We start from the raw sequence: 288,358 nt of genomic DNA, 5'->3' as shown, positions 1-288,358 counted from the left end.
TTTAATTTATGTTTCACTATCTCCATCGGGGTCAACAAAAGAGTGGGAAAAGCTGTAATGGGATACTATCTCAAAAATGATAGAATGATGTCAATACGAATCCAAGGTAGACCTTTCAACATCACAATAATCCAAGTTTATGCACCAACCACCAGTGCTGAGGAGACTGAAACTGAACAATTTTATGAAGATTTACAACACCTTCTAGAACTGACACCAAAGAAAGATGTTCTTGTCATTCTAGGGGACTGGAATGCTAAAGTAGGGAGCCAAGAGATAAAAGGACAACAGGGAAGTTTGGCCTTGGAGTTCAGAACGAAGCAGGACAAAGGCTAATAGAGTTTTGTCAAGAGAATAAGCTGGTCATCACAAACACTCTTTTCCAACAACACAAGAGGCGACTCTATACATGGAAATCACCAGATGGGCAATATCAAAATCAGATTGATTATATTCTCTGCAGCCAAAGATGGAGAAGCTCTATACAGTCAGCAAAAACAAGACCTGGAGCTGACTGCGGCTCTGATCATCAGCTTCTCATAGCAAAATTCAAGCTCAGACTGAAGAGAGTAGGAAAAACCACTGGGCCACTCAGGTATAATCGAAACCAAATCCCTCATGAATACACAGTGGAAGTAAAGAACAGATTTAAGGAACTAGATTTGGTGGACAGAGTGCCTGAAGAACTTTGGATAGAGGCTCGTAACATTGTACAGGAGGCAGCAAGAAAAACCATGCCAAAGAAAAGGAAATGCAAGAAAGCAAAATGGCTGTCCAATGAGGCCTTAGAAATAGCAGAGAGGAGAAGGGAAGCAAAATGCAAGGGAAATAGGGAAAGTTACAGAAAATTGAATGCAGACTTCCAAAGAATAGCAAGGAGAGACAAGAGGGCCTTCTTAAATGAACAATGCAAAGAAATAGAGGAAAATAACAGAAAAGGAAAAACCAGAGATCTGTTCAGGAAAATTGGAGACATTAGAGGAACATTTTGCGCAGACATGAACATGATAAAAGACAAAAATGGGAGGGACCTAACAGAAGCAGAAGATGTCAAGAAGAGGTTGCAAGAATACACAGAGGAATTATATCAGAAAGATTTGGATATCCCGGACAACCCAGACAATGTAGTTGCTGACCTTGAGCCAGACATCCTGGAGAGTGAAGTCAAGTGGGCCTTAGAAACCCTGGCTACCAACAAGGCCAGTGGAGGTGATGGCATTCCAGTTGAACTATTTAAAATCTTAAAAGATGATGCTGTTAAGGTGCTACATTCAATATGCCAGCAAGTTTGGAAAACTCAACAGTGGCCAGAGGATTGGAAAAGATCAGTCTACATCCCAATCCCAAAGAAAGGCCGTGCCAAAGAGTGCTCCAACTACCATACAATTGCACTCATTTCACATGCTAGCAAGGTTATGCTCAAAATCCTCCAAGGTAGGCTTCAGCAGTATGTGGACCGAGAACTCCCAGAAGTACAAGCTGGATTCCGAAGAGGCAGAGGAACTAGAGACCAAATTGCTAACTTGCACTGGATTCTGGAGAAAGCCAGAGAGTTCCAGAAAAATATCTACTTCTGCTTCATTGACTATGCAAAAGCCGTTGACTGTGTGGACCACAGCAAACTGTGGCAAGTGCTTAAAGAAATGAGAGTGCCTGACCACCTTATCTGTCTCCTGAGAAACCTATATGTGGGACAGGAAGCAACCGTTAGAACTGGTCATGGAACAACTGATTGGTTCAAAATTGGGAAAGGAGTACGACAAGGCTGTATATTGTCCCCCGGCTTATTTAACTTATATGCAGAATACATCATGCAGACGGCTGGACTGGATGAAACCCAAGCCGGAATTAAGATTGCCGGAAGAAATATCAACAACCTCAGATATGCAGATGATACCACTCTGATGGCAGGAAGTGAGGAGGAATTAAAGAACCTTGTAATGAGAGTGAAAGAGGAGTGCAAAAAAGGGTCTGAAACTCAACATCAAAAAAAACTAAGATCATGGCCACTGGTCCCATCACCTCCTGGGAAATAGAAGGGGAAGACATGGAGGCAGTGACAGATTTTATTTTCCTGGGCTCCATGATCACTGCAGATTGAGACAGCAGCCACGAAATTAAAAGACGCCTGCTTTTTGGGAGGAAAGCGATGACAAATCTTGACAGCATCTTAAAAAGCAGAGACATCGCATTGCCAACAAAAGTCCGCATAGTCAAAGCTATGGTTTTTCCTGTTGTGATGTATGGAAGTGAGAGCTGGACCATAAAGAAACCAGACCGCCGAAGAATTGATGCCTTTGAATTGTGGTGCTGGAGGAGGCTCTTGAGAATCCCCTGGACTGCAAGGAGAACAAACCTATCAGTTCTAAAGGAAATCAACCCTGAGTGCTCACTGGAAGGACAGATCCTGAAGCTGAGGCTCCAGTACTTTGGCCATCTCATGAAAAGAAAAGAGTCCTTGGAAAAAACCTTGATGTTAGGAAGGTGTGACGGCAAGAGGAGAAGGGGACGACCGAGGATGAGATGGCTGGACAGTGTCTGCAAAGCAACCAACATGAATTTGACACAACTCCGGGAGGCAGTGGAAGATAGATGGGCCTGGCGTGCTCTGGTCCATGGGGTCACGAAGAGTCGGACACGACTAAACGACTAAACACACACATCTCCATCTGGCTTTTAAGAGTTTTCTTCTGCAGTTCTTTTTGTAGCTCTAGCTCCAGTTTTTTGAGTTCTTCTTTCAGTTTTGTAAGTTGTTGGTTTTTTCTTTTATTCCTCTTGGCTATATATGATATGGCCAATCCTCTGAAGTATGCTTTAGCTGTGTCCCAGATTGTCTGCAGGGATGTTTCCTCTTTTTTATTCTCTTTGAAGAAGAGTTCCATTTCTTTTTTAGTTCTTTCCACAAATTCTTTATCCTTCAAAATTTCCTGATTTAAAGTCCATCTTTTCTTTTCTCTCTCCTTTCCACCGCATTTTCATTCGATTATGGTCTGCCCAAATATTGGTTTCTATTTCTACTTCCTGTATTTCAGTTTCTAATTCTGAGGATAGCCAGATCATATCTGTTCTCGACCAGGATTTATGTCTATTTAAGTAAAAGGTAAATTGAGAGCTTTTAGTATTTGTTTCTCTCCATATATCTTGTAGTCCTAGTTCTTCTGCCGTCTGAAAGAAAACGTTTGGCAGTCTTCTCCTTCCCTTTTTCCCTTTTTTGCCATTTTTATAATCTAACCTCTCATCTACAATTGCATTAAAGTCACCTACTATGCAAATGTTTTGCTATTCTTTTTCCAATATTGTTTTGTATAGCTTACGATAAAATTTTTCTTGTTTACTATTAGGTGCATATATTGCTATCATCAAGACCTTTTTTTGATTTATTGTTATTTCTACCATTAAGATTCTCCCTTCTTCATCAGAATAGATATGTTTAGAGTTTAACTTTTCCTTCACATACAAAGCTACCCCTCTTTTCTTTTGTTGTGCAGTTGAGTAGTAGAGCTTCCCAATCTTTGGGTAGATCAGATATTTGTAATGCTGCTGTTTGATGTGTGTTTCTTGCAGACAAATTATATCCGCTTTGGTTTTTTGTAGTTTTGAAAAAACATGATTTCTTTTTCTTGGTGTGTTCAAACCGTTAATGTTCACTGAGAAAATCCCAATTTCATTCTCCATCTTGTTTACTTATACAGTGGTGCCTCGCATAACGATGTTAATTGGTTCCATTAAAAACATCCTTATGTGAAAACATCGTTAAGCGAAACACCATTTCCCATAGGAATGCATTGAAAACCGGTTAATCCGTTCCAATAGGAGCCTATTCAATACATTTCAATCGTGAAAAAAATTCACCAAAACTTCAAAAAGACTCAGAACGAAGCCAAATTACTTTAACGAAGGTTTTATTAGGTGCACTAACGATTCCAAGCATTCTAAACATTTGTAAACATTTTAGAATATTTTTAAAATAGCGAAAACAGGGCTGTCAAAAAAAAGTTAAGCGAAACAGGGGACCTAAAACTGTCATCGTTAAGTGAAGCAAGGTCCCAAACATCGTTATGCGAAAATCCCCCATAGGAAACATCATTGGGTGAGGCGGCAAAATTTCCAGCAAAGGCCATCGTTATGCGAATTCATCATTGAGCGAGGCACTCGTTAAGCGAGGCACCACTGTATTTAGGTTTTACTGCCCTAGTATTCCTTTTTTCTCTTTGTGTTTTGTTCAAATCTTGTTCAGTATCCTTTTTCTGACTCTCTTCACTTAGCTCACTCTCCTCTTCTGGTGTTTTCTCTCTTCTTTCTACTTTCTCCTTCATTTATATCTTGTCCCTGTGCTTCTTCTTCAAAGAAGGTTATATGTCTTTCAAGGAATCCTCTTGCTTTTTGGATAGAGTCAAGTCTGTGTCTTCTTGAGTTCCAATTGACCAGGATCCCTTCAGGTACCAGCCATCTAAAATTCACTCCTTTTCTAATCAATTTAGTGGTCAAAAATTGATATTTTTTCCTCCCCTCTCTTATTCTCCAAGGTATCTGTTTCAATACCACAATTTCCTTTTGTTGGTACTGTATTGGTTCTTCACTGGCCCTTCGCAGTATTTCATCTCTTGTCGATCTTTTCACAAACTTTACATGTACTTCACATGGTATTCTATTCTTTCTTGCGTAGCTTGAATTTAATCTATATGTTTGGTCTATCTCGCTTTCCATCTCTTCTTTTTCAGTTCCCAATGCCTCTGCCAAAATGGTTGCCATCAGTTCTGGTAAGTCCTCCTGTTTATCTTCTGGTATGTTTTGAAATCTAAGAATGTCTGAGGCTCTTTCCATCTCCATCACTGCAATTGAGTCTTGTAAATTTTTATTAGCCTGAACAAGTTCGTGGTTTTCTCTTTTCAGTTCATCCAGTCTCTTCTCTGTTTGTTCTGCCTTATTTTCCAATTTTTCAATTCTTTGTTGGTTCTTTATAGTATTTTGCTGCGTATTCATCATCCCGATCTGTTCATTGATTTTATCCATTTTCTCTTCCAGTTTCTGTTGATTGAGCTTGGCTTCTTCATGGTTTCTTCTTGATTCTTCTTGATTTTTCTTTGTCTCCTCTTTGTGCGATACAACTGTATCTTGAATCTTTTGGAATGTTGCTTGTAGATCTTTCTGAAATTTTCCTTGAAATAGCATTGTATCAATAGACCTTTGCTTTACTGGACTGGGAGCCCCAGATGATGGTGCAGAGGCTGTTTTTTTAACAGTTTTAGATAAATTTGGTAGACTCATTATGAATATTTTCCCCCAAATATCAGACCAACCTTCCAAAGTTCTATTGATCTACTATACTATCTTTTCCACCCTTTAGGTATTCAAATATTGTCAATATATCATTATATCAGCAATACCTTATATTCAATGGTCATCAATAATACCTGATCATCACAGCTCTATATTCTAAGCAAACTATTAGCTTTACAATTTTACAATTTGATATAACAAAGTTTCAAGGATTATTCCCACTGTCCAGTTCTCGATGTATATATCCAAATCTGACCAGATGGTCGAGAGTTTTTAATTGTAAATCCAGCTCGATCAGAAAGCCATCAAGTTTATTATTTGTAATCCAAGAGTTAATTGTTTGTAATCATCTGTAATTAATCCAAACTGCAGCTCCAAAAAGGAAAACAGAAAAAAAACAGGCTTTAAAAGTTTTAGCTAAGCCAAGGTCATTATAAAAGATATCTGTTGCTCTTCATCTGGGCTCCCCGCCAATTCCACTGTTAAGACACTCATTTAGACACAACAAAGTTTCAGAGTTTGCGTCCACTCTTTAATGCCTGGAAAGATGATTCCGGATCTCCATTTGCAATATTAGGTTCAAAAAACACCCGTTATTTCCCCTCTATTGCTTTCAAAGAGTTTCTAACAAATACAGATTAATGTTCCATAGGATAGACGGCATGTCCTTCTTAGCGAGTAGACATGGTCTAGAGGGGCGGGGTAAAAATCAAATAAATAGATAGATAGATAGATAGATAGATAGATAGATAGATAGATAGATAGATAGATAGATAGATAGATAGATAGATAGATAGATAGATAGATAGATAGATAGATAGATAAATAAATAAATAAATAAATATTAGCCTCCCCTTCAGAGCAGCGGACCGCTCCTCCTGTCGCCGCTTCCTTTCACCAGCTAGGGGACGGCTTAGAATCCTTCTTTCTTTTAAGGAGTTATTTTAGTCAGAAATGTTGATAGAGCTAGTAAAAGAAGAAAAATAGTCTCACCCAGGTTGATAACACGATGTAAAATATCCAGAACTTAGTGCTGTTTTTCTTCGGCAGCCGATGACTTGGACAAACCGCTAGCAAGCAAGCAGTTTGTTTTCCTCCTGCTGGTTTGGGAAGTTTCCTGGATCAAACGAAGACAATTGCCATTATCTTCGTGATCTACAGGCATCTCCCCCTCGCTCGTCACCTCTCCGGGGTGACTTAAGCCCCTTGGGGCTCCCTAGCAGGCTGAAAAGCAGTCTCGGGGAGCAGAGCTCTGTCTCCCTGGACTGTATCGTCACGACGTCAAGCCGGAAGTCATCCTCCTCTTCTGAACAAACTTTAATAGACTACTTAACCAGGCATACAAAAGGCTGTGCCACCCATCAGGAATCCTATACAGTGGGGTCTTGACTTAAGAACGGCTCGAGTTAAGAACATTTTCACTTAAGAACCACTCTCATAGGAAAATATTGACTTGACTTGCATACTTAGATTTGAGTTAAGAACTAAAAAAAACCACGTGGGAGGCAGGGAAAGTGCAAAATTTGAACTTTCAGTTAACTGTTGGCCAGTGAAAAGGGTGCCTGTCTGCTTCCTCACTCCTCCCAGCGTTTAGAGAGTGGATTGGGAGACAGTCTTCGGACTGCCTGCTACTGTAATGCCTGGACTGTATTTTCCCTGCCTTCCCTGAACCTTTCTTGACCTAAGAAAAAAAAGAAACAAAATATCCCCCTCTAGTGGTCGAAGGCGGAATAGCAGCTTCCCATTAGTTTCTATGGACGGAAAAGAGCAGATACGGATCAAATGGTTTTCAATGCATTCCTATGGGAAATGCAGATTTGACCTGAGAACTTTTTGACTTGAGAACCGCCTTTCAATACGGATTAAGTTCTCAAGTCAAGACCCCACTGTACATGTTTTACCAGGCAGTTGTTCCACTAAATTCAAATTTTTATGAGTTGTGAAGGGTTAGAAGGTAGAAGTGAGCCGTCCGCAGAAATAAAAATAAAAGACAAGGACAACGGAAGGAAACAACAGGTTAACAGTAAAAGTGGCGAAGAAGACAAGAAAGAGTTAATAGAAGGAGAGGGGGAAGGGAAGGTAGAGGTATGCTTGGCTGAAGGAGAGTGGGAGGAGTCAGAAGTGACAGTTGGAGAGGAGTACAAGGATGAAGGAGGGGTGGTGTGGTTCAGTTCGGTGGTGAAAGCATATGAGGAAAAGAAAAAAGAGGAAAGAAGGAGAGCATTCGAGAAAGTTAGATTTCAAGGGTTGGTGAAAGACTTTCCAAATCTAAAAGTAGGCGGTTTACTGCCTAATCCTCCTGATCCTCAAGGGATACCCCACCGAATAACTGTCCGGGAGTGGGACGTGATTGTGGCCCCAAGGGAGGTTGAGTTAATAAGAGCTAGGGAAAGCGCCACAGCATCTCTGCCTGAAGGTCCAGATGCGGGAGGATGGATCCGTCATCGATGCTGTGGGACAATCTGCACTGTGAAAAGTCTCCCGAATCCTTGGATGGCGCCCAAGGAGCCACATGGAGGACCACCCCGCTGACTCAATGGGACGTTAATCACAGTTTGAACGTTAATGTTAACGGCCAGTTGCCGGTGTTGGAACCGTTGTTGTCATTTGAAGAAGTGCAGGTGGATGTCAAAGAAAGTAAAAGTTCTGATGTTAAATGCAAAAAGACGCGTCCGTTATCATTTTGCGCCGCCATGAAGGGGTCGCCTGAGGGAAATAACGAACCTTTTCACACTGGCGCCCAACGTGGGGCGACCCCTTCGGCGGGAAATGAAGAAATGAGAGAATTACGTCAAACTATTCAACGGCAGGCAAAGCTGATAGAAAACCTTGCTGAACAACAAACCTTATTAACACGTCAAATGTTGCATCTGAACACAGGAGAAGACAAAGGAAAGAATGAACTGAAAGAAATTAGGAACCCATGGGTAGCAGGTCCTTCTCCAATACGAATCCAAAAAATGAGCAGCACAGATGATCCCGAAGCTTATTTACACACGTTTGAAAGAGTAGCTACTGCAGCGGGGTGGCCCAAAGAACAATGGACATTAATTTTAATCCCATGCCTGACAGGAGTGTTGCAAGAAGTTATTGATACATTATCTACAGCAGAAGCAGCTCAATATGAAATAGTCAAAGGAGCGATATTACAAACATTAAATTTAACTGAGGAAGCGTATCGGAAGAAGTTTAGGGACCTAAGATTCAAGCCGGGTTCACATCCACGACCGATTAGCCAGCGCATGAAAGCCAATGTAATTAGATGGATAAAACCCGAAGAAAAGACGAAAGACGAAATTATTGAAGCGTTTGTGATGGAACATTTAATAAGCATGTTAAATAGCAATATGCGAAGTTGGGTACAAAGAAATAGACCCAAACGGTTAGAGGAGGCGGTACGGTTAATTTAAGACTATTGCATAGTGGAGGAGGGAACCAAAGAGCATGCTGGGATGACCGCGGAGAAAACACGCCCACACGACAAGACGGCGACCGGCAGCAACAACCCGCCGCGTGGTCCGTCCAGCTTTTCAGTGATCGGCAGAGGAAAGCTGCCAAACTTCAAGCAGATGCGTCCGAAGCCAATCCGCCCCATAACTTATGACCATCGCCTGTTTGAACCAGGCACGGGGTTAAAGGAGGGCAAAGACGGGAAACCCGTGTTTTTCGATTGCGGCCGGCCCGGTCACGTGAAACGGCAATGTCCCGGAATAGACTGCTCTTGGGTAGGACCGAACAATGAAACGGTTAAAGTGATGGGGTCGGAGCGAGAAGGTTGGGAGATAATAGTTTTAGTAGACGGACAAGAAAAAAGGGCATTAATAGATACAGGTTGTAGCAAAACGTTGGTTCGAAATTTACAGGGAACAGTAGTACCTGAAGATCTGACTGTTAAGTGTATTCATGGGGACTCAAAAAAGTACGCTACTGCATGGGCGAATGTTCAAATGGGGGGTGAATGTCGTCGAATGAACATAGGAGTGGTACCGGGGCTTTCACGAGAAATGTTATTGGGGCGAGATTCGGAGGGAGCAAGCGAACTATTGAAGAGCAAGGAAGGGCTAGCGGGTGATTGTGAAATGAACGATATCGAAACCGATTTTTTGAAAGAAGCTTCTAGAGAGCATATGAGATTGTGGCAACAAGACGATTTAACTTTGCAAGAAGTACTAAAGAAAGCACAACCTAACGGATCTCTCAAAACGGGGGAATCTGGGTTTGAATTAGAGGAAGGCTTATTATACCATGTGGATCGGGAAGGAGAAAGACAATTAGTAATACCAGTAAAATGGAGGAAAAATGTAATGCGGGTGGCTCACGATGTCTCTACAGCAGGTCATTTGGCAACGGAAAAAATGTTGGCTCGAATAGTTAAAAGATTTTGGTAGCCAAATATACACAAAGAAATACAGCAATATTGCCAGACATGTAAAGAATGCCAAATGACATAATCTAAACCTCGACCCGGAGCCCCCTTGATTCCAATGCCCCTAGTAGATCATCCTTTTGATAGAGTAGGTATTGATATAGTAGGGCCATTAACCAAATCCACTGGGGGACATACTCACATATTGGTGTTAATTGATTATGCCACTAAATACCCAGAGGCTATCCCCTTAAGATCTACAACGGCTAAAGTAATAGCTAGAGAACTGATGCAGGTTTTCACCAGATTAGGCTTTCCCAAAGAAATTTTAACAGACCAAGGCAGCAACTTTATGAGCCTCACATTAAAAGAAATGTGCAAATTGTTAGACGTAGAGCCCGTACACACTTCCGTGTATCATCCTCAAAAAAATGGATTAGTGGAACGATTTAACAAAACTCTGAAAGGAATGTTGAGGAAGTTAGTAATAGAGAAACCTCGGCGATGGCATTTATTGGTAGCGCCACTTATGTTTGCCATCAGAGAGGTACCACAAGCATCTACAGGGTTCTCACCCTTTGAGATGATGTACGGGTGGAATCCCAGAGGGATATTAGATCTAATCAAGGAAAAATGGGAAAGTGGAACAGATAATTCACATCTGACAGTGCAACATTTTATTTATTTTTATTTATTTATTGTATTTATACCCCGCCTATCTAGTCATTTCGACCACTCTAGGCGGCTTACAACAAATGATAACAAGTTCTAAAAAATTTATAACAATTAATTAATTAGATGATTCTATAAGATGGGAAAAATAAAAATAAATCAAATAGAGAGAAAGAAAAAGGAAAGAGGACAGGAATTAACTGGAAGGGAAGGCCTGCCTAAACATCCATGTTTTTAGTTGGTTCTTAAAAGTACCCAGCGAGGGTGCAGCGCGAATCTCCGGAGGTAGGTTATTCAAGAGACGAGGAGCCACCGCTGAGAAGGCCCGGTTTCTAGTTCTTTCTTTCCGGGCCTCCCTTGGCGTCAGGCTCCTCAGCCTCACCTCTTGGCACGCACGGGTGACATGGGTAGAACTAGTTGGGAGTAAGCGTTCTGCCAAGTATCGAGGTCCTAAACCGTTTAGGGCTTTATATGTAAGCATTAACACTTTGAAGTCAATGCGGAAACGGAGGGGGAGCCAGTGCAGCATGGCCAGAATAGGAGAGATATGCTGGTATTTTATCACTCCAGTAAGGAGTCTGGCCGCCACACTCTGCACCACTTGAAGTTTCCGCATCAGCTTCAAAGGAAGCCCCACGTAGAGCGCATTACAGTAGTCTAATCTAGAAATCACGAGCGCAAGTACTAAGGTAGTGAGTGCCTCCGTGTCTAGATAAGGTCGCAGCCGGGCAATCCGCCAAAGGTGGAAAAAGGCGGTGCGGACTACCGATGCCACCTGCGTTTCCATGGTGAGCATCGGGTCCAGGTGTACCCCCAGGCTGCGGACCCCACTCTTCGCGGCCAGGGCCACCCCCCCAAATATGAGGGAGTTTCCCAAGCCACCATCCACAGGGCCACCCACCCTCAGAACTTCCATCTTGTCCGAGTTCAACCTCAGCCCGTTCTCCTGCATCCACTGCTGTACAGCCCCCAGGCAGTGCTGGAGGGACAGGACAGCATCACCTGCAGTTGGTGAAAAGGAAATATAGAGCTGGGTGTCATCGGCATATTGATGACACGATGCTCCACATCCCCTGATGACCCCACCCCGCGGCCTCATATAGATGTTAAACAGCATTGGGGAGATGATCGACCCCTGTGGAACCTCACAATTGAGACTCCACGGGGCCGAAATACTCTCCCCAAGCTGCACTCTCTGGGGGCGGTCCTCCAAGAAGGAACGGAGCCAGGCCAGAGCCAAGCCACCGATACCCAACTCAGAGAGCCTCCCCAGGAGGATACTGTGGTCGACGGTATCGAAGGCCGCTGAGATGTCGAGGAGGACCAACAAAGAAATTTTACTGCTGTCGGCCTCCCTCAACAAGTCATCGTATAGGGCGACCAATGCCGTCTCTGTACCATGGCACGGCCTGAAGCCCGACTGAAAAGGATCCAGGGCATCTGTTTCATCCAGATGTGCCTGAAGCTGGTCAGCCACCACCCTCTCGACTACTTTGCTCATGAAAGAAATATTGGCGACGGGCCTATAGTTGCCAATTTCGTCCGCCGCCAAATTAGGCTTCTTTCTTATGGGCCTAATGAGTGTCTCCTTGAGGGCAGAGGGAAACCTGCCCTCAAGGAAAGACCCATTTATTACTGCAGTGGCCCATTCTGTTGTTATCGGCCTGGCTGCTTTGATTAGCCAGGCCGGGCAAGGGTCCAAGGAGGAGGTGGTGGCTCGACAGCGGTCAAGCACTCTGGCCACAGAATCAGGCGTGATAGGTTGAAAGGAGTCAAGGGTTACCAGGCAAGATGGAGCGCTGGACATCTCTGCTCGACTTACTGTGTTCAAAAAAGGAGAGAAGTCCCGTCGAATGGCCTTGACTTTAGATTTTAAAAAGGCTGCAAACTGGTCAGGTGAAAAACTAAAGGGAGGCCTATCATACAGACCAGTTCCGGATAGGTCGCGCACTATACGGAATAACTCCGCCTGCTGGTTGGACGCTTCGCTTATCCGGTTAGCGAAGTAAGTTCGACAAGCAGCCTTTACCTTAGACAGGTAAAGGTTAGTTGCGACCTTGACAGCTATCCTATTATAATCCGTCGGGTTCTTCCTCCATCTACGCTCTAGCCTTCTCCTATGTCGCTTCAGCACTCGAAGCTCCTGGTTAAACCAGGGTGCTGGACGAGCTCTACGACGGAGAGGGCGTTTAGGTGCGATTGTGTCTATAGCCCTGGTTGCGAAGGTGGACCAATTATCAACCAGAGTGTCGACAGGAGCGCTAGCCAGGTCGCCATGACCCCTCTCATGACGTCCTGGAATCCAGCCGGATCCAGTAGCCTTCGAGGGCGGACCACAGAAATAGGTCCCTGCTCCTTGCGAGGGGGGAGAGCCACTGTGAGGTTACATTTTATTAGGTGGTGATCTGACCATGACAAGGGGATTGACGTGAGGTCCGTCACCACCAGATCACACTCGCTCCAACTGGAGGAAAAGACCAGGTCCAGTGTGTGACCACCCACATGGGTGGGGCCGTTGACATGTTGGGACATGTTCAAGGAAGCCATGGTTTCCAAGAACTCAAGAGCTGACCCAGATGGCTCTGCCCCCGCGTGCACATTGAAATCATCCAAGACCAAAAGCCTCGGGGATCCCAATAGTGCCGCGGAGACAAAGTCAGTCAACTCCGGAAGGGAAGTGACTGGATTGCAGGGAGCGCGGTAACCCAGCAAAATCCCAAAACCATCCCTGGCCCCAATCGATATGTGGAATGCCTCTAGACCTGGCTTTACCACCGAGGAGCACCTAGTAACCTCCAAGCTGGATTTATAAACAATGGCTACTCCTCCCCCCCACCCCTCCAGTCTACCCTGGTGCTGGACAGCATAACTGGGCGGACAGACAAGAGCCAGGGGAGGACCGCCCTCCCCGCTGATCCATGTCTCGGTTATGCATGCCAGGTCTGCATTCTCCTCCAGGATAAGATCGTGAATCACCTGAGGCTTGTTGGCTATAGACCTGCCATTCAACAGTACAAGAGTTAGAGTGGAGGGCAGGCTGGACTGGCTACCTCGATACTGAGGGTTGGTCACAGTCTCAGAACAACAGACAGCCTTCAAACATCTGTTCGCTGTTCTTCTGACACGAGTAGGGACTGGGCCAACGCCATATCTCCCTCTACCCGTGATCACTGGGATGTTAAAAGGCCCCTCGGTGGGCAAACAGGTCTTCCATTCCATATCAATAGAAAAGAAAAGAAAGTAAAGAACAGAACCTTAAATAATACCACGACTTAAAGAAAAGTGCAGGACAAATACAAATACAAAAATAAATATAATGTTATATAGTATTATATAATTATATAGTATTATATAGCTATGGCCGGCAGATGATCTTTGGCTCCTTCTGGGTGTAGGCAGGATGGTCTGGTGCGGTCCCAGGAGCAGCTCCGACCTGAAACCTCTCTCCCCCCCTAGGCCAGGTGGTTGATGTTGAGAGGGGGTGAGGCAGCCAGGAGCAGCAGGCCGCAAGGCCTGTAACCACAGAGGAAGATCCAGCAGGGGCCCAACCACAGACTCACTGCCTCTCACACAGTGAGCTATGGCCGGCAGATGATCTTTGGCTCCTTCTGGGTGTAGGCACGATGGTCTGGTGCGGTCCCAGGAGCAGCTCCGGCCTGAAAGCTCTCTCTCCCCCTAGGCCAGGTGGTTGATGTTGAGAGGGGGTGAGGCAGCCAGGAGCAGCAGGCCGCAAGGCCTGTAACCACAGAGGAAGATCCGGCAGGGGCCCAACCACAGACTCACTGCCTCTCACACAGTGAGCTATGGCCGGCAGATGATCTTTGGCTCCTTCTGGGTGTAGGCACGATGGTCTGGTGCGGTCCCAGGAGCAGCTCCGGCCTGAAAGCTCTCTCTCCCCCTAGGCCAGGTGGTTGATGTTGAGAGGGGGTGAGGCAGCCAGGAGCAGTAGGCCGCAAGGCCTGTAACCACAGAGGGAGATCCAGCAGGGGCCCAACCACAGACTCACTGCCTCTCACACAGTGAGCTATGGCCGGCAGATGATCTTTGGCTCCTTCTGGGTGTAGGCACGATGGTCTGGTGCGGTCCCAGGAGCAGCTCCGACCTGAAACCTCTCTCTCCCCCTAGGCCAGGTGGTTGATGTTGAGAGGGGGTGAGGCAGCCAGGAGCAGCAGGCCGCAAGGCCTGTACTAGAAATGAGAGAACATTTAAAGAAAGTAGCAGAAATTGCAAAAGATAATTTAGGACAAAAGCAGTTAGGACAGAAAAGAAGGTATGACTTAAAATTATCACCTAGAACTTTCATACCCGGACAGAAAGTTTTGTTATTACTACCTACAGAAAATGCTAAGTTGTTTGCCAGATGGCAAGGCCCATACGAAGTAATCAGACAAGTGGGCAAAGTAGATTATGAAATCAAAACTCCCGATAAGAAGAAAAAGACAGGAATATACCATGTTAATCTGTTAAAAGAATGGCATGAGAGAGAAGTATTATGGGGAGAGAGTGTCGAAGAAGATTTAGGGCCAGAATCTTCCATGTACAATAAAGATCAGGAAGAGATATCGTTAGGAGAAGGGTTGGATAGAACACAAATAGAACAGATGAGAATTATAGAAAGGGAATTTAAAGATGTCTTCTCATCGAAGCCGGGCACAACAAAGTTAGCAGAACATTGTATTAATACAGAGGACGGAGTAGTAATACGAAGTGGGAGTAGGAATTGGCCTTACCATTTAAAGGAAGTTATTAACAAAGAAGTAGATGAAATGTTGAAATTTGGGGTAATTGAACCATCTCGAAGCCCTTGGCGAAGTTACCCTGTAGTAGTACCGAAACCAGATGGGAAAGTTAGATTATGCATTGATTTCCGGAAAATTAATGAAGTATCAAAATTCGATGCTTATCCGATGCCACGAATAGAAGATTTATTAGAAAGACTAGGGGGCGCTATTTATCTAACATCATTACATCTTACAAAAGGTTATTGGCAAATTCCAATGAGGGCTGAGGATAAAGAAAAAACAGCCTTTGTAACCCCAAAGGGGTTATTTCAATTCAAAAAGATGCCATTTGGCTTGCATGGCACCGGAGCTACGTTCCAAAGGTTAATGGATCACATTTTGGAGCCAATAAATGAGTTTGCCGGAGCTTACATTGATGATATCCTTATTTTTAGTAGAAATTGGAAAGAACACATAGTTCATATCAAGAAAGTACTAGAAGTACTTAGGAACGCAGGTTTAACAGTAAACCCATCCAAATGCAAGGTAGCCCGAGAAAAGGTACAATTTTTAGGACATGTCGTGAGTAAAGGAGAAATACAACCATCTGCAGAGAAAGTAGGTAAGATATCAGATTGGCATATACCCAAAACAAAGAAAGAAGTGCAACAATTTTTAGGATTAGCTGGATATTACAGGCAATTTGTACAAAATTTCGCAGAAATTGCTGCACCTTTAACTGACCTCACAAAGAAAAGGATGAATAAATATATTAGGTGGGGTGAAAAAGAACAAAAAGCTTTTGATAAATTGAAATTAATTCTCAATGAATTACCCAAAAGATATGCACCCGATTTCTCCCTCCCTTTTATCATACAAACGGATGCATCTGACAAAGGAATTGGGGCAGTACTAGCTCAAGAAAGACAAGGAGTAGAATACCCCATTATGTATTTAAGTAAAAAGCTAACGCCCCGAGAACAAAAATATGCCACGATCGAAAAAGAAGCACTGGCCGCAAAATGGGCGATCATAACATTAAAGTATTATTTACTAGGAGCTCCTTTCACCCTGGTCACAGATCATGCCCCATTACAATGGCTAAACAGAATGAAAGATTCCACTCCCAGGTTGACACGGTGGTATTTCAGCTTGCAACCATTTGCATTCCAGGTGAAATATAAAAAGGGTTCAAGTCATGCTAATGCTGATTATTTTTCACGACAGGGAGAAGGGAGCGAGCGCGGTGATGAAGAGCGGACGGCCCACTCTTCCGGGGGGGCGTGTGAAGGGTTTAGAAGGTAGAAGTGAGCCGTCCGCAGAAATAAAAATAAAAGACAACGGAAGGAAACAACAGGTTAACAGTAAAAGTGGCGAAGAAGACAAGAGTTAATAGAAGGAGAGGGGGAAGGGAAGGTAGAGGTATGCTTGGCTGAAGGAGAGTGGGAGGAGTCAGAAGTGACAGTTGGAGAGGAGTACAAGGATGAAGGAGGGGTGGTGTGGTTCAGTTCGGTGGTGAAAGCATATGAGGAAAAGAAAAAAGAGCAAAGAAGGAGAGCATTCGAGAAAGTTAGATTTCAAGGGTTGGTGAAAGACTTTCCAAATCTAAAAGTAGGCGGTTTACTGCCTAATCCTCCTGATCCTCAAGGAATACCCCACCGAATAACTGTCCGGGAGTGGGACGTGATTGTGGCCCCAAGGGAGGTTGAGTTAATAAGAGCTAGGGAAAGCGCCACAGCATCTCTGCCTGAAGGTCCAGATGCGGGAGGATGGATCCGTCATCGATGCTGTGGGACAATCTGCGCTGTGAAAAGTCTCCCGAATCCTTGGATGGCGCCCAAGGAGCCACATGGAGGACCACTCCGCTGACTCAATGGGACGTTAATCACAGTTTGAACGTTAATGTTAATGGCCAGTTGCCGGTGTTGGAACCGTTGTTGTCATTTGAAGAAGTGCAGGTGAATGTCAAAGAAAGTAAAAGTTCTGATGTTAAATGCAAAAAGACGCGTCCGTTATCATTTTGCGCCACCATGGAGGGGTCGCCTGAGGGAAATAACGAACCTTTTCACATGAGTATACAGAAGACTGCATTGTCCCACTTTTCCAGTGAAATAAAAAAGGGGTCTGGGTAACTGCCAATTCAGGGTCAAATTCAACTAGATGAGCATAAAAGCACCCGTGAATCAAGTGAGAAAATTTCTAGATGCAATAAATGGCTGCACTGGAAATGAGATGGTCAGAGAACAGACTATTAGGGAGGAATCGATGGATTTAATTCTGAGTCACACCCAGGGGTTGATATAAAACATGAACTGATGAACTTGTGTGTGTAAAACAGCAGTCACTTTTCCTCTACCCAATGCTACAGTTATGTAACTCTCCACTCAGAAGATGTTAGACCAGGAGCCTCGTGGCACAGTGGTTAAACCGCTGTACTGCAGCCAAAACTGTGCTCACGACCTGGGGTTCAAATCCCAGGTAGCCGGCTCAAGGTTGACTCAGCCTTCTATCCTTCCGAGGTTGGTAAAATGAGTACCCAGCTTGCTGGGGGGGCAATGTGTAGCCTGCATAATTAAATTGTAAACCGCCCAGAGAGTGCTTGAAGCGCTATGGGGCGGTATATAAGCAGCACCAGTAGCTACCTACTTTGAATCCCCATATGTTTTTTGGATTGTAATTCCCAGAAGCCTTCACCAATAGCTGTGCTGGCAAGGGCTTCTGGGAGTTGTAGTCCAAGAATGTCTAGGGACCCACAGTTGGGAACCACTATGTTAGACTCTGTATCTGATAATTTCAAACAGAAAGCACAAACATTTCCATTCCACTTGAGGGCTTTCAGCTTGAGAATGATTTAAATTAAATTTTAAAGATTGGATTTTTTATTCTTAAAACTTGAAAAATTATTTGTATAAATTTACATCATTATTTAAATTAATCTGATTTTTAAAAAAATCAATAATTTTATCCACTCTGGATTAAAGGCTTGAATTCTGTTTTATCTGAATGTCGTACCCTAGTACTGATCTCTTTTTAATAACGAAATACATGAGTTCCCAGAAAGTTAAATAACTTCTTATTTACTTTTGAAAGATGAAAAATATACAGGGGGGAAATAAGGAAATTAGTGAAAAAAGGAGTTGCAAGGAAGCATCAATTCAAAAGGGTCAAATTTTTCCAGGATGCTTGCAAGTTTATTTATTTATTTATTTGTTCATTTTATTTATATCCCGCCTATCTGGTCAAGTGAGGACCACTCTAGGCGGCTAACAATCTTAAAAATAATACAGTAAAAAATGTAAATAAACAGTTCTAAATCATAAAAACACTACATTACGATGCAAAAACACAAAACATAGAACAGTAAGGGAGGAAAGAAAGAGGTCATGAGTTATGTGATGGGAAGGCCTGCCGAAACATCGAAGTTTTTAATTGCTTCTTAAAGGTACCCAGCGAGGGAGCCCCATGAATCTCAGGAGGTAAGTTGTTCCAGAGGCGAGGAGCCACCGCCAAGAAGACCCGATTTCTTGTCTTTTCCTTCCGGACCTCTCTTGGCGTTAGGCTCCTCAGCCTCACCTCCTGGCTCACACGAGTGACACGGGTCACAATAAATGCTCAGTTAAGAGTGCATACCAGAGATCAGGAAAGCGGTCCAAAATGATGCATATCGAGCAGAACTGAACAGCCAAGAAGATTTCCTGTACTGGACTAAATTGAAAAGTCTTGTCTAAAAGGAAAAAAAAGGAGCACATCTATGCTAAAACAAATGCATGGCAAGCCAGTAAAAAAGCAATAGAGAATACAAGGTGCTCCATTTTGCTAAAAACACTAACAAAATCCCAGGGTATTTCACCTTGACTCATGGGTTCCAAACAATTTGTAGTATTCCTTCCAACTTTGGAGTTGCCAGGAGACAGGATTTGCTGCAATACTACCCACCTGTTCAGCTCTGAAGTTTCGATGAAGTGGTCACTCATAATGTTTGCAAGTAGCTGGTGTCACACTAACCATGACAGGTGGATTTATTGAAGGGTGAAAACAGGACTAAAATGAAGGCTAACCAATTACAGTACCTAGTGAGATAAGGATCCACTTCCACTTTCCAAAATCATAGTCAGTAAGGAAATTCACAGCTAATGCCAACATCAAAGGGGACCAATAACTACAAAGAAAAAATGTCTCAAAATATGTGTTTCTCTATCAAAGAGTGAAATTGGGAGTTGCCCAGGGAAAGCTCCTGAGAAATCAAAAACTTCACATCACTGTGACTAGTCAACAGTTTGCCCAGATTCAAACTCATTTTATGTGGAAAAACTGATTTTAAACACTTAAAAACTGCTTTATTAGTATCAATATAGGCACATTTGGCTTTCCACCAAAATACCCATTATGCAAAACATCTTTCAGTTTGTAGCTAAAGTCAGTTTTGTTAAACTATCTTATAACAACTTGTCTTCAGACAATCTCAATCCTACTTAAAAATGTCTGTATTATTAATGTATGATGCCAACATACAGATATTTCTATTTACTAGCTTTAAATCCGTTAATCTCCCCCAAATAGTCTTCCCAGTACATTGTTGTTTTAGAGAAAAGAACTGGCAACTAGCTCAATCTGTCTAAACTATCATCTGTATGCAGAACATATAAAGTCAGACTAGATTCAAAGCAAAAGCAAACCATGCTGCTTATATACTGCCCCATAGTGCTTCAAGCACTCTCTGGGTGGTTTACACGGTAATTATGCAGGCTACACATCGCTTCCCCCTTCACGGATTGCTGCCTTGTCGTGGCGAAGGGGCTTGAGCAACTCAGAGAAGCTATGGGCTATGCCTTGCAGGGCCACCCAAGACGGACAGGTCATGGTGGAGAGTTCCGACTAAACGCAATCCACCTGGAGTAGGAACCGGCAATTCCACTCCAGTATCTTTGCCAAGAACGCCCCATGATCAGACACAAAAGGCTAAAAGATATGACGCTGGAAGATGGGCCCCTCAGGTCAGAAGGCGTCCAACATACCACTGAGGAAGAGCGGAGGACAAGTACAAGTAGCCCCAGAGCTAATGAAGTGGTTGGGCCATAGCCGAAAGGACGCTCAGCTGTGGACGTGCCTGGAAGTGAAAAGAAAGTCCGATGCTGCAAAGAAAAATATTGCATAGGAACCTAGAATGTAAGATCTATGAACCTTGGGAAGCTGGAGGTGGTCAAACAAGAGATGGCAAGAATAAACATTGACATCCTGGGCGTCAGTGAACTAAAACGGACAGGAGTGGGTGAATTCAAATCAGATGATTACCATGTCTACTTTTGTGGGCACGAATCCCGTAGAAAGAATGGAGTAGCCCTCATAGTCAACAAAAGAGTGGGTAAAGTTGTAATGGGATACAATCTCAAAATTGATAAAATGATGTCAATACGAATCCAAGGCAGACCTTTCAACATCACAATAATCCAAATTTATGCACCAACCTCCATTGCTGAGGAGACTGAAATTGATCAATTTTTTGAAGATTTACAACACCTTCTAAAACTGACCCCAAAGAAAGATGTTCTTCTCATTCTAGGGGACTGGAATGCCAAAGTAGGGAGTCAAGAGATAAAACGAACAACAGGGAAGTTTGGCCTTGGAGTTCAAAATAAAGCAGGGCAAAGGCTAATAGAGTTTTGCCAAGAGAATAAGCTGGTCATCATAAACACTCTCTTCCAACAACACAAGAGGCGACTCTACACATGGAAATCACCAGATGGGCAATATCGAAATCAGATTGATTATATTCTCTGTAGCCAAAGATGGAGAAGCTCTATACAGTCAGCAAAAACAAGACCTGGAGCTGACTGCGGCTCTGATCATCAGCTTCTCATAGCAAAATTCAAGCTTAGACTGAAGAGAGTAGGAAAAACCACTGGGCTACTCAGGTATAATCTAAATCAAATCCCTTATGAATACACAGTGGAAGTGAAGAACACATTTAAGGAACTCGATTTGGTGTACAGAGTGCCTGAAGAACTTTGGACAGATGCTCGTAACATTGTACAGGAGGCAACAACAAAAACCATCCCAAAGAAAAGGAAATGCAAGAAAGCAAAGTGGCTGTCCAAGGAAGCCTTACAAATAGCAGAGAGGAGAAGGGAAACAAAATGCAGGGGAGATAGGGAAAGTTACAGAAAATTGAATGCAGACTTCCAAAGAATAGGAAGGAGATACAAGAGAGCCTTCTTAAATGAAAAATGCAAAGAAATAGAGGAAAATAACAGAAAAAGAAAAACCAGAAATCTGTTCAGGAAAATTGGAGATATCAGAGGACCCTTTGGTGCAAGGATGGACATGATACAGGACAAAAAAGGAAGGGACGTCACAGAAGCAGAAGACATCAAGAAGAGGTGGCAAGAATACACAGAGGAATTATATCAGAAAGATTTGGATATCCCGGACAACCCAGACAATGTAGTCGCTGACCTAGAGCCAGACATCCTGGAGAGTGAAGTCAAGTGGGCCTTAGAAAGCCTGGCTAACAACAAGGCCAGTGGAGGTGATGACATTCCAGTTGAACCATTTAAAATCTTAAAAGATGATGCTGTTAAGGTGCTACATTCAATATGCCAGCAAGTTTGGAAAACTCAACAGTGGCCAGAGGACTGGAAAAGATCAGTCTACATCCCAATACCAAAGAAGGGAAGTGCGAAAGAATGCTCCAACTACCGCACAATTGCACTCATTTCACACGCTAGCAAGGTTATGCTCAAAATCCTACAAGGTAGGCTTCAGCAATACGTGGACCGAGAACTCCCAGAAGTACAAGCGGGATTCCGAAGGGGCAGAGGAACCCGAGACCAAATTGCTAACATGCGCTGGATTATGGAGAAAGCCAGAGAGTTCCAGAAAAACATCTACTTCTGCTTCATTGATTATGCAAAAGCATGGCAGAAAGTGAGGAGGAATTAAAGAACCTCTTAATGAGGGTGAAAGAGGAGAGTGCAAAAAATGGTCTAAAACTCAACATCAAAAAAAGGAAGAGCATGGCCACTGGTCCCATTACCTCCTGGCAAATAGAAGGGGAAGAGATGGAGGCAGTGACAGATTTTACCTTCTTGGGCTCCATAATCACTGCAGATGGAGACAGCAGCCACGAAATTAAAAGACGCCTTCTTCTTGGGAGGAAAGCAATGACAAACCTTGACAGCATCTTAAAAAGCAGAGACATCACATTGCCAACAAAAGTCCGAATAGTCAAAGCTATGGTTTTTCCTGTTGTGATGTATGGAAGTGAGAGCTGGACCATAAAGAAAGCTGACCGCCGAAGAATTGATGCCTTTGAATTGTGGTGCTGGAGGAGGCTCTTGAGAGTCCCCTGGACTGCAAGGAGAACAAACCTATCAATTCTAAAGGAAATCAACCCTAAGTGCTCCCTGGAAGGACAGATCCTGAAGCTGAGGCTCCAGTACTTTGGCCATCTCATGAGAAGAGAGGACTCCCTGGAAAAGACCTTGATGTTGGGAAAGTGTGAGGGCAAGAGGATAAGGGGACGACCGAGGATGAGATGGCTGGACAGTGTCACCGAAGCAACCAACATGAATCTGACCCAACTCCGGGAGGCAGTGGAAGACAGGAGGGCCTGGCGTACTCTGGTCCATGGGGTCACAAAGAGTCGGACATGACTAAACAACTAAACGAAACACATTGCTCCCCCCAGCAAGCTGGGTACTCATTTTACTAACCTCGGAAGGATAGAAGGCTGAGTCAACCTTGAGCCAGCTATCTGGGATTGAATCCCTGGTCCTGAGCACAGTTTTGGCTGCAGTACAGCAGTTCGACCACTGTGCCACTAGGCTCTTTTAGGTAAAGGAGAAGTAAAATTGATGGAAGTAACATCAATAATTTAAGGAATGCAGATGACAGGCTCTTATGGCCGAAAGCAATAATGACTTGAAATGATTTTTAGTGAAGAAGAAAGTGCCAAAGCGGGACTGTAGTTGAATGTTAAGAATACAAAAATCATTACTACCGAAAAACTACACAACTTTAACAGTGACAATGAAGAAACTAAAACAGTTTGAGATGTCATATGCCTTGATTCAATCATCAATCCAAATGGAGACTGCAGCCAAGAAATCAGAAGAAGACTGAGACTAGGAAGGACAGCAATGAAGGAATTAGAAAAGATCAAATGTTAGAATATGTCAGTGGAGATCATCCACACTCTTATGTTTCTGATTACCATGTTTGGACAGTAAAGAAAGCTGACAGGGGAAAAAATGATTTATTTGAAATGTGGTGCTTTGTGGATAACTCTAAATAGCCAGAAAGATGAACCAGTGGGTCCTAGGCAAAATCAAGCTGAAATATCTCCAGAAGCAACAATGATGAAACTGAGTCTGCCCTACTTTGAGCACATCATGAGAAGAAAGGATTCTCTGCACAAGACAATGCTGCTGGGAAAGGCAGAAGGTAGCAGGAAAAAAGGAAGACAAAATACAAGATGTATTATGGATCCCAAGGGAAACTGCAAACATGTGTCTGCAAAAGCCGAACAGGGCTACTGAGAACAGGACATTTGGGAGATCATACATTCATGACGTTGTCATAAATCAGAGGCAACCTGATAGCACATAACAACAAAATTCAATTAGCTGATCTTTTCTTTGTCTTCTCCAGATATGTGACATCTAGGGCAGGATAGGAAAGGCTTACAACATTATATATATACAGCAACCCATGAGTTAAGTTAAGACAACAGCGAGTATCCAAAGTTTATCAAGGAAGCTTCACAACTGAGTAAAAACTGAAGAAAGGGCTTCCCAAGGCTCATAACCCCATTCTTCCCCATTTTAGGACATGACACTAAAACTCTCAAGGGGTGGTTTCACATCAAGTTTTACCCAAGTAAGCAAATGCTGATCAGGTGGAAAATTTGTATTCTGAGAATGCTAAACAGTACTATTAGTATTTCATTCTGTCAAATTCCCTTTTAAAATAATATTGTAAAACAGAACAAACACCTTTGAAACGTTCAATATAGACTTGCTTAAAAAGGAAAACAGATCATGACAGTAGAAATGGAAGATTACAAAGAATACATAAATTGGTAAATCATAACAAGATTGCAAAACAACTAAATATATCATTGGTCTTCAGTACCAGAAGAACACAGTTCCCTGCATAGATGGCTGGTTTAACTATATGCTGAACATTGCTTTGTTAACTAAACTGACATGTTATTAGGGAATGCAAACAAATTATTTCCAAGGTACTCACAAGTTTTATGAGCAATGGACAATATTTGTTATGTATTGGAATGAAAAAGTAATAAATGGAACATACTGTTTTGCTTTCAGAAATTATTACAGGAATCTGTCCTGTTGAATTTTTTTTAAAAAAAATGAATTTAAGAAAGGAAAAAATAATTCAAAAAGTACATAAAACCACAGCCAGCTAGCCAGCCATGAGCAGACAAAAATAACAGCACTAAAAATTGAAAAGGAATTTTAAAGTCTGGAAAAATAAAAAAGTACTAACACATCACAAAGAAAAACATCATCATAGGCAAGCCTCCCTAAAAAGCAAATTTAAATTAACACATTTAATATTAATAATTAAATAGGCTCTTACAGAATACATTCAATGTTCTTAAACAATTAAACTACAAAACTCTTGTGAGCAAAGCTAAAATAGATTAGAAAATATGTAAATATCTGTTTTTCAACAGTGGTGGAGGGGACTGGAGACATTACAAGCTAGTTAGTCTAACTAATGCATAAAGCAAACATGCAACTCTTAAATATATAAAAGAAAGAACCAGCATGACTTCTGAAAGGCTCTTCTTCCTCTCCAGTCTTGTGAATTCTCTTGAGAAGAACAAGTAGATGAGATGTTCTGTTAAACATTTTATATCTGAGGTTTTGAAAGGCTTTTAATGAAGTCCTTGTGATATTAGAATTCAGGATCACCCAATGAAACAGAAGGACAGTAAACTAGAGAGAGATAAGAGAAGCTACCACATAACTGAATGAATTAACTGTCCAAAGATATTATGATTACTGTGTTGCCTTAGATGGATTTAAATGGGGGAGGTCAATCAACAGCTATTAGACAAGTGGAATCTCCATGTGCTGGGGCACTCTATCACTGAATAACATTTGACAAGCAATAGGGACTACTGCCTTTATTCAGCACCTTACCTCCCACAAGAAAGAGTAAACAGCGCCTCAGTTCCAGAAGCCATCTTGCCTGCAACCTCTCCCTCAGAAGTAGGGACTGCTGGCAAGACTGGCCATATTACCACTATTAGTCACTGAAGGGGAAGGGGGGAAAGGGACAGGCCCTCAGACACCTGAAACTAGATTTTCTGAAACAAAACACTAACCTCCCAAGTTGAGTGCTACTCTCTGCGCCAGCACATGTGTGAACACATGCATCTCTGTTGCACATAAGCACAACAAAAACCCCAACAAATCAATAATCTTATCTGACTGATAATCTTACTGTATTTAACCTTTGCTAAAATGCAACTGCTGAACCAGCCGGTATTTCTCTCCTTTTGAGTTCCACATTTTTACTTTAACTCCTGTAGTTTGCACGTTTAACACCCCACATTATAAAAAAACAACAAAGAATAACCCATTTTAGACTTCTGTATCATAGCACTCAGAAGGGTCAACGCTTGTAAAACCAGGACCTTAAAGTCTAACGTTAAAAGCAAATGACAGCCAGGCCAAGCTGCAGTGGAAAAGGGGGAGACGAGGTATAAGGCATCGGGAGAAATAAAAGGCCGAAACGCCGATCGTGACTATTTTAAGCAGCAGCAGCAGCAGCAAAAGAGACAGGCCGGAGAAACGAACCTTCCAACTCCGCCAGTCTCCCGTCGATTCCCGCTTGAAGCTCGGGCCTCTCTGAGTCTAGAGCAATCGGACAGCTGACTGACAAGCCTAGCTGCCTCACCTGTTCTACCGCCGCCTTTGTTTTCCCCTCCTCCGTCCCGGCGGTGAGTGAGGTTGCCGGCTCATCCCGCAAGCAGGCGAGCTCCAGAATGGACAGTAGCCACAAAAGTCACTTCAGCAAAAGCTCCACCGCCGACACGGCGCCATTACGGTCCAACAACTGACACACAGGCAGCGGGAAGGAGGGGGCAAAAAATGAGTAGCGGCGCGAGGTTGGGCGGGAGCAACCTCCGGAACCCTCGCGATACCTTAAGGGCACATATAGACCTTCCAAAGATGGCAGAACCTGGTGTCTCTGTCGCGCCGGCCATGTTAAGTGTGCTGAAACTACGTATTCTACCCGCCCTATATGCTGAGTAGGCAAACGGGAGGGGCTTATTGAGCGCTTTGCGAGACAGTTTCTCTCTTAACTTGTGTGGATATAATCTATGCATATTTTAATCGTAAAGGAGCCTGTACCGCCTTTTAAAATATTTAAGAATAATAATTTTTAAGAATAAAGACTGCTTTAAGAAGCGTTGCACCCAATGAACCTTTGCACTGATATAAATGCTTATCCAAAAGTAACCTACGTTCAGTGGAAATGACTGCCTGGTAAGTGGATGGACACATCTGTTCAAGTAATTGAAGACTTTCCCTTCCTTTTTCTTCTTTTGAAAATTTTGCGCCTGGAAGAAGTCTTCGCTTTTTGGTTTCAAACTGAGAAGTGTTGCAGGAATCTCATGTTTCACCGCACAGAAGATCAAGCTTTTTGTGGTGCCACGATCCATGGATAATATTATTGCAGTATTATCTGAAATAGGAAAACACTCTTCACAAGGAAAATTTAAGGGGAAATAGAAATTGAGTAAGACAAAATGTTGTGGCGCTTTAACAGATTTATTTCAGTGCATTCCTTTTGCCTGCGGAAGTGGATTTTTATCCATGAAATCTCAAACCTAAGTGCAGTCGGATCCCCATATCCACTGGGAATTGGTTCCAAGCCCCCCATAGATACTAAAAACTGTGGATATTGGCGCACACTATGTGTGTGCGCGCGTGTATTTGCATATTCATATATATATATGTATAGCTAGATAGGTAAAAGGGGGGAAAAGAAAAAAATATTTTATACGCATTACCAGAATGCATACAGGAGTCCAGAGACTATGCTATATATTGTATTCTTCACTAACAAGTATTCATAGCATGGGCTCTCACCCCCTCTTAATGGCTGGTTCTGGTAATACATGTGAAAATAGATATTTCTAGTTTTTTTTCCTTTTAATTTTATATTTTCAGACCATGGATAAGTGACTCAATGGGTACTGATCCTTATATAAGGGGGTACTACTGTAAGCCAAAGGATCCTAAAAGTACCACAATACTTTGCCATTCTTTCCCCCTCTTTTCTCCTCACCCTTTAATTTTGTCAATACAGTATATCAATTCACAAATACTTCAGGAGGGCCTTCACAGCACGCTCTTCTGCCTGTCTAATAGGATCAGGCAAAACAGCTGGGGGAGAATGTAGTAGAGCTACATTGTTTAAGGTCATCAAAGCTTTGCTTATAATAGGATGCAGTCTTATCTTGTTCCTGCTGGTGCCTCTGCAATGTCTCTTAAACATAAATTTGGCAAAATTCACAGTGCCTGAATGGCAATTTGCCTTTGTTATTACAGAAATCTGTGACAATGTGGAATATAACCACAGGCTGAATTTAAAGAGTTTCTCTACCCAGAGTATGGTTGAAATCCTATTATAGCAGACAACTGTTCCTTCCCAGTAAACCAAACAGACAGTAACCAGATCGGGGGGGGGGGGGCATGAAAACCCTGGTTTGGTGTGTGTGCACCTTGAAAATCACACTAGGAATTGTTAGTTAGTTTGGTTTACAGGTAAGGAATAGAGCAAGAATTGTCCATATTCTTTTGTGACATTTGAAAATCTGGGCAAACCTGCAACATTCACTTGGAATTGCTACCATTCTCCACATTTTGGGCTGTATAACAGATACTGTGCAAAAAGTTTTATATAATTTCTAATATTTGGAGTTCCACCTAGATTAGAAAGCTAGGTTTCTGCTTGCTAGAGGCAGAAATGAAAGTATAACTATTTCTCAGGCATCCTTAGGTGATTTCTTGAGAACTGAAAGATAAAGACACTTTGGCACCAAGGGAGCAAAAAACTCCATCTCCTGATTGGGGTTGCCATGGTTTTCCCATGGAAGGGGGGCAGGTGAATGCAAAACCTGTCAATTATATATGTCTGCACCAATGAAATCTAGAAGCAGGAACAGACACCAGGAGGTCTTTTTTTCATGTTGGTTCTTTCCAATTGAAAAGTGGGCATTGCTGCTTGGGAGCTGCTCCACCTGCCCCTTTCATGATGATAGGCTGAGTCTTTTCAGAAGAAGGAGCTTTATTAAACTGAGAAAAGAACCCCTTAGGAGTCCACACTTCCTCCACACCCCAATAAGCTTCCAGTGTGGCAATAGCCTCTTCTATTGAGCTGGACTGCAGTCAGGTTACTCAATTATGGGGTCCCAATGGTAAACACCAATTGCTTCACTGCCAATAACTTGATTATTTTATCAACAGTATTCAGCCACCTGGTAGCTTATGCCTGCATTTTTTTTCTTCAGCCACAGGTCCGAAAACCATTTATGATAGGCCTTCTCAGAGACATTCAAGCTGTTCAGGACTGCTTGTCACACTTTGTTGTAATCAGAGACATCTGCCAGTTCCAGGGCATTCATGAGAGCCCAATGCTCTTTTGGCTAGGCTGCTGTCATGGTAACGCTCTCAAAAGTATTAAGAAGGGGCTCAGGGTCATCTTCAGAGAGGTCTCGAGAGGCCCCACATTGGGTGCCAATGTGAGCCGCCCCTTCCATGATCACAGGCTGAGTCTTTGCAGAAGAAAGACCTTTACTAAAGTGAGAAAATAACTTGCACCAAAAGTCTTTTACAGAATCAGTTCTGACTTGACCCTGAACAAAAATAGGCTTTGGCAGACTCAGGCCCTGACATACAGCAGATACATGGTCCTTTGCAGACCCAGGACCTTCTGGGCTAATAACTAAAATGTCCTTGGCAGGACTGAGCCCCTCCAGCCCAGGCACAATGCAGTTCTTGTCAGTCCCAGGCTCTGTCCAGCTGGGGAAGGAATTTCTTGTGGAGTCAGGCCTCTTTGGGCAGGTAGCAGATGAGTCCCCAACTAGGTCCAGCTCCTGCAATGGGCCACAGACCCCAATCCAACAGATCACTATAACATTGGTATAGTGGCCATAACGGAAACCTGGTGAAATTAAGAGAACCAGTGGGATACCGCAATCCCAGGCTATAAACTCTATAGGAGGGGCGTGTTGGAGGTGGAGTGGCCATCTATGTTAAAGGAGGGGTAGAATCCAGCAGAATGGAGATGAATGGCAGGTCTGACTCCATCAGAGAATCACTGTGGGTTAAACTACCAGGCCTAAGGAGCAATGTGATAGTGGGAGGGGGTTGCTATCGTCCTCCAGATCAAAATCTTGAGGGGGACCTTGAAATAAGGAGACAAATCAGAGATGTGTCCAAGAAGGACAGGATTGTAATCATGGGGCACTTCAGTTATCCTCACATTGACTGGGTCAATATGTGCTCAAGTCAATAAAAATAGACTGGGTTTCTTGACGTGCTAAATGACTGTGCCCTGCAGCAGCTTATCATGGAGCCCACTAGAGGCCAGGTGACTCTGGATTTAATATTGTGTGGTACTCAGGACCTGGTTAGGGATGTGAATGTCACTGAACCCCAATAGTGACATTCATAGTGACCATGTTGCAATTTCTTTCACCATGCATGTTGTGGGGAGAGTGTCAAGCAAATCTGACACAAAAATCCTTGATTTCTGGAGGGCAGACTTTCCTCAGATGAGGCAACTAGTTAGAAAGAAGTTGAAAGGACAGGTAGAATCCAATCTCTCCAGAGTGCATGGAACCTGTTTAAAACGATAGTAGAGACCCAACAGAAGTGTATCCCGCAAAGAAAAAAGGGCTCAACTAAGTCCAAGAGGGTGCCTGCATGGTTAATGAGTGGAGTTAGAGAGGCTTTAAAGGGCAAGGAGGAGTCTTTCCATAAATGGAAATCCTTCCCAAATAAGGAAAAAAAAAAGGAACAAAAACTCTGGCAAAAGAAATGTAAGAAGATGATACAGAAGGTAAAAAAAAAGACTTTGGGAAATGTATGACCAGCAATATAAAGGGGAATAATAAAAGATTCTTTAAATTTGTTAGAAGCAGGAAACCTGCTAAAGGAGCAGCCAGCTCTCTGGATGGTGAGAGAGGTAAAGGGGGACTTGGAGATTGCAGAGAAATTAAATGAGTTATTTGCATCTGTCTTCATGACAGAAGACCTTGAGCAGATTCTGCTGCCCAAAGGGCCCCTCCTGACTAATAAATTAGATACAGGTTAAAAGAGAGGACAGCTTGCATCTAACAAGGACTGGGAAGAATGTGTTTGCCCACAGCATGAAGAACTTCATCAGGAGGGCTTTAAACTGAATTGGAAGGGGGAGGGAGACACAAGCACAGAGTTAATGGTAGATGAAGCCTTATACACAATAAGAGGAATGGATCAAACTGATCAAAAGGCAACAATAATAACATGAACAATAATAATCACAATAATAAACATAGCAATGATCAAAATAATAATCATAATAATATTCATAAAAATGTACAAAGACAAACATGCCACAAATCACACACTGTATATGAATACCAAGTGTATGGGAAACAAACAAGAAGAACTGGAAATTTTAATTCAGGAGGGTAAGTTTGACTTAATAGGAAATGTCTGACGGTACTGAAGTAACTGAGTTTGGAAGTACTTTAGAGCAGTGGTCCCCAACCTTGGGCCTCCAGATGTTCTTGGATTTCAACTCCCAAAGATCCTGGCCAGCAGAGGTGGTGGTGAAGGCTTCTTGGAGTTTTAGTCAAAAACATCTGGAGGTCCAAGATTGGGGACCACTGCTTTAGAGCAGTGGTTCTTAACCTTTGTTACTCGGATGTTTTTGAACTGCAACTCCCAGAAACCCCAGCCAGCACAGTTGGTGGTGAAGGCTTCTGGGAGTTGCAGTCCAAAACTCCTGAGTAACCCAAGGTTAAGAACCAGTGCTTTAGAGGACATGGAGCAGGCTGAAGCAGCAGGTTCCAGGATGCAGCAGCAGGCTAGTTCTTTACCTATGTTCCATTTAAATGACACTAATTATTTATCTTGGTCTCTAAAGATGGAGATGTTTTTGAGGGGTACTCTCTGTGGTAGTATGTTGAAAATCCTCCTGTTGATGAGGAAGAGGAGGAACGTGCACATGATGACAAAGCAAGAGCCACAATAATAATGTGCTTGGAAGATTCACAGTTGATTTATGTGAGGAATCTGAAGACAACCAAGAGTGTTGGCAAGCACTAAGGAATGTCTATGTTCAAGAAACAGCTGGGTCTAAAATGGCTGTGGCACATAAGCGATATCATGTTTATTACCTGGAGAAAGTGTGGCTAACCATATTAAGGAAATGTTAGATTTATTTCTCCAGCTACAGGAGGAAGGGATGAAATTTACACAGCCACACCAGTGCTTCGTGATCCTGAGCAGTTTGGATGAAAGCTGGGAAAATCTGGTGATAAATTTGGAAGGTATGTCAGAGAGAGACCTGACAGTGCAATATTTGTCCAGAAGGCTTGTGGAAGAAGAGCAAAAGCAACATGATACAGCAGCGGAGAAGGTCGTTTATCATCATAAACCAAGAGGGTCTGTGGATGATGACGGCACAGCAAACCAGGATAAGGTTTTGACTGTGAAATGTTGTAATTGTGGTCGTGCTGGGCATATCTTTAAAAAATGTCCAAGACGTGATAGAGTGGAGAGAAAAAAGCCTCAGCGAAGCTGTCAGAGTCATTTAGCTATTGTAAATGCTCGTGAAAACAAACTGAGTAATTTATGGCTTTTGGACAGCGGAGCTTCTCAGCACGTATGCCAACAAGAAGAACTGTTCACAAACTTAACTCCTTCAGCTGAAAAGTTTGTGAATCTAACAGATGGAAAGTCAGCTGCTGTGAAAGGAACAGGTTCTGTGTATGTCAACTGTTTAAATCAAAGCTTGAATAATGTGTTACGTGTACCTAGCTTACAGCACAACGTATTAAGTATATCCAGTCTAGATAGTGACGCTTACACTGTAATTTTTGAAAAAGGGAATTTCCACATTATGAAAAATGGTACACAGGTGGCAATTGGTTATTTTAAAAAAATCACTTTTATCTGATGTGTGAGAATCAAGTTGCTACAAACATGGTAAGCAACTCAGGGCCACAAGAACAATGAACATAGCCTACATAGAAAGTTAGGTCATGTAAGTTTTGGAGTTTTAAACAAAACTAAAGAATGTGTGCCTGATCTAAATATAAAAAACTGAGAATTTTTTAGACTGTAATGTATGTAAATTAACCAAACCAAAGGGATTTCCAGTGAGAAAAAAAAGTAATGGGATCAGTGAGAAATTTTTTCAGCTGGTCCATCTTGATGTTGTGGGGCCACTGCAACCCACAAAAGGTGGAAATAGGTTCTGTTTAACTATAACAGATGATTACTCACATTATAGCTTTGTCTTTGTAATGTAATATAAAAGTGAAACCTTCCAGAGATCTAAGGAGTTTATTGCCATGGTAGAAAAAAGATTTAGTACTCCTGTAGCTTCTATTCAATCAGATAGAGGCGGAGAGTTTTTAGCACATCATTTTATAGATTGGCTTAAGAAAAAAGGAATTCATCACAGTTGCTCAAATGTGGCCACACCTGCTGAGAATGGAGTGGCGGAAAGAAGGAATGGAGTTTTGGAATGGATATTGGGATAAAGCCATGAAATGTGCAAACTATATTGTTAACAGAGCTTGGAACTCTGCAGTAGAAAATATGCCCTGTTTTTTGTTACATGGAAGACAACCTTCTTTGAAGCATATGAAAATTTTTGGTTGTCATGTGTGGGTTCGTATACCCAAAACATTTGGGGAAAGGGTTAGCCCAAAAGCAAGAAAGTTGATTGTTTAGGCTATCAAACAGGAAGTAAGAGTTATAGGTTTTGTGATCAATTCGTAAATGTAATAATTAGCAGGTCACCTAATTTTTGTGAGGATGAGAATTGGTCACAAATACATGCAAACAGTGAAATACTTTTGCCATTGTCTAGAGACAGACAGGAAAAGTTTGAGGAAGAAAAAGAAAATAAAGCTGCAAGAGACATGTAGTGGAGATATGTAGTGAAGCTGAGGAAATTGTTCCAAGATCCTCACAAAGGTCTAATGTTGGTGTTCCACCTGAGAGGTTTGCAGCAACATATGTAAATATGGTAATGTCTGAACCTGAGAATTATGAAGAGATATTAAAATTGCCTCATGCTCAACAAAAAAATTGGAGAGAAGCAATGTTAGATGAGTATAAGTCTTTACAGGAGCACAAAATGTTTTCACCAGTAAAGTTGCCTGAAGATGAAACTGTAGTAGGTTGCAGATGCATTTACAAGTTGAAGGCATTGCCAGATAATACCCTGCAATATAAGGAACATTTGGTGACTCAAGGTTTTACATTGCAGCGAAAGTGAAACATTTTGAGTCAGAGTGCTGCAAAAACCCTTGCTAAAGCACTGGAATGGTGTGAAAAGAGTGTTTAAAGGGAACCATAGAATGCATCTAACAATCTGAAATTAGAATGTTATGTAAATTTGGATGGGGGGATCATGTGAAATTGATAGGAAGTCAATTTCAGGAATGGCAATAAGTCTAGGAGAGGCTTTAATAAGTCTAGAAAACAAGATTTAGTTCCCACGAGCACAGCGGAAGCTGAGTATGCATCATTAAGTGATTTATGGGGAGAGATCACATGGTTTGTTGAGTTATTTAAAGATGTAAACATGAAAGTTAATTTACCTGTCACAGTACATAGTGACAGCACATCTTGCATTCAGTTGGCAACTGAGGGTCAAATGAAAAGTAGAAGCAAGCACAGTTGCATGAAGTATTGCAATGTAAAGTGTGCTGTGGATCAAAAACTGTATTGTCCAAATGAAAATAATATTGCTGACATTTTCACAAAGCCATTGACTATGCAGAAACATCTTTATGTCATAAGATTGATCAATGTGTGTTTAGTCGTTTAGTCGTGTCCGACTCTTCGTGACCCCATGGACCAGAGCACGCCAGGCCCTCCTGTCTTCTACTGCCTCCCGGAGTTGTGTCAGGTTCATGTTGGTTGCTTCACAGACACTGTCCAGCCATCTCATCCTCGGTCGTCCCCTTCTCCTCTTGCCATCACACCTTCCTAACATCAAGGTTTTTTCCAAGGACTCTTTTCTTCTCATGAGATGGCCAAAGTACTGGAGCCTCAGCTTCAGGATCTGTCCTTCAAGTGAGCATTCAGGGTTGATTTCCTTTAGAACTGATAGGTTTGTTCTCCTTGCAGTCCAGGGGATTCTCAAGAGCCTCCTCCAGCACCACAATTCAAAGGCATCAATTCTTCGGCGGTCTGCTTTCTTTATGGTCCAGCTCTCACTTCCATACATCATGACAGGAAAAACCATAGCTTTGACTATTCGGACTTTTGTTGGCAAGGTGATGTCTCTGCTTTTCAAGATGCTGTCAAGATTTGTCATCGCTTTCCTCCCAAGAAGAAGGCGCCTTTTAATTTCAGGGCTGCTGTCTCCATCTGCAGTGATCATGGAGCCCAGGAAGATAAAATTTGACACTGCCTCCATATCTTCCCCTTCTATTTCCCAGGAGGTGATGGGACCAGTGGCCATGATCTTAGTTTTTTTGATGTTGAGTTTCAGACCTTTTTTTGCACTCTCCTCTTTCACTCTCATTACAAGGTTCTTTAATTCCTCCTCACTTTCTGCCATCAGAGTGGTATCATCTGCATATCGGAGGTTGTTGATATTTCTTCCGGCAATCTTAATTCCGGCTTGGGTTTCTTCCAGTCCAGCCTTCCGCATGATGTATTCTGCATATAAGTTAAATAAGCTGGGGGACAATATACAGCCTTGCCGTACTCCTTTCCCAATTTTGAACCACTCAGTTGGATTGCTGCCTTGTCGTGGCGAAGGGGCTTGAGTAACTCAGAGAAGCTATGGGCTATGCCGTGCAGGGACACCCAAGACGGACAGGACATAGTGGAGAGTTCCGACTAAACGCAATCCACCTGGAGTAGGAAATGGCAAGCCACTCCAGTATCTTTGCCAAGAACGCCCCATGATCAGAAACAAAAGATTGATCAATACAACAATTAATTTAAGGAGGGGTGTTGAGATTTTGATCTCAAAATGCATTAAATATAAATGTTGTATAGTGAAAGTAAAATAGCTGGTTTTACCTGAGTCATGTACTGTGGGTACCAAGGTCTAGGACTTGATATTGTACGGCTGTTCCACATGATGTAACTTTAAGTAGAAAAAGAAGTAATGTATTTTCTGATTGGTCCCAATAATGTATTTAAGTCATTGTATAGGGGACATTTTATCTATTTTAAGTCAGATCACTTATTTCTGTTTTGTGTTGTACCGTGTCATGTTATGCTGTCAGATGAATGTCTATTCTCTCTGTACATAAGTTAACAGATTAAATTGTTATTTTACTCTTTCAGTGTTACAGTGTCTTTGCAAACTGATATCTCCTAACTCTGCTTATGTCCTGAAAATGCATATTCAACCAAATTCTCAACAGTTGCAGTACATGACAAAAATATACATCCCTGCACAGAAATACTGGAGGAGGAGAGTGGCTGTCCCATCGAGAGCATCTGGATCAATCTAGTTGAATCAAAAAACAAGAGGAACTTGGTAGTTAGAGTCTACTACCAACCGCCCAATCAAAGAGAGGAAATGGACAAAACTTTTGAAAAACAAATTGCAGCATTTTCAAAGAGACACAGCGTAGTAGTAATAGGAGATTTCAGTTATCCAGATATATGATGGAAAGCAAATTCTACCAAGTATGGCCCTTCCAAGAAATTCCTGGCTTGCATGGCAGACAATTTTCTCATACAAAAGGTGGAGAAAGAAACTAGAGGATTTGCACTTCTTGAGTTGATTCTGACCAACAACTTCCTTGTGGGGGAAGTGGCAATAAGGAGAACTCTAGGCAAGAATGACCATGTCCTTCTGAAATTCTTAATTTCAGAGGAAACGAAAGCAGAGTGCAGCCACATATATATACTAGATTTTTTAAAAGGCAATTTTAATAATCTCAGAACAAGGATAAGTAAGGTCCCATGGCAGTAGTTCTTAAAAAGAAAAGGAGTCCAAAAAGGGTGGGAGCTTCTAAAAAAGGAAATTCTAAAGGCACAACTACAAAATATTCCGATGAGGGGAAAAAAGGTGGGAGGCAGCAAAAAAGGCCAGTGTGGCTTCTCAAAAAGCTCAGGGAGGGGCTAAAAACCAAAAAAGAGATGTACAGGAAGTGGAAAGAAGGCCAGGTCACTAAGGAGGAGTACAAACAAGTAGCAAGGAATTACAGGGATTGCATTAGGAGGGCAAAAGCTGAGAATGAGCTGAGGTTAGCTAGAGACACTAAAAGCAATAAAAAAGTATCCTTCAGATAGCAAAAGACAAACAAAAGACATAGTGGCACAGCTCCGCAATGGAAATGGAAAAATAATAACAGAGCACAAAGAAAAGGCAGAGGTGCTCAATTCCCATTTTAGTTCAGTCCTTTCCCATAAGACAGACGATGAACTTCCAAAAGTTTGAAGTGCAAGGGGGGGGGGGGACAGGATTGCAGCTGGAGATCGATAAACAAATAGACAAGGAATGCCTTATTACCTTGAAAAAGTTTATATCTCCAGGGCTGGATGAACTGCATCTGAGAGTACTGAAAGAATGAAGAACTCTCAAGAACCTCTATCCATTACTTTCTTGAAATTATGGGAAACGAGGGAAGTGCCAGAGGATTGGAGGAGAACGAATGTTGTCCCTGTCTTCAAAACGGGCAAAAAAGAGGAACCTGGGATCTACAGGACAGTCAGCCTGACATCAATCTCAGGCAAAATTCTGGAACAGATCATAAAGCAGTCATTGTGCAAGCACCTAGAAAACAATGCAATAATAACTAGATGCCAACACGAATTTGTCAAGAACAAATCCTGCCAAACTAATTTGATATTCTTTTTTGATTGGGTCACCTCCCTGATAGACGGAATGCTGTCGATGTAGTATATCTTGACTTTAACAAAACTTTTGACAAAATGTTCCACGATATCCTAACTAGGTGTGGCCTGGATAAATCAGGCATCAGGTGGATACATCATTGACTACAGAATCATACTCAGAGGGTGATGATTAACAGCTCCTTCTCTAACTGGGAGGAGGTCACAAATGGGGGTACCCCAAGGCATAGTCCTGGGGCAGGTGCTCTTTAATATTTTTATTAATGACTTGAATGAGGGAGTTCAGGGAATGCTTTCTGATGAGAAAAGGTTGAAAAAACTAGGCACGTTTAGCCTCTAGAAAAGAAGGCTGAGGGGTGATATGATAGCATTTTTCATATACAGTGGTGCCTCGCTTAGCGATCACTCCGTTGAGCGATGAAATCGCTTTGCGATGGACTTTTGGCCATCGCTGGAGCGATCGCTTAGTGATGTCCTCTATGGCTAAAATTCGCTTTGCGATGATTGCAGGGAAGCGATCATGGCAAAGCGAACTTTTTAAAACAGCTGATTGGCTGTTCCAAAATGGCCGCTGCTGTTTTGCCTCGCTGTAGAAGCACCCAAAATGGCCGCCGCTATGGAGGAATATCGCTTTAAGTTTTTAGCCCATAGGAACGTATTAAACGCGTTTTAATACATTCCTATGGACTTTTAAAAATCGCTTAGCGATTAAATCACTTAGCGATGTTTTTTCCGGAACGGATTAACATCGCTAAGTGAGGCACCACTGTATTTGAAAAACTGTCATACAGAGGAGGGGCAAGATCTGTTTTCAATCTTTAGGCAATATTTTGCCTAAATCTGGCTTCCTATAGCTTCAGACCATTATTACATTTCCTGCACTCTGGGATGACTGATAACAAATTCTGCCTATCCTTTGTATGACTACCTTTCAAGTACAGTGGTGCCTCACATAACGAGCACACGGTTTAATGACAAATTCGCATAGCGATCCGTTTTTTGGGATCGCTAATGTGATCGCATACCGATGCCTAGATAGGCAAAAACTCGCTTTGTGACAATCGGTAAGCGTTTCGCTTACCGATCTTCACATTGGGTTTTTTTTAAATCAGCTGTTCGGCAGTTCCAAAATGGCCACCGGAACACCCAAAATGGCCGCGCGCAGCGTTTTCGCGCCCTGAGGGCGCGAAAATGCCTGCGCTATGGAGGAACATCGCATAACGGTGAGTTTTGGGCCCATTTGGAACACATTAAACTTTTTTGTTCCGTATAGCGATGTTCCCCATAGCGATGGTTAATCTGGAACGGATTAACCTCGCTATGCGTGGCACCACTGTATTTGAAAAGTGCTATCATATCTCCCCTCAGTCTTCTTTTCTCAAGGCTAAACATGCCGACTTCTTTCATTCTTTCCTCATCAGGCTTGGTTTCCAGCCCCCTGATCATCCTTGTTGCCCTCCTCAGAATTAGATCAGATTAGTCTGGCAGGACTTGTTTTTCACAAACCCTTGTTGGCTTCTAGCTCTTACTGCTTTGTTTTCTAGTTGCTTGCATAGTAACCATTTTATAATCTGTTCCAAAATTTTCCCTGGGATTTATGTCAGGCTGTACTTCCCTGGTTCCTTCTTGCCCTTTTTGAAGATAGGGACAATGTTAGCTCTTTTCCAATCATCTGGTACTTCAATCATCCTCCAGGATTTCAAGAAGATAATAGATAGTAGTTCTGTGATCTCTTCAGCCAGTTCCTTCCATGATAAATTGTTTATCAAAATCCAATTCCATTCCCTCCCCTAGTACTTCACATTTGCCTGGAAGAGCGTAGACTGTCTTTTGGAGACTTCACCACCAGCTGTGTGGAAAAGACTGAGTGGAGTAGGTATTGATCACTCCTGCCTTTTCTTGACAGGACACTGTGGGGAAGAGGAAGCATCAGTTATAGGGCAACACAGAAGGGCATGATACAGGTGGGCCCTGTTAAATGTGACTGCAATTGAGGACATCCACATAACTCAAGAGGCTCCAAGGAACACGCTGCAGAAAGGCAAGGTCTGTTTGTCAAAGGTGTGGGGCAAACATGGTGGCACCACTGCAGGCTGGGAAAATGAAAGGGTTGTGGTGTGTGGCCCACCCACTCAACCTAGTAGTGCACTTTGCATGGTATGGGAGACACATGCATAGTTAATATAATTTAATGGACCAGAAAGGGGCAGAGCATTTTCACCATGCGGCAGCGGGCTGTGGTAGTAAAGACAAAGAAAAAGAGGATTGCCACTGCACTACCTACTCCAGAATGTGGCAACTCAGTGGAACTCACCTGCTTGAAAGAGTGTTAGAGAAGCAAAGGGCACTCCATGATTTGGCACTGGAGATGTCTATTGGTATGGGTATTCCTTTGGGCAAAGAAGAGTGGGGCGTTATGGGTCAAGTAATTTATGTCATCTGGAGCTTTGAGAATGCAACACAGGTCCTTGGCCAGGTAATCCCAATGTTCCAGGGCTTGGTTAGCATGATAGAGGGCATAATGACAAACACAAACAATTACATAAATCGTATTGTAATAAACAGAATACAACAATAGAAAAGAAAATACATAAGAAAATACATAAATACATAATTGTTTGTGTTTTTTGTATTATTTCACTGTTTTTATTATATTGGAAGCCGCCTAGAGTGGTCTTTTAGACCAGATGGGTGGGGTATAAATCAAATAAATAAATAAATAAATAAAATAATGAGGGGACAGTCAAGGACACTGGTTCCCAACCTTGGGTAGCCTGGGTGTTCTTGGAATGCAATTCCTAGAAACACAGCTGGTGATGAAGTCTTATGGGAGTTGCAGACCAAGAGCACCTGGATTATCCAAGGTTGGAAATGACTGGTCTAGGTGGATGAGGGATTCCATAGAGAGAGAACAGTATTTTTTCCAGTCTGAAGTGGTGGCCCTAGCTAGCAAACTAAAGGAACTACTTCATGTTTGCCTTCTTGTTGGGCGCTTGTGTGCATCTTTCTGGTGGGTGCTTGGGTGCATGCACAAATGGCGCAGTGGTGCTTGTGTGGGCGCACGCTTGTGCAAATGCGCAAACGCATGGTGGTGTGGTGCTTGTGTGGGTGTGCGGGTGCTTGTGCACATGTGCAAATGGCGTTCACACGGGTGCACTGAAGCATGTGTGCATACACAAATCAGCTGTGTGGGGTGAGTGGGGGGTGGGGCAGGAGGTCTGTCTCTGCAGCCCAGTCTGGCTCAGGCCCTGGACTGGCACCGGGACGTGGACCAGGGGTTAGGGACCTCTGTTCTAGAGACCAATTTCCTCACTCTTGCAACAATAGGACAAGCTTCTGGAGCAAGCATGGCAGGGCCCTGTCCTCCAGAGGCCCACCCCAGAGGAAGGACATGGCAGAGGTAGAGGTGTACATGCAGGAGCCCTACGAGCCAGGAAAAACTAATTGCTTGTCTTACTGAGGAGGAGTCTAGTCAAGGTGGCAGTGGGACTGCTGTCTTAATTAGTGTGTCCAGTGAAATTATGTTCTGTCAGGGAGGGGACATTGTCAATCCACGCTAGTCACACCTGAAACATGGATCTGTAGAAAAACTTATTTTTTCCTTAATGTCAACCTAACATTGCTAGGCTTCTTGAAAGTCCCCCTTAAGTACGAGAGAAAGAGAGAATTGTACACTTTGCTCACAGTACTGGATATGCCATGCTTTAGTCTGTTGAGCTCTTTTTCTGCCTCTTTCTTTCTTCCTACTGCTACTTCAAAATTATACTCAGTCCCTCAACTGTGCTGTGCTCCATGTTGTTGACACAATTCCCATCAACCACAGGTTTTCTGCTGCTCCAAGCTGCCTGCCAGTACTGCCTAGCCAACTTTGTCCATTCCCTAGTGCAACCTGTACACTGCTTTTTCCAATGCTGCTGGCCATTTTCTGCTGGCATTCCCATTGTTCAGGATTCATTACAGTCCATTCCCACTGCTGGCTGTTGGTGTGCAATCTTTTTGTTTGGCACAATCACTGGGAAGGTGTTGATATGGGAACATAAGCTGAGCAATTTTTATCGAGACCAGGCCTTGTAGTAACAATGCCTGATATCCAAAAGAGGGACTGAAGAAATAAGACAAAAGGGAAACCACAATACTGCTTGCTTGGCTAGTTTTATTGTGAACAGGAGATATAGAATTTACGTAGGGAGGTCAGGGTGTGCCGATTGGCTCAAAAAGATAAGATATGGTCAGTGCTTAAGAGCTTATCAAACACATAACATGTTAGTAATTGTAAAGGCATGCAGGTAGGAGGGGTTTGTGGAACTAATGGGAGGTATATCATTAGACTGTGAGCTCATGGGCCAATTGGCCAATGAGACAGGTAGGAGGTACCAGTATAAAAACTTGTGCACAATGCTTTTTCAGGAAGGCGAGGGGATTGTGAGCAATCACTTTCCCTTCCTCTCTGTGCTTTGCAATCCACGTAAATAAAGAACCTTGTGTGGCACAATCGTTGTCTAGTCGTTTAGTCGTGTCCGACTCTTCGTGACCCCATGGACCAGAGTGTCATGAGTGCAGCTGAAGACCTGGAATCAGAAGGGTTAACTGAGGCTGAGGAGAATGCTGAGCAATCAGAAACACCTGAATTGCCTCCAGATTCTCCTTCTCCAGCAGACAAGCTTCGGGCCAGGCTTCGGGGAAGACATATGGCAAAAAGGTAAGAGGATTGCTCGAAAGCTGTCCACAGAAACATCCGTTCAAATAGCCCTGAGTACTGACAGGATGGAAAGGTTTCCAAAAGCTCAAGGGGCTGTTTTACTATAAAAGCAGCTCCTAGTCAGCTAGAATTCCGTGGAAGCAACAAGTCAAAACCTCTGGCTTGCATCCATGCTCCTACAACCTTGCACCGTGTTTGTTTCCTGAACTCCTGACTCTGGACTCGGACTTTGAACCTTGGACTACATTGTATGTTTGAATCTGGACTCTGACCTTGGACTACGTTCTGTGAGTTGGTTTGGTAATTGGATATTGGCTTTGCATTTCTAGTACCCCTGACTTTGGACTGGCTTATCGGACATCGGCTGTTGTAACCCCCAGGAACGTGACACAGAACACGCCAGGCCCTCCTATCTTCCACTGCCTCCCATAGTTGTGTCAAATTCATCTTGGTTGCTTCGATGACACTGTCCAACCATCTCATCCTCTGTTGTCCCCTTCTCCTCTTGCCTTCACACTTTCCCAACATCATGGTCTTTTCCAAGGAGTCTTCTCATGAGATGGCCAAAGTACTGGAGCCTCAGCTTCACGATCTGTCCTTCCAGTGACCACTCTGGTTTGATTTCCTTTAGAATTGATAGGTTTGTTCTCCTTGCAGTCCAGGGGACTCTCAAGAGCCTCCTCCAGCACCACAATTCAAAGGCATCAATTCTTCAGTGATCAGCTTTCTTTATGGTCCAGCTCTCATTTCCATACATCACTACAGGAAAAACCATAGCTTTCCAGCCTTCCGCATGATGTATTCTGCATATAAGTTAAATAAGCAGGGAGACAATATACAGCCTTGTCGTACTCCTTTCCCAATTTTGAACCAATCAGTTGTTCCATATCCAGTTCTAACTGTTGCTTCCTGTCCCACATATAGATTTCTCAGGAGATGGATAAGGTAGTCAGGCACTTCCATTTCTTTAAGGACTTGCCATAGTTTGCTGTGGTCCACACAGTCAAAGGCTTTCGCATAGTCAATGAAGCAAAGTAGATGTTTCTCTGGAACTCTCTGGCTTTCTCCATAATCTGGCGCATATTAGCAATTTGGTCTCTAGTTCCTCTGCCCCTTCGGAATCCAGCTTGTACTTCTGGGAGTTCTCGGTCCACATACTGCTGAAGCCTACCTTGGAGGATTTTGAGCATAACCTTGCTAGCGTGTGAAATGAGTGCAATTGTACGGTAGTTGGAGCATTCTTTGGCACCACCCTTTTTTAGAATTGGGATGTAGACTGATCTTTTCCAGTCCTCTGGCCACTGTTGAGTTTTCCAAACTAGCTGGCATATTGAATGTAGCACCTTAACAGCATCATCTTTTAAGATTTTAAATAGTTCAACTGGAATGTCATCACCTCCACCGGCCTTGTTGTTAGCCAGGCTTTCTAAGGCCCACTTGACTTCAGTCTCCAGGATGTCTGGCTCAAGGTCAGCAACTACATTGTCTGGGTTGTCCAGGATATCCAAATCTTTCTGATATAATTCCTCTGTGTATTCTTGCCACCTGTTCTTGATGTCTTCTGGTTCTGTTAGGTCCCTCCCATTTTTGTCCATTATCATGTCCATCTTTGCACACAATGTTCTTCTAATATCTTCAATTTTCCTGAACAGATCTCTGGTTTTTCCTTTTCTGTTATTTTTCTTTATTTCTTTGCATTGTTCATTTAAGAAGGCCGTCTTGTCTCTCCTTGCTATTCTTTGGAAGTCTGCATTCAATTTTCTGTAACTTTCCCTATCTCCCTTGCATTTTGTTTCCCTTCTCATCTCTGCTATTTCTAAGGCCTCGTTGGACAGCCACTTTGCTTTCTTGCATTTCCTTTTCTTTGGATGGTTTTTGTTGCTGCCTCCTGTACAATGTTACGAGCCTCTATCCAAAGTTCTTCAGGCACTATGTCCACCAAATCTAGTTCCTTAAATCTGTTCTTTACTTCCACTGTGTATTCATAAGGGATTTGGTTTAGATTATACCTGAGTAGCCCAGTGATTTTTCCTACTCTCTTCAGTTTAAGCTTGAATTTTGCTAAGAGAAGCTGATGATCAGAGCCACAGTCAGCTCCAGGTCTTGTTTTTGCTGACTGTATAGAGCTTCTCCATCTTTGGCTACAGAGAATATAATCAATCTGATTTTGATATTGCCCATCTGGCGATTTCCATGTATAGAGTTGCCTCTTGTGTTGTTGGAAAAGAGTGTGTGTGATTATCAGTTTGTTCTCTTGACAAAACTCTATTAGTCTTTGCCCTGCTTCATTCTGAACTCCAAGGCCAAACTTCCCTGTTGTTCCTTTTATTTCTTGGCTCCCTACCTTAGCATTCCAGTCCCCTAGAATGAGAAGAACATCTTTCTTTGGTGTCAGTTCTAGAAGGTGTTGTAAATCTTCATAAAATTGTTCAATTTCATTCTCCTCAGCAATGGTGGTTGGTGAATAAACATGGATTATTGTGATGTTGAAAGGTCTGCCTTGGATTCGTATTGACATCATTCTATCATTTTTGAGATTATATCCCATTACAGCTTTTCCCACTCTTTTGTTGACTATGAGGGCTACTCCATTCCTTCTATGGGATTCTTGCCCACAATAGATATGATAATCATCTGAGTTGAATTCATCCATTCCTGTCCATTTTAATTCACTGATGCCCAGGATGTCGATGTTTATTCTTGCCATCTCCTGTTTGGCCACATCCAGCTTACCAAGGTTCATAGATCTTACATTCCAGGTTCCTATGCAGTATTTTCTTTGCAGCATTGGACTTTCCTTTCACTTCCAGGAATGTCCACAGCTGAGCGTCCTTTTGGCTTTGGCCCAACCACTTCATTGGCTCTGAAGCTACTTGTACGTATCCTCCGCTCTTCTTCAGTAGCATGTTGGATGCCTTTCAACCTGAGGGGCCCATCTTCTAGTGTCATATCTTTTAGCCTTTTGTTTCTGATCATGGGGTGTTCTTGGCAAAGATACTGGAGTGGCATTGCCAGTTCCTACTCCAGGTGGATTGCGTTTAGTCGGAACTCTCCACTATGACCTGTCCATCTTGGGTGTCCCTGCACGGCATAGCCCATGGCTTCTCTGAGTTACTCAAGCCCCTTCGCCACGACAAGGCAGCAATCCATGAAGGCACAATAGTGTCTCATTATTTATTATTACAGTGGGGTCTTGACTTCAGAACTTAATCCATATTGGAAGGCGGTTCTCAAGTCAAAAAGTCTGTAAGTCAAGTCTCCATTGACCTACAGTGCATTGAAAACCAATTAATCCTGTAACAGGATTTTTTTTTGTTCCATTTTGGTTTTTTTCTGGTCTGTAAGTCAATTCTCAGGCTGCAAGTCAAACCTAAATTTTGCGGCCAGAGAAGTCTGTAACTCAAAAAGTCTGTAAGTCAAGCCGTCTGTAAGTCAAGGGTCCACTGTAGGAGTATTCTCCCATAACAGTTTTGGTGTCAGAAGTGGGATCCATCCTGAGACTCTGTCATCTTGGACCCTGACCGGGTCCAGGCCAGCCAGTTGATTTCAACTGCTGAGAACCCTTGTTGTGGTCCCGAGGCCGGCAGAAGACAGGTGAAATGGACCGAGTGCAGTTTTGGTCCACATAGGGTTCAGAAGTGATCCCGGGATTTCAACACAAAATCACGCGGTGACTACAAAAGAAGGAATGAGTGGGTGATAGAGTGAGAGGTGTTTGTAAGTGTCCCAACAACCTCCTGGGGTAGCCCAGGGTTCCTCACCCAAGAGTTGAGAAGGGTGACACGATACCACAGCTAGGCTCTTCGGCCGTTGATCCCTGACTATCGGACTCAGTGCTCACCATCTTTGGAGTGATACCCCTACCCGCAACGAGTGTTGAAAGTGGCAGTGCGAAAGTCACCATGGGAAATAAGAACATTAAAGGGAAAAACGATGGTAAGCCGGCAGGGGAGGAAAAGAAGGAGTCTGTTGGGGGACACCCCCCTCTGCAGAAGGTCAGGATTCCGGTAGGAAGTCCACTAGGGAGGCTAGTGGACGACTGGGGAAGTTTCAAACAACCAGGAACACATCCAGGGGAAATGGTCCGCCTCTGCATGGAAGTGTGGACTACTTTTTCTGCCTGATGTACCCACAAGGCAGTGGCTGCCCCAAGACAGTTGTGAGAATAAAATCTGTTTCTACATGAGTGCCTACGTATTTTATTAACAATCCAGACACAATCAAAGGACAGGGGCCCTACTGGGATGTATGGGAAAAGTTTGCAGGAACAGGAGAGTGTGAGTTGAAGCCTGGTGTGAGACTTGCTAGGGTGACCTCAGATCCAACCAAGGGGACATGTGAATTGAAGGGGGAACTAGACGAGTTTCCTTCTGCTCCGCCACCCGAGTGGGATGTCTTAGACAACCTGCCACCATATAGTCCGCTGATGGCCCCACCAGAAGAACAAGGAGCAGGGGTTGTAGTCCTAGGGGTTCACCTGAGTCCCCCTTCCTTGACAGAAGGAGAGGTTCTACAAAAACAAAGGCTAGGAAAAAGTGTTAGAGGCAATATTATAGGGAAATCAACAACATGGGGCAGATAATTTGTTGCTGAGTGGGGCAAGCCAGACCAATTTGGAGTCATGGCTGAGTCAGAACCCTGCTTCACCAATACGACAGGCCCCACTCAGGCAGGTACCATTGGGTGGTCCGGCAGGGGGAACAGGATATGTCAAACCTCTTACAGCAGGTGAATTGAGAGCATTTAAATTAGGAATGCCAAAATGGGATGAAGGACCAGTAGCCTTTGTAGAGGCACCTGAGTCATATTTGGGAACTTCGATGTATACCCCCCAGGAGTTCCAGTTCATAGTCCAACAAATAGCAGGAAATGAGAAATTCCAAGGGGCTCTCAGAGAGCGACGGGCACTTTATCTCAAAGAACATAACACCCACACTGAAGTAGATGCATGAGAGGTTTTACCAGATGACCTGAACCAATGAGTCTTTAATCCCCAAAGTAGAGACCATCAAAGATGATGTGAGGATTACAGGAGGTGTTTGCTGGAAGCATTGCTTGCATTAGCTCCTGTAATAGTGAATGTGGATAAAGCATTCAAACATCAAGGTAAAGAAGAAGGGGTGGAGGAATACCTAGAAAAGCTAAAGAAGGGAATGAAACAGTATGTGGGATTAGACCCTGAAAAGTCAGAGAACCAAGCCACTTTAAAACTACAGTTCATCCAGGGAGCAGCTCTGGATATAAAAAAGATGTTACAGAAACTGGATAATCTGGCCAAACTACCACTGGAGGATATAGTGAAAAGGGCAAGGAAAGTGGTTGTGGGGAGGGAGGAGATACAAACTAGAAAATAAGCTGATGGCCCAGGTAGCCAAAGAAGTTCAGAAAGAGAGCAAGGTTGAAAGAAGAGGTGGAAGTTGGCCAACCAGAGGGGGAGGAGGGCCAACCAGATGGGGATTTAGGAGAGAGCCCCCATTACCCCCTGATGTCTTTGTGATTTATCGTGAAAGGGGGCATTGGAAATGAGAATGCCCACAAAACAAGGGGGAGAAGGTAGGAGGAAAGAACCAGGAAAGGGGTTTCAAAGGAAGATGGGAAAGGGCAGGACAGAAGGGAGGAAGGCAAGGAGGAGAGGAGGTACGAGAACTGCTCCAGCAAGCATTGCAGTTAGAGGAGGAGGACGATTCAGAATAGGGAGGTCAGGGGCCATTACATCAAGGACCCACACTAAAAGAGCCCTTGATAAAATTAATAGTGGGTCCAGAGTGGGAGGAAATGACATTCCTGGTGGACACTGGTTCAACTCGCTCCACCTTGTATTGAAAAAATCCTAATTGGCAATGTATAAAGAGGAGGGTAAAGATACTGGGAGCCATTGGACAGACTGAGGAGGTACCAATATTGTAACCCCTCATGGTTAAAATGGAGGGTGAGAAGGGACCAGGACAATGACATGATTTCTTTTGGGTCCCTGGGGCAGGGATAAATTTATTAGAAAGGGATGTGATGGTGAAATTGGGTTTGAAAATTACCTGTAAAGAGCATACGTGCCTAGTCATAATGGCCATACTTAGGGAAGAAGATGAGGTGCAAATTGATCCAAAGGTTTGGCCATGCCCAGGGAATCCAGGCCTGCTGGAAGTAATACCAGTGGAAATCGAGCTTAAAACACAGAAGGTAGTACAACAAAGCCAGTATCCAGTATCCACAGAAGCAGAAGAAGGGCTGAGGGCAGTCATAAAAGAATTGTTGGAGGATGGACTCATTGAAATTTCAAATTTGCCATATTGTATCCCGATCCTACCAGTAAAGAAAGCAGACGGTAGGTACCGCATGGTACAGGATTTGAGGGAAATTAACTCTTTTGTGAAACCAAGGGCCCCTATACCATCATGAACGGGATCCCTGGAGAACATGAGTGGTACATGGTGGTAGATTTGAAATCGTCATTTTTTTTCCGATCCCGCTGGCTAAGTCTAGTAGGGAGGTTTTTGCCTTTCAATGGCCCTACCCAGAGACTGGACAAATGGCCTGGTTTCAATGGGCAGTGTTGCCACAAGGATCTACTGAAAGCCCCACAATTTTGGGGGAAATCTTGAGTCACATTCTCATGGAATGGCGGTCAGAACATGGCTGGCACCTCCTACAATATGTACATGATCTTTGGTTAAGTGGGAGAACAGGGAAGGAAGTTAGAATGTATTCCATTAAGTTGTTGAATTTTCTAGGGGACAAAGGGCTGAGGGTAGGAAAAAAGAAGGTCCAGTTTGTAGAAAGGGAAATAAAATACTTGGGACACATACTGAAATGAGGTAAGAAATGCATGGGAAAACAAAGGATTGAAGCACTGGTAGGAACTCTAAAACCAAAAACAAAACAACAGTTGTGGGGTTTCTTGGGGATGGTTGTGTTCTGTCGGACATGGATTCCAGAAATGTTGAAATTGGTCAGTCCCCTAGTTAAAATGTTAGGGCAAGTGGAGTCCGATCCTCTGATCTGGACAAAGAAGGGAAATCGGGCCATAGAGGAAGTAAGGAGAAGGCTGATTGAGGCTCCAGCATTAGGGCTACCAGATGTCAGAAAAGCAATTCATTTGTGTCCAATAGCAGAATGTTTGCTGCAGCGGTAGCCACCCAAAACAAGGCAGGGGTGATGCAACCTGTGGCCTATCTGTCTACAACCATAGACCCTGGGTAGAATCATGGCCCACATGTGTGCAAGCCTGTGAAGCGGTAGCCACCATGGTTAAGGTGGCTCAGAAGCTGTTCTCATCGTATGCCCTGATCATGCACTCTTCGCATCAGGTTCAGACCATACTGACCGCATCAGCAAGCCGGTAGCTCAGTAATCAGAGGCTGATGCAGGCAGAGGCTTTATTGGTGGAGGGAAATGACTTGATGCTGACAGTGGATGAAACTGAGCCAGGATGAGGCCTCCAGCAATCATTGAATAATGAGAAGGTGGGGACGGACCATGATTGTAGATAAATAGTAGACATTCAAAAGAAATAGAGGAGGGATCTGCAGGAGGAACCACTAGAAGACCTGGGGGTGGTTGAATGGTATATTGATGGGTCTCCTAAGGTAGTGAATGGGCTACAAAAAAGTGGGTACGGAATTGTAACAGAAAGTGGAGAAGTAGTGGAACAGAGACAGCTTCCACCCTCGACGTCGGCACAAACGTCTGAGGTATGGGCATTAAAAAGAGCGCTGGAGTTGGGAGAGGGGCTGGACCTTACCATTTATATTCACTATATGCATGGGGAATTGCTCATGCCTTTGGGAAAATCTGGAAGGAGCGAGGGTTATTAAATTTTAGGGGAAAGGCAATCACTCATGAACAAGTCATAGAGGGAGTGCTTGAAGCCCTGTCCAAGCCTCATAAAATAGCGATAGTACACATTTTGGCGCACCAAAAGGGAAATGCAAAAGAAGCTGTGGGGAACTGAGCTGATGACAAAGCTGCCAAGGAGGGAACAGCTAATGGACCTCTGGTCAGCATGGCAGTAGCCCGTATCCCTCAATATGGGGCAAGCCCCAGAGAACAGTGGATATTCACTCAAAAGGAATTGGAATGGAAAGGTGTTGAGGAAAAATCAGGTGGATGGATGTCTCCAGTCGGGATTGGGTGCCAAAGTCAGCAGCTAATTGGATAATACAGATGTTACATGGGGAGTACACTGGGGAACGGAAGCACTGGTAGAAGCATTCTTGAAACAATATCTGGCAAGAAGTGTATGGAAAGGGGTAACTCAGAATTGTGAGGTGTACCAGAAGGTGAACAAATCTGAGAAGAAGAAAAGGGAAAAAGGGGAAAGGAAGTTGGTGACTAGACCATTTGCCAGGGTCCAGTTGGACTTATTGAATTGCCAAGGGTGGGAAGCTTCAAATATTGTTTGGTGTTGGTGGACCATCTCACAGGGTGGGTAGAGGCGGTCCCGGTGGCAAGAGCAACTACCACATTGGTGGCGAAGGCCTTGGTGGAGGTGATTTTGCTGCGTTTCAGGATCCCAAATACCCTAGACAGTGAAAGGGGACACTTCATGGGAAAGGTCGCACAAAAGGTAGCCGAACCACTAGGAATAGAATGGGAATTACACACTCCATGACATCCTCAGTCATTCAGAAGAGTGGAGAGGGCAAATGCCTTTCTCAAGCAAACCTTATGAAAATTAGTAGAGGAACATCGGTTGCCTTGGACAAAGGTACTCCTGTTGGCACTTTTTGCCATAAGAACAAAACCCCATACAGACATTAGATTGTCACCATTTGAGATGTTATATGGACACAATGTACTAGCGAGGGGGGGCATGGTAGGGGCAATAAATGAATTGGGTGAGTCTGCTCTGAAGAGATATGTCCTGGCTCTGTCTTCTGTTCTGTCATCCAACAGAATCCAAGGAATCCTACACCAGACCATTCCATTAGAAGTTGCAGTACATCCACTCAATCCTGGATAGTATGTCTGTGTAAAAAGGTGGAATGCCAGTCCGCTTGAGGCAAAGTGGGACAGACCCTCTCTGGTTTTGCTGATGATTGAAACCACAGTCCGGACTAAAGAGATCAGTTGGACTTATCACACCTGGGCAAAGTAGACGGTAATCCCGAACAGCAAGGAAGAAGACAAAGGATGGGTCTGCCAAATATCCGACCCATGGGAGCTCCTCAAGATGAGACTAAGAAAAAGAGAGAGTGGAAGTGGGTTGGGGTTAGAATTGGACCCATAAAATTGCTAGCCCTGTTTGTAAGCTGTTGGGATGGGGCTTCTGGACTTGGGGTGTGGGGAAATAATCTGTTTATGAAAGAGGTGAAGGAGCCCATTCAAAAGCTGAACTGGACAAACTGTTGGATCTGTACTCATCTACCTGGAAGTTCAGAAGGCGGTTTAGTCCTGGTGGGGGTACCTATACCAACGCTCATGGACAATCTGACATGACGACCTAGGGAAAGCGGACAGAACTCTATTAGTCTGGGAGTGGGATTCCATAATCAGGCTAGATGGTGTATCCAAGTCGGGAATGGGAGCTCAGAAAGCCAGACTGTACCGGTTGGATGTTACAAGAATTGTAATCGTACATATTGGGTGAATGGAAAAGAGGCGGATGACACTTATTGGGGATGTGAAATGACCCGGTGGATTAATGGGACAGCAACATTAACAAGTTGGGGGGGGGGAAATAGTTCACGTAGCAGTGTTGGGAAACTGGGTATGATTTGGAAGGTGACTTTAGCCTTAATGATTGGCCGGAGCTTTAAGGATTCAAAGGTTTCACATCTACCAGAGGGATACTGGTATTTTTGTGGTCAAAAGGCGTATAAGATTCTTCCAGGGAAATGGAGGGGAATCTGCACTACTGGGTATGTTGTCCCCGCCATAACTAAACATCAGACTCTACCACAAAGAATAAGAATTAGGAACCCGAGAAACCTCACTGGATGGGTTAGGGGTGCTGTTAACCTTTTCCTCCCACCCATAGGAATCCAGCTGAACACCAGTTACCTAGGAATATTGAGTAACTACACTGAATTTCTATTTAACGACACAATAAAAGCATTAAAAGATTTAACAGAGGAAGTTAACCAAATCTGACAGGTTTGTTTGCAAATAGGATGGCCCTAGATACTATACTGGCAGCAAAAGGAGTTTACTTTGGTAGGAAGTTCATGTTGTGTATTTGTTGCAGACAATGGACCAAACATTACCCGCACCATCCAGGAGATGGAAGGGGTAATTAAGAGGGGACCCCAGACCAAGGAATTCCAAAAGGGGACTGGGCCTGGCTAACCAATTGGCTTCCAAAGTGGAGTTGGTTACGAGTGATATTTCAAATGCTTATTCTTATAATATGTATACTCATTTTGTGTTTATTTTATTTATTTACAATATTTTTTAGCCATACCATTACCAGTGGCTTCTGGGCGGCGTACAACATTAAAACTTAAAAACATTAAAAACATTTTAAAAGACAATATGAAATATATATTAAAATAATTCTTAAAACATTAAAATTAATAAGTCCTGCTGCTCATGTGGCCAGCTAGGGAATACTGTTTAATTAAAATGCTGGCTAAACAGAAAGGTCTTTGCCTGGTACCGAAAAGCCAAGAGTGTTAGAGCCAGGTGGATCTCTATAGGGAGGGCATTCCAAAGTTGGGGGGCAACAGCCGAGAAGGCCCTATTTTGACATGCCATCCCCCTCACCTCTTTCAGGGATGGCACCTTCAGAAGGGCCTCCTGGCCTGATCTTAGAGGACGGGCAGGCTCATATGGAAGAAGGCGGTCCTTTAGGTAACCAGGTCCTAAGCCGTTTAGGGCTTTATATGTCAAAGTAAGCACTTTGAATTGGGCCCAAGCAGCAACCAGCAGCCAGTGCAAATTTTTCAGAACCGGCGTGATATGAGTCCGTGCGGTGGCACCACTTACCAGCCGCACAGCCCGGTTCTGTGCCAGTTGCAGTTGTCGGACCGTCTTCAAAGGCTGCCCCACCTATAGCGCATTGCAGTAGTCCAGTCTGGTTGTTACCAGTGCATGATGGGCAAGGGTCGAGTTGTGTAGTGGTGGCACGAACCGATCCAAGCACCCTGTCTACATCCTCAGGTCACAACAACTGGAACTCATCCAATAAATTATGACATAAGTCTGGAGCACTAGACACAACCATAGCCTCTGCATCAACAGTGGAGTCCAAATCTTTGCGAATCTGAGCAATTTTTCCCTCAAAGTGTGTAACAAATTTGTTACAGCGAGCCACTGAGGAGTCCAGGACCTCAACTGATCCATTAGGTTGAAGAAGGTCCCGGACCACTCGAAATAGCTCTGCTGGACGACACACCGAGGAAGCGATAAGGCTGGAGAAATACTGCCGTTTTGCCAGCCGCATTGCCATAGAGTAGGCCCGATAATGGACTCTAAGCTGTGTTTGGTCATAGTCGCAGCGGTATTTCCTCCATCTGCGCTCAAGCCATCTCCCCAACCATTTCATAGCCAAAAGCTCCTCTGTGTACCATGGAGCCATATAGGCTCTGCGGGTAGGGAGAGGGTGCCTAGCTGCGATCGTGTCAACCACCCGGGCCATCTCCTTGTACCACAAGGCGACCTGGGCTTCGACAGGAGCGCCGACCATATCAGCTGGAAACTCCCCTAGAGCATTCGGGAGTCCTTCAGGATCTATAAGTCTCCGGGGGTGGATCATTTTAATTGATCCCCCACTCAACCCAAATAATGATACAATGCATATCTATGTGTTTTGACACTTGCAAAAAGCCAACAACTCCTGTCTGAATGATGCAGAATGTAATTTTAAAGTATAGGCCTGTGTGGGAAGACGGGTTGCTGAAGATTTATTTATTTATTTATTTTATTTATTTATTTAATTTATATGCCGCCCACTCTACCCAAAGGTAGAGTGACTTACAACACAAAGGATAAGGAGTATGATGATGCCAAATTGAGATAAAAACTGCTCAAGTATTGGGGGGAATTGATAAGGGAACATGTTGAGCAATTTTTATCAAGACCAGGCCTTGTAGTAACAATGCCTGACACCCAAAAGAGGGACTGAAGAAATAAGACAAAAGGGAAACCACAATACTGCTTGCTTGGCTAGTTTTAGTGTGAACAGAAGATATAGAATATTGCGTAGGGAGGATAGGATGTGTCGACTGGCTCGAAAAGATAAGACATGGTTAGTGCTTAAGAACTTATCAAACACATAACATGTCAGTGTAAAGGCATGCAGGTAGGAGGGCTTTGTGGAACTAGTGGGAGGTGTATCATTAGCTAGACTGTGAGCTCATGGGCCAATTGGCCAATGAGACAGGTAGGAGGTACCAGTATAAAAACTTGTGCACAATGCTTTTTCAGGAGGGCGAGGGGATTGTGAGCAATTGCTTTCCCTTCTTCTCCGTGCTTTGCAAACCACGTAAATGAACCTTGTGTGGCACAATACTGTCTCATTATTTGGGTTGAGTATTTTCCTATAAGAGTCAAAGGACATAGGGAAATACTTTAAAAATGTTTTAATCTGTTTGCATTTTTAAAGGGGAAAATAATGACTATATAGCATTCATATAAAATTCCAGATATCTGGAAGTTCCAAATGTTTAAAATTCCAAATCCTAAGAGCTGTAAACCAAATCCTGAATCCAAATTCCAAATCTGAATGTTAGTCCTAGTGCACATCTCTAATTTGTAGATTTTTTCATGGTTTATCTTTTTTACTAGACAGGATTTTATACTCTTCTTTAGCAGTATGAAAAGCATAGGCAAAACCTGAACACACATTAAAATACATCAAAAGAATAGCTGTGTTAATCTGTTAGCATATATTACAAAAACAAAAGTACTGTTGCATCTTTAAAACTAACAGGTCTGTTTCAATTCCACTTTTCATGAAGTAGATTGTGGTCCATAAAAACTCACACTGTAATAAATCTGTTGCAGTGGGATCCCTCTATTCACTGGTGATCAGTTCCACAATGTACCATGGAAACAACAACAGATAGAAGGAAACCCTATATGCAACATCCAAGGGGTTGAGATAAAAGCCACAAGGTAGCACCTCGATGTGTTGTATATAGGGCTGAGGCAAACTACAGTTAAGTGAAACTATGAGTAACAATCCCATGGATACGACGGTCCTACTGTAGTCTTAAAGGTGTCAAAGTACAGTGTCAGTATATGTTTGACTAAAGGATTATTATATTTCCCTTTTAAAAATAGAATTGGAAACCTAATTTGACACCTAATTCATTTTTTAAAATTTAAGCATCATAACAATTTATATTTTGCCCAAACCATAAAGTCAGGGTTTAAATATGAACAGACTAAGCTAAACCATGGGTTTGCCATTAAATGTGTACCAAACTGCTTTCTAGTGGTTAACTAGTAATACAACCTGAAATTGAGCTACATAACCTCTTACCCCATTGATTTTCACAAAATGTAGACAGAAGCAGTCAAGGTTAAACTGTAGTCAAAACCATTAAAAGGTAATAATACTTTTACACGTTGTATAGGTTGTATTTTAGCACAGTTAGAATTTAATTATTTGCCTTCTCATTGACAAAAAAATAGCACATGTAAGAAGAGGCATTCTTAAACAGATACACCAACCTAAGATCATTGTCCAACATGGCTGATTATTCCCCTTCTAATTTCTGACAATACGCTATTTAATCCTTGTGAGTTTAAATCAGATTAATAGATTACAATCTGAATTGTTAAACATTCTAATTTTTGATTAATGTATTAGTACTAACTGATAACAATTTATTTAGAAACCAGTTTATATATTCAGTTTTCCGAAATATAGCTTCTTCTTAAATATACAATAATTTCAGTCTGTGGCAAGTTCCCCTCTATCTAGCCCTAATTCAGACTATACACTTTCTAAAACCCCACAATTTTTTTTCAATTAGTGAGTGAAAACAAATGAAAAATCAAGCTTCCTCCATTTTTCATAAACCCAAAAATATTTAATGATTCAAGTAAAAAATACAAAGTTACAGCTGAAGAAAACGAGAACATCTATAAAAAGTCAAATTCCTTCTTCCTTCATTTTGTTTTAAGCTAATTTTTAAAAAATCAATAGAGTTTTAGAAGTACAGTAAAGCTTTTACCTTTCGGAAGCAAGCACAGGTGACCAGAGTAGGAAGAGCCAAGTGATCTCACATTTTAAAGTTGTTCCATTAACTTCTCAAAGCTTACAAAGGAAGTGAATAACAGCCAGGATAAACCTAAATACTGAAGAGGCAGGCAGAGAAGAGCTATATGTGACACTTGCTATGATCTTACACCAGAGATTATTGCAGTGGAGAGCGGGGAGTGATGGAAAATTTTTCCACTTCATAGTACTCTTGCACACTCCTCCTAAAAATAGATTTAGGCAGCTGGGTGTTACAGCTGAAACCAAAGATCCATGAAGAGCATTAAAGGAAGCCTGCTGATATTTTGAGAAGGTCTGTATCCACCTGTTGCAGCTAGAATGAAGTCTGTTCACACACATAGGGACAAACTGGGTTACTAAGACTAAAATTTGAAACTGGATAGTGCTGAAGGAAATTGCATAGAGAAAATCATGCAAAACCATTTACTGAAAGATAAATGAAAAATTATGTTTGTTGTAAAAACAGTACACATTCATATGTGTCTGGATTGTATTTTATTAATAATGGTTTTTTAAATGCAATTTTAAAATACCAGACAGCAGAACAATATAAAACAGGTATGCCTATGTAGTGGAGTATTGCAAAATTGTAGCAGTCTTTCCTGGATATAAGTCAGGTCTGTTTATGCTACATAAATTCTGGGCTCAAAAAATCAAATAGCATAGTGAGCTATATTATGCAAATCAATCAGAATTAAATTAAGTAGTGAACTGGGAGTCTCTTTAGATATTCCACACAAAAGGAAGGGTGAGATGGAGAGGAACGTTGTGCTGCTGCTTCTAACTCTCCTGGGTCTCCCTGCACATGGTGACTTGTGCATTTACTCACATCACATAAAATGAAGCAGCATTGGGATGGTAAACTTTAATTAAACTTCCTCTCTTGCCACTTATATAGGTTGTCCAAAGCTAATTTTAAACTCTTTTAAAAATCTTTGTTTAGGATTACTATATTCCAGTTGTCCAAATCCTGGCAGCCTCCTTTGCATATTATTTACGTTTTTTTCACATCATAGTATTCTTGAATACTATGATGACAGAGGAACATGGGTGTTAGAGCTGGAACTGATACAAGTTGCCATGCAATATTTTTCATATTCTGTAAATTCATCACATAAATTATGCATTTGTCTTCTCAGTATATTTCAGTCATTGCATCATCTACACCAGTGGTTCTTAACCTTTGTTACTTGGATGCTTTTGAACTGCAACTCCCAGAAACCCCAGTCAGGACAGCTGGTGGTGAAGGCTTCTGGGAGTTGCAGTCCAAAACTCCCGAGTAACCCAAGGTTAAGAACCAGTGATCTACACCAGGGTCCTCAATCTGCAGCCCCCAGTTTTTAAAGCATTTGTATGTGCAGATTTAAACCTCAGGACAGTGTGTTTATTAAGAAAATAAATCTCATGTTCAATATAATTAGGATTGCAACTTTGTCATCTGGCAGATCAGTTTCATAATCCATTTCTAAAAATTCTTCTTAGCCTGTGCATATGATCCATTATTTCTGAGAACTATAGTGACAGGGATATCTTCTTTGCCATGGTCAAAATGAAAATCCCCAGCTAACAGCAGCCAGAGTAGTGTGGATTTGATGGGAAAGAGAAGAGTTAAGATTCCCAAAACTATGCTGCTTATATTTTTATTTATTCAAGGATAATATTGAAACTCTGCCACTCTTACTCTGCTAAAAATTCTGTAAGAACATGTCTGCAAAAGAATGTGCTGTTTCAAAAAAACCAAAAAACTGCAGATGAGCACTGTGTCTTTAATGACAAATGACTGAATACAGTGGTGTCTCGACTTTCGAACTTAATTGATTCTGGAACTCCGGTCGTAACTCGAAATGGTTGTATGTTGAAGCACCTTTTCCCATAGGAATGCATTGAAATGCAATTAATCCATTCTGGCTGAAGAAAAAAAAATCACCAAAACAAACAAACAAAAAAGAACCACTGAAAGACCCATCGGAAACACAATTAATCCGTTATGGCCGAAGGGGAAGAAAGAAGAGAAAAGCAAGCAAACTGTGCAAGACCCATCAGAAATGCAAAAAAAAAAAGTCCAGATATTGGACTGCGCCGAAATGGATAGAGTGAAACTGAAAATCAAAGGAAAAGAAGATGCAGAATATTATCAAATATGGAACTTGTTTTATCAATGGTTAGAAGCACATTGTCTCTTTCATGGATTGCTGCCTTGTCGTGGCGAAGGGGCTTGAGTAACTCAGAGAAGCTATGGGCTATGCCGTGCAGGGACACCCAAGACGGACAGGACATAGTGGAGAGTTCCGACTAAACGCAATCCACCTGGAGTAGGAAATGGCAAGCCACTCCAGTATCTTTGCCAAGAACACCCCATGATCAGAAACAAAAGGCTAAAAGATATGACGCTGGAAGATGGGCCCCTCAGGTCGGAAGGCGTCCAACATGCTACTGAGGAAGAGTGGAGGACAAGTACAAGTAGCTCCAGAGCTAATGAAGTGGCTGGGCCAAAGCCGAAAGGACGCTCAGCTGTGGACGTGCCTGGAAGTGAAAGGAAAATCCAATGCTGCAAAGAAAAATACTGCATAGGAACCTGGAATGTAAGATCTATGAATGTTGGGAAGCTGGAGGTGGTCAAACAGGAGATGGCAAGAATAAACATCGACATCCTGGGCATCAGTGAACTAAAATGGACAGGAATGGGCGAATTCAGCTCAGATGATTATCATATCTACTATTGTGGGCAAGAATCCCGTAGAAGGAATGGAGTAGCCCTCATAGTCAACAAAAGAGTGGGAAAAGCTGTAATGGGATACAATCTCAAAAATGATAGAATGATGTCAATACGAATCCAAGGCAGACCATTCAACATCACAATAATCCAAGTTTATGCACCAACCAGCATTGCTGAGGAGACTGAAATTGAACAATTCTATGAAGATTTACAACACCTTCTAGAACTGACACCAAAGAAAGATGTTCTTCTCATTCTAGGGGACTGGAATGCTAAAGTAGGGAGCCAAGAGATAAAAGGAACAACAGGGAAGTTTGGCCTTGGAGTTCAGAACGAAGCAGGACAAAGGCTAATAGAGTTTTGTCAAGAGAATAAGCTGGTCATCACAAACACTCTTTTCCAACAACACAAGAGGCGACTCTATACATGGAAATCACCAGATGGGCAATATCGAAATCAAATTGATTATATTCTCTGCAGCCAAAGATGGAGAAGTTCTATACAGTCAGCAAAAACAAGACCTGGAGCTGACTGCGGTTCTGATCATCAGCTTCTCATAGCAAAATTCAAACTTAGACTGAAGAGATTAGGAAAAACCACTGGGCCACTGAGGTATAATCTAAACCAAATCCCTTATGAATACACAGTGGAAGTAAAGAACAGATTTAAGGAACTAGATTTGGTGGACAGAGTGCCTGAAGAACTTTGGATAGAGGCTCGTAACATTGTCCAGGAGGCAGCAACGAAAACCATCCCAAAGAAAAGGAAATGCAAGAAAGCAAAGTGGCTGTCCAACGAGGCCTTAGAAATAGCAGAGAGGAGAAGGGAAGCAAAATGCAAGGGAGATAGGGAAAGTTACAGAAACTTGAATGCAGACTTCCAAAGAATAGCAAGGAGAGACAAGAGGGCCTTCTTAAATGAACAATGCAAAGAAATAGAGGAAGATAACAGAAAAGGAAAGACCAGAGATCTGTTCAGGAAAATTGGACATATTAGAGGAACATTCTGCGCAAAGATGAACATGATAAAAGACAAAAATGGGAGGGACCTAACAAAAGCAGAAGACGTCAAGAAGAGGTGGCAAGAATACACAGAGGAATTATATCAGAAAGATTTGGATATCCCGGACAACCCAGACAATGTAGTTGCTGACCTTGAGCCAGACATCCTGGAGAGCGAAGTCAAGTGGGCCTTAGAAAGCCTGGCTAACAACAAGGCCAGTGGAGGTGATGGCATTCCAGTTGAACTATTTAAAATCTTGAAAGATGATGCTGTTAAGGTGCTACATTCAATATGCCAGCAAGTTTGGAAAACTCAACAGTGGCCAGTGGATTGGAAAAGATCAGTCTACATCCCAATCCCAAAGAAAGGCAGTGCCAAAGAATGCTCCAACTACCGTACAATTGCACTCATTTCGCACGCTAGCAAGGTTATGCTCAAAATCCTACAAGGTAGGCTTCAGCAGTATGTGGACCGAGAACTCCCAGAAGTACAAGCTGGATTCCGAAGAGGCAGAGGAACTCGAGACCAAATTGCTAACTTGCGCTGGATTATGGAGAAAGCCAGAGAGTTCCAGAAAAATATCTACTTCTGCTTCATTGACTATGCGAAAGCCTTTGACTGTGTGGACCACAGCAAACTATGGCAAGTTCTTAAAGAAATGGGAGTGCCTGACCACCTTATCCATCTCCTGAGAAATCTATATGTGGGACAGGAAGCAACAGTTAGAACTGGTCATGGAACAACTGAGTGGTTCAAAATTGGGAAAGGAGTACGGCAAGGCTGTATATTGTCCCCCAGCTTATTTAACTTATATGCAGAATACATCATGCGGAAGGCTGGACTGGAAGAAACCCAAGCCGGAATTAAGATTGCCGGAAGAAATATCAACAACCTCCGATATGCAGATGACACCACTCTGATGGCAGAAAGTGAGGAGGAATTAAAGAACCTTGTAATGAGAGTGAAAGAGGAAAGTGCAGAAAACGGTCTGAAACTCAACATCAAAAAAACTAAGATCATGGCCACTGGTCCCATCACCTCCTGGGAAATAGAAGGGGAAGATATGGAGGCAGTGTCAAATTTTATCTTCCTGGGCTCCATGATCACTGCAGATGGAGACAGCAGCCCTGAAATTAAAAGACGCCTTCTTCTTGGGAGGAAAGCGATGACAAATCTTGACAGCATCTTGAAAAGCAGAGACATCACCTTGCCAACAAAAGTCCGAATAGTCAAAGCTATGGTTTTTCCTGTCGTGATGTATGGAAGTGAGAGCTGGACCATAAAGAAAGCAGACCGCCGAAGAATTGATGCTTTTGAATTGTGGTGCTGGAGGAGGCTCTTGAGAATCCCCTGGACTGCAAGGAGAACAAACCTATCAGTTCTAAAGGAAATCAACCCTGAATGCTCACTTGAAGGACAGATCGTGAAGCTGAGGCTCCAGTACTTTGGCCATCTCATGAGAAGAAAAGAGTCCTTGGAAAAAACCTTGATGTTAGGAAGGTGTGATGGCAAGAGGAGAAGGGGACGACCGAGGATGAGATGGCTGGACAGTGTCTGCGAAGCAACCAACATGAACCTGACACAACTCCGGGAGGCAGTAGAAGACAGGAGGGCCTGGCGTGCTCTGGTCCATGGGGTCACGAAGAGTCGGACACGACTAAACGACTAAACACACAGAAGCACATTGTACAGATTAAGAGCTTAATATGTATTGTACTTGTATTAACAAATGATTACTGTATTTGCCAGCGCACAAGGCGACCAGCGCACAAGACGACCCCCCCAACAGGAGGAGGAAGAGGGGAAACGGGGTTGCGGGCGAGTGAGCGCGCGGCTGGCTCAGCGGCGCAGGGCAGCGGGCAGCCCGGCAGTGGCTCAGGCATGGCAGCAAGAGGGTGAGGAAGAGCAAGAGGCTGAGGAGGAGGAGGAAAAGGGAAACGGGCAGGTGGCGGGTGAGCGAGCGTGCTGGCTAGGCAGCGAGAGGGACAGGAAGAAGGCAAGAGGCTGAGGAGGAGGAGGAGGAGGAGGAAAAGGGAAACGGGTGGGTGGCGGGCGAGCGAGCGCGCCGGCTAGGCAGCAAGAGGGAGAGGAAGAAGAGGCTGAGGAGGAGGAAAAGGGAAACAGTCGGGGGGCGGGTGAGCGAGCGTGCTGGCTAGGCAGCGATAGGGAGAGGAAGAAGAGGCTGAGGAGGAGGAGGAAAAGGGAAATGGGCAGGGGGTGGGCGAGCGAGCGCGCTGGCTAGGCAGCGAGAGGGAGAGGAAGGCAAGAGGCTGAGGAGGAGGAAAAGGGAAACGGGCGGGGGCAGGTGAGTGAGCGCGCAGCTGGCTCAACGGTGCGGGGCAGCGGGCAGCCTGGTGGCAGGCTCTGGCCGCTCAGGCATGGCAGGCTGTGCTTCCCTCCCTCCATACAGACCAACTGCCTGCCTGTCTGCCTTCCTCCCCGGCCAGCGCAGCCCCGCATCATTCAGTGCACCTGGCATAAAAGATAAACCCCCCACTTGGAGGCATGTTTTTTGGGCCCAAAAAAGTCATCTTGTACGCCGGCAAATACGGTATAAGCTGAACCCATGTGGCACAATGTTAAATAAGCATGGATGGATTTTATAAATAATAATAATAAAAAAGGAAAAATTAAAAAAACTGTTTCAACTTTGGGTGGCCCAAAAAGGGAGGCTGCCTCAGAAGTTGGTGGCTGATGTGCTATTATGGCAACCATGTAGACTTTCAATGTAGAGTGAAATAACCCTCGATGAAAAAGGTGAAGCAAAAAGCGGAGGTCTGCAAAGAAGTGGGAGAGGCAAGTAAATGAAAGAAAGTAGCAAATTTACAGAAAGCAGACCACTTGTAAGAGTATGTCCAAGAAGTGGAGGGCTTCCAGTCATATTTGGGGACCTCAGCTATTGAGGGGGAAATCCTCCATGCTGTCAAGCATAGGGACTGTAGGTCTGGATGAAAGACTTTGCCTTGCTGTTGTGATAACAGGTGGGGAATCAGAGGGAGATGGAGGAAATTTGACACTCTTTCTTGGAGGGCCGAGAACCACGGCTGGCGCAGCCACCAGGGAGCAACAAGGATTATATCTGCATTGTCTTTGCAGATTTTTATTACCATCTTTTGAATTAAAGGAATAGGTGGAAACATGTAGAGGAGATTCCTTGCCCAAGTGGTCATGAATGCATCTCCATGAGAGTGGCGTCCAATCCCTGCTCGGGAGCAATACACGGTGCACTTGGTGTTGGTCTCTGAAGCAAAGATGTCCATGCACAGGGCACCCCACCGATGGCACAGATGACAGAAAACTACTTCGTCCAGAGCCCACTTGTGGGATGAAGCTTGAAATCTGCTCAGGTAATCGGCGAGGACATTCCCCTTGGATGCTACATGGACAGCTACAGGGAAGATTTGATGAGTGTAACACCATTCCCAAAGGTTGACGGTGAGGTAGAGCAGGGAGAATGAGCGGGTCTTTCCCTGTTTGTTGATATAAAACACCACAGTTGGAGGTGACCTGAACCACTCACCCCCTGAGAAGTTTCTCGAATGTCCAAAAGGCTTTGGTTATTGCCAGGAGCACCAAGTGGTTGATGTGGAGAGACGTCTCTGTTGTGGACCAGAGGCCATTGATGGTGAGTGAATTGAGGTGCGCTCCCCAACAAACTGGACGGGCGTCCATGGTTACCTGGACAGTAGGAGAGAGGGGACCAAACGACCTGCCTTCTAAAAGATTCTCTGGGCGACTCCACCAGAGAAGTTGAGCCGCCAGTTCCATTGTCATTTGGAGGACACTGGTCGGAGGATCGACCACCATGTCGAAAAGGGAGAGGAACCAGTCCTGAAGAGATCTCATTTTAAATGAGTGCTGTACCACAGCTGTTGTGGTAGTCGTGACTTGAAAAAGAAGTTACAGTGGTGCCCCGCATAGCGACGTTAATCCGTTCCAGGATTAACAGCGCTATCTGGAAACATCACTATGTGGGGGGGGGGGGACCCATAGGAACGCATTAAACTCCGTTTAATGCATTCCTATTGGGGAAAAACTCACCGCTATGCGGGGAATCCTCCATCCGGCCGCCATTTTCGCTGCCCGGTAAGCGAGGAATCCAGGCCAAAACACAGTGGGCGGCCATTTTGCCAGCTTCCCTGCTCCAGCCCCTCCCCGCCTTACAGCTGATCCGCAGTGCTCTTTGAAGCTTCCGCAGCAGCTAAATAGGCAGGGAAAATGCACTGGGGAAGCCTCTGAAAGCCGAGCTTTGCCGGGGTGGAGGTGGGTTGGGTTGGGGTGAGTGGCAGGGACAAGCCTGCCACCCCCCCATGCTCCCCCACGGCAAAGCGGGGCTTTCAGAGTTGCATTTTCACTGCTGAAAAAAGCCCCAGGCGGCTTCCAAAAGTGGCGTGAGGGGTGGCGGGGGTGGCGGGCCTGCCCCTACCACATACACCCCACCCCCACCTTGGCAAAGCACCGCTTTCGGAAGCCTCCTGGGGCTTTTTTCAGCAGTGAAAATGCACCTCTGAAAGCAGCGCTTTGCCGAGGGGGGGTGCAGGGGGTGGCGGGGGGTGGCAGGCCTGTCCCTGCCACCCCCACCCCGGCAAAGCGTGGCTTTCAGAGGCTTCCCCAGTGCAGGGGGAGGGGCTGGAGTGGGGAAGATGGCTCCCGGCTCTTTTCTGGGACGATCGCTTCCCCCCCCTCATCACAAGCTGTGCAAAATGGGGCATCTGCGATGAGGGGGGAAGCCATCATCGCAAAGAGACTTTTCCCTATAGGGAACATTGCAATGTGATGGCAAAAGCCATGACAAAATTTTCATCAGTATGTGGATTCGTCGTTAAATGGGGCACCCATTAAGCGAGGCACCACTATACTTGCCTGTAACTCTGGCTCTCTGAGTGATCATCTGTGAATTCACACTAATGGGTTAATCTGTGCCTTAGCAGAGCAGATTCAGAACCTTCTATAGCAATAAGGACATGGTGCTGGGATCTCCCCCCTCACCTATATCACCGCCCCCCAGCACCAGGTGCCTCAGTTCTGTGGAACTGTCCACCGCTGCACAGCATGCCAAGTAGAGGACATGACACAGAGCGGGCAGGCAGGGTGTGTGAATTCACAGATGACCACTCAAAGAACCAGAGTTACAGGTAAGTAACTTCTTTTTCTCCTTCATGGTCTCTGTGAATGCAAACTAATGGGTGACTAGCAAGCTGACTTACGAGGAGGTGGGTGTCACAACAAGACAGAAGCCAGGACTGCTCTTCTGACAGCAGCTGTAATGGCCTGCAAAGGTGAAGAGTGGGGTGTGGACCATGTTGCTGCTTTGCAAACGTCCAACAATTCCACTCATCAGAGAAAGGCTGTGGAAGACATAACCGCCCAGATGTTGTCTGGTAGAGGAACATGAGCAAGTTCATAGGTCAACTTTATTGTGGACACCACCCACCTGGAAAAGGTTTATGGGGAAAGTGACCACTGAGGCGTGGGCGGCTTGTAGGCAGGCCGCATGTTTTTAAGCCCCTTGAGAAACTGTTTCAGCGTTGGGTCCTGAAAGAGACTGGCTGCATCTGAAAAGGCGGTTGGTAAGCCACTACTGCTGAAATCTAGACCTGAGGGTCAAATGAGTGAGTCCCTGGCGGAAAAGGAGGAGAACGAAGCAGAGTAGAGCATCCAGTGAGGTAGGTGAAGCTGGTAAGTTATTTTTGGAAGTAAACTGAACAAATGTTCTCCATTTATGCGAGTAAGTGGTAAGAGTGGGTGGGCGGCAAGCGTGGCGCGGGACATCAGCTATAGAGGGGCCAGCCTCCAGGCTGTCAGATGCAATGATTCCAGATATGGATGCAAGGTTGTGCCGTTGTGTAAAGACAGAAGATAAGGGATCATTGGAAGGCGAAGATGATTGATGGCCAACTGAGAGAGCAGGGAGAACCATGCTTGATGAGGCCACCACAGGGCTGCGCGAATCACATTGGACCGTTCTTGGTGAGCTTTGACCTTCTGGATTAGAGGGATGGGAGGAAACGTGTATAGGAGATCCTCGGTCCAGGTTGTCATGTATGCATCACCCAGTGAGTTTGGTCCGAGTCCCGCTCCGGAGCCATACCGTTCGCATTTCTTGTTTGCAGCAGAAGCAAACACATCGACGGATGGTGTACCCTATCGACGGCAGAGGGAGTGGAAGATGCTGCTATCCAACTCCCACTCATGGGTAGAGTCCCAATGATGACTCAAACAGTCTGGCAACTGGTTCTCGGATGAGGCAATGTGGACCACAATGATGACAATGTGCCACTGGTAGCACCATTCCCAGATCGGAACCGTAAGGTGAAGGAGACGCCAGGAACGGGTACCGCCCTGTTTGTTCAGGTAATGTACTGCAGTGGTGTTGTTGCACGCTACCTGGACAACTTGTCCTGAGACAAGGCGCCCGAAGGGCCTTGAATACAGCAAAGAGCTCTAAGAGGTTTATGTGAAGCTCACTCTCTGTTACTGACCATCGGCCGTTTGCTTTCAGGTCTGAGAAATGTGCACCCCAACCTGTCGGACTGGCATCGGTCGTGACTTGAATTGTGGGGGTAAGTGGATCGAAGGACCTGTCGACAAGAAGGATGGTGCAGAGGGACCACCAGCGAAGTTGGGATGCAAGTTCTGGAGTGACAGTGAGCAGTTTGGTTGGAGGGTCCAAAAGGGGCTTGAAGAGCACCAAATACCAGGCCTGAAGAGATCTCATTTGCAGCCTGGCATGTTGGACAACTGTGGTCATGGAAGCCATGAGTCCTAGCAGTCTTTGCACTAGCAGGGCCTGGACTTTGGCTCCTGGCATGAAATGAGGTAAAATGGCCTGGATTTTTGCGATCCTGTCTTCTGGGAGGAAGGCATGTGCTAGGTTGGCATCCAGAACCTCTCCAATGTACGTCACTCTTTGAGTGGGTGCAGAGTAGACTTTTTGTGATTCACCTGAAGACCAAGGGCAGACAAGAGGGATAACATCAGCGTAACATCAAGAGACAACTTGGCAGAAAAATCCGCAACCATTCATCGAAGTAAGGGAAAACAGTGACATCTTGTAACTGAAGGTGTGCTTCCACAGGAGCAAAGCACTTCGTGAACACCCGGGGTGACGTGGACAACCCAAACGGGAGGGCCTTGAATTCATATATTACTCCATCCAACAAAAAGCGGAGGAAGCGCCAATGGTCAAGGCAGATGCTGATATGGAAATAGGCATCCTTGAGGTCAATGAGGGCAAACCAATCACCAGGTATCAACAACTGGATAGTATCACCCAGGGAGACCATACGAAAGCGTGGAGGTGTAATGTAGGAATTCAAGGGACGGAGGTCAAGAATAGGATGAAGCCCTCCATCCTTCTTTGGAATAATGAAGTAACGGGAGAAAAAGCTGCGGTCAATGTCAGGATTTACCACCAGGGTGATAGCATTCTTAGAGAGCAACTTGTCCATTTCCTGGCGAAGGATAGGAGAGGCAGATGCATTCCTGAGGAAACCAGTGCAAAGTGTAGAGCGGAACTCTATTTCATATCCCGTGGCAATAACAGTGAGAACCGAGGAGTCGGAGGTAATAGACCTCCAAATGTCAAAAAATTGTGCCAATTTGATCAGGTTAGGAAATGGTGCTGGGGGCTGAGAGATATTAAAGAGGCTGCTTGGCCTTTTGTTTTTGTTGACGTGATTGTTGACGCTGCCTCTGTCCATTTGGCTGTTGCTGAGACTGACCTTGGTAAGGCTGCACTTGGGAGCGTTGGCAGTCAGAGTATGGTCTACAGGAAGAAGACTGGCGCCAAGTGGAACGAGGACGAGATTGAGTAGTAATGAACTGTGTGGTCTTACGGTGCTTAAGAAGACTCTCCAAGATCTCGTCTGTCTTGGGGTCAAATAATCCAGCCCCATCAAAGGGAAGGACCTCGATTCGAGACTTGACATAATCAGAAATATTAGCCGATCACAGCCAGGTGTGATGACGGAGGGCAACGGCAGTTGTGAGCTGTTTGGCTGTGGCATCCACCACATGCCTGGCCATGATGCATTCTTGACAGGCTAATGGGACGGCATCCACCACATGCCTGGCCATGATGCATTCTTGACAGGCTAACGAGACGGTTTCCCAATGATACAGGAGGCTGGATGATTGAAGTTCTTCCGGTGCAGTCTGCAACACGGGCAGTATGTTGCTCCAAAGGTGAGCATAGTATGCTCCCATGGCTGCCATGTAATTGGTCACACGCAAAACGAAAGTTGCCAGGGAATACATTCGCCTACCAACCGTGTCTAGTTTATGGCCCTCTTTATTAGTAGGGGTGGAAGATCACTTTCCCCAGGGCCTAGACTGGGTGGCCTCCACCACCATCGAATTTGGAACCAGGTGCCTGGCAAGAAAATCCATGTCAGCTCCATAAGTTTATATAAGTTTTCCACCCTCCTTGGTATTTGATGGGAGGTGGAAGGTTTAGCCCAGGGTTCTCTAATAAGGCTGGAAAGCGACGGAATGAATCCAAGTCAGACCGATGGGATTTGTTCTTTAGTAATGTTTGCATAAAATTTATCCGGTTGTTCTGAAGGTGTTTGCAGTACAGCCAGATCAAGTAACTGTGCCGTCCTAGTGATAAGCTTGGAATATGCAATGTGATCCTCAGAAGATGAGGGCAGATGACTGCCGGCAATTTCTGAAGCTGGGGCAAGATGAAGTACAGGCGAGTCCTCCCTTATCTCGCCCTCATCTTCACTGGAGGCTGAGGCTGAGAGAAGGTTCTGTTCAGGAGATCTAAATGGCACGAGGTCCTGCAAGAAATAATCATCTCTTTCAGTTGAGGTAGGAGCAGGAGACGGTAAAGCTGGTGGTGCCCGTGAACACTGTAGAAGTCGTGACATCGGCTGAGCTAATGCCGGGCCCGAGAGAAACTGAGATTGTGGCTGTCGGGGATACGGGTGCAGGTCATGAAGTTGTGGTGACTCATAAACCTGTGGTCTCTGGTAGTAATAATCAGCAGACGATTAGTGTGGAGGTGGTGGGTAAGCCCCAAAATAAACTGACCAATGCCTATATGGGTCATAAGACATGGTATAATCAAGTCCTTCAAAAATGTAAGGATGTGTCTGGAAGCCCCGAGGATCGACCCAGGAAGAGGTTACATCACCACACACCTGAGGCCAGACATGTTCAGGTTGGGGATCAATGTGATGAGTCTTTAGCTTCTTTTTCCTGGGAGAAGGCAATTTGGAGCCTGCAGGAGACCCCAGGGGGTGCTGGAGATTTGGGCTCAAGCACCAGAGAAGGAAATGGTGTTGGAGACTGACTGCGGTGGGGTAAAGAAGCCTCTTCCGTACGCGGGGGAAAAACTTCCTCGACCCTCAACAGAGCAACCACAGGTCTACGCCTAGCAGAGGCTATGGAAGTCGAGGGGGAAAGGAGAAGAGAAGGCTCGGGTTTCTTGGCCGCCTTCCCCTTTTTATTCTTTGACACCGAGCCTGCAAGCTTTAGGGCCCCAAGGCCATCGGCAGCAGGCGGAGCCGCAGTTGGCGAAGCACCAGGCATGGGAGGATGCAGCGGCTCCATTTTGGAAGCTGGTGCGAGAGACTGCTTTCACAAGTGGGAGCAAAGTCTCTGCTGCCTCTGCTTAAAAGCAGATTTTGTAAATGCTTTGAAGTGCAGACAAGAGGCAAGTTGGTGCTCTTCGCCTAAGCAGAAGAGACACAGAGAATGTCCATCGGTAATGGGAACCTTTACGTTACAAGCAATAGAGTGCTTGAAAGGCCCTGAAGTTTCCATAAAGTTCAGACTCAGTTTTTTGTTTACAAATCCATAGTCGTTACATGAAAGGATAGTAAGGGAAGCTGAAGTCAATCACAGAGGGAGGTCCAAGCCAAAGGAATAGGAAGAAAAATGCAAAAGCTCCGGTAACCGATGCTGCTGAAGTGGCAGCAGAAAACGGAACTGAGGCACGTAGTGCTGGGTGAGGGGGGAGGTCCCAGCACCATGTCCTTAAAGCTATAGAAGGTTCCGAAACTGCTTTGCTAAGGCACAGATTAACCCATTAGTGTGCATTCACAGAGACCACGAAGGAGAAGAACTGACACCAGAGCCTCCTGGCTGAAAGGGGCGAGCATATTATGGATTTTCAGAATCCTGTCTTGGGGCAGTTAAGCCCGTCCAGCTCGAGCATCTAGTACTCCTTCTATGTAGGAGACACGCTGCGTAGGAGTCAAAGATGAAAACGAAGTCTAAAACAATCTGAAGCAATACCAGAGAAGTCCGATAAAGAGGGAAGGAAGTTAAAGATTTTTAACTGAACACAAAAGTTCCTATGAAGCAGCTGCAGCAGCGGCAAGAAAGGAACTGAGGCACTTGGTGCTGGGGGCAGAGTTATAGCCAGCATATGGGTGGTTCCAGCACCATGTGCTTGAGCTAGAAAGTTCCGAGGCTGCTCTGCACAGATTAACCAATTAGTGTACATTCACAGAGACCACAAAGAAGAAAAACAATTTCAAAGTCCTACATATACATATTTTAATTCATACTCAAAGATTTTAAGGTGTTCAGCCTATTGTATTTGTTACAAAATTACAAGGATTGTAATAGAAGAAATTGACATCTTAGACTGAATATATAAAGGAAGTTGTTGATATTGTGCGTAAAGCTGAGTCATGCTGACTAGGCAGAAGACTGATGTAATTCATATGAGATCACCTGAGATGAGGTAATGTTACCTGATTTGTCAGATGTACTATATATTGTACAGAGGAACACACATGTAGTGTGGGGAGTTTGAATATTTGAGGACATGCTGCTGGAGTACTACCGTATTTGCCGGCGTACAAGATGACTTTTTTGGCCCCAAAAACATGCCTCCAAGTGGGGGGTCGTCTTGTATGCCGGGTGCACTTCATTTGGGCCAGGAAGGCAGGTGGGCAGGCAGGTGGGCGGGCGGGCGCGCAGGCAGGCGGGCGGGCAGTCCGGAGGGAGGGAAGCAGAGCCGGCCATGCCTGAGTGGCCAGAGCCCGCTGCCCTGCACCGCTGAGCCTGCTCGCCTGCGCACCACCGGAGAGCTGCTTCTCCTTCCCCTCCTTCTGCCACCACTGCCCACTTCCCTTTCCTTCTGCCCTAGCAGTTGAGCCAGCTCGCCCGTTTGCCTGTGCGCCACTGGAGAGCTGCTCCTCCTTCCCCTCCTTCTGCCGCCCCGCCCGCTTCCCTTTCCTTCTGCCCTAGCAGATGAGCCAGCTCGCCCACTTGCCTGCGCGCCACCGGAGAGCTCCTCCTCCTTCCCCTCCTGCCGCCGCCACCCACTTCCCTTCTGCCCTAGCAGATGAGCCAGCTTGCCCGCTTGCCTGCGTGCCACCGGAGAGCTGCTCCTCCTTCCCGTCCTCTGCTGCCCGCCCTCTTGCCCTTTCCTTCTCGCCCTCGTCCTCGCCGGCCATGAACTTCTAGGGCGGGCCCAGGCAGAGCCCCGGACAGCCGCCGGCGGCACCACAGCAGAGTGGATTTTGAGTGGATGTTGGGGGGGGTCGTCTAATACTCCCAGTCGCCTTGTACGGCAGCAAATAAGGTATGTACATATGTAATATCAGCTTTAAGGAAGAAGCTGGTCTTGTGTTTTTCTTCTCTAAGAGGACCTTGGAGGCTGGTTGTACCCCTGCTTTGCTCAGCGCATCCCAATACTTCCCTGGCAATTTAATCTGTAGGACAACTTGGAATAAGACCTTCAAAATTTATTAGACACTTTACAAATTGGCAGATGAAGATTTACATGTAAATTTGCAAGTCTGCAGAATACTAAACTAACAAGGCGTAATGATCTATGTCTTAATTTATGCAATACACAAGTCCTCCATAAAAATATTATTCATCTAAATTTATTCAAAATAATATTTTAAACGCTGTCTTCATGTATCTTTCTGATGAGTGAATTATTTCAAGAACAGACCTCAAAAGTCATTTTAAAGCACACTAGCATCCAATGCGCTTCCATCTTTTGATTAAAGTCAACACTTTCACAGTGCCAGAGTTAACCCAAGTAAAGTGGTTTTTTTTGTCCTGGTTAGGCAGTGTAGGTGCAAAATGTGCCCTCAGGAAAATATCTGATCCCTTTTTCACACGGAGCTCCTGCTCATGAAGGAAGCCTATGCCAGTTGGCCAAGACAGACTGAAAAGCCCTGTAATACTGCATCAAAAAAGGGATCATTACCAGAACTGAACAGCAATTTCAAAATTAGGGTAATTAACAGGTGCCTATCATGCATCTGCAGATTATTTCCAAAAGAAAGAAAGTGTGGGTTAGACAAGGTCTGCTACTCCAACTGAAAGTTTAAGACTGTCTTGTTATGTCGAGCTGTAAGATCTGACTGAACACAAGCAAATCTGGTACCAGGGCCATGCAGTAATGGATTTTGTCAATCCCCTCATCTTGGTAAACAAAGGAAGACAGACCTGTTTTGAGATACAGATTTTGGTCGCAGCTTTGATTTTCCAGTTTATTCTGGTACACTGCAAGTTGGTAAAAGCAAGTATTCATCTATATTAAGCTTCCTTACTCTATAGCTCCTGAACACAACATTCTCTAAAAAGATTTATATAAGTATCTTCACATAGGTGGATAACCATAACTATAAAGATTCCTTTCCCTCTCCACCAAAAGCGGCAGGATCCTGGATTCTAAGAATTACAGGAGTGGGAATTCAGAGCTGTGTTCATGTTCTACAAGTTCTTGAAACAAATATTCAGATTATTTCCCTCCTGTTTTTACCTCTAAACTGCATATTTAAACAGGCAGTTCCAATAAACAAGCAATAAATCCTCACTCAGTTCAAACAGTAACACATATAGACACTTCATTGTATTTCCCATCTTGTTCTTTTATTCAATTAAATTATTTGAGCTGCAAGCACTTCTCCTGAGGGAGGATGTTTTCAGGCCACACAGGCAAGACCAGATGGGAAATGCGGCTCCACAATCCACTCAGTTTGTCTATATCCATGTGGTTATAAGAACCTGGCATGCTTGAGTTGGTAAACTTAACCCTGAGGAAATCCCTTACTTTTACCTCTACATCCAGAAGGCTAAGGCTCCTTTGTAGAAACTTATCATCTAGGAGAACAGTTAAGAGAAGAGCCACATCCTTAAATGCTGCATTTTCATGGTCACAGTACTTGTAAAAGATCAGTGTGGAACCTGCAGGTAGTGACTCAAATCGATGCACTACTGCTGCCTTTTTGCCTCCCTTGAACCCAGAGCTTAATAGTTCATCCACAATTAGTTTGACAACATCACTGTCCAGAGTAGCTTTGCTTGCTCCATCTATTTTAATTGTGGCAGCACTTTGAGAAGAGGAGACAGCATCAGCAATCTGGTTGCTTAAACATTTCAGGACATCTTCAGCTTCTTTTGCAGCAGTAAGTAATAAGATGGCTGGCTCCATATGAGGCTGAGATGAGTTGAGATGTTTTTCAAAGGTAGTTTGGATTCTCTTCCACATCCTTTCATCTTGACTTGGGTAGCTGCTCATGAGCTCTTTCATCTGATTTTGAAATGCTTGCAGGGCCTTATCAGTTTCTAGGGAACAAGATGACGAATACTGGAATACATACCATCCACCAGTAGCAATGCAAGCTACTACAAGTATCCAAAGTCTTATAAATGAATGTTTTCCATCAGACTGTTCAGAACCTAGTGCACACACATATAAGGAAGATGGGAGATGAAGGAGACAGATGAGAAGAACGTTAATTAACGCCCCAAGGTTGTTATTTGTACCTGCTTATGTCAAAACTTAATATAGTCAATTAGCCCCATGAAATGATTGAACTCTAAATTCTCCTCACCAACACAAGTTAATAATATCTGCAAAGATTGCTGGATGGATGGAACCAACCTCCTGTTTAAAGCTACTCAGAAGGAATTTCTTATTCAGGGTAAAACTTGACAAGTACTTCCATGATGTTGAACCTTGTTCTGCCTCAGTGTGAAGACTTGGTATTTTGATCTGGCTTCTTTTAGGCAAATTACTGTAGCAGCTGAATTTCTCTTTCTCTCTCTCTCCCTGCCTTTTTAAAATGATCCAGAATGATTCCTTCAGTAAGTCCGTACTGTAACTCAATGCCATTTTTACTCCACTTCCAGAACACTACATCGACTCCAATGGGTTCAGCTGTTTTATCCTGCATTGTACACTGGTCCTTCTAGTCCATTATTGCCTGTATTGACAGTCAATGGCTCTCCTAGGTTTCAATCCAGATCTTTCCCAGCCAGAGGTTACAAGATCTCTGTACTCAAACCACATGCCTTATCAACTGAACACTATCTTATCTCTGTTAACTGAAGTCACCAGAAATAATCCTAAGTTAGTTATCTCCTCACAAAATTGGAAATATGGGGATACAATTAAAATCTTTAATTCCATTTTTTCTCATTTTAAATGAAATTTTCTACTTTACATTTGCTTTGGTATTCAGAAAGTGCCTGTTCATCCATCTGAACTGCTTACTACTTCTTAAGGATAAGATTTATGTTTTCTGCTCTTATTCCCTACTTCATGGAAAGAAATAATTTTCCTTTCACAAATCATCTGCATCTTGTCACTAGACCATCTTTCAAGAGCTACACATTCAAAATAGATGAAGAAAACAGTCAGTTCAGGGGAACAAACAAATCTGTCATGCTATTAAAGAATTAGACCTTCCACAAATATCTGAGAACAAGTAAACCAAATTTGTATGTTTCTTGGCAAGATTAACCAACCTGACTACAATCACAGACAGTGAGAGTTTGGGGGAGAATCTTACTTTTGGAAGTCACTGGTAGATGTTTCTTCTGTACATAAACTGGAATTAAAAGCAGAAAGAATAAATTAATCTGATAACCCAAACCATTATTCTAAAACCAACTATCAACAGTTTTATTATTAAGAATACCAAATACATACTTGGAGCTACTGGATAGCTCAATGCTTTGGGTACCTGGCTGCAGAGGTTCAGAGTTTGATTCCCCACTGCGCTTCCTTGGACTCAAATGATCCATAGGGTCCCTGCCTTTTGTCTTCCACATGCATAGCAAAGCACCATGATTTCAGCAATAACTCAACAAAGTGAATATATATTATAAAGTGTCCTCTCTAGAGACAGATAAGCAGACCAGACAATCTAGGCACAGAGACATGTGGTTCTGCATCGCATCCAGGAAGCTGGCCAACATTCTTCAAATTCTCTTTCAAAAAAAAATAAATTCAAAAATTAATCTTCAAATTAATAAACACCTGCTAGAGGTTTCAAGATTTCTTCCAAAAACTTCTTTGCTCTCCTAGACAGGCACAGGAATGGTATGTAGGGTAAGAATTGAAATCTGGATTTTGACTATTCTAAATTTATTCTACAATTAAAATAATGAAATGCATTATACAATTTTGCCTATAAAATGTATTGTTTATTATAATTAAATTTAGAAATTCAAAATCTAAGTTCTGTTGCAATACTACAGACACTATAAAAGTACAGAGCAGTCAATACACACTGATCTCTAACCCAAAAATAGAGACTTACTATTATCGTGTTCAAATCCTATAAATACTTATTAGAAGAAGAACAAACTTAATTTTAGTCCAAACGTAGGAGTATAAAATATAAAATAAAACGCAAACAAGTTACTCTGTCATGGGCACAGGTGGCAGCTGTATACATACTTTGTGTCCTGGTTCTTACATGTGTCTGTGGATCAAGACCTTGTGGCTTTTGAGCAAAAAATTGTGCATCTAATAATAAAAAGAAGTGCAGAGAGAAAACACATATAATTACATTACAGCAAGTATGGGAATCATGCAGCCTTCCAGTCACATGTGGCTCCTATTATTTCCCTATCCAACATCTTGGAAAACTGCCACCAAAATTTAGCAGGATCTAGGAGGAACCTCATTTAAAGAAGCAAATGCCTTAGTTGTAGTGGTTTGCCATGGATTTTAGGTGGCAAATAGATAAACCTCATTTAAAGCAAGCACAATCTTTCTTTAAATGGCTTTATCCAGCTTTCTACTAAATTTCAGTAGCAAATCTCTATACAGTCAACCCCTGACTTACAAACTTAATCCATTCCGGAAGAAAGTTTGTAAGTCAAATCAGCATTTCCCATAGGAATGCATTGAAAACCAATTAATCCGTTCAAGCTGTTTTTGATTCTTAGGTCAAGCCATGGTTTGTAAGTCAAAGAATTTGTTCCCATAGGAACTAATGCAAAGCTGGTTAATCCATTCCTACCACTAGGGGCAGATTTTTTTTCCTCTTAACCTAAAATGACTTAGGTTAAAAAAGAAAGAAAGAAAAGAAGATGGAGGGAAGGAGGGAACAGACACCTTTTCAACTGAACACCTTGAAAAGCACCCTTTCAATCAAGACAAGCCAAGACAAGCACCTTTTGGGGGGAAAGGGGGCAGCAAAGGAGGGAGGGAACACATTTTAAACAAAGCACCTTTCAGACAACAGAACACCTTGAAAAGCACCTTTTCAAACAAGACAAGCTGAGACAAGCACAGAACCCAGCAACCATTCCTCCAGCACAAAAAGACTCTGGATCCATATTTTAAGCACAGGCACAGACATTTTAAAACAATTCAAGACCCACCAGAGAACAGTAACAGAACCCCCCACGGCAAGGCATAGCAATCCAGCAACCATTCTTCCAGCACAAAAGTGCACTCAAAGAATATTTTCTGATTTTAAAAGACTCTGGATCCACGTCCACACTGCAAGACCCATAAGAGCACAGAAACATACCCCCCACAGCAAGGCATAGCAATCCAGTAACCATTCCTCCAGCACAAAAATGCCTGCCTTCCTGAACAAACAGCACATACACTCAAAGAATATTTTAACCACAGGCACAGACATTTTAAAACACTGCAAACCCCCCCACACCTAGCCCTACCCCCCCACCAAACTGCAAAAAACCCTGTACAGTACATACAGTAAAGTAAAAACATACAGTGTACTCACCCAGAACAGGCAGTCACTCTGCTTAAAAAAAATGTCAAAAAGAAAAAAATCCAAAATCCAAAAACCCCAAAATTGCCAAAAAATAAAAATACAGTCCAGGCAATACCAGGCAGTCTGAAGACTGTCTCCCAATCCACTCTCTAAACGCTGGGAAGAGCGAGGAAGCAGACAGGCACCCTCTTCACTGGCCAACGGTTAACTGAAAGTTCAAATTTCGCGCATTCCCGCCCTCCCGTGTGGTTTTTTTCAGTTCGTAACTCAAATCTAAGTTCATAAGTCAAGTCATTATTTTCCTATGAGAGCGGTTGGTAAGTCAAAATGCTCGTAACTCAGGCCGTTCGTAAGTCAAGGGCTGACTGTGATGTATTTAAAGCAAGCAAAATTTCAGCACTGTAACTTGTGTTTGATTTGCAGCTGGGTATGGATTATGGCCCATGCCAGATCCTGGGGTGACAAAACTGGTCCCCAGAACACTGATGGTGGACACACTTAAGCACTTGGATATACGACTGAGAGACAGACTATACAAGTTTCACTATTAATAACAGGCCTGGATCCAGTCTCATGCACTGCACAACAGTTGCTGGAGATACTTATTTCATCTACACTATACTGTACTACAAAATGCAAGGGAGATAGTGAAAGTTACAGAAAAATTGAATGCAGACTTCCAAAGAATAGCAAGGAGAGACAAGAGGGCCTTCTTAAATGAACAATGCAAAAAAAAAAAAATAGAGGAAAATAACAGAAAAGGAAAAACCAGAGGTCTGTTCAGGAAAATTGGAGATATTAGAGGAACATTTTGTGCAAAGATGAACATGATAAAGGACAAAAATGGGAGGGACCTAACAGAAGCAGAAGACATCAAGAAGAGGTGGCAAGAATACACAGAAGAATTATATCAGAAAGATTTGGATATCCCGGACAACCCAGACAATGTAGTTGCTGACCTTGAGCCAGACATCCTGGAGAGTGAAATCAAGTGGGCCTTAGAAAGCCTGGCTAACAACAAGGCCAGTGGAGGTGATGACATTCCAGCTGAACTATTTAAAATCTTAAAAGATGATGCTGTTAAGGTGCTACATTCAATATGCCAGCAAGTTTGGAAAACTCAACAGTGGCCAGAGGATTGGAAAAGATCAGTCTACATCCCAATCCCAAAGAACGGCAGTGCCAAAGAATGCTCCAACTACCGTACAATTGCACTCATTTCACACCCTACCAAGGTTATGCTCAAAATCCTACAAGGTAGGCTTCAGCAATATGTGGACCGAGAACTCCCAGAAGTACAAACTGGATTCCGAAGAGGCAGAGGAATTAGAGACCAAATTGCTAACATGCGCTGGATTATGAAGAAAGCCAGAGAGTTCCAGAAAAATATCTACTTCTGCTTCATTGACTATGTAAAAGCCTTTGACTGTGTGGACCACAGCAAACTATAGCAAGTCCTTAAAGAAATGGAAGTGCCTGACCACCTTATCTATCTCCTGAGAAACCTATATGTGGGACAGGAAGCAACAGTTAGAACTGGATATGGAACAACAGATTGGTTCAAAATTGGGAAAGGAGTACGACAAGGCTATATATTGTCCCCCTGCTTATTTAACTTATATGCAGAATATATCATGCGGAAGGCTGGACTGGAGGAATCCTAAACCGGAATTAAGATTGCCGGAAGAAATATCAACAACCTCCGATATGCAGATGATACCACTCTGATGGCAGAAAGTGAGGAGGAATTAAAGAACCTCTTAATAAGGGTGAAAGAGGAGGCGGAGCTTGTCACTGCACTGTTTGGCTGCACTCGGGTGAAGCTCCTGAGGAATGCCGAAAACCGACCAGCTTGGCACCCTTAGGAGACCAAAAGGGTGGAGGAAGAGCTAGGAGAAGTTCTTCTGGACCGAACGTGGGCATCGGAGGAAGAATTGAGGGGCGGCGGCCTGTCTTTTTTCCCTCTGAAGAGATCCACGAGGCACAAGCTGGAACGGAAGCGCCATTTTGGTGACAAAAAGCAGTGAGTACTCCGGAATGTCCGAGGAAAGAGGAGAGCTGATGATTGCAGTTAAAAATGGACAATAATAAATAAAACTTGGAGCCTTTAAAGCTAACGAACTGATAAAAGAGATAAGACCGAAAGAAAGCTTAGAAGCGGCAAATCTTTTGAAGCACGGTCCTATTTTAATGAACTAGCCTAAAAGCGAAACTAACTCTGGCCGGACCGTGCCAAGGTCAGAAAAATAAGACTGTGCCTGGGAATTGCTGATGAACTAAATAATTGTGGACTGATCCTGTTTGACTGTGGCAAAGTACTTGACAGAACTTTTAATAACAGATCGAGTACCGAAGCTTTGAGACGACATGTTATCTTTGTGGGGGGAAAATTTCCCCCCCCCGCCACATACTTTGTTAAGTGGATTTACAATGTACAATCGACTCTGCTAGATAGACTGTGTATGGGGAGCAGACGACACCTACTGGAGGAAAGCAGAATATCATTGCCAGGTTTATTTCTACGGAGAGAAAACTCCCCCCCCCCTTGCTTTGTCTGCTGAAAGGAGAAGCCGTTGTTAAGTGGATGCACAATGTACTGAACTGGATAGACTGTGCGTGAGGAGAGGAAGACACCTACTGGAGGACTGGAATTTTATGATGCACACATTGAAAACACTGCAGGTTGGAGAAAGATTCATGAAACTAATTAAAGCAATATATACGGAGCAAAAGGCAAAAGTAAAAATCAATGGCGAACTATCAAAAGAAATCCAAATACAGAAAGGTACTAGACAGGGGTGCCCACTCTCCCCACTCCTGTTTATTTTGACTCTGGAAATACTAAACGAACAAATTAGAAACAAAAAAGAATTGAAAGGATTAAAAGTGAAAGGTCAAGTCTACAAACTCCAGGCCTTTGCGGATGATTTAGTTATCATATTGGAAGAACCATTGGATTCAATAGAGGACCTGATGACAACGTTAAGAATTTTTGGTGACATGGCAGGAATGAGAATAAACCAAAAGAAGACTAAATTACTTACCAAAAACATGAGAGAACATGAAAGACAAGAGCTAATAGAGAAGACGAACTTTCATGAGGAGAAGAAAATCCGATATTTAGGAATACAAATTACAAAAAAGACAAGTACATTATTCAAAGATAACTACATGAAACTAATGAAGGAGATACAGAACAATTTGGAGAAATGGGACAAATTACAACTATCGTTGTTGGGAAGAATTGCAGCAATTAAAATGACTATTTTACCAAAAATCCTATTCTTATTTCAGTCAATCCCTATAATATTAAAACAGTCATTTTTCAAAGAATTTAATAAGATAATCATGAGATTTATATGGCAAGGTAAAAAACCAAGAATTAAAATTAAGGCAATGCAAGATGCTAAGCAGAGGGGTGGCTTTGGTCTTCCTGACTGGGTTCTGTATTATAGAGCTTGTATTCTAGATTGGATAAAAGAATGGATAACTCTAGAAAATGATAGATTACTTAGCTTGGAGGGACATGATTTGCAATTAGGCTGGCATGCCTATTTATGGTATAAAAAGGACAAAGAACAAAAAAATTTTAATTCACATATGATAAGAAGAGCTTTACTGGGAATGTGGAGAAAAATTGTACAACAAATTTATTACAAAATACCTGTATGGGTGTCACCGTTAGAGGCCTTTATCCAACCCAGTCTTATGACAAAAACAAACTTTTTAAAATATCAAGATCTATTAAAAAAGGATGGTGAACTAAAGTCTAAAGAAGAGCTAGAGTCACAGAATATATATATAGAGTGGTGGCCTAGAGCACAGCTAGAATCTAGATATACAAAAGATAAAATAGAAGGCTTCTACTTAGAGCAAACGATTTTTGACAAACTTTTATTAGGTTCAAAAGAACAAACTGTTAAGAAAATGTATAATTATATGTTGGAAATTAAGATGCAAGATGAAATGGTTAAAGAATGTATGATTAAGTGGGCACAAAATATAGGGCATAACATTGATATTGATCAATGGCTGAAAATATGGCAAAATAATATAAAGCTTACAAGATCGGTGAACTTTAAAGAGAATATATATAAGATGTTTTATAGATGGCACATGACCCCAGAAAAATTGTCGAAGATGTATACAGATGTATCAAATAAGTGTTGGAAATGTGAATCACAAGTGGGAAGCTATTATCATATGTGGTGGTCATGTGGAGTAGCGAAACAATATTGGAAAAGAGTACATGTAATGTTGGAACAAATATTGCTCTGTAAAGTGCCATTAACCCCAGAACTGTTTTTATTGAGTATGATACCTGAAAATATAGATAAGTCAAAGAATTATATAGTTATATACATAGTTACGGCAGCTAGAATCTTATATGCTAAAAATTGGAAAAGATCAACGGTACCGAAACAAGAAGATCTTATTGAAAAGATACGGGAAATAGCCGAAATGGACATTTTATCAGAAGTTATGAAGGACTATCCCTTGCAAAAGGCAACAGAAAGATGGGATCTATTTAACAAGTGGACAGAATCAACAGGCAGCTTGTGAACAGTACATATTGAAAGGAGAACTGAATCTAGAAGGCAGAAAAGAGTAAATAGAATAATTTAAAATCTTGTTATGGCAATAGGTACAGAATGGATGAAAGTATGTTATTGTCTCCCCTCTTCCTCATCAATCCCAATTCCCTTTTCCTTTTTGTTATCCCTTATAAAAAAAAAAAAAAATAAAAAAAAAATAAGGGTGAAAGAGGAGAGTGCAAAAACTGGTCTGAAGATCAACATAAAAAAAAAAATAAAGATCATGGCCACCGGTCCCATCACTTCATGGCAAATAGAAGGGAAAGATATGGAGGCAGTGTCATATTTTACTTTCTTGGGCTCTATGATCACTGCAGATGGTGACAGCAGCCATTAAATTAAAAGATGCCTGCTTCTTGGGAGGGAAGCGATGACAAACCTAGACAGCATCTTAAAAAGCAGAGACATCACCTTGCTGACAAAGGTCCACATAGTCAAAGCTATGTTTTTTCCAGTAGTGATGTATGGAAGTGAGAGCTGGACCATAAAGAAGGCTGACCGTCGAAGAATTGATGCTTTTGAATTGTGGTGCTGGAGGAGGCTCTTGAGAGTCCCCTGGACTACAAAGAGAACAAACCTCTCCATTTTGAAGGAAATCAACCCTGAGTACCAACTGGAAGGACAGATCCTGAAGCTGAGGCTCCAGTACTTTGGCCATCTCATGAGAAGAGAAGACTCCATGGAAAAGACTCTGATCTTGGGAAAGTGTGAAGGCAAGAGGAGAAGGAGACGACAGAGAACAAGATGTTTGGACAGTGTCTGCAAAGCAACCAACGTGAATTTGACACAATTACGGGAGGCAGTGGAAGATAGGAGGGCCTGGCATGCTCTGGTCCATGGGGTCATGAAGAGTTGGACACAACTAAACGACCAGACAACAATATTGTGCTGCAGTGAGTCAATGTCTGGCCCTATGCTTGTCCATTGCCTGGATTTCTAGAAAACTACAGGTTAAATAAAAATAACAATGAGGAAAAGGGAAGATAACTGCTACCTTTTGCAAACCTGTATCTATTAGTCAGCTGATGTATAGTATTTCCAATTTCGGATTTGTTCTCACTTTCCTCTTCATCTGCTTCATCTTCTAAAAAAAAAATTAGAGTGCTAATTCCTTGCAGAAAAGCTTACACCACAACACATTGGTCTGTATGGCATAGAATTCAAAGGAGAAATACTACCTGTTTTATTCACTGCTAAATCTCTGGCTTGGTCACAAAAAATTCCTATCTAAATAGAAATTATGTATGAGTTATCAATCTATTGAGGTATATTTAAAGGGAGTCTGTTATCTGGGGAAGTAAAATTTCACATAATCCACAAAAACAAAGCTGCTTTTGCCTCAGCAGAACCAAAGTCCACAGATGGACATTATCAGGTAGCTTGATTAAAAATTCCGAAGAATCTAAAAATGTCACACTTTTGCAGAATGGTTGTAATAGTTTTTTACCCACCTGTATATTTGGTTTAGATTTGTTCTTACGAACTAACATGGCTACCTTTGTTCTTGTAATAAGCTATAGCTTTCATTCTTACAAGCCAGTGCAAAATTCTATTTTAGTAGCATAAATAAATATAAAATAAAAAATAAAAACAAATTTAAAATCAGTATCTGCTTATCAATTTATCTATCTATCTATCTATCTATCTATCTATCTATCTATCTATCTATCTATCTATCTATCTATCTATCTATCTATCTATTTATTTATTTATTTATTTATTTATTTATTTATTTATTTATTTATTTATTTATTTATTCATTCATTCATTCATTCATTCATTCATTCATTCATTCATTCATTCATTCATTCATTCATTCATTCATTCTATTTATACCCCGTCTATCTGGTCAATACGACCACTCTAGGCAGCTAATTTCTTAAAACAGATGGCTAAACAAAACACTCTTCAAGTTCCAAAGCCATTGCAAACATTAATATTTACTAACAAGCCTTTTATGTATTAGCATATAATACAGCCATGCTCCGCTTAACGATTACCCCACATTACAACAAATCCGTTTAAGACGATGTTTTTGCGATTGCAATTGCGATCGCAAAACAATGGTCTAAATGGGGGAATTTCACTTAGTGATGATCAGTTCCCTGCTTCGGGAACCAATTTTCGCTTTACGACGATCAAAAACAGCTGATCGTCGGGTTTTCAAAATGGCCGCCAGGTGCTTAAAATGGCTCCCCACTGTGCTTAGGGACGGATTCCTCACTATACAGGCAGCGAAAATGGCCGCCGTATGGAGGATCTTCACTGGACGGCGAGTTTTTAGCCCATTGGAACGCATTGAACGGTTTTCAATGAGTTTCAATGGGCTTTTAAATTTCGTTTTACGACATTTTCGCTTAACAGCGATTTTCCTGGAATGGATTATCGTCGTTAAGTGAGGCACCACCATATATGCATGTGTGTGTTCTGTGCCGTCAAATCAGAACTGACTTATAACCCTAATAGGGCTTTCAAGGTAAGTGATATATTTAAGGAGTGGTTTTATCACTTCCACTCCCCCAGTGAGTTTCCATGGTCAAATGGGGATTTGAATTATGTTCTCCAGGGACTTGGTCCATTTCTCTATACACTACACCACAATGAGAATCATTCATATAATATGTACAACATGGTAAGTCAGTGGGAACACAAAGTATGGTGGTACTGAGACTATGAAACTCTCTCCATACAGATCAGACAAACACCTTATTTGTTCAGTTTTCGGCAGGCCATTAAAAAGTTATTGATTTGCATGGCTTTGAAATAATTTTAAATCTACTACCTTTGCTCTGTTTTTAAAATACTTTTTTCTTTTCTTTTTAACTTTGCTGACATGTGATATTTTAATACCTTCATTAATTTTAAAAATTTAACTGTAGATGACCTTAGAGAAAACATTTTTTTAATAAATGAAACAGTCATTTTTATTAGAGTGCTAAAACATTAGCACTTACCTATCCGTGGTCTTCTCCTAAGAGCTGGTCGAAGAAGTTCAGAATCATCTGCAATTCCAAAGATGTTTGCATTCCCTACCAAAGGAAAAGTAGGAACATAAGTAATCTAGTTGTTGCTGGGTGGAGTCACTCTGTCACATGATTTTGTATTGTCCATTCTATGGACAATAAAAAATCTATCTGCAGAAAACATTTAGAGCCATGTTTGTTAAATAAGAGGGGCTTTTCAGATTGTGACACACTGAGGTATAGTCTGTCAACAGGAGAGTCAGTTATAGTGGAGTATGTGAGGGTCTTTTTGAACCAGATAGTGAGGAGATGCAGACTAATACATAATAAAATTGTAGATTCAGTTAATTAAGTTTGTTTGTTATCTTGTGTATCTGATTTTCTGGTGTATGCCAATAAAGGGTTTGACTGACTGACTAGTTGTTCAGTAGCTCCAAACACTGCTCAGATCCTTCAAACATAAAGAAAAAAAATATAAAGTCACCATGTAATAATATAAGAGGACCAGGACCCATATTATGGAGATACAATACAATAATTACAGGATACAGTGGTGCCCCGCATAGCGACGTTAATCTGTTCCAGGATTAACGTCGCTATCCCGATTCTTCACTATGTGGGAGGGGAAAACCCATAGGAACGCATTAAACTCCGTTTAATGCGTTCCTATTGGGGGAAAACTCACGAGTAAGCGAAGAATCCCGATCCGGCTGCCATTTTCGCCGCCTCGGTAAGCAAGGCGCGAAAATGCTGCGGGCAGCCATTTCCCCCCAGCTGGGCGGCGCTTGCTTCGGCTGTGGACGCCTCCCCGCAGGTTGCGCCGCCCAGCTGGAGGCAGAAGGTTCAGAGCCCCCGCAGTGGAGGCTTCCCCGGAGGTTGCTCTGAAGCCAGGCTTCAGAGCAACCTCCGGCGAAGCGTCCACTGTGGGCGCCCTGAACCTTCGCCGCCTTCTCCCCCCAGCTGGCCGGGGCTTGCCTCCGAGCACCGGCAGTGGACGCTTTCCCGGACGTTGCTCTGAAGGCTGCTCCTCCCAGCTGGGCGGCGCTGCCTTCAGAGCAACCTCAGCCTCCACCGGCGGCGCTCGGAAGCCCCGCCTAGCTGCGGGGCTTGCCTCCGAGCAACGGCGGTGGACGCTTCCCCAGAGGTTGCTTTGAAGGCAGCACCGCCCAGATGGGCGGTGCTGCCTTCAGAGCAACCTCCGGGGAAGCGTCCACCTCCGGCGCTCGGAGGCAAGCGCCGCCCAGCTGGGGGGAAATGGTGCCTATGGGGAAAAAATCGCAAAGCGATTTTTCCCCATAGGGGCTATCGGTATGCGATCGCTTTTGCGATCGCAAAATCCGCATCGGTATGCGGATTCGTCGTTAAACAGGCACTCGTTATAAGAGGCACCACTGTATATAGGAAGCTGTCTTATACTGCAGTGGTTCCCAACCTTGGCTACCCAGATGTTCACTGACTAAAACTTCCAGAAGCCTTCACCACTAGCTGTGCTAATCAGGATTTCTAGAAGTTGTAGTCCAAGAACATCTGGGGGCCCAGGTTTGGGAGCCACTGTTGTCATACTGAATCAGATCACTGACCCACTATTGTTGACATTAACTGGCAGTAGCTCTTTCGTTTCAGGCAGAATTCTTCCCTAGCCTTATCTGAAGATCTGAGGAATTTTGCAAAGTGAGTAGCGTTGTACACTATATACAGTACAGACATATTTATATACCCTGAATGTACACATTCTAATCCTTGACTCTAAATCAATGTGTATATTGGAACTTCACCAAGTTTATGTACTTAAGTCACTTAGCAGTTATGCTGAATATCTGGAAGCAAGGCACACCTGGGAAAAGCCTGCTGCTTATTGGAAGTTCATTCCATAATTGGGGGGGAGGATCACAGAAAAGGCCCGGGTTCTTGTCCCCCCTCCTTTCCGGGCTTCTCTAGGTGTTGGCAATCTCAAACATCCAGCTTGGGAAGCACGGGTAGGATGGGCAGTTCCACTTGGAAGAAGGCGGTCAGCCATGCCCTGAGATCCCAAACCATTAAGGCAGGGGTCTCAAACTCAATTTACCTGGGGGGTGCTGGAGGGAGAGGCTGGGTGAGGCTGGACCGCATCAGATTTTCCGCCAAGTGGAGCAAGAGCCCGAGGAAGCCGCCCAGGAGTTTCCTTAGCCTGGCTGGGGCTCCGAGGAGGAGGAGGAGGAGGGGCACATGAGCCCTCCTCACCAGCCACGACCCCCTCCAGCTCCTTCTTCACTACCACCACCACCACCAGCAGGACGAAGAAGCAGAGGAGGGAGCACCAGCAACCGCCTAGCGGGGGGGGAGGAGGGCACAACATGAAAAAATTTTAAAACCCTCACAGAATCGCCTTACCAAAGGAGAAAAGCCCCCATCGGTACCCGCGAAATAAAACAGAACATGGCGGCCCTCCACAGATGCTTGTGGGCGTGTGCACATGCCCACACACACATGGAGGTCCAGCAACCTTCCTCTGAGGGCCCCCCCCAAAATGGTGCACTCAACAGCAGCAGTTACCCCCACAACAACAGAGGAGCAAACTTTGCGAGGCAAGCCCAGGCAGCCTCCATAGCCAAGGTGGCTGAAGCAGGACGAAGAGGAGGAGGAGGAAGCACCGCCGGGTGCTAAGGTGGCCGCTGGCCGGACTGGTGCTGGGGGTGCCAAGAGAGAAAGAGAGCCAGAGAGCTGCTTCCCTGCTGTTGGTGGCGCTCTTAGAGGTGCTCTTCGAGGACAGGCTGGGAGCGAGCTCCACTCTCAGGCATCGCTTGGGGGTGGCTTGGGTGCTTGGGGAAAAGGGCTGGCAGCACACCTCGGTCGCTGCCTGTCCCCCAAGACAGCACCTCTTGCACCCTCCATCCGGTTCTGGAACTGAAGTTGCCATATCATACTCAAAGGCAGCCTCACATAAAGTGCACTGCAATAATCTAACCTGGATACTATCATGAGAGACCTGCAGTCAAGGTAGGGACGCAGTTGAATGATCTGCCTGAGATGGAAATAGGCTGACAGATACTATCTGAGATTCCATTGACAGCGCTGGGTCCAAAAGGACGCCCAGACTGTGTCACTAGATAAACCAAGTGAACAACATTTTCTGAGAAATTGTATTGTATATCAGCTTCCTACATATATCATTTCGCTGAGACCCTAAAAGAAGACACTTCTAGTATATCCAAAGGGCAAACATAAATACTTCAATATGAACATTCCACAATAATAACAACCTGCTAATTCAACTGAGTTCTGAAACACTACATACTTGAGGAACTATCAGTAAATTCTTTCAATAATGTAATTATCATGGAGAAAATCCAAAAAGTACCTGTCTGAGTTTGGCCATTTAAGTTTTTGTTGGCTGTTCTGATTTCACTTTTAGTTGGAGAAGGATCATCTACAAAATAAAGAAAAAACAGATATAAAATGTGAAGCAAACAGATCTACTAAACAAATGGTCAGATATAAGCACACAAATCAAGCAGTTCAAAATTCAGAATACAGAACAGGGCTGCAGTACTCCACAATAATTCCTAATTTTTTTCAAGATAAATTAACACTTTTATACCATAACTTCATCACACTCCTTGAGCATTCAATAAAGGCAGGCAAAAAAGAAACCAAAGCTAGATTTGTTTCAACTTGCAAAAGCATGGCTCTCTTTGGAATCTTTTCAATTCTATGCAGAATCTATGTTTCAAACTGTTTATTAGTTGCTGATTTTTACCTTTCAGAAAACATACCATATTTTTCCATGTATAAGACAACCCAATGTATAAGATGAATCCCACTTTTCCAACCCCAAATAAGAAAAGTGGGGGTCGTCCACTTCATTCCTACTTTGGGTAAAGCAGCGATGAAAGGGCTGCATGATCAAAGGGCTGCAATGCTGCAGCCCTTTGATCCCTTCCCCCCTTACATCCGTGTATAACACAACCCTCATTTTTTACTCTATTTTAGGAAAAAGTATCATCTTATACACGGAAAAATATGGTAATCTTATGCACACATCAATTAAAGCAAACAAAGCAAACTGGACTATTTTCCACATAAACCCTATGTTTTAAATGTTTTCACCCACATCCCAATGGTCAGAAGTATACTTGGTATACTCTTCACCAGCCACTCTCAATATGAGCCACATGAGAGAGAAAGACAGAGAGAGAGGTATTGGTCATTGTGTCTGAAGAAATGGATTTTGATCCACAAAAGCTCACACTGAACAAATTTCTCTTCAAAGTTCTATAATATTTTGCTTCTCTCCACTTTTATTTTGCTCACTGCTGCCTTGCTTCCTCTCAATGCCAATAAAGAGGCAAAAGAGGTACAACTGGAATATTACAACTACGAATATTGGTTGAATCAACTCCTCCTACGCTTTCTTAAAACAGATGTCCAAAATACAGCTTCAAAGGCCGTAAAGCCTCTACCAGAAAAACAGTATACAAAAGATTTGCACAGAAGAATTATTACTGGCCTACACGGTTCCTTTGAAGAGGAATCCTATGACAAAGAACCTATGGTTTGAGAAAGTGAAATGAATGCTGCTCCGAAAGCGCTAGGTAGAAATATTTATTTTATTTATTTTTTATTTATTTTTGGACTTATATACCACCCCATAGTGCTACAAGCACTCTCCGGGCGGTTTACAATTTAATTATACAGGCTACACATTGCCCCCCCAGGAAGCTGGGTACTCATTTTACCGACCTCGGAAGGATGGAAGGCTGAGTCAACCTTGAGCCGGCTACCTGGGATTTGAACCCCAGGTCGTGAGCACAGTTTTAGCTGCAGTACAGCGTTTTAACCACTGCGCCACGAGGCTCTTTTAAATAAATCACATGGAGTAGACTATTTTATTGGTATTCAATATTTAAAGGCAGAGACTTTAAATGTTAACAAGAATATCCCAACAAATATGGAAAACAAAACAATGGCCCACAGACTGACAACATTCATTATTCATTCCTCAAGAAGGGAGATGCTAAGGAGTGCAGTAACTATAGGACCACTGCTTTAATTTTTCATGCAAGCAAAATGATGCTCAAGATGTTGCAACAAAGACTTTTACCTTATATGGAGTGAGAAATGCCTCATGTTCAAGCTGGATTCAGAAAAGGAAGAGGCACTCAAGTTCAGTGGGTACTGGAGCAAATGAAATAATTTCAAAAGAAGATCAGTTTATGCTTTATAGACTACAACAAAGCTTTTGAATGTGTGGATCATCCTGAAAGAAATAGGTGTACCTCAGAATCTGACTGGCCTGAGGCATAACCTGTATAATAACCTGTAGGCAAGAAGCTACCACCAGGATAGAACATGGAGATACAGAATCGTTTCCTGTAAGCCAAATGTGTCAGACAAGGGTTCATCTTATTTCCTTATCTGTTCAATTTGTTCACAGAAAGCCAGATTAGATTAAGATGAAACATGTGTAGAAACTGGTGAAAGAAACATCAAGAATTTAAGATAAATGATGAAAAAAGAAGCAATGAAATGATTTTAGTGAAAAAAGTGGCAAAGCAGAACTGCAGTTGAACATTAAGATGAAATCATGATTACACAAGAACTACACAACTGACAATGAAGAAATAAAATGTGTTAAAGACTCTATATATCTTGGTTCCCCCTTCAAGGATTGCTGCCTTGTTGTGGCGAAGGGGCTTGAGTAACTCAGAGAAGCTATGGGCTATGCTGTGCAGGGCCACCCAAAACAGACAGGTCATAGTGAAGAGTTCTGACTAAACGCGATCCACATGGAGTAGGAACTGGCAAGCCACTCCAGCATCTATTCCAAGAAAACCCCATGAACAGAAACAAAAGGCTAAAAGATATAACATTGGAAGATGAGCCCCTCATGTCGGAAGGCGTCCAACACGCTACTGAGGAAAAGCAGAGGACAAGGACAAATAGCTCCAGAGTTAATGAAGTGGTTGGGCCAAAGCCGAAAGGACGCTTAGCTGCGGACGTGCCAGGAAGTGAAAGGAAAGTCCGATGCTACAAAGAAAAACACTGATTAGGAACCTGGAATGTAAGATCTATGAACCTTGGTAAGCTGGATGTGGTCAAACAGAAGATGGCAAGAACAAACACTGACATCCTGGGCATCGGTGAACTAAAATGGACGGGAATGGGCGAATTCAATTCAGACGATTATCATAACTACTATTGTGGGCAAAAATCCTGTAGAAGAAATGGAGTAACCCTCATAGTCAACAAAAGAGTGGGAAAAGCTGTACAGGGATACAATCTCAAGAATGATTTCAATACAAATCCAAGGCAGACCTTTCGACATCACAGTAATCCATGTTTATGCACGAACCACCCATGCTGAAGAGGTTGAAACTGACGAGTACTATGAAGAATTACTACACCTTCTAGAACTGATACCAAAGAAAGATGTTCTTCTCATTATAGAGGATTGGAATCCTAAAGCAGCGAGTCAAGAGATAAAAGGAACAAAAGGAAAGTTTGGCCTTGGACTTCAAAACAAAGCAGGGCAAAGACTAATAGAATTTTGTCAAGAGAACAAGCTGGACATCCCAAATACGCTTTTCCAACAACACAAGAGGCATGGACATCTACACATGGACATCACCAGATGGGCAATACCAAAATCAGATTGATTATATTCTCTGCAGCCAAAGATGGAGAAGCTCTACAGTCAGCAAAAACATGACCTGGAGCTGATTGTAGCTCTGATCATCAGGTTCTTATAACAAAATTCAAGCTTAAACTGAAGAAAGTAGGAAAAACCACGGGGCTAGTCAGGTATAATCTAAACCAGTGGTTCTTAACCTTTGTTACTCGGATGCTTTTGAACTGCAACTCCCAGAAACCCCAGTCAGGACAGCTGGTGGTGAAGGCTTCTGGGAGTTGCAGTCCAAAACTCCTGAGTAACCCAAGGTTAAGAACCAGTGATCTAAACCAAATCCCTTATGAATACACAGTGGATGTAAAGAACTGATTTAAGGAACTAGATTTGATGGACAGAATGCCAGAAGATCTATGGATATAGGCTCGTAACTTTGTAGAGGAGGCAGCAACAAAAACCATCCCAAAGAAAAGGAAATGCAAGAAAGCAAAGTGATTGTCCAACGAGGCCTTACAAACAACAGGAAAGAGAAGGGAAACAAAATGCAAGGGGATAAGGAAAGTTACAGAAAATGGAATGCAGACTTCCAAAGAATAGCAAGGAGAGACAAGAGGGCCTTCTTAAATGAACAGTGCAAAGAAATCGAGGAATAGAAAGAATAGAAAGGGAAAAACCAGAGATCTGTTCAAGAAAATTGGAGATATTAAAGGAACATTTTGTGCAAAGGTGGACATGATAAAGGACAAAAATGGGAGGGACCTTGTGATGAGATGGGTTTTTGAGTTAAAATCTTTTAAAGGCATATAGGTTTTGTAATTAAGAAATAAGCCAGAGAGGTTCCATTTTGTTTCTTTGTATATAGTATCTGTGCTATGCTGACAAGTTGTTTTCTAGGCGAGCAGAGAGAATGTTATTCTGAAGGCCTGAGAAAGGACTGTGTGATTAGATAGATGGGAATTGTTGTGACTCTTTGAGAAACCACCGTAAACCCAAATAACATCTGCTGTGTATGAGAAAGAATTCATGTGATGTAACAGGACTGTTTGCCTAGTAACGAACTCTGATTGGATGACATCGTGGGAAGGTGCATTAGGCCCTTGCCAGTTACTCTTGAAAAAGGAACTTTTTACCTATGGACATGGTCTTTCCAAGACCGACCTTTCAGTTATTCGTGACCTATTCTTCAGCCATTTGGGACTACCTACATGGACTGGTTTCTATGATTTGCTGGATTACTTTTAGACTTATGGGATTTTTCCTAAGGACTATGCATGGACTATTTTCTATGGACTGTTCTATGGAATATTCTTTATGGACTTCTTTTCTTGGAATACTCCATATGGACTATGCTCTTGTAATTTTGTAAGGACTATGGTATATTTACTGGATTTTTCTTTTCTAAGGACTATGGGACATATAATGGATTTTTACTTTTGTTTAGGGGTTTTTATTCTATAGGATCACTGAGGACTATAGCCTTTTTATAACCAACTTGGATTATTTTGTTTACTAATGATTTCCTGGACTGGAATTGTTTTTATTCTTCTTAATGGCTTTTTGGGTTTTTGAATACTTTTATATTTTTCATGTTTTCTTTGCCTCACTACATCTGTGTAACTAAACAGCACAATGCTAGATTATTTGTTTTGGTTTAATTTGGCTTTGAATATTTAGTAACATGCTTTTTCTTTAATAAAATAAAAATTATAAAACTCATTTGGTTTCCTGAACAGTACACTTGCCATAGGGTCATCTGAGAGTGCTGCCTCGGCCTAACTTACTTAGAGTCCTGTCAGTGGTGCAAGTTAAGTCTAAGGACTACAAAGCCCACTTGACCTTTTCACAATAATATCTGAGAATACCAGGGTGTTCTTATGTGGGCAGACTTGCGAGAAGGAGTGTTGTAGCATGGCTGGCTGAATTTGGACTCTTCAGCCTATTTTAGCATGTGCAAATTCCTGATTGCTCTCTGTCCAAGCTTACACGCGTGTTTTCGAACCCGTGTTCGCGACAGACCTCACAGAAGACATCAAGAAGATGTGGCAAGAATACACAGAGGAATTATATCAGAAAGATCTGGATGTCCCAGACAACCCAGTTAGTGTGGTTGCTGACCTTGAGCCAGACATCCTGGAGAGTGAAGTCAAGTGGGGCTTAGAAAGCATGGCTAACAACAAGGCCAGTAGAGGTGATGACATTCCAGTCAAACTATTTAAAATCTTAAAAGATGATGATGTTAAGGTGCTACACTCAATATGCCAGCAAGTTTAGAAAACTCAGCAGTGGCCAGAGGATTGGAAAAGATCAGTCTACATCCCAATCCTAAAGAAGGGCAGGCCAAAGAATGCTCCAACTACCGTACAATTGCACTCATTTCACACCCTACCAAGGTTATGCTCAAAATCCTACAAGGTAGGCCTCAGCAGTATGTGGCCCGAGAAATCCCAGAAGTACAAGCTGGATTTTGAAGAGGCAGAGGAATTAGAGACCAAATTGCTAACATGCGCTGGATTATGGAGAAAGCCAGAGAGTTCCAGAAAAACATCTACTTCTGCTTCATTGACTATGAAAAAGCCTTTGACTGTGTCAACCACAACGAACTATGGCAAGTCCTTAAAGAACTGGGAGTGCCTGACCCCCATATCTGTTTCCTGAGAAATCTGTATGTGGGACAGGAAGCAACAGTGAGAACTGGATATGGAAGAACTGATTGGTTCAAAATTGGGAAAGGAGTATATTGTCTCCCTGCTTATTTAACTTATACAGTGGTACCTCGACTTACGAACATAATCCATTCTGGAACGGTGGCCGTAAATTGAAACGTTCGTAAGTAGAAGCACCATTTCCCATAGTAATGCGTTGAAAACCGATTAATCCGTTTAAACTAAAGAAAAAAAAATACCAAAAAATTATTAAAAAATAAAACACTACCAGCCCGTGGCTGCAAAAAACAAAACAAATAAAAAACAAACATAACCCCACCAGCCGAATCCCACCCTGCAAAAGCCACGCAAAACAGTTTTTAAAAAGCAGCACCTTACCTCCACTGCCGCGACCGCTGCTGCCAGGAGGTCTCCCGGGCTCCAGCCCCCACTGCCGGGCCAGGTTTTCTCCACTGCTGCCAGCTTTCGCTGCAAGCGCCGCCTTTCTCCCCTGCTGCACAGCTTCTCCACCACCATGGGAAGCTTTCCTGGGGCTTGCCCCAATCACCGCCATCTGCTACTGGGCCAGGGTTTCTGTGCTGCCGACGCAGGCTTTCCCAGGCCCTAGCCTGAAAACCCTGCCCCGGCAGCGGATGGCAGCGGAGAAAGGCAGCACTTGGGGCAAGCCCCAGGAAAGCCTCCCATGGCAGCGGAGAAGCCACACAGTGGGGGAGAAAGGCGGTGCTTGTGGCGAACCCTGGGAAAGCCTGCGGCGGCGGCGCTGGAAGCCTGGGACACTGAGCCCAACCGAGATGGTCCGGCGGTTCGCCTCCCGGCAGCGGTAGCAGCAGTGCTGGAAGCCTGGGAGACTGAGCCTCCCTTTTCCTAACCCTTGTTGTGAAAAAGCTACAAAGAAGCAGCCTCTTCATCACCAATGGTTTGAATTTCCCGCCCTTTTCCCCCACCTTTTTTGTTCCTTTCTTGAAGCTCAGGCCAGAATTAGAAGCAAAATTTTCTGGCCAGAGCTGTTCGTAAATTGGATCGTTCCTAGGTAGGGACATTCATAAGATGAGGTTCCACTGTATGCAGAATACATCATGTGAAAGGCAGGACTGGATAAATCCCAAGCCAGAATTAAGATTGCCGGAAGAAATATCAACAACCTCCGATATGCAGATGATACCACTCTGATGGCAGAAAGTGAGGAGGAATTAAAGAACCTCTTAATAAGGGTGAAAGAGGAGAGTGCAAAAACTGGTCTGAAGCTCAACATCCAAAAAACGAAGATCATGGCCACTGGTCCCATCACTTCATGGTAAATAGAAGGGAAAGATATGGAGGCAGTGTCATATTTTACTTTCTTGGGCTCCATGATCACTGCAGATGGTGACAGCAGCCATTAAATTAAAAGATGCCTGCTTCTTGGGAGGAAAGCGATGACAAACCTAGACAGCATCTTAAAAAGCAGAGACATCACCTTGCTGACAAAGGTCCACATAGTCAAAGCTATGTTTTTTCCAGTAGTGATGTATGGAAGTGAGAGCTGGACTATAAAGAAGGCTGACCGTCGAAGAATTGATGCTTTTGAATTGTGGTGCTGGAGGAGGCTCTTGAGAGTCCCCTGGACTACAAAGAGAACAAACCTCTCCATTTTGAAGGAAATCAGCCCTGAGTACCAACTGGAAGGACAGATCCTGAAGCTGAGGTTCCAATACTTTGGCCATCTCATGAGAAGAGAAGACTCCCTGGAAAAGACTCTGATCTTGGGAAAGTGTGAAGGTAAGAGAAGGGGACGACAGAGGACAAGATGTTTGGACAGTGTCATTGAAGCTACCAACATGAATTTGACCAAACTCTGGGAGGCAGTGGAAGACAGGAGGGCCTGGCATGTTCTGGTCCATGGGGTCACGAACAGTCGGACATGACTTAACAACAACAACAACAACAACAGCTTGATTCAATAACCAGTCCAAATGGAAACTGCAGCCACAAAATCAGGAGGCAAAAACGAATTTAACTGTGGCTGTCATACTCTGGGCACATCATGAGAAAGCAAGATTCTCTGGAAGACAATGATGCTGGGAAAGGTTGAAGGCGGCTGAAAAAGAGGAAAACCAAATATGAGATGGATGGACTCAAGGAAACTAGAGGTTTGAGTTTGCAAGAGCTGAACAAGGCTGCTGAGTTCAGGACATTTTGGAGATCACCGATTCACAGGGTTGCCATAATTCGGAGGGAATTTGATGCAATATAACAGTGGTTCAGTCTGCAAAATAAGAGCGGCATCCCTCGAGTGAATGTCTTTCTCTTACACACTTCCAACTAGTGTTATGTCTCTTTAGTCCTCTGCCTAACCTACCCTTGTAATCAAACACTGCGGCTGCTCGAACTGGAAGCTAGAAGATCCACATTCCCATCTCCCAACGATGCGCGTTGTCCCCCCCCCCCCCCGCCCAGTCGATCTGCTTCAGGCTCACCTATCTCGCGGAGATGTTTAGAGTCAAGTACGTCGCCTAAACTTACTGGAGGAAACGAGGCAAATATTAATACGAACGGAAACCTATCCCTTGCTTGTTCAGACACTCATTGCGACAGCATCCTCCTCACCTGCCAAAGAGCCAGTCGGTTCCTCCCGAGGCAGCTGCTCCTGTGCCATCTCCTTCTCCCTAAAGGGTGTTGGAGGATATCTCTGGGAAGAGCGTAGGCTATAGGGCGCCACTCGCGGCTCTTCCTCATTCAGTCCGACTTCCTTCCCAGCAGCCGCCCTCATTCTCCTCTGCCTTCTGACTGGGGTCGCTACAGAGCGCAGCCACGGCGTGCCCTCTTCAGCCGAATGCTCCAGCACTTTCTCAGAAAACCTCACTTCCCTCCGCCGTCCGTGAGGGCCTCCGCCATGATTGTATGGGGTGGAAGTGCGCGGTCTAAGCCCACCATCACTCCGGCCGCCGCCATTTTGAGCGCCCGTTCTCCTGAGAGGCTGCCTGGGAGTCACGTGATAGAAGAGTCGCTCCTCCAGCCCCTCGTCTCCCGCCTCTCCTTTTTCCTCCCCTTCCCCACTCTCGCAGGGGGAGTCCAGAGAAGCGTCTGTCTTTTCTCCGAACATGGCTCCCCTAGTCAGGAAGTAACGTTCCAGCTCACCTTCACTTGTTTTCTCCTTAGCGCAGTGCACCGTATCGCTCTCCCCGTCCCGGGATAACTTAATTCCCCCCGGCTACGTTGTTAGCGTTGTTGTCTGCTTTGCATCTTTGTTTCTTCTACATCTCCTTTGTCTCCGCAACGCAGACCGAAAGATCAGTGCAAACATTCATCTCCTTTCCCCTCAATGTTGACAACAGATCCTCCTCAAGTTACCGCTTGCTTTCTGCCTTCGTATGTCGTTCACTCTCTCCCTACGCTTGTTTTAAACTCCCTATATATATTTTTTCTCCCCGAAGAAACCCACCTATCACCACGCACCACTTTCGTTGATGGATGAAAGCTAACTTAATCCTCTCCAACTTTTGACAGACAGCTGCTTCTGGATCCCGTCATTCCTGCCTCAATGCCTCTCCTGTCGTTTTCCGGGGAGGATAACAAGCTAAACAAGGAGAGAGCTGGGTCATTTTAGCTGTTGCCAAGACAAGGGTGCCCTCAAGCGAAACAAGCCATGGTCAATCTCCCAAAAATTTTCTATTCCTGCAATGAGCAAACAAAAAAAAAGCAGGCGGAAGGCCCGCCCAGGAGCTGTTTACAAGGGAAAATAATGTAGGTCATCAGAAGAGAAATTTTAAAGCACCCTTCCAATGTGAACCACAGGAGCCAGTGAAAGGACAATATCTGATCTTAGATTATATTACCTTATTTTTTTTTCCAATTTTCAATTTATTGCAGTCATATGACCCATACAGAAAGAAGGTATACAGTAAAATAATGAGAGGGACTTCAGGGGGATAGGACAAACTCTGCCCTCTTACGCATTGCAGCTAGGAAAAACTTTGCTACCTGTGCTGTGGTGTAAGAGTTTTGGTCTAATAAGCAGTATTGTAGTAACCAGCTGGAAGAGTAGCCTTGGAACTTGTTCAGCAATGGACAGGATTAGGTTATTCCTGATTTGTTCATAGAATGGGCAGTGTAAAAGTCTATGCTCAAGAAATTCGGGATGGGGGGGGCTTTTCCAGAAGGGCAAAATCTTTCTTGGCATGAGATTCCCTTAAGTCTGCCGTGAAGAAGGGCTGAGGGGAGCAGCTTCAGTCTAGACAACATGAATGCTCTGCAGAAGCCTGCTTCTATGTAAACTACAGGCAAGAAACACTCTTCTCGTTCTTCATTAAATATAATATACATGACAACAATTTTATAAACACAAAACAATATTATTATTAAGATTAGAGGTGCATGACTTCTTGGCATGTGAGCTCTTGTGTATTCTGTATTCAATTTCATTAGATTAGTAGTCCTTTAAAAACCAGTATTATGCAATAATCCTTCCACATTCAGGATCACCACCACCACCCTCTGTCTACCACTACCACCATAATGCCTCTAACTACCAGTCACTGGGGAGTAGTAGAAAGAGATCTTAATTGTCCCACTTGTGGTCTTCCCAAGGATGCCTGGTTGTGCACTCTTGAGTCTGTTGAAGTCTGTTGCTGAAAGCAGACATGTTTGTCAGTTTGCTGTTGATCTGTAGTAAGGGGTGGACTAGTCTGGAGAACTTGAAGCTATTCTGCTCTATAAATCTCTGCACTTCTGCTGCACAGATAAAGGAATTTAATTTAAAAAAATCAAAATTTTGCAACACGTGACTGAGCTGAGGAACACCTGGTTCTCCATATTTTTTAATTGCCACTTCCACAAACCCTAACAAGCATGGCTAATAGTAAAGAATTATGAGAGTTGTGGATCAAAGGCATCTGGATAACTAAAGGGTCCCCATCCTGTTTTTAAAAGTAATTCCATATGAAAAACATTTTGTAGATTTAGGAAGTTAGAACAATGCTGCATTTATTAAACCTGTTACACAGCAGTTTATCTTGGCTCAGGTTTTTCTCCCTGTCAGCCTAACTAAACTGATAACATCTGTCTCAAGTCTCCCCCCCCCCCCCCGCCTTTTAATATATTAATTTCTTGGCAAGACTGTTTCAGAAGGCCTCCAAAGTATTAAAGAGCAGGAAGCTTGTCCTCTTTTATCTGTGGCCATCCCATTTTTTAGTCTTTAGAATGAATACTCTGTCCTATCAAAGTACGAGCATACTATGACCGCTCCCTCCTTAAGAGATAAGGCATAAAATAGATGTCGCTCAACAAGCAAACGTGGACAAAGTGGACCCTTCCAAGTTGGAAAGAACCTTGCCCTCATCGGCCCGATATCTTTGCTGCTTCAATCTCGACCGAGCCGCGCCACCAAGTCAACCGCTGAGAAGCCGGCTTCTACAGCTTTCCTTTTCTCATAAACGAAAAAGGAGGTACGAAACTACATGTCCCAGCATTCCACCGGGAAGCCTCGTAGAATGGGGACAAACCTTGTTGACGTATACAGAAATTAAGGCTACTAGTATGTGACTGGGAGCGCTGGGCTTCTCTGTCTCCGGGAAGTTAGAAAATTGTCCTGGGCCGAAAACAGCCGCCTCGGAGGCAACGAAGGACAGAGAAACCCGCTGAACAGAAGGGCCTGCCTGAAGGAACTGTCACTGCAGAGAAAAGGGGAGGTCTCGTCTCGTCGTAGTCGGAGGGAGAACGACCAGGAAGAACACCCCAGAAGTGGTAAGAAAATTTTTTAAAAATAGCCGAATCTTAGATTAGTAGTGCCACTTGATAGTCAGCCGTCATAATTTACGGAATTCCAAATCCCACATTGTATTCAAGCCTGCTTCTTCCGAATTATGGTGATTCCGTGAGTCAGTGCCTTCAAAAAAAAAATCCTGTCGTTAACTACCCTATTCAGGTCTTGCAAACGAAGACCTGTATTCAGGAGCAGGAGAGTCACTCTCTCTCTCTTCCTCGTTCATCGGTTTGCTGTCCTTACACATAAGATTTGCTCTTTGAGTAACAATTCTGTCTCCAAATTTAGGATTTAAGTTATACAAGTTCAATGCTAATATGCTTTTTTTAAAAAGCACACATAAGCAAGCACAGAAAATGGCCAATGAAACCCACTTTCGACAAAGAAATACTTTATTTATTAACCCTTCTAGGAAGTGTAGGTGTCTGACTCTGGAGCCAGAGGTTGGGAGTTCGATTCCCCACTCACTGTTCATCCTGCAAGTAGCCAGCCTGTGTGGCCTTGGGCAAGCTGTATAGTCCCAGGGCAACCCCAGAAGATATGGATGGTAAACCACTTCTGGGCATTCTCTACTGGGTAAATCCTTTAAAATGGTTGCTGGAAATCAGAATTGACTGGACAGCACATTATGATTATTATTAGGAGAAGTGTCTTTCAATGTGAGCAGTTGGGCTTGGGGATGTGAGAGAACTTCTAACCAGGTGCCTTTCAATTATGATGGACTTAAGGTGTGATAACCTATAGAGATTTTTAATCTCACTGCACACATTTCCCCAAATCCTAATCCTGCCTACTACAAGATACTTAGCATGGTAAATGGTCTGAGCACGCTAGTTCCCTCTCTTCCCCTGTTTTCCAATTTCCTTTCTGCTGTTTTCCAATAACAGTTTTTTTCAAGTTATGACACCATAACATTCTGTATCTCAGATGCTCTCAGTTGTAGGTTTAACAGTTTCAACACAATTTACCTGACTTCTGCCTTCCAGAGATACCTAACTTTTTATCTCAGGGTTGCATGTGTTGGTGAATGAGGCTTTGTGCACACCTAGCTACTCCTGCTGTCTGCTTTATGTCTGCCTGCAGAAAGACACATCCCCCTTGCGTTTGCGCACACACCTACAGTCACAAACACTTTTTCTCCTCTCCATCTGAAAGTATTTGTGTACCTACATACATTACTAGTGTGCTGATGTAGGGAAATATAAACCATTTGTAACTGTGAATGAGCCGCAGTTGGTATTCTTGAGTATTTCAACATATTTGAATAATTAGTCCCCAAGATACAGCTGTTCCCAACATGTGTAGTTTGTATTCTTGATCATACTCTCAAATCAATACTTCTGTTTTTATCAGTAGCTGTTTAGTTTGTTTAATTTTTTGATATTTTTTTTAATATTTAATTTTATACTGTATGTGTATTAGGTTGTGGACAACATGAGCTGATTGGCTCCTAACATTCATAAAAGGCACTAGGGCTCAGCAGAAGCTCCTTAGTAGGTAGGGTGGGGAGTGCCCTGGCCTCTCCCTCCAATGCCGTCCAATGCTGCTCTGTAAGGTCTCCCACCAGAAGGAATCCAGTGCAAGTGGAACCTTGTTAAGTTCTGCTGTGGATCCAACCAAGGCCTTGTATTAGGCATATTAAGAGGGCTACTACAAGAATTGACATATAGTACAGGAATTGCTCCGGAACTGCCACAGTTAAATTCATAGTATTTTCCATTGTCTGCACGACACACAGATCAATGCAAACTAACCTGAAGTTCTTTCCTCCTATTCTATATTTTTAACTCCACTGCTGAGGCGTCTACTTTTTTTGCATGAGAATGTATTAGCAGCAATTCAGGCATGTGTATTTGCTTGTGCCGATAGAAGAGCAATGTGTTTGTGTGTGCAGGGAGTAATGTGCCATTGGGCATTCTCCTTCTGTTGCCACAGCAGACAACCTCTTGTAACCCAATCAGCTGTCAAGTACACACTTTTCTTCGTCCTCTGTGGAGGGACAGGAAAGCATGTTCTCTTCTCCTTTGTTACAAATCCATTAAAAACAAGTTTTACTTGGTTTACTTATGAGTAAGGAAACAACAGCAACAGCAGTTGAGGACAGCTGCAGTGTGAGGGGCGAACATTGGAGTGAAGGTTGGGGAGGCAGAAGGATGGGATGGATGGATCATTCTAGAAACATGAGCAGACAGGGTCTTTTTCCCATATTGAACAGTGCCATCAGGGTTCCATATACTATAACTATATGCCAGTGTGGGAAGGCTCTTAATCAGTAAGATGGCCCTACATTAATGCTTCACTTGCATTTTTGCTGTTTATTGTAGTGTTTCTCTGTACTTGGACAACACACAATTTCAAAGACCATAGGGGGATGCTATGTGTGACCTGCTTGCAGTCTGCCAAGCCCTCAAAATAAACAAAAGGCTGCTCTTTGACTCAGCCAGAAAGTGGAACTAAACAAACCGAGAAATCAGAATTCCAGAGAAGATGGCAGAGATTACACAAACTGTTCAGAAAGGTATGGCTAGGTGCTGTGACTGGTTTGTTCAGAACAAATGGAACATATCAGTATAACAAAACAAATAAGTTACATTCAAAGACAAAGCTCATTTAACAATGTTAATTAAAATCTCAACTGATTTTATATGCAATGACTAGATGTTGACTGTTTTTAAGAGGTTGGGAATGGAAAAATGTTTTACCTCTGCTGAACCTTCCCAAAATATGAGTGGTCTTCAAAATATACAAGGTAGTGGGCTGGGTTTTGTTTTTGTTCTGGCTTATTTGTTTTTTGTTTTCAAATAGCAAGTTTAAGGCTGCCAACAGTTTTTCATAAATTTTGATTTTAGGAGAAACATCTGGTGGAAGTTATAATAATACTGTATATGGAACTGGAACTGGTTTGTGGGTACAGTCATGAAATTCAGCATCCATTGCTGTATCATTGAATCTTCTTTATTTTTGTGGCCAGCAACTTTGTCTTGCCACTAAAACCTGAAGGCCTAAATTCTATGCTGCTGAATAGGTTGAATGGAGCTGGAGCACCATGCAGTTAAAGAGCCAGTGTGCTAAATCCCATATAGTGTTGGGCATGAAGTTACTGGAGAAGCCTAGAGTGAACTGGGCAGTCATCTTTGATATCTTAGAACATTTATTTCACCCACTTGAGCTGCTATGGGTTCCCTCACTAGGAGAAAGACTGCCTAGAAATGAAGCGAACAAACAGGCAATAAGATAAGGAAAGATAGGATGTATTGTGGATTTTTTCCACCCATTGTCACTCATGGCCCAAGTGGAAAATTAAAAGATGGAGCCAGTTACTTTATTCAAACAGACAGACAAAGAGAAAGAGCTGGCAAACTAACAACAAATATACAGAGAGTTAGAATAAGCAAAATTTAAATAAATGCTTTGCTCAGGTTCTTCAAACCCTTATACAGTTTTAAGTTACAACAACCCATGTATCACATCAGAAAACAGTCTTCTCCAATAAAAAAATAGTACCATCCTAAGTTAAAAACATGTTCAGAAAGACACATAACAAACAAATGGTTCAATAAGATAAGAAAGGGAAGAAAAAGCTGTATGGGCTCTAACTGTCTCTGAAAATCAGTTTAGATGTTTCCTGTCATGGCAGTGCTTATTCCCCAGTTTCCTTAACTTTAACCAGGGCCTGGCCAGCAGAACAGTCAAACAGTTGAAAAGTCAGCTTTAAGTTTTTTCTTTATCCTTTGCTGAGAATTTAAAAACTTATAATCATATATATTCCAAAATATGCAAGGCGGGGAAACCTACTTGGTTTCATACAGGATACATGTATGATAGGACCAAAGAGAAAAAGCAACACAACTTTGCAGATTTTTAAAAGAGACATTTTAGGCAGTCTTTCAGCCAAAACCTTTTGATGGGGCTTACAAAGAATAACAAAACTAATTTTGAAGCAAGAAGTAAGAACATCTACATGGTAATAAAAATAGACACTGTTCAAAGTAATAGCTTACAGCAGTTCATTAGATATGTAATATGGTACTTCCTCTGTATGGTGCTGTTGGACTGCATAGCAACTTTGAAGCTTATAAATAATCTACAATTCTAAGTCACTCAATCATATAACAGAGGTTTTGTTTTTTTGTTTTCGTTTTGATGTGTTGATCCATTTAGAGTTGCTCAAAGAAGATGAGCCAACATCACAGACAGTCTTCCAGCCTCCGAATAGTGAAAATAGCTTAGTCAGTACACAGCAAAATCAAACTGAAGAAACAAAAAAAGATTCATTGTTGGAAATGCACCTCAATTCTGAAGGAATTCCTCTGAAAACAGAAAACAGTATGCCTCCAAGATGCACTGTAGAAATTTCCCCAGTGGCATCTGTTTTTCTTGAAGGTAGTTCTGTAGACAAAGATGTGGTAGATTTCTCAGATGAAAAGATAGGGTGTTCATATGATGTGACATCACGGAAGACTATTTTTCAGTCCCCACGTGGTACAAATACCTTAGCCAATATTCAACATTATGCATCTGAAGAGAGGAAGAAAGATTCCTTGTTGGAGATGCACTTAGATTCTGATGGAGATTCTCCGAAAACAAAGACCAGTGACTCTCTAGGCTGCAGTCTAAGAATTTCTCTCCGAACAACTGTATTCCCAGAAGGTAGTTCAGTAGACAAAGACATGGTAGATTCCTCAGATGAGAAGACTGACTACTCAGGTGAACTGATGTCACAGAAGCAGATGTTTCTTCAGTCTCCAAATAGTGAATACAGCCTAGCCAGTACACAACAAAAGGAATCAGAAGATATGAAAGAAAATTCCTGGCTGGAAAAGCGCTTAGATTCTGATGGATCTCCCCAGAAAACAGGAATGAGTGAGATTTCAGGATGCAGTGCAGGGATTTCTTCAGTTGTAACTGCCTTCCCTGAAGTTAGTTTTAAAGGCGAAGATGAGGTAGATTTGTCAGATGAAAAGTCTGAGCATTCAGCCCATGCTACCGTACAAGATTCTCCAGTGGAAAAGGAATGCAGCTCATCCGAAATCGTTCTAGAGGAAAAATTAAGTTGTTCCCTGAGTCAGCAAAGCCAACACTCGGAATGTTCTGAAAACCACCCAAAGGTTCATTTTAACCAGAAAAAAGAAACGTTACTTCGGAAACCTAGAGGAACAGAGAGAAAGAGATCCATGACTGATGGTAAGGCAATATTTATTTTATTTTTTAAATTTAAAATATTTTTACCTCACCTTTCTCCTTAAAAAGGAATCAAGGTAGCTTAATAGCCCCCATGGTGAAGAAATAAAATACTCTGGCCCATCCTCTTTTTTTAATAATTAAACTAAACTTTCAAAAAACTAACCATTTTAGAAATATTTCTCTAAAATTTCCATTAAAATAGCTAAAAGACCAAGAGATTTAAAGCAAGCAACTGGAAGAAAATAATTGTACCGATAAAATTGCAAAATATTTGTACTGATAAGATTGATTGTATTCTGTAAAAGCTGGTATACTGTAGAAATGGTAATTTTTGGGTTCATTGTCATTAAATGGAGCAGGAGATTGAGGCTCAAACTTTGAAGCAAACAGTAAGTACTGAAGGTCTCAAAGACAGACATACAACTCTTGACTCTTAGTAGCCCATTAAGAGTCTTTTGATTTTGTAATCTGACACACCCATAAATTTTTCAAGTTTAAGTTTGTAATAAAAAATAGGTCTCAAAAATATGAAAAGTTATTCATAGAATATCTTGACAAGTGCCTTGCAGTTTGACGGAAGCCTGCAGATATCTAGAGAGCCTCTTTGTGGAAAGAACTGAGCCTTGTGGTGTCGTGGTTAAGCTTCTGTATTGTAGCAAAAACTCTGCTCATGACCCAGGGTTCAGTCCAAGGTAGCCAGCTTCACTCAGTGTTCCATTCTCCCAAAATAGGTGGATTGAGTACAGTACCTAGTTCACTGTGGGCGGGGGTGAGCAATGTGCAGCCTGCATAAATAACTTGTAAACCACCAGAGAGTGCTTTAAGTGCTAAGGAGTGGTATAAATGCAGCACGCTTTGCTTTGCTGCTCAGCTGGTTATAAATTCTTGTTGTGGTGCCTCGAAAAGGTTTACCAAATATTTTTGAGTGTAATATAAATGTTACGGAAGCATCTACAGTAGTTTGACTCTTACAGTATCCCCAAAGCAACCACCCACACCTTGTTTGTACATATCTTATTGGTTGATGAAGTTGCTAGATAACTACTTTACTTCTTATAATGGAAGAAGCTATATCTAGTTAGTTGCACTCTATCTTAAAAAAAAAAGTAGGACACTGTTTTTAAACCAGAAACGGAACTGTATTCAGAAGAGGCAAGCCAGTACCTTACACAAGAAGAACACAGTGAAACTGAAAGAGAGCTATGCATACTCTTTTCAAGGTAACAATACCTTTGCCCTTTATATAGAGTTCACTTGTTCTTCCTGATATGTGCTTGCTGGTGTCACCTAGTTTCACCTGAGCACAGTTCTTATGGAATTTCGGTTCACACTTATTCTTAAAAACCCACTTTTCTTTTCTTTTAAGAAGTAAACATCTCTTTGAGAAATGAGTCTAAAATGTTTCAAAAACCTTGAATAAACCCTTTAATAACTCCCGTAAAGTCTTTAAAACTATACTATCTGCTTGAACCTTTGTTATATTTTCTTCTAAGAGGTCTGTGCTAATTTGAAAGCTAAGACCCGAGTGGGGAACATGTCGCCTGTTAGCCACATGCAGTCCTGAGGTCTGTGTTTGCCCCCAAACAGTCTTAGGGCCCTTTAGAACCACATATGTTCAGAAGGGTTTTAAATTCTTCTTTTTAAACATGGGGGCTAAAGAAGTCTCTGTGTACCTCCAGATGGTGTGGGGATCAATTTTGCCATATTTCAAGACCCCTAGTTTTATTTTTTGGGGGTATTGGGGTGCATGAGAGGATTTTTCATTAAAAAAAGTTCTCGCCAGACAATGTAAGGGGGAGCAGCTGTCCCAGGTAGAGGGATGGGGATGTGTTTTTCTCTCAATTTCCCCACTCCCTAAACCAAATAACGTCTATTTTGGGTTGTTGTGCTACCATAAGCACATTGTCATGTTGGATATGTTGTACTTGTCGTGCTCTTTTCTGAATAACTTTCTGTCTTTCCCCACTCTTATTTAATAGACTTTACCACCCATGGAGTTTTTCTGACAGTCATTATACTTTTGGTTGCTGTTTTCATCAGCACCAGTGGCTTCTACACATCCCGTCTCCCAGTCATGCCAAAAAATCCAGTCGTAGAGGCCTTCCTGTCAAGCTTTGAACCACTGAAGAACAGTTTCCCAGGCCAGAGCCCTTACTTATGGGACCGAGTGCGGAAGGTCCTGCAGAAGCACCTCAATGTTTCTCGTCACACTGAGCCAGCTATCTTAATCTTTGCTGCTGCCCAGGATGCTGAAGCAACCTTGAAGTGCCTGACCACACATATTGCTGATGCCTATTCATTGTCCCTAAAGGGTAGCACAGTCCATGTCGATGGAGCTTCTAAATCTACACTCAGCAGCGACAGTGCAAAGTTGGCCATGGATGAAAAGCTGAGTTTTGGCTTTCGTGGAGGAGGAAAAGCAGCAGTGGTGCATCATTTTGAGTTGCTGCCCGCAGGTTCTACCTTAATCTTTTATAAATACTGTGACCATGAGAGTGCAGCTTTTAAAGATGTGGCTCTGATTTTTACTGTTCTGCTGGAGGATGAGAAACTAGAGCGAAATGTTAGCCCACAGATAGTGGAAGAAAATGTGCGGGATTTCCTTTGGGACACATTCACCAACTCAGATGCACCATTGTCCTACAACCACATGGACACAGACAAACTGAGTGGATTGTGGAGTCGCATTTCTCACTTAGTCCTGCCAGTTCACCCAGTACAAGCCATAGAGGACATGGGTTGCCATTTGCAAATGGAACTAAGAAAAAACTAAGGTGGAATTCATGGGAGAGTCCCAAAGCTCTGTACAGTTTAAATGAAGACCTGTTCTTGAAAACCTATTACTCAAGCAGGGATCTAGAAATATTAATGAGAAATAGGGTGACTTTTAGATTGTTTATATATTTTGATGTCAGATTTTATCATGAAAATTGTTTGATAAAACATTGGAGAAAGAAATTAGGAATATATTGATCAGACTATGTAAGCACTCAAGAATTGTAAACACTCAAGATGCAATCTAAGGAAATTACAATTAGAGCACAGATAAGAGGGTGATATTTTACACTTGCACGTTATATATCCCAAATATTTTTTTGAAAATTAATTGTTTGGGAATACCTTTGTAAGGAACAACCAAATGCCACAATATTTTTCAAGACTTTCAGTTCACAAGCAGTCAATATTGTTTGGAAACGAATAGTTCCATCTTGTTGTTGTTTAGTCATTAGGTCGTGTCCAACTCTTCATGACCCCATGGACCACAGCATGCCAGGCCCTCCTGTCTTCCGCTGCCTCCCAGAGTTTGGACAAATTCATGTTGGTTGCTTCGATGACACTGTCCAACCATCTCGTCCTCTGTCGTCCCTTTCTCCTCTTGCCTTCACACTTTCCTAACATCAGGGGCTTTTCCAGGGAGTTTTCTCATGAGATGGCCAAAGTATTGGAGCCTCAGCTTCAGGATCTGTCCTTCCAATTGGTACTCAGGGTTGATTTCTTTCAAAATGGAGAGGTTTGTTCTCTTTGCAGTCCAGGGGACTCTCAAGGGTCTCCTCCAGCACCTTGTAGGATTTTGAGCATTACCTTGCTAGTGTGTGAAATGAGTGCAATTGTACAGTACTTGGAGCATTCTTTGGCACTGCCCTTCTTTGGGATTGGGATGTAGACTGATCTTTTCGAATCCTCTGGCCACTGCTGACTTTTCCAAACTTTCTGGCATATTGAGTGTAGCACCTTAACAGTGTCATCTTTTAAGATTCTAAATAGTTCAACTGGAATGCCATCACCTCCACTGGCCTTGTTGTTAGCCATGCTTTCTAAGGCCCATTTGACTTCACTCTCCAGGATGTCTGGCTCAAGGTCAGCAACCCCATTATCTGGGTTGTCTGGGACATCCAGATCTTTCTGGTATAATTCCTCTGCGTATTCTTACAGCCTCTTCTTGATGTCTTCTGCTTCTGTTAGGTCCCTACTATTTTTGTCCTTTATCATATTCATCTTTGCACAAAATGTTTCTCTTTTTTTCTAATTCTGCAAGTTTTATTTCTCTACATTACTTCTATGTTTCATAAGATCAAAAATAAGATCTCAAATATTCAACAGTCTTACAGCTATGGAAAAACTGTAGCCATAAATGCTTAAAATATATCAAAACTAAACTTAAGTTGCAGACAAATACTTAAATCAGAATTCAGTCCAAAATACAGGAGCAAAAATACAATAAAATATCAAAAATAACGTTTTAAGTTACATTCTAAAAATGCAAGAGATTATTGCCTTAAAAAGGCAGATTTAAAAATAAAAGACAAAGAATACACCTCTTAAAGTATCAGAGTTGTTGAAAAAAAAGAAAATAACGTTCTTAGGCTCTAAGCATATTAAGAACACACACAAAATAATTCTAAATGCTCACCCAGCCAAACTAGCTTGAATCTATGGAGGAAAATCCATGTTGATTGTTGTGGGTATCTGGAAATGAAGCTTCTGCACTGCTACATGATTGTTGCTCTTTGATGTGTGATGCCCAAAGTAGTATGGAGCTGCAGTGATGTGATGAATTCCTCTGTCTATGTGTCTAATCTCCCTAGATTTATAATTCTTTCAGTTGTTCACAAACATGCCCCCCATCTATAAATCTCTTTTTCAGGAGCCTGGCGATCCAGAGCATTTTAGCTTAGGAAAAGAAAAAGAAAAGCTTTCTCTTTTTTTTTATTTTATTTTTTAAAATTTTATTCACACAGAAACAAAAAACAAGACAAAATAGAAGCAAGGAAAAAAGAAAGGAAAAAAAGGGGAAAAAACAAACCCCTAAAACTAACCCCTCCCCCCTTTGAAGTCAGAGACTCCAGCTTCGTTAACCCGTCTGCTCCCCCAATTTCATTTCCAGTATGTGCTAAATAAGATATACATGCATCATAAACTTTGCCCTACACTCCTGTCGTCTTCTGGGCCCAAGAATATATCATTCCCAGCTTTGTTTTACATAGTCTCTTGGTTGTTCCCGTAGTGCTTCTGATAGAGTGTCCAGTTCTGCTGTATCCCATAACTTCTTTAACAGCTCTTCTATCGTTGGAACCTCATCGGTTTTCCATTTTTGGGCCCAGAGTAGTCTAACTGCTGTGAGTATATATATATAAGACAATGCTTCAATTTATTATCATTAATGCCTGATATGACATTCAATAATACCATTTCAGGTTTTATATTTAATTTCTCCTGGGTAATTTCTTTTGCTACATCCCATACCTGTGTCCAATAATTTTTGACCTTTTCACATATCCACCGCATATGATAATAAGTTCCTGCATTCTTTTTACACTTTCAGCATATATTGCTGTTACCCTCTGATATTTTTGCTAATCTTACAGATGTGTAATACCATCTGACACAAAATGTTTCTTTAATATATCCAATTTTCTTGAACAGATCTGTTTTTTCCCTTTCTATTCTTTTCCTCGATTTCTTTGCACTGTTCATTTGAGAAGGCCCTTTTGTCTCTCCTTGCTATTCTTTGGAAATCTGCATTCCATTTTCTGTAACGTTCCCTATTCCCCTTGCATTTTGTTTCCCTTCTCTTCTCTGCTATTTGTAAGGCCTCGTTGAACAGCCACTTTGCTTTTTAGCATTTTCTTTTCTTTGGAATGGTTTTTGTTGCTGCCTCCTGTACAATGTTACGAGCCTCTATCCATAGTTCTTCAGGCACTCTCTCCATCAAATCTAGTTTATTAAATCTGTTCTTTCCACTGTTTATTCATAAGGGATTTGGTTAGATTATACCTGACTAGCCCCGTGGTTTTTCCTACTTTCGTTTAAGCTTGAATTTTGTTATAAGAAGCTGATGATCAGAGCCACAATCAGCTCCAGGTCTTGTTTTTGCTGACTGTATTGAGCTTCTCCATCTTTGGCTGCAGAGAATATAATCAATCTGATTTCGGTATTGCCTATCTGGTGATTTCTATGTATAGAATCGCCTCTTGTGTTGTTGGAAAAGAGTGTTTGTGATGACCAGCTTGTTCTCTTGACAAAACTCTATTAGCCTTTGCCCTGCTTCATTTTGAACTCCAAGGCCAAACTTTCCTGTTGTTCCTTTTATCTCCTGACTCCCTACTTTAGCATTCCAGTCCCCTATAATGAGAAGAACATCTTTCTTTGGTGTCAGTTCTAGAAGGTGTTGTAATTCTTCATAGAATTGGTCAGTTTCAGCCTCTTCAGCATGGGTGGTTGGTGCATAAACTTGGATTACTGTGATGTCGAAAGGTCTGCCTTGGATTTGTACAGCTTTTCCCACTCTTTTGTTGACTATGAGGGCTACTCCCTGTCTTCTACGGGATTCTTGCCCACAATAGTATATATAGGATTCTTGCCCACAATAGCTCATTCCCGTCCATTTTAGTTCACTGACGCCCAGGATGTCAATGTTTCTTCTTCCCATCTCATATTTGACCACATCCAGCTTCCCAAGGTTCATAGATCGTACATTCCAGGTTCCTAAATCAGTATTTTTCTTTGCAGCATCAGACTTTCCTTTCACTTCCTGGCATGTCCGCAGCTAAGTGTCCTTTCGGCTTTGGCCCAACCACTTCATGAACTCTGGAGCTATTTGTCCTTGTCCTCCATTCTTCCTCAGTAGCATGTTGGACGCCTTCTGACCTGAGGGGCTCATCTTTTAGCTTTTTGTTTCTGTTCATGGAGTTCTCTTGGCAATGATACTGGAGTGGCTTGCCAGTTCCTGCTCCAGGTGGATCGTGTTTAGTCAGAACTCTCCACTATGACCTGTCCATCTTGGGTGTCCCTGCACGGCATAGCCCATAGCTTCTCTGAATTACTCAAGCCCCTTCGCCACAACACTTTAGTTCCATCTAAAATGATGTAAAAGAACAGTAGGCAGCTGTGATCCTTCAGATGTTTTCAGTTTACACTTTCCACAAGTCCACTCAGCAATGAGGTATAATGAGATTTGTAGTTCAAAGCAACATCTGGAGGGCTGTTGTTGCCCACTCTTGCCTTAATGAGTCATGGAGACAACACTGCTTGAGTTAGCTCCATTAGTTTTCCCATGTACTATACTGAGAGGTAGAGGACCAACATAGTTCAGAGTATATGGGGTTCATTGCAAACAGAATGCATGAATTAAGCAAAACCACATAAGCCTCTTGCAGGGTTACTCTTAGCAAGTTGCGCAAGTATTGTTTGTTTTTTGGGTAGGAAACCACTACAGCTTACTTGTTGAGCAAAATAGACTGGAAAACAAATGAGTGTTGTACAAGTTTAAGAGCACTACTATGTAAATAATAAAGAATAATAGTGAGGAAAAATTGTTTTTAAATGGGGATTGCATAGATATGTAGTGGTGATAATGTCTCTGATATGTACTGCAGTATAAAGAGATGTGGGATACTACATAGATTCCACAAGACTGCTATACTGTACAGAGGAAAAAGCTAGCTGGAATGTGGAATGAAAATGCAGGACAAGTGAAGTTAAAATAGGGCTGAGGATTTGTCAGAATTAAGATACAATATAGTAAAACTATAAAAATAGTTGGAATGTGCTACACCAAAAGATTATCTCAGTATAAATTTGTCCCAAAGTTTATGCCAAAACAAATGCTTCCCTTTTAATTCTGGCACATATCTGTAGTTATTTTATGTTAGAATCTCATCCCTGTATTTACATGATATGCTAGCATTTTTCATTATCACACTTTACATTTTACCTAGCAGTAATTCCATAGCATTTTACTTCTTCATTAGCTGCCGTATTAATTGTTGCACTACTATGCCATTTGGATTTAAAATGCAACTCTATGAATACCTACTCAGAAAAAGTTCACCTGGAAATTGTGCATAGGATTGCTGCCTTAATTTATGCTGTTCCATTTATTATTCATGGGACTTTGTGTTAAAGAGGAATGAAACAAAACTCTTTTATTCTGTTGCATGTTAGAAGATTATTTGCAAAGGAAGAAAAGTGATTATAAATAATTATGATTGGGGTAGGCAACTTCCTTGGATCTGGAGGCCATTTCCAGCCTTTCTCACTTCCACTGTGGTTTGCACCAGGAGGTCTGCTGAAACAAGGTGCATGGTAGATGTAGTGGTGTTTCGTAGAGTGTTTCACAGAGGCTTGTACCTCATGGAGCTTTCTAGTGGTACAGTTTTCCTTGTTTTAGAAAAAATTGGGAGTAGTGACTCCAGAGGAATAAAAAATGGCCTGGAACCTGTATATGATCCAGGGATCATGAGATTCCTACTCTTGCTTTAGGAAAAGACACTTTTAGCCTGAATCCAATGGTTTTATGTCTCTAATCCCAAGGAGACATGGGGACGAATATAAAAATGAATCAGGATATTCGTTAAATATCCCCGATTTGTCAGATATTCATTGCTTTCTATTCTTGTGGTCTAGAGACCCCAACGATTTATGAAGCAACGAATATACCCCTTTTATATTCAACTCTTCGTTCCCTATCTGCTTATGGCCCCAAGGATCAGCTGTTCCTCATGGGCATGAGCAGAGAGGGTTTTTCCCTTTGGGTGGCTTGCTAAAGCCTGCCTGAAGGGGATCCCACCCCCGGGACAGGGGGATGGCTTGGCTCCCCTTTCCTCCTCTTCCTATGCCCATGGGGCATAGCAAGAGGAGGGAAAGGAAAGAAGAAGAAGAAAGAACCCAACAAATGACAAATTGATTTGATGTTTGTTGGGTCACTGGGGGGCAATTCATGGTTGGTGCTTTGTTCCCATCTCTAATCCCAAGCCATTAATATGAATTGCAAGGCAAGTTCATGGACTTTATTGTGGTGGCTCATTTTTTAAAAACTTTGGACGAGAATGTTCATTAAGTGCAGTCTGAATTATTTTGAATAGTGTAGCCAACTTTTGACTCACCCCCTTGTGCTCTGTCTCTAACACTAGTTCAGTCTGCAGAAAATAGCAGATGATAAAGTGCATCTCCCTGCAGTGAAAGGCTTCACCTTCTGATGGTAGATAAAGCTGCTGCTAAAAGTGCAAAGTGTAGCAGGCTTAGTTCATAACATCAAAGAACAAGGAAGTAAAATTAGATTTGTAATTTTAATTAACACTAAACATCTGATGAAAGAAAATGAGTAAGTGAAGGAAAGAATAGAGTACATTTTTCTTTTTGTATTATTTATTTGTTTGCTATCTTTATATTTTGCCTTTCTTCTAGTGAGCTCAAGACAGCATACAAAGCTCTCCTCTATTTTTTCTTCACAACCACTTTGTGAGGTAAATCAGGTTGAGAGTGTGTGACTGATCCAAAGTCACAGTGAGTTTTATGGCTGCATGGAGATTTGAATCCAGGCCTCTGGAAGCCTAGTCCTGCACCCTAGCCACTATACCACACTGTCCGACAGATGTAAATATAGAAAAGGGATTTCAGTACAGTGGGGTCTCTACTTAAGAACTTAATCCGTTTTGGAATGGTGTTCTTAAGTTGAAACGTTCTTAAGTTGAAGCAAAATTTCCCATAGGAATGGACTGAAAACCAATTAATCCGTTCTGGCTGTTTTTTTGTTATGTAGAGGTGCGTTCGTACATTGAAGCATTAGTTCCCATAGGAACTAATGCAAAGCTGGTTAATACGTACTCTACCACTAGGGGGAGATTTTTTTTTTAACCTAAGATGACCTAAGGTTAAAAAAAGAGTAGGAAAGGTTTTTTTTTCCTGTTCTTATCTTGGATTTCTTTTCTCAAGTAGAAGCAAAATTTATCAAATGGAGCTGTTCTTAAGTTGGATTGTTCTTAAGTAGGGACGTTCTTAAGTAGAGACCCCACTGTACTGTATCTTTCCCAGGGACATAGTGGTACTGTGGGTTAAGCCTCAGAAGCCTCTGTGCTGCAAGGTTGGAAGACCAGTCGTAAGATCGAATCCATGCGACGGAGTGAGCTCCCGATGGTACAAGGCTCCACACCCCCTGATGACCCCACCCAGTGGCCTCATGTAAATATTAAACTGCATTGGGGAGATAATCGAGCCCTGTGGAACTCCACAATTCAGGCTCCATGGGGCCGAAACACTCTCCCCAAGCCATACTCTCTGAGGGCTCCTGTAACATCTCATTTTACTACAGATCTAGACCAAGCTGGAGAGCTCACAGCAAGATAAATGCAATATGAGCAAGGTGCCTTTCAGGAGCACTTGTCCACTACAGTGGTGCCTCGCACAACGAGTGACACACAACGATGAATTCACATAACGATTGTGACAAACCCAGACCTACTGGGATCTATCACACAGTTACTAAGCTGCCACCAACCATTCCCTATAATAAGTCACACAGACCAGGGATGGATTTTTAAACAACAAAAGAATAAGGTTTATTTTAAATACAAACAGGGTAAATAAAACAATCAGGTGAATAAAATAAAGTAACGTGGCTTATTCTCACACACACAAGCATACAGTTTGGTTCACCTAGAACCTTTAACTTAAAGCACAGACCCTGAACCCATCAGTTCTGGCTAACCCACAGACCCCCGAACCCTTCAGGCTGGTACTCTGACACACAGTAGTACCCTGTCAGACACCCAGACTCCCACAACAGCTTCTTCTTCCCCAGCTGCTGCTTCGTCCCAACCCAGTGTCTCACAGTCTGTCTCAGCATCTCTCTTCACCACACAGGCATCACATATTTATACAGTACAGCCCCTCCTCCTGATGTCCCGCCTTCCACTCCCCATAGGATGGAACTTTCCCTCCAAACCCATGACAGACAGGTAACATCAGTGCTGTTATGTAACACCTCCCCTCTTTAAAAGTTGTTTTGTAGGGGGAAAGCTAAAAGTGCTTTTCACCAAAAAAACAACCTGCATAAAATACACAACAACATTTATACATACCAGATAATACTTACATATACTTACACTCCAAGTTAACCATAGCAAATATGCATTTAAACATTTTACCATATACAGTACATCAATTTACCTTTATTAATACCAACCAAATTCAAAACCAGGTACATTTTAACTTTTTGTTTTCATTATATACATATAGTCCATGTTCTTTCGCCGTCTTCAGTCTTCAGGTCTTCTTGATAAGGCGTCAGCAACACAGTTCACTGACCCTCTGACCACCTTCACTTCAAAGTCATAGTCCTGTAGGTTTAAAGCCCACCTCATAAGTTTGCTATTGTGGGTTTTCATTGTCTTTAACCATTGCAATGGTGAATGGTCAGTACACAGAATAAAATGTCTTCCCCAGATGTAAGGCTTGGCCTTCCGGATCGCGTAGACTATGGCCAAACACTCCTTCTCCACGGTTGCCAAATGTCTCTCACCTTTTTGAAGTTTCCTACTCAGGTAGGACACTGGATGCTGGTCACCATCCTCATCCTCTTGGCACAGAACTGCTCCTACCCCGCTGTTAGACGCATCGGTGTAGATGATGAACTCCCGGTCGAAGTCTGGAGCACGCAGGACAGGATAGTTGATTAACGCCTTCTTCAACCTCTGGAACGCCGCCTCACAGTCGTTGGTCCACGGGATGCGGTCATCAGCCTTCTTCCTCGTCAGATCGGTCAGCGGAGCCGCAATCTCGCTAAACCTCGGGATGAACTTTCTGTAGTAGCCCACCAACCCAAGAAATGATTTGACTTTTTTCTTGGTGTTGGGTCTGGGCCAATCACGAACAGCTTCTATTTTGGCCTCCAGGGGTTTTATCACTCCTCCCCCTACCTTGTGACCCAAGTATTTTCTTTCTGGGATACCCAGCTGCAGTTTGCTCTCTCTGCAGAGCCTAGGCCAAAGCACTTCCTCCCCTGGGTTAAAGCGCCTCTCCCTGCCTTCCTGGTCATCCCAAGCTTTCTTTCTGACCTTTTGAGCTGGCAGGGTCTCTGCTGCTAGCTCTAGGTTTCTCCTTAGGTCATTCATCAAGGTGTCTATGTAAGTCACAACGTCTTGTGGGTCACCCTGGGCGATCTGCCCCCAACCCTGCTCGATCAAATCAAGGGGCCCCTTCACCCCTTTCCCAAATAAAAGTTCAAATGGACTGAACCCGGTACTGGCTTGTGGCACTGATCGATAAGCAACCAAAAGGGATTGCAGCTTCTGGTCCCAATTGTTTGGATTCTCTGCCAAGAAAGCCCTAATCATGCGCATTAGAGTCCCATTGAACTTCTCAGTTAACCCATTACTTTCCGGATGATAGGCAGTGGTTTCCTTGTGCTTAATTCCACAGATTTGCCATAAGCGTTTCATGAGCTTTGACGTGAACGATGTGCCCAAATCTGTGATTATCTCTGAGGCAAATCCCATCCTGGCCATGTACCCCACCAAAGCATCGGCCACTGTGTTAGTTTCGATGTTTGTCAAGGGTATGGCTTCAGGATACCTTGTGGCATGGTCCACAATTGTTAGTATGAACCTATTCCCCCTCTTTGTGGCCTTGGGCAAAGGTCCCACAATATCCACCCCTATGCATTTGAACGGAGTGTCAATCACAGGCAAAGGGCACAACTTTGCTTTGGTCCTGTCGCGGTTATTCCCCTGCCTTTGACACACATCACATTGTTTACAGAACTCCCTGATCTGCTTCCCTATGTCAGGCCAGTAGAAATTCTGTGTGATTCTCTGCTGTGTTTTGTTCACTCCTAAGTGTGCAGCAAACATGTCAGAGTGACCCCTTTGTAAGATCATGGGGCGATACTTTTCAGGTACCACTAGCTGACTCCTGATCCCATCTCCCCCTTTTGAGATATTCCTCAGGGTCTCTCTATACAGAATCCCCTTTTTCTCCAGAAATCTCACTGGGGTTTCAGGTGTTAGCTGGGCGTCAGTCACCTGTTCAAAACACTTTTGGAGAGTGGCGTCTGCCTTCTGCTCCTGTCCAAATCTGCTGTCTGTGGTTAAGGTTTCCACCACAGCTTCTGAACTCCCCTCTGCTTCCGTCTCTGGCTCATCATTACCCCCCTGAACTGTCCCTGTGGTGGCTTGTGAGCGTGTAATCACTAGCACCCGTTTCACATGTTCAGCCAGGTCATTTCCCACGAGCACGGCTGCTGGCAGAGTCGATGAAATTGCTAGGCGCCAAGCTCCCCTCCAGCCTTGAAAGTTGACAGGTACCTCAGCTACTGGCAGAGAGATTACCTGCCCCTCAATCCCTGCCACCTTCATGCTCTCATTTGGGATTATAAACTCCCTAGGGATGATATCTGGATGGCACAGGGTTACCTGGGAACAAGTGTCCCGCAGCCCCCTATACTGACGGTCAAGTATTCCTACGTCCACCCCTGCTGTCTCAAACAACTGAGAATCTGTTTTTATCAGCAAGCAGCGCTTTACCTCCACCAGAGGACCATTTTCCTCAGCCTGATCAGCAGAGGTAGCTGTTCCAGACTGAGTAGCTATGGCAACAGGCTCCCTCTGTGACACTGAGCCTTGCTCTTTCTGGACACAGAACACAGCTTTTGGCTTGGTCCCACTAGAATTCTGAGGCACCATTCCTTTTAGCTGCTTCAATTTCTCACACTCTGAGATCAGATGACCCTTTCCCTGACAGAAATAGCATTTTCTGGTGTATTTTGATTCTCTCTCCTCTTGTTTGGGTTTTCCCTCCAAGTTCTGAGGGCTTGGTTTCATGCCTGAGGGCTTCCCTTCACCATGGGCCCCTCCCCCTTGCTGGCTTTTCCCTGGTCCCTGAGAGTACTTGCTGTAGGTTTCTTTGGGTTTACCTACAGATTTCCCCTCACCCAAGGGCTTTCTTATTTGGGAGATAAAATCCACGATCTCTGCGGCTGCTGCCACAGATTTCGGTTTCCTTTCCCTCACCTGGAATTTCAATTCCCCATGCAGGACTGAATAGAACTGTTCCAGGGCTATCAAGTCTTTAAGCTGTTCATAGGTCTCTGTTCCCTCCTGCGACAGCCATTTCTCAAGCAGCCTCACCAATTGGGCCCCCACTTGGGTAAAAGTCTGTTCTGGCTTCTTGGTGAGGGACCTGAACCTTTGTCTCAGCTGCTCTGCATTTATCCCATGTCTTGCGAACACCAGTTTTTTAAACTCTGCAAAATCTTTCATCCGTTCCTCAGGCATCTCGGCATAAACCTCAGCCAGGCTACCACTGATTAAAGAACGCATGATGGTCATCTTCTCAGTTTCCCTCACTGAGAAGTCCACAAACGCTCTTTCCACTAAGGAAAAGAACACCTCAGGACAATCTCCCTTGTGGTACACAGGGAATTTCTTCAGGTCAGCCTTAGACAGTTGGCCTCCCTCAGAATCCCTATTATTATTATTGTTCTGGTTCATCAGTTCCAGTTTTCTTAATTCAAACGCCATTTTCTCTCTCTCCAATGCCAATTCAAATTGTCTCTGTTTCTCCCTTTCCTCTCTTCTTTCTCTCTCTAATCTTTCCTCCATTTCCCTCACCCTCAGTTCATGCTGTTGGGCTAGGAGTATTTTTCTGAGTTCTGGGTCCTGCTCTCCTGTGCTGTCACCTTGCACTGAGCCAAATTCATCCTCAGAACCTTGGTCAATCTGGGGGTCTTTCACTTCACTCATGTCTGCTACTTTGCTTCGAGTCAAGGGCATAATCCCCCCCTCAGAACAGGCTGCTTTAAAAAGTCAAGCCTCAAAATAAAACGACCACTTTTTTCCTTCTTGCCTCAGAACCAGCTCTCCTAGAGATTGCTGCTGTTCTTCAGCACTAAATTTGCAACAGTATCGAGTCAGAGCCTACCCCCCTCTGCTGGGCCTCTCAGCTGGCAAGCTAGCTCACTGTTGCTACGCAGTTTTGCCTCAGCGTTTTCCCGCCAAAATCAGGCTGCCTCAGAGCACCTTAATCTAAGTCTCCCCAGTTGGCACGTTCTTCTACTAGTGCACCTCCCCGTGAGGTACACCTAGAAGATTACCTACGCGCCTCAGACTGTCCCTGACTAGACCCCCCTTGCTCTGGGCACACTTGCCAAGGCTTTGCTGGACCGCTGGACAACTGGACCAGTCGTATCCCACACGCTGGACACCAATCAATGTGACAAACCCAGACCTACTGGGATCTATCACACAGTTACTAAGCTGCCACCAACCATTCCCTATAATAAGTCACACAGACCAGGGATGGATTTTTAAACAACAAAAGAATAAGGTTTATTTTAAATACAAACAGGGTAAATAAAACAATCAGGTGAATAAAATAAAGTAACGTGGCTTATTCTCACACACACAAGCATACAGTTTGGTTCACCTAGAACCTTTAACTTAAAGCACAGACCCTGAACCCATCAGTTCTGGCTAACCCACAGACCCCCGAACCCTTCAGGCTGGTACTCTGACACACAGTAGTACCCTGTCAGACACCCAGACTCCCACAACAGCTTCTTCTTCCCCAGCTGCTGCTTCGTCCCAACCCAGTGTCTCACAGTCTGTCTCAGCATCTCTCTTCACCACACAGGCATCACATATTTATACAGTACAGCCCCTCCTCCTGATGTCCCGCCTTCCACTCCCCATAGGATGGAACTTTCCCTCCAAACCCATGACAGACAGGTAACATCAGTGCTGTTATGTAACAACGATGTCTTTTTCTGATCAGTTTGCTGCCTCACACAGCGATGTTTCCTATGGGGGATTTTCACATAACGATGTCCCTATCCCCTCATTTAAAAGTGTCTTAAACTGTTAGGAAACTGTTTTAAATGCTTGGCATCGATAGTCCAGCTTGTGAAAGGCATGCAAACTTAATTTGGTGTTGTTCTGAGTCTTCGTTCATTTTTGCTGATTTTTTTATTTTTCCTCATTGAAATGTATTCGACGATCTGTCCAATACATTGCAATGGAGAAAACAAAAAATCAGCAAAAATGAACGAAGACTCAGAACAACACCAAATTAAGTTTGCATGCCTTTCACAAGCTGGACTATCAATGCCAAGCGTTTAAAACAGTTTTCTAACAGTTTAAGACACTTTTACAGGAGCGAAAATGGAGATCGGAAACAGCTCTTTGATCTCCGTTTCCCTTTTAAAGCTCTTTCCGATGTCCCTTTTCCCTCATTTAAAAGTGTCTTAAACTGTTAGGAAACTGTTTTAAACACTTGGCATCGATAGTCCAGCTTGTGAAAGGCATGCAAACTTAATTTGGTGTTGTTCTGAGTCTTCGTTCATTTTTGCTGATTTTTTGTTTTCTCCATTGCAATGTATTGGACGGACTGTCCAATACATTTCAATGAGGAAAAATAAAAAAATCAGCAAAAATGAACGAAGACTCAGAACAACACCAAATTAAGTTTGCATACCTTTCACAAGCTGGACTATCGATGCCAAGCATTTAAAACAGGTTTCAAACAGTTTAAGGCACTTTTAAATGAGGGAAAAGAGACATCGGAATGCCATTGAAATGTATTGAGTCGGCTTCAATACATTCCAATATAGGAAACATTGTTTCACTCAACGATGTTTCCTATGGGGATTTTCACTGAATGATGGCAATCCGTTCCAATTGGAACGGATTAACCGGTTTTCAATGCATCTCTATGGGAAATGGTGTTTCGCAGAACGATGTTTCACACAGCGATGAATTTTTTGGAACCAATTAACATTGTTGTGCGAGGCACCACTGTACTTCTGATCTCTTTGCAGTGCAGTGGTAGGCAGATGTTTTTGACATCTGCCTACTACTGCTCTTTCTTTTAGCCCAAAGCTAACCAGTATAGCCTATGATAGTGGATTACAGAGAATGAAGTCCAGCATTATCTGGAGGGCATTGTCAGTTGTCCAGCTGTGGAAGGTGCAGTTAACAGTTTGTGAGGTTGTAATACAATCCCATGGGTAGTGCCATATGGAAATGCAGAACCAACCTGCATAGGCCTGTCCTAGATGGTGGAAGCTCTCTTTGGCATCTGGAATAACAACAAAAGGGAGATATTCTAAGGGTCTGTTAGTAGCAGACCAAGAGAGACTTTGGCCAGAAACCATCTTGTTTTTTAGACAGGCTCCTGGTGGTGGGCACGTGTTTGAGTGCTGTGTAGTGTAGTAGGCTAGGTTGTTGGCCTGAAATTTGTGACATCCAGATTCAGGTCCCCATGAGATAGGAAAGTTGGTAACCTTGAGCCAGTCACTTTCCCTCAGTCTGAACTACCCTACAAGGTTAACAGGGAGGAAGACAGCAGTAGACACTACCATAAGTGCATGGGAGGAAAAGTGGATTTAAATGTAGAAGATAGTAATAATATTTTAATTGTTTACTGTTTGAATCAGCAGGGTTTGTTTTCTGTTTTCGTAAATATTGCTGGAGAAATAAAAATATTAAAGGCCCCATTGCCCAGCTTCTATTCTGGCTGGCCTGATCCTGGCAGGACTCAAGAGACTGGTTCCTGTTAAATCATGAATTATCCATATGGGTAGAATTACAGAGGAATGTTATAAACATTTTATTGCAAATCAGATATGATCTCTTGCATTCTGTGAATGCAAAAATATATAGTACAGTATATGGGAAAATGTAGTAATACCTAATACAGGCTCCACATCTGTTTTTCTTCCTAAGTTTAATAATAAATTTAGGTGTATACTGGCTAGAATTCACTCACCTGCTGGTGTCAAATTAATTTGGAGCATTTTAATTTTAAAACGTGTAGTTTTAGCCTTAACATTTAAAAGTCTATAGGATTTAAAAACAGGGTTTTTCCCCCTAACAAAAGGAAATTGCACTGCTTAGCAGAAATGTATATGATTGTTATTCCTGATTGTATTACAGTTGGCCATTAGTGCCTTGGACACATCAGTGTGTTTTCATGCCTTGGTTTCCTGTCTGTGAAAAAGGGATGGAACTTACCAAACAAATATATAGCAGTTTACCATGAGCTATTTATATCAGACAATGCCTGCCCCTTCCTCTCCAAGATTTCTGTAATCCCCATCTGATAAATCTTGTATATCTGTTCATTATTACTAAATAAATAACTGCTGCCTTTGTTTTTGTTTCTCTAGTTGTTTTCTGCTGCTGCTTCCAAGTCTCTTGTTGTTTTACTAGTTGATCAAACTCTTATGTTAAGCAGGTTCCCATTTTAAAGCTATAACACATTTTTAAAAAAGCACAGGTGGGTACCCTGCTGTTTAAAACTGAAGTCTCTGATGTTGGGCCATAACCTGCCAAAAGGCCATCTGTTAATCCAGTCATATTCCACATGGTGCCTTTAACACGTGCCGCTCTCTCACCACTAGAGGGCACTGCACACCTGCATTTTAAAAACAGATTTCTAAATTAATGAATGAGAGTGCGGGAAGGTGCGTTCTTGTAACATGTCACTTAGGCTGCCTGTATGACACTCAAACTATCTAAAAGACAAAATATCTAACTGACTATATATTCTTTTTTGCTACAAATAGAGACCATGCTGTTAAAAACAAAGAAACCCTAACAGCCCAATTATATCCACATGTATTGAAAAGTAAGTCCCACTGAGTTCTGGGCATATTTCCAAGTAAACAATTAGAATACAAAATACAGCTGGGTTCAAACAAATTTCTTAGGAGGAGGAGTTTATTCTAAATCCTTTACTTTAAATACAGAACTTTACTTACTCTCTCTTCTTTGATCTATTTCTACCATGTTTCTCTGAAAATAAGACAGGATCTTATATTAATTTTTGCTCCAAAAATGCATTAGGGCTTATTTCAGGGGATGTTTTATTTTATAATGTCATCTTCTTTTGGTTGCTGCACAATGCTGCACAATGGTGGAGGGCGGGGTTTCACTTAACTAGGGCTTATTTTGGCGCTAGGGCTTATATTACAAGCATCCTGAACAATCATACTAGGGTTTCTTTACAGGTTTGGTCTTATTTTTGGGGAAACGGTACTAATCAGTTATGAATCCCACCTTATCTTGTGTCTTCTTTTGATCCTTTCCACACCTTCTTGATTCACAAAAGTATTTCTGGCCTTTTCCTCTCCAACACATTCCACATTTCATTCTGTCTTGTTTGTTTGATTTGAAACCCTCAAGGCAATTTTCCATACATGCAAGGGGTTTTTGTGTGTGTGTGTGTTTTGTTTTTTTAGTTCTTTCACAGAATGAATGACATGTTGCATGAACCAGCCCTTGGAACCACTTTCACAAGCATAAATTCTTTTACAATCCCTTTTCACAACAGCAGGAAAAGGAAGAGGAATAAATTTTAAATATTGTTGGAAGGCCAGACTTGTGGATAGGCAAGGCTTAATAAGACCCCATGAGCACAGCACAAAGTAGGTAATCCACTGCCATGTAAGATGAACTGCTCCAGGAAAGAGACCAAAAAAAGTGAAGGGAGGCTGGTGAAGCATCTGCTTTGGATTGAGTCAGAATTGCCCCACTTTACTGTTCTTCCATTGCCTACAGCTATTACCTACCTAGCCTATTTCCCTTCTTCTTTTTTCTCTCTTTCTTCTTCTTCTCTTCCTTTCCCCATCCTGGACTCTGTGATTAACTTGGCTTTTACCTTACTTTATTTTAATATGTAAACCACCCAGAGTAGATGCGTTCTAGATGGGCGGTACAGAAATCAAATCAAATCAATCAATCAATCAATCAATCAATCAATCAATCAATCAATCAATCAATCAATCAATAAATAAATAAATAAATAAAAACATTTCCACGAACCACTTGGGGGACATTGGCCAAATGAATCATTGGTCCCTGAAGTGTGCATCCTCTAAATCAGTGGTCCACAACCTTTTTGACATTGTGGACTGGTTTAGCATGTGCACTGTGTGTGTGTGTGTGTGTCTCTGTGCATGTATGTGTGCAGGAGTGCATCTCTGCATGTGTGTGGGGTGGGTAGAGGGCGTCTGTATGTACATGCAGGCAGGTGTCCATGCATGGGGGGTTGTCCATTCATGCATCTGTGTGCATTTGGGGGCACGTGCATGTGGGGTGTGTGTGTGTGTGATCTGTCTCTGCAGCCCAGTCCTGCCTAGGCCATGGATCAGTACCAGGCTGCGAACCGGGAGTTTGGGACCCCTGCTCTAAATCTCAAATTTATCATCTGACTGCTCTCTTTTATAGTTGTTAATTTCCCCATGTTCCATAGATTTGTTTGGTCTTTTTAAAAAATTCAAGCTGCTGAGACCCACGCAGTCTGGGAGCCCTGGACAAATTATTTCTATAGCACACATTGACTGCAGTTGCCTAACCTTTATGGAATGCTAGTTGGAGGCAAGACTCACCAAGTTGTTTCTTCTCTGTTGTGCCAGTATTTTGATGATAATATGCCCTGGCAGCTGCCGGTACTAAATCATTAAACAAAGGGATTCATTAAGGGTATGCGGACAAGAGTCACTTATCAAAGAGATGTAGATGCCCTTTAAAAGACACAATGTGTTACCATCTGAGTTTCATTTTGTATTATAATTTTCTATACAACACATGCTGAATCCATCAACTTTGCAGGTCAGTCACTTAATCCAATAATGATTTCCCCATATGTAGTAGAGGTCATTGGTAACTTGATTAGATTTCCACCTATATGCACAGAGAAGGAGGGAGTGAACACTTCTCCCTTCCTGCAGAAGGCATAATTTTTGCAATTTACACAGGCCTGTGAGAATACCTAGGAATGGGGAAAAAGAAATTATTCACAGATTATAGTGAAAGTTATGGTGAAGGATATAAGTTGATCATTGCCTCTTACAATATATGCAAGTGGGGTGTGCCTCTTTCTGTGTGTCTGTTTACTTTCAGTGATATATTTAGAATTGCAAATGGTGAACATGTGGAGAATCTGCATATTTTAAGTTCTAAATAAGTGTAACAGGTTCAGGCTGTTTCAGGAAATGAAGATAATGACAAGCACTATTTGAAATTTACAGAATGCAGAACACTTATATGCAATATGAAACCACTCCGCACATAGCTCTATCCCACACATACAGTCTCATGACTTGCATTTATAGCCCCTCATAGATACTGTGTGAGAGAGACAGAGAGAGACAGAGAGAGAAAGTGAGGGAAACAACAAGACACTTATGCAAATATATTTTGGACCTCCGAAATCCCATCAGCTGCATTGGTTCCCACTGTCTTTGGGATCAGTGCCCCTGATTATTATGTAAAATAGAGCTAGCCCTCTTATTAGTAAAAAATATTGCTAAATCTGTACTAAGGCAATGCTTTTATTAGGCCAACTGGAAGGGGAATGAAAAAGTTTGGTAGCTCTTGAAATCTCCAAATCTTTTCTTCAGGCAATATGTTGCAAGAAGTCAGTGGCTGAGGAATTGAACTATGTGTTGCAAATAATCCATAATTGGAAAAGGGAATTTCTTAACTGATGAAACCAGGTGATTGTCATAAGAGAGTGCAAATTAGCTTGCTTTGCATTGTTACTGATCTGATGAGTTAATTAGGAATGTAGATAAGCTTCATGTGCAAATCTGATTTATCAGACAGGACAATTTACCTAAGTCATGTCTCTAAAGCAACTAATGTGGTTTCATCTTCTATGATGCATTACATGTAATGTATAGTTTGTGGGGGAGGAGCTGACTTTGGATCTTGGTGTTTACATTACGTTCTAGGAACGAATAGAGAAGATATCTCCTGACATTCACATGAACCCCCCCCCCCCCGGATGATCTTTTGGCTTCAAGTTTCACCTTAAAAAAATCCCTAGGCATACAATCAGGAAGAAGGCCCAGGAAAGATTGAGCTTCCATTTTTCAACCCTGATTATAGTGATCCATTGTCCTTCCCACAAGGAGTTTGTGGACAGCTAGTTCTGAAGAGACCATTTCAGTAGGGATGTGTAAATGTCTCTGTTTCTCAAATGTTTTAATGACAGAAGCAATCACTGTCTGTTTTAGAGATGGGCCCAAACCAGTATATCACTGTTTAAAACATTGTTTGTTTTGTTCTAACACTATTTCTAATTGGTTCCTGCAAATATCACAGAATCTGGGCAACAGCTGTACAGGTCAGGGAATCATATTTCTATAAATACTTGCAAGTGCTAGCCACAGTAATTGTTTTCTCATGGTAATAAGGTTGTGACCTGGCCTGGCCAGCTCTAAAAAGCAAAGCAAAGCATGCTGCTTATATACCGCCCCATAGTGCTTCAAGCACTCTCTGGGCGGTTTACAAGTTAATTATACAGGCTACACAGTGAGCTGGGTACTCATTTTACTGACCTCGAAAGGATAGAAGGCTGAGTCAACCTTTAGCTGGCTACCTGGGATTGAACCCCGGGTCGTGAGCACAGTTTTAGCTGCAGTACAGCAGTTTAACCACTGCGCCACGAGGCTCTAGGCCTCCAATTATCTTGAACTCATCAAAGACATAGCTTGTGATGCAAGCTATACCTGCTGACATTCCTTTTCCCTGCAATGATTAAAAGGTGCAGGAGCTCTGTCTCCATTTCTTGGTAAAGTGTCCTTCCAGTCCTAAGCTTGGGCTGCATAGCACTGTGCTAATTAGTTGTCAGTACCAACATAAATGGTTTTTTTGTTAGAATCAAGTAGTTCAGATAGCTGTAAACAGAAAACACTGGATCTGAGTTGGAGGACCCAGAATTTGAATTGTCAACTCTTAGTCCACCTCATTAGATATTTGTGTATATATAACGGGACTAAGTATATAGAAGCTGATCCTGATCTCCTTGGAGCACGGAAGGGACATAAATAAATTTTAAGTCATTAAAAGACATTTTGAAGGTGAGAAATTCATGGTATGGAAATTTCTCACCTCTTGCTTTCATATGAGCCATTTAAACTGGAATGATCTCCTTTTAGCCCAAAGATGTCTTGAAAGCAGTGGTGGCCATCCTTTCTGGTAAGTGCAAAAAGTCAAGAGTAACACATGGTGTAAGGCTATTGTTCTGCTGTACAGTACAGTTCACCTTAGAAAAACAAAGTGGCTGTCCAACAAGGCCTTACAAATAGCAGAGAAGAAAAGGGAAACAAAAGGCAAGGGAGATAGGGAAAGTTACAGAAAATTGAATGTAGATTTCCAAAGAATAACAAGGAGAGACTAGAGAGCCTTCTTTAATGAACAGTGCAAAGAAATCGAGGAAAAGAATAGAAAGGGGGAAAACAGAGATCTGTTCAAGAAAACTGGAGATATTAAAGGAACATTTTGTGCAAAGATGGACATGGTAAAGGACAAAAATAGTAGGGACCTAACAGAAGCAGAAGACATCAAGAAAAGGCTGTAAGAATACACAGAGGAATTGTACCAGAAAGATCAGGATGTCCCGGAAACCCCAGATACTGTGGTTGCTGACCTTGAGCCAGACATCCTGGAGAGTGAAGTCAAGTTGGCCTTAGAAAGCATGGCTAACAACAACGCCAGTGGAGATGATGGCATTCTGGTCAAACTATTTAAAATCTTAAAAGATGACGCTGTTAAGGTGCTACACTCAATATGCCAGCAAGTTTGGAAAACTCAACAGTGACCAGAAGAATGGAAATGATAAGTCTGCCTTCCAACCCCAAAGAAGAGCAGTGCCAAAGAATGCTCCAACTACCGTACAATTGCACACATTTCCCACGCTAGCAAGGTTATGCTCAAAATCCTACAAGGTAGGCTTCAGCAGTATGTGGACCGAGAACTCCCAGAAGTACAAGCTGGATTTCGAAGGGGCAGAGGAACTCAAGACCAAATTGCTAACATGCGCTGGATTATGGAGAAAGCCAGAGAGTTCCAGAAAAACCTCTGCTTCATTGACTATGCGAAAGCCTTTGTGTGAACCAAAGCAAACTATGACAAGTCCTTAAAGAAATGGGAGTGCCTGACCACCTTATCTATCTCCTGAGAAATCTAGATGTGGGACAGGAAGCAACAGTTAGAACTGGATATGGAACAACTGATGGGTTCAAAATGGGGAAAGGAGTACAACAAGGCTGTATATTGTCCCCCTGCTTATTTAATTTGTATGCAGAATACAACATGCGAAAGGCAGGACTGGAGAATTCCCAAGCCAGAATTAAGACTGCTGGAAGAAATATCAACAACCTCCAATATGCAGATGATACCACGCTGATGGCAGAAAGTGAGGAGAAATTAAAGAACCTCTTAATGAGGGTGAAAGAGGAGAGCGCAAAAAATGGTCTGAAGCTCAACATCAAAAAAACAAAGATCATGGCCACTGGTCCCATCACCTGCTGGCAAATAGAAGGGAAGATATGGAGGCAGTGACATATTTTACTTTCTTGGGCTCCATGATCACTGCAGATGGTGACAGCAGCCATGAAATTAAAAGACGCCTGCTTCTAGGGAGGAAAGTAATGACAAACCTAGACAGCATCATAAAGAAGGCTGACCACAGAATAATTGATGCTTTTGAATTGTGGTGCTGGAGGAGGCTCTTGAAAGTCCCCTGGACGGCAAGGAGAACAAACCTATCCATTTTGAAAGAAATCAACCCTGAGTACCAACTGGAAGGACAGATCCTGAAGATGAGGCTCCAATATTTTGGCTATCTCATGAGAAAACTCCCTGGAAAAGACCCTGATGTTGGGAAAGTGTGAAGGCAAGAGGAGAAAAGGATGACAGAGGACAAGATGGTTGGACAGTGTCATCAAAGCTACCAACATGAATTTGATCAAACTCCGCAAGGCAGTGGAAGACAGGAGGGCCTGGTATGCTTTGGTCCATGGGGTCATGAAGAGTCGGACACGATTTAACGACTAAACAACAACAGTTCACCTTGTTTCCCTGGGTGGCAATTTTGCTTCTAGCTTTCTTTGTCAGGGACTATCCAGCAATACAAGTTAACTGTAGAGTGGCCGCACATCACCTTGTACAAAGAATAGCCCTTGGATTCAAGGTAAATGTTCCCCTTGACATTTAGTCCAGTTGTGTCCGATTTTAGTGGACAGTGCTCATCCCCAGTCTAAGTCCAGTTTAAAGATTAAAAAAAACCATAAGAAAGGAAATAAGGGCCTTGAAGTTGCCTTTCTACAGCAACTGCACAGTGGGCTGCGCAGGCACATAGGTCACTTGGCCACAGTCGTACCACCTTACATGGCCATTTTGTTTAAATTCTTTTGAAAATCATTCCCATGTTGTATCTGTTAATATAGATTAGTGTATGCAATCTGCATGGTAGCGCTGCGAGGGGACTTGGTGGTGCTCCGGTTTGAACCGCAGAAGCCTCTGTGCTGCAAGATTGGAAGACCAGCAGTCAGAAGATCAAATCCATGCAACAGAGTCAGCTCCCGTCGGTTGTCCCAGCTCCTGCCAACCTAGCAGTTTGAAAGCATGCAAATGCAAGTAGATAAATAGGGACCACCACGGTGGGAGGGTAATGGCATTCTGTGTCTAGTCGCACTGGCAAAGTGACCACGGAAACTGTCTTTGGACAAATGCTGGCTCTATGGCTTGGAAACAGGATGAGCACTGCCCCCTAGAGTTGGCCATGACTTTACTAAATGTCAAGGGGAACCTTTACCTTATGCCAGTGGTCCCCAACCTTGGGCCTCCAGATGTTCTTGGACTACTACTCCCAGAAGCCCTCACCACCATCTCTGCTGGCCAGGATTTCTGGGAGTTGAAGTCCAAGAACATCTGGACCCCTGCCTTATGCAATCTACTGGTAGCCTCTTTTGTTCTCTTTTCTGATGACACACATCTTCCTTTGCTTGGTGACATGTAAACAGCCTTTGTAAATTGAAGGGGCTGATTGGTGTATAGGCCCAGTTCCAATTTTATGTGAGCCCTCTTGTCAGGGCTGGCCCTGCTATTAACAGACAGATATGGTGGCCTCAGGAAGTCAAGTTTAGATGTCATGAAAGGGCAGCAATATTTTAATTAGTAAATATTATATTTTTACCACCAACAATAAGAAGTGATCCTGGGTTTTCTGTCTTACGCATCAAAGTTCTCTGAGCACTGTGCACCTTGACTTGGGGGAGTGCCCTTTGTTGCTCTTCCTAAAGCCATAAGATGTTTTGGCTGGTCTTTCCCTTCAGGGTGTGCTATCGTGTCCTCTGCTTTCTTGTGTCACCTGTGACATCCATACTGCAGGTTTTGTTGTATATGCAGTAGGATAGAATCTCAGCCTTTGGTGCTGAAGGTGAAATAAAATCAGGGATGACTAAAAGTCTAAAAAAAACCCTTTTCCAAGAATTGTAGTGTGCACAACAGCACAGAAAAAAGGCTGTGTATGCAATGTGCGAAATAAATTGCTTAAGATTCTAGTCAGCCCAAGGCTAGACAAAACAATTTATTTCTCCTGACTCTCCAAAAACAGAGGGTACTTGACATGTTGCAAATGGAAACACTTACTGTCTAGAGAGGCAACAGGCCCAAGAACTGAGGGAGGCAAGCACTTTAAGGTGAGAAGCTTCAGGGAAAACAGTGCTCTGTGATAATATATCAAGTGGAGAGGGTGCTTTTTTGGGAGCTGGATCATTTCCATTTTGAACCTAACACACAAATACCACAGACTCACAATTACCTAGAATATTTAATATAGGGAGTGCTCATCCTGCATATGTTATCTTGCCCCCCCCCCCGGAAATGAAACAAACTCTTTTTGGTTGCTGTGGGTTTTTCGGGCTCTTTGGCCGTGTTCGATAGTTTGTTCTTCCTAACGTTTCACCAGTCTCTGTGGCCGGCATCTTCAGAGGACTTCAAGATCTTCTGTTAGTCCTGCCACTCCAATGGCACGTCTAGTGAAGAGAAGAGAGATGACTTTTGCTACAACTGTGGAACCCCTTTCCCAGGGAAGCTTTCACTAGCCAGCAAAGACCTTTCTGTTTTGACATTCTTTGCCATCTGAATTAGTTATAGTGATATATTTGAATGGGAATGCTGTACGCTTTTCTCTGTCTTTCTGATATTTTTTAAAATATTTTTTTAAATTTTTAAGCTAGTGTTTTTTTAATTGTGTGGCTATCCTGTGTGGTATACTAGATAGAGTGATGGACTAGGAGTCAGGAAACCTGGGGTTGAATCCTCAAGAGGGGATAAGATGAAACTACTGAAATCACTTCTTAAATCAAACCACTTACTGTGAAAACCCTCTTTGATTGTGAATTAATGTTTGAGATGGGGGCAAGTGTGATAGCTTCCCTGCCCAAGTGCTGTCCATTCTCCCAGAGAAAAGTATGGACCCTAAACCAAAGGAGCCTAAAATGGAGAGAAGGGTGACGATCTTTACTGGAGAAAGAGAGGAACCAAAGCAGGAGACAGAGAAGGTCAGAAAGACAGTGTGTGTGGGGGGGTGATTATTCTGTTAGAAAAGGCGGGAGTACAAGAAGGGACATATAAGGAGAAGGAGGTGGTTGAAATGGGAGAGGTGGATACGAAAGTCAAGCCCTTTCCCTTTCCCTTTCCGCTGGAGTGGGAATGGATTCAGCTTGAGAACCCATGGATTCATGAATGGGAAAATCTCATGGTGCCGAAAGAGGAGGCGGGAGGTAGTGCCAGCAAAGCCATCTTACTGGGGAGAGAAGGAAGCCCAAGAATGGGGAGGGAGGATTAAGGACAAAAGAGCCAACAGACAGACAGACAGACAGACAGACAGACAGACACACACACACACAGAGAGAGAGAGATGGAAAAGATGGCAGAAGTATGAGACTTTGAGATGCTGGAGTACCAGGAACCCCAGACTAGAGTGCTCCTGTTTTCAATTTCACCAGGTTCACTACTGATGGATTTCTACCCTGTGGTGGGACTCAAACCTTTGAACTTTACTGTAAAAACAGTTTATGGACTAAGAACTCAATCCCTTCCTCACACTGTTATGTGCAGAAGAAGAAAGTTTCCATTCTTGTTGATGTTCAGAGTTTTTTAGCGTTATCAGAAATAAATACTGAAGGTTTGAATCTAACTGACATGTCTTCATTACTTGACCCGAAGAAGGAGCCAAGGGGAGTCAGCATGAGACAGGCAAAGAACCCTTACAAATGGCTCATGCTTTTAGCAGTATTAAATGTTTAATTGCAGCTTAATATTATAAATATTTTTGTAAAGGAGTGATAGAGAAAAGAGAGAAAGTGGAGAGTGAGTCGTCCCCTCAACAAAAGACACCAGTGTGTGCTGAAGTTGTGAAAGTGAAAGGGGTATTAGAAAACAAAGGGTTGAAGGAAGAGGAAGAAAGAAAGAGTGGTCGCTCGACTAGATAGGCGGGGTATAAATGCAATAAATAAATAAAAAGGAAAGGGAGGAAAAGATTGAGGTTTCTTTAGTAGAGGAAAAAGAGAGAGAGGAGGAGTAGGAGTTGATTTTGCCTATGTGGGAGGAAGCTATAAAAGATCAGGGTGGGAGGAGACAATTTAGAATACCGGGAACATCAGAGAGGAGAGAGGGAAAAGGAGAGAAGAAGGATGTTGAATATACAGTAATAGAATGAAAGGATTGTTAGATGATTTTCCCAATCTAAAGACTGGAGGATTGTTGCTGGATCCGGACACCGTCAAAGGAAATGAGACACGCATAGAATCTCTAGAATGGACAGTAGTGGTGTATCCGTGGGGGCAGGGTCATTGGAAGAAGGTGGTCCAGCTGGACTCCTCATTCAACAGTCCACCTCCGGAAGGCGACTGGGACAGATATCCCTGCTGTGGGACCATCTGCCTGGTGAGGAGTGCACCCCTAAGGAAACCCAACGATCAAGAATGGTTTGGACCAGCCCCTTCTTAAATCATGTTGTTTCAAGGACAAATTTATTGACCCCTCATTATTAATCAGAACTGGTTGAGGTGATCGTTGATTCACATAATGTTAAGTTCAATAAAACTGTTAATGTTCAAAAAGAAAATCCCTCATTATTTCCCGCCAAAAGAGAGAAACTGCTCCAGATATATAATGAACCCGATCACAATGGCGCCCAACGTGGGGCAGTTCCAATAGCGGGAAATGTGGAAATGTTGAAGATGTAGCAGACAATAGAAAGACAAGAAAGACTGATAGAGACATTGACAGCACAACAAACACTGCTGATGAAACGAATGTTGAAGCAAGAGACTGAAGAAGAGAAAGGACATAAAGGGGCTGGTCACGCAAAGAATGTATGGGTAGCACGTCCTGCACCTATTAGAGTACAAAAAATGGGATCCACAGATGATCCTGAGGCATATTTGCAAACGTTTGAGAGGGTAGCAGTTGCGGCCCTTTGGCCTAAAGAACAATGAACATTAATTTTGACCCCCTGCCTTACTGGGATATTACAAGAAGTATCTCCAGATTAGGCCACTTTATCTCCAGAAGGGGCCTCCCAATATGACGTAGTGAAGACAGCAATTTTACACACTCTTAATTTGACCGAAGATGCATAAGAGAAAAGATTTAGAGAATTAAAATTGAAACCAGGAATACATCCCCATCTGCTGGTTCAAAGAATGAAAGCTAATTTGATACTTGGTTGCGTCCTGAAGAAAAATCTAAAGAACAATTGTTAGAAGTATTTGTTATGGAACAATTGGTGACAACCTTGAGGGATAACCTAAAAAATTGGGTACAAAGGAATCATCCAAAAAAACTTGGAGGAAGTGGTCCACCTAGTGGAGGACTTCTGCAATGTAGAGGATTATGGGTGAGATAGCTCCTCCTCCTTTGCAGAGAAGAACAAAGGGTGAGAGAAGATGGCAACGGGTGGTTTCCCAGGTGCTTCTCCATGTGGAATCTTCAATCCCACAACAACTTCCAGAGGAAGAGGACGTGGCTTTGATAGTCTGGGACCGAAACCCATACGGCCTGTGACTTTCGACCACTGCTTGTTTGAGAATGGAGGAAGAAAAGAAGGGAGGTGGGTGTGCTTTGAATCTGGTGTAGAAGGACATCTGCAATGGGAATGCCCTGGAACGGACTATTCCTGGGTAGGACAGAACCCAACAACCATGCAAGTTCAAGGCTCTGAACAGAATAGATGGGATGTGATAGCATGCGTAAATGGGGAAAGGAAAAAAGCATTAGTAGATACAGGATGTGGTAAAACTCTGGTGCAAAGTATAAAGGTGAGATGTTAGAAGAAAAGCTATATGTTAAGTGCATTCATGGAGATTCAAAGTCATATGGTACAGCATGGGTGGATATAGAAATAGAAGGTTAAAAGTTGGAGTGGTGCCACGGCTAACAAGAGACATGTTGCTAGGACGTGATTGGGTAGGAGCTCACAAGCTTCTACAAGTGAAACAAGGTTTTCAAGGAGAATGTGTAGAACAAGGGACAGAGATGGCCTTTTAGAGAATACATCTCAAGAACAAACTCGATTGTGGCAGCAGGATGACCACACTTTACAAGAAATACTAAAAGAAGCCAAAGAGAGAGGAACCATTAGAAAGGGAGACTCAGGTTTTGAGATGCAAGAGGGTATGTTATATCACATAGATAAAGAAGGGGACAGACAACTGATAGGTCCTCAGAAATGGAAGAAAACCAAGTTGCAGTTAGCTCATGATATACCTATGGCTGGCCACCTATCAACACACAAGATGATACCACAAATAATACAACGGTTTTGGTGGCCAAATGTGAATAAAGAGGTAGAAGAGTATTGTAAGACTTGCAGAGAATGGCAAGTGACACAGGTGAAACTAAGACCCGGTGCCCCTTTAATTCCTATGCCATTGGTAGATCATCCCTTTGAAAGGATATGGCTAGACATTGTAGGTCATACTCATATTCTTGTTTTAATACCCTGAAGCAATCCCTTTAAGATCTACCACAGCCAAAGTTTTGGCTAGAGAATTAATACAAGTATTCTCCAGGTTAGGTTTTCCCAAAGAAGTTTTAACTGATCAGTGTACCAAATTTATGAGCCAGACATTCAAAGAATTGTGGAGATTGTTGGAAGTGAAAACCATGCATACCTCAGTATATCATCCACAAACTAATGGATTAGTAGAGAGATTTAATAAAACACTGAAAGGAATGTTAAGAAAGTTAGTGCTAGAAAAACCATGTAGATGGCACTTATTGGTAGCTCCTTTGATATTTGCAATCAGAGAAGTTCCACAAGCATCGACAGGATTCTCACCTTTTGAGATGATGTGTGGGTGGAATCCTAGAGGGATATTATGTTTGATAAAAGAGAAATGGGAGAGTGGGAAAGATGAAGCTCAGATACTGGATCAACAAGTGATAGAAATGAGGAATCACTTGAACAAGGTAGCCAAAATAGCTAAAACCTGATTACAAAAGGTACAACAAGGGCAGAAGAGGAGATATGACTTAAAGGTGAATCCAAGGCAATTTAGTGCGGGACAAAAAGTTTTACTTTTGCTACTGGCAGAAAATGCCAAACTTTTCATGAAATGGCAAGGTCCCTACAAAGTGATTAGATGTAGAGGTCAAGTAAATTATGAAATAAGTATGCCAGATAAAAAGAAAAAACTAGGAATGTTTCATGTGAATTTATTGAAAGAATGGAGAGAACGAGAAGTATTTGTTGGAGAAGCAGAAGAAGAGGATTTAGGTCCGGAAGCCTTAATCTGCCTCCAAGAGTCTCAAGAACTCTTTCTAGGAGAAGAACTAAAGAGAGTCCAAGCAAAACAAGTCAGAAGTATTGAAGAAGAATTTAGAGATGTTTTTCTAACAGGCGTGGTTTAACAACAAAGATTGAACACCAAATCAATACACATCCTCAAGTTGTGGTTAGGTCTAGAGGAAGAAATTGGCCTCATCATCTTAAGGAAACAATCAATCGGGAAGTTGAAGAGATGTTAGGATTAGGGGTTGATAGAACCATCTCGTAGCTCTTGGAGAAGTTACCCTGTGGTAGTCCCCAAACCAGATGGAAATGTAAGATTGTGTATTGATTTTAGGAAACTAAATGAAGTTTCTAAGTTTGATGCTCTAAAGTGGAAGATTTGCTAGAAAGGCTTGGAAGGGCCGAATTCTTATCACTTATAGATTTAACAAAGGGTTACTGGCAAATTCCTTTGCGGTCCCTCGATAAAGAGAAAATTGCTTTTGTTACTCCTCAAGGATTATTTCAATTTACATGCATGCCATTCGGGTTGCATGGAGCAACAGCTACCTTCCAGAGATTAATGGATAAGATTTTAGAACCAGTAAAAATGTTCACCGCTGCTTATATTGATGATATTAATTTATAGTAACAATTGGGAAAAACACGTAGGGCATCTGAAAAAGGTATTGACAGAGTTAAGGAAAGCAGGACTTAAGGTGAATCCTTCCAAATGTAAGATAGAAAAAAGAGGAGTGAAATTTCTAGGGTTCAAGTAAAACCGGGAAGAATTCAACCTGTACAAGATAAAGTAGAAAAAATAGCAGATTGGCCTAGACCAAGGGATAAAAAAGAAGTTAAACAGTTTTTAGGTTTGGCAAGCTATTATCGTCAATTTCTACCTAATTTTTCAGGAAATTGCGGCACCCTTTGCTGATCTAACTAAGAAAAAGATAACCTGGGAATAAGATGGGGATTTCCAGTACAAAAAGCATGTAATCATTTGAAGGGAGTGTTAAATACCTTACCGGGTAGATATGCTCCTGATGTCAGCATTCCTTTTATGGTACAAACTGACAGAGGGATAGGGGCAGTGTTGACACAAATTAGAAGAGGTATCGAATATCCCATCATGTATTTGGGTAAGAAGTTCTCTTCCAGAGAACAAAGATATGCTACCATAGAAAAAGAAACCTTAGCGGCAAAATGGTCCATACAGTCATTCGGATATTATTTATTAGGAGCTCCATTTACCTTGGTCCCTGATCATGCTCCTTTACAGTGGTTAAATCGGATGAAAGATACTAATCCCTGATTGACTCAATGGTATCTAAGCTTGCAACCCTTTGCATTTAAGGTTTAGTATAAGAAAGGTAGTGCCCATGTTAATGCTGATTATTTTTCCTGACAGGGTGCATGGGAAACCACAGTGGAAGAGAGGACAGCACACTCGTTGGGGGGGGTGTATGAAGGAGAGATAGAGAAAAGAGAGAAAGTGGAGAGTGAGCCATCCCCTCAACAAAAGACACCCGTGTGTGATGAAGTTGTGAGAATAAAAGGGGTATTAGAAAACAAAGGGTTGAAGGAAGAAACAAAGAGAGAGAAAAAGAAAAGAGAGGAAAAGATTGAGGTTTGTTTAGTAGAGGAAAAAGAGAGAGAGGAAGAGTAGGTGTTGATTTTGTCCATGTGGGAGGAAGATATAAATGATCAGAGTGGGAGGAGACAATTTAGAATTCCAGGAACATCAGAGAGGAGAAAGGGAAAAGGAGAGCAAGAGAAGGATGCTAAATATCATTAGCAAGGGTGAAACAGCCTCATCATATGGTAAAATTATGATTTTTGTGAAAGGATATTTTTACTGCCTGGAATGGTGAAAGATGTTTGTAGGATTTTTTTCCTCATGTGCCAAAACAACATGAATGGCTTTTGATACTATGCATCTTGACTAGGGAGCAGATGAGGGAGCACCATTTGCTGTTCAAACATCAGGCACCATAATCTGTTAAGCTGGATCAAAGATATCCATATTTATAAAATCAGAGAAATGTGAAGTTGGAAGGGGGTCTATAAGGCCATCAAGTCCAGCCCCCTGCTCAATGCAGGAATACCATCAAAGCATATCTACCAGGTGCTTATCTAAGTTTTTCTTGAATGCCTCCAGTGTTGGAGCACTCACCAACTCCCAAGGTAACTGGTTCCACTGTTCCTTCAGATGAAACAGGGCTTTCAGTTTTGACTGAACAAAAGGAAAGAAGGAAAGTGGGAGATAAGTTGGTTAGTGGCAGAGTCCCTTGTAAATGCAAGGCTTGTTGGGCATCTGCTGTAGATCTCCTGTCTTACAGAAATGCTTAATTTTGCCTGCACTCATGCTTATATATTTAAATAAATTACAAGAAACAAAGGCTCCAATGTTTTTCATCCAAAGGTAAGTAAAGTCTCCAGTACTGCCTCTATGGCTTCTCAGTATCTGGAGAAAGGACAGTGTATTAGGACACATGCAATGATCTCTAAAAGCTTGCTAGAAGCTAAAACAACTAAACTAAATCTATAGTAACTAAGACATATCATGAAAAGACAAGATTCAATGGGAAAGATAATAATGCTAAGAAAAATTGAAGGCAGTGAGTAAACAAGGAAGATGGATTAATTGGTTGTTGTAGGTTCTTCAGGCTATTTGGCCGTGTTCTGCAGGTTTTTCTTTCTAACGTCTCACTAGTCTCTATGGCTGGCATCTTCAGAGGACAGGAGCTAGAATTCTGTCTGTGTTCTGGTGTAGTGTGTGTGATTCTTGAATATTTGTAGCTGTGGGATCAGCTTTTGTTCTTTGCAGGAGATTGGGTGATTATTTTGATCAGGGTGTTTTTTTGTTACGGGTCTATTGTTGTGATAAGGGAGAGAGATGATCTGTCACTGATTTATGGGTGTCATTAGCTAGTCTTTTGCATGCAGTGATTACCGGTCCTTGTGACTGGGTAGAGTTCATTGACCTTTTTGCAGGCTGTTTTTCAGTGCTGGGAGCCAGGCTTTGTTGATTTTTCAGACTTTCTTTTTTGTTGAAGCTGTGCTGATGTTTGTGGATTTCAATGGCTTCCCTGTGTAGTCTAACATAATGATTACTGGTGTTGTCCAGTACTTCTGTGTTTTGAAATAGGATTTCATGCTTGTTTCAGGGCATGTTAAGCTACTGCTGATTTTTCTGGTTGTTTTAGTCTGCAGTGTCTTTCATGTTCTTTGATTCTGGTGTGGATGCTGCATCCAGTCAATTCCTGACACCACACACTGATTTAGAACTGAAACAGCTTCCTTCAATTTAGATGGGAAGGAGAGATAGAGTTGGGTGTCATGGTATACTGGTGACACCGAACCCCCAAGCTCCAGACAATCTCTCCCAGCAGTTGCATGTAGATGTTAAATAGCATAGGACACCAAACAGATCCCACGGGCCAAAGGCCAGAGTGTTGAACAGGAGTCCCCAGCACCACCTTCTGTTTTCTCCCCTCCAGGAAGGACTGGAGCCACTGTAAAACAATGCCACCAAGTCCCACCCCAGAGAGACGGCCCAGAAGGGTACCATGGTTGATGGTATTGAAAGCCAAAGCAGTCTCTGTCCCATAACCTGGCCTGAAGCCTGTCATGAGTGCATCCGAAGACCTGGAACCAGAAGGGTTAACTGAGGCTGAAGAGAATGCTGAGAGATCAGAAACACTTGAACCGCCTCCAGATTCTCCTTCCACAGCAGACAAGCTTCGGGCCAGGCTTCGGGAAAGACTTAGGACAAGGAGATCAGAGGATCGCTCGAAGGCTGTCCACAGAAACCTACGTTCATCTAGTCCTGAGTATTAACAGGATAGAAAGCTTTCCAGCAGCTCAGGGAGCTGTTTTACTATAAAACAGCTCCCAGTGAAGCCAGAAATTCTGTGGAAGCAAAGAGTCAAAACCTTGGCTTGCATCCACGCTTCTTGAACCGTGTTCCTGACTCTGAACTCTGGACTCTGCCCCTGGACTACGCTGGTATTGGCCTTTGGACTCTGACCCTGGACTACGCTGTGTATCGGACTCTGGACTTTGATGCTGGACTTCATTCTGTGAGTTGATTTATGGACATTGGCTTTGCATTCTTGGTATTCTTGACCCTGGACTGGTTTATCGGACTTCGGCTGTTGTAACCCCCGGGAACGTGACAAAGCCAGATTGAAATGGATTTAGGTAATCCATCTCATCCATTGACCCCCTGGAGCTGAGAAGCCACAACCCACTCCAGCACCTTGCCCAAAAATGGGATATTAGAGACAGGTCATAAATTATCCAGTACTGTGGGGTCCAAGGAGGTTTTTTTTCCCAATAATAGTGTTATTACTGCCTCCTTTAAGCATGCTGTGATGTCACCCTGCTGCAAGAAGGCATTCACTACCCCTTGGACCCACTTAGCTAAGTTGCTCTCTGGCAGCTATTATAAGCCAGGAAGGACAAGAGTCCAGCAGACAAGTGGTAGCCTTCACCGCTCCAAGGGTCCTGTCCACATCATCAAGCTGCAAAAACCGAAATGTATCAAACACTGAACAAGCAAGAGCTATAGTTACTGTTACATACAGCACTGATGTTACCTGTCTGTCATGGGTTTGGAGGGAAAGTTCCATCCTATGGGGAGTGGAAGGCGGGACATCAGGAGGAGGGGCTGTACTGTATATATATGTGAAGCCTGTGTGGTGGAGGTTAGGAGACGCTGGGTTGTGAAGAAGCATCAGCTGGGAAGAAGAAGCTGGTGTGGGAGTCTGTGTGTCAGACAGGGTACTACTGTGTGTCAGTACCAACCTGATAGGTTCAAGTGTCTGTATGGTTAGCCAGAACTGATAGGTTCAGGGTCTGTGCTTCAAGTTAAGGGTTCTGTGTGAACCAAACTGTGTGTATGTATGAGTGAAACTAAGCCACGTTACTATATCTTATTCACCTGATTATTTTATTTTGCCTGTGTGTTGTATTTAAATAAACCTTATTCTTTTTATTTGTTTAAAAATCCATCCCTGGTCTGTGTGACTTCTTATAGGGAATGGTTGGTGGCAGCTTAGTTAACGTGTGGCAGATCCCAGTAGGTCTGGGTTTGTCACATTGATTGGTGTCCAGCGTGTGGGATACGACTGGTCCAGTTGTCCAGCGGTCCAGCAAAGCCTTGGCAAGTGTGCCCAGAGCAAGGGGGGTCTAGTCAGGGACAATCTGAGGCGCGTAGGTAATCTTCTAGGTGTACCTCACGGGGAGGTGCGCTAGTAGAAGAACGTGCCAAGTGGGAAGACTAGATTAGGGTGCTCTGAGGCAACTTGTTTTGGCGGGAAAAAAGCTGAGGCAAAACTGTGTAAAGTAGCAGTGATTTAGCCTGCCTGCTGAGAGGCCTAGCAGAGGGGGGTAGACTCTGGCTCGCAACTGTTGCAAGATTAGTGCTGAAGAACAGCAGTAATCTATAGCAAGCTGGTTCTGAGGGAAAAAAAAAAGGTGGTCGTTTTATTTTGAGGCTTGACTTTTTAAAGCAGCTTGTTCTGAGGGGGGATTATGCCCTTGACTCGAAGCCAAATGGCAGAAATGGGTGAAGTGAAAGACCCCCAGGTTGACCAAGGTTCTGAGGATGAATTTGGCTCAGTGCAGGGTGACAGCACGGGAGAGCAGAACCCAGAACTCAGAAAATTGCTCATAGCCCAACAGCATGAACTGAGGATGAGGCAATTTGAAATGGAGGAAAGGGAAAGAGAGGAAAGATTAGAGAGAGAAAAAATGCAGGAAAGGGAAAGGCAAAGGCAATTTGAGATTGAGAGAATGGAAAGAGAAGAAAGATTGGAGAGAGAGAAAATGGCGTTTGAATTAAGAAAACTGGAACTGATGAACCAGAACAATAATAACAATAGGGATTCTGAGGGAGGCCAATTGTCTAAAGCTGACCTGAAGAAATTCCCTGTGTACCACAAGGGAGATTGTCCTGAGGTGTTCTTTTCCTTAGTGGAAAGAGCGTTTGTGGACTTCTCAGTGAGGGAAACTGAGAAGATGACCATCATGCGATCTTTAATCAGTGGTAGCCTGGCTGAGGTCTATGCCGAGATGCCTGAGGAACTGATGAAAGATTTTGCAGAGTTTAAAAAACTGGTGTTTGCAAGACATGGGATAAATGCGGAACAGTTGAGACAAAGATTTAGGTCAATCACCAAAAAGCCAGAGCAGACTTTTACCCAAGTGGGGGCCCAATTGGTGAGGCTGCTTGAGAAATGGCTATCGCAGGAGGGGACAGAGACCTTTCAACAGCTTAAAGATTTGATAGCACTGGAACAGTTCTATTCAGTTCTCCATGGGGAATTGAAGTTCCAGGTGAGGGAAAGGAAACCAAAATCTGTGGTAGAAGCAGCCGAGATCGCAGATTTTATTTCGCAAATAAGAAAGCCCTTGGGTGAGGGGAAATCTGTAGGTAAACCCAAAGAAACCTACAGCAAGTACTCTCAGGGACCAGGGAAAAGCCAGCAAGGGGGAGGGGCCCATGGTGAAGGGAAGCCCTCAGACATGAAACTAAGACCTCAGATTTTGGAGGGAAAACCAAAACAAGATGAGAGAGAATCAAAATACACCAGAAAATGTTATTTCTGTCAGGGAAAAGGCCATCTAATCTCAGATTGTGAGAAATTAAAGCAGCTAAAAGGAATGGTGCCTCAGGAGTCGAGTGGAACCAAGCCAAAAGCTGTGTTCTGTGTCCAGAAAGAGCAAGGCTCATTGTCACTGAGGGAGCCTGTTGCCATGGCTACTCAGTCTGGAACAGCTACATCTGCTGATCAGGCTGAGGAAAATGGTCCTCTTGTAGAAGTCAGGCGCTGCCTGTTGGTGAGAACAGATTCTCAGTTGTTTGAGACAGCAGGGGTGGACGTAGGAATACTTGACCGTCAGTATCGGGGGCTGCGGGACACTTGTTCCCAGGTGACCCTGTGCCATCCAGATATTATTCCTAGGGAGTATGTAATCCCAGATGAGAGCATGAAGGTGGCAGGGATTGAGGGGCAGGTGATCTCTCTGCCAGTCGCGGAGGTACCTGTCAACTTTCAAGGCTGGAGGGGAGTTTGGCGGCTAGCGATTTCATCGACCCTGCCAGCAGCCGTGCTCGTGGGAAATGACCTGGCTGAACATGTGAAACGGGTGCTAGTGATTACACGTTCACAAGCCACCACGGGGACAGTTCAGGGGGGTAATGATGAGCCAGAGACGGAAGCAGGTGGGGGGAGTTCAGAAGCTGTGGTGGAAACCTTGACCACAGACAGCCGATTTGGACAAGAGCAAAAGGCAGACGCCACTCTCCAAAAGTGTTTTGAACAGGTGACTGACGCCCAGCTAGCACCTGAAACCCCAGTGAGATTTCTGGAGAAAAAGGGGATTCTATATAGAGAGACCCTGAGGAATATCTCAAAAGGGGGAGATGGGATCAGGAGTCAGCTAGTGGTACCTGAAAAGTATCGCCCCATGATCTTACAAAGGGGGCACTCTGACATGTTTGCTGCACACTTAGGGGTGAACAAAACACAGCAGAGAATCACACAGAATTTCTACTGGCCTGACATAGGGAAGCAGATCAGGGAGTTCTGTAAACAATGTGATGTGTGTCAAAGGCAGGGGAATAACCGCGACAGGACCAAAGCAAAGTTGTGCCCTTTGCCTGTGATTGACACTCCGTTCAAATGCATAGGGGTGGATATTGTGGGACCTTTGCCCAAGGCCACAAAGAGGGGGAACAGATTCATTCTCACCATTGTGGACCATGCCACGAGGTACCCTGAAGCCATACCCTTGACTAACATTGAAACTAACACAGTGGCAGATGCCTTGGTGGGGTATATGTCCAGGATGGGATTTGCCTCAGAAATAATCACAGATTTGGGCGCATCGTTCACATCAAAGCTCATGAAACGCTTATGGCAAATCTGTGGAATTAAGCACAAGGAAACCACTGCCTATCATCCTGAAAGTAATGGGTTAACTGAGAAGTTCAATGGGACTCTAATGCGAATGATTAGGGCTTACTTGGCAGAGAATCCAAACAATTGGGACCAGAAGCTGCAATCCCTTTTGTTTGCTTATCGATCAGTGCCACAAGCCAGCACCGGGTTCAGTCCATTTGAACTTTTATTTGGGAGAAGGGTGAAAGGGCCCCTTGATTTGATCAAACAAAATTGGGAGCAGATCACCCAGGATGACCCACAAGACGTTGTGACATACATAGACACCTTGATGAATGACCTAAAGAGAAACCTAGAGCTAGCAGCAGAGACCCTGCAAGCTCAAAAGGTCAGAAAGAAAACATGGTATGACCACAAAGCTAGAGAGAGGCACTTTGACCCGGGGGAGGAAGTGCTTTGGCTTAGGCCCTGCAGAGAGAATAAACTGCAGCTCAAATGGGCAGGACCATATAGGGTCATTTCCAAGATGTCAGACCTGAACTACCTTATAGAGCAGGAGGAGAACCAAGCAAGGAGGGTGGTTCATGTGAATGCCCTAAAACCCTACTACAGAGGGGAACAGAGGGTTCTATTTGCTATAAAAGCAGCTGAGAGTGAGGAAGCTGAATTACCCTTCTGGGAGGGTAGGGGGGAAATAAAATACAACCCAGAGGAGGTAAAGATCAGTCCTGCACTCACCCAAGACCAGCAGCAAGAACTAAAAATGCTGCTTAGCAAATATCAACAGGTGTTTTCCAACAAGCCGGGGATAGTGAAGGGAGTGATGCATCGGATCCACACAGGGGATGCACCCCCGCAGGCAGTATCCCCATACCGAGTAACGGGACCCTATAGGGACAAGGTGCGGAAGGAGCTGGACGAGATGCTTAGGGAGAACATAATCGTCCCCTCTTCTAGTCCTTGGGCCTCTCCGATAGTCCTTGTGGACAAGCCTGATGGGAGCATTAGGTTTTGTGTCGATTACAGGAAATTAAACCGTGTAACCACTCCTGATGCCTACCCAATGCCCAGGCTAGACAACCTGATTGAAACCATAGGGGGTTGTCGGTTCATCTCATCATTGGACCTGGTAAAGGGATATTGGCAATTAAGAATTGATCCCAGGGATCAAGAAAAGACTGCCTTTTGCAGCCCTTTTGGTCTCTATGAGTTTCGAGTCCTGAGCTTTGGTCTCAGAAATGCACCAGCCACATTCCAAAGGCTGATGGACCAGACCTTGGCAGGGCTCAGTGACTTTACAGTGGCCTACATTGACGACATAGGGATCTTCAGTAATACCTGGGAAGATCACCTGATACACCTGGAGTTAGTGCTGCAGAGGTTAAGTGCAGCAGGGCTAACAGTAAAGGCCAGCAAGTGTCAGCTGGGTAGCCCAGAAATAAAATACTTGGGTCACATGGTAGGGGGAGGAGTGATAAAACCCCTGAAGGCCAAAATAGAAGCTGTTCGTGATTGGCCTAGACCCAACACCAAGAAAAAGGTCAAATCATTTCTTGGGTTGGTGGGCTACTACAGAAAGTTCATCCCGAGGTTTAGCGAGATTGCGGCTCCGCTGACCGATCTGACGAGGAAGAAGGCTGATGACCGCATCCCGTGGACCAGCGACTGTGAGGAGGCGTTCCAGAGGTTGAAGCAGGCGCTCATCAACTATCCAGTGCTGCGGGCTCCAGACTTCGACAGGGAGTTCATCATCTACACCGATGCGTCTAACAGCGGGGTAGGAGCAGTTCTTTGCCAGGAGGATGAGAATGGTGACCAGCATCCAGTGTCCTACCTGAGTAGGAAACTTCAAAAAGGTGAGAGACATTTGGCAACCGTGGAGAAGGAGTGTTTGGCCATAGTCTACGCGATCCAGAAGGCCAAGCCTTACATCTGGGGAAGACATTTTGTTCTGTGCACTGACCATTCACCACTGCAATGGTTAAAGACAATGAAAACCCACAATAGCAAACTTATGAGGTGGGCTTTAAATCTGCAGGACTATGACTTTGAAGTGAAGGTGGTCAGAGGGTCAGTGAACTGTGTTGCTGACGCCTTGTCAAGAAGACCTGAAGATTGAAGACGGCGAAAGAACATGGACTATGTATATATATTGATGACAAAAAGTTAAATGTACCTGTTTTTTGAACTTGGTTTGTATGAATAAAGGTAAATTGATGTAATGTATATGGTAAATGTTTAAATGCCTAATTGCTATGGTTAACTTAGAATGTAAGTATAAGTAAGTATGATATGGTATGTATAACTGTTGTTGTGTGTTTTATCCAGGTTGTTTTTTGGGAAAAAGCACCTTAGCTTTCCCCCTACAAAACAACTTATAAAGAGGGGAGGTGTTACATACAGCACTGATGTTACCTGTCTGTCATGGGTTTGGAGGGAAAGTTCCATCCTATGGGGAGTGGAAGGCGGGACATCAGGAGGAGGGGCTGTACTGTATATATATGTGAAGCCTGTGTGGTGGAGGTTAGGAGACGCTGGGTTGTGAAGAAGCATCAGCTGGGAAGAAGAAGCTGGTGTGGGAGTCTGTGTGTCAGACAGGGTACTACTGTGTGTCAGTACCAACCTGATAGGTTCAGGTGTCTGTATGGTTAGCCAGAACTGATAGGTTCAGGGTCTGTGCTTCAAGTTAAGGGTTCTGTGTGAACCAAACTGTGTGTATGTATGAGTGAAACTAAGCCACGTTACTATATCTTATTCACCTGATTATTTTATTTTGCCTGTGTGTTGTATTTAAATAAACCTTATTCTTTTTATTTGTTTAAAAATCCATCCCTGGTCTGTGTGACTTCTTATAGGGAATGGTTGGTGGCAGCTTAGTTAACGTGTGGCAGATCCCAGTAGGTCTGGGTTTGTCACAGTTACATCTACAGGAACTGTATTAACTACAGCATCCAAATCTGAGTGGATCTGAATGATTTTGCCTGCAAAGTGCAGTGAGCTACCTCATAGTCCAAGAACACCTGGCCCTCAAGTTTGGGAAATTCTAGACCAGCGGTTCCCTATTTTGGATAACCCAACTATTCTTGGACTATAATACCCAAAAGCCTTCAACACCAGCTGTACTGGCTGGGATTTCTGGGGGTTGCAGTCCAAGAACACCTGGATCATCCAAGATTTAGAATGCAGAGGCTGGTCATCCCTGTTCTGTGTCAGCTGTCCTATGATGATTGTGGCATGTGGTACTTTTAATCTCTGGAAAATCAGTGCATTCACACATCAGGATAAGGAAACATGTTCCATGCAACACCACCAAGTAAATGCTGCCTAGAATCGGCTACAAAAAAGCAGATACATCTAATTGAGTCAGCCCTAGTTTATGCTGATCTTCATGGGAAAGACAATGAGATTGGCAGTCTCATAATGGAATTAAGATCCTGTTTTGGAGAGGGAGGACATGGAGAAGCAGAAACTGTGTGATGATCTGCTCCATTCAGCTCCCTTCCATTTTTATGAAAAAGTATTGTGAAAAAAAAGAGGGACGTGGTGGTACTGCGGGCTAAACCGCAGAAGCCTCTGTGCTGCAGGGTCAGAAGACCAGCAGTTATAAGATCAAATCCATGCAACAGAGTGATGTTATAAGATCAAATCCACGCAACAGAGTGATGAATACATCATGTGAAATGCAGGACTGGAGGAATCCCAAACCAGAATTAAGATTGCTGGAAGAAATATCAACAACCTCAGAAGCTCAACATCAAAAAAGTGAAGATCATGGCCACTGGTCCCATCAACTCGTGCCAAATAGAAGGGGAAGATATGGAGGCAGTGACAGATTTTTCCTCCTTGGGCTCCATGATCACTGCAGATGGTGACAGCAGCCATGAAATTAAAAGATGCCTGCTTCTTGGGTGGAAAGTGATGACAAACCTAGACAGCATCTTAAGAAGCAGAGACATCACCTTGCCGACAAAGGTCCACATAGTCAAAGCTACGGTTTTTCCAGTAGCGATGTATGGAAGTGAGAGCTGGATCATAAAGAAGGCTGACCACTGAAGAATTGATGCTTTTGAATTGTGGTGCTGGAGGAGACTCTTGAGAGCCCCCTGGACTGCAAAGAGAACAAACCTATCCATTCTGAAGGAAATCAACCTTGACTGCTCACTGGAAGGACAGATGCTGAAACTGAGGCTCCAATACTTTGGCCATCTCATGAGAAGAGAAGACTCCTTGGAAAAGCCCCTGATGTTAGGAAAGTGTGAAGGCAAGAGGAGAAGGGGACGACAGAGGACGAGATGGATGGACAGTATCATTGAAGCTACCAGCATGAATTTGACCAAACTCTGGGAGGCAGTGGAAGACAGGAGGGCCTGGTATGCTCTGGTCCATGGGGTCACAAAGAGTTGCACATGACTTAATGACTTAACAACAACAACAACAAGACACTCTAGCCTTTGTAGTATTACGATCACACCCAGTTATCAGGGTGCTCATTGTGATACTGATCTCTCTGTGTTGTGTAGCAGAGTAAAAGTGCAAATAAAGAGATTGTATCACACGAAAAAGGAAGGAAGTCCACATATTGACATCAGCAAGACTCGCGATCAGAGAAAAGTGGAAGAATTTGCCAAAGCACTTGAGGAAACTCTACCAGGCCCGGCTGGTGCAAATGCACCTGAACAATTGGAACATTTCAAGAATGCTGTTTATAACACCATCTTGTCCACATTTGGTAGTAAGACCAAAAAGACAGCAGTCTGGTTTGAAGCCCATTCAGAGGAGTTGATGCCAGTCATTGAGGAAAAGAGGAGAGCTCTAGCGGCATACAAAGCCTGTCCTAGTGAGTACAACTTGCAGGCTCTTCAAGCTGCTCGTAGGAAAGTCCAACAGACTGCCAGGAGATGTTCTAACAATTATTTGCTCTTAGATACAGATAACAGCAGACAAAGGTAACATCAAGGGAATGCATGATGGTATCAAGCAGGCTTTAGGTCCAATACAAAAGAAATCTGCTCCTTTGAAGTCTGCTGCAGGATCATCCAGGACCGAGTACAGCAGATGGAGCACTGGGTGCAGCACTACTCTGAGCTATATTCCAGAGAGAATGGAGTAACCAAAGAGGCATTAAACAATATTGAGTGCCTGCCTGTCTTGGAAGAGTTGGGCACCAAACCAACTTTAGCAGATATAAAAGTGGTCTTGGATTCCCTCGCCTCTGGGAAGGCTCCTGGGAAGGATAACATCCCTGTTGAAGTGCTGATGTGCTGTAAAGAGATCGTCACCACTGAGACATATGAAGTCTTTTGTCTTTGCTGGAGGGAAGGTGGAGTCCCACAGGACATGAAGGATGCAAACATTGTCACATTGTATAAGAACAAAGGAAACAGGGGGGACTGCAATAACTACTGTGGCATCTCCTCAGCATTGTAGGGAAGCTGCTTGCCCGTGGTGTGCTGAAGAGACTCCAGATGCTTGCAGACAGAGTCTCTCCAGAATCACAGTGGGGATTTTGAGCTAACAGATCCACAACTGACATGGTATTTTATTTATTTATTTATTTATTTATTGGACTTATATACCGCCCCATAGTGCTACAAGCACTCTCCGGGCGGTTTACAATTTTTAATTATACAGGCTACACATTGCCCCCCCAGCAAGCTGGGTACTCATTTTACCAACCTCGGAAGGATGGAAGGCTGAGTCAACCTTGAGCCGGCTACCTGGGATTTGAACCCCAGGTCGTGAGCACAGTTTTAGCTGCAGTACAGCGTTTTAACCACTGCGCCACGAGGCTCAGGCAGTTGCAGGAAAAATGTTAGGGATAATGACAGCCACTCTTTGTGGCCTTCATAGATCTCACAAAGGCCTTTGATTTGGTTAGCCGAGACAGCTTTTTAAAAAAACTTCCCAAGATTGGATGTCCACATTACTGAAACAGCGACATCTACGTTGGCTCGGGCATGTGAGAATGGCTGATGGTCAGATTCCAAAAGATCTCCTGTATAAAGAATTAGTGCAGGGAAAGTGCTCCAGGGGGAGACCACAGCTGCAATACAAGGATATCTGCAAGCGGGATCTGGAGGCAGGCGGTGCATCATGGCCTCTCCCATTTTGAAGAGACATTTGTTCAGCAGGCCAGGGCAAATAGGCAGCCCCGAAACCAGCAAAATAAGGGAGCCGAACAGGGGACAGATGGTATTTGCCTTCAGTATGGAAGGAATTGTCACTCTCATATTGGCCTTCTCAGCCACACTAGATGCCGTTCCAAATCCTCTATTTAGAGCACGTTACCATAGTCTCTGAAGACTGAAGGATGCTTACAAACAAATATTTACTTTTCAGTACAAAATGAAAAGGGGCAATCCTGCACGCTTACCTGAGCATATGTAGTACTTCGTCCTTAATGCATTTCCATAGAACTGGGTATATAATTGGTGAATTCATATTTCACCTCAGCCAGCTGTATAGGTAATCCAGTCTAAAATTTCGCTGAGTGTATTAACTTACAGTGAGGTTGTAGTGAAACAATATAGGCAAAGCACTGTGAACATGCTAAATGTTGTTGTTGTTTAGTCATTAAGTTGTGTCTGATTCTTCGTGACCCCATGGACCAGACTACACCAGGCCCTCCTGTCTTCCACTGCCTCCCAGAGTTGGCTCAAATTCATGTTGGTAGCTTCGGTGACACTCTCCAACCATCTCGTCCTCTGTCATCCCCTTCTCCTCTTGCCTTCACACTTTCCTAACATCAGGGGCTTTTCCAAGGAGTCTTCTCTTCTCATGAGATGGCCAAAGTATTGGAGCCACAGTTTCAGCATCTGTCCTTCCAGTGAGCAGTCAAGGTTGATTTCCTTCAAAATGGATAGGTTTGTTCTCTTTGCAGTCCAGGGGGCTCTCAAGAGTCTCCTCCAGCACCACAATTCAAAAGCATCAATTCTTCAGTGGTCAGCCTTCTTTATGATCCAGCTCTCACTTCCATACATCGCTACTGGAAAAACCGTAGCTTTGACTATGTGGACCTTTGTCGGCAAGGTGATGTCTCTGCTTCTTAAGATGCTGTCTAGGTTTGTCATCACTTTTCACCCAAGAAGCAGGCATCTTTTAATTTCATGGCTGCTGTCACCATCTGCAGTGATCATGGAGCCCAAGGAGGAAAAATCTGTCACTGCCTCCATATCTTCCCCTTCTATTTGGCAGGAGTTGATGGGACCAGCGGCCATGATCTCCACTTTTTTGATGTTGAGCTTCTGAGGTTGTTGATATTTCTTCCGGCAATCTTAATTCTGGTTTGGGATTCCTGCAGTCCTGAATTTCACATGATGTATTCTGCATATAAGTTAAATAAGCAGGGGGACAATATACAGCCTTGTTGTACTCCCTTCCCAATTTTGAACTCATCAGTTGTTCCATATCCAGTTCTGTTGCTTCCTGTCCCGCATATAGATTTTTCAGGAGATTGATAAGGTGGTCAGGCACTCCCATTTCTCTAAGAACTTGCCATAGTTTGTTGTGGTCGACACAGTCAGAGGCTTTTGCGTAGTCAATGAAGCAGAAGTCGATGTTTTTTTGGAACTCTCTGGCTTTCTCCATAATCCAGCATATGTTAGCAATTTGGTCTCTAGTTCCTGTGCCTCTTCAAAATCCAGCTTGTACTTCTGTGAGTTTTCGGTCCACATACTGCTGAAGCCTACCTTGTAGGATTTTGAGCATAACCTTGCTAGTGTGTGAAATGAGTGCAGTTGTACGGTACTTGGAGCATTCTTTGGCACTGCCCTTCTTTGGGATTGGGATGTAGACTCATCTTTTCCAATCCTCTGGCCACTGCTGTTTTCCAAACTTTGCTGGCATATTGAATGTAGCACCTTAACAGCGTCATCTTTTAAGATTTTAAATAGTTCAACTGGAATGCCATCACCTCCACTGGCCTTGTTGATAGCTTTCCAAAGCCCACTTGACTTCACTCTCCAGGATGTCTGGCTCAAGGTCAGCAATCATAGTATCTGGGGTTTCCGGGACATCCAGATCTTTCTGGTACAATTCCTCTTTGTTTTCTTATAGCCTTTTCTTGATGTCTTCTGCTTCTGTTAGGTCCCTCCCATTTTTGTCCTCTATCATGTCCATCTTTGCACAAAATGTTCCTTTAATATCTCCAATTTTCTTGAACAGATTTCTGGTTTTTCGCTTTCCATTCTTTCCCATTATTTCTTTGCACTTTTCATTAAAGGAGGCCCTCTTGTCTGTCCTTGCTATTCTTTGGAAATCTGCATTCAGTTTTCTGTAACTTTCCCTATCTCCCTTGCCTTTTGTTTCCCTTTTATTCTCTGCTATTTGTAAGGCCTCGTTGGACAGCCATCTTGCTTTTTGCATTTCCTTTTCTTTTTACATATTTTTGTTGCTGCCTCCTGTACAATGTTACAAGCCTCTATCCATAGTTCTTCAGGCACTCTATCCACCAAATCGAGTTCCTTAAATCTGTTCTTCACTTCCGCTGTGTATTCATAAGGGATTTTTTTAAAGATTATACCTGAATAGCCCAATGGTTTTTCCTACTTTCTTCATTTAAAGCATGAATTTTGCTGTGAGAAGCTGATGATCAGAGCCACAATCAGCTCCAGGTCTTGTTTTGGCCGACTGTACAGAGCTTCTCCATCTTTGGCTACAGAGAACATAATCAATCTGATTTCAGTATTGCCCGTCTGATGATGTCCAGGTGTAGAGTTGCCTCTTCTGTTGTTGGAAAATAGTGTTTGTGATGACCAGCTTGTTTTCTTGAGAAAACTCTATTAGTCGTTGCCCTGCTTCGTTTTGAACTTTATGGCCAAACTTACCTGTTGTTCCTTTTATCTCTTGACTCAGTGCTTTAGCATTCCAGTCCCCTATAATGTGAAGAACATCTTTCTCTGGTGTCAGCTCTAGAAGGTGTTGTAATTCTTTGTAAAATTGGTCAATTTCAGCATGGGTGGTCCGATTACTGTGATGTTGAAAGGTCTGCCTTGGATTGGTATTGAAATCATTCTATCATTTTTGAGATTGTATCCCAGTACAGCTTTTCCCACTCTTTTGTTGACTATGAGGGCTACTCCATTTCTTCTATGGGATTCTTGCCCACAATAGTAGATATGATAATCGTCTGAATTGAATTCACCTATTCCCGTCCATTTTAGTTCATAGAGTGTCTAGTGAGGATCAAATCCAGCTGATGCCAATGCTTAAATCTTGAATGTCTCCAAGAGACTATGTCAAAGCTTTGTATTAAAGAACGTGTTGCTAACACAAAGACCATAATAACAGCAGAACTCCAGCAAGTGTTGGCCATTTTCGTTCATCTTCCATATTTCCTTAAGAAAAGTAAATCTGCTATGCAAAATTCTTGTCAGAAGTGAAAAATTTGTATTTCCAACAGTATCTGTGTGAACATATATGATTTGCCAAATATATTCTAACACAGAAGTTTTTTTCTCTGTATTGCCTTTATTTTTCTTATCAGAGAGTTGATGATAATACAATGTTGAATAACCACAAGGAAAAAATAAATAACTTTGAAGGATTCCAATTCTTTCAATTTTCTGAGTGCAAGTTCCTGAACATTTGAGTTTTGGGGGGACTCTGTTTGCACATTTTCAAATACAGTGGTGCCTTGCTTAACAATTACCTCGTTAAACAATGAAGCCACTTGACAAGATTTTTGCGATCGCAAAAGCGAACACAAAATGATGTTTTAATGGGCAAAATTCGCTCCCCGACTATTGATTATTCGCATTATGACGGGTTCCAAAATGGCCACCTGCTGTGTAAAATGGCTCTCTGCTGTGGTTTAGGATGGATGTTTCGCTGCATTGGCATTGGAAAATGGCCGCCCTATGGAGGATCTTCGCTGGACGCTGAGGTATTTAGCCCATTGGAACGCATTGGTTTTCAATGCATTTCAATGGGCTTTTTTATTTTGCTTGATGAGGAATTCGCTCTACAGCTATTTTGCTGAAACGGATTATCCTCGTCAAGCGAGGCACCACCGTATTATGGCTGTCGTGAACTAACCACCTAGTTTACTTTAAATGAAAACAAAGTTGTTTTATCTCAGCTTTGCCTCGGTGATTTTGTGTACACCCCTCATATTAGAACCATAGAATATGAACAATCAGCTGTTATCTTAGTTTATGTTTGGGACTCTCCCCTATAAAAATAAAACAAGTCATTTCTAGACTCTTTAGATACCAAAAGATGATTGATAGTGTACAGAAAATGTCAGTTGAATCTCAGAAATGAGACTAGCCTTTGAATAGGACTTCTAGGAGTTTCAGGCAGAGCTTCTGTACGTACCATAGAGCTTTTCTTCCTTCTCTCTGGGATCAGCAAAGTTAAAATTATTTACGCAAATATATGAACACTACAGGCTATATTACACAAACTAAGAAAATCAATGCAATTTTGCTCAGTACAGAATGTACAGATTTAAAACTCAGCCTTCAGTGCAAATCTGGATTATAACAAAAGCTTTTTATTCCTTCTTTTTTTTAAAAAGTAAAGAACACTTATAGCCCAGACTGTTGATCATTTGGTCTCTCCTTGCTGTGCTGTAAAGTGTGGTTCTGGAAACTTCATCTCCTGAAAAACAAAAAGAATGCTCAAATAGTTTTAAGGGAAGAGAGAGTGGAATGCTGAAGTTGCTAAGAAAGGAAGACCATCTCCCATGTGGTGTGTTAAAATGTGCCAAGAATTATGGATGCAAGTGCTTTATAGATATCATTTTAAACCTCTTATACCACTCACAGAGTCCCAATGTTTACAATCCCTAGATATAGGTTTCTGAAGACCTTTTACATCTGTGAATGAATGCATGGGCTATAAGGAAAGGAAATCCCATCAGGTCTCATTAGGCAAAAAATATTCCTTTTAGCTCCATTTGGGGCTGCATAGATTGGCTGCCATATACACTTCTCCCAGCTGCTGTCAAAGCTTAATACATCTTGCAACTGTATGTCTTTTGCTGGACATCGACAATGCAGTTAGTTGACTTCTAAACAGCCCAGTTTAGTTCAGTGGTAAGTGGAACTTGGATAGTTTCTGAGCTGAACAAATTCTGAGCCAAGAATTTCTAGTGCAGAGTCCTCGATAAAACAAACACTCTCTTCAACTCATTATGAATAAAATCTTGGGGTAGGGGGACATGGGAAAGTAAGCCAAAAATGACCACCATCTTACATTTGTGTAGCAGAGCCCCAGTTAACATCAGGGATAAAGCCTACACAACCTGGAAGATCACAAGTTACACCTAGTAGGTCTAGTGGTAGGAAAAGGAACAAAAATATATTTGTCAGAATACATGCTTCTAAAGCAACATCCCTTACGCTGGTCTCTCATCCTTTGGTTTAAGGAGCCCAGGACGGTATACGTATCATTTTCCTTTATGATATCATGGTATGTTATGAAAAATCTCTCTTGAAATGTCTACAGACTGTTCAAGAAATAGCTCTTTCTGGAACACCAATATGTGAGGGAATTTAGCAATTTTAACACTGCTTCCACCCAAACTGACTAAATATCTCTACTTACCCTTAACACCTAAACAACGCAAAGTCCTTATTCTAGCCCGCTTCGATGCACGTCCATCAGCAGTCCAGGATGGGCTTGAAGAATAAGAGGAGGAGGTGAAGGGGAGGCGGAGCCAGGCACCTGGCTGCGCCGGGGCTCTTTCTCTCCCCGGGAAGGAACAAGCCACAAGCCGGCCAGGTGCCGGCTTGAAGAAGAAGAGGAGGAGGTGAAGGGGGAGGCGGAGCCAGGCGCCCGGCCCGGGGCTCTTTCTCTTCTCTCTTCCCCCTGCATGGCCCGGGAGGAGTGAGCCAGCCAAAGCGCCGCTCGCCGCCGGCCTTCGGATGAGCTGCTGCCGCCGCCTCCTCGGAGGAAGAGGGCTCCCCCGCGGTCTTTCTCAAGCTCCCACCTGCATTTTCCCCCAGCTGACTGGCGGGAACTTGAGAAGGACCGTGGGGGAGCCCTCCCCGGCAGTCCTTCCGATGCCCCCGCTGGTCAGCTGGGGGAATATGGGGCCTATGGGGAAAAATCGCAAAGCGATTTTTCCCCATAGGCAACATCGCAATGCGATCGCTTTTGCGATCGCAAAATCCGCATCGGTATGCGGATTTGTCGTTAAACGGGGCACCCGTTAAGCGAGGCACCACTGTACAGTGGTGCCTTGACTTATGACCATCCTGACATATGACCATTTCGAGTTGCAACCAGCTCCGGCTGGAGCTTCGAGTTGCAAACAAAAGTGGCAGGGCAAAAGGCAGGGAATTCAAATTAGATTACTAATCATTGGTCAGCGCAGAGGAGGCTTCAGACTGCCTGGTGCTGCTTTCTGCTCCTGAATAACTGCAACTTTATTTTTCAGGGTGGGTTTGGCTCTGTGTGTGTGTGTGTGTGTGTGTGTGTGTGTGTGTGTGTGTGTATTTTTTTACATTTGTTTTTCAGCTCTATTGCATTCCGATGAGTCTGGCTGTGGTTTTATGGTTTTGTTTTGTTTTGTTTTTTATGCTGGAATGGATTAATCCTGTTCCAATGCATTCCTATGGGAAATGGTGCTTCGATATATGACCATTTCGAGTTTTGACCATCTTTTGGAACGGATTATAGTCGTAAGTTGAGGCACCACTGTAATAATTCTGTCATTCTATGCAAGCTACAATAGCCCGCAGACAAGGCCTATGATAGGGAGGCAGATCTAATAAGATGTATGAATGTAGTTACAGTGGTGCCCCACTTGACGACGACCCCACTTGACAACAAAATCGCTTGACGACAATGGTTCCTATGGTTTTTTTTGCTTTACATTTGTAAATAAAAAAATAAAGAGTTTGGTTCATTCAGGGTACATCTGTGCGTGTGCCCCTGCTGCCATCTACTGGACATCCTTTATTAAACAAAAAGAAGAAGAGGAAACTTACTGATAAGACCCCACCAATGAATAGCCACAAAGGGGTTTTATGACCTTATTTGGTAGCATTCCAAGGCGGTGAGCTCATTATTAGGAGCCTTTTATAATCTTGTGTATTTCCTGTTTTTGGCGGAGACTCCGGCTTTTTGACGGTGGTCTCTCCAATTCTGCAGAATTGTAATAAAACTCTTCCTAACGGAGCACAGTTGCCTCTTGCCTGGTAATTGTTAGGGTTCAAGGGGGGCTTGTCCCCTAAAAACCGGTTGACACGTTGATTAGGTGCCTGCTTCGTGAACCGTTTGTTCGCAAAACGATGTTTTTTCCGGCTCCGCAAAATGGCTTCCCTTCGCAAAATGGTTTCCCTCCATTCGCAAAATGGCTGTTTTCCAGACAGAAGCTTCGGAAGACAGCGATTTTAAACAGCTGATCGGTGGTTCTCTATGGGCGATCTTCGCTGGACAATGAGGTATTTTCCCATTGGAACGCATAAAACGGTTTTCAATGCATTCCAATGGTGTTTTTTTCACAGCGATTTTCCTGGAATGGATTATCGTCATCAAGCGATAATAGTGCTTTTAGATTGATTTTATGTTTCCTAATTTAAATAATGTTGCTTACTTTTGCTGGACAATGACTGTAATAAAACATGTATTATTATTATTAATGGCAAGGAATGTGTTTCCCACTGTGACCCTGCCTCTAGGCAAAAAGAAAGTAGGCTGGTACAGCAGGTCCAGACTTGCATGTTTTGTATGAAACACAATGGAACCAATGGGATAAGTAGCAAAGTATTCCTGTAGATCGGTGAAGATTCTCAATCATCCTGGTGAGGAAATGTTTCAACCTAATAAGAAAGAAGTCCAGTTGCCATGACTCAACTTCCAGATACTCCTGTAGAGTGTCCCCCTTGGAGACAAGGCAGTGCGGTCAGAGCTTTTCTTTAAAAGGGGAAGTGTTATTTTTAAAAATGCAATAAATACTGACCGAATGGTTCTCCCACAGTGAAAAGGTTCCAAGAAAGACAAGCAGCAGTTGTGGCATGATTACCTAACCCCATGGACTATGTGAACAGTTACACAGTATGACTTTGAGCTTCAGAAGAGGCAGGGGAAGGAGAAACTGGTAGAACCTAAGAGAGCCATACAAATAGAGGGAACCTAAAGATGTAGAAATCCAATGTGACTGGATTTTTTATGTATTTGGGCACTGAAAACCTTAAAAAACAAAGGGTGGTTGTGAAGTGGTGGTTTCCAGATACACAAAAGGAAAGACAGTAACCTCACACTTAAGAAAAAGACTGGTAGGTTCTATTAGATTTACAGCATGTCTGTGAGGGCATGCATAAAAAGGTGGCTCTCTAACTATACTCATAATCACATAGGTTACTCTGTGTGTGTGTGTGTGTGTGTGTGTGTGTGTGTGTGTGTGTGTGAGAGAGAGAGAGAGAGAGAGAGAGAGAGAGAGAGAGAGACAGAAAGACACACAGAGAGAGATATTGAATTAAGAGTCCCCAAGGAGTTTCATGACAAATTTGGGATTTGAGGTAAGTTCTCCCAGGCCGTAAGAATCTTTCCAGATGCAGCTCCCAGAAAGAACTTCCATGCAGAAAGACCGTACAGAATGGTGGGAGATATACTATAAATAATCCCGAGGAACAAGCATGCTTGAGCTTTAGACTAGACCACTCTGGCCTGCATAATCTATGGCCAGTCTGTTGTCTATTGTTGCCCTCTTCAAACTCACCCTGTCTTTGCATCCAAATCCCTGCTGTGTAGCTATGCATTGTTAGTGAGCAAGGTTCACTTTGGTTAGTCACAAGTTGCACAGTGCTTCTGCCTTTTCAGGCCATGGTATGGATTACTTGCCAGAGCACAATGTTACTAGCTGGACCAGTTAAACAATTGGTGGTGGCAATTCTGGTCCCCTCTTGCATGCACATCTAAATGTGGTGGAGGATTCAAATGTATCAGGAAAGTTGAGAGAAAGGCTGTCAGGCTAGACTCCATTATAAGTCTAGACTCCTAGCAGGATTACCTGAATGACAACAGTCAAAACTGATAACTCAAAGTAAGAGTGGGACTAGATGGCCTAATTATCCCAGCCTGGATCAGTGTAGAGATCATGCTGAACAGAGTTGTTCTGAGATGTGCTAAGTCATTTGGGACAAACCTTGCATCCACATGTAAGGATCAACCACTTAACACAATCTAGACTGATGCTCTTTTGGAGGTTAGGCTGCCATAAAAAGTAATTTGACAACACATAACAACAACAAGAACAGCAATCCTGGAATTTCATTGTTCTCTTCGGAAGTGGGAAAGAAAAAAAAAACTATACCAATTTAAGGTCCCACAATCAAGATTTTAAAAAATTACTGTATGAGATGAAATGCCCTTGTAGAACATATACTTGTGAAGGAATCAGCAGAAATAGAATTAAAATCTGTAAAATTTCTGAATGGACTAGGCCTAGCCCAAATATTTTGAGAACAGGGTAAGAGCTGGGGAAATCCCAGGCTTTGAGCTTGGATGATTTCTTCCACCTGGAATGGATAAAGAGGGGTGCCCAAAAACAGCTAATTAAACAAATTTGGATGGTATAGCTAGAGCCAATTAAAAGATGCAATGTGATTGGTGGAGCCCTTAAGACAGTTGATGAGGGGATATAAGGTGGAAGATAACTTGTTAGAAATTGTCTTAGAAGGATGGCCAGAGGTTCTTAAACTTTTCTTTAACACGGATCCCTTTAAATATATTTTGTTGTCATGGACCACTAAGACTTAACTCAAGATTCAAAACCCTAAAGTCTATCGAATATTTATTTAAAGTTTCTCATGAAGGGTCTCATCAACAGATATTCCTTGCTATAATGGCAACACTTTTAAAGATGACTGGAAGAAACTTCATTTTGTTTTGAACAGGATGGACCCTCATCAACAGCATCACTTCTTTTATGTTTCAAATTCAGCTTTCCATTCTGAGGCTCAGCCAAAATGTATTGTTAAAAAATTCACTGCAATAATATTGAAAGTCACTTTACCTGACAATAACCAAATAGTTTTATTAAGGGGAACAGAAGAAACACGATCATGAAGTCTGTCTGAACACTCACTGACACTGATTGACTCCGACTCTCTCTTCCTGTCTGCACAGTGGCAAGGAATATCACATGCTTTCTCTCAGCCATTCAGCATTCGGTTACATATGCAGAAATAACAGTTATTTGCTATTAAACAGTTACTTTCATAACTGGTTTTTACCTTTGTTTTTAATGGAGACAGTAGATTAGAAAAGCTATGTTTTACATGAACAAGCAAGGGAAATTAAGAATTTGTTCTACGTTTCCTTTTCTTCCTTGCTTGCTTGCTTTCCTTCCTTCAGTTTTCCTTTCTATTTAACTGCAAAAGTTCATAACATTTCTTCAAGCCTTTGCAGACCCCCTGTGAAAACACTGCGGGCTCCCAGGTGTCCGCAGACCACAAGTTAAGAACCAATAGCTTAGACTATTCATGCTATGCTTCATAGTACCTGTAATGTAGCAGGCCACTCTGATGTCACCGCCAACTCAGGCCTCTCAGAATGCCCACCACACTACTTCACACTCGCTGCCACCAATTGTAATGACTATTTAAGAAGGACAAAGGTTTCCTTCAAAACAAAACAGGTTTATTGAGATAACAAAATAAAATATGACAATCACAAGTAGCTAATCAAGATGTCAATCACTGTATCTTATTTAATCAATCACAGACTTCCCTCACTGACCACTTAGGCACGCAGGCCTCTAAAACAAGCTCTTTCTCTCTCACACACCAGATCTGATCTTTCACACTCTCTTCACTCCCAGCTCCTCCCTCCTCAGCCCCACCCTCCGTCACCCCATTGGTTGATGATTCACTGCCCAGCTGTGACGGACAGGTGAGGTCAGGGCTGCCTGTTACAGTACCTGTCGTGAATAACTCTGTTTGCATATAAGAACAACTCTCTATGTATGGATAGCCTACGATTAACCTATTTTTGTGGGAAAAACCCTACAATGCCTTGAAGTCTGTAACTATGCTTGTTTTCCATTATGAGTTCTTTTGTGTACTTTAAAAAACATTTTATTGAATTAATACACTACAAAACACACAACTTACATTATCAAAACACCAACAAACAAAAGAGTGAACCCACTCCTACTAAGATAAACCCTCCCCCCTTTGGAGTCAGAGACTGCAGCTTCATTTGACTCTCTGTTCTGTCCAGATGGGTTCCCAGTGTGAACTGAATACATATATAATCAAATTCGCCCTAAACTCCTGTCTTCCTCTGGGTCCAAGAATATATTAGTTTCCAGCTTTGTTTACATAGTCTCTTAGTTGTTCCTGCAATGCTTCTGAGAGTGTGTCCAGTTCTACTATGTCCCATAACCTCTTTAGCAACTCTTCTATCGTTGGAGTTTCTTCACTTTTCCATTTTTGGACCCAGAGTAATCTGGCTGCTGTGAGTATGTACATTAGACAATATTTTATTTTCTTATCATTAATTTCCGGCATGATATTCAATAATGCCATTTCAGGTTTTATATCTAATTTTTGCTGAGTTTTGCTGAATTTCTTTCACAATTTCCCACACCTGTGTCCAATATCTTTTGACTTTTTCACATGTCCACCACATATGATAATAAATTCCTCCATTTTTACACTTCCAACACATATTGCTGTTATCCTCTGATATTTTTGCCAATCTTACAGGTGTATAATGCCATCTATAAAACATTTTGAGGATATTTTCCCTAAGGTTTACTGGCTTAATCATCTTATAACTTTCTTTCCACATCTTAGTCCAGCCATCAATATCAATGTTATATCCAAAATTTTTTGCCCGTTTTACCATATCTCCTTCACCCCTCTCATCCTCCCAATCATACTCTAATAAATATGTATACATTTTTTATTATTTTCTCATCAGTATATATCCACAGTTTATCCACCTGAACTTTGCCCTCAAAGAAACCCACAGTTTTATCTTTTTTATATCTTGATTCTAATTTCAACATTGACCACCAATCAGCGGCTACACTCAGTTTTTCTAACTCTTGTTTATCCTTTATGTTTTGTTCTTTAGTTAACAGATTTTCATATGTAGTCAGCGCTCCTTACTGGTTCAACACTTTCAATGTGATCGCTTCTATAGGAGCCACCCATAATGGAATTTTCTTATAGATTTGTGCTTGAAATTTTTGCCATACTATCCCTAGAGCCTTCCTGAGGATATGTTCTCCAAAATGTAAATGTTCCTTATGTTTCCCATACCATACATATGTGTGCCATCCCATTTTAAAATCATGTCCCTCCAATTTCAGAAGTCTTTGATTTTCAAGAGTTATCCATTCTTTTACCCCGGTCATAGCACAAGCCTTATAATATAGTAACCAATACTTTCTTTCTTTCAAATCTTGTAACAATTTAAGTTTTATTCTTGGTTTCTTAGGTTCCAGATAAATTTTGATGTCAAACTATCCAGGTCCTTAAAATACTTAAAGTTCAATAGTACTGGTAGATTTTGAAATAGGAATAATAATAATACATGTTGTTACTACCACCAGACAAGTACGAGTGTTTCTAATAACAAGCCTTGGCTAAATAGAGAAGTGCGCCTTTTACTAAAAGCCAGAAATGCTGCTTTTCATTCTGGTGATGAACTACAGTATAGAGAGGCCAGAGCGAAACTGAAAAGGGGCATTAGGGATGCCAAAGCTATGTACAGCCAGAGAATTGAGCAATATCTTGAGAGTTCTGACAGTCGTCGGGTATGGCATGGCCTACAACAAATCATGGGGCAGAGTAACAAAAACAGTCTGTGTAGCAGCAGTGATTTTTTGGCTGAGCAGTTAAATCAATTTTTCAGCCGTTTTGAGGTGGAAACAGGAACAACCATTATTCCAGCACCTACTGTCTATAATACATCACTAGAATCTACCATCGACAGACAACCACTAGTACTGCAGATTTCAGATGTGAGATGAGCTTTTCAGAATATTAACGTTCGAAAGGCAGCTGGACCAGATGGAATCACGGGATGAGTTGTTAGGGGCTGTGCTGCAGAATTAGCTGGAGTTTTTATGGATATTTTCAATCTATCCTTGTTGCAGTGTTCTGTCCCCACTTGCCTGAAGACATCTATTATAGTGCCAGTCCCCAAGCAGTCAGCTGTGGTATCTCTCAATGACTATAGACCAGTAGCTTTAACATCTGTTATTATGAAATGTTTTGAGAGATTGGTGCTTGATGATGTGCCCATTGTACTCTATACTGTATTGAGCCACTTAGAACAACAGGGAACTTATGTGAGGCTGTTGCTTGTGGATTATAGCTCTGCTTTTAATACCATTCTACCAAATAGGTTATTTTTTAAAATGATCAACCTGGGATTACCTCAGAAGATCTGTGTGTGGATAAAGGACTTTCTGACAGATAGGCCACAGTCAGTAAGGATGGGATCTCACCATTCTTCTACCCTGGTACTAAGTACAGGGCTGTGTGCTAAGTCCCTTCCTCTATTCCCTGTACACACATGATTGCACCCCACTGTATATAACACCAATGCAATTATTAAATTTGCAGATGATACGACAGTGGTGGGGCTCATAAATAAGAACAATGAGTCTGCTTATAGAAAAGAAGTACAAGGGTTGATACTTTGGTGTAAAGAAAATCATCTCACACTTAACATCAAAAAAACTAAAGAACTCGTAATTGATTTTAGGAGGAAGAGAAATGTACATTTACCACTGTACATAAATGGCGAGGAAGTGGAGAGAGTTGGTAGTTTTAAATTTCTGGGCACTTACATCTCAGAGGACCTCTCATGGAATTAACTGCCAACATGCTAGTGAAGAAGGCACAGAAGAGGCTGTATTTCCTGAGAATGCTTGGCAAGTTAAATTTATCTCAGCATTTACTTCTGTCATACTATCGTAGCACCATTGAGAGTGTCCTAACCTATGGCATTCTGGCATGGTTTGGGAGTAGCTCTGTAGCGGACAAAAAAGCTCTACAGAGAACCATTAAAATTGCCCAGAATATCATTGGGCTCCAGCTACCAACCCTGGATGACATCTTCACATCCCGCTGTCTAAGGAAGTCACACAGAGACTCTTCCCATCCTGCTTATAACTTTTTTGAACTGTTGCCGTCTGGCAGAAGATATAGAACAATTAAGACTCGGACCACTCATTTTCTGAATAGTTTTTATCCCAGAGCTATAATTGCACTTAATAATGATCTTAGAGACCACCAGTAGTGAATAGTTAGTTGGACTGTGTTACTTGGCCTGTGGTGTAGATGTTTGTATTTTTAGTGGGAACTTTTAGTGGGTGGGGAGTGTTGGGGGATTTTTTAGTGGATGGGGAGTGTTTGGGGAATTTTATGTGTGTGCATGTGTCTGGTCTCTGGGTGTCTGTGAATTTCATTGTATGGGCATACTGTGTATATACTTACAATGACAATAAAATAAATAAATAAATAAATAAATAAATAAATAAATAAATAAATAAATAAATAAATAAATAAATAAATAAATAAATCGTTTTGGTAAAATCTTCATTTTTATTGTTGATATTCTTCCCATAAATGAGAGTTGTAGTTTGCTCCATTCTTTGAGATTTTAATGAATTTCTTTCTGTATTTCTAGATAATTTTCTTTCATTAAATTGCTTGGTTTTTTTTGGTGATGACAACTCCTATAAATTTGTAATTTTTTTCACTGCCTCAAAATTAGAGTTCCTTGTCAATTTTTCCACATCTTCTTTCTTTATATTTTTTGTCATAAATTTTGTTTTTTGATAGTTTATTTTAAATCCAGCCACCTGTCCAAATTCTTCTATAACTCTCAATAATTCTTCCAAATTTTCTAAGGGATTTTCTAGTATTATCACTAAGTCATCTGCTTGCACCTTGTTTTGCCTCTGATTTTAAGTTCTTTAATTGCCTCATTATCTCTAATCTGTCTGTTCAGAATTTCCAATATTAAGATAAATAGTAGGGGGGATAGCGGACATCGCTGCCTTGTGCCTTGTTCAATCTGTATATTTTCAGTTAAATTACCATTCATTTTTATCTTGGCTACTTGTTTAGTATACAGTGGTGCCCCGCATAGCGAGGTTAATCCGTTCCGGGTTAACCCTCGCTATGTGAAATCGTCGCTAAACGGAATGTAAAAGCCCATTTAATGCGTTCCAATTGGCCCTAAACTTACCGTTCAGCGAAGTTTCCTCCATAGCGGCAGCCATTTTCGCGCCCTCGGTAAGCGAGGGGAGGGCGTGAAAACGCTGCATGCAGACATTTCGGGCGTCAGGCGGCCATTTTAGAACCGCCAAACAGCTGATCGCCTGACTCTGTGGGAGGTTTGGGGGGTCGGCAGCAAGAGGAGGAGAAGAGGGAAAGTGGGGGGGAGGACGCGGGAACGCACGGCTTCCCTCCCTTCGCCTGCCTGCCTCGCAGCCTGCCTTCGTCCCTGGGGGCAGCAGGAGAAGGATGAGGAGGAAGAGGGAAAGTGGGGGGGAGGACGCGCGAACACGGGGCTTCCCTCCCTTCGCCTGCCTGCCTTGCAGCCTGCCTGCCTTGCAGCCTGCCTTCGTCCCTGGGGGTGGCAGGAGAAGGATGAGGAGGAAGAGGATGCGTGAATGCGCGGCTTCCCTCCCTTCGCCTGCCTGCCTTGCAGCCTGGCTTCGTCCCTGGGGGCGGCAGGAGAAGGACGAGGAGGAAGATGACGCGCGAACGCACGGCTTCCCTCCCTTCGCCTGCCTGCCTTGCAGCCTGCCTTCCTCTTCCCGGCCAGCGCGGCCCCGCATCACTCTCGCGGCGGCGGCGGCTCCTTCCTGGCACCCTTCGGTAAGAGAGTTTTCTCCATATGGACGGACGCTATGCCTCCGCATTAGCGATCCCGGAGAAGGGATCGCTATGCGGATTCATCGTTATACAGTGCGCTCGTTATGCGAGGCACCACTGTATATTGCATTAATTGACCAATGAGGCATCAACCTGTACAGAGTATTTCCCCAAAGCTAACGTTGATGCCCAACCTGTTCAACAGTTGGTGATTCCAAGAGAATACAGAGAGAAAATTCTGCAGATGGCTCATGACAACCCAAGTAGTGGACACCAAGGTGTGCAGAAAACTTTAAGTAGAATCTCCCAACATTTTTACTGGCCTGGTATTTCAAAAACTGTTAAGGACTATGTTGGTTCCTGTGTTTATTGTCAGCGTACAGGCCACCAGATGGACAAAACGAAAGCAGAGATGCAGCTAATGGAGATCTCTGACCAGGTGTTCCAGTGTTTGCAAATGGATGTGTTAGGACCTTTTGTTCCTAACAAATCTAAGAAGAAATACATCATCTCATTCATCTGTCAAGCAAGTAGATGGATTGAGGCCTATGCCATAAGTAACATTTCTGCTCCAACTATTGCACATATACAGTTGTGTTCAAAATTATTCAGCCCCCACTGAAATTGAATGTTTTGGCCATTTTGACATTGATTTTGATCATTCAGTCATCTTGCTTACATTTACATGAAAGAGGCACTTGTAGGTCAGAGAAATATAACCTTAAGTTTATAATGAAATAACCACAAATGTCTTTTCTGTGCTCACATCATTATTAGTTTTTATTCAACCCCCAAGTGACATTCAATCTTAGTACTTAGTACAACATCCTTTTACAGTTATAACAGCTTTTAAACGTGAAGCATAGCTTGACACAAGTGTCTTGCAGCGATCTACAGGTATCTTCGCCCATTCTTCATGGGCAAAAGACTCCAGTTCAGTCAAATTCTTAGGCTTGCGCACTGCAACTGCTTTCTTTAAGTCCCACCAGAGGTTCTCAATCGGATTTAAGTCTGGTGACTGCGATGGCCACTCCAAAATGTTCCAGCCTTTCCTCTGCAACCATGCTCTAGTGGACTTGGAGGTATGCTTGGGATCATTGTCCTGTTGAAAGGTCCAACGTCTCCCAAGCCTCAGGTGTGTGACGGACTGCATCACATTTTCATCCAATATCTCCTGGTACTGAAGAGAATTCATGGTACCTTGTACACGCTGAAGCTTCCCTGTACCTGCAGAAGCAAAACAGCCCCAAAGCATTATTGACCCTCCGCCATGCTTCACAGTAGGCAAGGTGTTCTTTTCGTCATATGCCTTGTTCTTCCTCCTCCAAACATAGCATTGATCCATGGGCCCAAACAGTTCTAATTTTGTTTCATCAGTCCACAGAACACTATCCCACAACTTTTGTGGTTTGCCCACATGACCTTTGGCATACTGCAGTCGACTCTTCTTATTTTTGGGAGACAGCAAGGGGGTGCGCCTGGGGGTTCTGGCATGGAGACCTTCATTATGCAGTGTGCGCCTTATTGTCTGAGCTGAAACTTCTATACCCACATCTGACAAATCTTTTTCAGTTCCTCAGCAGTCACACAGGGACTTTTCACCACTCTACGCTTTAGGTAGCGCACAGCAGTCGAAGTCAGCATCTTCTTTCTTCCACGACCAGGTAGCATTGCAACAGTGCCCTTTGCCTTGAATTTGCGAATGATGCTTCCTATGGTGTCTCTTGGTATGTTTAACTTCTTTGCAATCTTCTTATAGCCATTGCCCTTCCTGTGAAGACAAATCACCTCTTCTCTTGTCTTCCTGGACCATTCTCTTGACTTCACCATGTTTGTAACCACACCAGTAAATGTCTAGAAGGAGCTGAGTATCACAGTCATTTTAAAGCTGCCTAATTGGTGCTTATTATGCTTGATTGGTGCTCGGTGACATCCACAGGTGTTTTCAATACCTGGTCGAAAACACCTGAATGAACCTCTCTTCTTCAGAGTGGTAGTCTTTAAGGGGTTGAATAATTGTGGCAATGAAGAAACCACAAAAGAAACATTTACTACTGTATTACATAAACAACTGATGTTATTTTAGTTGCATTTGGTTCTTTAAAGCGTCCTTGTAGGATTTCATTCTGAATACAATTCCAAATGTACACTATAGTCCCTAAACCCCTTTACAGCATTGGGGGCTGAATAATTTTGAACACAACTGTAGTTGTAGATTTGTGCTCACGTATTGGGATACCTTCTCAAATAATTTGTGATCAAGCTGGTGCTTTTAAAAGTGAACTGATGAGGAAGATCTGTGAGATAAGCGGAATAAAAATCTCTTTTAGCACATCTTATCATCCAGAATCTCATGGAATGATTGAGAGAGGTCAGCAAACTTTGCTTAGGATGATTAAAACTTTGGTGCAAGAGTATGGGAACATTTGGGATGAACTTTTACCTTTTGCCTTGTTTGCCTATCGCAGTGCACCACATGCTTCTTTGGGAATTTTTTCTCCAAGCAAGATTGCTTTGGGGAGAAATCTACAAGGACTTTTGGATTTGTTGAAATCTGATTGGGAAGGAGTTGTAAAGAGCAGTACTGTTCCAGTTGCTGATTTTGTTAGAAAACTTCAAAAGAAACTGTTAATTGTCAAAGAATTGGCTAAAGAAAATTTGTTAAAAGCTCAAACAAAACAGAGGTTTTTCCATGACAAGAAAGCCAGACATAGAGAATTTGCTCTTGGTGATTTGGTGCTTGTTCTGAACCCACTCAGACCTTCTAAGCTGGAAGTTGTCTGGGAAGGTCCAGGAGAAATTGTTCAAAAACTGGAAAATGTCAATTACCTTGTCAAAATGTTGAATTCTGGGAAGAAACCTGTTATGTATCATGTCAATAGTTTGAAATTGTATAGAGACAGATCTGCAATGGTTTTTCAATGTCATGTTGCATGTTTTCAAGCTGAACATGAACCTGTTGATATGTTGACTGAATTGCAAAATGCAGGTACATGGTCTGACAGTATTGTTTTGACAGGTACTACAGATCAAAAAGAAAAACTTTTTCACATTCTAGAATAATTTAAAGATGTTTTTTCAGACAAACCCGGTTATACCAATTTGGTTAGTCATGTCATTAACACTGATATCAACCAGCCTACATGGTCCAGCCCATATAGAGCTATTGGTAATCATCCTATTCAGATTGAGCAAGGGATACAAAAGATGTTATCTCTGGGGGTTATTGAGGAGTCTTCCTCCCCGTGGGCTTCACCGGTAGTTCTGGTTCCCAAAAATAATGCTTTAGGTGAAATTCTTGATGACGTACGATTTTATGTTGATTACAGAAAGTTAAACAGTGTTACAGTTCCAGATCCATAACCATTGCCCAGAATGGATGATTTAATTGAGTGCCTTTCACAGGCCAAATACATAAGCATCCTGGATCTAAAAAACGCTTATTGGCAACTCGATCTAGCCGAAGAATCACAAGACCACATTTATCAGTCATGTCAGAACTTTTCGTTTCCGTCGTTTACCATTTGCTTTACAGAACGCAGGAGCTTCATTCCAGAGAATGATAGACAAACTTTTACAAGGTTTACCATTTGCAAGTGCTTATCTTGATGATGTTGCAATTTTCAGTTCTGATTTTGATTCTCACATGTCTCACATTGAAACTGTTTTGTCTAGAATTCAGCAAGCAGGACTGACAGTCAAAGCAAGCAAATGTCAGTGGATGCAAGGAAAGGTCATGTACTTAGGTCATTTGATTGGGCAAGGAGAAATTCAGCCTCTGCATGCCAAAATACAAGCTATTAATGATTGGCCTATTCCAAAAACTAAGAAGCAAGTACGTTCATTTTGGGGCCTGATTGGCTACTACAGAAAATTCATTCCTGATTTCTGTCATTTAGCTACATCTCTGACAGAGCTAACTAAGAAAAGACAGCCTGTAAAGGTAAAATGGACTCCAGAATGTCAAGGTGCTTTTGATGCCTTAAAGGCCAAAGTTATGGATGCACCTATACTGAAATCTCCTGATTTTGACAAACCATTCATTTTACAGACTGATGTTTCAGAATTAGGCCTTGGAGCTGTGTTGTTACAGCAAGGGGAAGATGGGAATCTTTACCCAATCTCATACTTCTCCAGAAAACTCTTGGAAAGAGAGAGACATTACGCAGTTCCAGAAAAAGAGGCATTATCTATAATCTGGTCTCTAAATCTTCTTAGACCATATTTATGGGGGCGTAAATTTACCACCACCCCCAACAAATCACAGAGCCTTGGCTTGGCTGCAGAAGATGAAATCTCACAACCAAAAATTGTTGAGATAGAGTCTGGCGTTGCAAGATTTTGATTTTGAAGTTCAGCATATTCCTGGAAGACTAAATGTTGTGGCAGATGGTCTTTCTAGAATGTACTGTGAAGATCCATATGTACCTGACCATTAAAAATTTCATTGTTCCTGTATACTTAGAGTAATTACTGTTTTTGTATTAACTAATATGACTGTTTGCTATTTTTCAGATAGTAGAAGTTTCTAACTGCTTAGAAATGGAAATGATTTTGACTGCTATGCTTTTGCAATAAACTGAATTCTTTTAAATCTTTATTTTTCTAATAAAAACAATTATACTTAAGAACTTGTTTGATCTCTTGAACAGACAACCTGCTACCATACTTAATTTAATTTCTTTTAGGCCGTGAACCTAGCTACCTTGAGTCCGATATTTTACTGAGTTCTGGGGGTTCTAAATGACTCTAAGACTCAGGATTATATTTTGGTTTCTCAATGGTTTTCAATAGGGAATTGACTTGGGAAAAGGGTGCCAGTGGGACAGCCTGGTGAGACAAGGACTCATCTCATCCCAAATAAGGGTACACTGGACTCTGGAACCTCTCTATTCCAGCTGTCTGATTCTCTTAGGAGAACGGGCAAGCTTACACGAACATCATTTATTTTGTGGATTGAGGTAATCCACTGGTGGCAGTGAAAGGAAAAACGACTGGAACCTTTGTGAGTGCACAAAATGTGCCTCAAGGAGGTGATCGTCACACTCATTGCCTTGAACGAGTTCAAATCTCTAGGGCTGGATGAACTGCATCCAAGAGTATTGAAGGAGCTGGCTAAAGAACTCTTGGAACCATTTTCTGTTATTTTCTTGAAATCATGGGGAAGAGGGAGGTGCCAGAGGACTGGAGGAGGGCTAATGTTGTCCCTGTCTTCAAAAAGGGCACAAAGGAAGAACCTGAGATCTACAGGCCAGTCAGTCTGACATCAGTCCCAGGGGAAATTCTGGAACAAATTATAAAATGGTCACTATGCAAGCACCTAGAAAATAATGCAGCAATAACTAGAAGCAAACACGGATTTGGCAAGAGCAAATCCTGCCAGACTAATCTGATATCATTTTTGTTCAGGAAGCCTCCCTGATAGACAGAGGGAATGCTATACACATTGCATCTTGATTGCAACGCTTTTGAAAAAGTGCCCCATGATATCCTGATTAGCAAGCTATGTACGTACATGTGGCCTGACTAGATCAAGTGTCAAGTGGATGCACAGTTGACTAAAGAATCATACTCAGGGGGTATGGCTCTTTTTCTGTCTGAGAGGAGGTAACAAGTGGGGTACCCCAAGGCTCAGTCCTGGGTCCGATGCACTTCAACATTTCTATTTATGATCTGGATCAGGGAGTGCAGGGAATGCTAATCAAATTTGCTGATGACACAAAATTGATAATCAGGAATAGCTAATACCTTGTAAGACAGAAACAAAATTCAAAATGATCTGGATAGGCTTGAGCACTGGGCTGAAAACAACAGAATGAAATTCAACAGGGATATTTCAAATACTGCACTTAGGAATAAGAAAACAAACACACAGTTACAAATAGGGGATACCTGGTTCAGCAATACCACGAATGAGAAGTCTTGGAATAGTGGTAGATCACAAGTTAAATATGAACTGACAGTGTGATATGGCAACAAAAAAGGCCAAAGCTATTTGAGACTGCATTAATAGAAGTATTGTTTCCAAATCCCACTAGGTGCTAGTTTTCCTCTGTTCGGCACTGGTTAGATCTCATATTGAGCATTGTGTCCAGTTCTAGAAACTGCACTTCAAGAAGGAGGCTGACGAATTGTCAGGTTTTTGTACAGTATATTTTATGTTATAATTTTGGATGGGAGGGAGAGAGGTGGAAGGACCCCCCCCTCCCCCTGTCTTTCCCCGCCCTCACCCACCTGCCATTATCTGGTGCCGGAGCGCAGCCCTCGCCCCCTCCCACCACGGCGGTGGCTACTTGGTGATCTGCCATGCCCTCCCAGTCCACGTGGAGCCCAGAAAGGCAGCGCAAGCAGAGCACCACTGGCCGAGCCAGGCAGGAGCAAGCAGTGCCCGAGCACATCAATGGGAAGGTGAGTGCCCGGACTATGTTCAAAGCCAGTTTTGGGGATTCCGACTCCCACACTCCCCAGCCTGGAACTTATGACCCTTGGGGGAGAAGAGGCTGCCTCATTTGGCTTTGCCCGGCACCACTTTCGCCCTGCCTGAGCCAGGGCCTTGTTTGGGCATCCAGGTTAGCAAGGTTGCTTCTGAGCCTGTGCAGAGTGTGAGCGGCCGGGGGATCCTGCAGCCAGGCCGGGGTGGGTTTGGGTACAATTGGCTGTTTAAATAATGTTTTTTGGTATTTTGGAAAAAAACTCAATTTAATTTATTTTTATTTTTTAACATGACTTTCTTGGTCACTAAGAGACATTTATTAGCAGCTATTGTAATAAAATTGTATTGATTGCAGGTTTAATCCTGAACAATTCAAATGAAACATTCAATACGTCCTCCTCTCTCCTCTTTTTTGTCTTTCTATGTCCTCCTTTTGGTACCCATGTATCTGGCGTCCCCAGACAAGGATGATTAGGGGGCTGGAAACCAAGCCCTATGAGGAAAGAGTGAAAGAGTTGGGCATGTGTAAAAAGAAGACTGAGGGGTGATACAATAGCACTTTTCAAATACTTGAAGGGCTGTCATACTATGAATAAGTTCGTCTTCGGCAGGAGGCGAACCCTGAGTTTGCGCAGGAAGGAGAGGCGGTGGCGGCTCTGAACGTTTAACATGAGTTCTAATAAACTTAACTCAGGTAAAATCCTGTAACTGTGCACTTTTACATCTGGAATCCTCAAATCACTTCTTATAGAGGGGCCGGTCCAAACTGTTACCGATCGGTCATAGGTCTCGGGGGGGGGTGCTCCTCACAGCACAAACTATCCCACAGCATGGGTGTCTCGCCCAGTCCCCCTCGCGTTGTGGATGGAGTAAAGAGGGACTGGGACGGATCAACCTCTGTCCCCCACGCTGGTTGCGAGGGTACACCACCAGTCTATTCTAGTGGATCTAGGTCACTCCCTTTCGCGTATAAACCTTTTGGGTCTGGCAACAAACCTCCTTCAATCTGTAGGTTTGGAAAGTCCTTCATCAGACCCGTAGCACTTTCTTGCCCAAGAACTAGCTCAGTTTGCACTCCTCGACTCTTTCTCTCTGATTGTCCTCCGTCTGTTAGGATTCTGAAGGTTTGCACACTCTCCTCCTCTTTTATAGCCTCCTCCCAGATAATCAAGTCCAGCTCCTTTCCCCTCTTCGTCAGCTAGACACACCTCTAGTGACTCTTTACATTCCACCTCCTCCCGTCCTATTTCCACCAGTATCCCCTTCACGCATTTGCGGCTTTCCTCAGAGGTATGATCAGTAGAGGACGGCACACTGGCCTTCTCTCCTTCACACATACAGAGGAAGGGCAGGATCTGTTTTCAGTTATTCCAGGACATGAAACAATGGGGTCAAGTTAAAGGAAGTCAGATTTTGGTTGAATATCATGAAAACCTTCCTGTTAGGGCAGGGCAGCGATGGAATCAATTACCTCGAGAGGTGGTGATTACTCCAATGCTGGAGGCATTCAAAGGAAATTTAGACAACCACCTGGCAGATATTCTTTGATTTGTATTTCTGCATTGAGCAGCGGGTTGGACTTGATGGCCTTATAAGCCCCTTCCAACTTCACGATTCTTTGACAAGAAACCAGGCCTTGTCAGCATTGGCACCAACTCTCTGGAGTCACCTCCCAATGGAGCTATGCCTGGCCCTCTCCCTTCTCTAATTACAAGAGGCTGCTGAAGACTTATTTTGAGAAGTCTTTGGTGACAAGCCTCTTTTGATTTTGGTTACTCCTGTATTGCCGCTTGGATTTGCTCTGCCATCTAGGCTTAAATACTTGGTTTATTTTAGTTTGTCTGGTTTTATACTGTGTCTGACTGTTATTTCATTGTTTTCATATGTACACCACCCAGAACAGTGCTGTGCGCTAATGGGGGCAGCATATGAATGCCAGGAATAAATAGTACATCAAATAGTGTCACCCTCTGTCGTCATGCTAAGAATGCCTACTTCAGTTGGGAAACAGTGATCCTTGCAACAATCGAATCCAAGATCAGTCCTGATAACTGAAACCCTTCAGGTTTTCAGTTAAAACACCAAAAACGGGAAGGGCGCTGAGGAATCCTGTTTCATTAGAAGGCTTGCATCTTTTTTTATCCTCATTGGAAGCCCAAATGATGCCACTTTTTCCCAGCTGGGCAGTTGTCCTGAACCATCATGCAGCCGGTAAGGTAGGAGGAACATACGAAGTGGGGCAGAAGCCGAAGCGGGAAGGGGGTACCCGTAAGGCAAGGAGACAGAGAGGGAGCCCTCCCCTCGCTCTCCCCCACCCTACCCCGCCCCGTCCCGTCCCTTCCCTTCCGTCCCACTGGCTCAGAGTCTCTCTCTGGGTGGCTCTCTCCGCTCGCCTTGTCAATCACAGCAGCCCCGGAGCTGGAGGGTTGCGCCGCCGCGCTCTCGCCGCCACCCAACAGGTTGGAAAGTCATTAATTACTTACTCGGCCATGCAGGTCTGCGCTCAGGCGGCTGCTCCTGCCGCCGCCGCCGCCGGGACTATACTGCTGCTGCTGCTGCTGCAGCCTTCCTGCTGCCCATGGAGGAGGATTAGGGCGCACCATGGCCGCGCCTCCCGCCAGCTCCTCCCGCCGGCTCCTAGCACCGCCGTCGCTGCTCTTGCTGCTTGCCTGTGCTCTCCCCTCTAAGGTAAGGGGCCAAGAGGCGGCGGCTCCTCATGCCGGGGGTCTCTTGGCCACTGCCCGGCTCCCAGCGGCCCCGCAGGCTTGAGGGTTCCGTGCTCTCCCCACGGGGTTTGCCAGAGGTCGTTTTGTCATCGCGATCGGTCTTTGCAGCCGCCGCCAGCCGTGGTTTGCTTGGCCAACTCACTCCTCGAGAGTTGCGAGGCAAATGCATCCGGTGACCACCACCGTTGGCTGTAAACTGAGTAAATGCTCCACAGCAAGTCCGTGTCCCCGGGCCTAGCCCTCCCCCCCCGGTTCCCATCACGCAAGTAAGACCCGTTTGGGATCTTAGCCCAGGGGGTCACCCTCTCCTTTCGACCCGACCCCACTTCCGCGCCCTTGATTCAGAGCTAATAACATGGGGGAAAAGGACGTGAAAATGACCGGACCACTTCCTCTGTGGCTTAAAACCTTAGGGAGAGTAAAGGCTCGGAAAAGAAAAGCGCTTCTAAAGCTTCACTCCCCATTTCAAAGCCTCTTTTTTATTTTATTTTCCCATCAGAACCAGTTCATTCTCCCATTGATTCAAGGCATTTCCCCCCACACACATGGTCTTTGATTTTCTTTCCAGCTCTTTGTGCACAAGTGTGAATACCATTAGTGCAGGGCAGGAGGCATTTACTCTGCTAGTATTGCATTTACTGTATGAAGGCAAAGTAAAATAACAAATAGTGAAAGCAGCAGCTGCCTTCAATTGACCTAATAACTCCCTGAACCTAAATATTTTATGTGGAAAAGAGGTTATTTCAGATGTGAGGATAACTCAGGATACTTGGGAATGATTCTGCTGTGCTGTGTACATTTCCACTGCAACCCTATTTTCAGGATACCAGGAATATATGCTTGTATGCAATGTCAGCCGGGTGTGCCTTCATCCGTTGCTTGCAGTGTTGCAGGGGATGTTTGGCACAATTGCTGAAACATCCCCTGCATATGATCCGAGGGGTTTTTTTTGGGGGGGGGTGTCTCTGTGTGTGTTGCAAAGGATCCTGACTGTGGCATGGGCACTTTAACAAAACAGCATTAGATTGAAATAAGAGAGATTCAGGTGTAGGCCAATATTCTCAAGTTAATTGCTTTCTTTTCTGCACAAAATGTTTAGGATTGGAGCACTGGGCTGTATCAATGCAGCCCTTTCTCATTCACGTCAGTCAGCCACATGCTTTTTAGGCATTTAGCTACAGTCTGCTTAGCCTGGAAGGAGGGCTGCTGTTGGTTTAAACAGCATTCTTCCGGATCTCCTGTCCCCGGGGCATTTGTAAAGTGAACTCCTGGCCTAGCTACATTTCTGCCTTCCCTCTCCCCCTTTATCATTAACGGAGTGATTGGGTCCCTTCATTCTGTGTTCTATACAAGAGGCAGAAACTTACCTTCCGACCTGAAAGAGAAGCTCTAATTGGAGCTCTGTGCTCTTTAATTACACTTGTCTCCCTGCAGCTGTAAAATGCAGATCCTTCTCATTATTACAGAACACTCATTCAAAGGCCAGGCAGGCAAGCACTACCTCTGTCATTATAACTGGAAGAGGGCCTCTTTCCAGCCCCACTTCCCAAACTTCAGTCGGCTTGCCTGAGCCTCCCAGATTTCTCAGGTCACTGAACCTATTGTGGCCTTTTTCTCAAAGGCCTAGGAAGAAACCCTGTGCCATTTCCTCAGCGTTAACAGCCAGAAAAACACATCCCTCTCCTCCCCTGCCTCTTCACATACAGGATAAGGGAGGATTGTTGCTCCCTCCCAAAATGAGGGCCACCTCACAATACTCTCCTGTGCCACTGCATCCCCAAACTCCTGGCAGTTGGAGAGAGAATGTTATTTTTATGAAAAGAAAACTGGACACACACTTTTGGATTTCCTTTGTCCTCCGTTGTGTTTCCCCACCATGCCCACGCTGAGCAGTCCCTGCTGTTAGATGTGCTTCCTTCCTGGGAGGATGCAGGCCCAGAGCAGTGAGAGAGACTCTCAGAAACCTAACAGGTGACCTCCCTTCTGAGAAGATAATGCTGATGTCTTGTGTGCCAGTTGATCACTGAATTACTCCTGGTGGCAGAGGCAGACATTCCTGCTGCCCTTGAAAACTGATTAGAAAGAGGTTTGCCTTTAATTATTTCTCAGTAGCCCCCTGATGATTCCCTTAAGGCACACACTGTGCTTTAGTGACTGTGCTATAAGAATCGCTACTGTGGATATACACATATGCATGCACCTCTTACTCACCCCATCTTGGCCATCACAATGGACTTTTTGGAGAAGGAGGTACAAGCCATGGTCTTGAGAAATGGGAGGACTGACAGATACATCCAAGGATTTGGAGCTGGTTTGCACTTTATTTGACAACCAGAACACAACAGTATTTTTAAGTGAAGCTGTACATGGTGGAGAGATGCATGTCTTCAATGTACTCCTGGACCTGTGCCTGGAGATGTGATTTGTTCTGGTTCCTTGATGAGTGTCAACAGTCTGTTTGAAGGCAAATATTGTCACTTCATAGGTGTACTGTGAAAAATGATGATGAACACTGGTATGTCCTAGTTAACCTGTCTTATTGAAGTGGTAGGGCTTAGTGAACCTAGAGCTATCCACATAATTCTTCTCCTGGACTGCTGATTAGAGATGGGATATTTGTATTAGTCTCCCAGGGGAGACAAATATGAATAGTGTCTTCACAGGTGCTCAGGTTGATTGGCCCCTTCCCCCAGAACTGGACCACTCAGCAGCTGAGTGGGGAGACTTGTCATCCTTTCTCCTCATCAGACTGGTTAGCAGCACAGGGAGGTGGGGAAGCCCCAGTCAGGCTATTTCCATGACTGGTGCAGCACAAATGACCATGAGCTGTGCACCATGCCACAAGAGGTACGTGGACAGCCCAATTCTAGAGGTGGCTCCAATCAATGATAATTCATATTTGTCAACCATCTCTATTGCTGATAATTAGAAATGGGCACAAATTAATAAATGAATTAACTAATCACCAAATTTATTGAAAAATCACTAGTTTATCAATTGGTATTTATATGACTCAATGTCCACCATGCATACAAATCAATGACTTTTAGTGATTTTTGATTTGTTGATTTGTGGGCTACAAAACTGCTACCCAGCCATGTAAAGATACATTACTCTCCTCTGCAATCTCTCCAAGTTTGGTGAAGATTGGGTTTCCCCAAGCCAGCTACTAAAGGACACTTTCTTGAGTGGACTCACTTTCTGGGTGTATAACTTGGATGTCTGGAACCCAGTCTTCAGCAAACTTATCTGCTATTTTGATGTCTCTAGGTGCCTGAGGGGGGGACTTTCCTGGGGGGCCCTCCTTTTTTTTTCATTTATTTATTTATTTATTTATTTATTTATTTATTTATTTATTTATTTATTTATTTATTGTCATTGTAAGTATATACACAGTATACCCATACAATGAAATTCACAGACACCCAGAGACCAGACACATGCACACACATAAAATTCCCCAAACACTCCCCATCCACTAAAAAATCCCCCAACACTCCCCCCCACTAAAAGTCCCCACATCTACACCGCAGGCCAAGTAACACAGTCCAACTAACTATTCACTACTGGTGGCCTTTAAGCTCATTATTATTATTATTTTATTTTATTTATTTATTGTATTTATACCCCGCCTATCTAGTCATTTCGACCACTCTAGGCGGCTTACAACATAAGGATAACAAGTTCTAAAAAATTTATAACAATTAATTAATTAAATGATTCTATAAGATGGGAAAAATAAAAATAAATCAAATAAAGAGGGAAAAAAGGAAAGAGGATATGAATTAACTGGAAGGGAAGGCCTGCCTATACATACATGTTTTTGGTTGGTTCTTAAAAGTACCCAGCGAGGGTGCAGCGCGAATCTCCGGAGGTAGGTTATTCCAGAGACGAGGAGCCACCGCCGAGAAAGCCCGGTTTCTAGTTCTTTCTTTCCGGGCCTCCCTCAGCGTCAGGCTCCTCAGCCTCACCTCCTGGCTCGCGCGGGTGACACGGGTAGAACTAGTTGGGAGTAAGCGTTCCGCCAAGTATCGAGGTCCTAAACCGTTTAGGGCTTTATATGTAAGCATTAACACGTTGAAGTCAATGTGGAAACGGATGGGCAGCCAGTGCAGCATGGCCAGAGTAGGAGAGATATGTTGGTATTTTCTCACTCCAGTAAGGAGTCTGGCCGCCGCATTCTGCACCATTTGAAGATTCCGCATCAGCTTCAAAGGAAGCCCCACGTAGAGCGCGTTACAGTAGTCTAATCTAGAAATTACGAGCGCAAGTACTAAGGTAGTGAGCGCCCCTGTGTCTAGGTAAGGTCGCAGCCGGGCTATCTGCCAAAGGTGGAAAAAGGCGGTGCGGACTACCGATGCCACCTGCGTTTTCATGGTGAGCATCGGGTCCAGGTGTACCCTCAGGCTGCGGACCCCGCTCTTTGTGGCCAGGGCCACCCCCTCAAACATGAGGGAGTTTCCCAAGCCACCATCCACAGGGCCACCCACCCTCAGAACTTCCATTTTGTCTGGGTTCAGCCTCAGCCCGTTCTCCTGCATCCACTGCTGTACGGCCCCCGGGCAGTGCTGGAGGGACAGGACGGTATCACCTGCAGTTGGTGAAAAGGAAGTATAGAGCTGGGTGTCATCAGCATATTGATGGCACGATGCTCCACATCCCCTGATGACCCCACCCAGCGGCCTCATATAAATGTTAAACAGCATTGGGGAGATGATCGAACCCTGTGGAACCCCACAATTGAGACTCCATGGGGCTGAAATACTCTCCCCAAGCTGCACTCTCTGGGGGCGGTCCTCCAAGAAGGAATGGAGCCAGGCCACCGATTCCCAACTCAGAGAGCCTCCCCAGGAGGATACCATGGTCGACGGTATCGAAGGCCGCTGAGATGTCGAGGAGGACCAACAAAGAAATTTTACCGCTGTCGGCCTCCCTCAACAAGTCATCATACAGGGCGACCAATGCCATCTCTGTACCGTGGCATGGCCTGAATCCCGACTGAAAAGGATCCAGGGCATCTGTTTCGTCCAGATGTGCTTGAAGCTGGTCAGCCACCACCCTCTCGACTACTTTGCTCATGAAAGAAATATTGGCGACGGGCCTATAATTGCCAATTTTGTCCGCTGCCAAATTAGGTTTCTTTCTTATGGCCCTAATGAGTGTCTCCTTGAGGGCAGAGGGAAACCTGCCCTCAAGGAAAGACCCATTTATTAAGTGCAATTATAGCTCTGGGATAAAAACTATGCAGGAAACGTGTGGTTCGAGTCTTAATTGTTCTATATCTTCTGCCAGATGGCAACAGTTCAAAAAAGTTATAAGCAGGATGGGAAGAGTCTCTCAGTATGCTGTGTGACTTCCTCAGACAGTGGGATGTGAAGATATCATCCAGGGTTAGTAGCTGGAGCCCAATGATATTCTGGGCAATTTTAATGGTTCTCTGCAGAGCTTTTTTGTCTACTACAGAGCTACTCGCAAACCATGCCAGAATGCCATAGGTTAGGACACTCTCAATGGTGCTACGATAGTATGACAGAAGTAAATGCTGAAATAAATTTAACAGCCTCTTCTGTGCCTTCTTCACTAGCATGTTGGCATTTATATTCCATGAGAGGTCCTCTGAGATGTAAGTGTCCAGAAATTTAAAACTACCAACTCTCTCCACTTCCTCGCTATTTATGTACAGTGGTAAATGTACAGTTCTCTTCCTCCTAAAATCAATTATGAGTTCTTTATTTTTTTTGATGTTAAGTGTGAGATGATTTTCTTTACACCAAAGTATCAACCCTTGTACTTCCTTTCTATAAGCAGACTCGTTGTTCTTATTTATGAGCCCCACCACTGTTGTATCATCCGCAAATTTAATAATTGTGTTGGTGTTATACAGTGGGGTGCAATCATGTGTGTACAGGGAATAGAGGAAGGGACTTAGCACACAGCCCTGGGGAGCTCCTGTAGTTAATACCAGGGTAGAAGAATGTGGGTGTATAACTTGGGATCCAAAACCCAATCTTCAAAAACTTGGAGGGATTGTAGAAGAGAGTCTGAGAAGGTTCCTGACAAATTTGGTGTCTCTAGATGCTTGGGGGGGGCATTTTATAGGGTTTTAAAATAAAAAAGTGAATAAATGAATCATTTCATCAGTTCATCACAAAAAATCCTAAATTCACAATTCAAATCAAAATGATTCACCATTTTTTTCCTGATTCATGCCCATCTCAACTGATAATCCCTTGACAATGTGTATACAGATGCCACTCTGATCTTCAGAAACTAAAACAACTATAACTATAACCAAATTGGGGAGAAGCAATCTCATCTAAGTTGGTTCGTGGATCCTCTTGTCACATGATAAGGAGGATATTTAACAAATTCACATGCATTAGAGAGTCTGTATGTACTCAGTATCAGTGATGAAAAAACAGGCTGAGTGTTGTTATGAAGTTCCTGAAAAATAATTCTACCCACAATCAGAGGAGACCGCGATATATATTATAAGAGTTCCAGATTTAAATCAATCTGCTTTTATCACTGGACAGTTAATGCAATGATCATATGAAGTTCCTCCCCCTAAAACATGCATTCAGATTTTAAAAAAAACCAAAATTCTGTTCTAAGGGAATACATGCTCATGTAGCATGTTTCAGACTGAGCCGAAAAAATGCACATACACACAGAAGATTTTTTTTAAAATTAATAACATTGTACAACAAAGTATGGCTATACTGTATGGAAGAGCTATACAGAGGTGCCTTGACCTACGAACACCCTGACCTATAATTTGATTTACTAACAGCTCCAGCCGCAAAATTTTGCTTTGACTTGTGGCCTGAGCTTTGACTTACAAATGGAGAAAGGCAGGGGGAAAAGGGGGGAAATTTATTTATTTATTTATTTATTTATTTATTTATTTATTTATTTAATTTATACCCCGCCTATCTGGCCCACCGGACCACTCTAGGCGGCTTCCAAATATAAAATCAAATAATAAAACATAGACAAATACATAATAATCAAACAAGAACAGCAGTAAAGAAAAAAAAGGAAAAGTAAGAAAAAAAATCAAGAGTTGGCTGGAGGGAAGGCCTGAATAAACAGCCATGTTTTTAATTGGGTTTTAAAGGTGCCCAGCGTGGGGGCCGTGCGAATCGCCGGAGGGAGATTGTTCCAGAGGCGAGGAGCCACTGCCGAGAAGGCCCGGTTTCGTGTTTTCTCCTTCCGGGCCTCTCTCGGCGTCAGGCTCCTCAGCCTCACCTGACTCGCGCGGGTGATCCGCCAAATATCGAGGTCCTAAACCGTTTAGGGCCTTATAAGTAAGCATTAAAACTTTGAAGTTGACACGGAAACAGATGGGCAGCCAATGCAATGCGGCCAGCATTGGAGAGATGTGTTGATATTTTCTCACTCCTGTAAGGAGCCTGGCCGCTGAATTCTGCACCACCTGAAATTTCCGTGTCAGCCTCAAAGGCAGCCCCACGTAGAGCACGTTACAGTGATCTAATCTTGAGATTACGAGCGCATGCACCAAGGTAGTGAGCGCCCCCATGTCAAGATAGCGTTGCAGCCGGGCAATGATGGAAAAATGCAGTGCGGACTACCGACGCCACCTGAGTTTCCATGGTGAGCGTCGGGTCCAAATATATGCCGAGGCTGCGGACCCCACTCTTCGCGGCCAAGGTGGTCCTTCCAAATGTGAGAGAGCCACCCAAGCCACCTACCACGGGGGCACCCACCCTCAGAACTTCCGTCTTATCTGGATTCAGCCTCAGTCCGTTCTCCTGCATCCATTGCAGTACGGCCCCCAGGCAACGCTGAAGGGAAAGGACAGCATCACCTGCAGTTGGTGAAAAGGAGATATAGAGCTGGGTGTCATCGGCATATTGATGACACGAAGCCCCACATCCCCTAATGACCCCACCCAGCGGCCTCATATAGATGTTAAACAGCATTGGGGAGATAATCGCCCCCTGTGGAACCCCACAATTGAGACTCCACGGGGCCGAGACGCTCTCTCCAAGCTGAACTCTCTGGGGACGGTCCCCCAAGAAGGAACGGAGCCAGGCAAGTGCCAAGCCACCAATTCCCAACTCAGAGAGCCTTCCCAGGAGGATACCGTGGTCAACGGTATCAAAGGCCTCCGACATGTCGAGGAGGACCAGCAGGGAGATTTTGCCACTGTCGGCCTCCCTCAGCAGGTCATCGTACAGGGCGACCAATGCCGTCTCAGTACCGTGGTGCGGCCTGAAGCCCGACTGAAATGGATCCAGGGCATCCGTTTCGTCCAGGTGAGCCTGGAGCTGATCGGCCACCACCCTCTCAACCACTTTGCTCATGAAAGAAACATTGGCGACAGGCCTATAATTGGCAATTTTGTCCGCCGCCAAACTAGGTTTCTTTCTTATGGGCCTAATGAGTGTCTCCTTGAGGGCGGATGGAAATCTACCCTCAAGGAAAGACTCATTTATTATTACTGTGGCCCATTCTGTTGTTATCGGCCTGGCTGCTTTGATTAACCAGGCCGGGCAAGGGTCCAAGGAGGAGGTGGTGGCTCGGCAGCGGCCAAGCACCCTGGAGATGGAATCAGGCGTTACAGGCTGAAAAGAATCAAAAGTCACTGGGTAAGACGGAGCGCTGGACATCTCTGCTCGACTCACTGTTTTTAAAAACGGAGAGAGCTCCCGGCGGATGGCCTCCACTTTAGATTTTAAAAAGGCTGCAAACTGGTCAGGGGAAAAACTAGGGGGAGGCCTATCACCTGAACCAGTTCCAGATAGGTCGTGCACTATACGGAATAACTCCGCCTGCTGGTTGGACGCTTCGCTTATCCGGTTAGCGAAGAATGATCTACATGCAGCCTTTACCTTAGCCAGGTAAAGGTTAGTTGCGACCCTGACAACTGTCCAATTGTAATCCGTCGGGTTCTTCCTCCATCTATGCTCTAGCCTTCTCCTATGTCGCTTCATCGCTCGGAGCTCCTGGTTAAACCAGGGCGCAGGCCGAGCTCTGAGCCGGAGAGGGCGTTTAGGTGCGATCGTGTCTATAGCTCTAGTGGCAGCGATGGACCAGCTGTCAACCAGAGCCTCGAGAGGAGCGCCAGCCAGGTCAGCCAGAACACCTCTCATGGCCTCCTGGAATCCAACAGGGTCCAGTAGCCTTCGAGGTCGGACCATAGAAATAGGTCCTTGCTCCCTGCGAGGGGGGAGTGCCACTGAGAGGTTGCATTTTATTAGGTGGTGATCTGACCATGACAAGGGGACCGACCCGAGGTCAGTCACCACCAGACCACACTCGCTCCAGTTGGTGGAAAAAACCAGGTCTAACGTATGGCCACCCACGTGGGTGGGGCTGATGACATGTTGGGACATGTTCAAGGAAGCCATGGTTTCCAAGAACTCAAGAGCTGGCCCTGTGGTCTCTGCCCCCGCATGCACGTTGAAATCACCCAAGACCAAAAGCCTCGGGGATCCCAACAATGCCGCGGAGACAAAGTCGACCAGCTCCGGTAAGGAAGTGGCTGGGTCACAGGGAGCGCGGTAACCCAGCAAAATCCCGATACCATCCCTAGCCCCTATCGATACGTGGAGTGCCTCTAGACCTGGCTTTACCACCGAGGAGCGCCTAGTAACCTCTAAGTTGGATTTGTAGACAATGGCTACTCCCCCGCCCCGCCCCTCCAGTCTACCCTGGTGCTGGACAGCATAACCGGGCGGGCAGATGAGAGCCAGAGGAGGACCCCCCTCCCCATTAATCCACGTCTCGGTTATGCATGCCAGGTCTGCATCCTCCTCCAGGATAAGGTCGTAAATCACCTGGGGTTTGTTGGCTACAGACCTGGCATTCAACAGTACCAGATTTAGAGTGGAGGGCTGGCTGATCCGGCTACCTCGATATTGGTGTTTGGTCACAGTCTCAGAACAATGAACAGCTTTCAAACATGTGTCCATCGTTCTACTGACAGAGTAGGGACTGTGCCAACGCCATATCTCCCTCTACCCGTGATCACAGGGATGTTAAAAGATCCCCTGCTGGGCGAACAGGCCTTCCACTCCATATCCAAGAGAAAGAAAAAGAAAAATAGAGACCAATTAACCTAAATTAATAAACCGAACAAACTTAGATACAAAGCAGGTACATGAATCAAATATATGCAATAAAACAGGAAAATTACAAAAAATAAAAATAAAAATCCCAAAATTATGAACCCCCTGTGTAACATTAAAATAAATTATTGAGAAATCACATACTAAAGCCCCATATATAATCCTGATCCTCCCTCCTCCTCCACACAACCTTGTCCATTCAACAATGTCTGTTTCGATGTTATTTTGAATATTGGTGTTAAAGATGATGTTGAAGGAGGAGTAAGAGTATTACTTGTGGAGGTGAGCTGTTTCAGTCGCTGGCCTTTGTGTGGGGGCAGAGCATCTTTGCAGATGGTCCAAGAAAGGGAGAGTGAGTGAAGCAGTCTTAGAAAAAGTCCTGTCCCCTGGAGATCCAACATGGCGACCAGCCAGCCAGGGAGCGGGACAAACAACTCACTCTCACTAACCAACACCCAATATTCCCCCCCCCCCCACAGCCTTCCATACTTAAAAGCCTTCACTCCCCCTGAGCCAGGTGGCTGATGTTGGGGGGGGTGAGGCAATCAGGAGTAGCAGGGCCTAGTCCTGGAAAACGGAGGGAGATAGAGCCAAACTCCGGATGGCAGTTGACAACAGCCCAGCCACAGTTCTTACTGTCTCTCACCCAGTGAGATTGTGGCAGGCAGAAGATCTTCCGCTCCCCCAAAGGCAGGAATGTTGGTCCGGTGAGGCCCTGAGAACACCTTCGGCGTAAAAGCCTTCACTCACCCTAAGCCAGGTGGCTGATGTTACGGGGGGTGAGGCAGTCAGGAGTAGCAGGGCCTAGTCCTGGAAAACGGAGGGAGATAGAGCCAAACTCCAGATGGCAGTTGACAACAGCCCAGCCACAGTTCTTAATGTCTCTCACCCAGTGAGATTGTGGCAGGCAGAAGATCTTCCGCTTCCCCAAAGGCAGGAATGTTGGTCCGGTGAGGCCCTGAGAACACCTTCGGCTTAAAAGCCTTCACTCACCCTAAGCCAGGTGGCTGATGTTAGGGGGGGTGAGGCAATCAGGAGTAGCAGGGCCTAGTCCTGGAAAACGGAGGGAGATAGAGCCAAACTCCGGATGGCAGTTGATTCAATTCAAATAGTTGGTGGCAAAGAGGCTGCTTCTTTCACCCCAACGGTTAGAGCATGAGGTCAGGGAACTTTTTTACTTCTGCTGAATCATGAATAAGCGCCGCAGAAAGCATGGGTCTAGTTGTGAGTAAGGGCTCCCTCCACCATGGCTGGCCCCGCCGCTATGGGTGCTGGTGCTTTGGAAGCCCTGGAAACCTCTGCAGAGGCTGCTGGAGCCCTGGCCATCCAGCGGCGGTTGGAGTCCAGGAGGCCTCCTGGCCGCAGCTGTCGCGGCGGTGGAGGCAAGGTGCTGCTTTTTCCTTTTTAAAAGTTGTTCTGGGTGGGTTTTGGAGGGTAGGTTTGGGCTGGGAGGGTTACATTTCTGTGTTGTTTTGTGGGGTGTGTGTGTGTGTGTGTGTGTGTGTGTGTGTGTGTGTGTGTTTTGCAGTCCCAGCATGGGACTTGCTCTGTTTATTTTATATATATATAGGTATTTTTTTCTTCGTCCAGAACAGATTAATTGGTTTTCAATGCATTCCTATGGGAAATGGTTCTTTGACTTACGAACGTTTTGACTTACAGCAACTGTTCCAATGCAGATTAAGTTTGTAAGTCAAGGCACACTGTATAGTGAAGAGAATGTGAGTTAACTCTGGTGAGCCTGAAGTTCTCAAGCTAACCATTCCTTGTTTGTGTCAGGACAGTAGTGAGGCAGCAGAAAGAGCTAGTACTTGGAACGAAGAGGTCGCTCAGTGGTGGGGGGAATGGAGCTCCTGGTCCACCTGCTCCCGTACCTGTGGAGGGGGTGTGATGTCTCGAGAGAGGCACTGCTTACACCAGCGGTAAGTAACCAAGCCAGGTAGTTGACCTGAATGCTACTTTTATAATTGATGTAGCTGATGTTATCATCGTAGTGAAGACAGGTAATTCAAAACGGCAGGGGGCAGGGATGGTTGCTTAGTTTGAGATTTCTCTGTTTGGCCCAGCTTCTTTTATTTCCTCTTCATTGTTAGTTTGCAGTTTTCTGCTTTTAATATCTCTGTATTCCTGTCATCCTTGCTGGTTTTTTTAGGAGATACAGCTGCTTGCCTCTTGTGGTAGCTTCCCTGATTGAAGGGGGAGGAGTGGAGTGGGCAGTAGGGGTGTGTGGGATTGCACCGTTACATTTATGTTGACAGGCACATGGATCTCTGGGGCTCTCTGGCTCTCTGCCTGCCCACTTTCATTCCCACCCTGCTGGTCCACAGAGGCTCTGCAGAAGAACCCCCCCCCACCACCACCATGGCTGAAAAGCGTTGGATGAGACTCCTTGGGAAAGCACTTCTTCTTACCTTCTGCTGCTGCTGATTCTGCCATGATCATGAGAACTGGCACCCAAAAAGCTCATGGTGTTGTGCTTCTCCTTCTGGCTCACCTCAGCTCGTTTCCATTCTGCATGAACACACTTTTGAGGAGAGAAAGCCTGAACAAGCACCTCCCTCCCTTTCCTTATGTGCAGTATTAGCTGAAGCAGTGGGGCAGTGGCCCATGCCATAAGCTCATCAAAAGAGGATTCAGACAACAGGATTCTAAAAAGAGCTTTCTGTCCTTAAATACAGTTTGAAACTTAATCTTTCAGGATTGCACTCGGCATCTTCCTTCACATCAGGAAGCATCTGCTCACCAAAGCAAACTAAAGTTCCTGTAAAAAAAACTCTTATCTCTCAGAATCCCCCAGTTGCAAACCAAATAAGGAATTTCTCTACTCTCTGATCTTGAGTTTTCCTTCATTCTGCATGCCTGTTTGTTAGTCAGACTCTCTTAATGCTGAAGAAGCAGCACTTGGCATATCTTTAGAAGCATTTTGAGCATCTTCTAAAATTCAGATTAAGGCATCTCTGTTTTGGAACAGAAAACCTTCCTTTGCTCCTTTATTATACTGATGTGTGAGGGCCCTTGAAAACTCATGAAGAAGGGCACCAGAACTTTTTATGGCTGTGGTGCCCCCTTAACCTCTAAAACACATGTTCTTGGGCCACAACTCCCAGAAATCCTGGCCAGCAGAGCTAGTGGTGAAAGCTTCTGGAAGTTCTAGTCCAGGAACACCTGGGGACCCAACGTGTGGAACCAATGGTCCAAAACAAACTTCTGGAAGCCAATGTTAATCATATTTTCCTTGCAGGCTGCAAGTATTTCAGGGGACAAATACTAGCCTGTGCCTGGGTCAGTCTAAGCACTACCAGCTGTGCCAACAACAGGTAAGATCTGCTATCATAGACCTTAAAGCTATATTTTGCATCATTCTGTGGCTACTAGGAGAGTGAAATAAAACAGAGAACAGTGGATTGATTTTTGTTATTACTACCACCTCTGTGTGTGTGAAGTTTTTAATAACATGTAATTGGGTTGCCAGACTAGATCAGACATGTTGCTTACACCTGAGTACACTTTACTGTTAGAAAATCCAGTAGGAATATTTCTCAACATTTTAGGAGAATTCCTTGAATCAGTCACTCTTTCTAAACACATATAGTTAGGTCCTGTCTCCTTAAAGTCTCCGTATACCCTTAGGTAATGGAAAGGAGTTTCTTTTTATGATTTTCTTTTTAAAAATTGGAAATCAGACCCTGCCATTCTAAATATAGGCTTTCTAAACTTATAGGAACCTTCTCACAATCAGATAGCAACCGTCTGCTAAATAGTAGCATATAGAGATCTGACTGTGATCACAGGTTTACTCAAAGATAGTAAGTGAAGGTATAGTAAAGATGAGTTGTTTTTAAAAGCAAGAGGACTTATGCCCAGTTTATTGCCTTTTCCATCATTTATCCCCATTCCAGCTCTGGTTCCTCTTGCCACCATCCAACTTTGTAACAAGCGAGTGATGTGTGCTGCCAGTGGGCAGGTTTCACCAGTGCTTGGAAGACAATCACCCAAACCATGCCCTTGCCCCATGGCCATTGGCCATTCTTGTTGGGGGATTCTAGTAGCTGTAATAAAAAGAGGGGCTTTCCCCTGAATTCCTGCTCTATATATGTCGTGCCATCCAAAGGACACTCCCCATAGATGTATTTAATCTTTCAAAAAGTCACGATCATGTCTAAAATCAGTGAGAGAGATAGTCGAATCAATCAAGTCCAATGAAATGTCAGATGGAGCAGACCCAATGTCTTGATATTGTTATACTGGCTTATCTTGATTTGGGCATGCTGTCTGGGGAATTTCTGAGACTGGCCCTTTTGGTGCAGGCTATGCAATCTGAATAAAGTCAGTTGAGGTGGTGGGGGAAGAGCAGTCGAAGTGGCATATTTGACCTTATTTCTGGTATCCTGAAGTGGCAAGTTTGTGCAAAGCTGGAATTTTGGAGAAAAGAAAGTGGACTGGGTTCAAGTACAGTTTGGAAGGGAGGCAGCAGAGGCAGAGGATAAGAGAGGCAAACTACGTATGGTAGAGCAAGGGGAGAAAAAGAAGCTGATTATCAGCCAAAAGCAGTCAAACACCTATACGCCCTTTGTGTTCTCCTTTGGCTACTCTAGGTTTGGAGAGAAGGAACAGGATGTAGAGATAAAGGAGCAGGGCAAGCAGAGAAAGGGTTGTGCAGTCTCCCACCCCATTCCCAGTTTTGCCAGTGGAGACAAAAAAAAGGAGTTCCCCTACTTTTGAACCTTGTAATGTTTACATACACAGAAGAAGAGGAGGAGATGGGGGTTGCTTGGAGTACTCAAAACAGATTTAAAAAGAAAGTGTGCATGTGCATCTGAACATGAGACTTCCCAAAAGAGTATCTTGTTTCCCTGAAAAAATAAAGAGACTTTTATCACTCTGTTGAGAATTCCTGTACAATTTTCCATTTGTACTTTGCCTTCCAGCCATGTTCACCTTTTTACCACCTCTCATCTGCACGCAACAGACAAATCCTCCATGAAAAGAAGAGGAAGGGAAAAAAAACCAGAAACCCAATATGTCTTTCTTTGCTTTCTTAAGTAACAAAATGTTTGTTAAGCTGCAGATGTGCACACACCAAAACATTTCACTTGCTCATTTTGTGTCTTCCAGCAAAATATATATAGCAGAATCAATAGGGAAAGAAGGGGAGAGGGAGAGAGACAGAAGAAAATGCTACAAAAGAAATTTGTAATTTTATGATTTTATATATTTTTATACTGTTTTGTTTTATTTTGTAAGCCGCCCCGAGTAGACATGGTCTAGAGAGGCAGGGTAAAAATCAAATAAATAAATAAATAAATAAATAAATAAATAAATAAATAAATAAATAAATAAATAAATAAAAAATAGACTATCACTGTTGTGCTGAAACACTTCGATTATTTTTTTTTTAAAAAAATATGTATTCATGGTCTCTGTGAATGCACACTAATGGGTTAATCTGCGGCTGCGCAGAGCAGCCTCGGAATCTTCTAGACCTCAGGCACATGGTGCCAGGATGTCCCATACGCTGGCTATAACCCTGCCCCCAGCACTGAGTGCCTCAGTTCCATTTCTGCCACCGCTACAGCAGCTACTTGGGTCAGAGCTTCGCATTTGTTTTTTTCCTTTTGACCTCTTTAAATCATTTTCTTGGACCTCTTGGCTTTTTCGACTTCAGCTTGTTTCACCATTCTTCTGGATTTGTGAGTCTAACATTAAGAATAGAACTGTGTTGTTTGAGTGCTAATTTATGGGTTTATGGCTGCTTTCGGCCCCTTCAAACGCTGCTTGTCCTGTTCTAACAAGGTCCTGCTTTCTGACGGTCATTTGCAGTGCTTATTCTGTCTCGGGGAGGAGCACCAGCCTGCTTTGTGCACTGTTTGTAAGGCTTTCACTAAGCCTGCCCTGAAGCAGAGGCTCCAACGACTTCACTCCTACTTGTGAGAGAAATCACTTGGCCCAGCACGAGCCTCGGCCATGGATCCACCGCAAGATCCCCCATCTGAGACCTCTTCAACTACAACTTGCTCGCCTAAGTGTGCTCACAAGGCAATTAAATCATCATTGTCAGGCTCGAGGTCAACTGCTTTGGTACCAGTATCTAAGCCTCCTTTGGCCTCGATGCCAAAGAATAAGAAGAAACCATCTTCTAATACCTCTCGGCCCTCAACCGAGACTTTGTCGTTGGTGCCTGTGACCCATTCCCAACATGAGATGGTATGTTTGAGCATGCCATTGGGAGATGATGATATTCCTCCCTCAAGGCTGGAGATAGCGCCTTACCTGCACATAGGTCCATCTCCTGATTGGGCAGATACCTCGGTGGAGGCCAGGCTGAAAATGAGATCACTTCAGGCCTTCCACAACCGCCACGTGCGTTTTATATTTATAATGGAAGGTATTCTCCGATTTCGCCACTAAGAATCACCTCCCCATGAGACCTACCTCTCTTGATGCAGTGCTACAATTCCTCCTTCTTCTCTTTCTTTGAGGCCCATCACATTCCATCCTCAAAGTGTATGTAGCCGTGATAGTAGCCCATCAGCCTCCCGCTTCAGAGGCTGCAGGCTTATTTCACCATCCAACTCTAAAGCAGTTTTTAAAGGGTCTCCGAAATATGCGTCCAGCCTACAAGTCACCCACACCTCAGTGGTCCCTACAGTTGGTACTAAACAAGCTCATGGGTCCACCATTTGAGCCTATGGCTACCACTTCCTTCAGACTCCTTACACTAAAGACAGCCTTCCTCCTCGTGGTTACCTCAGTGCAGTGTGCTGGTGAACTGACAGCCCTTCAAGTTGACCCACCCTTCCTCCAATTCCACCCTGATAAGGTGACTCTATTCCCTGATTGCTCTTTTGTACTGAAAGTAGCTACAGCCTTCCACCTTAATCAACCTATAGCAGGGATCAGGGAACTTTTTTACCTTTCCCCCCCCAAAAAATGTACATACTGTATGCCAGCATTATCCCCCTTGATTTGAAAGGAAGGATCTCGGTCACGCGCGGCCAGTTGAGTGCCACCACCCGCACCTGGGCCGCCACCACCACCTGGCAGGGCCATGCTCAGTCCTTGGCGGCTTTCCTTCTCCATGGTGGGCGGCTCCTGGGCGGCTGTCGAAGAGCAGCAGGTGGCTTCCCCACAGTCCTTGCCATCAAAGCACCATGACAGCTGCCGCAGGGAGGGTGAGAGGCTCTGCCAGGCCTGGCTGATGTGGAGGCAGCACCGAAGGAAGCCGCATGGCCAGGCGAGTGCTGCCACCGCCCAATGGGCTCATCCGGGAACAGGCCATGGGGCGGCAGTGTCCCGGCACTGGGAGGCTGAGCTTGGCCCCGGCTGCCATCGTGGCTGCGCCTCGCCCCTCCGCCACGATCCACCTCTCCAGGCACTGGAAGGAGAGGCTCCTCCTGGCCAGGGAGCTCCGGCCTCTTGCCCTGGCCTTGCTCCCGCCACCCCAACATCGAAGCTGGAGAGGGCTCTTCACTCCTTGGATGACAAAAGGGCACTTTCATATTACGTCTCCCATTCTGCGTCCTTTCGTTCCTCACACAGGCTTTTTGTGTCCTTCCAAGGGCAGTCAAAGGGTCTCCAGGTGTCAGCACAAATGATTTCCCAGTGGATAGTTACTACAATCCACCTAGCATACGAACTGGCTGGTGCACCTTTGCCGACTACAGTTTGGGCCCATTCTACTAGAGCAATTGCTTCCTCCACAGCCTTCCTCGGAGGGGTAGACCTAGCAGATATCTGCAAGGTTGCTACGTGGTCCATGCCACTTACCTTCGCGGCCCACTACCACCTAGATGTTTGGGCCAAAGCAGAGGCTGTCGTTGAACGAACTGTCTTGGCATCTGTTCTTTCGTGACATCCCTCCACCGGGTAAGTCAGCTTGCTAGTCACCCTTTAGTGTGCATTCACAGAGACCACGAAGAAGAAAAAGAGGTTACCTAGCTGTAACTTTGGTTCTTTGAGTAATCATCTGTGAATTCACACTTCCTGCCCTTCCTCCCCGCTGTATGTCACATGTGCCATATTGCGTGCTGTGCAGCAGCGGACAGTTCCATGGAACTGAGCCACTCGTTGCCGGGGGCGAGGTTATAGCCAGCATGTGGGAGGTCCTGGCACCTTGTGCCTGAGCTTTAGAAGATTCCGAGGCTGCAGGTGCAGATTAACCCATTAGTGTGAATTCACAGATGACCGCTCGAAGAACCAGAGTTACAGGTAGGTAACCTGTAAGTGATTCACCGCATCAGCAGTAGTCTAGCAGACACACACACAAATTCACTTCCCCTCCCCTTCTGCAGAGAGGCAGAGATAGTGTTCAATTTTTTTAATATCCTGAAGTGGCTCATTTATTAAGCCACTTTTTGATTAAAACCGGAAGGAGCCTTGGCAACTTTGACCGTTGCAAGGCTCAATTTTAGTCTGTTCCCAGCTATCCCACACTCTGGGCACAGACTAAACCAGAGTGCATCAACCCACATGAAAAAAATAGAACTTAGAAATGCATGGGTTGAAGTGTCTGAGGGCAATTGAGTGGACACTAGAAAAAAGAGCGGACCAATCTGCCCCCCAAAGCATACCAAATAATAGAACAAATGCACATCTGGAAAGTCTTTTTGGATCGCAAAAATTAAGGCTTTCAAGGAACCTGTTCTTTCCTACTGGGATATAAAGTTTATGTTTAGTAAAATTGGTTTATAGGTTACTTTGAAGAATTAAAAAGTGAAAAGGTAGAGTTTAAAAATGCTAAATAAATCAAATCAAATAACTTAACAAAAAGATCACAACAGGGCATCACATTTTTTTTACCTCTTTAAGAATTAAGGAGTAAACTATTAGTATGAGATCACGGCAAAAACTATAAGTGGTTTAATTTCTTTAAAGTGAAATTCATTCATTCATTCATTCATTCATTCATTCATTCATTCATTCATTCATTCATTCATTCATTCAAATATAATTCTACTTTTTCTGTAAGGTTACAATAAAGTTGAAATTTAGTCCTCAGCCTCCTTTCTTCTCTCAATCAGTCGATGAGGCAATTTATATTGAGAAATAATAACTGCTCCAAGATCAGCCATTGACTGTGCCAGGTCTGTGGAATATCATTCTATACATGCAGAACAGTACTAGTGCTTTTGGTAGAGTGTAATTTACTATTTCAGATTGCTGGCTGGGGATAACATTTTTAGTTTAACTTTCCCCCCGATAGAAAAAACGTAACTTCCTGCCAGAATAGTGGTGCAGAAAGGAGAAAGATTCAAATCCTTCCTTGCATCTGGCACTGAGCATTGGCATTTTCTCTAGAAACCTTGACATCACTAAATGCTTAAAGTTCAGATGAGTCGTACATTCTGCCTGAATTATGCAGTTCTCCATGGTTGCCTTTTATTAATTGGAAAATGAACACCTGGTAAGCCTCAATTTCTTGTCTCTCCAGCTTTGTCCTGCCAATACAGCTAGCTTCAAGCAGCATCAGTGTGCCAACTTCAATGCCAAAGCCTTTGGGAAACACTATTATCATTGGACTCCTCTTTATCCAGGTTTGCCTTTGCTGCATTACTCAGTGGAAGTTGTTGGTGAGGGAGGGACAGATTTTAAGCTTGCTGGGTCTCTTTATTTTTCACTGGAACACTACAGGCCACAAACTGGGGCAGAATTTTGGAACAAGGTGCTTCTGACTGCAAAATGTTTGGTTTTAATACCAGAACTGGAATAGGGACACATACTATTCAAGCTTCTACTCCTGTTTCCTCTCAAAGCTTTTATGATTTTAGGGTTGTGAGATAGGAGGAAATGAGATTTTTCTTGTCTTGTTTGTTGTTTGATATACAGTGGTGCCTCGCTTTACAATTGCCCCGCATTACAACGAAACCGCACTACGACAATCTTTTGCGATCACAAAACAATGGTCTGAATGGGGTTTTTTTTGCTTTGCGACGATCGGTTCCCTGCTTTGGGAAACGATTCTTCGCAAAATGACGATTTTTCTCCAGCTGATCGGTGGTTTCAGAATGGCCACCAGGTAAATAAAATGGCTCCCTGCTGTTTTCTGGGACGGATTCCTCACTGCACAGGCACCGAAAATGGCCGCCCTATGGAGGATCTTCGCTGGACGCTGAGTTTCCAGCTCATTGGAACGCATTAAACAGGTTTTAATGCATTTCAATGGGCTTTTTATTTTTGCATTACGACGTTTTTGTTCTACAGAGATTTCGCTGGAACGAATTAATGTCGTAATGCGAGGCACCACTGTATATAATCCTGGCTTGTCTTTGCTAATTTAATGCAAGTAAAGACAGGATCCCATAGCTAAGAAAAGTGCTTCCCCTTTCCTTTCTCTTGAACCACTAGCTGTTGTGGATGAAGTGGGCACTAATCCTTGAAAACCTATGCTACAAACTAAGCCTGTTAGGCTTTAAGAAGTTATGTGCACTTAGGATGCACTGGAAGAAGTTATGCACTTTAAGAAGTTACATGGACTTAGGATGCACTTAGGATGCACTGGAGCAAAGTAGTGCTTTTTGATTCTTGACTCTGAACAGAGCACAGCTGAGGAATGAAACTGAGGCAGACCCAGGGAGCTTGGGACCAGAGTGAGTGAACAGGATTTTCCCAGTGGAAGAAATAGGAAGGGAAGGTAGGAAGGACAGATCCACTGGGGGAAGGGAAGACCAAGGAGAAAAAGACAGAGAGGTGAGTGGTTTTTAAAGAGTAACATCAAGAAGGGACCTGGAGTAACCTCTAGGAATTGCGCAGACAGAATGACTGTGTGATCAGCTTTAGAGCCATGTGCTTGGCTTAACAGAAAAGGGAGTGTCCTGATTACTGCTGAGAGCTATAAGTAGTAGCTGTGAGTTCTGGGAGGGCCTTTTGATACCTGACTTAGGGCAGAGCACAGCAGACAAATAAAGCTAAAGACAGACCTAGGGAACTTGCGACCAGGGAGCGTGAACAGAAGTTGCAAAGGGGGAGGCCCCTACCAACTTTTTTTTTTGTTCTTTAGAATATAGTTATATATTTGTAGATGCTTCCAACTACAGCCAAAGCAACAAAATAAAATGGACGGGCATTCATAAACAATCAGTTGGAAGCAAAAAGCTAGCGGGGATTATGGAGGCTGGAGACAATTCAGTAGTAGTAACCTGCAAAGTTTTTGTTATGTTTGTCTTTGTTTCTGAATTTAACGTGACGTACGCATGTAACAAGTGCAAACTAGTGACACAGTTAGAAGAAATAGTGAGAGAACTGGAGCACCAAGTAGCGACACTAACGGTTATAAGGGAAGATGAAGCCTACATTGATAGAACTCTTGACAGCAGCAGCAGCTGTCACAGGGGGCACAGGAGATGGGAGAAAACCAAAGCAAAGCAGCGGAGGAGAGTGCTGAGGAGAGTACAAACACAGGGGAGGCACCACCATGGAAAAGAGTCACAGCTAGGAGCAAAAGAAGGAGAAGAAACTCTTCACCAGTGGAACTGCAAAACTGCTTTCAGATTTTTGAAGAGGAGTCTGCTGGACAGCATGCAGTGGAGACCCCACAGAAGGACAAGAGAAGAGCTGAAGCACAGCAAAATACAGTCACTGAACTCTTACCCTACCCCCCCCCCCCAAAAAGAAAAGAAAAGAAAAGAGGAGAACACAGTAGTTATAGTAGGGGACTCCTATTACATGGAATTGAGACCGAAATATGCTAGGAAGATCCATGGCCTCACCAGGTATGCTATCTCCCGGGAGGTAAAAAGGGCAAGAAGGACTGCCATCACCCAGAGATACATATGCCTTTCTTCTTGTCCATGCGGGGCCAAATGACACAGCCCATGAGGAGCTCTGAAGAAACCACATCAGACTTTGAAGCTCTGGGAAGGAAATTCAAGGACTTTGAGGCCCAGATACTGTACCAGTACTAGAAAGAGGAAAAGAAAGGGAAAGGAAAATACTGCAGGTGAATGACTTAACTACAAACACGCTGTCGACATGAGGGATTTGGATTTTTCGGACCACGGATTAAGCTTCCTGGAAGAAGAACTGCTAGTAAGAGATGGCTTGCACTTAAGAAGTACTGGGAATAATGTGTTTGGCCAGAGCATGAAGAACTTGAATCAGGAGGGCTTTAAACTGAATTGGAAGGGGGAATAAGATGCAAGGACAGTGCTAAGGAAGGATGAAGCATTACTCACAATAAGAGGGACAGATGAAACTGTTCAAATGGAGGTCAATAACAACATTAACATTACTAGTAATATTCCTAAAAATATACAAACAGGCCACAGATCACACAATCTCTGCTGCCTGTATACGAATGCCAGAAATATGGAAAACAAACAAAAAAGCCCTGGAAATTTTAGCTGATCCCACAGCTATAAATGCTCAACTATCCAAACAAACTGCACCAGAGCACATACAGAGTTCTGACTCCTGTCCTCTGAAGATGACTGGTGAAACATTAGGAAGAACAACCTTCAGAACACAGCCAAAGAGCCCGAAAAACCCACAACAACCAACTGGAAATTTTAGTTCAGGACAGCAAATATGACATGATAGGAATAACTGAAACTTGGTAGGGTTACTCCCATGGCTGAAATACAGCAATTGAAGGATATAAATTGTTCAGAAAGAATAGAAAGAACATAAAGGGAAGTGGAGTTGCAGTATATGTAAAAAAAAAATTCTGGAACAGACATACAGGAGGAGGAGTTTGGCTGTCCCATTGAGAGCATCTGGCTCAATCTAATTGGGGCCAAAAAAACAAAAGGAAGTTGGTAGTTGGCCCTCAAATAAAAGAGTAGAAGTCGACAAAGCTTTTGAAAAACAAATTGCATGGATTTCAATGAGATTTCAGTTATCCAGATATAGAGGCAAATTCTGTGAAGTATGGTCCTTCCAAGAAATTACTTTACCACCTTGAATGAGTTCAAATATCCAAGGATGAACTGCATCAGAGAGTACTGAAGGAATTGGCCAAAGAACTCTCAGAACTGCTGTCCATTATGTTCTTGAAATCATGGGAAACGGGTGAGGTGCCAGATGATTGGAGGAGGGCTAATGTTGTCCCTATATTCAAAAAAGGACAAAAAAGAAGAACCTGGGAACTACAGGCCAGTCAGCCTGACGTCAATCCCAGGGAAAATTCTGGAACAAATTGTGAAATGGTCACTATACAAGCACCTAGAAAATGCTGTAGACATTGTATATCGACTTTAGCAAACCCTTTGACAAATTGCCCCATGATAGGGATTAGCAGATTAGAGAGCTAACTAGTTGTGGCCTGGCTAGATCAAGTCTCATAGGGCGATGATTTACAGCTCCTTCTCAAACTGTGAGGAGGTCACAAGTGGGGCACCCCAAGGCTCAGTCCTGCGCCTGGTGCTTTTCAACATTTTTTTATTAATGATTTGTATGAGGGAGTGCCGGGAATGCTTGTCAGATTTGCAGATACCGGGGATGCCGGAGAATGGAGAGATTCCAAAGTTTAGTCAGTCCTTTAGGAGCTAAGATGAGCCCAAGACTCTCAGCTAGGCCCTGACTAACACTCCTTCCTCAAATCCACCTCCTTTATTAAGAAAAGCAACACACACACACACACACATCCATGAGTTTAAACTCAGGCTAATCTGGGTTCTATATGTGGTAGCAAATACACGTGGCCAATTAGATAGGTTAGTCTGTTCAAGAAACCAATGCATGCAATTCCAAAACATTACTGCTTTATTAAGAAATATGGTTCAGAAAAGAATTCAGATTATTGCAAAGTAATTCAGTTAGAAACATTTTCATAACAAGGCAGACAGCTCACTCCCACCACTCCAGCTAGAAAAATAAAATAATTAAAAGCATTCTAAACTAGGATAATGCATAAGCATAGTCATTCTTACGTTCCTGTGATTCCATAGTCCATGATCCACCAGGAAAAGTTAGATACCAGTTATAATCCAAAAGTTACAATCCATTTTGGGAAAAAGCACGTGTCTGTCCTTTCTCAGTCCAACTCCATCTTTTTTCCAACTTCTTACCAACTTCCTTCTTCTTCCCAGAATTCTTCATAAGGAACACCCCCTCCTGGGTCTTGTTGTCCCGCCTAACTTTCTCATGGGAGCTTGAGAGTTGTTACCAAGTTTTGTGGCAGAATTATTATGACTACGAAAGTCTCTGCTCTCTACTCATCTTAGCAACAAGATAACCAGAGAGCGAAGCTTCTCTGAAACAGCATGAAAAACTTTCCTACCACAGACACAGACATTAAATCAAGATGGATGCTATTGGGACAATCTTAGGACTACATATCCCATTCTAATACACATAAAAACACAAATCATCACAGACACAAACTTGGGTGGATTAACGAATACCCTGGAAGACAGGAACAAAATTCAAAATGATCTTGATAGGATGGAACACTGGGCCAAAAACAACAGTGTCACGACCAGTTTCCTGTGAAGGAGAACTTGATTGGTCGGACAGAGAGTAATTGGAAGTCTGAGCACCCCTATGCAGCTGGGTTGAGTCCTGGATGACCTCAGCCAGGGCGTACAACAGACTTCTTCTTACAAGTCTGCCCTAAAAAGATACTTGCTCAACCTTAGGAAAAATCAATAGAAAGTTACACATGAGCTTTGTAGTCCTTAGATCTACTTGGCTCAATAAGGTAGGACTCAGTAGCCTTGCTTCCCCCTCAGGGTATAGCTATGACAGCTTTACTGATGAAGAGACCAAAAGATTTTATAATTATTATTTTTATTGAAAAAATATAGATTTACAGAATAAAGTCAGTTTGATGCAAATGCATAGCAAATTTGCGTTTTCAAGGCTTGTTATAAAATACAAATAGAGCAATAATTCACCTTAATTACAGTAGCTCTAAAAATCTCTAAAAATCACTAAAAGCTTCCTTAGGGTAGGCAAAGGACATAAAGCCCCCCTTCATTCCTTAACTCCCTACATCTTCCCCAGTCCTTTACCTGCACGGAGCAGCAGGCAAAATGACCTAGAAAAACCTATGATGGAAAAAATAGCACAAAAGTGTAGAACAAAAGAAGGATCTCTGCACATAGTAAAAGTTCATTTTTCAATCTTCTTGGAACCATCCTTCTCCTTCGTCTCTCAAGCTGTCATCCAATCATGGCATGAGGTTATAGAAGCAGTCCCTCCTTCTCTTCTCATGAGAAACAGGTGTTGTTTTTCTCAGTCCATCGCCTTCTACGCCACAAGTGTCTGGTCTTCTTATCTTGTGTTGGCTTGTCCTGGCCTAAAGGAAAAACATTCCCACAGCCCTCTGGAAATACACTCTCCACATACAAAATCATTCATACACAGAACCAATATGGAATCCATTTTACATTGTTCACAACTACATATCCCATCCACAATTCACATTTTAACCTTAATAATCTGTACCATGACAAACAGAATGAAATTCAACATGGATACATGCAAACGGCTTAGGACCTGGTTACCTAAAGGACCGCCTTCTTCCATATGAGCCTGCCCATCCTCTAAGATCAGGCCAGGAGGCCCTTCTAAAGGTGCCATCCCTGAAAGAGGTGAAGGGGATGGCATGTCGAAATAGGGCCTTCTCGGCTGTTGCCCCCCAACTTTGGAATGCCCTCCCTATAGAGATCCGCCTGGCTCCAACACTTTTGGCTTTTCAGCGCCAGGCAAAGACCTTTCTGTTTAGCCAGCATTTTAATTAAACAGTATTCTCTAACTGTCCACATGAGCAGCAGGACTTATTAATATTATTATTATTATTATTATTTGGACTTAATTACCGCCCCATAGCGCTACAAGCACTCTCCGGGCGGTTTACAATTTTAATTATACAGGCTACACATTGCCCCCCCAGCAAGCTGGGTACTCATTTTACCGACCTCGGAAGGATGGAAGGCCAAGTCAACCTTGAGCCGGCTACCTGGGATTTGAACCCCAGGTCGTGAGCACAGTTTTAGCTGCAGTACAGCGTTTTAACCACTGCGCCACGAGGCTATTAATGTTTTAAGAATTGTTTTAATATAGGATATTTTATATTGTCTTTTTAATGTTTTTAATGTTTTTAAGTTTTAATGTTGTACACTGCCCAGAAGCCACTGGTAATGGTGTGGCTAAAAAATATTGTAAATAAATAAATAAAATAGAGTACTGCACCTCAGAAAAAGAAACCAATTGCACAGTTACAAGATGGGGGATACTTGGCTCAGCGAAACTATGAACAGGAAGGATCTTGGAGTTGTTGTGGATCACAAGCTAAATATGAGCCAACAAAAAAGGTCAATGCTGTTTTAGGCTGCATTAACAGAAGTATAGTTTCCAAAGCCGACGAGGTGTTAGTTCTAATCAGCACTGGTTAGGCCTCATATTGGGTCTTGGTCTGGACCACTCTAGGCGGCTATGATTTGGGTTTGTTTTGCAGCCACAGGATCTGGGCACCTTGTAGTCATTGAGTTGACAATGACTACCAAAGTATTATAGAGTCAAATGTGAGGCCATATGTCCAGCAGCTCAAGTTTGACCAAAATTAGGTCATGCGACAAGACAATGATTCCAAGCACATCAGCAAATCTACAACAGAATGGCTTAAAAAGAAAAGAATCAAGGTGTTGCAATGTCCCAGTCAAAGTCCAGATCTCAGCCTGATTGAAATGCTGTGGTAGGACCTTACAAGAGTTGTTCACAAACAAATGCCCGCAAACTTCAATGAACTGAAGCAACATTATAAAGAAGAGTGAGCCAATTTCCTCTGCAATGATGTGAGAGACTGATAAAGTCATAGAGAAAATGGTTACTTCAAGTTACTGCTGCTAAAGATGGTTCTACAAGCTATTTAATCACAAGGTGTACTTCATGGCTTCTCCATTTCGGCTTTATTTTTGTTAAATAATTCATAGCTCAGTATAATATGTTGTTGTTCATTTGAGGTTGTATTTACCTAATTTTCAGACCTGCTAAGAACCAGATGATTTTTATTATGTTCTGATAAGTATGGCCAGTTTGTTTCTACACCTGGAATCAGCAAGATACTTCAGATGGGATTTTCAGAGTTTGAAATCATTGACTTACAGACAGCTTCAATGGAGTCAGATTCAGTCTATTGATTTCTAGAGGGCAAGAGCTGCTGCCTCTCTTTGCCTTTCTCCTGAACTACTTGATATCTTCCTCCTCTGTTGCCATTTCTCCCATGTTTTGCTCTAGATGATTATACCAGCATCTCTAACAAGCCCTGTGATCTCCAATGCACTACCAGGAGTGGAGAGAGACAGCTAATGGCACAAGCCCAGGATGGCACCTCATGCAAGGACAGAACCTACCAAGGGGTCTGCATCAATGGGAAATGTGAGGTAAAACACTGGAAGGAGGAGCTGTGTATGGGATTCACTTAGAATCTGCAGGGGTTTTGCCTCTTGTGTTCAGTGGAGCTATGATACCTCTTAGAACTGTGGCATGAGGACTTCTCAGCGTAGCAAAACATAGAAGCACAGTCAAGGATGTAAGAAGAGCTTTCTAATTTGGCATCCTGTTTCCAAGAGTGGACAGCCAGTTGCCTCTGGGAAACTCCAGAAGAGTATTTCTTATTGTCTCTTTTATCCTTCCTCTTTCCTTAATGAAAGAGACACTTACCTCTGGAGCAGGGTGAGGAAATGTATGGCCCTCCGGAGGTTTTTGCAGTGCAACTCCCATTAAGCCAGCACAGGGACTGCAATACAACAACATGCAGAGGAGTCACAGATTTTCCACCCTTGTTCTGGGACTTCCATTTAGCTTTCATGATGAGTAACCACTGATAAATCTGTTTTCTGTGAGCATGTTTAAATGTATGGTTAAGGCTATTTAAGGTGATGGCTGGTTTCAAATCCAGCATTGGATGAAGTCTTCTATTTTGTCCATTCCCAGTTTATTATTTATTATTTCAGTGGGTGTTTTCTCCATGTTACAGTATCATCAGAGAGAACATTTACCTCCATTTTCTCAGCACCATGCATAATTTTACAAATCTCATGTTCTGCACTGAATGTTTTTCTTTATTTTTTTCTAGATTTATGAACTAGGTAGACCTAAACATTTACGACCTTCGTGGGGAGGGTGTGCTTCCCAAAGATAAGGGAGAAATAAAAAGCTATGGGCAAGGAATACAAGACATTTGGGTACATTATAATTTCTGCCAAGGAAACAAAGTGGGCATGCAGCACAACCAGTATGTTCTCGAGCGGTGTAAACAGCTGCTTACTATCTAAATTTAGAGGAGGGGAGATGGAGGAGAGGTAAAGCAAGAGTTAGAAAGGGTGAATGTCTGCAAGTTTAGCTACACACATATTTTGGTTTGGTTTTATCTGGGAAAGAGAAGGAAGAGTATCAAATAGTGTATGAATAAGCTCTATTGATTATGCTCATAAGGGAGATTTCAGACTTTAAGCTTGCTTCCTCTTTTCCCCAGCCAATAGGATGTGATGGCAGCCTCTATTCTTCCCAAGTGATGGACCGGTGTCGAGTGTGTGGAGGGAATGGAAGCACTTGCTATCGAGTATCAGGCAATTTCCGAAAAGGGATCTCACAGTTAGGTATACTTTGCTGTCAATATTGAGTATTTCCCTATGCTGCATTTTGGTTTGAAGCAGAAGTGTGGCAAAATGAACGTCTTGTGCTATAATAGGCACTCATTCCCAAATCTGAGGCTGAAGGGTGGGCCAAGGGTGAGCTTGTAGGGAAACTTGATTTATTTATATAAAAGGGAATAAATGTGTATGTCTACTGCCTTTCTGCAGGAAGTTGTAAGACTGAACTGGTGCTCATGTGACTTAAAAGCAGAGCTACACATTACTTGTGAACGTGTGCATCAAAGCCATATCTGGATAGGAAAAGCAGCTTCTGAAGTGAGCAATTTGAATCAGAAGCAGGGCATGCTTTTTTGTGCACCTTATGCTGCTTCTATATTTGGAAAGTGTTTATATGTGTGTGTAAGAGCGTGTGTGTGTGTAGGCAGTATTACATTAGTTAAGCATGGAAATGAAGCTCTGCGGTTGAAACTAGAGATGGGGGTATTTGTATACAAACATGAATATCCCTGTGCAGCTTGAGTTAACGAGGGTTGAGCCCCTGGGCCAGACTGTCCACTCACACATTCGGCGGTGGCCTTTGTCTTCCTTCTAAACGCTCTGGAACACTGCTCAGCTAGCCACACTCAGTAGATTCTGTACCATGGAATGTCAGAAAGCAGAAACAGCCTTGCCACTGTCCCTCCTTTAAATGTACAAAGTGGTGCCATTTTCACAGTCAAGAGCACACTCACAAAATGCTCCAGACATCTCCACAACACTAGATGGGGATAGAGCACCATTCTCCGTGGTTGGCTATGTTCATGGTCAATCTTAAAGTCTGCCTTCAAATTGAAAGACAAAATCCCTCACCATTTCTTCAGAAATGCAAACAATATAATTCCAACACAGACAGAAATCCTGTCTATACTTGCCATTTAGCAGAGCAAGGCAGTTGGTTCAGCTGGTAGCAGAGTAGCAGTGATAGCCAGCCTGATGCTCTTGCTGAGCCCCAGCTGTTTCTTTCTGTTGGAGAATAAATTTATTTATTTATTTATTTATTTATTATTTTTATTTATTTAATTTATATCCCGCCTATCTAGTTTTGTTAGGACCACTCTAGGCGGCTAACAACATAACAATAATACAATTATATACAGATAAAACCATTTCACATAACAGAAAATACAAAGAGAATGGGAGAGCTGTAGAAGAAGGGAAAAGGCGTCAGTAGTTATCTGTTGGGAAGGCCTGCCTAAACATCCATGTTTTTAATTGTTTCTTAAAAATGCCCAGCCGCGCGAATCTCAGGAGGTAGGTTGTTCCAAAGACGAGGAGCCACCGCCGAGAAGGCCCGATTTCTAGTCTTTTCCTTCCGGGCCTCCCTCGGCGTTAGGCTCCTCAGCCTCACCTCCTGGCTCGCACGAGTGACACGGGTAGATCTTGGTGGGAGTAGGCGTGCCGCCAAGTATCGAGGTCCTAAACCGTTTAGGGCTTTGAACGTTAGCATCAGCACTTTGAAGTCGCTGCGGAATCGGATGGGCAGCCAATGCAATGCGGCCAGAGTGGGCGAGATATGTTGGTATCTTCTCACTCTTTTTTTTCCTTTTTTTTTCCTGTTTTAATATATTTATTTAGGAACAGGGATAAAGGGTACAAAAAGAAAGAGGGGATAGAGAAGGAAAAATGGTTTGGGGGGATAGGAGAGCATAAAGTATAACATCATCCAATCAATTCATATTACTAATACATATCAACTTTTTGCTTTTTCACAGTTTGATTACCCTCCTGCTTTTATCTTATCATTTAATTTTTATTTTATTCTATGTTATTCCAACATTGTCTGGTAACTGCTGTCATTTATACAATACATCCCATCGTTCAGTTTCTTTTTGAATTGAACAGTCTTTCAGCCCATCTGACAGAATATCCATTTTTTCACTTCCCATATTTTCACCATAAGATTGTCTGGTTTCAGTATCTCTGCCTCCTTAAGATTTTTGTCATAATGCTTTTTAATTTTGGAAGCTGCATGGGTCACTGGATAACTCTCTACTGCATTCATATTACTTGGTGTCATGTCTAATACAGACGATTCTAAAGTTTGTACAACTTCATTTAAGTTTTGTTTGGCATCTACTGTCCCCTCTTTCATCCCTTTCATCAAATCTTCTATTTTGCTAAGACCTGCATTCACTCGCTAAAACCCTGTTAATATTAGCCTTTGTATATTAATCTGCCATTCCTTTTCTATTTCTTGCACCACTATTCCAGAACTTTGGGATTGAACAGACTAAGTCTCCATTTGTTCTTTTGAATTTTTGGGGTCCATCTCAGGCTTTGGGGTTTGTATAAATACCACAATAATCACCCCCTAGAAATCCTTCCACAGTTTCCACAATTTTATCAACAATTCAAACCCCTCATCATAAACCTCCCCTTAGATCTCCCTCCAATCTTTATCCAAATATTGTAATATAAAAATCAACTTTTAGCCCAGCAAATACAATATCAAATAGAACCGTGACGCAGTTATTTCTTCTTCTCCTGGGTTCAGCAAGCTTCTGTTATTGGACACACGTGGTCTGCAGTCCGACAAACAAAACAACAATCATAAAGTCTCAAACTGTCCAGTAGATTGTCCTTGGAGCTCGTCTTGTGATCTTCATTAACCCCTTAATACTCCTTAGTCCAGTCGGCCACGTCAGCTCCTTCTCCCGAAAATCACCAGATTCTATTATTTATAGTTCACAAAGTCCAGAGAAGGCAAAGAGTAACGTATCCCAGCCACACTGCATCCACCGAAGTCTCTTAAATCCAGTCAGACGGTGTTGCTGTCTGGGATTCTTTTCCAGAAACATAAGATTTATTTTTCCATCTCAGACTCTGGGCTTTAGAATCAGCCTGGTGTTTTAAGAGTTCACTTGGAGAAGCTTAGTTTCGCTTTTGAGTCAGACTGATAAGATAAACCCGCCGCTGCATTTATTCTTTCAGCCAAATATTTTCATTCTTATTTCAGCTTAATGAGGCTGTTTCATAAATCAGAGGCTTCAGCTTACTTACTTGTTATATATTATTAGTTTATATTGATTGCTCTCCTCTCCCCCGGTAAAGGGTTCCTCGCGGCTCAGTGCCAAAAATGGCGCCCGCTCCAGTCCATGCACGGTGATTTCTTCAGAAGAAAAAAGTCCGGGTCTGCCTCCCTTTCTTCTCCTTCTGCTGCTCACCATCTGCTTCAGAGAGACTTCTTCTAGACTCTCCTTTGATCCCCATTTCAAAAGGGGGATCCCGGACCGGAGTGTTCCAGTTTTTTCCAGAGAGCTCTTCTCTGGAGTTGCTGGCAGCACCACAACAAAGCCCTGCCCCGGTATCTTCTCACTCCACTGAGTAATCTGGCTGCCGCATTCTGCACCACCTGTAGTTTCCGCAGCAGCCTCAAAGGTAGTCCCACGTAGAGCGCGTTACAGTGGTCTAATCTTGAGATTACGAGCGCATGCACCAAGGTGGTGAGCACCCCAACATCAAGGTAGGATCACAGCTGGGCTATCCGCCTAAGATGAAGAAAGGCGGTACGGACCACGGACGCCACCTGAGATTCCATAGTGAGCGCCGGGTCCAGGTGGATCCCCAAGCTGCGAACCCCATCCCTGGCGGGCAGGGCCCCCCCAAAAGTGAGGGAGTTTCCCAAGTCCCCAACTGTGGGGGCACCCACCCTTAGTACCTCCGTCTTGTCCGGATTCAGCCTCAGCCCGTTCTCCTGCATCCATTCCAGTACGGTCTCCAGGCAGCGCTGAAGGGACAGAATGGCATCTCCTGCAGTAGGTGAAAAGGAGATGTAGAGCTGCGTGTCATCTGCATACTGATGACACAGTGCTCCACACCCCCTGATGACCCCACCCAGCAGCCTCATATAGATGTTAAACAGCATTGGGGAGATGATCGACCCCTGTGGGACCCTACAATTGAGGCTCCACGGGGCCGAGACACTCTCCCCAAGCTGTACTCTCTGGGGACGGTCCTGCAAGAAGGAACGGAGCCAGGCCAAAGCCCGGCCACCTATTCCCAACTCGGTGAGCCTCCCCAGGAGGATACCGTGGTCAGTGGTATCAAAGGCCGCTGAGATGTCTAGGAGGACCAGCAGAGACAATTTGCCCCTGTCGGCCTCCCTAAGTAGGTCATCGCACTGGGCGACCAATGCCGTTTCTGTACCATGGCGCGGCCTGAAGCCCGACTGGAATGGATCCAGGGCATCTGTTTCATCCAGGAGCGCCTGAAGCTGATCGGCCACTACCCTCTCGACTACCTTGCTTAAGAAAGAAACATTGGCGACGGGCCTGTAGCCTTGTCCTTGATATCAATGGTGTCGTAAAAGCGAGCTTCCTAAGAAACTGCTTTTACACGAAACAGAGAGGTGTCCGGAATGATCAGTTCCTTATCAGGTAAAACTGGGTCCTTTAATTTTACCCTAGGTAACTGTTTCACCCGTTCACCCAAGTCTGATCCAATTTTTAGAAAGAACAACTTCCAGGAGTTCTAGAATATTTAATCTTCCTCCTCTCTTATAGGTAGGACCCTAAATTGGTAGCATTTAAATTTGGCCTGATTAAACAAATCAGTAGCTTATGGTCTATTGCAAGAAGCCAACGTTCAGACAATCAGCCTTTTTATATTTTATTAGAAAAATAGAGATTAGCTATAAATGAATTTAAATGAGCAAAACATGACATCTTTACATAAACAATCATTTCCAAAAGACCCCAGCCATCACCACAAGACATTTTCCTTTATAAAAAACCAAAATAACAAATAAGCTAACTACATTTCCAAACAGAGTTCTATCTTACTGTTAATTTGAAAAATAAGATCCTTTTGTAGCTTTTCTTCTGTCGTTCATTCTTCCGTGCTGGAATTCTCTGGCTGCGTTCGGGCAGACGTCCAGGCTGTCTTTCTGTCCATCTCCTCCTCTGTTTCTCTTTCCTCCCATCTCTCTTAAATCAAGCTTTGATGTCCTTGTCCGTCTGAGTTGAGATAGTTGCCTGGCTACTGGATAACGGTCACCTTGTTCTTCATAGTTTTTTCTACTGCAAAAGAACTGACCTTGGAGATCTTGCTTCGATCTAACTTGCACACAGACACGAACGGATTTTTAGCCTAAGTTCGCTCCTATAAAATAAATCACTCTTCATCTTTCATAAGCAAATTCATGACAAATGGTGGTGCTAATTTATGGTCCTTATTCATGGGGTGAAACTCACAGTTCTTAGTTGTTAGTTGTTAGTTCTGAGCCAATGATGTTATTTCCGGGCAGGGACAGAAGCACCAAAAGCCATGCTTCCTTTAATTTTGGATGTTCTGTGCCCTTGTTTGGAAGAAGAGCTATAGCTCAGGAGTAGAGTGCATGCTTTGTATTCAGAAGGCTTTGGTTTAATCCCCAACATCTCCATGTTCAGCTGGGAAACAACCTTCTCTGATACCCTGGAAAATGCTGCCAGTGATTATGTAGACAGTATTATATTAGTTAATTTCAGCCCTTTCTAAATAAACATAAAATTAATAGTGGCAAAACTGATTGCTATTCTTGCAAGATCTTACTAAAACAGTTCACACCTTACTTCACAGACAGGCAGACAGTCGATCTGTCTACTTTCTGAAAAGGTATTTTAATTGGAGATAACTGGATGCTGCTCCTTAAATCCGTGTTGTGGAATCACCGCCAAAGAGCCACTGTCACCAGCTCTGCATCCAAAATGCAATAGCGCAAAAGAAAATTGACATGTTCACTTAAAAACACATTCCCTTGTTTATACGTAGAGTTGCGCTCCTGAAATCATTATCATCATCAAAAGGGCAATAAACACAGTAATTTTTGATCAATTACATGCCTTCCAACAAGGTTCAAGCTCCTTAGAGGAGTAGTTGCAAGATCAGTGTATAATTACTTAATTGAAAATGCCCAGTACCCAACTGAACAGAAAGGGAACTTTAAAAAGTCAAGAGGCATGAAAGATCAGCTGCTTATTGACAAAATAATACTAAAGAATGCAATACACACACACAAAACCCATAATTTAACATGACCTGGATAGACTATATGAGGGCATTGGACTCATCACCACATAGCTGGATTAACACCTGCCTAAAAATTTGGAATCAATAAAAATATTCAGAAGTTCCCCAAGAAAATGTGGAAAATTAGGAAACTATCTTCATAGAACCACAGAATCGTGAAGTTGGAAGAGGCCTATAAGGCAATGAAGTCCAACTCCCTGCTTGATGCAGGAATACAGATCAAAAGTTATCTGCCAGGTGGTTGTCTAAATTTCTCTTGAATGCCTCCAGCGTTGGAGAACTCACCACCTCTTGAGGTAGTTGGTTCCACTGTCTTACTGCTGTAACAGTTAGGATGTTTTTCAAGACATTCAACCGAAATCTGGCTTCCTGTAAATTGAGTTCTTTATTACCTGTCCTGCACTATGGGATGATCGAGAAGAGATCCTGACCCTCTTCAAGCCTTTCAAGTATTTGAGAAGTATGATCATATCACCCCTCTGTCTTCTTTTCTCAATTCTCAACATGCCCAGTTTTTTCAGTCTTTCCTCATAGGGCTTGGTTTCCAGCCCTCTGATCATCCTTGTCACCCTCCTCTGAACTTGTTCCGATCTGTCAGCATCCTTCGTGAAGTGTGGTGTCCAGAACAGCACATAAGATTCAAGGTGAGGTCGAACCAGTGCTGAATAGAGGGGGACTAATACCTTGTGGGATTTGGAAACTATACTTCTATTAATGCAGCCTAAAATACCATTGGCCTTTTTTGTAGCCACATCACACTGTTGGCTCATATTCAGCTTCTGATCTACAACAATTCCAAGATCCTTCTTGATCGTAGCTTTGCTGAGCCAGGTATCCCCCCATCTTCTAAATGTGCAGTTGGTTTCTTTTTTCTGAGGTGCAGCACTTTGCACTTATCCCTGTTGAGTTTCATTCTGTTGTTTTTGACCCAGTGCTCCATCCTATCAAGGTGATAAAGTAGTATTGCTGAACCAGATATCACCCATCTTATAACTGTGCATTTGGCTTCTTTTTCTTAATGGCCCATGTTGAATAAATTGGTGAAGTTAGCATCTAAAGAGGAATATTTCAAGGAGATTCTTTGTTGCCTCTATTGTTTAACATCTCACTATTTCCTATGTCAATAATTTTAAATAAAACTGGATTGAGCTCCTATATTTCAGATTTTAGATTAGATTAGGCATCCTTCAGTCTCAAGAGACTACAGTAACATGCTCTGTATGGAGGACTTGGAACAGCATCTAGTGTAGCTGAGAAGGTCAATTCAAGAGTGACAATTCCTTCCACACTGTCCCCTGTCCAGCTCCCTGATTTTGCTGGTTTTGGGACTGCTTCTTTGCCTCGGCCTGCTGGGCAAGTGTCACAATGCGAGAGACCATGATGCACTGCCTACCTCCAGACTGAATGCTCAGATGTCAAGGTTTCCCATCTGTTGAAATCCATTCTTAAGCCCTTCAGATCCCGCATGCAGATATCCTTGTATTGCAGCTGTGGTCTCCCTCTGGGGCAATTTCCCTGCACTAACTCTCCATACAGGAGATATTTGGAATCCAACCATCAGCCATTCTCATGATATGCCCAAGCCAATGTAGATGCCTCTGTTTCAGTAATGTATGCATGCTAAAATTTCCACCTCTTTCTAGGACTACTCTATTTGGAACTTTGTCCTGCCAGGTGATACTTAAAATGTATCAGAGACAATGCATATGGAATGTGTTCAGCTTCCTCTCTTGCCATGCCCAAAGGGTCCAGAACTCACTGCAGTACAGGAGTGTGCTCAGAACACATGCTCTATAGGCCTGGATCTTGGTATATGCCGTCAGTTTTTTATTAAAGTATACTCTGTTTGTGAGTCTAGAGAATGTGGAAGCTGCTTTGCCAATGCATTTATCCAGCTCAACATCTAGGGAGAGAGTGTCAGAGATCGTTGAGCCAAGGTATCCAAAGTCATGAACAACCTCCAATTCATGTGTGGAGATGGTAATAGACACCTTCTATTGCAGTTCCAAAGGTGTGCTTCAGCATGACAGCAAAAAAGATCCCAAACAGGGTTGGCGCAAGGAAACAGCCAAAATATATGACCTAGAAAGGAAAATGATTGTTGAAACTATGGAAGAATTAAAACAGCATGTAACAGCTACAGCAAAGAAAACTGTAAGATGTAATAGACTCTTGAAACAATATAGAGAAAACATACAATTTTGAAATAACCAACAATTATTCTATATGTCACTAGGAGAAAATGCAGAGCAAAAGAAATTAGGTTCATGTACAGAACAATTTTGGAAAGAAATGTGGGAAAGCTACTCGTGGATTTAATACATTTGTAAAGAAACTCAAGGAAAACAAATGAACGATATTGTAACAACAACTGAAATGATTAAGAGGCAAATAAAGGCTGTGAAAAATATAAGCAGTTGTAGATCTTAGAAATCACACCACCATCAGAGCTACAAAAAACGGCAATATTAGGAACTGCATAAATACTTCGTTGATATTTAACATATACTTAGGTTTTTGGTTAAAACTTGTATCAGTTATATATTACAAGTCAATGTTTTTATAATTTTGACAGTGCCTGTAGTTTTTTAATCATCATCATCATCCAAATCTGACTTACGGTGACCCATTCCAGAGTTTTCTAGGTAGAGAGTATTCAGAATTAGTTTACCTTTCCCTTCTTCTGGGAGTGCCCTGGAACTGCAGTTTTCCTAAGGCCGCACAGGTTGGCTTTTCTGTCAGGAGACGTAGTGAGGAATTGAAACTTTGGCTCCACAACCAGAAAGCTAATCTATTGAATTATTCCTGAAAACCTTCCAAAAATAAAACATGTAAAAATGTTGAAACAGGTTGCAGAGTAGCACAACATCTTGTTTTAAAGGCAGAAAACCCTGCATGCCAAATCTAATAACTCAGCAGGATCAACATGAAGCTTTTGAGGAATGGGGCCCTCAGTTGTGCAGATGATACCCACCATTTTTTACAGTGGAGAACTAAAAGAAGAATGCAGTAGACAAGTATTATAAGTAAGTGGTTGATTACAGCTGCCTGTTGAGCATACAATCTGTATGAAGTTGTTCAAAAGCAGTGAACTAAATTCACTCTTGTGACAACAGAGACATTAATAAACTGCTTCACAGAACACTGCCAATCTGCATATTTACCTTATCTGGGTTTTCTGATTTTTATGTGATTTCAATTTCTCAGGATATGTGTTCATCACCAACATCCCTGCTGGTGCTACAGACATTCTCATTATTGAGCAGAGGAAAACAGAGAATATCCTGGGTAAGCAATGAAAAAGAATGTAAATTGGGCACATTTGTTTCCAATGCAAAAATTAGAGTACTTAAGTGACTTAATTAGTGTACATGCATACATCTCCTGAGCACACACAATATGGTGTTCATATTTTGAGATCAATCAATTCAGAGTAAATATTATTCCTTGATGCATCAGATGCATCAAAGAAGCTTTAAGCATTGCAATCATAGTGACTTCAATCAGGAGCTTTTAAATACCATGAATTAACTGTTTCTAAATGTGCACAGAATGCTTTTTAAAGTCAGAGTTTCATCTTTATCTAACTCTCACTGCATACCTACATGTATCTATTTTCTCTAATCAAAATGTGTTAATTGTGTGTTGTATAATCCATAAAATACTTATAATTAAGGGTTACATCTGAATGAAGTATGGGGAAGGGCTGTGGAGAAGGATAAATGTCCAGGGTACATTTGTTCAGCCGTGTGCTTTTCAAGCCCACAACATGCATAATTTGGGACTTTTCCTGAAGATGTGGCAGATTAAGAGAATCACATGCTGTGCATGCTTTAATAACTTTTTCTTAAAAGTCACCTAAAAAAGATCTAGCTCAGTGGCAGAGCACATGGCATTTGAAGTTAAAAATATCTCAGGTACCAAGACTAGGAAATGCCTTAAAGTTCTCCTTGAAGGTTGAGATTTCGAAGAACTACATGCCACTTCCCCTTCATGGATTGCTGCCTTATCGTGGCGAAGGGGCTTGAGTAATTCAGAGAAGCCATGGGCTATGCCCTGCAGGGACACCCAAGATGGACAGGTCATAGTGGAGAGTTCTGACTAAATGCGATCCACCTGGAGCTGGAATTGGCAAACCATTCCAGTACCTTTGCCAAGAAAACCCCATGAACAGAAACAAAAGGCGAAAAGATATGATGCTTCCAGGGATTAAACCAAATCCCTTATGAATACACAGTAGAAGTGAAGAACAGATTTAAGGAATTAGATTTGGTGGACAGAGTGCCAGAAGAACTATGGATGGAGGCTCGTAACATTGTACAGGAGGCAGCAACGAAAACCATCCCAAACAAAAGGAAATGCAAGAAAGCAACGTGGCTGTCCAACGAGGCCTTACAAATAGCAGAAAAGAGAAGGGAAACAGAATGCAAGGGAGACAGGGAATGTTACAGAAAATTTAATGCAGACTTCCAAAGAATAGCAAGGAGAGACAAAAGGGCCTTCTTAAATGAACAGTGCAAAGAAATAGAGGAAAAGAACAGAAAGGGAAAAACCAGAGATCTGTTCAAAGCAATTGGAGATATTAAAGGAACATTTTGTACAAAGATTGACATGATAAAGGACAAAAATGGGAGAGACCTCACAGAAGCAGAAGACATCAAGAGGAGATGGCAAGAATACACAGAGGAATTATACCAGAAAGATCTGGATGTCCCGGACAGCCTGGATAGTGTGATTGCTTAGCTTGAGCCAGATATCCTCGAGAGTGAAGTCAAGTGGGCCTTAGAAAGCATGGCTAACAACAAGGCCAGTGGAGGTGATGGCATTCCAGTTGAACTACAGTGGACCCTCAACTTACAGATGGCTCTGGCTGCAAAATTTAGGTTCGACTTGCAGCCAGAGAATCACAGACCGGAAAAAAAAAACCCAAATGGAACAAAATTGGCTGGTTGCGGATTAATGTGTTTTCAATGCATTATAGGTCAATGGAGCCTTGACCTACAGACTTTTCGACCTGCAATACAGATTAATTCTGTAAAAGAGGATCCTGTTAAGGTGCTACACTCAATATGCCAAGAGTTTTGGAAAAATCAACAGTGGTCAGAGGATTAGAAAAGATCAGTCTACACCCCAAACCCAATCCCAAAGAAGGACAGTGCCAAAGAATGCTCCAACTACCGTACAATTGCACTCATTTCACACGCTAGCAAGGTTATACTCAAAATCCTACAAGGTAGGTTTCAGCAGTATGTGGACCGAGAACTCCGAGAAGTACAAGCTGGATTTCGAAGGGGCAGAGGAACTCAAGACCAAATTGCTAACATGGTCAGAGAGTTCCAGAAAAACATCTACTTCTGCTTCATTGACTATGCAAAAGCCTTTGACTGTGTGGACCACAACAAACTATGGCAAGTTCTTAAAGAAACAGGAGTGCCTGACCACTTTATCTACCTCCTGAGAAATCTATATGTGGGATAGGAGGCAACAGTTAAAACTGGATATGGAGCAACTGATTGGTTGGAAATTGGGAAATGAGTACGACAACACTGTATATTGTCCCCCCGGTTTATTTAACTTATATGCAGAATACATCATGCGAGAGGCAGGACTGGAGGAATCCCAAACGGGAATTAACATTACCGGAAGGAATATCAACAACCTCCAATATGCAGATGATACCACTCTGATGGCAGAAAGTGAGGATGACTTAAAGAATCTCTTAATGAGGGTGAAAGAGGAGAGCGCAAAAATGGTCTGAAGCTCAACGTCAAAAAAACTAAGATCATGGCCACTGGTCTCATCACGTCCTGGCAAATCGAAGGGGAAGATGTGGAGGCAGTGACAGATTTTACTTTCTTGGGCTCCATGATCACTGCAGATGGTGACAGCAGCCACAAAATTAAAAGACCCCTGCTTCTTGGGAGGAAAGCGATGACAAATCTAGACAGCATCTTAAAAGGTAGAGACATTGCTTTGCCGACAAAGGTCCACATAGTCAAAGCTATGGTTTTTCCAGTAGTGATGTAAGGAAGGAAGAGCTGGACCATAAGGAAGGCTGACCACCGAAGAATTGATGCTTTTGAATTGTGGTGCTGGAGGAGACTCTTGAGAGTCCCCTGGACTGCAAATAGAGCAAACCCTATCCATTTTGAAGGAAATCAACCCTGAGTGCTCCCTGGAAGGATAGATCCTGAAGCTAAGGACTTTGGCCACCTCATGAGAAGAGAAGACTCCCTGGAAAAGACCCTGATGTTGGGCAAGTGTGAAAGAAAGAGGAGAAGGGGACAACAGAGGATGAGATGTTTCGATAGTGTCATCGAAGCTACCAACATGAATGTGACCCAACTCCGGGAGGCAGTGGAAGACAGGAGGGCCTGGCTCTGCTCGATGAGGTCCCGAAGAGTCAGAAATGACTTAATGACTAAACAACAACAACCTGCCACTTGGAGAAGGCAGAGATTGGCTAAGTCGGCAAATGAGATCAAGGGCTACTGAGAGTTGGTAAAAAACCTCTGAGGCCAGATTCGTGAATTTCCAGTTTAGTTTCTTTATCACCTCTTCTAAGGGTAAATCATTTTGACGTTTGTCTCTCTTCTATTTCCTTGGTAGCACTGACTGATGAATCTGGGCACTTTTTCTTCAATGGGAATTCTGCTGTTGATAATCCTCAGAACTTCAGAGTGGCTGGCACTGTGTTCAAATATCGCCGGCCTTCCAACCTCTACTCTGATGGCTTGGAGTATATTATTGCTCAGGGGCCTACCAACCAGTCTCTCAATGCCATGGTGAGTAAGGGTGGCTATATGATTTGATTGCTTTTTTTCTCCTTTGCAAATCTCAGGACTGCTAGCATGTAGTTCAAGAGAACCGTGCCTAATCATTAACCAAGTCTGAGGGATGAGTTCTTGAGACACACTGGTTTTCAAGTGGAGTGATTCTGCTTAAATCTTAACCACATTTGCCTTTTACATCAGGTTCCTGTGTTCATACAGGTTGTACCAGGTCACTGAAAAACGCTGGATAAATCTTTAAAAAGCCACAGAAGCCCATTGGGAGTTCATGCCCTGACCTCCAAAATGTCTCATACCTATAGACTTTTTTTCTGCAAACAAATTCCTGTTACTTTTCAAAGGTTTCCTTTCCTTCATGGTTGTTGGTATGCACAGCTTTCACCATGGCACAGGGTGAAATCCCAAACTTATTGTCTTTGTCCCTGGCTGACTAAAATCAGTAAGACCCTGCAAGCAAAGGTGTCACCTAAGTAGTCAAGAAGATAGGGAGGGAAGGGAAAGCCTTCAGGGAAGACTAATATTTTACTCACCACACTTCATGTGTACTTAGGATTTAGCCACTGGCTTCAGATCTTGTTGAGCAGAGCTTGGAACCATTATTGTTCTGGAGTTGTACAACTTCCAGAATCATCCATTTACCGCACCTGATGCAACAGCCTAGGTTAGGAAGCCCAGGAGAGGTTGAGTGACATATACAGTTCTGTCCTCCAATGGAGGAGAGTAGTGGAAGGTTTTGTCAGACACTTAGACTTTCCCCAGGAATCCATAGAGAACAGAAGCCTATGGTTCATCTTAGATGACATTATCCCAATAAAAGGTTAATCCCAGAGTGAAACCAGACAATAATTGACAAGCATTTCAAAAACTCGTCCAGGTTTCTAAGTATTTTCCTTGTTGCAATAATTTTTGGCAATTCCAAAGCTTGTTAATTTTCTGCAAGCCTTTTATTTTTCTATATAGCTTCTAGGTTCTATATTTTCATAGAATCATAGAAAAGTGAAGTTGGAAGGGGCCTACAAGGTCATCAAGTCCAACCCCTGCTCAATGCAGGAATACAGTCAAAGCATATCTGCCAGGTGATTATCTACGTTTTTCTTGAATGCCTCATGTTGGAGCACTCACCAACTCCCAAGGTAACTGGTTCCTGCTGCTAAAGATAGAAAGTTCAAAATATATTAAAGAAAGTGATACAGTTGTGAGGAAAAACTGTAGACACAAATACATACAATCCAAAAGTCTTATAGTTGAGTAAAACTGTAAGCACATAATTTTAAAAATGTGAAAACTGAACTTAAGCTTTAGGTAAATATTTAAGTCAGAAAATACAAAATCAAGAATACAATAAATGCCAAAAAGAATGTTTTTGTTACATTCTTAGACCTATAAGAGCTTATAGCCTAAAAGGGTAGAGAATACATCTCTGTAACATCTCAATGAAAAGGTAAAATATTATAAACTTCAAAAGCTTTCTTGAAAATGCATGAAGAAATATCAAAATTCTCATAAGAAAATATAAAATGAAAAGCATTGCTGCTTTTAGACACTCAAAATCAATTCATAATATTACAGGTTACAGTTAAAAGTCTATGTGAAGTCTATTGATGTTTTGATGCCTCATCTCTGTTTACAATAAGCACTCTGTTATATTTCTTGCAGCTTAAGGATGTAATAAATCAATGGCTGTTTATATTCTAAGCTTCTGTTTATTTAACTTGCTGTAAAGTTAAATACAAGCAATTTGCTATAAAGTTAATTACAAGCAAATTACAAGCAATGAGCATTGCTTCTTAGCAATGGCTATTTATCTTTCTTGCTTCCTAGCATGTAAATTAGCTTAAAAGCTTCTGTGTAAACATGCCAGATGTCACTCTTGCTTTCATTTATTACCCATCAGGTGGCAGTATTATATTAGCAACAAAGTTTGTCATTTTAAAGACTGTGCATGTCAGTGAATACTCTTACATAGGTCATCTCTGCTTAATTTGGGTCATTTCCCCCACAATTTTATTTATTTTATTTCATCCCCTTCAATGTTTTCAACACAATCAAGCACATTTGGCAGTTCAGAGAAGCAATTCAAAGGCTGCCCCACTGTCTGTAGTGTCTGCTGCTTGAAGCTCTCACTTTCCATTGCCTAACAGTGAAGCTGGTTTGGTTGCACCTAGTGGCTTTCCTCAAGTAGACTGTCATGCCAGAAAGAAACATGGGTTGGCTCTGAATCCTCCTTTTAAGAGAGTTAGTCAGGGAGCTGGCAGATCCTGGAAAAATGTCTTTTTCTACTACAGCATACTACCCATTTACATGCTAACTGAGTAACTGTGGGAGCTATCACTTAAAAAGGTAAATTTTTCAAGACTTGAAGTCGAACCAGTCCCATCATCGTCTGACTTCCTGAACATTTAACCCTGGTGCAGAGTTGTAATGTGAGGAACCTGTCTCAAAAGAGTTTGGTTTGCAAAATGATAGCATTTATACGGATTTTGGAGCACAGTGGGTTAAAAGTGTTTGTTTTGTGTTCTTATTCCTTGTTGAGCACAGTATTATAACTTCAATGGGAAAATGACCCATGTAAGCTATGACTACACAGTGCCAAGGGCACTGTTTCCAGCTCTTCAAACAGTGTCTCCTGCCATCAAGATGCCCCTCAGTCTTCACTTACCAGAGTCCAGTCACAGTCACCAAGATGAAATTCAATCCATTTCTGAAGATTTCAATGCTACTTGGATTTCGCTTAAACCAGATGACATACAGGAACAGGGGGAAGATAATGAAGGCATGACCTTCAATAGCCAGAACTACTTCCCAAGTAACTCTACAGATAAAGGCAGTGACTGGAGCTGGAAACATGGAGCAGAGGAAGGAAGATTTGGTTTCCAAGTTCAGCAAGTCTATCATACAAACAGAGCAGGCGAAGAGGAAGAAATGGCAATTAGCAAGGAAACAGATCTAGGTTAGTATCTTTTCATGTCACTTTGTTTTCTCAAGCATATACAACATGGAATTTCTCCTCATGAGGCTTGTGTGTATGTGTGAGTGCACGTGTGCATGCAGTATAAATCCTGCATGTGGAAAATCCAAAGGATATACCCAAATTGTATAGATATCTTTGTTTATGCAACATTTTACATCTAATGCCATATTCAACCCAAGATGGCTTACATCATTAAAACATAATATTAAAATTAAAAACAGTGAATTATTCAAATATTAAATGACTTAATAACGTAATATTAAAAATGATAGGTAAAGCACTACTGAAACAGATTTAGAAGCAACAAAATGCAAGTTGTTTCTTTTTAAAATCTCTCCTAGACAGTCAGTCACTAAGGAAAAGTCTGTATGAAGAGAAAGGTCTTTGCCTGCTTGTGAAAGGATAGCAACAATGGGGCCAGCCTGACCTCCCATGGGAGGGAGTTCCGGAATCTGGGAGCAGCAACAGAGAAGGCCCTCTCCCGTGTCCCCACCAAGTGCACCTGTGAGAGTAGTAGGACTGGGAGAAAGGCCTGAGCAGGCTCATGAAGGAGATATGGTCTTTGAGATAGCTTGGACCCAAGTCATTTAGGGGTTTATGGGTTAAAACCAGGACTTTGAATTATGTCTGGAAACAGATCGGCAGCCAGTGGAGCTGCTGTAACAAGAAGGTTATGTGATCCCTGAAACTAGCCTCAAGTAACAAAGTGGCTGCAGTATTTTGGACCCACCAAAGTTTCCAAGCAATTTCCAAAGACAGCCCCACATAGAGTGCATTATAGTAATTCATCCGGGATGTAGCTAAGGCATGTGTAACTGTGGCCATATTAGATCTCTCCAGGAACCAGGTGCAGCTGGCCGACTAGTTTTGCCTGTGCAGAGGTGCTCCTTGCCACTGCTGAAACCTGGCTCAGAGACAAATCTAAGAGTACACACAAACTGCATGTCTGCATTTTCAGAAGGAGTGTGACCCTATCTAGTAGAGATATATCTAATACGCCTTAATTGAAATCCAGATTTAAGAGAAATCCAAACAGCTCACAAATTTTCAGCTGAACGATTCAAAGAATTCTGTTTACATTATATTTTGCAAGTTGAGTTTTGGCTATAGAGCAAAAGCACTATCAATTTATTCTTTATCAACAATTGCACATTTTCAAATCGGCTGTATATCTGTATTAATAATTACTAGAAACTTTTTATTGCTGAAAGTGATCCCGTTGTATTTAAATTGTGTGCTGGATACAAGAATACATCTGAAATCCTCTTCATACCAAATTGTGCCCCAAAACATGGCCTTGCCAATTTGCATCACCCAACAAGAACAGTCTCATTCCTCTTAGGGGACAAATTGGAGAAGTAATGAATCAAATGTTTAGCAGTGGAATATTTTGCGTGGGGTAGGTGTCTCTCTGGTCTGACTGTTATGCATTTTATTTCAGACTTTAGACTCAGTCGTATCACAATCAGCACAGCCATGCCCCATGGTGCAGTGAGGCCTGAACCCCAAGTGACCAGCAGGATTGGACCATCCATACCACATCTGTTTCAGAAGCTCTGTCTCCAAAATCTACAAAATGCTGCTTTTTGCAGAGAATCGCACTACCTGGCAATCAAGCTAGGGAGGAAAAATGGAACAGGAAGATCTGGTGACAATCTGTTCGTTGAGTGGCCAGAGGGACTGCCCAAGCAACCTGCAAAACAGAACTTTGTTGAGAATGTCAATGTTGAAGCTTATGTGGTGGGTGAAGCAGCAAATGACACAATGATGGCATCAATTTCCAAACCCATTTCTGGGTCTGTTCTTCAGAGTGGTTTGGGGAACAAATACCTGTTAGAACCTCTTCAGGCTATAGACACAGAAAGGTGAGATGGGACTCTGTTCCAAAGAAAAGATAGATGTCATGTGAAAACAGTGGAGAACTTCTGGTTTTACTGCTGCCTCTGAATGCTTTTGGATTTTGGCCAGAGAATTTGCATTGAGACCCTTAGTTACATTACGAACATGGCTTCCTCTCAACTTCACAATTTGAATAAAGTTAGCAAATTGAATTCAGTGTTGTCTCAACCCTAAGGTTTGGGTGGGCTTTTGCTTTAACTGCAGAACTACAGGTTTGGGTTGGAGGGGCAAAGATTTCCTCGTGCTGTCACAGGTAGCAACCAGTCAGTGTTGTTCGCAGTCAAACACTGCTGTAGACTTGCTGAACTGTATTTTCACAGCTTAGCCTGCAGAAGAGAGGTACATTTGGATAAAGATTGATTGTCTTCCTCAGGAGAACTGTAACCTAAATGTCATAAAAGAAGTGTATTATATTCCTGGTGGAATCCTCAAATGTATTTTTAAGTTACTATGAGACATATATAAGCAATCTTAATCAGCACCAGCAATAATCAAGAAAGGGGAGTAAAGACTTTTCTTCTGACAAGTTACTTTTTTTCTGCTGCAGCAATGACTTTGAACTGAACCCTCTTGGTCATGATGACATCAGTCTGGCTGACATGTATCGGTGGAAAGTATCAGCTTATGCTCCTTGCAGCTCTACATGCACATCAGGTAGCTTTGCTTATGGTGTTGGTGATGGTAGTCCTGAGCAGTGATTTTTTTCAAGGGGTTAAGACATTTTTTTCAACATGCCCAGTTTCCTAACAATATTTTGAGGGCCTTTCCTGGAAATAGAAAACAATGTAGTATCTCAGGAGACTCCAGTTTACAACATTGTAGTTGTATATTAAGAGATATGTCTGCCCTGCAGCATGACTTTGCTTCATGAACAATGCTCCCCAGCCTAGTGCCCTCCAGATGTGTTGAACTCTAATTCTCATCATTCCCAGCTATCACACTCCATAGCTATTGGAAGATACTGGGGTGGTGAAGACTTACAGAACACCCTGTTACATAATGCTGCTTTATGTTGAATCGGACCATTGGTCTGTTTTACCCAGTATTGTCTAATTTGGCTGGCTGTGGCTATCTGAGCTCCCAGACAGAAGGGTTGTTTTGGTGGTGCTTGCAATTTAACCTGGAATCTTTCATACTTGCAAGATGCAACTAATAGTTTCCCATTCTAGGCTAATTCATGTATCTCTTCTGGTTGCTATGTGTATACACATGTGTTTATGTGGTATTTTCCATTTGCATGGTAACATTTCAACTGTATCAGGACCTATGGACTTAACAGTAAACAAACAAGCAAACAAATAAACCCATCCCTCCATCCATAAATATGTATTTCAGGACAAAGGCTTCATTTTTACTGCATATCCCAGTTTTCACTACTTGTGCAGTTCAGCTTTTCAAAACCAAGTATTCAAAAGAAGTGGTTTTACACTTGTGGTTTCACAGTTCTAGGTCTGCTAGAGAAGGTGAAAGTACACATCTCACAGGTGGAAAGAAAGAAGTATCTTTTCCCATTGTTAGGAAAGAAATTTATTTTCCTAATGGAGGGAATCTCTACCTGCTTATTTCAAATGACAGCAGGAAACATGCGAAAAGGAAATTGAGCCACTTATGTGTCCATTGCCACAGCTTAGTTGAAATGAATACCTGATGTTGCTGTCTGTGAAGTCTCTTGCTAATGATCATTTAACAGATTTTGACTAAAAACAACCAGTTTTGTTATCTATTTAGGGATAAGCACTTCTTATGCTATGTGTGTTCGTTATGATGGAGTAGAAGTGGAAGAAACACATTGTGATGCACTAACTCGCCCTGAACCCACACATGAATTCTGTGCAGGCAGAGACTGCCAACCTAGGTGAGTAGAATGTGCCATCCCAAGAAAGGCATTTAAGGGACTGATGTGTATTATGTATTATAATATTATAAAATATTGTATTATAATTATGCATTATGTGGGCTGAAATCTAATAGAAACCCACTAACAACTAGTGTAGGCCCGTTGAAACAATGGATCTTACGAAGGAGTTGACTTGTCAAATCCCCACTGATTCAGTGGACCTACTTTACTTGCAGCTTGATGCTGGATTTCACTGTTACTTTAGCACTGAAACAGAATATAAAACTGATTTGTGGAAACTGGATACAGTATGATGTGGTATATAAAGGACTATGCTTTGCATTTGAAATAAGAGAAAATGTTACTTTGTTAGCAAACCATGATTGTATTGCACCATAAAAATGTTTAGTTCAATTTTAATTTCAAACTGAGTGTGACCAACAGAAGAACAAGAGGTTTTCTGTAGGGGTACTGAAGAGATAAAATCAGAGCTTGGAATGTCAGGTCCCAAATTCAGTTCATTGGCATTAGAAATTGTGAGGTCAATTTGTTGCTGTTAATGTTTAAACCTGGAAAATTATTAGTTACATTAGCATTTTTAATCCAACAATTAATTAGTTTAAATTTAAAAAGATGAGCTTAACAGAGAATGGCAAGCAAGCTGTCAATATTGATCCCTTGTAGCACATTTGTGTTCCTTCAACAGTTATTGGTTCCTTCAAAAGATCACTCTGGAAATTACCTTCTGATGGACTACATATCTGATAATAAAATTGTTAACTAGGGATAGTGATTCTGACATGTGAAAACTGTTTTGTTGGGGAAGGATATATAGTAAGACAGGATGACAACTCTTCATCCACATGGGAAGTGCACATCCAACAGAACTAACTCTACACAGAGTCCACAATTTCTTTGACCTTTTCGAAATTCTCTTTATTAGTGTAACAAAACAGAACCTTTGGTTATAGTTTTAACCAAAGGCTGCTCAGCTCCCCCTACATTTACTTTACCATCAGTAATACAAGTCAGATAGCCAGTTTCTGACATGCTTACTCATTGGCGACACTACCCATGGGACATTCACACAACTGAAAGTTATTAGCTGCTAATGTCCTTTAGATAACGTAGTATGAGAAATACTTTTGAAGTTTTTCATTTGGAGCAAAATCAGCAAATAGGAGGATAAGTAAGCTGCGATTATTTACATGGTTTCTCCTTCAAATGTCTGTAGACAATGAGTTAGCTATTCTAGGGAGACAAAAGGTCATTAAGAAAAATGTTGAAGAGCACAGGGCCCAGGACTGAACCCTCGGTACCCTACTTATTACCTCCTCCCAATTTGAGAAGGAATTGACTACTAAATCATACTCACCATCTGAGTATGATTCAGTAGCCAACTCTGTATCCACCTGACAGTTGTTCTATCCAGCCCACAATTGGTTAGCTTTCTGATCAGTATATCATGGGGCACTTTGTCAAAAGCTTTGCTGAAGTCAAGATACAAAATCATAGAATCATCATTGGGTTGTAAGGGACCTTGGAGGTCTTCTAGTCCACCCCCCTGCCAAAGGCAGGAGACCTCATACCATCCTGGGCAGATGGCTGTCCAATCTTTTCTTGAAAACCTCCAGTGATGGGGCACTCACAACATCAGGAGGCAAGCTGTTCCACTGCTTAATAGTTTTCACCATCAGGAAATTCCTCCTTATTTCCAGGTTGGATCTCCCTCTGACGAGTTTCCACCCATTGGTTCTTATCCTACCCTCAGGCACAGTGGAGAATAAATCGATGCCCTCTTCCTTGTGGCAACACTTCAGATATTGGAGGACTGCTATCATGTCTCCCCTCAGACTTCTGTTAATTAAGCTAAACATACCTAGTTCTTTTAGTTGTTCTTCAAAGGATTTAGTCTCCAGTCCCCTTATCATCTTTGTTGCTCTTCTCTTCACCCCTTCCAGGGCCTCAGCGTCTTTTTTGTATTGTGGTGACCAGAACTGGATGCAGCACTCCAAGTGTGGCCTTACCAGTGTGGTATGACTTCCCGTGATCTTGATGCTGTTCCCCCCGTTGATGTAGCCTAGGAGTGTGTTGGCTTTCTTGGCAGCTGCAGCACACTGCTGACTCATCCTTAGGTGGTGGTCCACCAGAACACCTAAATCCCTTTCACAGGAACTACTGGCAAGCCAGGTACTACCTATCGTGTACCTGTGCATCTGGTTTCTCCTCCTAAGTACAGGGCCTTACTTTTCCTGCCACTGATCTACATCTTATTGGATAGGGCCTAATGTTCAAGTCTGTCTGGGTCCTTCTGAATGTTGAGTCTATCTTCCAAAATATTAGCAGTTCCCCCCAGTTTTGTGTCACCAGCAGATTTGATGAGTGCACCTTCAATCCCCTCATCCAGGTCATTTATGAAGATGTTGAAGAGCACCGGGCCCAAGCCAGAACCTTGAGGGATCCCACTGCACACTTCCCTCCACATAGATATGGTTCTATTGAGGACCACATGTTGAGAGCAGTTGGTCAGCCAGCTGCAAATCCATCTGGTAGTTGCACTGTCTATCCCACTTTGTTCCATTTTATGCAGAAGTAGGGTGTAGTCTACCTTATCAAATGCCTTACAGAAGTCTACTATATTCTGTTTTCTTGGTCCACTATCTCCCACAGTGCTGCTTTTGACAGAGTGGACCAAGTTTTCCTTTTGCACAAATACAGATGCAAAAAAAAAAAAAAAAATGAATTAAGCAGTTCTGCTTTCTCCCTGTTGCCTGTCACCTTCTTGTCATCTTCTCCCGCTAGCGGACCAACCATTTTCTTGACTTTCCTCTTCCTTCTTATGTGTTTAAAGAACCTTTTTTCGTTATTTTTGGCATTTGTTACAAGTCTTAGCTCATTCTTTTTAATTTATTTATTTGTTTGTTTGTTTGTTTATTTATTCATTCATTCATTCATTCATTCATTCATTCATTCATTCATTCATTCATTCATTCATTCATTTATTTACTTATAGAGACAAGAAAACAAAGAGAAAAAAGAAAAGGAAAAAGGACTAACCCCTAAAACTAACCCCACCCCCTTTGGAGTCCAAGACTCCAGCTTCGTAAACCTATCTGCTCCCCCGATTTCATTTCCAGTATGTGCTAAGTAGATATACATACATCATAAACTTTGCCCTACACTCCTGTCTTCTGGGCCCAAGAATATATTAGTTCCCAGCTTTGTTTTACATAGTCTCTTGGTTGTTCCCGTAGTGCTTCTGATAGGGTGTCCAGTTCTACTATGTCCCATAACTTCTTTAATAGCTCTTCTATCATTGGAACCTCTTCAGTTTTCCATTTTTGGGCCCAGAGTAGTCTAGCTGCTGTGAATATATATATAATACAATGCTTCAATTTATTATCGTTAATGCCTGATATGACAAGTCTTAGCTCATTCTGAGTCTTAGCCTTCCTGACTCCATCCTTGCAAATTCAAGCTATTTGCTGATACTCTTTTCTAGATGAGAGTCCCTTTTTCAGTTTTTTATACTTCTCCTTTTTGTCCCTTAGCTTGTCAGAGAGCTCTGTGTGCATCCATGCTGGTCTTGTCGGACATCTCTTGTTTTTCTTTCTCTGTGGTATTGTTTTGGTTTGGACCTTTATTATCTTGCCTTTCAGGGTTTCCCAAGCATCCTGAACTGTTTTTCCCTTTAGGATTTCCATCCGTGGACTCCTTCCTATTACATCTCTTAGTTTGTTAAAGTCGGCTCTCTTAAAATCTAGAACATCAGTCTGACTTGGTACAGTTACCCTTGCCCGCATGATGGTGAATTCTAATATGATATGGTCTCTTTCTCCTAAAGTCACTGCAATTTCCACTCCCTTAACTATTTCCTCTCTATTAGTAAGTGTTACGTAAGTCCAGTATGGCTGACCCTCTAGTTCCCTCCTCCACCTTTTGGATGAGCAAGTTGTCAGCCAGGCATGTCAAGAAGCTGTTGGCTCTCCCACTTCCTGCAGAGTTGGTTTCCCAGTTGATATCCGGGTAGTTAAAGTCCCCCATTGCTACAGTGGTGTGGTTCTTACACATCTCAGCTAATTGACTTGCAAAATGTTCATCTATTTCCTCTGCTTGCTTAGGTGGCCTGTAGTACACGCCTACAGCTATGTCATTCATTTCCCCCTAAATATTCACCCAAAGAGCTTCAGGAAGGCTTTCAGGAGTAGTAATTCTTTACATACAGTGCAACCCCTCCTTCTCTTTTGTTGAGTCTGTTTCCTTTGAACATAGATGGAATGTTGTAGACATTGCATATCAGGTAGGTTAAAAATGAGATCAGATTAGTGTGCCAGGATTGGTTCTTGACAAATCTATGTGGGGTTCTAGTCATTACTCCATTGTTTTCTAAGTGCTTAATAATCTGTTCCAGAATTTTCCCTGGGATTGATGTCAAGCTGACTGATCTGTAATTTCCAGGTTCCTCCTTTTTTACCTTTTTGAAGATAAGGACAACATTAGCCCTCCTCCAGGCATCTAGCACCTCACTCATTTCCCATGATTTTGAGAAAATAATGCAGGGAGGTGGAGCTTTGTCGCGGTGAAGCCAGCAGCTGCCAGGAACATCTCCCATTAACAGCTGGAACTGCTCGGTCTGGAGTCCCTCTAGAAATGAGGGGATCGGGGAGATCATGAGAGGTCTCTCTAAAGCAGTTGGTGAGCCCCAGAAGAAGGTTGGGCAGCAACCTGATTTTTCTTCCTTCTGAAAATTCACCCGAGCACAGATCGGAGACGGGAACCATTTTTGGCAGAATAGCTGTGAGTAACTCCACCCCCCCCCCAGGAGAACAAGAAATATGACTGAAAATATACAATAACAAAGTAAGTTGAAGCCTTTGATTTATGAATAGCCTCATTAAGATGAAAAAGAAATTAGAGTGAAAATACTTGACCAAAAGAAGATAAAGAGCGGCGAGTCTTGCTTGCCAGCCTGCTTCTTTAAAGCGAAACTGACTCTTAAATAGCAGGCTGGCTCAAGGTCAAACAGAGAGACAGTGAAATGGAAAAATCTTGTGTTTCTGGAAAAAATCCCAGAGAAAATACTACTGGACAGGCTTTAAGGGACTGAAATTTTGTGAATGCTGTTTAGTCTGGATCTTTCTCCCTAGACTGTGTGGGACTCTAATAATAAAATCTTGCTTTCGGAGAAGGAGGAATAAGCTTTTGGAAGTAAGAAAACAGACTGTGAATCATCAGTGTGACAACACAGTCGGCTAGATTGAGGAGCAGGGGAAACCAGGACTGACGAATAGGACTTTGACAACAGAATCTTAATGGGTTTTAGAAGAAGGAATAAACCTTTGGAAGCAAGAAAATGGACTGTGAATCATTAGTGAGATGAACGCAACCGAATAGACTGAGGAGCTAGGAAAACCAGGACTGAAGTTTTCACAGATTATAACAATATCTGTTGGAGAGACTGACTCTGCATCTGCTGTTTAGTCTGGACTTTTTCTTGGCTGGACTGTGTAGGACTCTGATAATGCTGCCATGGTTGAATTTTAAATTGTTGGGTTAAAAGCTGAGCTATATATTATAATATCTGAGTAAGGAGGGGAGGAAATACTTAGGGGAGGAAATGGGCTCTGAAAAATTTAAATATCATCTGTTGAGGATTTTGCCAGATAAAGAATGGTAGGTTACCATGCAAATGATAATAATAACAGGATTTCAGCAGGTAAATGAGAGTCTCAGCCAGATGGAAGATTTGAAGAAAGAGGAATCATCAGATATTAAACAGCAGTTAAAGGAAACTGTGCTAACTCCAGAACTGCTTTTATTGAGTGGGATGCCAGGTAACATAGATGGGATTAAGAGTTACCCTGTGAGCTATTTAGCTACAATGGTGAGATAATGTGATCTTAAAAATCGGATTACTGTCCTGGATCTATCCCTATCTTCCAAAAACTGGAAGAAAACAGAGTCACAGAAACACAGAGAAGTGTACTGAGAAAATATGGGAAGTGATAGAAATGGGCACTTTTTCAGGGGCGCTGAATGTATGTCCAAGACAGAAGGAAATTGAAAAGGGGGATGTATTTTACAATTGGTCTTGGTTTCCTGATAGTGTTGGAGTAACTTAGATTTAAAGTAAAACATAAATGTAAGCTGATAGTTAGAGGGTAATCAAGCAGTTAAAAAAGTAGAAAGTTGATTTTTTATTGAAAAATGAATAGATTGGATGCTTGTATACCTTATATGAATAGATTGGATGTTTGTATATTTTGTGCTCTCCTATCCTTAAAACCCTTTCCCCATCCCTTCCATTTCCTTTTACCTTTTGTATTCCCTACCCTATTCCTAGTAGTTTAAAAATAAAATATTTTTAAAAAAGAAAATAATGCTAGTGGTTCTGAGTGTTCTTCATACAGTTCTTTCAATACTCTCGGATGTAGTTCATCCAACCCTGTAGAATGGAACTCATTCAAGGTAGTGAGGTTTTCCTTGACTATTTGTGTATCAAACTCCAGTTGGAATCTTGTCCCCTCCACCTGCACTTCACATATGTCTGCAGGGTCATAGTCTGGGAAAAGTCTGAACTTAAATTGGAATTGAGCAACTCTGCCTTTGTCATCTGTTACCATTTTTCCATCTCCATTGAGCAGCTAATGGGAGATGGCTTCAGGAGTTTCAGGAGTTAACTTTCAGGAGGCTTCAGGAGTTAAACTCGAGGCAAAATCCAGAGCTGTAATCCCGGAGGCAGTTCGTGTCACTCTGACAACTCCTACAACGTCGCTGGAACCAGCTGTATTGGCTCTTGCCTTTCCATCGAACTATTTCAGTGATGTGGAAAGGGAGGATTTGCTGCTTAGTTAACAGCCTATCCTCCTTATTATTTTACCCAGGCTTTGTGCTCTGGATAGGACACTCCACCTTCGCATACAGCGTCAAAATAACATGGGCAGCCCCCAGCCAGTAAGGTGCTACCTCGCCACGGTCTGTTAACCTCACGGGGTGTGTGGGGTTTAGGGTGGAGGCCAACAAGCAGATCGATAACCTTGCACCATGCAACAATCAGAAGAAAACTTCTGCCCTAAAGTTGGGCACCTGTAATGTTTGGACAATGACCCCTGGCTTTTCTGACGACCTGCAGGAAATAGACGACATGCGCAAGATAGCTATTATCGACATGGAACTGAGTAGACTGCAGATGGACATTGTTGCCCTGTAAGAGATGAGATTGCCAGACATGGGATTTGTCAAAGAAAAAAAAACTTCTCATTCTTCTGGCAGGGAAAAACCATTGAATGAGACCAGGGAATATGGTGTTGGCTTTCAGTCAGAAATACTCTGCTGAGATCCATTGTTCCACCTCCTGTGGGGAGTGAAAGAATCCTATCTTTGCAGCTCCACTCATCAGCGGGATCGGTCACCCTCATTAGTGCATATTCACCAACACTGTCATCCACAACAGAAGTCAAAGACAAATTCTATGATGATCTGGCAGCTACTGTCAAAAACGTCCCTGAGAGAGAGCCGCTGTTCATTTTTGGAGACTTTAATGCTAGAGTTGGTGCTGATCACAATTCTTGGCCCACTTTTCTAGGCCGCTTTGGCATTGGGAAGATGAACAAAAATGGCCAACACTTGCTGGAGTTTTGCTGTAATTATGGTCTTTGTGTCAGCAACACGTTCTTTAATACGAAGCCTCAACGCAGAGTTTACTGGAAACATCAAGATTGAAGTGTTGGCATCAGCTTGATTTGATCCTCACTAGACATTCTAGCCTTCCTAGTACAACGGTGCCTCGCAAGACGCATTTAATTCGTTCCGTGGTTAATGTCATCTTGCGAAAAATTTGTCTTGCAGAACACATTTCCCCATAGAAATGCATTGAAATCTAATTAATGCGTTCCTATGGGCAAAAAAAGACAGAACAAAGTCAAATTTGGTTTACAAAGGTTTTATTCAGTGCTCTTCAAAGCCATACATATTGTGCAGCTGATTTCAAAAAATTCAATCAAAAACTTTAACTTTTTAAACATCATACTATAGAAAAAACATTTAAAAATCAGCAAACATGAGTCAGGAACAAAAAAATGGAAAACATTCATCTTGCGAAGCAAGGCCATAGGAACATTCATCTTGTGAGTCATCAACCCCATCCCCAAAACCATTCGTATTGCGAGTTTTTCGTCCGGCGAGGCATTCATCTTGCGAGGCACCACTGTATTACGATCAGATGCAGTTACCAGAGTGCTGATCACTCGATACTTATCACTCCCTGGTGTGTAGTATAGTAAAACTGTGAACAAAGATTGTACCACATGAAAAAGGAAGGAAGACCATGTATTGACATCAGCAAGACTCGCAATCAAAGAAAAGTGGAGGAATTTGACCAAGCACTTGAGGAAACCCTTCCAGGCCCAGCTAATGCAAATGCACCTGAACGATGGGAACATATCAAAACCGCTGTTTATAACACTGCCTTGTCCACATTTGGCAAGAAGACCAAAAAGATCGCAGACTGGTTCGAAGCCCATTCGGAGGAGTTGATGCCAGCCATCGAGGATAAGAGGAGAGCTCTAGCAGCATACAAAACCTATCCTAGTGAGTACAACTTGCAGGCTCTTCAAGCTGCTCATAGCAAAGTCCAACAGGCTGCCAGGAGATGTTTCAACGATTATTGGCTTCAGCTCTGCTCTTAGATACAGATAACAGCAGACAAAGGTAACATCAAGGGAATGTATGACGGTATCAAGCAGGCTTTAGGTCCAATACAGAAGAAATCTCCTCCTGTTAGTCTGCTGCAGGCGTGATCATCCAGGACTGAGCGCAGCAGATGAAACGCTAGGTGCAGCACTACTCTGAACTATATTCTAGAGAGAATGTATTAACCAAAGAGACACTAAATAACATCGAGTGCCTGCCTGTCTTGGAAGAGTTGGAGAGCGAACCAACTTTAGCAGAAATAAAAGCGGCCTTGGATTCCCTCACCTCTGGCAAGGCACCTGGAAAGGATAACATCCCTGCTGATGTGCTGTAAAGAGATCACCACCACCGAGCTGTATGAAGTCTTTTGTCTTTGCTGGAGGGAAAGTGGAGCACCCCAGGACATGAAGGATGCAAACATTGTCACATTGTATATGAACAAAAGAGACGGGACGACTGCAATAACTACCATGGTATCTCTCTTCTCAGCATTGTAGGGAAGCTGCTGGCCCGTGTTGTGCTGAAGAGACTCCAGGTGCTTGCAGACAGAGTCTATCCAGAATCACATTATGGAGTTTGAGCTAATAGATCCACGATTGACATGGTATTCTCCGTCAGATAGTTGCAGGAGATGCAACTAGATGTCAAGCTGGATAAAAGCTTTGGCAAAGCAGCTACCATGTTCTCTAGATTCACAGAGAGAGTATGGCTTATTAATAAGCTGACAGCATATACCAAGATCCAGGTCTATAAAGCCTGTGTCCTGAGCACACTGCTCTACTGCAGTGAGTCCTGGACCCCTTGTGCACAGCAGGAGAGGAAGCTGAATATGCTCCATATGCATTGTCTCCGACACATCTTATGGTATCACCTGGCAGGACAAGATTCCAAATAAAGTAGTCCTAGAATGAGTTGGAATTTGTAGCATATATACATTACTGAAACAGCAATGTCTATGCTGGCTTGGGCATGTTGTGAGAATGGCTGATGGTCAGATTCCAAAAGATCTCCTGTATGGAGAATTAGTGCAGAGAAATTGCCCCAGAGGGAGACCACAGCTGCGATACAAGGATATCTGCAAGCAGGATCTGAAGGCCTTAGGAGTGGACCTCAACAGGTGGGAAACCTTGACATCTGAGCATTCAGCCTGGAGGCAGGTGGTGCATCATGGCCTCTACCATTTTGAAGAGACCCTTGTCCAGCAGGCCGAGGCAAAGAGGAAGTCCCAAAAGCAGCAAAATCAGGGAGCTGGACAGGGTGGAGATTGTATTTGTCTTCAGTGTGGAAGGGATTGTCACTCTCAAATTGGCCTTCTCAGCCACACTAGACGCCGTTCCAAGTCCTCTCTACAGAGCACATTACCATAGTCTCTCGAAACTGAAGGATGCCTACAAAGTAAGCAGCTGAACCGCTATTACTTTTCTTCGTCTTTTGCTACACACATACCTGAAGAATGCTTTTTGTTGCTTTTAGTGCCTCAAGCTACATAGCTTCAACTCATTGTCAGCTTTTGTGGTCCTAGAAATTCCTTGCTACTTTTCTATACTCTTCCTTTGTGGCCTGACATTCCTTCCACTTCCTATATGTGTATTTTTTTATTTTTTTTGTTTTTGTTTTCAGGTCCTCTCTGAGCTATTTGTGAAGACACACCAGCCTTTTTTGCTGCCTCCCACCTCTTTTACTTGTTGAAATTATTTGTAGTTGTGCTTTTAGAATTTCTTTTTAAAGAAATTCCCACCATTCTTGGGCTCCTTTTCTTGTTAGGATCTCCTGCCCATGTGATGGTACTTATCATTGTCTCGAGTTTGTTAAAACTGGTCTTTTTAAAATTTAGCATATATGTCTGGGTACACTCTACTTTGGTTTCCTTTGCAATTCAAAACTCTTAATAGAACATGGTCTTGCCCAGAGTTCTCCTTATTGCCACTTCCTCAACCAAGTCCTTATTGCCACTTCTTCAACCAAGTCATCTCTATTGATTAGAAGAAAGTCAAAGATAGCTAGTCCTCTAGTTTCTCCACTTTTTGTAGGAGAAAACTATTAGCCACACAAGCCAGGAATTTTTTGGAAGGGTCGCACTTGGCAGAATTTGCCTCTTTACAGGTATCAGGATAATTGAAATCTCCCATCATGTCCCTTGCAATTTATTTTTCAAAAATTTCATCGGCATCCTCTCCTTGATTGGTCCATCTGTAGTAGACTCCAATTACCATGCTCCTTTTATTTTTCACCTGAATCAGATTGATGCAGATGCTCACAATGGGACAGCCAATCTGCTCCTCTTCCTGTATTTCTGTGCAGGAATGTATATTTTTTTACATATACTGCAACTCCATCTCCCTTTCTATTATTTTTGTTCTTTTTGAATAATTTATATCCTTCTATTGCTGTATCCCAGTTATGGGAGTCATTCGACTAAATTTCAATTATTCCTATCAAGTCATATTTGCCTTCCTGAACTAAAATTTCCAGTTCTTGTTTGTTTCTCATACTTCTGGCATTCATGTATAGACACCAGAGATGGTGCCTGCTTTTCTTTGTACATTTATTAGTGTGCTTTCCTACACCAGAACCAGGTCTCTCTGATACAAAGGAAATTACGTTATGTATTCCACTGAAAACTCAGCCTCCCTTTCCCTTGATACAATTTGACTTCCCCTTGTTAACTCCCTTGAAAAACTTCCAGTTCCTGTTATGTTGCCTCCTGGCTCCTTGGGATTGGTTCTCCTTCTAACTTCTTTCAGTCAATCAAGTTCCTTATGTTCTTGCTAATTCTGTCAAAATTACTTCCCCCCTGCAATTCTTTGCATGATTGAGAACTTTTCCACATTTCCACACAGTGAGCAAAGAACCATAGTTCATACTTACTTCTTTACTACCCTGTTTCCCCAAAAATAAGAACTAACCTGAAAATAAGACCTCGTTGAAACCCCACCTGTGATAACATGGGTTATGGAAGCCAGAAAGTAATTTTCAGATGGGATTTGTAGTCATGAAATTAGCCAAAAAGAATCCATCTTGAAGTCTGTATGCCTGTATTGGAAATTTCCAGATGCTGTTTTCTTCACAGTCGCTGGCATCCTTATCTGGTCTCCCTGGAGACGAGGCCTAGTGGAGAGACTAAACATTCCAACACCAGTAAACAGGCATCGGTATCCCATGGAAAAGGAAGGCGGGGAGAGACTGTCTTTTGCTTACTTCTGATTGGTTGTCAATGGGGAAGAAGAAGAAGAAGAGCAGGGGGTGATTCCAGCATGGAGAGAAAATGGAGAATGGCTGACTGAGAGAAGGACTTTTTCTTATAATGGATTCCTACTAGGAACTTTACATCAAGGACTAATTGTCACGGATTTGGCGACAGTAGAAATACGCAGTTATTGAAGACACTAACAAGTTCTTTTGTTGCAAGACGGTTGCATTTACAAGTATTTACAGATATTTACAGGCAGGCATCTCAACAGCATGACAGGAACTCTTTATACAATCGGGCATAATGCATGGCAGCAAGTGGTAGAGGAGGAAGAGAAAGACACAAAGACACAGTCCACTTATATACATGTACATGGCATTTTTAGTCCAATCAGAAGACAGATGACTTCATCCTTTGCACCTGGTCTTCTTCTGGTTTCAAGACATTGTATCATCTCCAGGGTGATTCAGCATTCTCACATCTGTGCACAATGGCAGCTCGTTAATGAAACACTTGTACATGTTCAGGCCTACAAAATTTCTATATTCTGACACCCCTCCTAATTTTTTATGCCTGAACATAACACATTCCCAACTCATTTATACATTTCTCATGCTTCTGTGTACATAAAGGCTTTGTCAGTATATCAGCTGTGTTGTCTTCAGTTTGGCAATACTCTAACTCAATTAATTTCTCTCTTATTGCTTCTCTTACATTATGATATTTAATGTCAACATGTTTACTTCTGTTTTTCACTCTTTCTGTTTCAGCCATGTGTATACATGTAGTGTTGTCTTGCATCACCTTCATTGCACCACTTGTTTCATACAAGAACCATGTATTTTCTAACTTTCATTTAAACACACATTTGTTACCTGTAACCTCTGTGTTCTGCAGGTAGCTTTGTTTCTGTAAACACCCTGTGTTTTTCCATGAATTTCTTTTTCTCATCCATGGCATCTAACCATTTCCTCTGTTCAAAATCAGGAAGTTCCGTAACTTCTTTGTAATTTCTGGGTTCAACATAAACAGACATACTCTCACTCCACCCATTCCAAATCTCTTGGGTGGCACACCCTTGTCTGCCCTTTCAGACCTAGGACCCTGTGTTTCTGGCCCTATCTCTGACTGGCTAATGTGTTTTTCTTCATGTTCTTCGTGTTCTTCATGTTCTTCATCATCTTCATCAGCAGAGGACTTCGTGTCTTGCTCATATGTTTCTGACTGTCTAAACTGACTTCTTCTTCTGTCATTTAATGGGATATATATTTGTGAATTCGCATGTACCTTATTCCAATTCTCTCCCTCATTGAAGCTAGCAGACTTGGAAATTACAATGTTTCTGTTACCATCCACAAACCTATATGCTTTTGATCCAGGCTCATAACCCAGGAACCTCATTTTCTTTGTTTTAGCTTTGCCTTTTCTCCTTAGCTGTTTTGGTACGTGTACCCAAGCAGTACAACCAAATACCCTTAAGTGCTTTAAAGAAGGTTCCTTCCCAAACAGCATAAAATATGGGGTCTGATCTATGGCAGATGACCAAATTCTGTTCTTCAAAAAATTTGACGTCTTCAGAGCCTCGGCCCAGAACCCATGATGCATCCCTGCATCCGCTAGCAGTGCATCCTTCATTTCCTGGAGCACCCCATTTCTCCTTTCAGCCACACCATTTTGAAATGGACTATATGGGCTAGTTTTTCTGTGTCTGATTCCTGTGCATTCTAGCCACCTTTGAAATTGTGTGTTCATGAACTCTGAACTTCTATCAGACTGCAATTGCGCCACCTGGTGGCCAAAGCGTCGTTCAATTGATTTCACCCAATTTTTAAATGTCTGAAAAACCTCTGTTTTTGATTTTATTGTAAAACAATATGAAAAGCATGTGTAATCATCAATTATCACCAATGCATATTTTGCCCCTCCTAATGAAGGTGGAAATGGCCCTATCAAGTCAGCATGTACCAACTCAAAAGGTCTGCTTGTCTCTCTGAGACTGTTTCCCTTTTGGAGCCACATGCGTTTTGCATTGTTTACAAACTTGGCAATCCAAGTAATTTTTACAATCCTTTATGTTTACACCTCTAGCAATGTTCTCCATTCTCTGCACAGTTTTAAAGTTAACATGACCAAGTCTTCTGTGTAACAAGTGTATGCAACTGTTATGTTGGGGCTCATTCTTATGTACCATGTGTGTGTCTCTATGTGTTCTGCTTTTTAACACATACAAATTATCCTCTTGCTTTGCTCTTGCAACTACTCTGTTGTTTTTCTTAATTATGCATTCCCCTTTTTCAAATATCACACAAAACTCCTGTCTGTCAAGCGCTGAGACACTTAAAATATGATAGTCAATTGTGGGTACCAGTAAAACGTTACTTATCTCTTGCTTCAGACTGGGAACATACACTTTCACTTGTGCTTCAACGTCTGCTTTTTGTCCATTTGCCAGCGTCACGCTCCTCAGCTCCATGCTTCCTAAAAAACAAAACATCTCTGGATCATTAGTAAGATGATTTACAGCTCCGGAGTCTATCAGCTACTCAGCTGTGTTTGCGACCTTGGACGCCTTATCTCTTGTTTGGTTAACAAGAGAAATTCCTCTTCTGCTGCTTTCTGCAGAGCGTCTGTAATCTGCTGCTTCTTGTTCTCTTCTGTTTGGAAACATCTCTCCTTTCAAACAATTTCTCTGTAAATGACTTCTTGATCCACATTTAAAACAGGCTTTAACCATCATGGCACGGCCCACGCTGCTCTCGGTCTGTAGCTGGCGTCCTTCTTCTCATGCTGCCGTCTGGAATCTGTCTCCGTCTCTCCCGGTCAGCTCCTACGTGGCTTCCTTCAGCAGTTTGGGATCTCTCCTTCCAGTGTTCCTCCTCCTGCAAAATCCTACTTGTAATGTACTCAAGAGACAGTTATGTGTCAGGCAAACTTTCCAAACTTGTAATCAGCATATTATATTCAGGAGATAAGCTGCTCAAAATCACGAAGACCTTCTGTTCCTCTGAAAAATGAACATTCATTAACTGCAGTTCATTGAACAGTCCCTTAATGGTTTGTAGATGCTTGGAAGCACTCTCCCCAGACTACATCTGGCACTTATACAGCTTTCTGGTTAGGGAAATCTTCGAGACTGCTGTTTCTCTCAAGTAAATACCTCTCAATCTGTCCCAGACTGCCTTGGCTGTGGTCAGTCCTTCTACATGCTCTAACTGTCCGTCTTCAACCGACAAAATAAGAGTACTCAAAGCCTTCTCATGCTGTTCCTCTTGCTCCTCTGTTAATTGGGCTGGAGGATTACTCACATATGACCACAAAGATTCTCTTAGTAACAGCATTTCTGCTTTCACTGCCCATGTTCTATAGTTTTGTCATTCAGCCTGTTTATTGCTAATCCTCCTATGCTTCCTGTGCTGTACGCCATCCTGCCTTCTCTTGCAGTTCTCTGTTTCCTTTCCCCTCCTGGGCTCACAGACAAACTGTCTTCTCCCAAATCTTCTATGTCACTGCCACTTTCGCTCTGTTCCTTCATTTATATACTTCACCCACGTTACTCACCACCATCTTGACTTTATCTGGCTTGCGCAGCACACGTTGCTGGGCCCATGACCTCTGTTACAAATTTGGCAACAGTAGAAATACGCAGAGTTATTGAAGACACTAACAAGTTCTTCTTTTGTTGCAAGACGGTTGCATTTACAAGTATTTATAGATATTTACAGGCAGGCATCTCAACAGCATGACAGGAACTCTTTATACAATCGGGCATAATGCATGGCAGCAAGTGGTAGAGGAGGAAGAGAAAGACACAAAGACACAGTCCACTTATATATATGTACATGGCATTTTTAGTCCAATCAGAAGACAGATGACTTCATCCTTTGCACCTGGTCTTCTTCTGGTTTCAAGACATTGTATCATCTCCAGAGTGATTCAGCATTCTCACATCTGTGCACAATGGCAGCTTGTTAATGAAACACTTGTACATGTTCAGGCCTACAAAATTTCTATATTCTGACACTAATGCCATTTGGATTTCCAGAAAGTTTGGTATGGTTTTGAATGGACTATGAATGCTTAGATGAACTATAGACTGTGGAGTTCACAAAATTCTTTTAAGATGTAGCTTTTATAATTAGTTAGAGGGGAAGCATGTCTTTCCTATTTTCATGTAGTTAGTAAGTTTGTTGTTTTTATTTTTCTAGCAGGAACTAGTTACTTTCAAACTGGTTAGTTATGGAAATGTTTCTATTTGCTTTGCTTTTGCATAAACTAAATTTTTTCAAAACTTTATTTTTCTATTAAATCAAATATACTGGAGTTCTGGAGTTTGGCCGCTTGAACAAAATAATTGCTACAATTACTCAATTGAATTACTTAATTGGTTTTTCTTTCAGGCCACGGAATATGTTACCTTGAGTCCTGTATTTTCCTGAGTACTAGGAGAATTTAATATCCCTGGGACTCACAATTATATTTTGGTTCTCAATGAAATCGGGTCAGACTTGGTGAAAGGGTGGAGTGGTGCTGCCTTGGGTAAAACAGGGACTCATTTTGCCTAATTTAGGAGCACACTAACCCTGAATCCTCTCTGTCCCGTGCAAACCGTTCTCTTTGGAGAAGGGGCTTTGCTCACATGGTGGCAGCGGCAGGATTTGATCCGCATGCTGTTTTTATTGATTTACGACTGGGGAATTCCTATGCGTTGGGTTTCAGCTATAACATATAGAAATCTTCCAGTTGTTGTATTGTAGCAAGTGGCTGTTCTAAATTGCAAGCTCTGATCATTAAATGTGACAGGGTGGAAATATTGCTTCTGTTTGGATGACTAAAGGTCTTAGGACACAGATTAAGACTTTGGTCTAGCTAAAGTCTGTTAAGGGGTCATTCTAGGAAAAAGAAAGAATTTAGTTGCATTTCCATTACTATTCAGAGAAACGGGCAACCTCCTGAGTGCATCTGCTTTGTCTCAGTGAAGCTGACAGTTTTATTGCTTTCCCTGTGCTAAATGCTTCGGCAGCAACAGGCTGAGAAAGATATGTCTCTTGAAAGGAGTTCCTCTCCCACTGATCCAGAGTTAGCCAGCATAGCTCAGAAATTTACAGACAAAGAGATTTTTGAAGCCTTTGAACTTCGGGCTATGATGGAGACAGTTAGAGGCAGAGGAAGGCTGAAACTTCCAGACACCAGATTTGTGTCTGAGAGGGTAAAAGGACAGCTACCCAGAGAAACTTCTTTCCATTTACCCGGTGGATTACAAACAGGCAAATTACTGGCTCATCAGAAAGATGATGCCATCCAGAGAATGCTTGCAGATGATCCAGATTCCACGTGGTCCAAATTGAAGGAGATGGAGGAACAGGAAGACACCGAGGACAAGCGGGTTCCAGCTCAGATGGGCCTGCCAGCCGAGGAGATTTCTGCTGAGGACCAGACGTCAGCGGGAGCAGCAGCGCCAGATGCCAGCAGCAGCCCAGCAGATCAAAGGGACGTGAGTTTAAAGACACAGGAACAGTTTGCGTTAATGATGGCAGATTTAATGGATATTCAGAGACAATGGCTGAATGCTCACGCAGCTAGCGAATTGCAAGCGGAACAATACCGTGAGCAGAAATTGCAGCTTTTGCGTAGGGAGATTTTGGAGAAGGAGCGTGCCAGAGACACTTTAGAGAACATTGATAGAAGGAACCTACCTTATTACCAGGAAGGTGATGATATATTGGCATTTTTGACTCTTTGAATTTTCTTGTCAGGACTTGAATGTGCCTAAACCAATGTATATTAAACTCCTACGTTCACAAATTTCTGGGCAGTTAGCAGCCCTGCTGGCCAGACAACCTGACCAAAACTTAGATTGGGACTCTCTTAAAACTTTAATTTATCAAAAATTTGGTTTTACTCCGGAATTGTTATGTCAAAGATTTAGACGACTGAAGAAAGGTCCCCAGGAAAGTTATTCTGCTCTTGCAGATAAAATTGAACAGCTAGGTGACCGTTGGTTGGAATCAACTAAAGTTAATTCATTCAAAGATCTGAAAATGCTGTTGTATATGGAACATTTTTTGAATTTGGTACCACCAGAGCTAAGAAGTACTTTGTTGGAGAAAGAATGTAAGGACTTACAGACATTAGCCTTAAAGACGGATGAAATTATGTCTTTTAAGAGAGGTGAACCTATTGCTAAACCTAGGGCTGTTCCAGAAGTGCCTAGAAGGCAGAGCCGGTATGATTTTAAGAAGTCTGCTTTTCAGGAACAGAGACAGTCCTTAGCTGGGGAGCGCAGAAGCATGGCTCCTAGCCAAACTAAGCCACCCTTTTCTTGTTTTGAATGTGGGGAAAACCACCTAAAAAGAGACTGTCCAAAACTGACTGTGCCAGCTAGCCAAGTTTAAAAGCCAGTTAGCAAAACTCCAACACCAGCCCCACGCAAATTGAAGTCAAATACTCCTAAGGTGGCTTACATTAGTTCTAACCCACTTGAAAATCAGCAGATTCCAGCAGTACAACAGATGGCTAACCCGTCAAGCGTTTTGCCTACACAGAGACAGGAAGGAGTTAACTGCAGCTCCTTCACAAGCCAGCGGAATGCAGGCAACTGTAAATCAGTTTGTGCCTAGAATAATGGGTTTGCAAATGGCTGAAATTTCGGCAGGATTGGCTCAGCAAGCTGAAAAAGGAGAGAAATTTACAGTGATGGACCCTTGTTGCATAATTCCAGAGGAGCAGTATTCTTGGGCTAGGGAGAACTTTTCGGACGTGGTTTGTTTACATACGTCTGATGGAATTGTGTCTTTAAATGCTTCTCGTGATACGGTGGCTGATATTTCGTTTTTGACTAGAAATTTTTTGGATCCGGAATTGATTTTGTTCAGCAAAATCCCCCTTTGTGCAGCAACCAGAAGAAGATGACATGACTGTATTCGAATAAATGTAGATTGTTGTACATGAAAAAAATCCCCTGAAAATAAGCCCTACTGCCTTTTTTGGAGCAAAAATTAATACAGTGGTGCCTCGCTTAGCGATTGCTTCGTTTAACGAAGAATTCACTTAACAATGTGTTTCTTAGAGGAATTTTCCGCATTGTTTAACGATGTTCTCTATGGGGGATTTTCACTTAACGATCTCTGTTTTCGCTAATTTTTAAGTGTCTTAAAATGTTTGAAACCTGTTTTAAATGCTTGGAATCGGTAGTCCCCCTTGTGAAACATGTGCAAACTTAATTTGGCTCTGTTCTGAGTCTTCGTTAATTTTTGGTGATTTTTTGTTTTCCCCATTTAAATCCATTGAAGGGACAGTTCAATGGATTTAAATGGGGAAAACAAAAAATCACCAAAAATTAACGAAGACTCAGAACAGAGCCAAATTAAGTTTGCACATGTTTCACAAGGGGGACTACCGATTCCAAGCATTTAAAACAAGTTTCAAACATTTTAAGACACTTAAAAGTTTGCGAAAATGGAGATTGGAAAGCCATTCAAAAGCATTGCAGCCGGCTGCAATGCTTTTGAATGGCTTTCCGTTTAGGGAAACATTGTTTCACTTAGCGATGTTTCCTATGGGGATTTTCGCTTAAGGACGGTAATCCATTCCCATTGGAACGGATTAACCGGTTTCAATGCATTCCTATGGGAAATGGTGTTTCGCTTAACAATGTTTTCCCATAGCGATGGTTTTTTTGGAACCAATTAACATCGTTAAGCGAGGCACCACTGTATAAGACTCTGTCATATTTTCGGGGAAACACAGTATTTAGCATATTTAACATGCTTTAAATTTTAATCATTACATATTTGTAATTATACCTGCCTGAAACATATTACTATATCGAACACATCAGTTAAAGAATATAGTACATCATATTACATTATATTTAAGTGCTCAAACGACTTATATTTCTATATGTAATATTATTTATCATGCTTGCTGTTACCTTTTCCATCTTCATTTTTTCTTTTAATAAAATCGATTTATTTCATTATTGCACATCTAGTGTATATGCACATTTAAATTCTCAAGCATGTAACAATCAAAATGTTAATTCAATTATATTAATTTTATTAACCATTAATAATTAATTACTTTTTTAAAACTGGAATGATTATATATAGATAAATAGAATGTCCATTTCTTTTCTTTTTTCTGAAGTATTCTTTACCACGACCTTGTTGAAGTTCTTTCTCCAACCAGCCAGATTTTTCGTCGGCGAAATCTAGAGCTTGTTATGTAAACAGTTCTTTTGTCTCTCCAAACTGGTTTCCTCAGGAACAGCAATCTTGTCATTTAGGAACATTGATCTGGATCTTGAACTTACTGTTTCTTATGCTGAGATTAATCTCCCACCTCTTTTGATTTCCCACTCTCAGCCGTCTTGTCCTGAGATCCCACCAACACTCTCTTTGTGGTTCAGTGAATTTTCTCGAATGTCAGTAGATTTTCAGGATTTACAGTCATTGGATCTTTTGTCGTTAAGTCGTGTCCTACTTTTTGTGACCCCATGGACCAGAGCACGCCAGGCCCTCCTGTCTTCCACTGCCTCCTGGAGTTGAGTCAAATTCACATTGGTAGCTTCGATGACACTGTCCATCCATCTCGTCCTCTGTTGTCCCCTTCTCCTCTTGCCTTCACACTTCCCCAACATCAGGATCTTTTCCAGGGAGTCTTCTCATCAGAATGCCAAAGTATTGGAGCCTGATCTTCAGGATCTGTCCTTCCAGTTGGTACTCAGGATTGATTTCCTTCAAAATGGATAGGTTTGTTCTCCTTGCAGTCCAGGGGACTCTCAAGAGTCTCCTCCACCACTACAATTCAAAAGCATTGATTCTTTGGTGGTCAGCCTTCTTTATGGTCCAGCTCTCACTTCCATACATCACTACTGGAAAAACCATAGCTTTGATTATGCGGACCTTTGTCGGCAAGACGATGTCTCTGCTTTTTAAGATGCTGTCTAGGTTTCTCCTCGATTTCCTCCCAAGAAGCAGGCACCTTTTAATTTCGTGACTGCTATCACCATCTGCAGTTATCATGGAGCCCAAGAAGGTAAAATCTGTCACTGCCTCCATATCTTCCCCTTTTATTTGGCAGGAGTTGATGGGACCAGTGGCCATGATCTTCGGTTTTTTATGTTGAGCTTTAGACCATTTTTGGCGCTCTCCTCTTTCACCCTCATTAAGAGGTTCTTTAATTCCTCCTCACTTTGTGCCATCAGAGTGGTATCATCTGCATATCGGAGGTTGTTGATATTTCTTCCGGCAATCTTAATTCCATCTTGGGATTCCTCCAGTCCTGCCTTTTGCATGATGTATTCTCCATATAAGTTAAATAAGCACTCCCATTTCTTTAAGAACTTGCCCTAGTTTGCTGTGGTGCACACACTAAAAGGCTTTTGTGTAGTCAATGAAGCAGAAGTAGATGTTTTTCTGGAACTCTCTGGCTTTCTCCATAATCCAGCACATATTAGCAATTTGGTCTCTAGTTCCTCTGCCCCTTCGAAATCCAGCTTGTACTTCTGGGAGTTCTCAGTCCACATACTGCTGAAGCCTACCTTGTAGGATTTTGAGCATAACCTTGCTAGCATGTGAAATGAGTTCAATTGTACAGTAGTTGGAACATTCTTTGGCACTGCCCTTCTTTGAGATTGGGATGTAGACTGATCTTTTCCAATCCTCTGGCCACTGCTGAGTTTTCCAAACTTGCTGGCATATTGAGTGTAGCACCTTAACAGCATCATCTTTTATGATTTTAAATAGTTCAACTGGAATGCCATCACCTCCACTGGCCTTGTTGTTAGCCAGGCTTTCTAAGGCCCACTTGACTTCACTCTCCAGGATGTCTGGCTCAAGCTAAGCAACCACACTATCTGGGTTGTCCAGGACATCCAGATTTTTCTGGTATAATTCCTCTGTGTATTCTTGCCACCTCTTCTTGATAATATTTCTGTACAAACTCATTATTTCTTCCTGTCTAAATTTTATCACTCCTTCGTCATCTTTCAATTTCTGAATTATGGATTTTTTTCTCTTTCTTTTTGTAGTTTATATGCCAACTACCTTCCTGGTTTCTTTGCATTCTCAAAAAAAAAAGTCTTGCAAATTTTATCCTTTTCACTATTTCTTCTGTCATCAGAATATTCAATTGATGTTGGGTTAATTTTATTTTTTCTAGTTCTTGATATTTTGCCATCCCCCCCTCTCTTTTTTGGTCTTGCTGCAAATCTTATTGCTAAACCCCAGAAAAAGGCTTTACTTGCTTTCCATACTGTAAACATTGATGTTTCTGGAAGTGTATTAAGTTTAAAAAATATAGCCATCTGTTCTCTTATTTGTTTTGCAAGGATATCTTTTAAAAAAAGGATTGTATTTAATTTCCAATATAACAATTTAGATCCCATTTCCAATTGCACCAAGATAGCACTATGATCTGCAAACGTATTAGGCAAGGTGTCTATTTCCAATACCTCTTTCATCCAGCCTAGTGAAATCCAACAATGGATCAATTCTTGACCAACTTTTCTGTCTATCCGAATAAACGGTAAAGTCTCTTGTACTTGGATGCCTTTTTCTACAGGCATCAATCATATTAAGTTCTTCCGGAAGCTGCAAAAAGGATTTGGGCAACATATTTCATCTTGTTGTTTTTGTCTTCCCTTTTCCTGACTTTATATCTAGATGTCTATCAAAGACAGCATTAAAATCTCCAAGAATGCAATACTCCTCATATTCTCTCATTACTATTGATTTTTGTTCTTCATACAATGGTCCTTGATTTTCATTGGGGACATATATATTAACAATCAGCACCTTTTTTGTCTCATTTTGTATTTCCACCATTAGTATCCTCACATCCTCAGATGCAAAGACTAGTTTGGTGTCCAATTTCTTTTGTATATATGTTACCCCACCTCTCTTTTTCTTATTTAAAACTGATGCTGTAAATAATTCTCCTGATTTTTTATTTTCTAATAGATGTTGATCTATTCTTTTCATATGAATTTCTTGAAGGCAGATAATCTCCAGTTTTAATTTCTGCAATTGTTGGTAAATTATTGATCTACAAAAGTTCCAAGATCCTTATCGCTTGTAGTATTGCTAGGCCAGATATCCCCCATCTTGTAACTGTGTGACTTCTTTTTCTGAGGTGCAGTACTTTGCACTTATCCCTCTTGAATTTCATTCTGTTGTTATCAATACGGTTCTCCAGCCTATCAAGTTCATTTTGAATTTTGTTTCTGTCTTACAGGGTATTAGCTAATCCACCAAATTTTATGTCATCTGCAAATTTGACAAGCGTCCCCTGCACTCCTTCATCCAAGTTATTAAGAAAAATGTTGAAGAGCACTGGACCCAGGACTGAGGCTTGGGTTACCCCACTTGTTACCTCCTCCCAGTTGGAGAAGGAGCCGTTAATCATCACCCTCTGAGCACAATTCTGTATCCAATTGTGTATCCACCTGACACTCGATCTATCCAGCCCACACCTAGTTGGCTTGTTTAATTAGGGTATCTTGGGGAACTTTGTCAAAGGTTTTGCTGAAGTCAAGATATACTATGTTTACAGCATTCCCTCTGTCTATCTTGACAAATCCATGTTGGCTTCTAGTTGTTACTGCATTGTTTTCTAGCATAGTGTCTATTTTATAATTTGCTCCAGAATTTGCTCTGTGATTGATGTCAAGCTGATTGGCCTCAGGTTGTCAGGTTCCTCTTTCTTACCTTTTTTGAAGATAGGGACAACTTTAGCCCTCCTCCCATCATCTGGCACATCTCCTGTTTCCCATGATTTCAAGAAACTAATGGAGTGCCTCAGACTGTTCCTTCAGTAGTCTCAGATGCATTTCATCTGGCCCTGGAGATTTGAACTCATTCAGGGTGGTAAAATATTCCTTGACTATTGGTTTATCAATCTCCAGTTGCAATCCTGTCCCCCCCCTTGCACTTCTCATTTGTCTGGAGGTTCACAGTCTGTCCTATGAGAAAAGAATGAGCTAAAATAAGAATTGAACACCTCTCCCTTTTCTTTGTCCGCTGTTATCATTTTTCCATCTCCATTGCGGAGCTGTGCCACTATTTCTTTTCTTTGCCTTTTGCTTCACACATACCTGAAGAGTGCTTTTTTTATTGCTCTTTGTGTCTCTAGCTAATCTCAGCTCATTCTCAACTTTTGCTTTCCTAATGCTATCCCTCCATTTCCTTGGTGACCTGCCCTTATTTCCACTTCCTAAACATTCATTTTTTGTTTTCAGGTCCTCCCTGATTTTTTTGTGAAGCCACATTTATCTTCTTTGCTCACTCTCACCTTTTTTTTCTTGTTGGAATTGTTTATAGTTGTGCTTTTAGAATTTATTTTTTTAGAAGCCCCCACCCTTCTTGGACTCCTTTTGTTGTTAGGATCACATGCCATGGGACCTTACTCATCCTCAGTCTGAAATTATTAAAATTGGCTTTTCAAAAATCCAGCATATATGTGTGGCTACACTCTGCTTTGGTTTCCTTTGAAATAGAAAATTCTGGTAAAACATGGTCACTCTCACCCAGGGTTTGCTTTACTGCAGGTTCCACCACCCAATCTTTTCCACTGGTTAGAATCAAGTCAAGGATAGGTAGTTCTCCAGTTTCTTTCTCCACTATTTGTGGGAGAAAATTATCAGCCACATAAGCCAGGAATTTCTTGGAAGAACCATACTTTGCAGAATTTGCCTCCCAACATATACAGTGGTGCCTCACTTAATGAGTGCACCGTATAGCGATGTTTCCGTATAGCGATCCCTTTTCTGGGATCGCTATACGGAAACATACCCGATCTTTGCAATGGGGAAAACCCGCATTGCGAAGATCGGGTATTGTGGCGGCCATTTTGGAGCCGCCGAACAGCTGATCGGCGGTTCCAAAGTGGCCGCCGGAAGCCCGGAAATGGCTGCCGGCAACCGTTTTCGCGCCCTGCCCTCGCTTAGCGAGGGCGCGAAAATGGCTGCCGGCAAGGGGAATCCTCGCTGAACGGGTAAGTAAGCAAGGTATTGGAACGCATTAAACTAAGTTTAATGCGTTTCAATACGTTTCCCCTACCCGTTTAGCGATGATTCCGTATAGCGAGGGTTAATCCGGAACGGATTAACCTCGCTATGCGGGGCACCACTGTATCTGGATAACTGAAATCTCCAATCACTATTACATCATATCTCTTTGAAATCCTTGCAATTTGTTTTTCAAAAGTTTCATCTGCTTCCTCTCCTTGATCGATCAGTCGGTAGTAAACTTGAACTACCATGTTCCTTTTGTTTTTCCCCCCAACTAGATTGATTCAAATGCTCTCAATGGGTCAGCCAATCTCTTCCTCCTGTATTTCTGTGCAGGAATTTGTATTTTTTACATATACTGCAACTCCATCTCCCATTCTATTCTCTCTGTTCCTTTTGAACAATTTATATCCTTCAATTCCTGTATTCCAGCAATGGGAGTCATCCCACCAAGTCTCAATTATTCCTATCAGGTCATATTCGCCATCCTGAACTAAAATTTCCAGTTTTTCTTGTTTTTTTTTTTTTTTACCATACAGTGGTGCATCGCATTACGATGTTAATTCGTTCCAGCAAAATCGCTGTAGAATGAAAACATCGTAAAGCGAAATTAAAAAGCCCATAGAAATGCATTAAAACCCAATTAATGGGCTTGAAATCCTATGGGCTTGAAACTTGCCGTCCAGCGAAGATCCTCCATAGTGCGGCCATTTTCGCTGCCCTTGCAGCGAGGAATCCGTCCCAGAAAACAGTGGGCGGCCATTTTTTTTACCCAGCGGCCATTTTGAAACTGCCGATCAGCTGTGCGCAAATTGTCATTTTGCGATAATCGGTTAGCAACGCAGGGAACTGATCATCGCAAAGCGAAAAAAAACCCATAGGAAACATTGTTTTGTGATCGCTTTTGCGATTGCAAAAACTTCGTTATGCGATTTCGTCGTTAAAAGAAGCGCTCATCTTGCGAGGCACCACTGTACTTCTGCCATTTGTATATAGACACCACAGATTGTGTGGTTTGTGGCCTGTTTATACTTATTTTGAACATTACTATTAATGTTAATGTTATCGTTGACCTCCATTTGAACAGTTTGGTCTGTTCCTCTTATTGTGAATAAGGCTTTATATTTCTTTAACACTGTGCTTGCATCTCCTTCCCCCTTCCAATTCAGTTTAAAGCCCTCCTGATAAAGTTCTTCATGCTATGGCCAAATACATTCTTCCCAGTCCTTGTTAGGTGCAAGCCATCTCTTGCTAGCAGTCCTTCTTCCAGGAAGCTTAGCCCATGGTCCCAAAAAACTAAATCCCCAAAGTCCTTGAATTTCCTTCCCAGAGCTTCAAAGTCTGATGTGGTTTCTTCAGAGCTCCTCATGGGCTGTGTCATTTGGCCCCACATGGACAAGAAGAAAGGGATATGTATCTCTGGGTGATGGCAGTCCTTCTTGCCCTTTTTGACCTCCCAGGAAACATACCTGGTGAGGCCATGGATCTTCCTAGCATATTTCGGTCTCAATTCCATGTAATAGGAGTCCCCTACTATAACTACTGTGTTCTCCTCTTTTCTTTTCTTTTCTTTTCTTTTTTTTGGGGGGGGGTAGGGTAAGAGTTCAGTGACTGTATTTTGCTGTGCTTCAGCTCTTCTCTTGTCCTTCTGTGGGGTCTCCGCTGCATGCTGTCCAGCAGACTCCTCTTCAAAAATCTGAAAGCAGTTTTGCAGTTCCACTGGTGAAGAGTTTCTTCTCCTTCTTTTGCTCCTAGCTGTGACTCTTTTCCATGGTGGTGCCTCCCCTGTGTTTGTACTCTCCTCAGCACTCTCCTCCGCTGCTTTGCTTTGGTTTTCTTCCATCTCCTGTGCCCCCTGTGACAGCTGCTGCTGCTGTCAAGAGTTCTATCAATGTAGGCTTCATCTTCCCTTAGAACCGTTAGTGTCGCTACTTGGTGCTCCAGTCCTCTCACTTTTTCTTCAAACGGTGTCACTAGTTTGCACTTGTTACATGCGAACGCCACGTTACACTCAGAAACAAAGACAAACATAACACAGACTTTGCAGGTTACTACTACTGAATTGTCTCCAGCCTCCATAATCCCTGCTAGCTTTTTGCTTCCAACTGATTGTTTATGAATGCCCGTCCATTTTATTTTGTTACTTTGGCTGTAGCTGGAAGCATCTACAAATATATAACTATATTCCAAAGAAGAAAGTTGGTAGGGGCCTCCCCCTTGTCCTCCCCTGGGAAACTCCTGTTCACTTGCTCTGGTCACTGCCTCCCTGAGTCTGTCTCATCTTTATTCCTCAGCTGTGCTCTGTTTGGAGTCAGGAATTTTTAAAAAGCCTTCTCTGTTCCATTAATTAATTGAATCAGTTATGTTACTATTTGGGTGTTTCCTTTTCCAAATTTCCATCGTTCTTTTTTGAAAACCATCGGGTGTTGGGTTTGCCTCATAGTAACATTTCATAATTTCTCAGTTTTTTGAGAGAATCCAAGTTGCATTTATGTTATTCCAGTAGCTTTGCAGCCTGTTCTGGTTCCTTAACAGGGTCTGCTGAGCCCTGTAACCCATTTGTCAGGGCTTAGAATCATAGAATAATGTCACAGAGTCATAGAATAATGAATAGCTTGGGCCCTGGATACCCGAAGGACTGCCTCCTTCCATATGAGCCTACCCAGCAGTTAAGATCTAGTCAGGGGGCCCTTTTGAAAGAGCCCGTCCCTCAAGGAAGTAAGAGGGATGGCTTGTAGACAAAGGGCCTTCTCAGCTGCTGCCCCCAGACTATGGAATACCCTCCCGACTGAAATTCGTCTGGCGCCGACGTTGATGACATTTCGGTGCCAGGTCAAAACCTTCCTGTTCCAGAAGGCTTTTAATTGAAATAACATCAACTGTGGGTCCTGATGGCAATTTTAATTGTATTTTAATCATTTTATCTTTTATTGTATTTTAATTGAATTTTAATTGTTGGAAGCCACCCAGAGACCTTTGGGTAGAGTGGGCGACATAGAAGTTAAATAAATAAATAAATGAATGAATGAATGAATGAATGAATGAATGAATGAATGAATAAATAAATAAATAAATAAATAAATAAATAAATAAATAAATAAATAAATAAATAAATAAATAAATAAATAAATAAATAAAATGGAAGGTGTCTATAAGGCCATTGAGTCCAACCTCCTTCTTAGTGCATGTCCAGGGGCCATGCATCTGATGCAGTCCTTGTTGACTCAGGCGACAACTGATCTGGTATGGATTTCTCTTTATTTCCTCTCACCATAATTGATGACTGGTGGACACGGTTGGTTTGACTTTTCAGCTTAGACCTGTCTGGCTTGAGAGACCCTTCAGGTAGCGACACTACTACCTGCATAGCTCTCAACCCCACTGAAGTATGCAAGTCCCCCACAACAAAAACAACCACAACATTATTGTTGTTATTGTTATTGTTATGGTTGTTGTTGTTAATGAAGATGAAAATTCTTTCTCTGAGGGAACCAATTCTTGTCATGAATAGTTTCCAGGCTACCTGAAACTAAGCAGAAGTTGCTCTTTCTCTTTCTTGCTGTTGGACCTTGTTGAATGGAGATGGGAGACAAGCAGGTGGAGTGAATGTTCAAGGACATGCAGTGAAGGCTATCAGTATCGAACTGTGCGCTGCTGGAAGATGCTGGCTCCAGGCTTTGATAGCTCCGTATATGATGACATGTGTGAGTCAGCTGGACTAAGCAGGCCAATGGAGCGCAAATCATGCAAGAACAAAGCTTGTGGGCCGCAGTGGGAGCTGTCAGAATGGTCTGAGGTATGTATTTCTCTGTAAAGGTTGAACAAATAATGGTCTACAGCATGAATCTGAGGCTATACATGTGAGCTGTTCTCCAGACATAGAGTTAAGGGTCTGTTTCAAGCATATGAGGCAAAAAGAGAATATAGATGGCCAGATGGAAGTGGATATAGGGCCTTTCCACTTTTAATAGCAGCGCAGAAGAGGGAATTTCAGCAGATACAGCTTCTCATGCAAATTATACATGCTTTAAATTTTCTGTTCTACAGAGTCTAGCTGAAGCTTAGGTAGGAATTCCAGTTGTGGTAGCTAAGCAGTTATTTGTTTACATGTTCTTTTCAGTTTGTTAGCTCCCAGTAGTGTAAACTCCCAAAGTGATATAGCATTAAAAATAAAATAAAATAAAATGTTACCAGAGGGAAAGGTTAAGCACTCCTTCTGCTATACCTTCAACCAAATTTACAGCCTCCCGCAACTATTTTCCATAAACACACCCATGTACACATAAAAACAATTCAGGAGACTGTGTGTCAGGGATGTTGGTAAGTCTTTGGACCCAAGTCTGGGTCTGAGTCTTTCGTACTAAGACTCAAGTCAAGTCCTGAGTCTTTGGTACCAAGTCTCACATCCCAGGCCTCATGTCCAAGTCCCAAGTCTTGGATGGAGGCCAGGAGGGGACATGTGCATGTGCAGAAGGAGCCGCTCTGGCTTCCCTTCCTCAAGCAGGCCCTTTCCTCTGCACATGCTCAGAAGCACTGGGCCTGGTTCCTGCACCCTCGCTGCCTACCTTCTCCTGCCACTGTGATGTTCCCACCACCCCAGTGCCAACTCCACTGCCTACCTGCTCCTGCCACCACACACCCCTCCCCCAGTGCCTGCCTTTTCCTACCACCGCTCCCCTGCTCCCCCGCCTACCTGTTCCTGTCACCACTGCACACTGCTGTCCTCAGAAGCAAGCAGCCGGCTTGACTTCCCTCAGACTCTGAACATGCAGGACTAGCTCCTGGAAAGGAAACCAAGCCAGCTGCTTGCTTCTGAAGACAGTGGCATGCAGCAGTGGGAGGAGCAGGTTAGGCACCAGTGTCACGAAAGGGTGACTACTGGTTCTTTTGTATCCCAAGAAGAACAATATTAAACAGCAAAGGACCTCACAAGACACATTAATAAATGTAAAATGAATATACTTTATTACCTATTGATTACAATTCTAAATAAAGGGGTTTCATGCATTCAGCACATTCACACCACATACATACTCACCAAAGAGAGAGAAGTCTTTATCTACATTGTCCAAGTTCCAAAGAAGGTAGTTGGTTCCAAAAGCTTTTTGGTCTCAGCAGACAGACAGGCTAACAGGCAAAACAGACAGACTAGACCAATGTTCTCCTAGACTCCTCCTTATATTCTATTTGGACAGGTTTTTTTTTTATAATAGAGCATGCGTAAAAAACATTTCTTTGTCTCAGGTTGCTCACAGGGCATACGTGGTAGAGATTCCTTTGCTTGCCCCTAGATACCTGGTCCTTATCACTTATTATGAAGTATGAAATGCTTTTGGTCTGACATGTCTTCCATCACTTAGTGGACAGGTATGGAATCTGCTTTGCTCAGGAGGCTCTCCGTACCAGGGTCTTCTTAATCCCCTTGACTCTACCCCCAGCGGCAGATGGTTTTTGTCAATTTAGTTCAGCAAAAGTTGAATCTGTCACAATGAGGGCTTCCAGCTGGAAATACAAAGTCCCATAGTTCCTCTGGTTCTGTTGGTCTCCATCTTTGTATCCTAACTCTCTCTCTGGTTCTTCACTTGATCCAGGCCAAACATGCACTCACCTGACACCAGGGGGACCTGACAAGCAACTTGGAAAAATTGTTCCAAGTTGCAAGTTAAGTGCAAGTCATTGGGGCAAAATTCAAGTCCAATTCAAGTCACGACAGAAAGTCACAAGTTCCCATCCCTGCTGTGTGCATATCTAACTTAGCCCAAAAGGAGTTTTAAGTGGCATGCACAAGACCTCAGTGCAACTTAATAGCAAAAGAATTCAGAAAGCCAGAGGAAAACTATATATGAATAGGGGGCCAACCCTCCCTTGTCCAGGCTGTATTGCCTTCCTCTCCCATTTAACAAGAAACATTTTCAGCCCCTCCTCCTTTCTTTGTAGTCTCTTTTCCCCCCTAGATTAATGTTTTTCGATTCTGAGACCGTGGAATCTCAGGATTTTAGTGACATAACTGGAGGTGTTGGCTGAAACGGATTCATTTTGGTAGAGTGGGGAGATGAAGCCATGGTCATAGATGAGCTGGAGGTCAGATGCCATATCTGGCAGACTCTAGAGGTCAGCCAACTCTAGAAAACAGCACGTTGGAGGGCAAGTTTCTCATAAGGCCTGCTCTGCCTCAGGACCCAGAATGTTGGAGGTACAAAAAGGCCTCCAAACAATGTACAGGAGGTCCTGATTTGAGTGCCATATCCTCAGTGACTTAAAGTGCCTGCAGCTTCTGTCACACATTGACAATTTATGTGCTGAGCTTTTTTCAGAAATCATCTGGTGAAAATGGTAGAAACTACCACATCAGTGAGAGGAATACTTTTCAAGACACATTTCAGATTAATATCTCTCCTGACACTTGAACTCCCTTGAGCTGTCTGAGGAAAATCAATCTGTGCCAAAATATTTTCATGTAGATTTTGAAATTGTTCTTATGACCAGCACAGCACTTTTCCTTTTGAGGTGATTTTATTCCTCTTTTTAATGGTTCCTAAAATCTGTTAAAAACTGATAACAACAAACAAAATTGAAGCCCTTAATCTAAATGAACTGGTAAAGAGATAAGGGCCGAAAGGAATATAGAAGCAGCGAATCTTTGCTTACCGGTTCTGCTGATGTACTAATCTGAAAACGAAACTAGCTTTGAGCAGACCGATTCAAAGTCAAGAAAATAAAGCTGTTCCTGGAAAACTGCTTGATGAACTAAACAATTGTGGACAGAGCTTGTGTTGATGTTATAAAGAATTGGACAGAGTTTTTAACAATAGATTATCAGTTTTTGAGACTTTGGGACGATATTTTATCTCCGCGGGGGAGAAACCCTCCCTCCCTTGGAGGCTACGGCTGTAGACTGTAGTGGAAAGCAGGACTGGAGCTGTGGATTTATAGTGCCTTAGACAGACTGCATATTGGAAGATAACAACACCTACTGGAGGAAAGCGGAATACCAATGCCAACTTTAGTACATTTAATTGACTTATTAAAAAAAGCCTTTGGGACTCTAGAGACTTTGCATTAAGAACGGAACTGTGGAAACATCAAGGTGGGAAAGGCAAGGTTTTTCCTTTTTCTTTTTTTTTTTCTTCTAGTTCCAACTTGGCTGTTGAAATAATACTGGGAACTGTGGAACATTGAACACTGATTCTTATGCTGGTGGGATTGTACATGGTGTTTTCCCTAGTACATTCAACTGTCTGGTAAAAAGCCCTTGGAACGCTAGAACTTTATATTAAGAACAGAAATGTGGAAACATCGATGGCAAAGGCAGGGATCTCTTTTTCTTAGCTTCAATTTGGCTTTTGGAATAATATTGGGAATTATAGAATATTGACTCTTGTGTCTTCGGGACTCTATCTAGCCTGGATCTCTCCTGATGGACTATGTGGGCAACTCAAGAGCAGTGGTGTATTAAAGTTGTAATTTAAAGTGTTAGTTTAAAAACTGATTCATATACTGTAATATTGGGTAAAGATTGGGGAAGGCCTAGGTGAGGTGGTTGATAGTGGGCTTGTATTTTGGTTGCGTAGTGAACCATAATGGCTGCAAAGAAACCTAAACCCCAAACACCTGGAACTTCCCCTGCTCAAATATCAGCGTTAGGAAAACTAACTTCCCAGGAATCAGAAAAATCAGATAAAGAGTGGCAAACCACTATGCAAAACCTAACTACAGGATTCCAACAAATAAATGAGCGTTTGACTCAAATAACAGACCAAATGAAGGACATGAAGGCAGATCAGACAGAGACAAAGCAGCAGGTAACAGAAATTAAAACGAAAACACAAAATATAGAAGAAAAAGTAAAAAGTACAGAGGCCAGGCTGGACAGAACTGAAGAAACAGTACAACTGACACAGAGAAATCAAAGGCAATGTGAGGACAGGCTAATAATGCTAGAGATGGAAAAAGTAACTAAGATGTTAAGATTTCAAAATGTATCAGAAAAGGAAGGTGAAGACTTAGAGACATTAATGAGTGAAGCCTTGGCGCCGGAAATAGAGATGGATGTAGCAGAATTCCGCCAATGTCTGGAAGCATCCTTCAGAGTGAGTACAGCATATGTTAGAAAAAATAAGCTTCCCAAATAAGTTCATATGAGATTCACGAAGAAGGCAACTAGGGATAAGGGCGTCACAAGATAAACAATTGATAATAAAAGATAAGAAAATTAATGTCTTAAAACAAATTCCATGGCAAGTGAGACAGAGAAGAAAGGAATAGTTCCTCTCTGGCACAGCTACTCCAACAAAATGGAATTACATATAGATGGTTAACACCAGAAGTGTTATTTTTTCCGGATTGACACACAGAGATATAATATAACATCCCCGATGAAAGCACGAGACTTTATGGAAAAAAATGAGAAGAATTTGAAAATACCCAGCGATGGAGAGGAGAAGAAACCAGAAGAAGGATCTCGAGAGAAGCCAACGCAATTATCACAACCAGAATCAGACACTGAATCAGGAGAACAAGAAGCATCCAAGCCAAGATGTACTAGAAGCATGATGAAGAAAAAACTAAAGGATAGTAATCTGCAACAAGATGTCTAGAAAACAAATGAAGATTTTTTTCAGTAAATGTAAATGGCCTAAACTCACCCCAGAAGCGGAAAAAGATCTTTCTACAATTGCAGAAACAGAAATCTGATATTATATGCATCCAAGAAACTCATGTGAAAAGACTTGAAACTGTTAGAATGGCCAAGGTTAGGAAAATTATTTGCAGCCTCTGACGTGAGTAAAAATAAGAAAGGTGTAGCCATCTATATTAAGAAAGAATTGGAACCAAACCTGATTTTTGCCTCAGATGATGGAAGGATATTAATGGTGGAAATTCAAAGAGAATCAAAGAAATTGTTAATCGTCAATATCTATGCACCAAATGGAAATCAGGAAAATTTCTATAAACAACTGCAACGAGGACTGGCAAATAAAGATTATGATCACTACTGTATAATTGGAGATTTTAATGCTGTCTTTGATAAAGAATTAGAAACAAAATCAGAAAAAATAAGTAAAAAGAAGAGAAGCACAATTCCAAGAAATTTTTTTACAACTGGCAGAAGAATTAAATATTGTAGATGTATGGAGAACATGTAATCCAAGGACAAGAGATTATACTTTTTACTCTAATAGACATAAATCATGGTCAAGAATTGATACATGCTGGATGTCAACAAACTTAATGAAAGAAATGGAACAAATAGATATTCTACCTAATACATTTGCAGACCATAATCCAATTTTGTTACAAGTAGGTAGTAGACCAAGAGAATTTAATTGGAAGCTTAATACACTTCACTTTAAAAATGAAGAATTTAAGAAACAAGCAAAAGAAGAAATGGATTTCTTTTTAAACAGAAGATGAGACGAGATACCTCAATGTTTATGGTCTGGGAGGCAAATAAGGCTTTTTTTTAGAGGAATAGCCATAAGATTTGCAGCAAAACAAAAAAGAAAGATGGAAAAAATATGAGACCTTGGAAAACAGATTAGACAAGAGGCAATTGAAACAAAACCCAACAAATAAAGAATTGACAGAGAGGATAAAATTTGTACAACACCAGATAAATATATTACTCACTGAAGAAACTGCAAGGAAGTTTAAATTTGCAAAGCAATTTTTTTTGAGAACGCAAATAAACCGGGAAGATGGCTAGCATATAAATTAAGGAAAGAGAAGGAGAAGACAATAATATGAACTTTGAAAGATGAAAAAGGAGTGGACAAATTCAAACAAGAAGAAATAAAAAAGATTGCTGAGGACTTGTATCGGAAGCTATACAAGAAAAAAGAAGTTGACAAAGAAGCCCAGAAAGAATATATATGGAAACACAACAAAATGAAATTGACTAAAGAACAAATTCAGTCCCTAAATGAGCCCTTAACATATGCAGAAATTATAGATGCTCTCAAAAAACAAAAAAATGGGAAAGCACCAGGTCCAGATGGGCTACCAGCGGAATATTATAAAGAATTGGAAGAGGTGTTACTTCAGCCATTTAAGAAGCTTTTAGAGTGTGTCGAAGAAGAGGGGAAAATACCAACAACATGGACTGAAGCAACAATCTCTTTCATCCATAAGGAAAATATGGAGGGTAAAGAAATTATAGACCAATTTCATTGTTGAATGTGGATTATAAAATATATGCAACCATCCTGGCAACCAGAATGAAAAGAATTTTAATTCAGTTAATACATCAAGATCAGTCTGGGTTTCTTCCAAAAAGGCAGATGAAAAATAATATAAGGATAGTCCTAAACTCCAGAAGCCACTGGCAATGGTGCGGCTAAAAAATATTGTAAATAAAATAAATAAATAAATAAAATAAATATTATGAAGCACACCCAGAGAAACAGATGGCCATGATATTCTTGGATGCAGAGAAAGCCTTCGATAATCTCAATTGGAATTTTATGAAACACTGCAAGTTGGAGAAAGATTTTTGAAGCTAATTAAAGCAATATATACCCAACAAAAGGCAAAAGTGAGAATTAACGGTGAGCTGTCGAAAGAAATACAAATACAGAAAGGTACCAGACAGGGGTGTCCACTCTCTCCACTACTATTTATCTTGACTTTAGAAATATTAACTGAACAAATCAGAGATAAAAAGGAATTGAAAGGATTGAAAGTAAAAGGCCAAATCTATAAACTTCAGGCTTTTGCAGACGACTTAGTCATTATACTGGAAGATCCAGTGCATTCAATAGAAGACCTGATGGCAACGTTGAAAAACTTTGGTAATATGGCAGGAATGAGAATAAACCAAAAGAAAACAAAAATACTTACAAAAAATATAAGAGAACAAGAACGGCAGAAGTTAATAGAGAAGACGAACTTCCAAGAGGAAAAGAGAATTAGATATTTAGGCATCCAAATTACAAAGAAAACGAGTACACTATTTAAAGATAATTATATGAAATTGATGAAGGAGATACAGAACAATTTGGAGAAATGGGATAAACTACAATTATCATTGTTGGGAAGGATTGCGATGATTAAAATGAGTGTCTTGCCAAAAATCCTATTTTTATTTCAGACAATTCCTATCATATTAAAACAGACCTTTTCCCAAGAACTTAATAAAACAATCATGAGGTTTGTATGGCAAGGTAAAAAACCAAGAATTAAAATTAAGGCAATGCAAGATGCTAAACAGAGGGCTGGCTTTGGTCTTCCAGATTGGGTTCTGTATTGTAGATCTTGTATTTTAGATTGGATAAAAGAATGGATAACTTTGGAAAATGATAGATTACTTAACTTGGAAGGACATGATTTACAATTAGGCTGGCACACTTATCTATGGTATAAAAAGGATAAAAAGCAAAAGCATTTTAATTTACATATGATAAGAAGAGCTTTATTGGGAATGTGGAGAAAGATTATACAACAAATTTATCACAAAACACCTGTATGGGTATCACCAATTGGGGCCTTTACACAACCTAATCTCATGACAAAAGCAAAACTTTTAAGATATCAAGATTTATTTAAAAAGGATGGTGAATTAAGGTCTAAAGAAGAGCTAGAGACACAGAATATCTATATAGACTGGTGGTCCAGAGCACAGCTGGAATCTAGATATATAAAAGACAAAATAGAAGGTTTCTACTCAGAACAAACGATGTTTGATAAGCTTTTATTAGGTTCAAAAGACAAAATTGTTAAGAAAATGTATAACTATCTGTTAGAAATTAAAAAGCAAGAAGAAATGGTTAAAGAATGTATGATTAATTGGGCACAAAACATAGGGCATAATATTGATATTGATCAATGGTTGAAAATATGGCAAAATAATATAAAGCTTACAAGATTGGTTAATTTTAAGGAGAATATATACAAGATGTTTTATAGGTGGCATATGACTCCAGAAAAACTGTCGAAGATGTATACAGATGTATCAAATGTGTGTTGGAAATGTGAAGCACAAGTGGGAAGCTATTATCATATGTGATGGTCATGTAGAGTAGCGAAACAGTATTGGAAAAGAGTACATGCTGTGTTGCAACAAATATTGCTCTGTAAGGTGCCATTAACCCCAGAACTGTTTTTATTGAGTATGATACCTGATAACATAGATAAGACAAAGGAATATATAGTTATATACATAGTTACTGCAGCCAGAATTCTCTATGCCAAAAATTGGAAAAGTCCGACGGTACCGAAACAAGAAGATCTTATAGAGAAGATACGGGAAACAGCGGAAATGGACATTTTATCAGAAGTGATGAAGGACTGTCCTTTACAAAAGGCAACAGAAAGATGGGACTTATTCTACAAATGGACTGAGTCAACAGGCAGCGTATGAAGAGCATATATTGAAATGAGAACTTAAATCTGGAAGGCACAAAATAGTAAAAAGAGTAATTTGGAATTTTGATGTGGCAATATGTATAGAATGGATGTTAGTATGTTATTGTTTCTCCTCTTCCCATTTAACCTCAATTCCCCTTTTCCTTTTTGTCACCCCCTTGTTAAATTAAAAAAAATCTGCCCACCTCAATGTTACCTTCCTGAACAGAGTTGGAGAAAATAGTGATATTGTCTATGGCGGTATAAATTTAGCCATAACAAAATATAATGCCCCTCATGGCTTTAGCCTTTCACAGCTTTTTGCCTTCCTCGGTCCTACTGCCACCTCACTTGTTTTCTCATCTTCATAGTGTTCTGCTCGATGTGGTGGTCCAGGGATCTTGAAAAGGGAAGTGCGGTGCTCTGTGGAACCCAGTCTGTGCAGTGAGTTGGTGAAACCTGTCAGTGAGAGGGAGTGCACAGGGCCACCCTGTGATAGGCACTGGACCGTCTCTGACTGGGGACCAGTGAGTATAGACCATTTTTTATCATTCTTCCTCACCCTTCTCCATCAGAGCATAGAAATAAGAGGATTGGTAGGTTACAGGTTTGGGAACACTCTGTTTTTTGGGGGGCAGTAGACACAAGCCTGCTTTACAAATTTCATATTTCAAAGTCAGTACAAATCAATAATTTGCCTCTTTATCAGTCTTGCATGACCAAGATACAAATGACCACATTTATTTATTTATTGGACTGTGAGATAGACTGGGCTAAGTCTATTGGTGAAGAATTAAAGAGGATTGTGAGTGTGCTCCAGATTTTCGTCTGAATTTTACAGGAGCTGTCTTAAGCTGCTGAACTCTAATAAAGCTCCTCTAAAGTTCAGATAAAAACCCAGAGTGGATTCACCACTTTGGCAAGCCACAAATCTCTGCTTGAACCTGCTGGGGCTGTTTACCTGTCTTCAGAGAAGCCCAGTAGGATTCTCTAGCCTTTCCCACAGTATCCATTCAGTTCATGTGGTGCACTAGTCAGGCCTGTTGACATCACTGTTGCCTTGTAAGAGTATGCTCTGAAAGACATCTGCTGCACTCCCTTTGATTATGCATTTTGTTCGGGAGACTGGGAAAGGCAGGAAATTATATTTTAGAGAAGCTGTCCAGTATTACTGATCTTTTCAGTATGAGACTTGTCTTGGTTTCTAATCCTTGGCAGTATTTGCAAAAAATATTTTATAGTCATAAGGTTAGGATCTTTTGAAGTAAGCCCAAGATTTTTAAGAAGCCAAATTGCTCAAGCAGGTGGCTGCATAGAATACAAATGCACTTACAATGTATTAGAGGTCTTTAAAATGTGCCAAATGCCAGACAACACTTCCTCCAAATTAAGGGCTGCTGGCAAGCCACTGTTGACTTGAAATATCTCTTTATTTCCCCAAGTGCTCAGGTCTGTGCGGTGAGGGGCGGATAAGCCGCTTTGTCACATGCCGCAATTTGGAGGGAAAAGTGATCTCAGATTCCCAGTGCAATCCCAACACCAAGCCTCTGGCCATCTATCCCTGTGGAGAAAAGAACTGCCCTGCCCACTGGGTTGAGCAAGAATGGGACCAGGTAAGTCTGCACTTATTGTGCAGTCCTTATTGTTGGAGGCAAGTGTTGAACTTTTTAAAAAGCCTCTTACTGATGAGTAAGAGGAGGGGTTAGTTAACTTTGTTCTGTTCTGTTTGGGTCTTTTTCTCCTCTTTATTTTTTCATAATGTGTAAGTCACATCTTTCCTTTTCTTGTCAGGTGTCGAAGCAGGGATCCATTCAGATAGTGCGTAGTCCTGTGCTAAAACAGCAGCATGGAAACAGAGGGACTGACTAGGCTGATTTTGGCCTGATGGAAAACCATAACTACAGATGCCCAAAATCTGGGGAGTCAATTGATACACAAGTGATCAGTAAAACCTCTTTTGGTTTTGTAAAGCTACTGATGCTATCCTTTCTCCCCATTCCAAATTGCTCATAGAGTCCTTGTCTCCGTAGAGCTTTCTGGCTGTCCCTTGGCTGAAAGTGTACAATCTTTACAGCCCCGAGAGCAATATGTGATGCCCAGTTTGCGATATTCCTGTAATCTGGGAAAGAGTAATATAAATGAAACTGGTGGGCAATCAGAAGGGGGGGATTCATTGGTGCTAAAGGGGGATCCAAGCATCCTTGCCCTAGGCCATCAGCCTTGGTGCATTCTCACTGAAAGTGACAAGAAACAAAGAGAAAGTATAGCAAAGAACTGTGAGAAAGGCAGTGGCTTTCTTCCTGCCACCCACCTTCTGAAGTAATCTGTTTATTTTTTGTTTGCTGCTCATATCCTTGCATTACACTTAACCACATAAAGTAGATCTTGAGCTTATTACAGGTATCATCTGGACTTTTAGATTAAAAAGAAATCTGCACATTTCTCCATTGCAGTGCAATGCCACATGTGGCCGAGGAGTCAAGATGAGGACCGTTTTGTGTGTGGGGCTAGAAAATGGGCTGTACAAGGAGTATCCTGAAAAGCGCTGTGATGCTTTCCCAAAGCCAGAAGTACATGCATCCTGTTTCAAGAGACCCTGTTCAACATGGTTCTCAACCTCTTGGTCCCAGGTAGAGAGAAAGGGGCAGGGGAGGGGGGGCAGTGGTGACAGAACAGCTGGCCCATATTTCCTTGGCTTGCAAGGATTCAAATTCAAGTCTCCCAGTTTCAAGTCTAATGCTCCAGTCCCACAAGAGGCTTCTAGAAGTGTATCCCTAAGCATGGGATATGCCACATATGAACATATGTTGTGTGCAGCACCCCAGATGCTATCCAGCTGCTGCTGCTGCTGCAGCTGTGCATTTCTATCACTGGCAATAGCACTCATAAGCTGTTCAAACCAGGTACACAACTCCCTCCCCCAAATAGATTATTTGTGCTTTTTCATTGACTGTGGCTACCAGCAAGTAGCCTTGATTTCTGTGCACACCTGGATTAAAATCAGACCTCAAATACAAGTTTACTGTTTGCTGAAAAATGTACTATTGCTACAAGCTTTTGTCAGCTTAACTGACCTATCAATAATTCAGCCTATTTGAAAGCGATATATTTCTGAGGGAAGAGCATTCCATCATTGTGGGATAGCTGGTGGGTATCTCTTTTGGTGTACTGCCTCTTAAAGTAGCAATCTATGTCTTTACCCCTTGCCAAAAGGAGACATTTGCTGGTCTTTTTCTCCTGGACCCCCCAAATCCTTCTGCAGTGCAGTAAAACCTGTGGCACCGGCCTGCGTTTCCGTGAGGTGAAATGCTACCAAGGAGAAACCTTAGGACAAGGCTGTGAGTCAGCTTCCAAGCCTGAAGCCAAGCAGACATGCCAGCTGCAGTTGTGTCCCACAGACACCCCAGGTAAAGAGAGACATGCCCCAGGACAGTCTTATGGACTCTGGCTCAAAGAGGAAGAATGTATCACAGCTACTTTGTTTGATAAGACAGGGATTGGATGATGGGGAAGATTTATCAAAGTGTCGGGGGAGGGCAGTCAGAAGATTCTGAGGGTATCGTAAGCAGAGACAGGCAGAGGAGGCAGCCAAGAAATGTGGAGCTTGGGATTTGGGGGCTGGATGAAAGGCCAGTTCAGAGTAAAAAGTGGCCAAGAAAGCCAGAGGGAGGAAACCGAGGGAGATAATTGGCAGCATTCTCATCCAAGAGATGTAGAGATGAAGAAGGCTGGAGTCTCCATGTTATCCTGAAATGAGTTAAATCAAGAACAACATCTGATGCTCTTATGAGATAATGAGGTAAGATTATGTATGGAGGCAAAAAGCTCAAAAGAGGGCCCTGTCACTTCCCACTTAACACCTATTGTCATGTTTTCCCTCTCTAGATGAAGACTGTGAAGACAAAGCAACAGTTAATTGTGTGCTGGTCCTAAAAGTGAAACTTTGTTCACACTGGTACTACAGAAAGGCTTGCTGTAGATCTTGTAGGAGTAAGTCACCCTAATTTCCTGTCTGAGCATTTAATTTCTCTGCCTGGATGAAGGAGAAAAGCATCCTTAAGAGGCACACTTGACTGAATTTTGCATTCTAGATCAGAAGCCACGATGCATGGCTCTCACAGAACCCTAGAGAACCCTTTAGAATTTTCCGTATAGCAGTTGAAAGTAATGTAACTGCCAGACTTCAAGATGCTACCCACAGGCATTTGTCATGCCAAGTGAAATATTAAAATCCATGGTTTCCTGGAACTCCTGGGTTTGATGGCCTGTTGCTGCTCCTTGGACTATCAAGACATCAGTCACCCACCACATTCCCTTAGCCAACTGTCTCTCTCCTACTGATGTTTGTATCCTATTCCTCCATATATGTCCAGGCTTTAGCATTTATGTTGTACTTCAGAAAACACAAAGCATCTCATGTTTATTAGAGCACAAGATGCTGAATCAGATCATAACTTAATCTCCTTCAGGGTTTTCACAGTGGGCAACCAGACACTTGCAGGAAACCTACAAGTAGAGTGTGAAGATGTTACCCAATTCTGGCTGCTTGTCCCCCAAGCAACTGGTATACATTAGTATACGTATTTCCCCTGGACATGAAGGTTCTGTGTAGCTGTCTTAGTCAATACTTGCTGACAGATGTATTATATAAAGCCATGAATTGTGTAATCCTCTTTAAAAGATACCTGAAGTAGTGACCAGTGCCGCATTTACAACTTTGTAAGGTAGGTGTGACGTGCCACTTGTGTGTCCCCAGATTATTTCACTAAGGCCCACGCCACGTTCTCTTTTATGCTGCCACCAGTTGATCTCTGTCAGCAATATTTACTTAGAAAGATTGAGGTCCATACTGCATGTAAACTTTAACAAAACAGGTTTATTGGATACAGTTCACATAAATAGGTTCCTAAAAGACTTTAAAATGTTCGGTAGATTCGTACTAACTCATTCCACATTCAACTCTCTCTAAGTTCCACACTCTCAACTGTCTCCCTTAACTCCTGTCTCTCTGACTTCTCACTTCAGACTCACTATCTAACTGACTAACTGCTCTTATCTGCCTCACCCCTCCCTTTTAGTTTCTCTGGCTCCACCTCCCAACAACTCCCATTGATGTATGCAAATAACCTCATACATGAGCAAAGGTAGGGTGATCGCTACAGTAGGTTATCATTGCTACTATATTGGAGAGGGGTGGCAAGAATGAGAGGATTAGTGCATTGCTTCAGCACACCGAGTTTTTACATGCCCCATAGTCTCTATTAGAGATGGGCTGTTCCTAGTCATGTCCCTGGGAATATGAATAGTGGCACCACAGGTGCCACAGAGGTCCGTTTCCTCCCCCAGAACAGACCAGTCCACTCACTGATCACTGTGCAGTGTGCGCATCTGTCATCATCAACATCATGCTGATGACAGAAATAGCCCAGCTAGCTCTTACCCACCTCCCCACACAGCCAACCACTCAACAGCTGAGTGAGGAGGCTCTTCATCATGCTTCCTCACCAGAGTGGTTGGCTGTGTGGGGAGGTGGGGAAGCGCCAGCCAGGTGATTTCCATGACTGGCACAATGTTCTCACTGATGGACACGCACAACAACAGTGAATGAACTGGCTGGTTCTGGGAGCAGGGAATGGACCTCTGTGGCACCGCTATTCATATTAGTATCCCCAGGGATACAAATACGAATAGTCCATCTCTAGTCTCCATGCACATGGCTATCCATTTGGCAAGATAAAATAAAAAAGAGAGGAAGAGGGACAAAGATGTATGATTTGAAAGGTCCATCCCAAATTGTCAGTATTTAACAGCCTTCCAAGATCCCTTTTTAAAAAAACTGTATCTTTGGAATAAAGAGAAAGAAGTTTCCCGGGATGAAGACATCTGTGGGTAACAGAAGGGTCCAGAATTGTCAACAGGATTAGGATACAAATGACAAAGAGCTGTGGGACTGTGGTTGACATTGGAATATTAGGGGAGGAGTGTTTTTCAATATTCCTTTTCAATATCTCGGTAGAATTTCGACCTGGAGTGATTACAACATTCTTCTACCACCACATGGGGGACACAAGACAAGTGCAGAGGGACACTTTTGAAATGGCTTTTTAAAGGAAGAAATTCAAAAAGGGATAGGGAGAAGGAGGAGGCACCAAGCAAATTCACTCCTTAGCTGAGCCGAGGGTAATAATATTTCTCATAAAAGTCTTCCTGTCATTCATTAAAGTCAGTGCTGCACAGTTTCATAAAAAATAAGTCATAATCCACCCCAGATACTGTGTGCCTCTGCTCTCCTGTAAAACCATATATCTCCATCAATTTAACTAATAAAAAAGGAGAAACCATTTTCCCATTATAGCAAGCTTTTGCGGGAATTTATGGGAGTGGAGGAAACCCAATCGAGGCATAGTGGCTAATCAGGGAAACCCCAAATTGTGGTAAGTCTTATTTCCAGTGTCGTTCTACAGGTTCCTATCTGTACTAGCTCTTTAAATGTAACTATAACAAGATCTCATCCCACTCATAGTTGTACTGTAGTACATATGTCCAGTATCTGTTACTATTCAGAGTTAGATTTAATATAACTGCTGTAAATATGTTTTGATACTTTTCTATGGTTGCCTGAATAAGGAAGGAAGGTTTCTATTTTCAGTTCCCATGTTTGCTTAAGTTCAGCTAGTAATGGAAGCTAAATGCAATTGCAGTTCACATTGCCTACCTATGTTTTTTAAAAGGAATTATTTTTTATTTGTGTGCAACATTATGATCGTGCAAATGTACAAGATTTAGAGATAACTAATAAAAACATGTTCTCTTATGCTCTCCAGTTGTGTGAACTGACTTAAACTGACAGAAATTTACAATTTTTTGAAAACAATTAGGTAATCTAGTTTTAAAACAGGCAGCCACAATAAGACCTAGTCTGTAATTCATCCATTGATCTTTTCTTCACTTTTCATGGGAGGAGACTCAACACTATATTAAATAGATCTGCAATATAGACATGTCATATATATCCATGTCAAAAGGACATGTTGATGATGCCTAAACATATTGGCAGTCATCCCAAAACATAGAATTGGGTTCCCCTAGTTTTTGCCTTTATTTGATAGAATTAGAGCAGGTGGGAGTTGGAGTAGAGTAAGCCAAAACTATTATTCTTCCTTGAAAGAAAGACATTCCCCTTGTACAAATATCATGCCTGGCCAAGTATTCTTTTCTGAAATGAGTTTGATACCTGAAATGAGTTTTGATACCCGAGTACACACAGTCCCACGTAGGGTAGGAGCCATCAAATGTGAGGCCAAAAAGGGTCAGGTTTCTAGATTGGAGGGGGAACTGTCTATCCCAAAGAGCTAGAACCCCAAAGTGCAGTCACGGTCAACCAAAGTTTAAAACTAGTAACAAGTGATCAGAGGGGGTGGAGCTAAGACAGGCAATGCATGCCCAAGGTATTGAGGCTGCAGCTACACTGGCAAACCAAATCACTCCAATTCAACTTTGCTGTGATTTGATTAGCAGCTGTATGGCAGACTTCAGTGCCAGTGCTCAGTCAGGGACTGTGGGTTGATTCAGGAGTTCAGTGTTTGCATGCAATGTGATGCAATCTGCATTTCAGTCCATAGTCCCCATTTGTTTCCTTCCTCTGGTCCTGCCTCTGCCACTGCTTTTATGGTTTGCTAATAAGCTGCATATTTTTGAAAGCATTGTACAGTGTTCTGGAAAAGATGGCAGTGTTCCAAAGTTCTTAATGTTTATAGAAACAGATACCACAGGGAAGTCTTTTATTTCATCTGAGGTGTTTCTGTTTTGTTCCTAATTTTTTAGAAAAAACTAGTGCTAAACTAGTATATCAATACAGTGATAAGGTGATCTACTTCTAATCTCATATATTTAATTTTTTTAAAGGAGTACAATCAGAGAGAAAGACTGTTGGGGTGGGTGCTCCTGCCATTCTTAACATCATGTCCCAACTGCCTATGTCACCAACACACCACCCACAGGCATGCCCTCATCTTTTCAAGAATGAATCAATTGGTGACATGGGTAAAAGTCCATTTGAATCATTCTAACATGAAAAAAGAAGCCCCCAGTAGCAGAGAAAAAGAAACCAAAAAGGGTTGGACAAATTTGGATTAGTCCTTGCTTTGCTTTGGTCAGAAAAAAAAAAACTTTGAATTGACCTGTATTATAACTGCAGAAAATCCTGTGATATTTGATTGTGTAGTCACACCCTAAGAGTCAGATTGGGCACAAGATGCTTAACTGTTAGACAAATTGCTCAGGTATGAGAAGATATTGCAGGACTTGGGATTTTGGAGCACCTGGTGGACTGTTTTGACTTTCAGGATCAACTACTTGGGCAGATGACAAAGGTTTTATTGTATCCTGGGTGGTGTCCTGAAAAACACAGCTGGGTTTGCAGAAATGCAATCCTGGTAGCACAGGAGGTAAATTGACACAGCCTGTCCCCCCAGGCCCAGATGCATTAAAGTTGTTCTGTGTCAGTTCATAGAATTTTAGCTCACGAGCTGGACGGCCTGATAAATGTAATGAAGTTATCAAATCTCTACTTTAATTATTTCAAAGTTAGTATTTATTTTTCTTTTTAACTTCAAACCTATTTCCTTTGCTAAGCAACAAAGAAATAATGTAAAAAACAAACAACTGATAAGTTGTCCAAATAGATTAGGACCTTCCCTTTCCATTTCTGCCTTATTGTGTTTTTCCCACCTCTTCCATTCCACTACAGAATCAATACAGTGCATGTCTGTTGCTTGTTTCATTCACTAAAAGATGGTGGGACAGAAAATGGAATAGCAAAATGAGCCAGCAGCAAAAATGTCTCAACAGTGGCTTCAAAGTCTGGGTATGCCCATGTTTTAACCTGTGCATTTCCAGCATCTCCATTGTTAGTATATCTAAAAGAGACCTGCGGAAGACTGAAGTCTGGAAATTGAACATTTCAGCATGAGTTTGGAGCTGGTAAAATCACTCCTTAAATATCTCATGTTTTTTCTTAGTGGCCTTTGTGAATACACACAATAGGGGTTCAGTCAGCACTTGCGCTGGAGTCCTCGAAATATTCTATAACTTGAAAAAGTAACATTGAATGAACGTTGCCCCTATAACGCATGCTCCACCCGCCTCAACCCTCAGTTCCATTTTACCGCCTTAGCGCTTGGAACTTCTCGGTTAGAGCTATCATATTTTTCGCTTACCCTATCTTTGGCTTTGACTACGGACTTTTTCAACTACGATTTTTGCCTACTGCCTTTGCTCCTTTTGTTTAATCATATTCTGACCACAGAATTCTTGACTACGAACTCTGATTATCCCTACACTGGTCTTCCCGCATTTGTCTCTGACTACGCAATATAACTGTCTTCCCCTACATAGACGATTGGCTGATTGTGTCTGCGTCCCGCCAAAAAGCCATTCAGGACACCAGATTTGTTCTTCAAACACTAGAAAATCTCGGTCTCAAGGTAAATTGGAAAAAATCCCACCTATTTCCCACTCAGATAGTAAACTACATAGGGGCAAGACTAGACTCCATCAGTGCTCACATCTTTCTGCCTCCCCAACGCATCAGAAAGTTACATCACGCGATTCGAAGATACCACCCATTCGCAAGAGTTTCTGCTCACCACACACAATATCTCTTGGGCCTAATGGTGTCGACCACCTCAGCTCTTCAACATGCCCACCTGAAAATGCGATATCTACAAGCCTGGTTCCTGTCCTTATTCGACCCAATGAAAGACAGTACAAACAAACATCTTCGAGTTACACCGGAGCTATCAAAGCAGCTACATTAGTGGACATTCATCCCTCATCTTCTCATGGGGTGCCTGTTTCGCCCATTACAGCTCACCGTGCAAGTAGCGACAGATGCCAGTCCCACAGGATGGGGAGACCATTGCGGACCGCACAAGGTACATGCCCTCTGATCCAACAAGGAGAGACAACTACATATTGAGTGGTCAATATGACCAGATAGGCGGGGTATAAATGGAATAAATAAATAAATAATAAATAAATACACATAAATCATCTGGAAATGTGAGTGGTTATAAAAGTTTTCTGCACCTTCGCTCCTCTGATACTTGGTCGTGGTGTTCAAGTAGTCACAGACAACACCATGACCATGTATTACATAAACAAGCGGGCACACACTTATCTAGCAGTCCACCTATGGGAGTGGTGTTACACTCGTCATGTGTTTCTGATAGCAATTCACGTCTCCACGAGCCACAACAAGTTAGTGGACAACCTGAGTTGCTTAACTATCCAGACACACGAATGGGAGCTCGATGCATCTATTTTCACCATGATCTGCAATCGGTGGGGCTTCCCTGTGGTGGACATGTTTGCAACTCACCTGAACAAGAAATGCAATAGATTCTGCTCCCGGGCAGGCAGAGGTCCTGCATCCATGGGATACGCATTCATGGTTCATTGGGAGGCAGATCTCCTCTACCTTTCCCCTCCCATACCACTCATTCAGAGGACTTTAGTCAAGATCCGACAGGTGGAGGCCAATGTGATCATAATAGCACCACGGTGGCCTCGTCAACCGTGGTTCACTACCCTCAGCTTTGGACTTTATAAGGCTGCCTCTTCTTCCACATCTTCTCACTCAGAATGCAGGCAGCATCCATCATCCGGATTTACATTCTCAACATCTAACCACTTGGAGGATTCTCCCCTAATCCAAGAAGTCTTACAGAGAGCTAGGAAGCCATCAACTAAACTGCTGTATTCCTATAAGTGGAACAGTTTTTTTTAGATTCACCCAATCTAAAGGTTTGACACCTATACTGGTCTCCCTTGTCACTCCTCTCTTGTATTTGTGACACCTATTCGACATGGAGCTAGCAATTTCCAAGTTAAGGGTTTACGTATCTGCTATTGTTTCCTACCAACCTTATAATTCAGAGTCATCACGTTTGTTCTCCCACCCTACATTGAAGATGTTCTTAAAGGGCCTTCATAACATTCAGCCTCCTGTTAGACCTCCGTTACTGCAATAGTCCCTAGAACTTGTTCTACATGCTTTAACATGTCAACCTTTTGGACCTATGGCTTCTGCTGACATCTGTCTCCTGTTGTTCAAAACGTTGTTTTTAGTAGCTATCACATCAGCAAGGGGGGCTAGCAAGCTAGCTGCCCTCTGAGCTGATCCCCCTTACTTACAATTTTTCTTGGACAAGGTGATTCTTTACCCTGATGTTTCCTTCCTACCAAAAGTTGTCTCCAGTTTTCATATCAACCAACTCTTGACTCTACCAACTTTATTTCCAAACCCCTCTTCTAAAGTTGAGCAGATGCTTCACTGTTTGGATGTAAGGCGAGCGTTAGCTTATTACACTTTGAGGACCAAAGACTTCCGCACCTCACCCAAGTTATTTGTTTGTTTCCATGGATAACATAAGGGTTCTCCTGCTTCCTCTCAATCAGTCTCCAGGTGGCTTGTATCTACCGTAGCCTTAGCTTATGAACTGGCTGGCAAGACTCCTCCGGATGGACTAAAGGGACATTCTACCAGAGCCATGGCAACATCTACTGCCCTGCTCCAAGGTGTAGATGTTCCAGACATTTGTAGAGCAGCTACATAGTCTACTGTGTCCACTTTTGTAAAGCATTATTGACTGGACCTCAGAGCCAAGAAAGAGGCCAGTTTCGGGAGAGCTGTGTTGGCCTCATTGCTGTCATGATGCCCCTCCCTCCGATGAGCTTGCTAGTCACCCTATTGTGTGCATTCACAGAGGCCACGAAGAAGAAAGAGGTTACTTACCTGTAACTCTAGTTCTTCGAGTGGACCTCTGTGAATTCACACATCCCACCCAACCTCCCCACTATCTGTCACTCTTAGCTTTTGTTATTCAGAGCTTTGCTAGTGGCGGGTAAAACGGAAGTGAGAGTTGAGGCAGGCGGAGCATGCGCTATATGGGGCAACATTAATTCAATGTTACTTTTTCAAGCTCTAGAATATTTTGAGGAGTCCAGCACAAGCACAGACTGAAGCCCTATTCTGTGAATTCACAGAGGTCCACTCAAAGAACTAGAGTTACAGGTAAGTAACCTCTCTATTTTAAAAAACCTATTTGTGTCACTATAAGTCAGTTCCAGTTTGACAGCACATAACAAATACTACTTCAAAAGGGAAAAAGTGGATCATTTTAATCTGTCAAACAAGCATAACCTGGTACAGAATCCACATAAGATTGAAAGGCCCTTCAGTCCAACTCTTGCTTGTACTTCATCGGAAGCAAGGACTCACTTTAGGGGAAAATACACATGGTGGTTCAGTATCGCCACTGATTTCAGTACAGACCATATCAGCAATGTGATTAGATTTCACCTGCAAAACTGTACATGGAACTGTACATTGAGAATAACAAAATAAAGATTAGCTTATTTGCTGATGATTCCCTTTTGACAGTTAAAAACCCATTAGAATGTATGGATAGAATTAAAAATCAGAAAAATTTGGAAAGATAACTGGATTATGTGTAAATTGGTAAAAATCTGAAATAATGTTTAATCATAATTAGAACAAGAAAGGTTTGCTGATAAATATGATTTTAGGATATGTAAAACTGTTAAATATTTAGGTATAGATTTAGTAATGGATACTCAGTAAATAAAGGAACATAATTATAATAAACCAAAAAGGGATATCAAAAAGAAATTACAGGAATATTCCAGTTTGAAACTCTCTTGGTTTGGAAGGATTGCACTGATGAAAATGAAAATTTTACCAAAGATCAATTTTTTATTTAGGATGTTACCAGTACAATTAACAGAAGATTATTTTAAATTTTGGCAAGGACTGGTTAATAGATATGGTATTGAAGGGAAGAAAACCAGAATAAATAAAACGTATCGTATAAGACAATGTAAAAAGGAGGTATAGATATACCAAATATTAAAAATTACTATGTGGCTAATCAGCTGAGGTTTATTGGGGAAATTATATATATCCCAGCAAGGTTAATTTGGTGGAAAATGGAATCATCAGAACTACACATAGATCTTGAAAAACATCCGTTCAGTATAATTAAAAAACAAAATAAGTGAAATCAATAACCCCCTTTTTAAAACTATGTTAAATGTGTGGTATAAGTATAAAAAAAACTATGTTCATCTAACTCTCCATTAGGATTAGTGACTGAAATAGAGAATTTCCCTGCCAATATGAAAGTCTATTTAGAATTATTTAAGGGAAAAAAGTGATTAGATTAAAAGATTGGTTGGATAAAACGAGATCGAAAGAGAAACAAATCCTTCAAAATAAGAATATGAGACAGAACAAGATGATTGCTACAAGGACAATAAAGGAAGAAGAAGAAGAAAGACAATGGAAGAAGACGACTACTGCAAGAGGTCCCGATAGGGTGGTGGGGAGCACAATTGATTTGTATTTTGGTTTATGTATTTTATGTTGTAGTTTATTAAAAAAAGATTTTTAAAAAACAACTGTAACTGTAAAGTTCTCCAGTACCATATTTTGAATGACTTCCCCCCCCCCATTAGCTTTCTTAACAGTTTGACTTTCATATCTGTACATCATAGCTGGCAATAGTGTTGTGTGGATTATCTTGACTTTGGTCTCCAGATTCCCATTCTTACACTTACTTCCTTCATAGCTGCTCTTCCAAATATCAGTCTTCTGATTCCCAGGCTGCTGTCTCCATTTTAACTATTTATTTATTTATTTATTTATTCATGTATTCATTCATTCATTCATTCATTCATTCATTCATTCATTCATTCATTTATACCCCGCCTATCTAGTCAATGTGACCACTCTAGGTGGCTTACAACACACATTATTTATTTATTTATTTATTTATTTATTTATTTATTTATTTATTTATTTATTTATTTATTTATTTATTTGATTTTTACCCCGCCCCTCTAGACCATGTCTACTCGGGGCGGCTTACAAAATAAAACAAAACAGTATAAAAATATATAAAATCATAAAATTACAAATTTCAATTTAAAACAATTAATTTAAAGAGAGGATTACCAAGATGGAAGAGCCAAAAAAAAAAAAGAGAGAGAGAGAGAGAGAGAGAGAGAGAGAGAGAGAGAGAAAGACTTAATTGACTGGAGGGAAGGCCTTCTTGAATAACCAAGTTTTTAAAACAATTAAGCATAGGATTGACATGAGGTATATATTTTTTAATAATTTGGTTTCTTCTCAAAATTAAAAGCATATAATTCTTTATTATCATTATTGTTGTCTTGTTAATGGTGAACTATAATTCTGCATTTGTAATAGTTTCAAGCATTGATATTATCTGCCAGTAATATGGAATCATCTCTGTATGCTGAAGCATTGAAATTTCTTTCACCAGTGTTCACTTCCCTTTCCTCTCAGTGTAGTCTAGTTTTCTGCATGATATGTTCTGCTTAGACAGGGAAACAAAATACACACTTGGCAATTTTGCTTATGGGAAACATTTTCTTTCTCCATACTCTATCCAAAACAGTAAAGTGGTGCCTCAACTTACGGAATTAATCCATATTGGAAGGGTGACTGTAACTCGAAAGTTTCGTAAGTCGAAGCACCATTTCCCATAGGAATGCATTGAAAACCGATTAATCCGTTCCTGCTGAAGAAAAAAAATACCAAAAAAGAAAAGAAAATGGAGTGTTACCGCGAACCCACAAAAATCCAGCAAAGTTAATGTTTTCAGGTCCTGATAGCAAAATAACTCACGCAGACACGTTCAGCTTCCTCCAGCCCGACATGTGTATTTACAGCATATACAAATATACAAAGCGGCAGCACGACAGCATGGAATCATCAAAGTGAAGTGGTATGTGTTCTGTTCATTTCCTATATATACACTTGAGTATCTGCCCTTGTCCAATCAGAGCAGGTGTTGCATCATCCAGGCACCACCTCTCCAGAGTCACTGTGACTCAGCATTTTACACACCTGGATATCATGGCAGCTCATCAATGCTTCTGTTCTGTTCTGTTCAGGCCTGTAAATTTTCAATACTCTGACAACCCTCCTAATTTACGCCTGAACAGAAATCATACCCAATTCTTTGGTTATTTCATCATGTCTCTGTGCATTCAAAGGTTTTGTCATAATGTCAGCAACATTTTTCTCTGTTTTCCAGTACAGTACTGTAATTCTATCAGCTTTTCTTTTATGGCTTCTCTCATATTATGATACTTAATATCTACATGTTTGCTCCTATTTCTCATTTTTTCTGTTACAGCCATTTGTATGCAAGTTGTGTTGTCTTCCAATACCTTTATTGCATTACATGTTTCAATCTTTAAATCTTTAATCATTTGCTTATACCATATTATTTCAGAGCATAGCTCTGATAAAACAGCAAATTCAGGTTCTGCTGTTGAAGTAGCAACTGAACTTTGTTTCCTAGAATTCCACCCTACTAGTGTATTTGTAAGGTAAAGGTAAAGGTTCCCCTTGACATTTTTAGTCCATTTGTGTCCGACTCTAGGCGGTGCTCATCCCGTTTTTCAAGCCGTAGAGCCAGCGCTTGTCTGAAGACAGTTTCCGTTGTTACATGGCCAGCGTGACTAGGGAGACCCGTTTTACCTTCCCACGAGGTGGTACCTATTTATCTACTTGCATTTACATGCTTTCAAACTGCTAGGTTGGCAAGGAGCTGGGACAAAGCGATGGGAGCTCACTCCGTTGCGTGGATTCGATCTTACAACTGCTGATCTTCTGACCCTGCAGCGCAGGCTTCTGGGGTTTAGCCCACAGCGCCACCACGTCCCTTAGTGTATTTGCAAACATCACTACAAATCCAGACATTGACTTCCTGTCACTTTCATCATTCACCCAATCACTATCAACATAAACCATTAAAGTCAATTCTTTTGAAGGCTTTATGAATAAGCATTTGTCACTTGTTCCTTTTAAATATCTAAATACTCTTTTTACACCTTGCCAGTGTTTCACAGTTGGCTTAGACACATGTCTGCTCAGTATGTTCACTGCTGCTGCAACCTCTGGCCTAGTCCAATTCGCTAAATGCATTAAGATGCCGATTGCAGATTGATACATTTCTTGATTTTTGAACTCTTAGCTAATTTCATCATACTTTTGAAAATCTATAACCATTTTTACAATCTTGTAAAGTTTATCGTTCCGACATCTGCTCAATTTACATCTTTTGGCTTAACACAAAACCTTTGTTTTGTTTCTTTGCACCCCTAAATAATGTTGTATTTGACCCAAATTTTTCAATTTAAATTCTTTTTTCAGCTGGTTTTCAAATAAGCTTATCTGGCTCCAATCCTTTGTCATGAAACATAGGTTATCCACATATGCCAACAATATATTCAGCTCATTCCCATATTCTTTTATATAGAGACATGGATCAGCCAGACTGTTCCTATAATTCATTCTTAATAGCACTGCATGTAGACATTGGTTCCAATTTCTAGCCAATTGTCTTAAACCATAAATTGCCTTATTCAATTTATAAACCATCCCTGGTTTTGACCCTTCAAAGCCAGGTGCTTTTGCCATATACAGCTCTTCCTTCAAGTCAGCATTTAAGTATGCAGTCGTGATATTGTAATGGTTTATGAAATAATTCCTGGATGCTGCTAAAGCCAAAGCCACCCTCATGGTTTCTGCTTTCACAGTAGGTGAAAACACCTAATCATAATGCAGATTTTTCTTTTGTGTAAAGCCCTGAGCCACCAACCTCGCTTTGTATCTAAAATCCCCATTGTTTTGTAGTTTTCTTTTGAAAACCCACTTGCTGCCAATCAACATGCTCCGGTGGCAACCTAGTCTCTGTGAAGACCTTGTGGTCATCCATAGACTTCATTTCCTCTTTCGTGGCCTCTTGCCATTTCTTCTTTTCTACATCTGGAAGTGACATTACTTCCTCATAACTTTTGGGCTCCTGATACACATGGCATACCCTTATTACCCCTACACCAAACCTTGTAGGTGGAATCCCTTTGTTGACCCTCTCAGATCTCCTGGGGATGTGGCAGATGCAAACCCTCCTTCTCCATCAGAGGTCTTTGCATCTTACTCTCAACTAGTACTGTGTATTACTAAAGTGATGGATCTAGACATACAACAGCCAGTACAGTCCAAATCTGACAAAGTTTATGAAGACATTAATGAGGACCAAACCCCCCACTCCGTATAGTGTTTATGCCATCTTTACTTAAATTGATCAAACAATCATTGGCCAAATCATCTTCTATGACACAAATCTAAAGAAGAGTCAAAAATTTATATAAGACTCATGGTGACAGTACAGCCTTTCTCTCCAAGCATCTACCACCAAACTTGGTCATAGTCAATGCAACTCAAAATAGGGCGAAGAATCAGTCTAACACCATGCCAAATAACAAGGAAGGCAGAAAACTTGACATTATTGGTCGTAGAGTATATTCCCTAGCGTCCTTCACATTGTGTGCTGCAAACTACCTCGCAGCTATAGGAGCATACCACTGATTCTTATGGAACAAGGTGCTTTCCTACCTTCAGTCAGCACAGGGTGAATATACATCTAGAGGCCTTGCCTTTCATCAGGAGGCCATGGCTTTGGCGTGCCAGGAGCACATCACTGCAACGCATGTAGTGGAGGCTGCTTCGAGGCACATGGCTACAGCCCTCCAGAGGCATGCCTGGCTCCATTCAGCCCATATTTCTGATGATTCCCGCATGTGTATTGAGGATCTACCATCTGATGGTGTTGGTCTTGTCATGAGATTGAAGGAGACTGGAACTTGTAGTCAGAGATTAAAGGAAAATAGGAATTGTAGTCAATGAGAAAGAGAGAAAATGGAGTCTGTTAGGTTTTAAAAGTGACTGATTCAGTAAAGGGTACAGTGAGTAAAATTTATGGACTTCTTGACTTAGAGGAAGAAGAAAGTGAGAAAGAAGGATTGAAGATAGTGTGGGAACAAGACATTTAAAAAAGAATAAATGAGGAAGAATGGAGGAAGAGATGGAAAATGAGGGCTTTAAGATTTATGTCAGTGAGAATAAGGGAAAACTTTTTAAACTGGGTCTAAGATGGTATTTCACACTGATAAAATTAAATGTGAGAAAGAAATTGGTACATACTTTCATATGTGGTGGGAATATGAAAAAGTACAAAGATTTTGGAAAAAAAATTTTAAAGAATTAATGACATGTGAAAAAGATATAGAATTTAATTCTGAGATTGCTTTGTTATCAATATTTGAGAATGTGGAATATAAGATGATTAAAGAATTGATAACCAATTTATTAACAGCAGCTCGACTGATAATAGCTAGGCAATGGAAATCAAAATTTAAATTTCAAATTGATGAATGGTATAATGAAATATGGAATATGGCTATATGTTTTAATGTGTTTCTATGGGCTTTTTATTTTCGCTTAGCGATGTTATCACTTAGCAGCTATTTTTTCTGCACGGATTAACATCGCTAAGCGAGGCACCACTGTAAATGATAAACTAACTTGTAATTTAAAGGTTAAAAAAGGAGAGTTGAAAAAGAATAATTTTTATGAAATATGGGGCAGATTTTTGGAATGTGTGTTAACAAGAGGAAAAGCTCCAAATCAAGAGTCAATGCAATTCTGGAGAAGAGGACAATAAAAGAAGAAGAATAGAGATGGAGGAAGAAGATTACAGCAAGAGGTCCTGTCTATGGTGGTGGGGAGCACGATTAAATTGTACAGTGGTGCCTCGCATAGCGATCGCTCCGTATAGCGATGAAATCGCTTTGCAGTGGACTTTTTGCAGGGAAGCGATAATCACAAAGCCCCCATTTTCGGCCAGCTGATGGGCGGTCCCAAAATGGCCACCAGGTAAACAAAATGGCCACCTGCTGTTTTGCCTCGCTTTAGAGGCACTGAAAATGGCCACCGCAATGGATGATTTTTGCATAAGGTTAGTTTTTAAGCCCATAGGAAAGCATTAAACGTGTTTTAATGCGTTTCTATGGGCTTTTTAAAATCACTTAGCGATTTTTGCTGCACCAATTAACATTGCTAAGTGAGGCACCACTGTATTTTGGTTTCTGTATTTTATGTTTATGTTTATGTTATACAAATTAAAAATTAAAAAAAGGTTTTAAAAGTGAAAGGAAGACATGGGGATTTGAAAAAGGTAGAGAGGTTGCTTTTCTTAATTTACAGCCAGCCTGGTACAGCGTGAATCCTGATAAATGTACAGGGAGGCGCAGAGGGATCGAAGACTCAACGAATTCCTTTCTAATTGGAATGGAGATAAACCACCTGCATCTTCATGAGAATTGTGGGTGGAACGGACAGTTATGCCTCTTTGAGTTGGTTGGCTTATGGTCAAGAAGAAGGAGGTCCGAGTAATAGAGTGGTAGAATATACCAGATGGGCGGGATATAAATCGAGCAAATAAATAAAATAATGTAGAAAATGGACAACGGCTTATGTGGGAGAGATTCTTCTTGTTCGATTCAAGATCCATGATGATGGATTGATGGTTTGAGTATGTGGTTTGGAGGAGAAACAGAATCTCAGTAAGGGAAAGGAGATGGGGATAACCCACCTTAGTCCAGTTTAGTGTTTGTTATTTTTAAGAGGAATTAGTGTGTATTCTTTTGAACATGTTTTTAATGCTATGCTTGAGCAAAAACAAACTGTTTCTGTGAAACTATATATTTTCTTAATAAAAAATTAATCATAAAAATCTTCAACAAGGAATGTCTGTTTGGCTAAATCCAGACGAGTGGTAACAACCATTAACTAGCTACCAGAGATGTCCTAATTAAATGAGCTGTTGTGAGTTCTAAAGAACTACAAGGCCCATGTGTCTGCACTTGATACTTCATGGTGCCCAAAAGAGATGGTGGTCTTTGCCCCATCCTCAACCTATGGGACCTCAATTACTACATTTTTTAGCAACGCTTCTGCATGGTAACTCTAGAACGCATCTTACCTCTCCTCCCAAAGTATGATTGGTTTGCTTTTATCAATTTAACCAATGCCTATTTTCATATCAACATCCACCACAATTACAAAAAATTTCTCAAATTCTCCCTCAGAAATACTGTCTTCGAGTTCAAAGCCCTCCCCTTTGGGCTTTCTGCTGCTCCTTGCATCTTCATAAAGTGCATGGCCCCAGTAGCAGCCTATCTTCATACAAAGGGAATTTCCATCTTTCCCTACATCAGCGACTGGCTGCTGGTAGCCCCCTCCCATCTTCAAGCACTACGAGATGTGAATTTCACCCTCTCCCTCCTGAAGAACCTGGGCTTGAAGGTGAGCAAAACAAATCCACCCTTACTCCTTCACAACGGGTGCACTTTATAGGTGCAGTTCTAGATTCCTGCAGAGCATGAGCCTTTCTTCCCCGAGAACGGACTGTGAAGATCCATGCTGCCCTTCAGCGTTTCAGACTGCACACCAAGCACAGTGACTTCTCAGACTGATAGCAACTACAACTTCAGTCATCCAACATGCCCACCTGAAAATGCACTACCTACAGGTGTGGTACCTGTCCCTCTTCAGTCCCATGTGAGATCCACCTTCAATGCTACTGAGTGTCACAACCGAACTTGCAGCTCAGTTGCAATGGTAGAAAACACAAACCAACCTATTCATAGGCAGACCCTTTGCACCCTTCCAACTCTCCATATAGATAACCACAGACAAGTTCAACAGGCTGGGGAGCTCACTTCAATAGACTGCATATTCACACTCAATGGTCTCCCTCCAAGAGGGAGGGAGACCATAGCAATTCATATCTTCACATAACCTGGAACTTCTGGCCATCTTCAAAGCTCTCTTGTCACTTGTCAACGGTACTGCCGTCTAGATTAGAGACAACACCATGGCTCTTTTTTATGTCAACAAACAGGGCAGAACCCACTCTCTTCCCCTGCTCTATCTCAGCATGCAACTTTGGGAATAGTGTCTCGACTGCCATATATTCCCAATAACAATTCATATCTCCAGTCATCACAATTCTCTGACAGACTCTCTGAGCAGGCTCAACTACCAGATGCACGAATGGTCCCTCGACAACACCATCTTCCGCCAACTTTGCAATCTGAGGGACACCCACACATGGACATTTTTGAAACAGCAAAAGCGGTAATTGTTCCATAGTGGTAATTGGTCCTGGCTCCCTGGGAGACGCTTTCATGACATCATGAACATCGAGTCTAGTCTACCTCTTCCCTCCCATCCCCCTCCTTCTGAGAACTATTGTCAAGCCATGTCAGGAGCAGTCTAATGCTATCCTCATTGCCCCATAGTGGCCGAGGCAACCATGGTTCAACATGCTCCATTCAATCTCCACGGGCTTCATCCATCTTCCCTGCATACCTCATCTGCTCACCTAAAATCAGGGACAAACCTTTGGGTGAGAAAACAATTTGGAGGAGGGAGAATCATCCAGCTGGTGAGCCATGATGGCTGAAAGGTAGACCTTTAATGTGGACTGAGAAAGGCTGAAACTGAAGAGATGCAGGAGATAAGCGATCAGGGTCTTCAAAGAGACAGGTACAGGAGGTAAATTATTGTCCTGAGTATATTTTAGGAAAGACTTCCATTTGTTCTCATATAGGAGGGTAGTGGAAGGTTTTCTGGCTCGAAGAAGAACCTGCATCACATCGGGAGTATCCTCCATGCTGCAAGACTGATAGAGGCGACATCTGGGTGAAGAATGAGGCCATGGTCGAGCGAGAGGAGATCTGGGTGGAGAGGAAGGCGGAGCATGTCTGACGACATCGAGACCAGGTGAGTGAACCATGGCTGGCGGGGCCAGTATGGGGCTATCAGGATGGCGTTGACTCCGTCCTGTTGGAGACGGACAATCACCCGTTGGATGAGAGGCAAAGGAGGAAAAACGTATAGGAGGTCCCGAGACCAGTCCATCAGGAACGCATCTCCCAGAGAATTGCTGTCCCATCCCCCTCTGGAGCAGAACCGGGGACATTTCTTGTTGGCATCAGCTGCAAAGAGGTCTATCGAGGGAGTGCCCCATCGTCGGCACAGCCATTGAAATATGACATAGTTCAGAGTCCATTCGTGTGTTCTCGTCGGTAGCCGACTGAGGCGGTCTGCCAAGGTGTTGTCGTCGGTGGAAATGTGGATGGCAATAGGGAAAACATGGTGGGAATAGCACCACTCCCAGAGGTCGATCACTAGGTAGAGCAGGGAAGGGGAATGGGTACCCCCTTGCTTGTTGACATAAAAGAGTGCGGTGGTGTTGTCTGTTGCCAACTGCATTACTTGTCCTCGAATGAGGGGAAGGAAGGCGTGGAACACTTTGATGATTGCGAGCAGTTCTAGATGGTTTATGTGAAGTGGCAGCTCTTGTTTGGACCAGAGTCCGTGAACTGTGTGCTGGAGGCAATGAGCACCCCACCCCGTGGGGCTGGCGTCAGTTGTGACCTGTTTGGAAGGTCGTAAAGGTGAGAAGAGCCTGCCGATGAGAAGGTTGTCTGGACGAGTCCACCAGTCAAGCTGGGAGGCTAGCTCTGGTGTCACCGGTAACAAGGCCGATGGAGGGTCTGTGAGTGGATTGAACAGGGAAAGAAACCATGCCTGCAGGGATCGCATTTTGAATCTGGCGTGTTGGACGACAGTGGTCGTCAATGCCATGAGTCCCAGGAGGTGCTGGGCGTGATGTGCCGAAACGGAGTGATGTGTTTGAAAAAGGCGAACGGCCTTTTGAAGTTTTTTGATCCTGTCTAGAGGCAGGAAGGCTCTTGCACGGAGGGAGTCTACCTCCATGCCTATGAACTTGGCAGTTTGGTTTGGGGTCAAGTGTGACTTTTCGAGGTTGATCTTGAGACTGAAACTGTGGAATGTATGTAGGGTTAAGTCCCGCGCTCTTATGGCATTGTGGTACGATGTTGCCACTATCAACCAGTCATCGATGTAGGGATAAATGTTTACTCCCTGTAGCCTGAGGAAGGCGGCTACCGGCGCCATACACTTGGTGAAAGTCCGGGGGGCGGTGGAGAGCCCGAATGGGAGGGCACAAAATTGGAAGGCAGTGCCGTTGAAATAAAACCAGAGGAATTTTTGGTGGTCCGGGTGAATGGATATGCGGAAATAGGCATCCTGCAGGTCGATAATTATGAACCAGTCTCCCTGGGAAAGCAAAGGGATAATAGAGTCCAGTGTAAGCATGCAGAATTTGTGGGTAGATATGAAATGGTTGAGATGGGTAAGGTCAAGGATGGGGCGGAGGCCACCATCTTTCTTAGGAACAGTCAAGTATTTTGAGTAGAAACCGTTGAGGGAGTCCGAGGTAGGGACTGGAAAAAATGGCCTGTTTCTGGAGGAGTTTGGTGACCTCATCCTGCAAAGCAGAAGAGTAAGGGGTATATCGAATGAACCCCAACGGAGGTAGTTCAGAGAACTCTATGAGATAGCCCGAAGCTATAATGGATAGGACCCATTTATCAGGTAATGGATCGCCAACGATGGAAAAATGGGGCCAGTCTGGTACAGTTCACTGGGCAAAGAGGGATATTAGACAATTGAGACATAGGTAATTGTCAATATTGCTTACCCTTTCACTGTGTTTTTCGAAAGGGTTGGCGTTGACTAGGTACGATGCCATCAGGGGTTGAGGGGCAGGTAGAGACCTGTCAACTTGCTGGGGGCGATATTACCTGTAAGGTTGGAACCTTTGATTTTGATATTGTTTAGGATGATACTGGCCCAAATGGTAGAAGGGCCGTTGATAGGAGGAAGACGGTTGGGCAGAATAAGAGTGTGCAGTCTTGCGCTTCTTATGGAAGTCCTCCATGGTGTCATCGGTTGTGGAGTTGAACAGGCTGGCACCATCAAAGGGCAAATCCTCAATTCTCGACTTGTGGAGATTGTGGAGGATTTAAGCCAAGCATGGCGTCGAATCGAAATAGAGGTGACCAGAGTTTTAGACGCGGCCTCAGCAGAGTGTTGTGCCGCAATTCTTTGATACTTGGTGAGAGAAATGGCCTGTGAATGAATATTGATGAGGTCAGATCTCATGGGCTCAGGAGATGACTCAATAAAAGGAAGGATTTGATTCCAAAATTGACACTGAAAGGCGCCCATAGTTGCTTGATAACTGATGCTTCTGAGTAAGAAGGCTTGCAGAGAGTAAATTCGTTTGGCCATCATGTCGACCTTCCTGCCGTCCTTATTGGTGAGAGTAGGTTTGGACTTAGTCTGAGTTCTAGCTTGACTAGACGATGATAGAATTAGGCACTGGATGTTTATTGAGGAATTTGGCATCGGCACCATGGGTTCTATAGAGGCCATCGGTGCGGCGAGAGATCTGCATGATCGAAGGGGGTTTTCCCCAAGTGTCCTTGATAAGTTGAAGAATAGACTTATTGAAAGGGAGACTCAAAGGAATGGGATGCTCTTGATTAATGTCATCGAACACCGGGTCGGCATCAGCGGACGGGGGTTGTTCAATGTGGAGATTCAGGGCTTGTGCCATCTGAAACATGAGGGTCGAGTAAGAGGAGAAGTCATCCAAGGAGGATGAAGCATGGCTGCCCCTCGTATCCGGGATAGGAGGGGGGAGGTCGGGCTCATGGGAGGACTGAGATTGTTGTGCCTCCGAAGATGTGGGGGAGCTTGGAGACAAAGGGTAGTCCAATGAGCCAAAGCCTTCCATCGGGGGAGCTTGATGCCCTCGGGGTGGCAAATCTTCGAAGGGACCCTGAGATGTTACCAGGTCCTGCATCGGGGGTGCAGGACGCACTGGTAGGGCCTCGCGAACCTTGTCTCGCATCCGTTTTGATGGGATGAGGGGGCGAACGGGTGGAGCCGAAGCTGCCGGGGCCGAGGCAGTCGCACGGAGGCGGCTTGAGTCCACAAAGGGAACTGCATGGGGGAGTTCCGGTGTCATTTTTGGCCGTTTAGCCTGCTCAGGCTGAAAATTCTGGTACCAAGATTGCCACATGAAGGGGTCAAAATGGTATGGTACCATTGGAAAAGGGCATAAGTCGCTTTGCAATGGGATCAACCTCGGTAGAGAATGGTGCTTTCGTTTCTCTGTTCTCTTCCGTGGAGGCGAGGGTCAGATGCCGAGCTTTCCGCTGCCCGCCCTGAGTCAGGGTTGGAATGGGCCAAGGCCGGGCTGGACTGTGGCGCAGCCGCGTTGTGGCCAATGCTCGGGGTTTGGGACGGCATCGTGGGGGGTGGTGGAACATCATGGCCATTGTCTCCGTCTGAGGCTAAATCAGGGGCTTCTCTGGACAATTCCTCAAGGATAGGGGAAGGCAGAGAAGACTGAAGGGGCTCCATTCTGCGAAGTTTGTCTTTTCTGGGTCTCTTAGGGGCAGGTTTAGTTTTTTTCTTCGAGCTAGGATCGTGAGCTTGAGACTTCTTTTTTTGTAAACATTTTATTAGTTTTTCAATCTATCTACATTGTTTTGTGCTTGTCAAACATCGTGTTACATGCTTTGCTTACAATTATTTGTTTTTTACATCTCAGTGTCTTCCCGATTGTCCCCCCAAATTCCAAACATCTGTCAAACATTCAAACCATTCATGTACAAATTTTAGTATATAATATGACTACTATCATAATATTACTCTCATATTGTATAATATTCTCAACGTCTTCTAATAACATTCTTATTGAAAGTGGTTCCAGATCCATGACCCAGCTTTATATCTAGTTTAGTTTACCTAAAATAAAAAACCACCATATTACATCTTTACCCTGATTAGGGCTCCCTTATTTCAATTTAATTCTCCTTTTTAATATACAGAATATACCCTTTTACAGTTCCCGATGTTAAATATATACATATTTTCAATATTAAGGGGCCCTTCCTTGTTTTCCCTTTTTTCATCTTTCTAGGTAATTCCCTCTCTGATTTCTCTTTTCTCATGTAGTATTTCTGTGTCTCTAAGCATTCTGCCATCTTTCATGTCCTCTGAAACCATTTTGTACATCTGATTTATGTCCACTAACTCTTTATGTACATAGTCTATCTTCAGTGGATCTTCCAGGCTGTTTTTGTTAATTTTGCTGTTTTTAATCCCTTTATCTTCCCTTAGTACTCTCCTCTGATCTGACATTTCTCTTAGATTAATTTCCTCCAGCTCCTGTTTTGATTGGTATACATCATCTGGAATACACTCATTTCCTTCTTCGTTGTTCCCTGTTGCTTGCGCTGATATTCTTGCTTCTTTTAGCCAGCTGCCAACGACTTGCAAGCAAGCCCAAGCTGCTTGTTTCTGCCTGTTGGCTGATTAGGCAGTTTCCTGGATCAAACGGAGGTGGCTGCCGCTGCCCCCGTGATCAACAGGCTTCCCCCCAGTTCACCACCCCTCCAGGGTGGTTCCGACACCCTGAGGTGTCCCAAATAGGTCAGAATTCAGCCCAGGGTGTCCTGGGAGGACAGGAGCTCTGTCCTCCTGCTGCTGTCTCGTCACGACGTCAAGCCAGAAGTCCGTGAGCTCAAGATTTCTGAGAAGAGGGCAGCTTGTGCTTACCAGACGATTTTGCTTTTTCAGCAGTGTCTTTAACTGGTAGCACGGAGGTAGAATCAGAGGTAGACTGGCCCGCTGGAAGCCTATCGGCTGAAAGGGCAGGAAATCTATCTCTATTCTACTTTTACAATTTTCATAATCAAATTCATGACACTAGCCGCTTCTGAAGACAAAGTAGAAGGATTCATGGCTGTTTGCCAGAGATAAGACTGAAGTCTTTGGAGCCTCTGTTTAAGGCCAGCTTGGTTAAACTTTTTCAAGCAGGACACAAATGGGTAGGATGTTCCTCACCCAAACAAAAAAGGCACTGGCTATGCCCGTCGGAAAGTGTGATTTTATTCGCACAGTTCGTGCACCTTTTAAAAGGAGATGGTGAGGTCATAAGCAAAAGGCTAGGTAAGGGGGGAGGGGAAAAAAGGGGAAAGGGGGAACAAAAAGACCGTGGTAAGCCAATTAGGCAAACAAAAAATGCGGAGGATCACTAAGTAGGCAATTTAAAGTAAAGATAAATAAACAAAGGCTCAAAGGAACCTAGAAAAATAGCCAAAAGGCAAATAGCAAAGTGATCAATCTTTCCTGAGAACCGTTCAGCTCGGCGGAAAAAAGGAACTGGGAAAGATGGTGGGTGGGAGGAGCATATACCTCGTGGAGGATCACACCATAAAATTGTTACTTTTAGCTCTAGAATCTTCCGAGAGAGTCAGCGCAGGCGCAGACAATACCCATATGTATGCATTCACAGAGGCCATGAAAAAGAACTAGAGGATTTGCTGTTCTTCACTTGATTCTGACCAATAGAGGTGACTTGGTGGGGGAAGTGACAGTAAGGGGAACACTAGGCAAGAGTGACCATGTCCTTCTTGAATTTTTGATTTCAAAGGAAACAAAAGTAGAGCGTAGCCACACATATATGCTAGATTTTTAAAAAGCCAATTTTAATAATCTCAGAACAAGGATAAGTAAGGTCCCATGGCAGGAGATCCTAACAAGAAAAGGAGTCCAGGAAGGGTGGGAGCTTCAAAAAGAAAAGAAAAGAAAAGAAAGAAAGAAAGAAATTCTAAATGCACAACTACAAAAAATGACAAGAAAAAAGGTGGGAGGAGGCAAAAAAAGGGCCAGTGTGGCTTCACAAAAAGCTCAGGGAGGACCTAAAAACAAAAACAAAACAAAAAAAGGGGAAGGAAGGGATGGATTAATGGGAAAGAAGACCAGGCCGTCAAGGATAAATACAGACAAGTAGTAAGGAAATGCAGGGATGGCATTAGGAGGGCAAAAGCTGAGAATGAGCTGAGGTTAGGTAGAGACACAAAAAGCAATAAAAAACATTCTTCAGGTATGTGTGAAGCAATAGACAAATGAAAGACATAGTGGCACAGCTCCGCAATGTAGATGGAAAAATGATAACAGAGGACAAAGAAAAGACAGAGGTGCTATTTTAATTCAGTCTTTTCCTGTAAGACAGACTATGAACTTCGAAACAAATTGGAAGTGCAAGGGGGGCAGGATTGCAGCTGGAGATTGATGAACAAATAGTCAAGGAATATCATACCACCTTGAATGATTTCAAAGCTCCAGGACCAGATGACCTGTATCCAAGAGTATTGAAGTAACTGGCTGAAGAACTCTCAGAACCGCTATCCATTATTTTCTTGAAATCATGAGAAAAGGCAGAGGTGCCAGAGGATTGGAGGAGGGCCAATGTGGTCCCTATGTTCAAAAAGGGCAAAAAAAGGAGGAACCTGGGAACTACAGGCCAGTCAGCTTGACCTCAATCCAAGGCAAAATTCTACAACAGATCATAAAGTGGTCATTGTACAAGTAACTAGAA

The 288,358-nt window shown here is 42.7% G+C and overlaps 3 protein-coding genes and 2 long non-coding RNA genes across 15 annotated transcripts; 2 read left to right on the top strand and 3 right to left on the bottom strand.

The window, feature by feature from the left end:
- Positions 1-71,419: 71,419 nt before the first annotated feature.
- Positions 71,420-97,167, bottom strand: LOC110077059 (torsin-1A-interacting protein 1). Of its 5 annotated transcripts, none has more exons than XM_020789741.3 (7): positions 96,102-97,167; positions 87,586-87,654; positions 84,240-84,314; positions 82,280-82,369; positions 75,397-75,465; positions 74,504-74,542; positions 71,420-73,388 (listed from the first exon to the last, which is right to left on the bottom strand). In XM_020789741.3, exons 1-7 carry the CDS (start codon positions 96,595-96,597, stop codon positions 72,592-72,594), a joined length of 1,635 nt encoding a protein of 544 aa, XP_020645400.2. In that variant the 5' UTR covers positions 96,598-97,167; the 3' UTR covers positions 71,420-72,591. The 5 variants fall into 5 exon arrangements, with proteins under 5 accessions (XP_020645400.2, XP_020645402.2, XP_020645403.2 ...); XM_020789743.3 differs by having other exon boundaries at positions 82,280-82,366; XM_020789744.3 differs by lacking the exon at positions 82,280-82,369.
- On the bottom strand, positions 90,162-93,829 carry LOC144588879 (uncharacterized). The gene is made up of 2 exons (XR_013544623.1): positions 92,869-93,829; positions 90,162-91,611 (listed from the first exon to the last, which is right to left on the bottom strand). It is a non-coding gene; the product is annotated as an uncharacterized LOC144588879 (long non-coding RNA).
- A 1,451-nt stretch (positions 97,168-98,618) lies between the features above and the next one.
- TOR1AIP2 (torsin 1A interacting protein 2) lies at positions 98,619-110,379 on the top strand. Of its 2 annotated transcripts, XM_020789717.3 has the most exons (4): positions 98,970-99,236; positions 101,580-101,773; positions 103,417-104,439; positions 106,419-110,379. In XM_020789717.3, the coding sequence occupies exons 2-4, from the start codon at positions 101,743-101,745 to the stop codon at positions 107,210-107,212; spliced, it is 1,848 nt and encodes a 615-aa protein (XP_020645376.3). In that variant the 5' UTR covers positions 98,970-99,236; positions 101,580-101,742; the 3' UTR covers positions 107,213-110,379. The 2 variants fall into 2 exon arrangements, with proteins under 2 accessions (XP_020645377.3, XP_020645376.3); XM_020789718.3 differs by lacking the exon at positions 101,580-101,773 and having other exon boundaries at positions 98,619-99,236.
- A 39,737-nt stretch (positions 110,380-150,116) lies between these two features.
- LOC140706759 (uncharacterized) lies at positions 150,117-174,554 on the bottom strand. The gene is made up of 2 exons (XR_012086606.2): positions 174,416-174,554; positions 150,117-154,301 (listed from the first exon to the last, which is right to left on the bottom strand). It is a non-coding gene; the product is annotated as an uncharacterized LOC140706759 (long non-coding RNA).
- On the top strand, positions 174,504-266,885 carry LOC110077042 (ADAMTS-like protein 2). 6 transcript variants are annotated; one of them, XM_072998172.2, is made up of 18 exons: positions 174,504-174,620; positions 186,540-186,677; positions 187,997-188,072; positions 194,186-194,288; positions 201,931-202,076; positions 203,171-203,294; positions 212,544-212,624; positions 215,946-216,121; positions 218,666-219,077; positions 220,540-220,963; positions 221,545-221,651; positions 222,726-222,852; positions 251,307-251,520; positions 260,438-260,593; positions 261,509-261,679; positions 262,520-262,696; positions 263,329-263,473; positions 263,952-266,885. In XM_072998172.2, exons 2-18 carry the CDS (start codon positions 186,646-186,648, stop codon positions 264,068-264,070), a joined length of 2,790 nt encoding a protein of 929 aa, XP_072854273.2. In that variant the 5' UTR covers positions 174,504-174,620; positions 186,540-186,645; the 3' UTR covers positions 264,071-266,885. The 6 variants fall into 6 exon arrangements, 5 of the variants coding, with proteins under 5 accessions (XP_072854273.2, XP_020645374.2, XP_072854274.2 ...); XR_013544621.1 differs by having other exon boundaries at positions 174,516-174,620; positions 186,535-186,677; positions 263,334-263,473; XM_020789715.3 differs by having other exon boundaries at positions 174,516-174,620; positions 186,535-186,677.
- The last annotated feature ends 21,473 nt before the right edge of the window (positions 266,886-288,358 follow it).

Source organism: Pogona vitticeps, chromosome 4 (assembly GCF_051106095.1).
Source record: "Pogona vitticeps strain Pit_001003342236 chromosome 4, PviZW2.1, whole genome shotgun sequence".
Lineage (NCBI taxonomy): Eukaryota > Metazoa > Chordata > Lepidosauria > Squamata > Agamidae > Pogona > Pogona vitticeps.
Note: the sequence above shows the minus strand (reverse complement) of the source record. Positions and strands in the feature narration are given on the sequence as shown.

What these genes read in the sequence shown, in the direction of transcription:
- LOC110077059 (XM_020789741.3), bottom strand. Translation starts at nt 96,597, where the DNA reads ATGTTCGGAGAAAAGACAGACGCTTCTCTGGACTCCCCCTGCGAGAGT. An exon ending in TAGGAGAAGACCACGGATAG is followed by an intron (nt 82,370 to 84,239) that starts GTAAGTGCTAAT and finishes TTTTTTTTTTAG; the next exon opens with AAGATGAAGCAGATGAAGAG. An exon ending in TAGATACAGGTTTGCAAAAG is followed by an intron (nt 75,466 to 82,279) that starts GTAGCAGTTATC and finishes TTTTATTATTAG; the next exon opens with ATGCACAATTTTTTGCTCAA.
- TOR1AIP2 (XM_020789717.3), top strand. Translation starts at nt 101,743, where the DNA reads ATGGCAGAGATTACACAAACTGTTCAGAAAG. An exon ending in TACACAAACTGTTCAGAAAG is followed by an intron (nt 101,774 to 103,416) that starts GTATGGCTAGGT and finishes TGATCCATTTAG; the next exon opens with AGTTGCTCAAAGAAGATGAG. An exon ending in AAAGAGATCCATGACTGATG is followed by an intron (nt 104,440 to 106,418) that starts GTAAGGCAATAT and finishes CTTATTTAATAG; the next exon opens with ACTTTACCACCCATGGAGTT.
- LOC110077042 (XM_020789715.3), top strand. Translation starts at nt 174,534, where the DNA reads ATGGCCGCGCCTCCCGCCAGCTCCTCCCGCCGGCTCCTAGCACCGCCG. An exon ending in TTGGACTCCTCTTTATCCAG is followed by an intron (nt 194,289 to 201,930) that starts GTTTGCCTTTGC and finishes GTTTTGCTCTAG; the next exon opens with ATGATTATACCAGCATCTCT. An exon ending in ACCAGTCTCTCAATGCCATG is followed by an intron (nt 216,122 to 218,665) that starts GTGAGTAAGGGT and finishes TGTTGAGCACAG; the next exon opens with TATTATAACTTCAATGGGAA.